The sequence below is a fragment of the Chanos chanos genome, chromosome 6, assembly GCF_902362185.1.
Source record: "Chanos chanos chromosome 6, fChaCha1.1, whole genome shotgun sequence".
Taxonomy (NCBI): domain Eukaryota; kingdom Metazoa; phylum Chordata; class Actinopteri; order Gonorynchiformes; family Chanidae; genus Chanos; species Chanos chanos.
In genome coordinates this window covers 17341012-17627457 of record NC_044500.1, presented here as the reverse complement: position 1 = coordinate 17627457, position 286446 = coordinate 17341012, and the positions used below count along the sequence as shown (strand labels likewise).

The following is a 286446-nucleotide window of genomic DNA, read 5'->3' as shown; positions in this document are numbered from 1 at the left end:
TGGCGCTCATTTTACGGTTTTAATTGACTACAGACTTCCCTTGCACATACTAAGGAAACCAAAGCTTAGCAGTGGTGAACATAGATAGGTAGCTAAGTTGGCCTCGCTCAACACATTGATCAATTAAGAAAGAATCAGCAGCCCTTTCGTGTGGAACCCTGGGTCTCAACAACAAAAAATAAAAAAATCGAATGGAAGGAAAACAGAAAATGGGTTGTGCTCTACTAGGTGAAATATTTTCAGTGCAGTGGAGTTGCAACTGAGCTCTGTCATTTTCCCTCTACACAGGTATGTTAACATATGCAAACAATTTGGATTCATGCCTGGAATAAGTACCACAGATGTGATACTTGCACTCAGGACCTTCACCGAAAAATACATTGAAGGACAGAAAGACTTGTGCTGCGTATTTATTGATTTGGAGAAGGCATATGACATGGTACTGAGAGGGGAGTTGTGGTATCGCCTGATAGCAAAGGGAGTGGCAGAAAATTACATCAGCATTATTCAGGACATGTATAGGGACTACAAGACCGTAATTCGATGTGCAGTGGGAACAACAAGCGAGTTTGAGGTAAAGGTAGGGCTGCATCAAGGATCCACGTTGAGCACTTTCTTGTTTGCAATACTGAGGGACAGCTTTACAGGACATCTTAAGAAAGAGCCACACTAGAGCATGATGTTTCCTAATAAACATAGTGCTGGCAAACAAGGACACGGAAATGTTGGAGAGAGATCTTGAAGACTGGAGAGAAGCGCTAGAGACTAGAGGACTAAAGGTCTAAAGAGGACCAAAGAACAAAGACCAAGTACCTGTGTATAAATCAGCAAGAAGAGTCCAGGAGGGTATTCCAGAAAGCGGGTTTAGTGAAAACTCTGAGGTAGTTAACTAAACCTCCTAATAGAAGAGCCCTATGACTTTGTTTTGCTAGGAGAATGAAGCCATAGGGCTCTTCTATTAGGAGGTTTACTACTTACTCTGAGTTAACAAACCGAGTTTTCACGAAACCCGCTTTCTGGAACACCCCCCTGGATTGAACTTAAGACGAGAAGATGTACCAGAAGTTAATGAATTCAAGCACCTAGGATCGATAATACAGACAGAAGGCGGTAGTGAGAGGGAAGTCGAGAAAAGGACACAATCTTGGCGGAATTCATGGAGAAAGGTAACTGGGGTACTATGTGACAAAAGAATGCCGTTAAGGGTAAAGGGCAAGGTATACAAATCAATAGTCAGGCCTGCCATACTCTATGGAACGGAAGCAATGGCAACAACAGAGAGGCCAGAATCGACATTACAGGTATCAGAGATGAACATGCTGCGTCGGTCCCTGGGAGTGACTAGAAAAGACCGGAAGAGAAATGAAGATTTGAGAGCTACGTTCAAGATCAGAGGAATGGACGAGAAATTGAGACAGACAAGATTGAGATGGTTTGGACATGTACAAACAAGAGAAACAAACTATGTGGGAAAGAAAGTATTGGACATGGAAATACCTGGCAAAAGAAAAAGAGGAAGACCAAGGAAAAGATGGAGAGACCAGATAGAGGAGGACATGAGGATGGTTGGAGTGCAGGAGGGTGATGTGCCAGACAGAAAGCTATGGAGGGCAAAAATCCGCTGTGGCGACCCCTGAGAAACAGGGAAGAAGCCGAAAGTAGAAGTGTATGTTAATGTATTATTTGTTGAATTTTATTGGATTAAAGACATACAGTTGTTGGCAGAAGTTTACATACACTCATCATGGACATGAATGTCATGGCAATATTGGGCTTTCAATGAGTTCTTTGATCCCTTCTTTTTCTGAAGCAGAATGATTGTACAACATACTTCTTTAATAGAAGAAAACCCCAAGAATTTGGTGCACAAGTTTTAATTTATTTTGGGTTTTCTGAAATCAACACAGGGTCAAAATTGTACATACAGGGTCATAAATATACATACAGCACACCTAATATTTGGTTAACTGTCCCTTACCAAGTTGTACCTTGACCAGACGCTTTTGGTAGCCATCAACAAGCTTCTGGCATAATTCTGGTTGGATATTTGACCACTCTTCAGCAGAATTGCTAGAGTTCAATTAAATTTATTGGTTTCCTGGCATGGACCTGACTTTTAAGCATAGTCCATATATTTTCGATAGGGCTGAGGACTTTGGAAAGGCCATACCAAAAGCTTAATGTTAGCCTGCTTTATCCATTCCACAACTAGCTTTGATGTAAGTTTGGGGTCATGCTCTGTTGGAACACCCAGTTGTGTCCAAGTTTCAACCATCTAGCTGATGGTTTGTGGTTATGCTGAAGAATTCTGAGGTAGTCCTCCCTCTTCATTATTCCATCCACTTTGTGCAATGTGCCAGTTCCACTGGCGGCAAAATAGCCCCAGAGCATGATGCTACCACCACCATGCCTAACAGTTGGTACAGTGTTGATGGGGTTGAATGCCTCAAATTTTTTCCTCCAAATATACCTCTGGTCATTGTGGCCAAACAACTCAATCTTTGTCTCATCTGATCATAAAATTTTCCTCCAGAAGGCTTCTTCTTTGTCCATGTGGTCAGCTGCAAACTGTAGTTGAGCTTAAAGGTGTCAATTCTGGAGCAGGGGCTTGCTTCTTAGATATCAGCCTCTCAGTCCATGGCGATGTAAAACTCGCTTGACTATAGACAGTGACACGGTGTTCCAGCAGCTTCCAGTTCATGGCAGGCCTGTGCTTTGGTGGTTCCTGGATTGTTCCTTACCATCCAAACCAACTTTGTGTCTATTCCCAGACCCTGACAAAGTGGCTTCACATCCCAATAACTTGTACTTGCATACAGTTGTCTCAACTGATGATCTTGGACTGCAGTAGTTTAGAAATGGCTCCAAGAGACCTTCCTGATTTGTGTAAATCTACAATCTGCACAGAGCCCCTTGGACTTTCCCGTTGTAATGTGTGTTGGTCACTCCAATGAGTGCCGTCAAACAAATTCTTTTTATATAGGCAGAGAGAAGCTACCAGCTGTAGTCAATTATGATCACTAATAGGGAGTTAAGATGCCTTGGCAAGTTAAAAGACATTTTGATAATCTAATCTAAGTGGGTGTATGTATATTTTTGGCCCTGTATGTATAATTTTGACCCTGTGTTGATTTCAGAAAACCCAAAATAAATTAAAAACTTGTGCACCAAATTCCTGTTGTTGTTTTTTTCTAAAGATGTATGTTGTACAATCATTCTGCTCCAGAAAAAGAACGATTCAAAGAACTCAGTGAAAGCCTAATATTGCCATGACATTAATGGTGAGTGTATGTAAACTATGAGAGGACAGCGTGTGGTTATTGATCGTCCTGTATGTTATTGTATGTCATGTATTTTTCCTTTAATAACACACAGCCAGGAAAAACAAAAGCGTCAACTCCGTCTAAGAGGCCGTCCTGTTCATCTGCAACTATAATAACTGGTTATGTAACATAGTGGTAATGACGAGGCAAATGTCTACGCAGTCTGTCACGTGCCTCTCTTTCTCACAACTAATTAAATGCTATCCGTAATTGGTGATGAATATATTGGAACAACGGCTTGTGATCTGTGATCAGCACCAAACTTTTGCCATTGTGAATGCGACAAAACTGGTTATAAGGTCAAAATATCTACATATAAGAACACGCATCATCTGACCGAGAAATTCAACCAACAAAAAGTACATTCACAGAGGGTCACAGGATCAAAGGTCTGCTAGCCACAAAAATCCCTGTGCCTGGAGCGCAGCTGTCAGGTGGCCCGTGTTATAATTATGGGTGAACAACAATGTGTTTAGCAACACACACCTGATGCTAAAACCAAAAAGTGATTCGCCCTGTGCTGCGCAGCGTGAAACAATGACACATCAATGTTAACACTGCAAACTACTGATGAAGCGTTAACACGGTGCCCTTTGGTCTAATTTACATTCCAAATAAAGAGTCCCTTGGAGTAATTAGTAGTGGCTTCACGTTACATTCAAAGGGGCTTGGTGCTCGTTCGCAGAGTTAGGCCCTGCAGAGTTGAAGTTATGGTGGACTAATCAATAGATCCACAAAGTCGTTGAATAAATTTCCAAACCGCTCTGCGATGCTTTGTCACGCTAATGTATTAGTAATGACGACCAAAATGAATGACTGTGGTTAACAGCAATGCAAACTGTCACCAGAGGCAATTTATTATTGCTTTAAAAATCCCTCGACCGGCGGCTCGCATCAAACTATAAATTTCATCGGGTTTCATCAGGCGCACACACACCACTTGATTTGGCTCATTCTTCAAATATACGTCTGCCGATAGTAGATCCGAATTTAAAAGGATAGGAAATTTGTCAACAAATCAACAGAGATTCTGGCAACCGCCATTGCTGCTGGTTTAGGCCGCGAGAGGGCCGACTCAAAACCAAGCAGGGCATATCAAACTCAGAACATACTGGGCTATAAGCATTCTGAAAGGCACACTACTGCTTAGGATGCTGCCTAGGATGGAAGAGCAAACAGCAGTCTCTCTGTAGAGCAGCTACATTACCGTAATCCATCTTCATAACGCCGTTAGCCAAGCTTTGAGCCTTGTCCGCGACTTGACGGTCTAGCTTACGTGCTGAGAGCCAGTGAGCATAAATATAACATTAGAGAACAACAACCAGAGTCAGAGTCACAATGGGCCAGTGCATAATTGGACAGAGTCTTCCTCCTGTTAGAGGCAATGAAATTAGGAAGCACAGGGTAATCTGTTTCTGCCCTGTTTCATTCTAGAAACCTTCATTTCTTTGACATCCATTCCAGAAGAAAGGCAGAGTCAGTCAGTTATTCATGTTCAAGTCTAAACGCGAACTATGAACAAACAACAGAAATACTAAAAATACACCACTATCTCTTTTTTCTAAAAAAAAAAAAAAAATTCTTTCCAGTCCTTGTGAATATACACAGAGACTAAACTGAGATTGTGTTGAACACACTGTATTAAAAAATAATCTGAATCAGTTCATTGGGGTCAGTGTGGTTTCTCTCTGTCCTAGTTTCCAACTTCTTCTTTGTGTCGTGTCTGATGTTGTTTTTTGAAGACCATTCCACTTTAGGTTTAGCCTACATACAGCAACAGGCATACACTAGATGGGAAACTCAGGTGTGATGGGATGGGGGATGGGGGGGGGTGCTGAGACAGTGAGAGACACTCAGCTCTGACATGCCTGCTCCCTGCAGTCCAGCATTCTGATCATTATCCCCACTGCAACCCTGACCGACAGGAGCCCACATGCAGGACACAGGAGGTGCACTGTTCAATTGTAGCCATCCAACACACACACACACAGTGTCCACATATGCTCTCACGCATGCACACACACACACACACACACACACACACACACTATGGTTTTTGACCACAGTTCTGAGAAAAACACAATAGAGGCCACTGTCAAAAACACATCAGCACTCAAGAAAAATAACCTCAAAATGGTTCGAACGTTTCCTGCATCATACGGCTTTCAAACCAATCCACTGAGAAGCAATACAACGGACAATACAAGCACTGTCTTGCACACAAACCACCTCAATTGTAACTCTGCACTACTCCATAAATCCTCCCACTCTTTTTTGTCTTACAGAGACTAGTTCAGGAAATCAAAGACCTTTCTCAGTTAACAGACGTGACAAACCACCACTGCCCCAATTTCCCCCAATACCAACCGATATTACACCACAGAATGCTAAGAAGTATATCTGTAACAAAGAAATAGCAAGTGGAGCGTTTGTGTCCTGATTTAAAAGGCCATAACAGACCACAGAAGGGCTTCAAGTGCCCAGAGGTCGTGCTTGCTCTGAAAATATCAAGTTTTGGAAGAAGTAGGCGATGATCAGTAGAAGTCCAGAGCTAAAGGAGAACAAACAGGCAGAGGAAAAATTGTGGGCTCTTTGCGGCTTTCTCTCTCTCTCACAGGTCATCTCTTTAGCATAGACTCAGTAATATTTTCTGACAGCGTAATACATTTTCATTGCGTGAGTTGCTTTATGGCGTGGGAGACAGCATTAATCAATGTGAAATAAATAAAAGTCCTACAGACTCAGCGTGATGGCCTGAGAGAAATAACCCTTACTATATACTCCCACTATCTCTCTCTCTCTCTCTCTTCCTCACACAATCTCTCTTTCTTTCTTTCTCTCTCTTTCCCTAACACACTCGCTCTTTCTCTCTCTCTCTCTCTCCCTCCCTCATACAATCTCTCTCTCTTTCTCTCTCCCTCTCTCTCCCACACACACTCTCTCTCTCTCTCTCACACACACACACACCCACACACTCTATCTCTCTCTACAGTGAAAATGAGAAGGGGTCATCCCAAAATGATCATAGTATTAAAAAAGATGGGGGGGGGGGGGGGGGGGGCAGACATGTAAAAAATGATGTTTGTAGCTTCTATTACACATTCTAATTCAATACTAAAATGACAGCTTCTGGAGCATTTTCCATCTACATCATCTACCATGGTATTAACTATCTCTCTCATCTGTACAAATGCACACCACAAAACTACATGAATCCTGTTTTTTTTTCCTCTTACATTTCACTAGCCAGGATTCAATAGCCCATTACTAGACACATCTTTTTTTCAATTGTCTGTCTCTGGACACACAGTCCAGACACTGTCTGATATTGCCCTTTTGTGAAAAAACAAGCATATGCATCTCTTCATGTCTCACTGAGCTCCAGTCAAAAACACAGGCTAATCAAAGGAATAATTCAACCAATAATGAAAGCAATGTGAGAGCGCCAGAGACAACTGGCTGGCTCTTCCCCTGTTTCATTCTGCAGGAACATCTGGAGTTTTAATTTAAGTCCTGTGCTGTGTGAAAGGGCAGGGGGTCTCATTAAAGTGAAATGAGAAGTGTGTCTCATGAAAAGGAAATTTTGAAATTGTTCAGGTGAGCAATTAAACCACCAACACTCTTGCCAATCCAACCTAAAACTGGTGTAACTTCATATTCATCCGATCTACATCTGGATCTGGTGCCAGTGGAAATAAAAACCTCACTTAATGCACAAAACCAGTTTGAGTTTATTTTTGGACATTTGTTCATTATTCAAAGAAAATGTTACAAAATTTAAGGATAGCATTGTTGTATGGACACTAGAAGAGAGCAATTCACATTTATTCACACATGTTCATACATGCACAAAGACATACACACATGAACAGACATAGGCTACACACACACACATACACACACACACACACACACACACACACACACAGAAGTTGGACTAAAAATCCAATTATGTTCCTGTTCAATTCCCCGATCTCATTTTAATGAAATCTCATTTCTGAGGGAGAATAAAATCCGATATTTCACCGAATCGGAAATTCAAACCATGACCGTGCATGTCCAAAGATAGTACCACATTTCTTGAGGAGTTCCTTGGAAACAGCCTCACACGAAACAGCCTGGGAAACCTTTTTATACATCAGCTCTAAACAGCAAATCATCAGTTTAATCACATCCCCTTTCTTAGTCTGGAGACTATGAGGGCTTCACTTGGATTCCCCTCTGTGCTTCTGGATCACAGAAGAAACCCCACAGAGAGCAAATCAATGTATGACTGACCATCACATCACACAAAGCCAACGTAATCAACCCCAAAACGATGTGTGTGTCTGTGGGGGACGAGATATTTCTAAGGAAGCCTTTAGACGGCGTCTCTGTTCAATAGCTAGAGGAATTTTTCCCTTTAGCTTCTGTAGATCAGAGATTGTGTAAGTAAATGGGAAGGGGACAGCTTTTTACACACACACACACACACACACACACACACACACACACACCATTTTGTATTGCATAGAGGTTCTGTCTTCTCCAGCTGAACAGTTGGAGGCCTATCAGTGATGTGATCAGTAAGCCGTGATGACAATGCTATTGGATTGAAACCAGAGCCATTTCACTCAGTGACAGATACATGCGAAGTGATAAAGTGAACTAAGGCAATAAAGTGTCTGGTATGCCTCTAGATCCACTGAGTGCAACTCTGTCAGGCCCCCACTGAATGTCATGTGTATAAATCCCCCCCCCCCCACCTGCTTACACAAAGTCCACCACATAAATGTCTGTTTCATCCATCCTTGGATGAATAAAAAAATCACCATCCAAGTCTACCTAGCCTCCACATATTTTTGTGGTGCAGCGTGTAGCGTTATCAAGTAATATAATGTAGCTGGGCGGTGTGGAGTGGGGGGCAACTTATTTAAAATTGTCATACTTTGCCAGCAGACACTGCACAAGGGGTAATCACACCCCAACTCATCCTTCTACCCAGAGCCTCTGCTATGTGTATCAGTCAAAAAAACCCGAAAAAACCCACTTCTCACTCATTGGCCTTAAGGCTCTTAGGTTGGCCCCCTCAGGTGGCACTGTCGTACCAAGTCCCTGGCAATGAGCCTCACTGACAGACACATTCAATCAAACGGTCGTGACACCACATGAAATAGATTCTGCCAACTGCCAAAAAGAAACATTCCAAAGCCGATTTACATTACGTTCTCCCCTTCTCTGAAATGTTGTCTGTTTCACCCTGTAGCATATCAGCCTGATGTGTCTAGATACCTCACATCATTTACAAAGGGTATGAGGTAAGGAGTAAGGGGAGAGAGAGAGAGAGAGAGAGAGAGAGAGAGAGTGAGAGAGGGGGGGGCAGAAGAGAGTTCAGTTCAGGACACTGGGTTATTATAAAAGAAGGAAAGTGATACTAACCTCGGGCATCGAAAAATTCATCATCGGAGCTGTCCACGGATTCCTGAGCAATGTTCTGCATCCTCCAATGGGAAGCGCTGTGCTTCCGTAAACCCACTGTAACAAAACGCAAAGACGTAAATCAAACTCTGCTCGTGTGCCGCAACACATGCAGTTATCCTGGCCATTGTGAAACTAATAAGAGATGTTACCATTACTAGGCAATTCATTCAGTGAATGAGCGTTTCTAAAGAAAAACTCCCAAGTGATTGTAACAGTCATTTCCATTGTTCTGTTTACAACATAAGGGGAAAAGTGCGTCACACAAGGCCATAGAGGTTTAGAGCAGGTTGCCTCCGCAACAATGGATTATATATATATATATATATATATATATATATATATATATATATATATATATATATATCAGTCAGAGGCGCACTGCAACAGAGAGATTAGTCACACAGTTGAGGATGACTGACAACAGGTAAAACAAGTGATCCACGAGACCAGATAGCATCATACCCTTTTCTGACACATATATAGCCTACAGCCTTTCAAACAGAAAATCTGTGTAAATTGTCTTCACCCGAGTCTTGCTCTTGCTTTAGGAAGAAGTCCAACTGGAGTAACATATGTAAAACACAAGACATGAGATTAGTCAACACCAGCATATGCCTCCATAACGACCTTGGACATGGATTCTCTTGTATACATTAGTCAGTGAAGTTAAGAATACCCTAACTGAGGAGCTTTAAATATCCCTGTGACTGTGGGCTGCTATGATCAATGTTAATAACCTCATAACCTCATGACAGATAGCTGCAATAACGTTACTTAAACACGAAACATTTGGTCACAGCACAGACATTGCCTCGATACAAAGTAATTTGAATCATAATTCCATGATTATGGACTTGAGTTATGAAATAATTTCTACCCAGAAAAATGTTCTTGGTGTCCATCTCTCTCTCTCAGCTTTTCTCAGTAAGACGACATCAGTCCAGGAGCCCAGAAAACATCTCGCACCTTGGCTGCCGGTTGTCAGCTACATTTCAGTTCGTCTACAACAGGCGTGTAGATTTGTTTTGGTCAGGCTTGGAGAAATGGTCAAGCTCTCGGATTAGTTTTGTATGAGAGATGAGCTTTGTATAAAAAGATGTATATCTCTGATATATATATATATATATATATTCATTCGTTTTGTCACTCCTACTCATAGTCACCTCAGACGGGCTGACAAAAATATAACTTGCGCTACTTCAATTATTTGGCGTAAAGACACCATTATAACGTATCGATTTGTTTCCTTGTTTTCTCCCTAGCTCACAACACCACACAGAAACTTGTGTATCATCTCAGCTTCTAGCTATGCTGTGTATTCTACCTTCCATTATCCACTTGCTCAGGCATTTGCGCAAATGGATACGCCTGTTGAAACGATGCGAGTCGCGCGTTCCATTACCGCTGTACCCCTCCACTCGTATGATTTGCCCCTTTCTCTCGCGGCTGGCGTGCGCTACAGCACTGCAGGATTTGATGAGGTTTTCATCTCACACGCGCGGCACCGTGGGGTCAAACGTCTTCGCCACAAATGTCTCTTGTAGAGATGGCATCTCAACCTTTTCCCAAAGCAAAATGCACTTGACAGCTGAACCAACAAAGAGAGAAATCTTGCTTTCCCCAAAACCTTAATCAGTCCAGTGTCGAGAACACGCAGCGATCACTCCTACGGGAGTCAAGAGTAACCTTTAAGAATAGCTACACTGGAGCTGCTTTCAGCTGTAAGCTCTTATCTAGCGTGGCTCAAGATTTATTTCTCACAATAGAGGGAAAATGTTGAGAGAGAGAGAGAGAGAGAGAGAGAAAGAGACAGAACGATACATATAATAACTGATATGTTGGCACATGTAGTAATCATTACGGCAATTACGTGTAAAAAAAAAAACGTATGCGCTACATAAACAACGTTCCTCTACATTAATTAGCAGTGGGGGCGGGCATGAAAACATACGCAGTCTTGTTAATTACCTTCAACATAATTGAAGGATTTTTTTTTATTCAATTTGTGGCTGAGACCTGTCATTAAACTAGGCCAAACAGTGGATAATGGCTATATAAACATTTCCGAAGACGACCGGCCGAGGAATGCAATCCAAAGAATGTGGGAGAATCTGGTCGGTCTGTCTTAAATCTTTGAGACGGTTGAACTCTGGCACCTATGTTGAGGAAGTTTAAGACCTGACTGAACTGATGTCCGTTTTTTTGCGATCATATTCAAGCATAATTTGAATGCGAAGAAGTTTGTCCAGTGACCTACCTTTGTTTAGCGCCGGTTAAAAGACTAAAATGAAGAAATGACTACAAAAAAGAGTCACTGCAAAGTGGAAAACACACAGCTGTGTCAGAGGCTCTGCTGGTGTTAGATTGGAGAAGTGTATTGTGATATTTCAATACCAGAATGATTTTGTTTTCCATTATCATATTCTTTGGAGCAGAATAAAAATGAAATTAAAAATGCAGATGAAGCAGTCAAAGCCAATACAGTATTTCTAGAGAAGATAAAACATCAATACTGTTGATTCTGTTTCACATACTTAGATGCACTGAGAAAAGCAATATAATCAGATGTCAGAAAAAAAGGAGAAGCCAGAAAAAAAGAAAATTAGTTTTGTATGACTGGGAGTCTATTTCATGTCCTCTCTCTAAAATATCACTCTGTCATTCATATGCGATGTGAACTGTTTATTATCAGGGGAAATACTCCTGAGAAGAATACAATACAGTAATTCAGTCTTGCATAGAACCAATAGTACTGGGTTCCTTAAAACTGGACTTGGACCGTCTCCCAAAATTTAGGGTTACATGGACAATTCATTTCATTTTAATTCCTTAATTAACAAGACAATGTAAGGATGAATAGCAGTCAGCATATGCTAAATTAACTGAACTTTTATTTGTAATCTCCTTCTATCCCCTACTGTACAGATCATAAACAAACAGATTTTAAACAACTTCAGGTTAGACAGAAATCTTCCAAGATGGGTAAGAACTCAGGATACACAATATCGTTTGACATTTGACTTCGACACAATGTGAGCCGAAGGTTATGTGAAGCTTGCAGCCAATAACTATCTCGGAAAATTCCAGTGTCTTATTTTTCAGAGATTGGTATTTTCACTGTATGTGTGAGATCCAAAGGTCACAGACTGTGGTCACGATCGCAGTATTTATTGACGTGAGGTGCCCTTCTCTTGAGTGGCTGCCCTATACAAAAACAAGCTTGTGCATCTTCTGTGAAGCACTCCACACACAACTCTGAGAGATTGCCTCTTAATCAAAAACATAATCTCCTCCAGAAAGGAGCTGCTCTCCTCAAGCAATTGCTCCTACTTTCTCTCCTTCCCTCTCTCTCTCTCTCCTTCCTTTCTTTCTCTCTCCCTATCTCTCTCTCTCTCTTACTCCCTCTCTCTCCCTCACTCCCTCTCCCCCTCTTTCTTTCATCTCTCATAGTTATCCTGGCTTTCAGGACGTTCCATGGCCATTTTGTCGGTTTGCACTTGGTCTCTATGTAAATCCTTCTCGAATACAGTGTGGTAAAGTTCATTATGACACCCAGAGAGAAGCCACAGCTTAAGGAGCAACAGCGCCGGTTGACTGCACTAATAGGCTTGCTGTGTAGCATAGGCCAGAGCACAGGGAGGGATGACTGAGTCTGTTTGCTGATTAACGATTTTGGAATTCATTAAGTAAAGTAACCTTGTGAACACACACTGTCAGAGCAAGGGAGAGCTTCACTGTTATTAACATTTCACAAACCTGTGGTACCCTTCATGCATTCTCCAGAGTCTGACAACACCATGAAAATGAACTGGGTAAACAACACAAGCATATACTTAACATACTCACAAACACACTGCAGCTTAACTCACATGAGTAACTGTCGGCCCGCGTGTGAAATACTGCCTTAATGCATTCCGGAGGAGGTCAAAGGCCAAGGAGCCTTGCAAAGATTTGATGTGCTCATTAAAACGTCCTGATTCAATTAAATGCTATTCTAACATACTATTAGAATCCAATTACTGGAGCAAAAGGCAGAGGGCCTGGATTTCCCTGCGAAAATGAGCAATCTCTCAGACAGCAACTAGCAAACAGACGCTCCACAGCCAAACTCCGAGTGGTATTTCTCGCACGTTTGCAAAAAAAAAAAAAAAGAAAGAAAAAAGTGCCACTGTCGAGATTTTCTCTCCTCACGGCATATGTCTAGTGCCAATGGATAAAGAAAGTAAAAAAACAAACAAACAAAAACACCGTCTCTGGCAGCTCAAAACAGTGAAACATCACGCACTGTGGGAAATCATATAGCGTGCATCTGCCACTTTTCGAGTGCTTAGCATTCCGAAAAAACAGGTTTTTGAGGCGCATGAAAAGGGGACCAGCGCAGTCAATAGTAGTCAATAGTAGGAACTCAAAGCACACAGTGTCTTAGAGACAGAGGTTGAAAAATCTCAGACATTTTGGAGATGTTAAACATTATTTAAATTGCCATAAACATACAAAACCATCTCAGACAACAGCCAAATACAAGTCCAAATACAGAATGCATCAAAAGCATTTTTTTTTTTTTTTACTGCAAACACAGCTGACAATGTCTGCGGAGTTGATATTGTCATAATAGAGAATAAATGTACATGAGAAGCATATGATGGAGAACAGGCTGGAGCCCGGCGAAAGCTGAGCTGATTCGGGAGACAGCAGGGGAGCCTGGCTCCCCACAGTCAAAGAACAGTGAACACAGGAGAGGTACTGAGCTCAGGAGGAAGGAAATTAGGTTCCCCCTTTTTTTTTTTCCTTCCTTTCTTTTTCTTTTTCTTTTTTTTTCCACTGCAGCAGGCAGAGATGCCACAGCAGAGGTCTGGTCATCGAGAGAGGGAGGCCAGAGACACGGTATTCGGTACACAGCCGCAAGGTCAGTGCATTTTGAAGAAATTCAAAACCCAGAGAGCAACACAGACAAGAAGAGAGAGGGAGAAAGAGAAAGAGAGAGAGAGGTAGAGAGGGAGAGAGGCACTTGACTGAGCAACACGAGAGATGTCACGCTGCTTTTGTCCAATTATGACCAGGTTCCGCTAAGAGTTTCAAAAGACATCAACATAGCCTGACTGAAGCATTTTTGTCGGGTATAAAGCAAACACAGACACTCCTGAGATGAAAGAAGAGATGAAAGCAAAGACCAATTTTGCAATTTTATCACGTGAAGGATCGAACCTTCAGCAGTGGTGGATTTTTGTGCGAGTATTCATAACTCCTTTTTTATAAGGTTTGTACGCATAATTCGGTCAAATACATCATTCGAAGGGTACCTCATCCATGTCGCTGTTAAAGCTACTAGCTGTGGTGAATCAGGCTTTTGCTACTGAGTGCAGTAATGGAGGGTGAGAAGACAATTACACATTGGAGCCTTTAGCGATATACACAAACTTCAAACATTTCTCTATGCCTGCATATTGATATTCTCTTCTTTCTGTTTGCAGACCCTGAAGCAGTGACTGCCCAATCAGATGGATTGTGTGTGAATCCAGGCAATTTTAGAGACATAATTAAATGTCGTTATCAGTAGCTGCAAAAAAGAACCAGGAAAATGAATGGTTTCAAAAATGACAGACAGTTTCAAAAGACTGCCTGTTGTTTCAGAAAGTCTGCTTTTGTTTGTTTGTTTGTTTTGTTAACTAAGAAAACAAAGACCTTGATGGACATTTGAATATTTGAAACAGACCGGCTCCTCGGCTAACTGGAGACTCAGATGGTTTCCCAGTAGTTAAGTTAAACAGCGCGATAAATGAAAGCCAGCGGTGGTAAAAAAAAAAAAAAAAACACACACACACTTGATGCCAAATGCAAAGTGAGTAAATACAAAATCCTTCATATGTTTGAACCATCTAAAAGAGATTTTCCAGGATTTGTCAAAGTGCATTAGAAATAGACTCGACTCTAACTGTTCTCACGGGTACAAACCAGGCTGCAGTGCTACAGGCGGTTATGAAGTCTTTTTCTTTCTCTCCCTCCCTCTCTCTCTCTCTCTCAGGACTGCAGGCTAGTGAAAGCAAGGACCTGCTGCCTGTCACTGCCTCTCTCAGCTCTATTTTTAGCCCTGTGCCGACTCCAAATCATCGTGCAAATTAGGCAGAATACCATCATCTCAGAACCAAAAAAGAACCCCTCATTTGAATTGTCTCATTTGGACAATGTCACTCAAGTGGTGATGTGAATGATTTATTGATGCAAGTCTTACACCGAGCAGACAAATGGGGAGACAACACTGAAGGACAAAATGTAGTGTCCAACAGTCTAATGTAATTACAGGATCAATACAGTAAGCACAGTGGTACAACTAAAGCCCCAATCTTTTATAGCCTGGAGGTATCGACTAATTTATGGACACAGCGTCATTCTTTCCTTGTTTTGTGTCCAAAAAATCTGAAATGATCATTTTAAGATGATGAAAAATAAAGACTGTTAAAAGTTTGTTTGGCTCCACAGATCTCCATCTCACAGAGGACCCACTGGTAACAAACTGCCTCCACGTCTCCCCAGGCCCTCATTAAGACATTAGCCTACCAAAGGTCACCTTGTCTTCACAGACAACGCAACCTATATTACATATTGCACACAATGTTCGCTAGCATTCAGGCATTCTGTTTCAGCACACGTCATGCCTCCCTGTCAACACATTAGCATTCTCTCTCCATTCATCTTTCTTTTCAGTCACCTTAGGATAAGATGTATCCACATGAGCTCTGAACCGATTAGATATAGTCAGAACAAACATTTATTGACAGGTTTTCGATATTTTTCATACATGAAGATACCAATGTACCAGTTCACCAATGCACGTGAGTGTACATACCAGTTCATGAGTGCAAGTGAGCACTTATGTCATGGGCCTTTTTTTTTTTTTTTTAAGTTTTTTCACTAAGTCCATAGAAATTAAACCAGTAGCAGTAAGTGGAAATAATAATTAAGTAGGGTGACCATACGTCCTCTTTTTCGGACCTAAAAAATGCACCCGGCCGGGATTTCTAAATCGCCAAAAATGTCCGGAATTTGGCTTTTGCTTTCCACAGTCGCCATTCACTACGTATGCATTTAACCTTTTTCTTTACGTCCCGCCCTCTCACAAGCCACCAATGGACGGTCATGTACACTATCGTGCCATAAACATTGGTTAAACTGCATCTCATTCCTTAATGTTAACACTGCAGCAACAGCCAAGCAACCTTAAGAAAGCCGTAACGCCACCAAAACTTGAATGGAAAGAAATAAGGTTATCTTGCCACTATTATGATGATAGCAGTTATTTGTATAAAAGACCCGTCGGCTATGTATTGCGGCAGATAAGTACAGATGCAGTTTCACATCGCATTTTCAAGCATCAGCCTTACGTGCGCAACGACAGGAACCAAAAGTGACATACTGACATACACTTAAATTTCCCCATAAGTTAGGAGGGGCATGCATCACCGCACCCCCCCCATTTTGAAAAGCAAAATATGATCACCCTCAATTAAGAGATGGTGAAGTGCTCTTTAAAAAATATTTCATAACAAGCTCTGCACTGCACTGTGATTTCAAAGCTAGAGGCACCTTTCAACAGGTGACATTACAACTGGTGTTTTCATTTCTAGCAGTGAAAAAAAAAACCCAGTAAGACAGTCGTACTTCCTCACTCTTTCATCGAAAGAGGAAAAGAGTGGAGGCTTTCGCTTTCAGCATTGAAGTGATAAGGCCCAGTGTATATGACAGAGAATGAATCAGGATTTTAACATCCACCGCTTAGAAGCCCATGACAAAAGATATTCTGTCAAAAAAAGTATACATCCTTGTTATTTCAAAATGGCAAACAGCGTGTTAGCAACTCTCGTATGGAGTATTGATCAGTTTAGATGAATGATGTCCACAAACAAACAAGCAAAAAAAAAAAAGAGATCAGAACATTGTATCATAGGAAACAGTCCTGACCCTCCATTTTCTGACATCCTTTTGCTCTGCTGCTAGCGTGCTACGTTTACTGCTACCAAGTTCTTAAATTTCACTTTTTCTCACCCCTGAGCCCATTGTTTTCTGTGTCTTTTCCACTGACATGTGTACAAGGGGAAGAGAAGGAATGTAAGGAGAGCAAAAGTAAGGATGCACTACAAGTTAGTAGTTTATAGGACTATAAAGGATACAATACGCTGGGCCCTTGGTCATTTTAGGAATTAAAAAGAGACCTGATAACTAATACATGTTAGTTAGTTACTGTTAGTAGATAATTAGATGCCTGACTTCTTGTTTAGAATATGAAGGGAAAAGACTTATTCAAAACAACTCGGGCTGTCAAACTCTTGTTAGCAGATTTTTTTTCATTGGCAATTTACAGCAGCAAAACACTTTCTCACAAAACTGTCATGTTGTGATACCTCATCCTCACTCTAATGGGACACAGTAAATACACTGGCTTATTACCAGAAACATCGTGAACAGCTGTCAAATCAAGAAAAAGAATTCAAATATTTTGTCTCGCCTTTGACTGCGCTATATTGTATGTTGTAATGAATAAAAATTCTACATAGAATATCCAGTTTCTCTCTCTGTAATATTGTCTCTAGGCAAACTGAGCTGTCTGGTGTTTCCCAGCTGTGACCCCTGCATTTGGGAGACAACATGACCATCCGCCTGTCTGGTCAAATCACAGCACTCACATGCTCGGTGCATACCGATTGGCCGTCCGTTCGGATAAACGCACTGGAAGTAACACCATTCAAGCAATGACGTGCTTCAGCTCATTAGTTCAGTTCATTGGGCTCTCTGATGTCCTGTTGATATGACGTGATTAACCACAACGATTCAGTGATTCACGCTCTCATTAGTACTCCTGTAATTGAAAAACAAAATATCTCGCGCTTCGACCAGAAGCAATATAAAAGTTCTCTTGATTTTCTGTCAGAAAGGCAATATCCCTACACATCCCCTGATACTGTTTGACTGGAGTGCATTCATATATAACTCCAAAAGAGAGGGAAAAGGAGAGAGGGAGAGAAGGAGAGGAGGAGGAGGGAGAGAGAGAGAGAGAGAGAGAGAGAGAGAGAGATTTGTTCATTTCCCAGTTCCCCAGAGTGAGTGTCAAAAATGCTATTTTGTTCAGAACTAATCTCAGGTGAAAAGGAGCCTGATATCAGGAAAGGTGAATGTGAGATTAAATTAAACTCCATGTCTTGGGTAAATTGCATGTTGTCAATAGGCATAATAATAATAATAATAATAATAATAATAATAATTTACGTATAGATCAGTTAAGTTCAGAAAGCAAGAGGATCTAGTGCAACTTCAGTAGGGTAAAGGCTTAATACAGAAAAACTGGCAACTTGAGCTGAGTTGACTTTGTCAAGTGTATATGCTTAAAAAAGAAAAAGAAAAAGAAAAAAGACAAGCAGGTGTCAGGTGGGTTTCAGAGGATTCTCATAATGTTACAGAGACAATCAGAAAGATGCTAAAGGTTTAGCTTGTGATGTTCTGTGCTGAAAAAAGAGACATTCTGTTTCTCAGTCATGCTGTTTGGATAGACTAACATTCATTTCAATTGTCAGCAGGTTTCCATTACTTTCAACGGCAAGTAAATGTCTACCAATTATCAGAGAAGTGAGGGCTTTAGTTTGCTGCCCCACCCCTCCCCCCTCCTTTTTTTCAACATCTTATATGTCAGCATACAACAATGGATTCCAACCTCATCCTAAATTAACGAATCAGTGAGAGGGTTGAAAACTTTCCTCCAACAAGAAGTTTAAGATATTGAAGGGAAGTTGAGCAGTTAAAGGTGAACAGTCTTCAATCATTGTTTACTGTTTTAATCAATGGACAAAGGCCAAACCTGGCAGCGTTTTGCAGTGATACCCAGTACTTGACATTCACATTAAAGTCTATCGATAGTGCAGACATCCATACGCTCCCTGAAAAGTGCAGGATTGCTGAAGGATCGTGTTATTTTTATTTATTTGTTTATTTATTGCAGAGGATTGACGCTAATAACGTGTGTAATACCAGTAAATAAATTCATTAATAAATAAACGCACAATGTGCTCTTTGAATTCCTGTTGGCCATTTCAGGGTTCTACAATTAAGAGCTGTCTGTGCGAGAAGATGTTTTGAGGATGTTTCGATAGATTATCCATGTCCGTCTTAAAATCAAGAAATTAAAACCGATCACAATGAAGAAGGGGGCAGCTGGATTTAAAACCGTATTTGTTAATAGTGCAATGTCTCCGTGTCCAGCCGATAGCAAATGAATTATGTTTATAGTGTACAGGGCACGGCATTATGTTAGCATGTACCGACCAAATACTTTATATAGCAGATTAATATGACAACCAATCAGGCTTAGCCAATATAGCCAATAAAGTAGTCGCTCGTGGTAACCATCTGTTTTCAGCCATATGCTCATATTTATTATGGAAGTGTGGACTCATCAATCATATTCTGATGTGAATGCAGCTGAACAGCTTATTTGTTTGTTTGTGTTTTTGCTTTTTGAATCAGTAGTTTACCCAGATCCAGTAATCAGAGGTGACCATCATTCTTTACACATGCATTAAGAAATACGCTGATTTTCATTCATTATTAGTGTTTTGAGAACATTTGTACAGCATAATTCACAATGATGAAGAGCACTGACTCTTCTATTTAGTGCTTCGCTTCAGGGCATGCACATGTTAATGCGAGTACTTTACATCGATTTGGCAAGATCGACGGTCTTCTAAATTTGGGGGCACCTTATAATGCAAGTTAAACTGAGAGCTGTGACGTGTAATAGGTCGAACATGAGGAGAGCCGTGCTCTTTAAACCTTATGTATATGTGTTGATGAATATTTTCTTTGGATAATCTACATTTTTACCATTAGGTAACCGACAGTTTTGTTGACTTTGCAGTCAACTCTACTCTATAATACTGACTAATTTCGACTAGTTTGAATATATCTAATACACCGACGTTTCATTTTACTAGTCCTAGCTTGGACGTTTTTAAGCACATCAACGGAATGATTGCACCGTCTGCTTTGGGTTACAGCACTGAAATAGTGCGCATTCCAGCAGATTGGTGACCGAAGTAGCTTTACTTGCGTGCACATGAAAATTGATTGTCGGCTAGACGACCACACTACCTGTTAACGAAGACCATACCAATGGCACGAAAGGTTGTCAGCGTATGGCATTCAGCAAAAGGAAATAAATAATAATAATAATACCTGAGAGCTCTTACCTTTCCCTCTCGTCTCTTTTGCCATCCTCTACAGTGTGCTTCTGCTTGAAATGTAGAGGAGTGCGTGTTTTCAATTAGTTTTGACAGTGCAGACGTCTCCCGCTGTGTCCTCAACGTTGCCGTGCAGAGAGGAGCGGTCTGACACTAGAAAACAATCACCAGGTCCTATGCTGTGTGCCGCATGGTTCGGGATGCGGCAGACGTTAAATTAGACAGTTGCAAAATTCGCACAGACCGCATCTGGTCCCGCTGTTGAACTACGGAAAAGACTTCAGGTTTGCCTGTGTGAGGAGACTTAGCTTATACCCTCCCCTCCTGTCTCAAGGTCTGATGTTCGACTGCCTCCAGTGGCATAGCCCAACGGACTGACAGAGACGTCAACGGTATTTTTTTTTTCCAAGTCATTAAAAATTCCGAAGTGATCTGATTTCTAAATATGGTTAGGAAACAAGTCAGAAACACAACCCCCAGGTAGAACTGATACTAAATTCTGTAAGAAATCGTGAAATATTCTTTGATTCAGATGGTTTCGAAAAGAGCACAATTTCGTAACTTTTACTTTTTCATTCAGAAAGGATTAAGTGCCTCTTTAAAGAACATGCTCCAATTAAATGGGAGGTAAAAATAGAGAGATAAATAAATAAATATGATCCAGTAGTCGAGTTTACTGAATGACGGGTAAAGTTTATTTTCAAATAGCATCACGTAAGCCTAATCGATGAGATCCAGTCGTCTATAGTTGACGGGTCAACTATGGCACGATGCCGTTGTTCCGTATGAATTCCACGGCCTTAAAGGTAGAATAACCTGTCTTGATACATCAGTTTAAATGTTTCAAAACGCCCCTCCACCACTGACATCACCGAGTACAGACCTCCCACAAAGGTGACAGCGTTTAGAAAGGACAAACCTGTTTGAAAGGTAGCAAGCACCACATGGATGAAGACTATACGGCAAAGACAGCCTACATGGGGTTTTAATCTTGACCAATCATATTTCGGCTGTATTAACGCAGAGAACATAGAGTACATCTTTTAAAAACCTCAATATGGACATTGCATTCATCAAATTTCTTCTATTTTGCTTCTGCACGGCTCGGTATATTTCAGCAAATTCAGTCAATATCGACCCGTTCTGTTTTAAAATGAGCTAATTATATCATCTCTGCCAATTGTAAAAGAACGGGATGCACACATGCAATTATATTTAAATCATCTTACTCTCTATAGGAGAATCTGAGCTATTTTGACTACAACATCCCCAAGGTATTACAACAGGGAATTTGCTCTTCATTCTTATATTTCCCACCTGCTCCAAATACGCCAGAGTCATTCAGGAAGAGTACAAAATGTGAAATGTAAAAAAAACACTATGTAAATTAATGTGTTAAAAAAAATAAAAGAAAATCAGCTATTTGCATTTGGAAGATGGTCTCCATATACATTCAGCATGTCAGACAACGCTTTGGACAGGACATAAATGACATGGTTTTAACAGACATTCATATCTAATTGTTCATTTATAATGGGTCAGTGCCAGCAGCAAGTGGCCAAGACAGGGCTAGATTAGCATAAAGTCATTATTTGTTCTTACTGCAGAGACTGTGTCTCCCTTAGAATACATTAGCACTGGCTTAGTCGTCAGCCATGCAAAAGAATAAACGAGAGACAATACTGTTTCATACCTTCTCATAAAAAGCCACATCGTTACGACCATTTTTGAGGCAACTTTAGCTGTGAGGACAAACTCAAGGATCATTGGTCAGTTGTTTTTAAAGATTGCTTTTAGAAAGCTGTGGAACAGTCCTGAACCTTGAATAGATCTTTTGCTTGACACAATTTCACACTTTAAAGCCTAACAAATGATCACAACATTGTGATGTTTAAACAGTCACTGAACATCCTCAATAGCTATTTCCACATAAACGTGATCAATGGCTTGAAAAATTGGACACAAGGGAAAACCATTCATAACAACAGACAGGAAGCGCAGGAAGGAGGCTTATCACAAAATGACAAAAACTCTAAACAAAATACATGTGTGTTTAACACTTTTATAGAGCAATAGAGGTGCAAAACATATCAGAAAATATTTAGAACAGAGTGATGAAGAAATGGATTCAAACCACCAAAGCCCCAAGGAAATATAGTTTTTGCCCTCAGTTTTACAGTTAGTATGGGGTCAACTCTGACCTTACCAACATGGCAACCGAATTCGTCTTTTCTGAATCCAGGTCTTCAAGTATATATGTATTCACCATTATTGGCATGTTAAATGGGGCTTGAACAATGCACTGAGGCAGTAAGATAACAAACACAATGCCTCAGAGGTGGTGAAAGCCAGGGAGTAAAAGAAAGAGAGTGAAAGAGTACGCATGGGGTGATCTATCAGGAGCCCGTAGATCATTCCACACACAAGTGCCGTTAAACGAATATTGATAAAAGAATAGACTCGAGGCACTGCCATTCCTTCCTTCAATTTCATTTCACCAGCCACACTGCGCTACCCCGCACTCCTTGAGGGACTTGGCTTATTTGTAGCAGTCGGGAAAACCCAAAGACAAAAACACTTCTGTGTCTGAACACTACGCTGAGGTTGTAGTAGGAGCAAATGCAAAGACACAGCCGTCAGGGAAAAGCAGACAGCGTGATAGATAACTCTGATTATACCGAGTCATCACAAAAAAAGAAATAAAACGAAAATAAATTAAAAAAATAAATAAGCAGAGTCAGTTAGTTTGATATTGTTCCTGAAAGGGGTAAACACGCCAAGATAGGAGTGTTTATTCTTAACCTTAGACGCAAACTTCTGTTGACCCCAGAAGACGACACTTAAAAAATGAAGGACTAATATGGAATAATAATAATAAAAAAAGTTTATTAGAAATATAAATAAAACATAATTTCAGATACAATAAATACACACTTCTGATCAGATATTTAAATGACAAACTTATATTCACTTTTGCATCAAAGGAAAACATGAGCACACAATGAAAAACATAATGATTAATGCTAACGTTCCCTAGCATGAGACATTGTGTTATGTAAACAGACAAACTTTAGATCAGCCTTAGATGGTCAGAAGGCTACTGAAAGAGTCCACAGACATCTCGTTCCATCCGGCTCAATTCTTCAGACACTGAGACACAAGTAATCAATTATATACAATTACAATTCATACCTGAGCATAACTGACTAGTTGATATTCTGCAGTTTTATATGTTGTACCCAAATGCTATGTTTGGAAGGCATCTTTACAACTGCCTGCAACACAATGTACTATCATTGTCAGCAAGACAAAATATCAGTTTCCTTTTCTCCTGAGCCTACATTTTGGTGGAATTTGGGTTTTGTAAGGACACTTATGTTAGCATTTTGATACATAGCTGTTCCACAACAACCAATGTGAAGAATTCTGTCATTTGATGCACACTGGAGCACAAAACATTGCAAGGATGACGGATGGAAATCGAACAAGACTCAACAACAAAAACACGTTTCATTTTTCTGTCGAATGTCCGACTGGAGCCTGGATGTGGCAAGCCATTTCGTCCACCACACTTGTCAGGTTTGATTAAGGACAAGCTGCTGTTTGTTATTGGGCCCTAAAGAAACAGAAAAAGTCCCTCAGGATATAATTCAAACTCAGCTGTAGTCTATATAGGCATGTACCAGTAAACATGCTGTAATGACAGTGGAGGCCATGATTACAGTGTAATGTGTGGTTATGTGTTTTGTGTTGGGAAGGTGAATGTATTCAAGAGTACTGGAGTCAAGGCCAGCCGCTGGGTCGACAAGTCAAAACATTCTTACATAGTCATGCGTTCATTATGTCCATCTTTTATGTTATGAATGTACACACAGCGTATTCATGTTTCAGTCATATAAGAAATTCATACAACATTCTGACTTGACATATAGCTCAGTGTTGGACAACTGCTGTCGTTAAAAAAAAAAAAAAAAAAAATCATGTTTCTTCTGGGAAGGAAAGAAAGTGGGGGTAAAATACACACACACACACACACACACACACACACACACACACACACACACTTGCACATACAAACACACACACACACTCGCACATACAAACACAGAAAAAAACAAACAAAAAAAAAACACACATAGCCTGTGAGAGACATATTCTCTCATTTCTTGCGTGTCCCTCGTCACAGTCTGGTCCCCGAGGGCCAGCCTCACATCTGGACTAGTCCCACGTCCTCTGTCAGAACAGCCTGCGCGCTTTGCCTCGGGCCTCGTCACACGCACGCGCTAATCTAGCACAGACGCGCAACCCGCAACACCCCAAACCCACCCTCCTGCTCTCTCCCTCCCGCCGCAACATTCTATCATTACATGCCAAATAATTACACTCCACTGCATGGCTCTAACTTACTGAACGACGGAGCAGAGCCAGATGAAAACAAATAAAAACAGTGGATTTTTTCCCCCCCTCTTTAAACCTAGTTTTCAGAATGATGAATCGAACTTTTCATCAAATCTAACAGATGCCATAAGCCTGTGTCCTTGTTCAAGGGTGTACAGAGAAACGGCGGGCGGGGGGGGGGGGGGGGGGGGGGGGGGGTGCATATATGCATGTTCGTTTGTGAGAGAAGCCATAAACAGCATGTATAATTCTCTGAGGCGACTTATACACGGGAAAGGGCGGGGAGGGAAATATAATCTCATAATCCGGTGCAACGCATTAATAATGTCAAAAATGCTCTGGAAAGCTCATCAACCGACCCCCTATAGCGTCTGTATTTACACATCAGTGCGTTCAGAGGCCTGTGAGGCTTGTGTCACGTTGGGTTTACTGCAGTCATACGGAAGCGATCTGTATGCATCCCACAAACTACAAAGTCTTTGACCAGAAACTAAACGCTAGAGTTCATTATTTCTTCAAAATGCCTGTACAGTCTTCTTGTGGAACACTTCCAAACTCTTGAAAACCCTCTGAGAAATACACTTAAAAAACCTGACAAAAAAAAAAAACTTAGATTTTATTGGTTGGGTGTAGAACGGGCTCCAAAGAGGACCCGTTTTTATTGGCTGTCCTGCTATGCGACAGAGGCGGCGGGTGATTGGGTTGGCTGGAGGAACTCTGAAGTGAAGACAGCCTCGGCGTACTCCTCACAGACGTCCTGGAATTCGGCCGCCACGTCGGCAAGAGCCTCGGACAACAGTTCGTCTGCCAGACTGTACGAGTTAGAAAGAAGAACAGAAAATTAAAACCTCTTTCAACCTTCCTTCTGTTTCAGTAGACGCTACAGCAATCCCAGATGTTCTGAGAAACATAATTAAATGTCTTCCTTAGCTTCATGCGTTATTCACTGTTCTACATCCCCGAAAAAGATACATTCAGTTCTGCTCTTGACTCCTTCACTGCTGGGGGAGAACAGTCATACATATTCTACATTCACCACTAATGGCTTTTCATGACACCTTTTCCTCCATTTCTCCAAGCTGATATTACATTTTTCTCTTGATTCCCTCTGTGGGCTGCCATGCATGTTCAGTCCAGACAGTGGGTCTGAGCTCACAGGTGGGGGGAAACAGGACCCAGACTGTCTCTTAAATGCTATTACCCTCATAAGTGATTGACAGGCCGCTGTACTTGGTGAGAACACAGGGATAATTGAAGTGTCATTTTGTGTTGGTTTCTCCCCCCCCCCCCCCCCCCCCCAATTTGTCCAGGATGGGAAACAGAGCCTGCGCTCTCCTCGCTCTACTAATCCCTCCCAAAATAAGTAAATAAATGAGATCAAATAAAATATCTTTGCACAATTTAACACTTTGTGAAATAAATTACGATGTGACCCCTAAGCCACGACTGACTCTTTCTGTTTTTTCGCCATAATGGAAGAGGCGGAGAAAGAAGAAAGCATTGGTATCGTGGAGAATCACTGTGGCTACGTTCTCTCTCTTGCCCTTTTTTTTTTTTTTTTTGTAATTTTGCAAATGATTCCTCCCTCCCACGCACCCCCAGCGGAGGGAGAGGGAGAGAGAGATGTGACATAGCCCTAGCGAGCGAGGCCTGGAGTCATCCTCTTGGGCTAAACGAGCGACGAGCTGCGGCCTCAAGTTACTTTGATTCTTTTTCTGTTTACAGTAGTGCTTTTTCTTTTTTACACTTAATCAAACTGAACAGCTCTCCGTGGACTCGTACAGCCGTGATGAAACCTCATCCGCAATGCGCCAACTTTTTCAAATCTGTTAAGTATGCAAATGCCGTGGTGGGTGAGCAGGAGAGTAGAGAGAACCAACGACATCGACATTCGCAAAGCGAGTTCAAAAAAAAAAAAAAGACATTCATGGCTCTAACTTTTACATCTGATACAGAACTATGGATTTATGTGCCTGAGGGTGAGAGAAACATATAAATAAGTACCGGTTTTGTCATAGAGTCGAAGAGCAGGCCAACACTCTCTTACCCTGTTTCTAACGCTTATCTCTAGCTATGGCTTTGATAAAAAGCAAAAGAAAAAACAAAATGAGACTGGTAATCATCTACATTTGCACATCCAAAACCATCATTTGAATTCAAATCACATTGCAAATAAGGGCTCAACCTCTATATTTTAAAACAAATGGCAAAAAATCCCATGTCATAAAAAAAAAAAAAAAAAAAATGAATATTAAGTAGAAACATCAAACAGGCGGTTGAAGAAATATACTGATTTTGATGTGGCTCTTTGATGCGGCCCTTTTCATTATCGGATATAACGAGTAACAGGGCGGTCACCTGTCGGCCACGGCCCAAGGGTTGAAGCTGCCGACAGCTTCATGCGAGACCAGGCGCAGGTAGGCGTCGTAGTCTTCTCTGTACCTCCGGACGCTTTTCAGTGTGGCAGTTGGAACAGACAGCTGGATGCCTCCTCTTTTTTCCACCCTGGCTGAAAGCACACGGTCTGGACTGGGCAGAGATGTGCGGGACTCGTCCGCGGTTGACGTCTCAGAAAAAAACCTGCAGAAACACATATATGCATGTCATGACATTGCCAAGACAAAGAGAGGACTGCGACGCGCGTGATTGGCCATATGAACAATCACAGCCACTTCTAATTGGTCAATCAGTTCAAACGGCAACATCAAGCTTGTTACCTGAGCTCCCGTGCTTAACGCCGAAGGAATCAATGAATCCAGAAGAGACGTGAAAACAAATGTAACCAAAACAGCTTAATGGATCAAATTAAGATGCCAATTTGTTCTCATCTCCTGTGGAGAGTAGTCTAAAAAAAAAAAAAAAACACACAGAAAGCCAAGGCACACAAGAGCACTCACAAAGAGTCATCAAGGCCTGTCCATTCACCATGCCAACCATGCTCCTGTGGAGTGTGTTGAGGAGAGGAAACAGGAGATGAAGGGGCATAGCCAAGCTGCCCAGGGCACGCTGGCAAGGCTAAAGTGCGGTGGGGGCGACGTCCCTGCTGAGACTTAAAGCCTAAATCAACCACACGCCATGTCCGGGCACTCTCTGTGTCTATATTTAGAGTCCGCACAGCGACGGGTGCCGCGATCCGGCCCTGACCCCGGCCAAGCGGGCCCGACTCCCCGCCGTGACGCCGTACGGCCTGGGGCCGGCGCGAATGGACCACTTAATATGCCAATGCGACGCAGCCTCACATCACACGCAAGGGCCATTTAGCCCCTAATGGAACACTACTGGACCAACTGCCAATGCCATTGTGCAATCATTTCCATTCTCAGCGGCAGCCGCAAGGTTCTCTCTCTCTCCCTCTCTCTGCCCTGAAAAACAAGAGTAACTCTCCAATAGAAAGGTCCAGCCGAAGCTAGGCTGAGCTGGAGGGTAGAGTTAGCGCCCGGCAGGGTTTCTTACCTATGTGAGTGGCTCTAAAAGCTTACAGTAGAGAGAATGTTGTTTTTCTGGAGGCTTTCAAGGTATTTCTCTTGCGGGAAGTTGGAGTGGATATTTATATTCAGTAACGAAGTCAGCGGCCAACTTCCAACGGACTCACGCATCTTTTATGCAGCATTTTTTTAGCGGAAAGTTAGTGTTGAGTGCAGTGACGGGTCATTTAGAAAAAAAACGTATGAAGGTTCAGTCGGTTAATCTGGTTAAGAGCCAAGTCACTGGGTTGGTCGTTTTAACAGTAGTGTTTGCAGTGACTTCTGAAAAATGCTGTAATATGTCAACTTTGTATTAGATCAGTCTGTCAAAACAAGTGTATGTACACACTAAAACGTACATGCTCACACACAGACACACACACACACAGCAGCAGTCTGCAAATGCAAACACCCAAAACAGATGAGCAGGCTCAACCATCCTCTTGGCAAGACACAGAGCTGAGCCAAAAATAAACTTTAGAATTTACCCCCCCCCCCCCCCCCCACACACACACCCCCCTTCTCTCTTCCTCTTCAATAACTCCAGCAGTCTCTATTGCTAGGGAAACAGAGCAGCAGAAAAAGCAGTGCTCCACGTGCGATTTATCAAAGCAGACGCAGCACAAAGCTCATGGCTGACTCACATACACACACACACACACACACACACACACACACACACACACACAAGCTTGTTTGGGAGATAGCAGGGGGTCGGTCGGGAACAGATGAACAGCCTTGGAAAGGAGGCAAAGGAGAGATGGAGAGACGAAAGAGGGGAGTCAGAACAAGATCAATGCCACGAGAAACACACGCATCGAGACGGACGAAGTGCAATGCTGAGAAAAAAGGCGGCGCGAGAACGCCCGCAACGAAATTCCCTTCTTAAGCCCCTAAAAAAAAAAAAAAAAAAAAAGGAAAGCAAAAACCCAAACAAACCTGTGTGGCTCCACAGGTTTCTGTAGAGATTTAAAGGTTTTGCCTTAAGGTTTTGATAGTGTTGCAGAACGGGGCAAAGTTGCTCAGCAAACAGTGGAAGAGTAGAGATACGTGGATGTGTGCAGGCTTAGTGAGGACACGGGTCATCTCCAGGAGTGAGGTTTTTTTTTGGTCCTGCTTTCACACTAGCTGCCTATCTGATCTCTCCCATTGATCTCTTTAGGGAGTTTCAGTCCAGCCACGGTCAATCAAGATCACACGATCTCTCAGATGTGCCTTCACGGCGTAAACCTTCTCCCCTCCTCTCGCCCCTAAAGCTTCTTTGGAACGGTCACTATGGGCCGTGCGATCGCTCCGTCTCTCCGCAGAGACCACCCGCCGTTGACACCCACCCGCCCTGCGTGGTGTCTGTGAGGTGACCTGCTACACAACAGCTGTCCCCCATCTGAACCGCTCTCGCTCACGTAGCCTGTATGGGGATGGAGGCATTAACCTGCCGCCGTGTGAGATTTCGACTCAAACGGACAAACAAACAAACGAAAGTAAATGAGAAACCCCCAGGCACTGCAGATATGGTTCTTAAGCCCTTTCACAAATGATAATGGAGACGGGGGACTGATCGATACCACCAAATGCACACAGCAAAAAATGACTGATTGATATGCCGTGCTTGCATGTCTCTGCCAGCTGTTTATTTTTAAAACCGCATTTATGATTTAATATGTTGTAGTGTAAAATTGATGTGCTAAAAGCATGAGGTTTCTAGCCTAGCCAGAGCTGATGAAGTAGTATTTGGAGAACCTGATGGAAAATTACTCAGCTTGGTGATTTTGGGGAGTTCAAAATTGCCTTGTTTCACCACAGCACGAAAACACACTTGACTCTTTAACCCTTCAGATAACAAAGCACGTTGCAGTTGGGGAAACAGACAGGAGAGCACGCGGTTCACTTGAATTACATTAAAAATCAGATAAGAGAGAGAGGCTTTAGATGATTGCATATCACTGTGTTGTTCTCCCCTCTCTCTCTTTCTCTCATGAGGAACTAAAAATAAACAGATAAACCAGCCAAACTAGAAGGCAGTTGTGCTTTACTTTAAGAAGCCAGTGCCTGCACTGCAGTTTGGTGTAGACTCCTGACATGCCAATGTGTGGGAACCGTGTGGGTGTGAATGTGCAGAAGCCCTGACCTGCAGGTGCAAAAGGCTGAACGAACGCATGAACGCGGGGCTTAGAAACAGCAGGGTGCTGCAAACACAGATAATCAGAGATTACAAAACACGAGCGATTAGCTCCCGGCGCTAATTAGCACCTGGCTCCAATATCCGCTCCTCAAAATTCACAGCACTAGTCAAGGCATTAAAACTGCAGTGACAGGAAGAAATCCAAGCCCCACACAATTAAATGGCCCCCTCTGATGGTACCTCCCCCTCCCCACACACACACACACACACGCACACGCACACACACCCCTCCACCACATTTAAATGACATTTTACAGGGTTTCAAGCCGTACATCTCAAGAGAGGGTTTGATATTTAGCATTTGCACTAAAGATAGATTTCATTACCATAACGCTTAGGCATAAATAATTTTCTGGATTTTTATCTCAGTTTACCACTTGTGCCAAACAATCATCTATTTTAAAGCAAATCTGGACTAGAGGCAAGATGTGTAAAACTACAGCTTAATAGTGTCATGAATTTTAACAGCCTCTAAATTCTAACCTCTCTGCAGGACACACAAGTTTGATCCATAATTTCATCAGCATTAGTAAGCATCAAGGCGACCCTCATTCCAAGCAGTGACCAATGAGATTCATCTTCTGTCAAATATACAGATTAAACATTGATCGGGTCCAATCTAAACCCTGAGCACATTCCGACCAATGAGATTCATCATCTGTCCGAATATGCATTTTACACATTGATTGAGTCAAATCAAAACCCTGAGCAGATTCAAAGTTCTTTAAAAGGAGACATATAGAGGCTCTGTGGAGCTTTCATTGCCAGGTTAATATCTAAGGCCATGGATTCTGGATGATAAGTTAGTTTGACAGCTGCCTGCCTTTTCACAAGAAACAAAATACCCATGAACACTGCAAAGCAACATCTACTGACTTTCCACTTCAACCTGAATTATACGCTTCTTGTCAAACTCTGCGGCGATGGACGAAACTGAAATGTTTTCCTGTTTAGGATAGGGCCCGTCTTTCTTTCGTACAGTGGATCTCAAACAGCCCACGCATCCACAAAAGGACAACATTAAATGAGAAGAGTGGCTTTCAGTGGTGTGTTCTGAGAGATGAATCCATGGAGACCAGTCATAGCTCCAACCTCTAAAACACGATCACTCAAAAAAAAAACAAAAAAAAAAACGTCCAGATCAGAGAGATGCCTGTGGTGGCATGTTAATCTTAGGCTGTGTCATATACAGACCCAGCTTGGGCTCGAGCAGAAGAGGAAAATACAAAGAAGTGAAAAAAAATAGTCCCTTTCTGAGATGACATTTGAAAATCGATACTTCGTTTCAGCATTAAGTGACTGAGGGGGGAGGAAAAAAAAAAAGAAAAGAAAAATTGGCAGTCTGTTAGGAGAGAGAGAGAACGCTGAAGCCAGACGCGCATTAATCAAGTAGTCTGGGTTTTTTGGGGTTTTTTTTTTTTGGGCTCCAAGCACTGAAGTGGCTTCAGCTCTATTGTTTCATTGTGGCTTGTTATTTTTCTTTTATATTTCTGCCTGCAACAACTGACCAGTGGGGAAAGGAACAGTCGTGGAGTTATGTAACCTGGCAGATACAGTTCGGCAGCACTGCACTATTAATGCTACTGAACAAATCCCCATCAGCCTGTTGGTGGCGCTAGAGTGCATCCAACAACATTTTGGCAAAAACTCATGAATTAATCTGCTCAGAGACAAAATCTGTTGCATATGTTCCTAACACGGCTTGATTTCGCTTATTTACCGCTGTCAAGTCAGATTTTCTATTACAACGAATGTTTAGCAAACTTTACTGTTGCGAATTACTCTTAGGTCCGCAACACTGTAACCAAATTGAGTTTGAAGGATGGAAGGACCCAATCTCAATAATATTTAAAAAAAAAAAAAAAAAGGCAGAGGTTTCAGACAACATGGTTGGCACATGCCAATTAAATGCTGTGGTCACGGTCTCTCTGACAAGAACTTTTCCAGTTCAATCACATACTGTGCAATGTAACCAAATGTGATGCGCATTTACTCCAGATGAATCCAAAACGGTTTCCAAAAAAAAAAAAGAAATACTTTGGGCTGGTCACTGGAGGGCGCTGTAGCAAAGAAATCAATGAAACTATATATAACTCCTCTGCGGTTACTCAGATAAATTTTGACATTTACATAGTTCAGCTAGAATGCTTGGTTTTTAATGGTGTTTTCACTTTTTTTTCTTTTTGCATGAATCATCTAATATGTGGCACTATAACATCAGAATTGCTGCAAATTGTTTATACATCGTCGTTACTATAATTACTCTAATAGAATGACATCAAACTTCACTTTTTAGCACTGTGGTCAATTTAGTGTCACTGACAGATATACCAAAATATGGTTGTTTTTCTGAGTCTTGCATGAAAAAACAAACAAACAAACAAAACCAAACAGTATTTTAAAACAAACGGTGAAAGATTTTATGTCTCCTGTTCGCTTCAGTTAGCAAACCATCAATCTTGTCCTTTTCTGCAGATGTTTGCTGACAGTGGAACTTCTGGGGTGGTGAATCAAATATAACTGTAAGGGAATTACAATGTGCTCCTTTTGTCATATTGGATTTCTGTGGAGGGCCAGCGATTAAGGGCCGTTCTGTTTGTGCGACCCATTCTCTCTTTCTGCTGACAAACCGATTGAATGGGCTGCCATTCACCCGGGATGCATCTGCAGTCAGGCATGTAGCTCACTGATCTGAGGTCAGTCAACACGCGTTCTGATCACGCTGATTAAACTCCTCTCTGAGAAGTTGACACGCATCAACACAGAGCTCTGGATGGCATGGCAGCGTCTTATACGGAAACAGACACGCGTCTTTCACGCCAGCGACTGCGGTCCTTCTAATGTTTAACCAGAGAATACCTTACAGTTGTTGAGTAAAAACAGGAAACATATCATTTTATCATAACACAACTGTTTAGAATGCCAAAGCCAAGATTCAAACAAACCGCCTAGGAAATATAAAAAGATATTTTTTTTCCCAAGCTTCCAATACACTTTTAAGAGACATTTTTTCATTATCTTTCTCTCGCTACCAAACTGACTTCAGAAGCCGGAGTAAGTGCAAAATATCACTTAACTCTTTTAAGAGTGATTTTTGAATTGATTTAACTGAATGCATGTATAGTTACACATTTTGGCTATTTGCTTTATAGTGCTAATGCAGAGCCTCATACCTTTGTTTATTTTTATTTTTTTAAACTTAAGAACTGATAACAGGATAAAGTCGGGCTTGGACACAAGGGCAAGCTGAAAGTTTGACAGGACTTTGAAGTCGTCATTGTTCTTTGAGAGGCAGAGCTGTTTTAATTTGTTAATGCAGATCTTGAATCTGTTCCACTAAATCTTACAGCCCCCCCCCCCCCCGCCCCCCCCCAGCACTCCACTCTGACTCCTCTTTCTCAGTCACTCTCTCTGTTTCTTCTCTCTCTCTCTTTATTTTAATTCATTAATTCAAAAGAAAAAAAAAGAAAGGCACAGATGCTGCCAAAGACTCAGCGCATGAGGAAAACCGGTCGTGCACTTCCGTTTGGCACATCTCCACGCTAACGGGGCAAAGCTGAACCGCTTCCAGTTCATATTATGGAATCTTCTCAAAAATACATTTATTTTCCAAAAATAGTATTTTGCAAAAAACAAAAAGAAAAGAAAAGAGAAGAGAAGGGAAAGCATCAGGCAAAATATAAAACGTTCTTTCCAATATTCTATTTATGCACTGGATGCCCAAGGAGAACTAATTAAATGTCCACGATTGTTTGCCCAAAATGTTGACAAGATTCTGGGATATGTTACTGCCGATATCTGCCAATTTCGCTTTTGTCCAGTCATCCTCGCTAAAGATGCATTTCCATTAAAGGGAGAATCACCCTTGTCAACACATAGGCCCACTCTGACATGACCCTCCACACGCTTAAGTCACTGGTGCAGTTTACCTCATACACCGTTTCAGCAGATGAAAATTTACCAATGTTTTCTACTGTTTCCATTTTGACACTCAGCTAATTCAGCTAATGACTGATGGATCCATCTGACAGCTAAAAACAGAAATGAGAAATTCACTGTCAAAATAGCAGTGACCATTAATGGCATGTTATATAAATGTTGTTTACTGCATGTTTGAGATCATTAGGGAAAACTAAAAGCACTACTGGTGAGAAATTGGTGAAAAACTAAAAATCCAAATATGTGATCAGAAAACTGTCTGAGGTGGAGTAAACACTGCAGGAAATCATTCCAGAGAGAGAGAGAGAGAGAGAGAGAGAGAGAGATTTCCAAAGATGGACTTAAAAGGCAAAGAATACATGACCACTCAATACCTCTTCGAAATGCTTAGACCCATGAATAAACCTGAACGATTCTTAATCTGTGAATCCTTAGTCTGAGTATCATTAATCTGAGTATCATTAATCTGAGTATCATTAATCTGTGTGTGTCGGCTTCCATTCAGGGGCAGACTGAAGGCACTCACCCTGTTTCCACTGGGGTTTGCAGGTGGATGTCCACGGCCCTGCAGGCTGTCACCACAGGCTTGGTCAGTCTGATGGGTTGGGGAGAGACTGGCTCTCTGCCCACTGCACTCCTCTCAACTCCTAACATAGACAAGCAAGACAAAACAGGTGAGCGACCATTCACAGTCACGCTGCAGTCGGAAAACACGACACTGAGCTGCCACCTACAGGACAGTATAGTAATTAACCACACAACAGTGCATCTGCCCAATGTATCCTGCATTTAGTGTGTCAAACACAGTATGGGCAAAAAAATAATTAAAGAGGTCAAATTTATGGAGCTGTAGGGAAATGAGAAAGAGAACGAGGAATTGAAATGCATTCTGTGGCTTATTCATAGGTCTGACACAACAGCTAGAGCCTCATTCATATTTGATCTTTGCTCTAGATAAGACTGTAAATGGTCTCTGATTCTCACCAGACTGTTTGTCCCAGTACAGAGGGTCTGAGTAGGATATTTCAGCAAAGCGCCTCCGTACAGCCTCCTGGTCTTTCTGCTCGAGAGTTAGCAACAAAAGCAAGTATTCATTTCTTATGTTAATGAAGAGTTTGCAATGCATTAACCAATTATTAATAACACTCAATAACATCTTGTTAACATAGTGGGTAACTGATGTAAAGTTTTGGCCTGGTGCGAGAAGCTGTGGAACTCTAACCAAAGTCAGGGCAGAGAGGAGACCATGGAAAGAGAAAGAGAGTGAGTTCTAAGGCGAGGAGCTCACCTCGATCTCCTCCATCCTACGGAGCATGGTCTCCAGTGTGGAGCCCTGGAGGAGGCCCTGAGCCTCCTCCTCTGCTTGTCTGCCCCTCTCAACTGCCCACAGATTACGAGCTGTGTCCTCCAGTAACTCCTCCAGAACAGCTTCACTCAGCAGATCAGCACTGTCCACAGCCTGGGGACAGCCGCAACATAACACACACACACACACACAAATCCTGTTTACTCTCTGTCATTATAGCCCTGGTCAAGGCCAAGCATAGAAATATTTTCATTTACACTGGAAGGGAACGGTAATTAATAGCTAATCTTTTTCCAGTCTACTAATCGCATATTTTTTTGAAAACGTCAGATCATTATTGGAACCAGCTGGATGGGTTTGTTTAATCCACAACAACAAAATATGTAAAAGAAAAACAGATTAGGAGATTACAGCGGTCTGTACCCTCATGCGTGTTCACAATAAGCAATAACCAAACTGGGAGCTATAATAATGTTTGGTTTCAGACTCGGCTCTGTAATCACAACACTCCAATAATTCTCCTCCCTCTTAATGTGGAGTTTAGTCTAATCTCAATGAGTGTGTGTGTGTGTGTATAATGGGTAATCAACACTCACCTTCTTGGCAGCCTGCTCAGACAGCCTGCGTCTCAGCGATGGGCCTTTTCTATCCAACGACTCACCAACCTGCTATAAATGTGTGTGTGTGTGTGTGTGTGTGTGTGTGTGTGAGCGAGAGAGAGTTAAGCAGCTCAGACACTCCTAACAGATATTCTAATATTCCGAACACCCAACAAAACCTTGCTATCTTGAAAATCAGCTAAAGCATCAAGCTGAAAGTCTTCACATACCCCACACGGCAGCTCAAACATGGGCTTTCCATCATCTTTTTAATCAACGTTTCTGTCAAAAATAACGAATTGAAGTTTTACCTCCACACGCTCCAGCAGGGGCTGTAGTTTGTCTCTGGCTGCCTTCTCTGCTTTGTCAGCCCATTGTGTAGGAGAACCAACTTCAGATCTGTAAAACACACACACATACACCTAATAATCAAACATTGACAAACCAGACAATTACCAACTTTGATCACTGCCACCGGCATGACTTCTTGTTACTGTGTATTTGTAGAAGGATGGATTTTCTCACTAATTAACTTGAGGCAGAGAAACACATTGAATATTAATTAGGGGTGTTAACTGTACGTGATGGTTGGGTGTGTGCAGTCGTATGCAGAGTAAGCGGTAAACTATCTGCGAAGACTGACGAACGCAATGCGGAACCAAATTTCACAAGCACGGGTCTCTCATTTCACTCTCTCATAGTTTATTCGTTCTCTTCTCTCTAAGATTTGGGATCTGATCGTGGCGCAAACATATGATGACATAAGTTTTCAAGGAAACTTATGTCCTTGTTTACCGGTACATTGTAGTAAGAAGTAAACCACATTTCTTAATGAATAATAGATGGTTGCCAATAGCCTATGATTGGCTACACGCTGCTGCAGGCGGCCATGTGCAGTTGTGATGTCACAAACACATGGATTTCAGAATGGGCTTTAGAAAGGCTTGTTTTCTTCACATAGGTTGTACAGCTGTAGGAGGAGAATGCATGTTTTCATACTATGACAATGTTTTCATAGCACATCCATCTCAGTGAATTCAAGAGGGCAAGGAAAATCATGATTTCCATTCTATTGCACCTTTAATGCATTACAAGCTGTACCAACTACCTCAGGGTGGACTATATGACACTATAGGTGAAACAAACTGTTACTTGTACTACTGTCTGTTCAAAATAAATGAAAGAAAAGTAGCCTTATGTATTTGGGGGTTTTTGTTGCTTTTTTCCCCGTTGTACAAACTCGTACTGAACCGTGATGTCCAAACCGCAGTGTGAACCAAATCATGACTTCTGTGTACCGTTACACCCCTAATATTAATGCAACAAAGACATGAAAATAAGACAAAATCTGAATAAGTCAGAAATCTGAAATCAATCAATCAATCAATCAATCAACTGATCGATCGATTACTCTAAGACAGCAATCCAAGAACAGAACAAAGGACACAGTGAATGCATGCTGGGAAGACTTGTTCAAAACAGGCTTTGGAAGCGGAAAAACATTCTGAATATTCTTTACTTCATTTTTGATTTATACTCCACAGTAATCATATGATCACTATGTGTGAAGGGAACCGTTCGGGATTATGGAGATAGTTCAATACTGATACTGAACTACTACTGATTTCTGTCTTTTTTGGGTTTACTCTCTTTCTTGTCTCTTCCTGCCGTCATCTGATCAGATTAGTGATGAGGAATTTAAGAGATTTACAGGGGAAACGTTAGGTCTCTGCTTCAAGTCTGGATAAAGAACAGGGGCCCAGGGCTGGGTGTCTGTAATCATTTGTCCTCAGTGTTTACTGCAGTTCTGATGACAGGCGGGTGATCAGGCTTACTCAAAAGTGCTTTTATTCCTGGGTAATTCTCTTAATCTGTGACTGTCATTTCTGAGCCAGGACTACCCTCAGCGAAAGTGAAATCATTTCTGCCATCTTTTCTATGTTTTCTTCTCCTCAGGCTGTCGCTGTAATAAAGTTTTCTCCGCTTTGATTCTGTCTCCTTGAGTCCTGATTGACTGACCGGTGACCATTCCATACATGTCACATGTACTCACAGACGCAGCATCAGACTCTGATTGGCTATGATCACCCAATCATAGGCTGAGGAGTTGAGCACGGTGGGTGAATCAGAGTGGCCCAATCAGTCACCAGTGACAGAATGACTACCTCTGGCCCCATTGTCTACGCTACCTGAGTCTGTTTATGCGTTCAGTCTCCTCCTTACTCAGCTGGTTCAGTTCTCTCAGCCTGTCTGCGGTCATCCTGTCCAGCCAGGCTTGTCTGTAACACAAACACACCGATCAGATCAGTCAGAGATATAGTGATCTGGCCATATTTCACATTGTTTAAACACCCACATGCACTGAGGGCTATTCTCAGGCCACACACCGCTAGCAGCAGGATCTTAATAACCTGCAATCAAAAGACGGCCACAGTAATCGTTTGATTAAACAGACAGATCGGTCACACAGACTAAATTACCAAAGAAATGTTTTATAATGAGCACTGATTCCGGTTTGGCAGTGAACAGCCTTGACTCACACTGAAAAAAAATAAATGTTCCTAATTTAGAAAGCATCTACGAGTAATTTATTGGGGGAATTAACTTCAAATTGATATCAGAGCAGTGCCTGAGGCTTTCCAGGCTATAATTCTGACATTGAGTTGGAAATGAATTAATTACCAAATTCCAGCAAAAAACATTATAGAAAAAAAAAAAAACCCTGGTTCGTGAAGAGTAACTTGAATGATTCATTGTACCACTTTTCTGACACATTACAAAGGTATCAGAGACACAGATCAAAGATAAATATAACCTTCTGAAGAAGTTAATGAGGACATAATGAGATCAGTCAGTCCATGCAGAAAACAGACTGACTGTTAAAAAAAAAAAAAATTCTTCTTTTTATCTCAAAACCGTCAGTTACTTAGACATGTCTCATTTGTTTTATAAAGACCACAGGCATTTCACATATCTCTAGCTTTGGGAGGGCAATTCAGACCACTCAAGTGAGAGCAGAAATATAGATTTAGGCTTTGAGAAAGCAATGATGCATAAAAAAATTATATTCCCAAAATAACTGAACAGGATTAAATACAGCTACAGGGAGAAGACGAATGTTTTATTGCTCCATGTTCAATTTTTAAACCAATCATTGCTTTGCGAGGTTCACTGACAAATACGTACGTCTGCAGATATGCCTGCCACTGATCAAATGTGAATTGCATTCTGTACTTGTGGAAGGGCCCAAAATCCAAAACACTTGAAACTTCCACCATTCCACTGTGCTGTACAACACTACCACACAAGCCAGACAGAACTGGGGAGAGGGATCTTAAGGAGAAACAAACCGGAGGGTTTCACTGTGGGCCTGTCTCTTCCTCTCTGAGGCTGGTGCTGATTCATCGAGTCCTGTCTCTTTTCCCAGCTGATCTGGGTGCTCTGTAGAACTCTTTACCGGAGAGAAGAGGCATCTGGGCTCCGGTCCACCGGGCCGGGCTCTGCAACACAAAACAGAGTCCCAGAGTCAGGTTAAGTTCAGTCAGGGTAGAGGAGTATGAGAGAATGCAGTTCAGGGGGGAGGTGTCTTGTCTCTGCTGACCGTCGGGGAGGAGAGGAATGAGGAGACGCTGGGATCCAAGGCACTGAGCTTTCCCTCTGAGGTAACTGGTTTTCCCTCAGTCTGGAGGAGACTGTGGGCTGCTGGAAACCAGCGTCACGGACATGAGCACCCTGTAACAGCAGTGAGAGGAATGCTGCATTTAACTGTACAAAGCTGCATTTAGACCCAATCCACTTTTAGAATGTTACATTTACCTTCCACAAGATAACAGTGGCTGACCACCACTGGATAAAGTAAATTACTAACTTGTACAGGTTTTATTTCACCATGGCTAAACAGTTTCTTTTAAACCCATAATTCTTACTTTGATCTGGTTTGGACGTGTTGCATGTCTGTGCTTGCTGGGGGTGTGAGGTTCTGGTCTGTCCTGTTCCTTGGTCTCGTTTAAGTCCTGTATCTGTAACAATCTCTCCAGACCGGCCCTGAGAACCGCTCTGCGGTTCTCTGCTCTGACAGACCCAGCGGTTCTGCGTGGCTGCCCAGCCACTCTCCTGCCTGATTACAGACACACCAATCAAACCTCAGCGCTGACTTTCAGCTGTTAAGCATTCTCCTCACAACCTCTTCAAACAGACAAAGTTATGGTACTGGACAAAACTGCACGAGAACAAGCTTAAAAAAAGAGTGAGTAAAGTACAAGCTTAAAAAAAAGAAGAAAGGGAAAAAAAATTAGCGGGCCGAAGAATACATCAGCATATTCAGGCATCTGGTCCCTGTCACTGCTCTGAAAAATCGGAACAAATAGGTAGGACGCGTTTGTGTCAAAGAAAGAAAAATACTGTTCTGTTACATTTGAGAAAAAACTCTTACGGCACTGATATTATTTCTGCAGGCTATTCACTCTCTCTCTATGACAATAAATAAATAAATAAGAATAGAAAGAGACACAAATAAATGTCATGAGTGGCAATTCATTATTAAAACTGCAAAATGAACAGGAAAATTGCATTTGAATGCTTAATTCCATGCCAGGTTGACTGGCGTAATGGTTTGGTAATTCTGTGATGCCTGTGTGTGATCCACTTCAAAGACAATAAATGTTGATGTAATTACTGCCTGAACCAATCGGCATCAGTTTGCCCAAAGCAGAGTCTAATCTCGAGTCCTACTCTGATTCAGCGATAGTGTCACTTTCTGCTAACTCACCAGGGAGGCTCTTCCTCTGAGCTGCAGGTTTACTGACTCCTCCAGAGGCCTTTGCAGACGGACCCCTGGGCCCTCGAGGAGGGGACGTGCTGTGAGCCTTGGTATTCGAGGATTTCTGTCCCACAGGGAGGTTGGTCTGAATGACTGAGTCACCTTTTTTAGGGCTCTCCTGTTTCCTAAGAGCTGAGTCAAGTGTCTGTGAGAGGGGGAAAAAAAAACCCACACACAACATAGCGGGGAAAAAAAAAATAGCTTAGGCACTGACAAATGTAATGAGGAGACTTAGCAGTGGCTTGGAAGCAATGGAAGAAATAGCCAAAGAGACATTCAGTTTAGTTCTGCATTTAGTCGCTGTGCTAAACATTTGGCAATGACGGCAAAGCGCTGAGCACTCCTTCTATAAAATCACCATATTCCTTTTTAAACAGATGGTGGGCGCAGGCTCCGGGTCACTGACCTCCAATTTCTGCAGGATGTCCAGCGTGGTCTCGGGGACGGCTGAACCTTGACCCACCTCGACCTTGGCCGAGCAGAGGGAGAGCTGGCGAATGAGCTGGCCCAGCTCTTTGTAATGGGTTGGCACCCGGCTCTCCACAGGATCAGACAGCTGATTGATAAAGACTTGCATTGCTCTGACTGCTCCACGGTGAGCCGCCGCGAGTCGATCCATCGCCCTGGACTGGGAGTACATTAACTTTACGTGGTGTCTGAACTCTTAGTTCAAGCTGTTGTTTTGTATTTAAAAGACCCAACGTGTTCCGATACTCACTTTTTTAGTGTGTCTGACATTTTGGGACCGCAGCTTGTCTAAATCCTCTTGAATCTCCTTCACCTAAACCAGAAAGGAGTAAATCAAAGTCAAAAGCTATCACCGACACAGAAATGCTTCTATGCACTGTCTAGGGCTTCAGCATTTACACTGGAATGAACTGTGCACATAGAGTTTTGATATCACATAATCTGCTTATGATGATAACAATGGGATTAAACACAGACCTGTTGTTGCAGTACGTAAATGATACGGGCAGAGCGTGCGGCCTGCTCTTGACGACGGATTTCAATTCTCCGCCTCTCGTCCGGCTCCAGAGCCTCCCCTGTCACTCTGCCTGCAGCAAACACCACTCTTCACTTAGCAACGGCTACCGTGCCGACGGAACGTTTTCAGACCCTCTCAAGTTTTCCCGCAGTTATGTTTCAGGCTCATCTTACTTTTAGCCTTCTATTTTTAATAAATTAATGAAACACTCCAAAAAACAGGTTTTGCTTTGTCATTGTGAAGTATCGTGTGTAGATTGAAGAGAAAAAAATGAATTGAAAGCATTTTAAGATGAGTCTGAAACATAACAAAATGTGGAAAACTTGAAAGGGTCTGAAAACTTTCCATGGGCACTGTATGTGCTATCATTAATAATAGGTAATTGCTGGGTGTTTGTAGTTTCACCTCGGTTGGCTAGCTGCTCTATCCTTTGAACGTAGTTGGCCAGTTCCTTCTGTAGCCTGCGTATCTCCTGACTAAGCTGGGGTTCAGGGTCACTAGTTCTTGGGCCAGGGTCTCTGGTGGGCGGGGACAGGCCCTGTCCGAGCCCCTGAGGCACAGAGAACTTCTGAGGAGTGTACACCAGCACCTGAGTGCCTGAATGGGCCCCCTTCTTTGGCTTCCCAGCTCTCTGCTTTATTTTGGGGGGTGAACCCATGTCCTGCTTTGAGAAGGAAATATTATGAATCATAAATGGGTGAAATAGAACATTATGGAGAACTACAGGAAATCTGATTCCAGTTTGTTCATTTGTTACCGGCTGGTGTGGGTCTGTAGTGTTCAGATTCTGAGGACTGTCCTCCAGCTTTTCGATGGAGTTCCTGAGGGACCCCTGTCGTCTCCTCTGGAGGTCTCTTTTGGCAAGTCTGACTGCAGCCTGCAGGCGTTCCTCCGAGAGGACAGACAGACGCAACGAGCCCGTACTGCTGTTCACGTCATCACACCTCTCCATCTGCTGTACCAGTTTTTCGATCACAATGGGAGCCGGCGGGCCCACTCGAGTTGCCCGGTTGATAGTGCTGATGGGGATAGCTTCATTGAACAAGAGCTGAGGGAGGAAGCAACATAAATGCACATTTGTTCACATTCATCTTGTCAGAGTGTTCACTAATCTCTGACATTCACCTTTCAGAGTAAAAATATGCTCTGTTTTAAGAAACATGGATGGTATCCTTACGTATGGCTTAATAACTGGCCTCACTGTAACAGGTTTAGAGTTACTTTATTAGAGCGGAATTTTCGTAAAGTCACAGAAAATGCATTTGGTAAGTAAGTAAGTAACGACAAAATATATCCAACACTGTTCGCTGTATGTTTTACATTGAGGAAAAGTCCCTACCTGGGTCTGAAAGGGCCCAGGACTTTGAGCCATATTCGGACCTTTCTTAACCCAAACACCATCCACGTAATTGAGTTCTCCGACTGTCATCGTGGTTCCACCCTTTAGGTTAGTGGTCATTGCTACTGCATCCTCGTCTGCTTTGCTAGGTATTTGTACGGCATTAACGGTGACATACTGATGTTTAAGTGGAAGCCAACGTTGATTACATACAGCTGAGGTTGCATTCTAATAGAAACAAGTCTGTAACCTTCGTTTATCTCTCATCACAAATTTCATGAACGTTTATGATTCCAAATAACGCAATCCTTAAAAAAAAGAACTGCTCTTGTGCTTTACCTGACAGTCCCTTAACAGATACTGATATCAAATATCGCCACCGTCAGGCATCCCAGAGATAAAGGCAACTGATTACCTAGGAGAGTAATATAAACTTAAATCAGACGTCCAGCAAGCTATGCTAACTATGCTCACAGCATATTACTAACTAAGCAAAGTAAACAGTATTGCCCCTTTCATTAACAAACCATTCAACAGCATGGACTCATCGTAAGCCTGTATCAGCAATCGCTAGGCAAACAGATTTCTCGGTTTCACTTTATTAGCTAGCTAAAGCTTGTTTGAAACCGTTACCAGTAAAGCTAAGTTAGCAACATTAACTAGCCAATTCAGCTAATCCAAATTACCCCGTTCATCAGTACAGTAATGCAATCGTCTGATCGTTACCTATATTGTATGTCCATGTTTCACTACCGTACCATTTCAAAACAACAGCTCCCTAACCATACATGATATTTGGAAATAAACCAAATAGTCCGTTTAAAACGCCGCCTTGACAACCAAAACCTTCGTCTTGGCCTCATGTAGACGATAACTGACCATTTATTAACTCAACATCGCCACCTACTGTACTGTATGGGTGACAGCTCAAAGACCCCACTTGACCCAGGTTGTCAAGACATTAGACTGAATCTAATGTTGAAGTATTTAACAATCAAAATAGTTTAAAAGAGTTAATCACTATGACAGACTCCGCAATAATCTAATCAGTAGACCAGTTCAGCAGAATTGAGAGCTTGTTTGTCAAGGTTACGCGTGTGACCCCCATGGAGCTACTATTAAGTTACATCTTACTGATCCAAGTTGGAAAATTCTTCTCAGCTTTTGACCTATTTTAACTAATCACAAATAAATATTAATGATGATGATGGTGAAGAATAAGATGATGATGATGGTTATTATTGTTGTTGTTAGCGGTAGTAGTATTTATTATTATTATTATTATTATTATTATTATTATTATTATGTGGAATATCTTTCAGCGTCTCTGGCAGGACGTCCTTTAGGGTTAAAGCATTCACTCACGCTCACATTCTAAAACCAGCACAGAGCACAGTCACTATTTTTGAATAAGATATTCTGAATTTTCGCAATCGCAGAAAGCAGAACTGTCTTTAACGGCTCCAGTTTTGAAATACATGATCTAGTTGATAGGTAAATCACTGTTCGCCAACATAAGAAATTATCCTAAGAGAGTGGGGGAAAGGCCGGCGCAATAAATCATGCCGCTGGTGAGCGGTGACTGGTCCTACACAGCACATACGTCTTATTTGGTCAAATGTGGGTCATTATGAAGCATTAACATGCAGATAGACGTATCATATTAGAACCGAACGAAAATCCACCGTAAAGTAAATAACTGGCACTGTAAGACACTGCTATACGCACGTTATAGCCTACGCATGGTACAGCCGTTCATTTAAGTCCACCAGCGGTTCGAGATTACTCTTTGTACTTTGTTTCAGAAGCTGTAAATGATTCAGCTAGTAATTCTCCTGAGGCTAATGGTACAGCCGCCACGTACTGTCTTTGAAGATAAATGTTCTGTGTGCGAGTAAAATCCAGACCAGAGAGCTACGAAGAACGAGATGGCCCCAGACGAGACTGATTCTGCTGGTCAAGACCTGGTCAGCAGACCTCCAAAATGTTCACCAAGGAATGTTTTCAATCGGTGAGTTCAGTTCGTCAAGAGACTTGCAATATTACAGATAGCTACATTTGATGGATCTTCCAGATTTTCATTTGAGAGTTCTCCAGAAATGACTCATTGGTAACGTTTGTTGCAGAAAATTACTCGAAACCTTGGCCATGGGTCAGGGTCTCTCCGCCTTCATCTGCGGAACGGCAGTAACTTCTCAGTACCTGGCTACAGTTTACCAAGTCAACACCCCTATGTTCCAGAGTTTCATGAATTATGCGGTACTCTGTCTCACATACACCACGGCGTTAATCTTAAGAAAAGGTAAGATCAGTGATAATAATACCAAGGAAGTTATATTACCCAAGCAAACTGGAGCATTACAAATTAAAAGCATAATCAATCCCACAAATACGCGTGTTACTGCAGGTTAATATATAGGTCAGTTTTAAGTATTAAATATTTTAATTACATGACAAAAATTTGTTGTAGGCCTATTGCTGAAGCCAGTGAGATGATTGCCAAATCCTCTTGCAGTTTTTTTTAACATCCAGGATACCTCTCTTTTAATGTAGGTGATGGAAATATTTTGCAGATTTTAAAGACCAAATGGTGGAAGTATTTTTTGCTTGGCCTGGTTGATGTGGAAGCAAATTATGCCGTAGTGAAAGCGTACCAGTTTACAACCCTAACCAGCATACAGGTAACACAACTTTGTGAATTTTAACAGAATTCTTTATTATATCAGAAATCTACTGCATATGATATTTATATTAATATGACACTAATTAATGTGTAGTAAATGTTTGCTTGCATTGGAGTCATTTGCAAAATAACCATGTTTTTCCTGCATCATTCTGAAAGTCAGGCATCCTTTTGACTTTAAAGATTCGATGATTTGAACAACCTGTCTTGTGTCCTTTGTTTTCAGCTGCTGGACTGCTTTGTCATTCCAGCTCTAATGATCCTGTCCTGGTTTTTCCTGAAGACCCGGTATAGGATAGTCCACTATGTAGCTGTTTGTGTGTGTCTGGCTGGAGTCGGAGCCATGGTTGGGGCAGACTTACTCTCCAAAAGAGACCAAGGATCTAGTGAGGATACCCAGACACACAGACGCACTGTTTATATATATTTAATAAACACATACTCTGTAACCTCTCCTCTTTTCCCACAGCCTCTGATATTCTGCTCGGAGACGGTCTGGTGCTAGTCAGTGCCACTCTTTATGCCATCTCCAACGTGTGCCAAGAGTACACCGTCAAAAACCTGAGCCGGGTGGAGTTCCTAGGCATGGTTGGCCTTTTCGGGACCCTCATCAGTGGGATACAGCTGTGAGACACAATTTACCTCCATTAGATGTCAAACTTTACCAGGGCAACTTTTTAAAATGTTTTCAGGCCTCCCTAAGTGGGAGGGTCTGAGACAAATTGGGTCGCTCTTGTGAAATTTGCAACTTATCCCTCTATACATCCCTTTAGTGTTTTTATCTCTTTCTTTCATCATTTTGTGCATATAGTGTGAATGGAATGAGCAGTGTAGAGCAGTTGGTGATTTAGCCAGTGGGGGGGAGGTGGCCCAATGGTCACTGACACTACTGTATAGAGTGTAGAGTGTAAAGCATGTCCTTGGGTTGGAATGTGGAAATTTAGCTATGCGTATTATGCCTGTTTGATGAGGGTTTGCTTGTTTGCTTTTCCAGAGGTATTCTGGAGCACAGTGCTTTACGTCAAATGAAATGGTCTTGGGAAATCGGTAAGTCATGGATGTTTCAGCACAGTACCCTCCATGTTAATCTTTCACAACTAACCTTCAGATTTAGCTTTGATGTCATCAGAGGGAAACTGATGCATTTCTTCAGTAGGAATAAACAGGGTTTTTTTTTAATGTCATGTCTCTATCCTCAGCTCTGCTCTTGTCTGGATATGTCGTGTGCATGTATGCTCTCTACAGCTTCATGCCAGTGGTGGTAAAGCTGACCAGTGCCACGGCCGTCAACCTCTCTCTACTTACTGCAGACCTCTTCAGTCTCTTTTGTGGCCTGTTCCTGTTCCAGTACTCTGTGAGTGAGACTAACCAGGGCACACACACACACACACACACACACACACACACACACACAAACACACACACTTCATCTATTGAAGGGAATTGTAACAGGGCACAATTCAAAACAGGTTAAATATCATGTTTTTGGTCATATTGGTCCCTGTGTAGTGAGCTTGTGATGCTTTAGCCTCAGTGCCATACACTGCTTTTCTGTGTTTTGATTCACTGATTGTTCTATTCATCCTAATCTCTTAATCTTAATCTCGAAATTCATGAAAGGTCATTGTGACATTCGGACCGTAGGTAACTCCGTTAATGTGTAAACTCTTTGTTTTAAATTTGCTGGTCAAAGTATCACAGTGTTTCTCTTGACCTCACTTACCAACTGCATGTTAAAGATTATGAGCGATAGACATAGTGTATTTTAAAATGGAGGTGGGGGGCTTTTTTTTTGAGATGCTTCAGTTTACAGATCTGTTTTGGATTTGATTTGTAAAACATAGTTTTAAAACATAGTTTTACACACAGATGAGGTTAAATTAGATTGTAAACCTCTTTTGACAGAGTGACATTTATTCATTTATTTGCTGAGTGATTCACTGGTGTCAATACATTTTCCTTTTGCCCTTCAGTTCTCTGTACTCTACATCGTCTCATTAGTGACAATTATCGTGGGCTTCATCATGTACAATTCTGTTCCTACACTGACCCTAAACCCTGAACTGGCCTCTGATGAAGAGGAGGGAGGACAGGACAACCCCGCCCTGGTCTTTGATGATGAGGGCAACCAGGATTCTGTCATTGATGTCGTGTCTGACGATCTGGAGAAGAGGAATGGAGAAAAAGAAGAGCGGCATTTCCACAGGAACCCTCATATCCATTCTGAAGTAAATCCAGCGACATGCGAAACGGAACACGGCGTTAAGCTGTAACCCACATCAACCAGGCGAATTTCCACGTATGCGTATGATCCTACTGGAGCTCATCGTGTTAGGTACAAATGTTGCGAAAGAAGGGAAGAATAGTACTAAATAAACAAAGTGTACTCTTTTCCCCAGCACGAGGCATAGACTAGAGGTGTAAATGCATGAGAATAGAGCTACCAGTGGAACAAATCTAAACTGAAGAGCACTGTATTTATTCTTTGCTTTGGAGCGTGTTTCAGTCAAAGCACCGTAAACAGACATTCTGACAAAATCTTTTTTTTTGTTGTTTTTTTTGTTTGTTTTTTTTTACTTTTTTGACTTCACAACAAAATCTGCTGACATAACAAACATTTTTTACTCTTTTTTCTTTTTTCCATACTTTTCCTTACGTAACAGCGGTCTAATACTTGGACTGCAGTAGTTTCAAGTTAAGATTTGTGCTGAGTAGCAGGCAGTGTGAGAGACTGTCGGAGTCGAGGTCTTGGATGGATTTCAGGCACATGCAGTGGTCCACTCAAAAAAGAAGGATGCTGCACAAGTGATAAAACAGAAAGGGAACTTTTTCTATTTTGGGACTTTGCTATCATGCTTATGGCGCAAAAAGTCAAAATAATGTGTATTTATACAATGTAAAAAATAACACATTTTATGCCACTGCCCTGTGTTATATTTATTGAATGCTGCATTACTGTAACTTGCTAAAGCATTTGTCTTCCCTGTATTTGTATTAATAAAAGTTAAATTGCACAGAAATACAAACGTTAATAAAATGCTTTTTTCTTTTACCTTTGGGTAGACTTGTAAACTCCTCGGCTACACAGTGCATGCCAGGTAACTACTTCAACAGTCCATTCCTTGAATATCTTATCTCAGCAACACTTATAATGATAATTTACCTCAATAATGTTTTATCTCAACCATACTTATAATGATGGTTTATCTCTGGACTAATGCCACATAACCATTCAGCCTCATTCGTAATACTTCTGCCAATGCAATGAAACCAGTAATCAAAATTAGGTAGGTTATTACTACCAGCTAAAAGACTCGTCATGTCTTGCATTGTAATAAGTTATATGTATGTGATATGAACTGATATGGACAGATTAAATCACCGAGCAGACAGGGGTACACAACCACCTCTAAACTGGCACCTTCAGTGGAACCAGTGGATTTCATTCAGTAAACTGGAATAGGTTAAAATTTAACTCTAAAATGATAAATTTATTTCAATACATTTTGTGACAGTCACTGGCATAGCTAGCGTTTGTGCTCCCACCCCTCAAAAGAATGCATTTAGCATTTGTTGTTTTCTAAAGCTGAATTGTGAGACAAGAGAAGACATTGGGGATAACCTTGGACAATGGCTCCATACAGAATCTTTGCAGAGTGTTTGTGACCTTTGCTTTGTGTGTATGGACGGCCTTCCTCAACTCAAAACAGAGGTTGTCAATGCAGTTCAGATGGAGGAGTCTGAGATCAAATAAGTGTGGATTTTGTAGTGAGTTAACTGTTTCTTTGAGGATTTACCTGCATGTTCACAGCCACTCTCCTGGTATCATCCACTTGCATGTATCTTTTCATCATCTCTATGATTTGTTTGGTCTCATGTTTAAGAATCTGTATCTCTTTCGCTGGTTCATCATTTCTTCTCACATTTTTGAAAATGCAACTCTTTAGTTGCATTTTGTTTCGAACAAAAAAGAATAGTCTTCTCACTCTAAACAGAATTGCTTATTTTATAAAGCCTTTTGGGGTCATCTATACTTAAGTACCAGCAAATTTGGATGTAACAGTATAACCTAGTGTCAATATATCCTAAAATGCAGTTGATCCATTATGAAACTGAAATTTAACCATAATATTACATTTATAATTTGCAATTCAGTTTACTTGTCTCTTTATTTGCAAAACTGATTGAACGTAAGTGCTAGTAGGACTTAATGCTGTGAGCGCGAACAAGTTCTTCGTTCGGCCGTAAGTGAGAGCTGGTGGAATTCGCTCTTGACACGGTGCAGCAGCGTCTCTGTATGAGAATAACAGCGGCATAGATGGAGCAGAATGTGGTGGGAAAAATACATAGCACGAGCAGCCTGACGGAGATCTGTAGGCCGCTGACATGCAAACTGACAGTTCTCTCACTGTGTCCAACCCATGCCCCGGGATGAGGTGACAACGTGCTAATAAAATTGTTTGCTCATTTTGATCAGCGGTCATGTGTAGCAGCGCGTTCAACATTCTCTGACTTCCAGTGAACACCTTGTAGCGTTAAAGCCACTTCTCTAACAGACCTACCTCAAAATCTCAAACCATAACTGTCACAGGTTATTTAACTACTGTGAAGATCTGCTTCAAGTCTAGCATTTTCTTCGTTCAATTAAAAAAAAAAAAAAAAATCAAATTACATACAGCACAAGAGAAATACATGCTATCCACAGTGAGTAAAAAGATAATTAGGTTTTTATACTAACCAAGCAAATCACTTTAGACACCAAAAATGTGCATGTTACTTTCAGCAAGATTAACAAATGAAACACAAACGCTTCCCTCAGGATCATTTTCCTGTGAAGTAACTGTATTATTACAGGGGAAGAACTTGAGAACAATATTAAGCCTCACTACAAGTTTGATGTACTATTGCAACTCTCCATGTCTAATGTAATAAAACACGGGGGAGCCTGTTAGTGTCGGAAACGGATCAGGACAACGGTTCGGCTAAAACGCTTTTAGTTCTGCTGTGTGTAAAGGCAGTCAGGGGCCATTGGCGTCCTGCTAAACATCCTCACACTGCAACGATTCGGGGATTGAGTGATGCTGTTTTTTACATGCGCTGTCAGTTTTCCGGATAGCTGACACTTCAATGGCAAGTGATTGTTGTAGACTGAGAATTCTAACAGGCTCTAGCGTTTTCTTGGTGACACCAGTGCTAAAACCGGCTCATTTCGTGCTAGCGTCAAGACAGGTGCTTCTTTGCACTACACTGTAAATTGATGATTTTCTTATATTTAACGAAACAAAGTGATCAAATTTCGATTCCCTGTTTATGAGGGTAATGGCGATTAATCAGAGATTTTTCATAACTAACAGGTGGGAGAATAGGCTATTCTAATCGGTTTGAAGCAGAAATGATTTACCAGGAAAACTTGGTGAAAGTGCAGTCATTTACAACTTATTGATAACACATACGTGGGTGAGATAGCAGCAGATATTTTAATAATTATCTAATATATTGTTTTACTCACGCTAGTGCCTGTGTATTTACCGGCCATAAATTAGTCAAGAGCTGTAGCGCAGTAAGCCCTGTCACGCGCGCTGCTGTATGAGTGAGTGGACTGCCGCTCCATATTCCTGCTGGGCCGATTATATTGTGATTTTAACGATCCAGCCCTGGGTCCTGTTGATGACCTGCTACAGTTCCATAGATCTTAACTACAATCCTGTCGATCCGCTGGATTGAACGTTTTTATTCTAGCCCACGACCAAACACTAAAAACATTATTTTTCAACTACTCATAAAACCTTTGATTAGTCGTATCAGGTAGGTCAGGTGCAATAAATACAATTCCGCGGTCGAGTGAATCCTTTCAGTTGTAGTTCATCAGTTCTGTGCTTTAGGACAGCTTTCCATGCAACTGTGTGTGTGTTTCTGAGGTTGGAACAAACCAGTTTACCAACAAAGACTATTGATCCAGAAAGAATAGTGCTATTATTTCACCATATTTCTTAATCCGGACTGTTTTTGTCATCAGTGAAAGTCACAGATGAAAACAACAAAGCATGATTTCTGCCTTGCTTCATTTTACTCATGTTGTTCTGAAAGGGTCAAGATGACTTTTGTGCCTACAGTCAAATAGGCACTCTGCTCAGTGCAGCTGTATGCAGCAGTCACGGTCTATGAAGATTAATTATCTGAATGTTATGCTGTGGGCCATGGAAATTAACATTGGGGGGTTTAGTGAGTTCACAGTGCGATTCAACAGTCATTTGTCACCATGATAGGTGCAATGCAGGCTATAATCTAATCTTGGCGATCTCAATATAATAATTCCTGAAGATTATCACCTCTGTGACTGCCAACTTCTTAACGCTGATCTCAGATCAGTTTATTGTCCAGAGACAGCTCCTGCTGTCCCAGGGTGCTGAGTGATACCTTACATTGAACTAAATGGTCTTCCTGAGTATTAAAACTACATGGAATCAAGACTGAAATTTTAAATAAAAGAAAAGATTATGGATATGATGTATGTTCTGTAAAAACTATATCAACACTTGTGAATATGATGTCAATTAGTATCAGGTTTTTAAAATTTTTTTAACAACTTCAGTTTTCACTCAGCGTGGTCTCCGGTGACTCTTTCTCGACACAATCACTCTAGGCTTTATTTCCATACTATTCACACTGATGTCTTTAACACACAGTTTCATTAAGAGAAAACACGTTTTTTTGCCATGTTTAATTTTCACGCTGCCAGTCCTGATCCTGCATAACACAGGTGTGATGGTGTCTCCGCTTACTAACGGAAGCAGTCGGGGGGGGGGGAGAAGAGAGGGCAAAGGAAACTATGTGTCATAATATACTACAGTAAACACAAAGAGACAGGCCCTGTGCAATTCAGTAAGTGAGAATATAAAGTGTAAATCTGTGATTTGACTCATGTTTGGAAGAATGTGTGGATAGAAGGAGCTATCTGATCTGACCTCGTACGGACGGCGTGGAGTTTTGAAAAGTTAAACGGAAACCGTGTGGAAATATTCTCTCATCACTTTGAATGCGAGTGACTTGTTTTGGTCCACGTCAGCTATGTCATTTCTGCACATATTAAAAATAAGCACAAACAACTTCATGTAAATGTAACAAGATTTATTAATTCAGTTTCCTGTTCTTTTATTTATTTTTGTCATTTTCCTCTTCATTCATTATTTTTAAACATAGTGGACAGTTAGATCTAAATGCAGCCCCAAATGTACAGGCTATATACAATTTTAACTTTCTCCATAGGGAAAATACATCTTTTTAATATATTTATATATGTGTATATATAATATCAACATGAAAAGAGGTCTGAAAAGTTGCCCCATAATATACAGTACTGTACATGGTCCCAGAAAAGAAAATCTCTCAGAAGTTGACATTAAAACAGGACTCAGTCATCTATATGCAAAAAAAAAGAAAAGAAAAAGAAAAAGAAAAAAAAAGAAAAGAAAATTAAATTTTAAAATATAGATATTCATTGGTGACCGTGAACATCCTCAGAATGTCAATTAGACAATAAAAAGCTCGCTGTCATTCTCTTCAACAGATTTCAAATAAACACAACACACACACATACACACGCACACAGAAAAACAAACAGAAGAAAACAATTGCAGGGGACTTTGATGCTAACTGAAGTGAACGCTGGGTAAAACTGTAAACTAGTCTTGTTTTTATGGGGCCAATGAGCAGCAATGTCACAGTGATAAAGGTTTAAGTCAATCTCATAGAATCTCTGGCTGTCTTCCACCTGTAGTAACGTACGCCGAAACCAAGAGTGCTGCTACGCCAACCTCTCAAATCTGCCTCAAATGTCCGCAGGCGGCGGCTAGGCCAACGGAGAGGACCCGTGGGAGTTAAAAGATCCCTGCGCCGTCTAAGCGCGCACCCCTGGGGTGTCTTTCCTTCGCTCTCCGTCCTTCCCACATTCAATCCTGTAGCTTCCGTGTTCCTCTTCACAGAAACTAACAATAATGACAAACATCCACATCCTATTTCTACCAAAGTACAGATCTAAGTCACGTGAATAAACACCAATTAAACACGCACATGCGCGCGTGCGCGCACAAGCACACTCGTACGGACACACACACACACACACACACACACTCCGAGAGTGAATCTGAATTACCAGTTCTGGCTAAGTTTCACACATACACACATTCTACTGCTATATACCGGACATCATGCAGGAGCAGTGATGCTCATACCACAATAATTAAGCCCACCCCTTCCCTTCTGATTTCCTCACATGCACCCCAACTACTGAGGGGGAGGGGAAATGTTTCAGCTATATGATCACAATCATTTCTCCTAATCACATTAACATATGCTCATTTACTAGCAGGCTGAAGGTAAAGGCATTGAACAGGTTGTATTTGAATACATTACTGAAAGTACATTCACTACGTCCGTCTGTTTCCCTAGGTCTCGCCTCCTCTCCCTTCTCTAAAGCAGAATTATTGTTCTTGATCAGTTGACTGGAGTGGACCATAAAGCACTGTAGGAAACACCATAATCAAAATGTGACATGTTTTTAAATAACCTTTAACCAACTGAGCCAGGTTTGAGTAGAGCTGCACTGTTGAGGTTGATGATTATCACGCACGCAATGTCGCCTCACAGTGAGTACGTGAGGTTTGTCTGCATTTGCAGTGAGAGGCCAGCAGGGGGCGTCCATGCAGCATTAGACAGGACTGCAGTGCCACTCCAGGCACTTAAAAGGCACAGGCAGTGATTTCACTCCAAGCAAAAAAAAAAAAAAAAAAAAAAGGCCCTCCCACAAACCCCCCTCTTTACAACAGCTGGTGCAGTGCAGTCTACTACAACCCATAAGCAACAGCTCTAACGAAAAACTCAACTTCTCAAGCCTTTTTTGCGTTAAGACGCTGTTCAAATCTGACACATGAACGTTTACTGAGCACCACCACGGTATTAACTCAGTTTTAAATGACAACATTTTCCTGTCAATGAGCATTCTCAGTGTGAGAAAACAGTAACTACACGGTCAATGACATGTAAAAGGTACCATCTGGACCTCATGGGACAGGTTCTAAATCCATCTCTGGCAACCGCTCTGGTCAGGAGTGTGGGAAACTCTGGACTGGGCTAAAGAACTGGGTAGAGGTGATGTGTCATGTTTTTGCTGAGGGAGTGAGGTACGGGTTCGAAGCTTGGCAATACGACACAAACACTAGCATATCGTCTAAACTTTAATCACGTTACGAAGCTGACCCTTGTGGTTTTGTTTCACGTTTGGAAAGTGGGGAAATTCAAACTACTTTCTTCTGACAGACTCGACTAAGCAATAAACACAGTGAGCGGCACACGATCGCTCTAGACGTCACACTCTTGATTTTTATCCACACATAAGGATATAAATTCTTTTTTTGTCTTTTATATCATTTTATATATAGCTATAGATATTTAGAATTCATTTCTTTTTTTTTCTTAATACACTTTTTTTTTAATGGGTTGGAATGTACTGAGCTATTGTTTTTTTTTTGTTTGTTTTTTTTTCCTAAATGTCTTTTCAGCTGTATTTGTTCTGGTTGTAATGCAGTTTGTGATTGGGTTTCACTGGGGGTCGACGACCCTGTGTTTCACAGCCCGCCTCAGGCCAGCTTCAGCGTACTGACGGGGAACGGGGGCATGGTCACCATGGTTACAGGGTTAAGCACGGTCTGTCCGACCAGCTGGGGGTGATGGGCGACCACCTGAGCGCCCACGGCGGCCTGCTTGCCCACCATGGCCGCGGCCTGCTGGCTGGGCGCGGCGTTGCCGTTGACCTGGGTGGAGTGGGACAGCGTGTGGGCGAACTGGCTCATGACGGCGGGCTGCGTGACGGTAGACGTCTGGTAGATGGCGGGCAGGTGCGCCACGGGGTGCACGGTGATGTGCCCGATGGGCTGGGGCCCAGGGGCCAGCTGGACAGAGTTCGAGGTGGAGGGGGCGATGTGGGCGATGTGTTTGGAGCCCGCCTGGATGACGTGGTTGACCGCCTGGATGACCGAAGCGTGGGAGGCCGGGGCGGCGGCGTGCGCGATGACCGTGGGCTGGATGGTCGATGTGGTCACGATGTGCGTGTGGGTGGGGGGCAAAGCCTGGGGTGGTATGGGGGTAGAGGTGGGGATGGGGCCATTGGGGGTCTGTGCTGGGGTGGGGGTGTTGGTGGTGGTAACGGAGGGCGTGGACGTCAGGGTCGGGACCTGCTGGGCCGGCTGGGGCACAGGTTGCGGCTGTGGGGCTTTGTGGTGTGGGATGATATGCTGGGCCAGTATCGAACTGCTCGTCTGGGATTTCCTCAGCTCGGGCTGCAGGACGTGAGGCACTTTATGGTGTAAGGTACTGGGCATGGACGTCACGTTCTCCTCCTCCATGTCCTCATCTATGTTGTCTTCACCCTCTGAAGAAGCCACAAAAAGTCATTGAACCAAAAAACAAAAAACAAAAAAAAAATCTAAAAAAAAAAGCTCTACACACTGCATCAAAAACCCTTCGGTGTAGACTGTTGTAGCCGTTACCTGAGGCGGTGGAGGTGGAGGCCTGGTCGTCCTCTGGCTGGACCGTCTGACGGAGCACGCGGTCGATCTCCATCACGTCCATCCACTGGCTGAGTTCGTTCTTCAGCTCCGCCAGGCGCTGCTGGGTGGCGATTTTTTCCCGTGCTAGACGCTCCATCTCGTGCTCGAACTCTTTCTCTTTTCTTTTCAGAGTCTGCGGGAGGGACGATAGAAAGAACGAGTGAACGCTCCGCACGGTCAGAATAAACACTTTCCAGCCGTCCAGCTGACTGCACCTACACCTTTTACACCCATACCTTTTTTCACAGCTGATATGAAAAAGAAAACGCCTACACACACAATATTTCTCACTTGGATTTTGTTCTCTATAGTTATATCAACAGGGCAGTCAACACAGCTTGACATGGGACAATTAAGCCTCTATAACAGAGATAAAGGCAAGAGTATTGACGTCATTGCTGTCTGAAAAATAGGTTAGTGGACTAACATACAAGGTTAACACAACCCAGCAAATCACACAGCTCATGGGGTTAAATGTTTTTGTTTTTTTTTTTTTGCTTTGATAAATTCGAATGATATTTTGATATATTGAATGATATTTTATAAAACTGACGCATGAATTATCAGATTATCAACAGGACTTTGTCGGGCACTGGGCTGACAGACTGTTTCCAGCAGGATGTGTCCTGACATTGCTCTTACTGCGTTTTACACAATGCTTTTAAGTTACAGGTTTTCTGCTACTGACAGGGAGAAGAGAATCTGAGAAAGTTCAAGAGTAGAGCTGCCAAAACGTTGGTATGCGGTAGTATTTGAGTTTGTGTGGTTGACTGCGTGCGTGTGTGAATGATCTTTTCCTGATACAGGCTTTCTGCTTCCTCATGTGGGCCTCAGTGGACCCCTCCCACAGATCTGTTTGTGCTTTCTCAGAGCCCCCCCCCCACCGCACACACACACACACACACGCACGCACGCACACACACACCACACACACACACACGCAAACACACACTGTTCCGTGCACTGCCGACGGCAAGTCCCTCCCATTTCTGGGAAGATATTGCTTTACTTTCTGTGAGAGAGTACACAAGCTGTGGGCGTGTCACAGGGCAGAACTTTGTCAAAGGGAGCCCAGCCAATCAGAGACAGACATTTGGGCCAAAAGCACTGAGTCAGAATGCCTTGGGTACACTATTACAGAGCAGCAGGGAAAAAAAAAAAAAAAAAAGACTCAGACCATAAAAAGGTCCACCTCACAAGTCTATATAGAGGTTCTGGTTAAGAGTAACTTGACCCTCAAGAAATGGCAAAGTCCAATGAGTGAGCGAGAGAGAGAGAGAGAGAGAGAGAGAGAGAGAGAGAGAGACAGAGACAGAGAGAGAGAGAGAGACAGAGAGAGAGAGAGAGAGAGAGCGAGGGAAGGAGTTGTAGGAGGGCTGGCTGTATAAAGCACAGGGCTGGGTCTTGTTGACCCAGATTCTCTGCACTGTCAGCTGATGCCGAAACACCAGGTCCAGGCAGCAAGGACGAGGCAGCTCAGGCCTGTAAGAGGTTTGGGGTGGATGTATGGAGATTAGGACCGCCAGGTCTGTGCGCACATGGAGACAGACAGAGGGGAACTGGAGCCAAATAAAAAGTGAAACTCGTTGTTAGTGAGGGACACTCCTGAGTTTCGGACACACACACACACACTAAGAACCAGTTTCAACATTGCTGTCGTTGTCTCCCCTCTTCTTCTTTCTCCCTCTCTCTTTCAGACACACACAAACAAACGGAGGAGTGTGTTCACGTGGTGGTACAGGCTGTTCCGACCTTAAGCTATCACTGTAGATTACGACAGACACGTAAATCATTTTGAAAATAAACCACACCCTTAAAATCCCCCCCCCACGTGCCCAAGCCAACCGACCCACCCTTTCAAATCACACAGCACAGTACCTGTCTTTGAAAACAAACAGCCAGGAGAAACGATTACAGTCTCACACTACAGCCGTCTGTGGGGGAGCTTTGGACAGGATTGGACACACACCGTGTGGTCTGTGGTCCGTGACGGATACAGATGCCTGTCCACAGAGAACCCGAGACCACTTGGTCCTTACTCCGTTTACACTGTACTTGACTTAAATGACAATGGCTTTTATTACCACACAATCTTTCTTCACAAGTTAACAGCTAATCGTGTGTGAGAGAACAGTGTGCGTGACCTGCAAACACACGGTCGTATATGAGCGCGTGTGATGCAGTGAGAGGAAAGCCGCTCCTTTGACACATAAACCTTGTGCGGTGACTGAACGGCTGGTTGGGGCAGGCGCGCGCGCACACACACACACACACACACTCACACGTCTGGAGCTGACTGTGTCACTCGTCCTCTTCCCTCACCATGTGCTTGGCCAAAGCATGGGCCAACCAATCAGATCACGCCAAGAACCAGACCAGTCATCTGATCCAGAGAGGGGAAATAAAGAGAGCACAGAGAAAGTGAAAAAGACAAAGAGCAAAAGAGGGAGAGACACAAAGAAAGAAAAAGAGAGAGAGAGGGTGAACCAAAGGCTTATTCAGGCTTGGGGGAGCTTGTGTAGGAGGATGGAGAGAGAGAGTGAGAGAGAGAGAGAGAGAGAGAAAGTAAGAGAGAGAGGGAGAGATAACATGTCAGGGGAGCAGTTGGAGTCCCGCTCACCTTCCCCCTTGATGATTAACGACAAGCCCCCGAACCAATCAATATCCACGATGCTTCAGTTCGGGGTACGGCGTGCGCCGCCCCCTTGCCCCCCCCCCCACCCCTGTGCCGTCGGTGCCTTTGTCTCAGCAAATGAGATGCTGGGGTTCCCTGCTGTTGTCAAGGCAACAGCTGAAAACCACCACTGTTTCCTTGGCAACCAAATTCAGGAGAAGCGCCAGGCAGTAATGTGTAGGGGGTGAGCGGCAGAGCACTGCAATATAAAAGCCTGTTTAATAACGTGCTTCTTGGGCTCTCCTCATGTTCCAGTTAGAGCGCTTTGCTTTAGGTTTGCGTAACCATGGTGACAGAGCGTAGCAGCCAGGCCAGCTCCTGCAGTAGAGACCTGCCTTCATCAAACTCATTCAACCGAGTTTGAATCATGAATGAAATATTTTCTTCGCTCAACATTTTCTCCAGAAGCATTAAGACAAGCCGCTCTGATGATGATAATGGAGATCCTTTCACGCTGAAGAAAGGAAACGAAAAAAAAAAAAGAAACTTTTCTTTAGATATTTTAAAAGATGATTTTTATTTTTAAAACAGCCTGTTTTGTTGTTTTGACTGTCTGCTACAATTCTAACTTGAATCGAGTCGTGTTACTGTCTTCTTCAGGTTATTTTCCATCTGCCACGGAAAGAGACAGTTACACAAGAGTAGACTCTAGTCCTTTTACAAGAGAAACCCCTCCCCACACACACACACACTCCTTCACCACCCCCCATCCCTCACCCCCCAAAAGCAGGCGCATTCTTCCACGACCTGCCGGCCTGGACCCAGCCCAGCCCCCACTGCTGCGAGTGTTTGTGTTTGTGTGTGTGTGGTGTGTGCGCGCGCTGACAGCTCCACTCTGGGCTAAGAGCTGCAGCTCAGCTCCACAGAGACACAGCTGTGCATGCCTGCCAATATTAGTCCTAGACACGCAGGACAACGTGCTCTACAAACGCTAAAACTCTGTGACCTCGCTTGCAGTGGTGGGACGGGACCACAGCCACAGCGGCTGTCCCCACACCCTTTCGGCATTCGCTGGGCTCGGCCGAACCGCGTTCTGTCCTGCCGCGACGGCTCGGTCCGCGGCTCTGGAGAAGCGGAGACGTTTAGAATGAGTAAAAATACCGTCAGAAGCCAAGAATGCGCTTATGAAAACAGCCGTCATAGTAACGGACCTGACTCATAGTCCTGTGACCTGCTTTAAGCAGCACAATGTGTCTCTTTGTTGTTGTGGAGAGCGTTTAAAACACAAAGCTCTTTAAAACAAACAAAACAACAACAACAAAAAAAACGGTGGTGCACTGGGGGCAAAAAAAAAAGAAACAAAAAAAAAAAAAAAAAAAAAAAAAGAAAGAAAGAAAAGAAGATGAGAGGAGAGTGGTTTCAATTAGCTTTGCTAGCACTGTCTTCTCCTCACACGCACAGCACGAGTTCCAAACCTCCCCTCCCAAACCCCCCACCTCCCTCCTTCACCTCACACGGCTCCTGCCTCCTTCCCGTTTTCAGCTTTGGCTTCTGGCCCCGCCCCTGAGTGACATATGTGTGTGGGAGCGAATGTGTGTGTGTGTGTGTGTGTGTGTGTGTGTAAGTAGAGCAGGTCGGAGCTGATTAGACGGTGTGTGTCTGTGTGTGGAAGGTAAACAAGGCTTTAGCTTCATCACATGCAATGCGAGTGCAGAGCACATGGCAACGCTGCACGAGAGAGGAGGGGGCAGGGAAGAGAGGAGTAGAAAGAGGAGGGAGAAGGGAAGGGGCAGTAGGGAGGAGAGTATGTGTGTGTATGTGTGTGTGTGTGTGTGTGTGCGCATGCGCGCAGGACCCACTGACTCAGTTCTGCAGCACTGTCAATGCGACCGCATTGTGCGCACACACACACACAGACAGACACACACAAACGCACACAGACACACGCGCACACAGACACACACACGCTCCTCCTCCTTCTCTCAAAGCATGCCCTGCTCCGGAGACGTGTCTCATGACTTGAGTTTGCCGCGTTTGGTGACCTGTCTACTCTCCGTGGCTGTAAACCAAGACCTCACGTGGCATCTGGTTTCTCCACAGTGAACTGAGAACTCTTTGCAGGTTAATATATTAAAAAAAAAAAAAAAAAAATTTTTGTGATTTTCTGTCACCCAGTGCCGTTAGATCAGATCTGGGTTCGGTGCGTGGTCTTAGCTAATTTTTTAAGATAACATCAGTTACCCTAATTACAATAGCTCTATGGCTGTTAGTATTTAAATGGTAGAGAGTGCACTCAAATAAAACCCCAGACAACCATTACGAGCTCCCCAGCAAAAGACGGAGACACAATTACCGCCTGGGCTGACCGAAAATGGTAGCGCAGCGAAAGAAAGAAAGGAAAAAAAAAAAAAAAACACTATTCAAAATCTCTTTTGAGCCCCACATCTGAGCCACTGTTCAAGTCGAGGGCCCTTGCTGTAGAGAAGGATCCAGAAAAAAGCAATTTGCGGATGGATGCGGCGAGCAAGCTGATGGCACAAGTCTTGTTGTCAATTAACGAAAGTGACCGGAGAGAGAACAAACAACAACAACGCTTTTCACCTTCTGAGAAAAGACAGACAGCTAAGCCTGAACCAGCGAACTGGCATTTCGCTCTTAACACCTACACACAGGATAGAAGCACAGGGAGTCCTTTTTTTTTTTTTTTTAATCTGTTGATAAACCTGAGTAGATTACACCCATCTGTGACCTCGTTTGAGCTAGAAATAAGATCCTGCCCTTTTTTCTAAAATAACTGTCATTCCCTAGTGGAAGATGTTCAGGATCGTGACGAACAAACAGATGTTTAAATGTCAGGAAGGATGTCATCCTCGATAAAGGGACAGGGTCGCGTGGTTCTGGAGCCTGTGGGGCGTTTGACCGAGTGACCCACTTCAACCTGACCCCTCTACCGACCCCCTCCTCCCACCGACACCGGCTCACAAAGAGAGAGAAAAACACCTGAGAAAAACTCATCAACCCCACAGAATAGCAAAGTGGATACTCATTCTTTACAAAACATTTCTCTAAAATGAGACTCTATTCCTTTCCACAAAACTGGCTTCCTTTTTAAAAGAATGGTGGAGAAACATGTTAGCAATTTAGAGAGCTGCAGGTTTAAAACTAAAATCAAAGTTTAAAAAAAGTAGTCTGATTGTTCTGAAATGTAGCTTTTATTGAAGGAAAAACACAGTCAAGGAGAAAAACATGAATGCAATTTAACAGTATAGTTCTCTCTGCCAACCACCGAAAAGGATTAATAGCTCTTTCATTTAAGGAAAAAGACGGCCACTGTTCAAAATGCTACCATCAAAACGACAATAAATATATATATATTTATATGTTTGTAAACCTCTCCATTACCAAAATAACCAAAATCAAGGTCAATTATTTTTAAAGTATTTAACCTCGGATTCTGAAGGAAGCTCATGTAATTACGCATTTGTTAGTTAGCAGGATGTACTTTGGGGAGTACGTGTGTATTTATAACCACTGACAAAACAAGTTCTGCAGGCTTTAACATAGAGTAGCGCCCACAAAACAAGCTAAGAGGTTTTGTTTTTTTTGTGTTGTTGTTTTTTTTTGGTAGCTGGGCGTCTGGCGTGGGGCCGGGGCTGAAGCGCGAGGCTGCGTGCGACACTAGCCGTAACGGCGGCAGCTTGTGCTGTACTCCGTGAGCTCTTGTTTAGGCAGGGGGGGAGCCTGCACGGGGGGGTGACGTCACGCGGCTCTGACTAGCCATGTGCTCGCTGCTCATGTGGCCAGGAAGACCAGAACGAGGCAGGAACAGAGAACAGAGCTTGGGAAAGAGAGAGGGAGGGAGGGAGGGAGGGAGAGGAAAAGGAGGAGGCCGAATAAGAGGAGGAGCCGTTGCACTCTGGCAGACAGTGTTCCATTAGAAGTTCCAGTAGAAGAAGAGTTTCTATCGCTATCACTATTCTGTCACAAGTCATCACGGATGAGTCACGTTCTAATGGTGTAACCAAAACAACAAAAAAAAACAATTAAATTAAATTCCTCAGAGTGGAAAAAAGACAACATTACACATCTGTGGTGTTTCAAACTACCATCTGCTCTTAGCATCAACAGATGAGTCAAATAAAAAAAAAGACAGAAGAAGGGAAATAAAGAAAGAAAGAAAGAAAGAAAGCGTAAGAGAGCTGTGTTGCAACAAGTTCCCGTTCTAGATAATCTTTAACTTCTGAGAAACTGCCAAAAACGAAACAAGGAAGTCAAACTGCTCTCTCTCTGTCTCTCTCTGCGTCAGTCACGACATACCACATTATAACACTCTGTGAGAGTGGGAGACGCTGATAAGACAGCATTAACGATTAGCATGGTACACTTGACCTGAAGAAACAGAGACCGCATGCAAGATGTGTCACAGATGGCGCTGAGAGATGAGAGTCGGGGAAACACATAAATGAATAAAATGAAAGGTAATCCTATTGTCCAATCCTCTTATTCATCCTTTGGAAGGGTCATGGTGCAGGTGGAGGGGAGGGTGGGGTTGGGGGGGGTGAGAGAAGAGGAGCACATGCTGGGCAAGACGCGTGGAGGTGAAACCCGCATGCCTGAACCGCCCCTGTTCAGGAGACAGGGAACACACACTGTGCTGCTTTTTCCCCTCAGCTCCGTCACAACATCAACACAGCAACAACACGCCGCTAACAATTACCACAGAGACCCTGTGACCCAACCCTGCGAACAACACAGCAACTTGGTTCAGGGAGCAAAGAGAGAGAGGGGCGGGGGGGGGGGGAGACAGGACACAGAGAAAGAGAGAGAGAGAGAGAGATAGAAAGAGAGAGAAAGAGAGAGGGGGGGGGAGACACAGAGAGAGAGAGAGAGAGAGAGCGCGAGAGAGACACAGAGAGAGAGAGAGAGAGAGACACACAGAGAGAGAGAGAGAGAGAGAGAGCGAGAGAGACACAGAGAGAGAGAGACACACAGAGAGAGAGACACACAGAGAGAGAGAGAGAGAGAGAGAGAGAGGGGGGCTGTACTCTGTGTGGAGTTGGAAACAACTCAAATTACCCCTTTTCAGTTTTGCCATTTCTACCATCAATGCTAAGACAGAGAAGCCATGTAGTGGCTCGCATTAGTCAACAACAACTATCATTTACCAGATAAAACCTTGTGTGGTATGGCTTTTCTACTCATGAAACGTGAAACTCCAGTATTATTGTCATGCTAAGTATCCTGATACATGAGATAACTTTGTCAGAAATATATTTAAAAGAATAAAAAAATAAATGCATTCTGTGGAGCCCATACAAGATATTGGCCAAAAACTCAGACCCCTATTCCGCTCCAGAGTAGAACACAAAGCATGCTGTCCCGCTACCTCATTGTTTTGGCTGCTGTTTCCATGACGCCATTATGACATATTTTGAGGAACAGGCGCTTTAAATACACACGAGAGCCTACGGGAGCCAGAGGGGGAGCCTGACACGCTAGCATGCCGACTCGTGTCAGTCAGCCAGTAGGTTACGACACACTGACAGCCTGTCGTTTAATCGCAGAGGGAAGACGAAGAGGGGGAGTGAGTGAGGAGAAGGGGGGGGGGCAGAAGATCCAATGACACGAGCCCTTTACCCACAGTGCCCTCCTTAACCGCACCGCCATGGCTGCACGTCTCACAGGAACGTCAAGCAGCTCGTCTGGATAAGATCTTCCTATCCCTTTGCTTTTTTTTTTTTCCTCCCTCCCCCTCCTCCCTTTTCTCTCCCACTCCCCCTCCTCCTCCTCCTCTTAACACAGCTCCTCCCACTAAGTGCCTGCCAAAGGGGACGGGATGTACGCTTGGTTCGTGTAGGTAAATCAAGACTCTTGGTTTGCTGGAGTCAAAAGTGGTCAATGTTTTTTTTTTTCCCCTCTTGCTTTCTTGATATTTTTGAAGCACTGACATCATTCAAAACGCCATTATACTCCAAATCTGTGGCTGAGACCAGCTGCCGGGCCAGTTTAAATTCATAAAATTCATTTTCACATTCTGTATCTTCAGAGCCTCAGGATTCAAGCAGCTGCAGTGTCAAAGTGAGAGCTGGAGATATCCGCTCATCAGCTGGTGACTCATCTAGTCCCAACAACCGGTGTGTCGACAACCTCTGAACCACACACACACACACACACCGTCTGTTATGGCAAAGCCCAATTCCGCTCAAAACACACCCAACACTCCTTACTCAACCTCACTCACCAATGTCAGGTTGGGTAAGCGCGAACTAGGTGACACACCGCATCAAACAAGAATGACAAACGCAGTCTGGTTTTGCACTGACAATTCAGTGCATCTGCACCAGTCCACAGAGACCACAGCAGAAGACCTGCTTCAGTTCCAAAGAACGAAGCAGTGAATGTTCATAGAGGCTGCCTTGTATTAGTGAAGGACACAGAGCAGCTGAGGTGGGGAAAGACTAAGGAGCAGTAGTTTCATACCTGAATGTATCTCAGGGCACTTCTCAGCACGCTCAGATTGGAGGTCTTCTTTTCGTCCACGTTGGGGATGTTTTTTTTCAGGGTCTCAAAGCACTCCTTTAAGTGTGCTCGTCTGAGGAAGAGGAGGAGGAAGAGGGAACAGAAGGTTACATCAGAGGTCAAGTATGAGCCGACCCACATCTGTTACATTAATATAGAGTCTCAGGGGTGGGGGGGTGGGGGGGGGGCTCTTTGTGGAAATGAACAGAGGCAGATTTTCACTCACCTGTTTTTTTCCAGCTTGTTGTGTACTTCTCTTGTCCCTGCCCTGGAAAGGAGACAAAATATAGAAACTCAAAAATCTTGCCATCAAGGTTGGGGAAAACATAAAATTACAACAAATTGGTTCCATGCACAAGCACTGACCAACGTCGTGTTCAAAACAGGCATCATTTCTCACTTAAACTTAACACAGTAGGTTTCCTGAACGCTTGACTTACCCTCCAGGTCTTTTCTTGCCATCGATGTGGCGGTGGTCTTCGGGGGGGCTGGCTCTGGACTGGATGGGGCTGGGCTGTGCTGATGGGGGGCCCGGCTGTGGTAGCAGAGCATGCTGGGAAGCCGTTACGATGGAGCCTTGGTACGGCTGCAGCAGCTGGGGCTGAGTCTGTTTGATGTTGGGCGGCTGAGTCAGGGATGTGGGTTCAGCCTTCACCTGAGAGGAAACGAGGGCACGCTGGTGGGGCGCCGGCTGAGACGGGGGCGAGTGGGCGTCTTTTCGGCTGGGGGGCGCCAGGCGGGGAGCGACCGGAGGGCTGAGCGCGGCGGCGGGGGCCGGGGGTATGGCCGAAGGATTGGAGGACACCACGGGGATGGGTATCACTGTTATGGGCACGGAAGATGGCGGAGGAGGTAGAGGAGGCGGGGCGGGCGGGGCGTGGCGACGCTCTGGACCCGCCTCCTCCGTCCAGGTGATGTGATTCATCCGGACGGGCTGCGCGCGGGAAGCGGCTGCGGCTCTCTGTTGTTCAGCCTCGTGCTGAAGGCGCATTTTCTCCCGCAGTTCATTCTCCTCTGTGAAGAGGAGACCAACAGTTACAGAGGAAAGAAGTTACGAAAACCTTACGCCTGCTCTCTCTACCCCGCAGTATAAAACAAATATTTGTACACAGGCAACCAATTAGAGGACATGGTTATGCTTGAGAATGTCAGCACCATGTGGAAGGCATGGGGAGGGGAGAGAGAGAGAGAGAGAGAGAGAGAGAGAGAGAGGAACAGGATGCCAGAAAAAGAAATACTGTGCGGCCTGCTGCCTCTGCTGCTGCATGACCTTTGACCTCTGCTGACGACACGATGCATGTGGGGGAGTCTATGAAGCCACAAATCAATGTAAGTCAACAAACAGGAAGAAACAGTCTGCCTCTGCAGCATATTTAAAAAAAAAGGCTTTCACTCTCACAGAAAACAAAACAAAACAAAACAAACAAAAAAACCCCAAACCAAAACAAACAAGCAAACAAACAAAAAGGGCTCTGTGTTAGAGCACATCGTGTACAGCCTCCTGGGTACAGTTACCTAGTGCTTAAAAGGAAATACGATGCAAGCCGCCCCCCCCCCCCCTTCTCCAGGGATATTCCAACAAGGTCTTACAACACACGAATGCCCAGGTGGGCGGGGGCGCAGTAGTCCGGCCCCTGCTTGAGCCTGTGCCAAGGCTTATGAGTCAATGAATAATGCACTCAGCCCCACACTTCAGATCAGCTGGGCCAGCCACCGTTGTTCAGGGAGTTTCATTTTCATCTCTCACACAGCGCAACCGCGACACAGTCGATTAACAAACAGTTATAAAACTCCATTCTACGGACACCCCCCAAAAAAATCAAACAAACAAAACAGCAACAAAAACCGTTCAAATAATCTGCCTACCTGTGACATTTTTTTCCACTGCCACATCAAGAACATTCCAGAGGAGTTTTGGTAAATATACACTATGCAAGAAATCTTTTATTTCTTTAAATTTAAATGCAAAAAAAAATCTTATTTATGTACTTATATATATTACTAATATAAGCTGTTGTATTCTGTTGTATTTATCATCTTCTACAATGAGCTAAGCTGTATTTGCGTCAAGATTATCACATTTTATTCCATCATATATGTGTCAACGTGCTGGAACTCAAATGGATAAGATGTTAGCTCTTTGTTCAGGTATAGGGCGGCAATTATCCGGGTCTCAACATTCTCGGAAAAGTTCTTTTCCGCTGCTGGTACACTTAATCCAAGTCATGTTATAGCACGGAGGAACTGGTCCAGAACGGATTCTGTGCTTCTCGAGTATTGTGGGATCTATAATTCCTTTTTTAAGCCCCTTATTTTGGCACTTACAAGGATATGCTGTATATTTTGTGGCGGATAAGCAAGCCTACCAGTTTAGCTTCCGAATACAACTCAAGGAAAGCAACATTTAAGCGCGAACGTAAAGAGAAACGGCCTATGCTGTACAGCACAACAACCACCAATGCTATCACATGATCCATATATACCACAGATAAAGAACAACACTGTTTAAATGGGAGTGTATGGAACGCATGTAAATTACAGTGGAAGAAATGCTACAGCTGTGTAATACGATATAGCTGACGGTAGAAGTAACGTCCAAATAGAAGAAAATCGTGTTTGCACAAAGGATAATGTGATGACTGAGAGGGGTGTATACCAAGTGTACGAGCAACAGGACCTCAACCAATCACAGTGCAAAGTCACCACCTCCCCAAACTTGACACCAAAGAGCTAAACAGAGCAAGCTTCCTGCTACTGCTCAATAGACGATGGGAGCATGCAAGTCCAGTTACTATGGAAACAATCATGTCAGAGCTTCAAAACACGGAAAATCTTCTGTAGTCAGTTTAAAAGGCATGTCCATTAATATCTCAAATCAAAATAGATAACAAAAACCTTACATAATTAAAAAATTCAAAGTTATGCTCATACCCCATGAAATTAAGGCCAGTCCATATTGTATTACCAGATCTGTGAAGGAAAATGTGAGTAATATAACGTTTATACGAGGCACACTTTACTGTTCCAAAAACCACAGGCTTTCTCTACTCACATATGAATGAGAAATCTTAAACTCTGATGTCAAAGGCATTGTGTCAAAAGCCCACGTGCAGAGCTGCCGCGCTTTCGGGAAAAGACCAAGCTTGTCACTAACATCGGAATCCACTGCACAAAAAAACAAACTGCCAGCAGTAACAACGTTAATAGTTAACATGACTATCATATGCAATCACACACGCACGCGCTGTGCAGAGGTCTTCTGTGGCACTTGTGTTTGGGCAGAGAAAGCGGAGGAGCTTTCGCATGTCAAACAAGTAGCAGATGCCACACATCAGAGAGCGTAAAACAGCTCAACGCTTTTCAGCAAAGCGCAATGTTCAGCACCTTCCACACTAGCCTCAGCGGCCAGGTTTATTCATGAAAGAAAACTTCCAATTAGCTGCTGATTCATCAAACTATACAAGCATCGCTACTGCTTCCGGAAGACACTTGCTCATCTAAGGAATTCAAGAGTAAAAAAAAATCAGAAGCAAAGTTCACACAAGCTGTGACAATAGGCCAGAGTTCACCCCATAAAATGCTAGATCAGTGTTCATGTGGAGAAGTCACATGGACAGGACTCAAAGTCGACTTCCCCCAAAGTGTAAAACAGAGACACGGAGACACTCTCCGGAGATCATTAGGGTCACTATGTGCACAACATTCAGATTAAATGATTTCTCTCAAAATAACTGTCGTACTGTTTTAAAGACTGGAGTTACTACCAACTGTGCGAACTTACAGCACATCACCATCGCTACTTAAAGCTTGATTTACTTGGAATTGTCTAACATCTGAAGTTTTTCAAGCCCACTTTGCCCTGCTATGAGTAAACCTTGCATTTAAATGCATTAGCAGAGTCAATACTAGCCAGAAACCTGTTCTAGAAACGTGTGCGTTGCAGGGCGTGGCAATCTGGTTGTTTCAGAATGGTGAACGTTAACAGATTCGGCCGACGCGAGGGACTTTGCAACTGCCGGTCAGGTCACCAAGAACGCATACTAAATCTTCACTTGTTTTTGAAGTCGTTAGGCAGTAGCTGCTGTGCAAATTAAAGCAGTTTCAGGAAAACCACAAAATGGTATTTTGCAGAACATATACCTAACGATGCTGAATAAGAGCAAACACCGAGCCTGTAGTTAAATTAACACTTTATTTTACAACTGCGTAGTAATGCGCATGTTATATAACTTAAGGTCTGTTCGGAAAAGTGGGGGTTTACTGCCCTACTTTCTCGTTATGACCGCTCCACTCCTCGGTTTAGTAGGAGTGTCTGGCGTGCACATGGCAAAAGGGGAGGGCTTTGCCCACGCGGTTTCAGATAGTGGGCGTGACTAACATTGACACGTCACCAACAGACAGACAGGAATGTACCGATTAGCGCGCCAGCCGAGAACGCAGTCAGTGGAGCACGCATGGAGATTTAAAAAAAAAAAAAAATCACACACGCGATCGTTCAATATTCAAATTATTGTTTATTTCTGTGTGTTCCAGCAGCCCGAAGTGCGAAAAAATGCTTTCCTACACTAACTGAGGCTAAAAAGAGAAGCAAATGTAAGGCGCGTAACGTGATACCCCGGCAATGTCATGTCATTATGTAAAGCGCAACTGGCACTCAACACGTACTAGTAGCCACCGCCCTTAGAAGCAGGTATGTTTGTTTAAATCGACATCCTTGGTACGCGATATGTAAAAGGCCTATGCATATATCTGATAATAGGTACAATTACTGTTCATAGCATGCATTGCACATGATCATAATACAGACTGTAAAAAATTCTTAAAGTAGGCTACTAATCCTTCCTATTTGGGGAAGCTGACGTTATTTGCAACAATGAGAAGTATCATCTTAATCAAAACAAATTAAGTTGCTGGCAATGGAAAACCTTGTTTGCATCACGGGTTTTTCAGACTTTGGCTTAACCGATTTAGATGAAAATTACCTTCAAAGCCATAAGTACGTACAAATCAGATTACAAACACGAAATTAGTGTATTGGACTGGGTTACCCGTCCGCAGTGTTAATTAACTGCCTGTCCACTTTCAACACCCCGAAAACGCCTCCATATTTACCCCCCAAATTGACCCAGCCAATTCACTAGTCCATTGCAAGACCCTTTCGACCTGTGGCAAATATAACACCCCCACAGTTCCATATCTTACCACGTGCTTTCTGTTGTTGCTGGGCTTGTAATTCCAAAAACTTGGCTGCCTCTAATAGTGTCTCGATGCTCATGTCTTGGCCGTAATAGTCTGAGTCCCACTACGAATAATCGAAAGGGTTCGCTTCGGGGATACTTCAGATAATCCCTCGGGATCCACTGTTCGCGGTTGTAAAACAATAGATATACGTAATTGGACCCCCTTGTAGGAGCTCTTCCACACACGTAGAGGAGTCGCAACAAGATGGCGGTGTGTGAACATCAGTCAACATCGAGGCGCAGAGCAGACCGTTAAAGTCCGCCCATCGATTCTAACTCCTCCCACATTTACCGGGTTTCCGTAAACCACGGAAAAGATTCTCCTTGTAAACTGTAAAAAGACGTAAATATTTCCCATTTTTTCTGATGCTTTACTGCGCAAAGTTAAACGAAAGTTTATGTAACTGTGTACCCCATTCATATCGGGAAATAAAATCAATAGAGAGAAAGAGAAAAGACAGAGAGTGCTTTGGAGTCATTTCCGTGTTTTTTATGCTGCCGCTCCACACAACAGCCGAGTATTTGATTAATAAACAGTGACACCGAACAGCCAATCAGAAAAAGAACAACAAGGCATGGTGTCTACACACATGGGCATCATCGGGTCCGTTTGTTTTGCTCAGTGGCGCAACCCGGTGGTTTAAAAGCTGAGCAGAATATGTTCTTTGTCGACGTAAGCTCCCCAGCCGAACTAGAACGCGGCTTGTTGCGGTGAAATATGTCGCGTCTCCTGAAACCTGCAACACCACCAAATGCAAATTCCGAGTTCGTCTCATTTTGTGCAGTAACCTTGGATAGTGAGAGCTGCACTGATAATCAGATACTACAGCATTTCGCTGAAATCCCTTAAAACCGACTCCAGTCATAACTGTGAATGGGTGTGACTTGGGTGTATTATTGTGAATGTATTATGTTTAAGATGAGTATAAATTCTATAGACTAAGATCAGCCCTCTAGGATGTCGTGACAACGGAGAAGAAACAAAATCCCGCAAACATCCACTGTGACCTACAGTCGTCAACGTGGTGGAGGGCGTTACATGCAAACTGTTATCGATCGTCGAGGTTTTCTGTTAAAGGGGACATACACTGTTGGCTGCGTGTTTCGCCGACATCCAAGTTACATTCTGAAGTGGTTCTGACATGCAAAACAAGACTTTAATAACCGCATAATTATTTTAACATTTAGGAGAGCGTAATCTGACCACAGGGCGGCAAAATCAGCAGATGTTCCGAGTTTAGGCTATCGCGAACTGCGTGTGTCACAAGATCATTGCCAACTTAACGGACTGATCTTGATATCTTACACCAGTTTTCGACGTTAATTTGCAACAGCACTCAAGGTATTAGGCGCTGTGTTGCTAATTTAAAGTGATCTTTGGGTTGTGAAAAATATATGCCTCATATTAACGAACCTGCTAATTTACGGGACAAACGAATTCTGAACATTTTGTCCAAAGTCTGACAGTGTGTTTTGATGAAATAGTCATGTTGCAGTGAAGGCCAACTTAAATTACCGAGATTCAGTCAAAGCGAGAACCTTTGCCTGGTTGCTGTAATGCATGAGTTGAGTCAATAAATAGGATGATCACGTGACGGTATCCATGGAAACACGGTGACATGGCGTGCTGTAGGACAGCGGGGAGTCTGAGAAGGAGGAATAAAGATAGAATGAGAGGGAGACTGGCCAAACACTTGCAACCTGTTGGCATGTACTGCACCTCATGGCAACTAACCCTGTTTGAAGACCGCGTAATACCTTCGACCCTTCGCTTGACTGTGCTGCACATTAAGTCACTTATGTCGTTAAACAAGATCACATACAACTTATACCATCCGTATACTGCCAAAACGACAAAACTTCATTTATTACATTCTAAAGGTGCTTTAAGTGGGGTTGTCCAGTCGCTCATTTTTGAACCCTCAGAAAATTCAGTCTTATATTTTATAGTGAATATACAGTATATTATTTATAGTTGAGCTGGATGAGAGGTCGTTTTGCAGTGGTGTCTTGCTTATATATATATATGATGTTTGTGCCTTTCGCTTCACATCCATTGTCATGCTGAACTGTGACTCAGGAAGGGTCTGCTAAGTCAGCGCTGTAGAAAAAGCTGAGATGGCTTTTCTGCGCGCTGAACAAGCATGGCATTTAAGATCGATGTTTCAAAACATGTTTAAATGTAATATTATTTGCGCTATGATTTTGTGTAGATAACTTTCTCCAACCACCTCGAAATTCGCTGTAACAGTTTAGTCTTGTATCGCGTTAAATTGATCCGTTTCTCTGTAGATTATTTAAAATGTAAGTTTCTCCCTCTACTGTTTACGTTACAGATACTTTTAAAGTGGAAGAGAAAATGCCACATTTTCATAAGCGATACTCACACACATGAACTAATACGGACCCATAAACACGTAATCATATGTGTAAGCAAAACAGCAAACCAGTCTGCTTTCTCACTGTCACATGTCCGTCACATGCACTGGGAATAGTAAGGAGGGCCGGGTTAAATTCTCAAAACTGTCTTTCAGGCATCAGACCCAAGTAGGCGGCGCAACCCAGGAAGAAAAGACACCATGTGATGAAGTGCACACAATACACCAGGGACTAAAAAAGTGACTGGCCTGGCTTCCTGTTATGTAGTCCGGTTCCGTGCAGGAGGTCTGGGTACTGACTCAAACTTCCCGTCCCTGGGCTCTTAAAAGGGCATTCTAGGCACAGGAAATAGACAGGCAACTCTGTTCTTGGTTCTGTGTTATTTGTAGATTTCTATGTTAGTGTGTATATGACTGTGTATGTAAGGGAAGGCGACGAATTAGGAGCTGGAAGTGTTTGAGAAAAAATCAACATCATAAAAATAAAATTAGTTCTGATATAGATCTTTACATTTTGTTTTTTCCCTCTTGTGGAACAGTCATTTCCTCAAACTGTCTGCAACAACTGGACATGATATATTAAGAATAAAACTTTTCATGAGTCTGTAGGCATGAGAAAGCCTTAGGGCTAGGTTAGTAATATCTGACCAAACTCCACAGGGACACAGAGAGCCAGGTGAAATGTTTGGGCCAACTATGTCCTAAATCCATACTTTTGAATTATAACAGCTATTTTATACATAACCATTCATATAAACAGTTTTATTTGTTTGGATGACATTATCTTGGGTCTTGATTAAAAAAAAAAAGATAATCTTGGGTCGATGGCGTTAAATTCATTCTGTCTCTTGCACGGTTTTAAGCATGCCCCCTTGTGGCAGATTGGGAAGGTGAGTGCTGTCTCCATATTCACTCACTCACTCACTCACTCATTATCTAAGCCACTTATCCTAATTAGGGTCACGGGGGTGCTGGAGCCTATCCCAGCATTCATTGGGCAAAAGGAAAGACCCTAGACAGCTCGCCAGTCAATCGCAGCCTATCCATTAATGTTTGCTGAAAACATGACTGAATCCTACGAGCCGATAATAAACTATACAATCAAAGATTTCACTGAACTGTAAATAAAATAACAGCTCAGTATTATTATATTGTGACAACATTTTGAACAGTATTTCAGTGAACCTTACAGAGACTCTCCTTTTATTAACCACTAATTTAAATTAAAACCTAACATTAAAAAGTTATGTAGAGTCAGAAGATGCCCAATGCGTGACAGTAAGAGATCAAGTTGCCAGGATATTTAGAGAGAAGCAAATGTTTACAATCAGCATCAGAGAAACACAACTGGAACCATGATATTAAAATACATTTATTACAAATGTACACTAAAACTCAGAAGACTCATTTTGATTGTACAACAGAAACATGACGTAGATCATGTAGAGTACAGAACGAGTGGAGCATGAGCTTGTTATTGTGTTGATTTTTGTTTTTTGCAGTACAGAGACTGTACTGTAGATAAACAGTAGAAAATTCAGATTTGAGTAAAGTATCAGGACCAGGAACCAGGTACAGTACCAGGTTCACACAGGTTTGGATGCCAGTCGGAAGAGGGTATTCTTCAGGTAGGTGCAAAGCTGGTTCATCAAGTCCTTGTTCTGTCCCTCCACCCAGTGCATCTCCACTACCACATCCTTCTCCTCCGCCTTCACGTTCACCAGACACTTGAAGAGGAACCTCTGGGTGGTGCTGGGGCTCTCGGGCATGGTGGAGGGCGTGGCGTCCTGTGTTGGGGGCACCTCTGTGGTTGGAGACTCCATGGTCACGTCCCTCTGACTCAGCAGGTCAGTATCCTGGAGATCTGCTTCCTTTCCATTGTTCCTGTTAGGATCAGAGATGTCCTCTGGGGCCTGGTCGGAGCCCAGTGCTGCTGGTTCTGTATCTGCCTGTGCTTCTAGGTTTTCCGCTGAGGGCTGATCGGTTTTGGGGTTGTTCTGCGCTTGTTCGGACGATCCGGGATCTTGTTCGGGTGCGGGTGGGGCTCGGGGAAGCTCCCGTAACTGTCGGTTCTGTTCCCGCCGTTTTTGTCGCACGTGGATCCAGGTGTTCTCCACGGCTGTTAGGAAGAGGCTCAGCTCTTCCTCCCCACATGGCACCCGCTTGTGGAGCACCTGAAAACACAACACAGCAAAAACACCAAGCTCTTACTTAAAGTATTACAGAAAAAAAAACCTTCCTTTAATGAATCCAAGCATCTGTACACACTGCCGTGACATGTTCTAAGGGCCTTTAGTCTAGAATACAGAGTTCTCAAGCCTATCTTCTTTATTTAGAGATTTAATGCTTTTATCTTAAGACGTGTTTCGTAGTTGAAAGTCTCTGTATGTATGTGACTTTTTTTTTTTTTTTTTTTGAGTACAGGTCTGAGTCTCTGTGTTTTACCCTCAGGTCTGTCAGGGTCTTTTCTAGCCAGGCTGTGATGACCTCCACACTGCTGCTGCCGTGGGAACAGAGCGTGCTGGCTGCCTTGCTCTGCACCTCTGTCACCGTGGGCTGCAGAACAGTGAAAGTGAGGGGTTTCCGTGCCTTCTCCAGCTTACGCTTTTTACACGGAGGTGACTGAGAGAGAGAGAGAGAGAGAGAGAGAGAGACATGTATGTACATTCAGTCTGACCGCTCACCACACCAAACGACTTAACCCCGAGATATAGTGGTGACTAGGAAAGATTCTGATGGATAATCTACCAGAATATACCTTAAAATGTGCTTGTCAACTTCCGTCATCCATTATATACCATGAACCCACATAAGGTAGCATCTATCTGAACATTTTCTATGGACTCTGCTAAGAACTGTAGCCAGTCTGTTGGGACCACATACCAAATGGGTGTTACAGCCAATTTAGTTACTTATTGTGTCATAACATACCAACAATCCTAAAATTATATACATTGTGCAAAATACAAAAAAAACCCTATTGGCCTCTTGCTACAGTAAACTTAGCTGTGTGTTTGAGACAGGATATAATGTTGTTAAGGAGCAGGAATATGACAGACTGGGTTAAGTCTTCACAGCTGCCTTTTTCCTCTGGCCACCACACCCAGTGATCTCACTGGATAACGCTCTAACCTCCCTGACACTCACTGACTTACAGTGGTGTGGCCTCTAATGTAATGAAGACATACCAGTTTTAGCACTTTGTCAGTGAATCATGAATCCTTATTAACTAATCAGAGAGAGAGCAAGAGAGAGAGACAGATAGAGAAAAAGAGAGAGAGAGAGCAAGAGAGAGAGAAAAAGAGCAAGCGAGAGAGAGAGTGTGAGAGTGAGAGAGAGAGCCAGATAGAGAAAAAGAGAGAGAGAGAAAAAGAGCGAGAGAGAGAGTGTGAGAGTGAGAGAGAGAGCCAGATAGAGAAAAAGAGAGAGAGAGAAAAGAGCGAGAGAGAGAGTGTGAGAGTGAGAGAGAGAGACAGATAGAGAAAAAGAGAGAGAGAGAGCAAGAGAGAGAGAGAGAAAAAGAGCGCGAGAGAGAGAGAGAGTGAGAGAGAGAGACAGATAGAGAAAAAGAGAGATGCCCTGTAGGGGGCAGCAGAACACAAAACCACAGAGGAGTCAGTCGTGAGGCTGTGGCCGTCCCCGCCCTGACCTTGGGCAAAGTGGAACCCAGTTCCATCGGTTAACTGCACAGGACAAAGGTCATCAGACAAGAGGTAACCTTTGAATTATGACACACACCCTAACACACACACACACACACACACACACACACACTTGCAGGAAGAGTAGAAAACACAAGCCTGAGCTGCTTCCTTTGCTGCCCTGCGTTTAAATGTTAAGAAAAACTAGCCTCACTAAACTATTTACAAAATAATACTGTTGTATCTATGCCTCCCTCTCTCTCTATGCACATATATATATGTGTGTGTGTGTCTGTATCTATATTTTCAAGACATGAGAAGATTCGCCCAAGGAAAAAAAAAAAGTCCAAATAAACAAAACGGAGACATACAAACAAAGAAAGAAAATCCAGAAGTTGTTAATCACATGCAACCACGCACTCTCACCACACATAGCACACATACCATAAGACTCTCTCACACGTCCCAGTCCGGCTTCCACTAACCCTGATACCAAAGACCCTTCACCCAAATCTGCTAACAGGGAGAAATACACAGGCAAGAGGTATGCACAAAAACACCAGCAACAGCAGCATGTTAACAGATAAATGGGTAAAGAAGATGGGTAAAATGCTTAGTAGCAGTTTAGGATGGTGGAAGGATGAATGAGGTGGAGTGAGAGACTGAGAGGGAGGGGGGGAAAAAAAAGATGAGACAGAGGAAAGAGAAGGGAGTCACGTCATTGTCTCTCAGTACTTCCCTCTCCCTTTAAAGGCCAAGTCATCTCCTGATTGAGTCACTGACAGCATTATACAAAGGAGAGAGAGCGAGAGAGAGAGAGCGCGAGAGAGAGAGAGAGAGAGAGAGAGAGAGGAGGCATTTAACATTAGCTCACTTAGCTCTCTCCACTCATAATAGCACATCTGTGGTAACAGGCAACAAAAAGCCATCAGCTATGAGTCACTACAAACAGACTGCTGGACTCTCACCACACACACTCCCAATCAGAAAATACCATAAACAACACCCAAACACACGTCGCCTCCGCGGGCACCGGGTGCGTTTAGTCGTGCATTAGCGTAGGTGACTGGCGTGTTACCTCAGTCTCCTCCTCTGTGCGCAGTGATGTCACACTCTGGTTTAATCAAACAGAGCGTCATGCTCAAACACCTCCTGCCATTCCTCCCCCCTAATCCCATCACAGGCTAGACTGACCTGCTAATCTCTCATCAGTCAACACAGAGACCACTAACCACACACACACACACACACACACACACACACACACACACACACACACTCTGTTACACAGCTAGAGGGAAACAGTACTTTGTTATGAAGTGTAGAAATTAATGATAGATTGCTTGCAAGCTTCTACTTTTGTGTGATTGATTTAATAGAAAAAAAAAATTCTCAGTGGATTTGTAAACAGAATTGAAACACATTCAAACTGGTAGAAAAGAGTACACGCTACTTGCTAGGATCAAGGACCCGACTTTTTCTTTGTTTTTTTTAAAACAAAGATTTTTATCTTGATTTGCTTACAGTAGGCCTTACACTGAAACATATTTGCTTATATATTGATTTACATATACAATTACATTATTATGACTTATTTTTAAATAAAAAAATAATATAAAAAAAATAATATTTCTCTCTCCAAAAAAGGGGCTATCAGTGCCAATGTTAATGTAACTTGCAATACAAGTATTGAGCAGCAGGGGGAGCCACCTTATGACTTTTAAACATGTCCCTATAATGACATTGGAGCAGCGTCAGTGCAACATGGTGAAACATCCTTTATTTGAACATGACAACAACATGATCAGCCTATGTTTCCCCTGACAACACATACCAGCCTGAAACCCCGCCATCCAGACAAGACAATGTAAAACCTATTTAACGACACATTTCAATGGCTCTGTTTACGTTACGGTTTTTAAGCTCTGTGTCAAAACATTGTGTGGCTGGTTTTATAGATTGGTCTGTGTAGAACATTGTAACTAGTGTTCGGTGCTGATTTCTGCTATTGTGTTTCTTCGTACGCCTCAGTTAATCCCCTCATTTGAGGCCTTCTACTCAAAGCCACAGAGGAAAATAACTGCAAAAATCAATACACGTCTGTGTGTACAGCACATCCTCGACAAAGATTCACACTCCACTGCCACAGCGAGCATGAATGGAGATGAAAACTCATACAGACACAAGTATACTTGTGCAAACATGCACACGTGTGCACCCGCACACGCACACAGACCCCGATCAATTTCCACCAATCTTATACCATGGTCATATCCTCCTTCAAATCCTCATCTAAACAGTTATTCTCTCGCTCTCTCTCTCACACACACACACACACACACACACACACACACACACACACACACACACACACACACCCGAGATGGTTTGTGATTTAATATGACAGACTGAGTCAAAGCTCATCGTCTTCTCTCTGAGGCATCGCGCTCAGAACTGGGCGAATTTCATATAAAAGGCCAGTCACTCTGACTCTACAAGCTTCCCTGACTGTGAGTGGCCTAATTCTGAGCCCAGGCAAACCCACTGTGAGGAGCTGGAGCTCAGGGAGGCTCTGCGTTGGATGCAAAAGAAGAGATAAAAAGGTCATTATTCAATTATTGAAAAGCAGCAGACATAGATAAGCAGAAGGGTGATCAGTGGTTAACCTTGAGCGGGTGACAGCTGAGTCTGTTCGACGTGAACCATTCATTACTGAGCCTAACCCAACCAACAACCCCCCCCCAACGCGGCGCCTGAGTCCCCTCTGATCTCTGACCCCAACGGGCACCGCCCACTTCTCGTAAATTCCCCCCTCAACGGGGCTGCATGCCGTCCGTGCCTGCAGCCTGGTCACTTTAATGCACTGCAGGCCATCACGTGATTCTCACTCACTGGCTCCTGTATGTCTCTCTCTCTCTCTCTCTCTCTCTCTAACGAAGGAGCTATCAGATTCCAACCAGGCCCCTCAGTGTTCCACGGCCACGCGTTTCACGTCCGGATTAAAGATCAAACTGTCATGGAGATTGATCTGTTTTCCATGAGGTTGGCTAATGGGGCTCAGCTGGGCTGATGACTATGAGATGGACGGAGATGCTGAAGAAACTGGACCAACAGACAGAAAGAGACAGAGCGAGAAAGAGAAAGAGAGAGGGAGAGTTTTCCCAGTTTGCTGGGGTAAACAGATAAAGCTCTCTCTTTGCAGACTGAGGGTGGGGCGTGAGGAGAGGAGGCGTAAATGTAGGCCAATCTTTCTGCTCAAGTGCTCTTTGAGGAGAGTCATCTGGGGCACAGAGAATTCTCCTGAAAGACCAGTCCAATTCTTCACCTCCCCCCCCCTTTTTTTTTTCTCCCTTTCCCCCCAACGATCACTAGAGAGCTCTATCTCCCCCCCCCCCCCCCCCCCCCCAACTCTCCCTCCGTGTCTCCTTTTGCTAATTTTCACTCTTAGTCTCTGACTCTCTCTTTCTTCCCAAACAATGTGACAGCACTGGCAAAGCACCTTGCCCCGGTAACCGTTGCCAGGATACGAGGTCTAAGGAAATGCAGACGGCTCCTCTGGAAGCAGGTTGAATTCTGTCTGATGGAATGGGCTGTGGCTGCATTATTAATATTATGCCAGAGCCTGTGTGAATATTCATCAGGTGTCCCTTTCCCCTGCCCGAGCTCACAACGGGCACCGTCTCCCTGCCCAGCTTAACATCACACACACACACACACACACACAGTTTTTTTTTTTTTGTCCCTACTGGAACAGAAGCTTACTGGGACAGTCACGTCATCATAGAAACTCCAGGCCAGAGCCCAGCGCATGGTCCGGCCTTGGCAGAACTCGGTGTGTGTCACTTTAGGTACCTGTCCAAAGGAAAAAAAAAAAAAAAGCAGATTTAGAACTCATACTATCTTTAGACTATATCATATGACCACATCATTCAGGACACAGGTTTGTTCCATCTATACATTTAGATATTACTGAGTGTATGCTTTTATTCAGAGTCCTCTACATCGGCCAGTTTACAGTCAACTGATTACTGGCGACTGCATCAAACACATGTAATACCTAGCTCCCAAAGCAGACACACACACATAATTACAGTAATGTTATAGAAATAAAAGTGTTTATAGCCTCTGAAGAATAGGGAATACACTCTGTATGTTCTCTATCTAACTGTTTCCACATGAGGAAAGCTAATATCCGGGTGTGAAACAGCCTGTATTCACACATGCCTAACCCATGGGAGTGGATCTCTCTGTCATCCTAAGGGTGAGGGTTAGAATGAACACTCTAATGTGAACTCTACTGTCAGCTTTAGAATGCTCAACTTCTAAAGACATGAAGTCTCACAACAGAGAGCTCAAGTTCGAGTTTATTTACAGTCCAATATCACTGTTTACAGTCTCAAAGGACTTTACATGGCCACAACAAACAAAACAGGACGGCACCCCCTTGACTTAATCCTCGTAGCAGGCAAGAAAAAACTTCCTAAAAACCCAGGTATAACAGGAAAAAAAAACCCCAGAAGAAATCTTGAGAAGGACCACAGAGAGGGGAGGAGAACGGAGAGGGGCGGGGCACACCTGAGAAGCATAAGAGACACACACACACACACACACACACACACACAGAGGATGAGGGGGGGAGGGGACATTAGTGGGGTACCAGGGCTTAATAAAGCAAGAAAGAATGAAGTGCATAAATGCAATAAACGCAGCAAAGCTAATGGCCGTGGAAGGTTCAGGAGGAGCAGGGCCATGTAGAGCGAGCAGGGCCGGGGACAGCAGGGGCACGGAGACAAAGTCAGACCTCCGAGCTAAAGATGGGAGCCACCTCCGTGCCGCGAGACACGGGCATCAACAGCAGAGGAAATAAAGGCAACAAAAGCAGCATGGGGCCTAAACCGAGGTAGGCAACCTTAAAAAAGACTCTCAGGATGAAATGAACCGAAAGAACAGAAAGCTCCTCATCCCCCTCCCCACCCACCCTCCAAAAAAGGGCGAGTGAGAAGAGAGGGAGGGGCGGAAGGAGGGGGACAGACAGAGAGAGAGAGAGTGAAAGCGAGCTTATCATTAGCATATTAATTATAGTCCCATTATAGCTACAGAGTGTAGAATGGGTGTAACACCCATATCTGCTGGAAGTTGGCCAAGTTTGCACTCAGTGCGATTAGAGGCAACTGAATTCTGACATGTCCAGATGAACAGAGGACGTGAAGTGTCACATCTGGCCTGCGAGGGGCTGGCTGATTGACACAGGCCTAATAGGGCATGAGTGGGGCGAATGGTTCTCATTCACAGCTAACAGAGTGTCCCCCCCCCCCCCCAAGACCCTATGCAAGACAACGGATCACTTAGGCTATCACTGCAGGCTAACACCATTAGCGACATGAGCTAATGAAGGCTAATGAACCGGTGAAATTGGCCCAGCGCACGGCTGTTTATTTTGGCGACACCTTGAGCCGCGTTGGTGGAATTCATTTATACCCATTAACCCAAAGTCTGTTTTTGCCTAAGAAAAAAAGATCACCTGTCACATCAAGAGCCCTAAAAAAAAAAAAAAAAAAAGAGTACAGTTGGTAGCCAGGGAAAGGGGATAAAGTACCTCTTCCACATCCACTCGATCTCTCTAACTCCTTGTCTCTCTCTCTCTCTCCTTCCCCTTCTCTCTCCCCTTCTCTCTCTCTCTCACACACACACACACACATCCCTTTTAAGTGGTCTCTCTGGGTACTTACCCCTTGTTTTCTCAGTTCCTCCTTCAAAGGTGCTAAGCTACACTTCTTTCCCAGCATGCAACTGTACCACCTGTACACGGGGAGCAAACAAGAAGGGTGTAAGGCTGATTGGGCCAAGCACAAACCAACTGGCACACATCAAACAAGCAGCATGCTACCAACCTGGAGAGAGAGGTGTTTAGTTTGCTCTGTGTGAAGTGGAAATTTGGTTACTCTACTCTGTACCTCAGTCACCCAGCACTTTTTAAAAGATTTGAGCGGTGTTTTAAACTGACACACATACGCACGCGCACACACACACACACACACACACACACAAAACAAAGCTGTGTGAAGCATATAAAAGAAAACTGTACAGTCCCTCAGTCAGACAGAAGGCTTTGAAGACGTACATGAGACAAAAAAAATCAATGCTTATTCTCAGCGATAAAAAAAGATGAGCTTTGATCAGTCGATACTCACAGAATCCCAACAGGAAAAGACAGACCAGACAAAACAAAACAAAACAATCCCACAACCGGGCAAATCTCTCAGTGCAGCAGAGATATGCACCTGAAATGTACAGGTGACTGCCAAAATTGAGAAATGACTGAAGAAATGGAGGGACAGACAGTAGTCTCTATTGAAAGCAGGTGCTTCCAAGTGTAGTCCCTGAATTCATTAACCAGTTAACATGCCCATTATTCACCAGGTCATATGAAAAAATGCTATGCAGGTACAGTCACCCAGTATGTTAGCTGCTATGACTAGAGAGAGAGAAAGATCTCATTGATTCTGAGAGAGAGGTGTGAATGATAGAGTATGATTACAAGGAGTTTCAGTTACAAAGATTCTTCAACTTGCGAAACGATCCGTGCGGAACGCTGCGTAAATTGAACTTTGTGTGGAAGTGTGACGGACAGACATGATTAGCTGAGACTGAAAACACATGCGTACGCAAACGCATGTGATGCTCATGTTTGGGATGCAAAGACCAAAACAGTTGACTGCAAAGGTCAGGATATCAGATGTCTGTTTATATCTAGCGCATGAACAGTCAGGTTTATCCATCGAGAACTCCAGAGAAAAAAAACAGAATGGCTGAGTTATATCTCTACCTTTTATTACATTTACAACTGCATGTTTGTGAATAAAGTGCAAAAGTGATATATGATATGGCCTACTGAGCAGCGTAAAAAGCCAAACAGAGGAGCAATTTTTCATCCTGTTTTCAATGAATGAGTGCATTTGATGCAGGCTGAAAGAAACCGACACGCCTGAGTGCAGGTTTCCCAAGGCAAAGGGGTTCCCAACCGTTCGACGCTAACGAGGGCAAGTGAAATGCCAACGAACACAAAGCCATTCTGTGCGATCGTGTTCGACCTAAGGGTGACACGTCTCTGGTCCTTATGGGACTGGTCTCTTCCAGGACGACAACGTCTCCGTCCACAGGGGACGACCGGTCACGACAGATGTGACGAGCATGTAAACAATGCAAACCCTATGTCACGGTTCTGTCAGTATTCATGTGTCAACCAACACTTCACAGAGATTTCAAAGTCCACCTGAGCCACCGTTGTCCACCACAATCGCCTATACACCAAAGAATGGAATCTGTCATTGAAGAACAGTGCTGTGTTCTCTGATTAAGTTTCACACACTTGTAGAACGTGTGCAAAGGCATTTATTTGCACTGCTGTTTCTTCAGTTTTGGCACTGAAATGTCAAGTCTCGTCTCTTTAAGCAATTCTCACGGCTAATTTACAATAATTCCTCTCTGTTATTAAATGACACCACTCATAACTAAAACCATGACAACAGCCCATGACAACAGGCTGCCCCACCCAGTTCCATCCACACTAGAACCAGGCTCTCTTCACTGGGGTTGGTAAACCCCCAAAGATCCTTAGGGGGCAGTCGTGCCAAGGGGACAGAACGAGGGAGGGGTTCGTGGAGGGGGGGGTGGGTTGTTCGTGCAGGCGAAGGAGCCTAAGGGAGAGAAATGTGTGTGTGTGTGTGGGGGGGGGGGGGGGGTGTCATTTCATTTTGTGATATGAAATATTGAGGAGCTCTAATATTCACAGATGTTAGCCACTCTATCTGGCAGAGAAAAGCTGAACAGCTCTCACACACGTAATAGCTTCCAATGCCCAGACTCCCCAAGTATCTAACAGTGTGATGCATGAACTCACTTATATTCCTGGCTTATTTAAATGAGAAGAGAGAGCTACAACAATTAGGGTGACAAAAGTGTGGAGCAATTAGCTTCTTTTGAAATTAGACTTCTTTCTCCCCAGCTGTTTGAAATCTTAAGTTTGGGTTTTTAGTAAAGGGGGGAGATGGAGGTTTCCGGGGGTAGGACGTTAATTACAGCTCTGTGGAGTCGGAGAGGATGGATGGGGGGTTCTCAGAGGACCAATCAGAGAGGTTTGGCTGGATCCACAGGCACCTGCCTGGTCCCCATACACATACACACACACACACACACACACACACACACACACACACACACACACACACACACACACACACACACACACACACCCTCTGACAGTCTGTGTGTGTTGATCCTGAGCCCACCAGAGAGAATGCTCATTACACACACACTGAGACGGAACAGAAACCACTCCTTCCCAATGGAGACCACTCAATTTGGCATACAACTGCAGCCACGCGCGCACACACACACAAAATCACACACCCTTCCACTGTACCAGTGTATGCACAGTTTACCCAAAAGGAAAAAACCCATCACACACATGCATGCTCACATCACTCACACTCACACTATTTGCACATACATGACACACGCACACACACATCCGAACACAGCTACCCTCATGGGCGTCCCAGGTGTGGGGCAGATAATCAGGCCTAATGGAGCTTGCCTCCCTCCCCATCCCTGACTGTCTCACTCCAGTGCCCTGCTGACAGCACCCCCCACACACACGCACACACGCACGCACGCACGGACCAAGCAGCCGGATACTACCATGGATAATCATTTACTTTCACTGCTGATTAACTAAACAAACCCTGAATGACAGTTTCCTCCCAATCTTGGTCTGGCTCATCCCCCTTAATCAGGGGTCCCCCTCATGCTGTCTGACTCGACCCCCCACACAACAATGTGTGTGTGTAAGGTAGCAAGTGAGTGTGAGTGTGTGCGTATCTATGAGTGTGTGCGTGTTCTCATGAGTGTGCACAGGCGTGTTTTAAAAGCCCGATAAAGAAATAAGTCAGGTGAAAACTAGGACAGGTTGACAGTGTTCTCTCAGCTTTGACATGCTCCTTAAACGCTGTGCTTATTCAGCAGTGACAGAGCATAGTAGACTGGGCCTCTCCGGGGAGCTGCACATACATGGAAATATACATGAGACCTGACTGGACAAACACATCTGAATAAATTACAGTCACTGCAGTGAGCCTGCGTGCACCTAACTCTGGATTTGACCCTGCCTGCTTCCTGTTATCCCGCCCCCTCCTAGCAACCCTCCAAACATCGGTTCAGTGTACAAAGAAGAGCCAGTTAGGTATTTGTTTCTATTGCTGTCAATCAGGGCTCTGAGACTGAAACAAATGTATGCGTACTCCAGTCATCACACCGGTCAGAACATGGATGCTTCTGCTCTTTGTCTGTAATTCTGTAAACACTAACTCTGGGTTCATGGGAGAGAAAGAACGCCATAGAGTTCAAAATGAACTTTAATCTAGATGAACAATTTTAAAAGACAATATTTTTTAAGGACTGAAAGATGTAAAATTAAAACAAAAAAAAAAAACCTAATGAAATAAACCAAAATTCAACTTTCACCCATGCGAGAACAGTGAAAAAGTATATACATTATTAATCACACCATATACGGCTGCCTGCGTATGTCGAAAATCTACTGGTAGTGCGAAGACAGTCAAATATGAAGACAATCAATTTTAAGCCTGTGGTGTCATGAAAAGATTCAGGTCACTTTGAGGGGATGTACTGAGTACAGAGTGTGTGCACACTGAGCGTGTGTGTGTGCGCGTGCGTGTGTGTGTGTGTGTGTGTGTGTGTGTGTGTGTGTGTGTGCGTGCGCGCACGTGTGTATCTAACCTAAGTCTTTTCTTGAGCTGTAGACTGTCATGGATGATCCTCTTCACAAACTCCAGCTCTCCCCCCTCCGCCATGATCTCAGTCACACCTCCTGTGTTAACAGAGCTGGGGGGAGGCCTCCGAGAATTCCTCGAGTTAACCCCCTACAGAAAGAGACACGAAAGACAGAGAGTGTGAGAGAGAGAGAGGGGGGACAAAGGATGACAAAAAAAAAAAAACAAAGAAAAGTAAACTGCTATTTATTGCTGTTGCAGCAAACAATTACACTGAACATACTGTTCTGAGGACACTACGAGTAACGCTTCTAGTATCTGCACAGAGAGCAGTTTCACTTTGCACTGCACAATAGGAAATTGGCTATTTGGTGGAAACGGCCTGAAGGATTCGGTGACCTTGTTTGGCGTAAACGCTGCATTTTAATCGGATAGTATATTACCTGAGCCTCCAACTGGTTTGCAAAGAAAGGCGGGTTACACATACAGAAATCATAGACGATGCCTGATTCCTCCTTCAGTGCATCCATGAGCAAGGTCTTCTGTGGCACCTTCACCACTGGAAAAACACACACACACACACACACACACACACACACACACACACACAGACATACACACAGATAGACACAGATACACACACACATTCGAAGGACACCTCGGTGAAAAGGTGGGTCAAACTCCAACGAAAGCTGTCATAAATGGATGAAAGCACACATGTACATGCGTGCACGCATGCATGCACAAACACGCACGCGCACACACACACACACACACACACACACACACACCTTTAATGAGATCGGCTAGGTGGTTCTGCTCCACGTTCTTCTTGGCATAATTAAAGCAGATGTCATCCACCTCTGTGGCCAGGAAGCGCCAGCCATTCATGGACGCTCCCAGCAGGGGGTAGATGCAAGAGGCCCCGGTGCCTGCACACGCATCGGAAGGGAAAACCCTCAGTGTTTTTCTTCCCCTTTACACAGTTTTTTGCCTGTCACACACTCCTAAAGACTACTGTTTTCATCAAACTCCAAACATTTGGTAACCATGTCTTGTGAAGAAAACTGGTAACCATGTCTTGTGAAGAAAAGATGGAAAATTTTCCATCTTCAACTGATGGAAATGGCTTGAACACTGTCACACCTCTGTTACGTTCCAAATGAGTATAAATAGACTAAAATGTTTTTCTAAATTTCATCTTTCAAGTACAAATTTTAAAACTAACCACAAAAAATTCATTTCTTTCATTTGGGTGTAAACCCAAAAAATATTTCTGACATCATTATCTGCATATACAGACAGATACATTAGATAGATACATACAATACATTACACAGACAGACAGACAGATAGATATAGATGACAATATTGTGTTAAACTGGAGAAAATTAGGGGAGGTTTTATTTTATTTATTGTACATTATTTCTATATCTAAAATGTTAATGTGGACTTTGGTATTTTTCTACAATAACTGAAGAATTATTGAGTGCTGAGCTCTGCTAAATCACTACCTCTTACAGTGACCGCACACTCACAGTCTATTAAAACACAGTTACCATTTGAGTCAATGGGGCTATGCAATGACCTTCACTGAAAAAGCTCTAACAGCATTCACACAGCCCCTCTGTGACCCAGCAAAGCAGGGACAGGCCAGCCATAACCACCCATTACCTGATCACAGCCCTTAATAAGACTACGTTTCCCATGAGGCCGTCTAACAAACTTCAGCGGTTTGGCCCTGGAGCTAGGATGAGCACACATGAGGTCAGGCATTAGAGAGAGACATAGCATGGCCATCCATCATGTAACTGACAGGAAGACCAGCCAGGGTTGCCAATCAGCACTCTAACCCAATAACTACACTGCGTTTCGGCCACACACTCACTCTCCAAATCTGATAAGTGAGACAGAAAGTGACATCCATATGGTGGTATCAATTTCCAAATGGTGGAGGCAGAAAAAGCACCAAAAAGCGAGAGACAGAGTGAGTCCGACTCTAGTTCTCAGTAGTCCTGTATGTGTGCCCATAGCATACCCCTGCCTCAGCTCCCTCAGTGAAGAAGCGTTAGCCAAAATAACCCCAGAGGGTGATCTATCAAAACAGGACGGTCTCAGTCGAGATTAAACTGGGGGGGGCGTACCGATGTCGATGCCCAGCCGTGGGTTGCCCTGGCCTCCGATCAGGTCCTCCACCCAGTGGATGTAGTTGAGTCGGAGCGGTACGGTGGGTATGAGGCGTTCCAGCGGGATCTCGATGGTCAGGCCAAAGTCCTCCTTCAGCAGCGTACAGGTGAGAGCCCGCACCGCCTCAGGATCCTTAAAGTTCAGCCTGCGGAGAGGGACGGAGGGGTGGAGGTGGAGGAGTAGGGGTAGAGGAAAGGGGGTAGGGGTTAACATATTGAGAGAGAGAGAGACACACACAGAGAGAGAGAGAGAGAGAGAGAGAGAAACACAGTTATCCTCCGATGTTAAATTAGCCGTATTGCGGAAGCGTATCCCAAACCCTGCTCTCAATTCATTAGGTCTTATCAGGAGGACGTCGGCTGTGATGAAGGAACACAATGAAGGCGACGCGTTTCAATTTACACTTCCTCGCTAATGGCACGGGCGCCCCTGACGTTATCGGCACCGCAGGCCCGTCGAGTTTGTTCTCTCGTTATTCCCATCTTTAATGGATTCTAGAGCCTGGATATCACGTTTTGGACTTTGGGAAAAAGAAAAAAGAAAAAAGAAAAAAAAGATGGGAGAGAGAGCGGAGAGATAGGTGTAATTAAGGTGTCCTGCCACATTCACACCTCCGCAAATGTAATTAGCTGCTTTCAGGCGAGGATTACGTCTGGCACCTCCGCGTGAGACTGGGATCGCGTGAATCTCTCACCGATACGATAACTAAGATGGAACGGTGCCACGCATTACGGAATATTAGCTGAAAGGGTTCCACAAAGAGTCCGCTTTCCCAAACCAACGCTCTGAGAAAGAAAAAAAAAATATCAGGAAAAAAAAAAATCGAGATAACACGTTTTTAAAAGCTTTAAGGAGGTATGCGTCCTAACGCTGTACAGTTAAGGCGGGAAGACAAAAAGGAGAAGTGGAGGTCATATCTATGTTACACTCACTGTAATATACACAGTGCTGTCCTTCAGCCCAGAGAGTCAGAGCAAGGTGATGGATGGTCTGTTAGCACACAGCAATATCACAGCACTGATATGAAGAGTAAGGTCTCACTGGGCTCACAGGATAAGGCTGAGCCCACAGATATACACACCTTAATCAATTCACAGTAGGTGAAAAAATTATATATATATATATATATATACACGATTGTGTGTGTCCGTGTGAGCAGGGCTGTGGAGTCAGAGTCACAGTCATGGAGTCGGAGTCGCAGAGTCGGAAGCAAAATTGGGTTACTGGAGTCGGAGTCGGTGGTACCATAAATTGAGGAGCCGGGGTCAGAGTTGATGGTTTTGTGTACTAACTCCACAGACCCGCTTTATAATTAAGCAGTGTTGTGGAGTCGGAGTCAGGATTGGAAGTAAATTTGTGTTAGTAGAGTCGGAATCGGTGGTACCATCAATGAGTGACTCCACAACCCTGTGCGTGAGGCTGACTTCTGACTTGATGAAGACAAGTAGCAAATATTGACATGCACTGCATTGAAGTATGAAAGGACATGCTTTTCTCGCATCGATGTGAACATAATTGAGAAGGTCTCTACTTCCTCATTTCTTCAATCTGTCATCAGAATGAGCATGTAAGTGATGGTCATATTAGCTGTAACGAATGGAGTTGAGGTGATATGACCTTGAGGGTGACAGTGACATTAAATATGTAGTCGGCTGTCACAGACGCTCAGAAGCTGATTAAACGAGCTCTCCACCCTGATAGTGATATCCAACCAGTCTGATCTCTTCAGAAAAAGCCAAGGCAGCAAGAAGCTGCGATACAACAGCCTTGGGTATACAGGGAATCGCAATGAGTCGGAACAGAACCGCTGAGGTTGAGTGGGCTCAGCCAGAACCGGAGTGGATCACACATCTGAGTGACCCAATAGATTGAGGCTAATAGCTTGGTTACTGTTCCACCCCTGCTCTCCGCTCAGTCAGGTCATAATCAATAGGCTGAGGAAAAGACCATTTGGTGCTGGCCTGCCCTCTATTTTTAGACCCTGATGAATCTCTCACTACAGTGAATGGCGAGAGACAGAGAGAGAGAGAGAGAGAGAGAGAGAGAGAGAGAGAGAAGCATTGTTGCCACGGCAACCACTCTCATGCATGAGAACACGCCTATCCAGCCCTGAAGATCACAAACTGGCCTTCTAGTGCATAATAGAGGTGTGCGTATGTGGACAGAGAGGCTGACAGTAACACTGACCACAGTTATTGGCTGTTTGCTTTGTCAGACTCTGAGTTTACTGAGGGGTGCCTGGTCACAGTGCTGGAGAGGTGTGGTGAGGAAGGCATCTGTAAGTACTCTCATTGGGTGATAAGAGAGTGTGGAGTCCCACAGGGCCAGCGCGCATGAGCGAACACACACACACACACACACACACACACACCTCACAAAAGAAAAGGAAAGGAAAGACACCTTCAGGACTTTCCCTTCCCAGTCTGTCAGCTAACTCCCCACCTGCCCACTCCTCCCCACACCTCACAGCTACAGGAGCAGGAGAAACAAGGGCACCGGCACATGATCTCAGCTCCACAGAACATTCCTGCTTCCTACTGTTAGAGATGTTTAAATAGAGAGAAACAGAAAATCACACAGAGGATCTGCCTTTTTACTGTGAGAGAGAGAGGAGGAGAGAAAGAGATGGAGAGAGAGAGAGAGAGAGAGAGTGAGAGATAGAGAAAGGAAGAGGGAGAAAGAGAGATGAAAAGAGAGATAGAGAAAGAAAGATAGAAAGAAAGAAAGAAAGAAAAAAAGAAAGAAAGAAAGAAAGAAAGAACGAAAGAGAGAGAGAGATGAAGAGAGAGAAACACACCCGCAGTAGAGAGCTTTGTGAAGACATACAGATCCGTCTGTGGTGAGTGAAGTGCTCTGACATGTGGACAGCCCACCATATGCTCACCTCCATCTTTTACCATCATTAACACAACAAGGTAACCTTTCCCACATCATCCTCCCTCACACACTTCTCCACATACAAACTCTACCCAGCTCCACTGGGCTGCACTGTACTGACTCAATGACCTTTTCACATGATGAACACGAACCGTACTGTGTAGGCAGGAACAATTACGTACTAACACTAAAATCCACTGTAATAAGTCTTAAATGATATTGTCTGAGGTAGAGAGATATTACAGAGAGAGAGAGAGAGAGAGAGAGAGAGAGATGTTATGAACACATGAAATGAAACCCTCATCTTTTCCTTTGGAATGTAATAGAATTCTTAATGTTAATTGTGGCTGTGGCTGACAGGGTAATCAATTGAGTTCTCTGAAACCTCAGAACAAAAGCATTTCTGGCCTTTTGCTGAGCACAGAGCTTAGATTTAACGAATGAATCACGTTCCATGCAACTGACATTTTATTTTTAGGGATGGTTTTTATGTTAATAAAAAAAAAAATCAGTCACACCTTTATTGCTGTAATACTTGTGTGTCGACATAAGATTTGCACAGATGAGTTTTTTAAAAATAGCCAGGTCCTGCTGAGAAGCCTCTGACATTTAGCATTACAATGATATCTGGAATTCGAAGCATGCGGTAACCACAGTCAATGAAACCCAAACGAAGATGTAGTCGGTACAAGGGAAACAAAGAAACTGCATCATGCACAGGCTACTGTTTCAGGGTAAAATGATATCCTCCTTTTTTTTTTTTTTTTTTTTTTAGAGAATCAGGGGTCATAAACTACGAGCAGGTCAGAAGAAACACCTGCAGAGAGAGGCCTAAGGACAGGAGACCCCCACTGCCCCCCCCCCCCCTCTTCCCACCTCCCTCACCACCCCAAGTCCTCACCGCTCCACATTTGGAGCGGACACGAGAGTCAACGCTCCAGTTATGCTCCTCGTCTTAAAAATAAAATTAAAAAAAAAAAAGAGAGAGTGAGCGAGTGAGCTCTCGACCAAAAAGACTTCCTCCACATCAATAATGCAGCTGCTTGGCAGCCTGCTGTGTAGATTAATGTTAGACTTATTACTGAAGGATCCTCCATTCTGGGATGTGAGAAAACGAAAAAGAAAAAGAAAGAAAAAAAAAAAAAACATTAAATGTCACCCCGGACTTTGAATTTTTAATACGTCCCCAGAGCTTCAGTGCTGGGCTGCCAGACACACACCCGTGATGGGCTCTGTCTCTGTGGTTCATGCTTCATAATCCCATCCTTCTACCGCTGACATCTGTGGCCCCAAAATCTTCTCTCTCTCTCCCTCTCTCTGGAACTTTCAGAAGGAGGGGGGGGGGGGGTGTGGGGTTAAGGGGGCAACTCAAGAGCCTGAGTGGTTATTGGTTCATTTAAACCCCCTCCCAAAAGCCCCCCCACCCCCCACATGAGTATCGTCTCTTTTCAGATTAACCACATCCGCCAGACTGAGGCTGAGGTACTTACACTAAACTTAAACTTAAAGAGGCTTATCTTACCAGAACGGCAAAGTCGGAAAAGTATGGCAAAGAAGAAAAGGATGTACTTCAAACTGGTGGCTAATGACACAGAACAACACATACACGACTCTGTGCGTTTCAGAGATTACAGATGACTCCAGAGGACTTTACTAATGAACCAGATTGCCAGTGAAAATATTTTAAGAAGCTTCCAATGAGACGGAGAGAGAGAGAGAGAGAGAGAGAGAGAGAGAAGAAGAGACAGCCAGTGAAAGATAGAGGCAGAGCAGGAGAGAAAGACAGAAATAGAGAGAGAGAGAGAGAGAGAGATGAAGAGACAGACAGTGAGAGATAGAGGCAGCGCAGGAGAGAAAGACAGAAACAGAGAGAGAGAGAGAGAGAGAGAGAGATGAAGAGACAGACAGTGAGAGATAGAGGCAGCGCAGGAGAGAAAGACAGAAACAGAGAGAGAGAGAGGTGTGTGGTAGGTAGATGATTATGGTTTATGTTAATCAATGTAACTGACAACTGCTGCAGATTTAAACAGCTACAACACTGACAGACCACCCACCTACAAACATTTACATACAAACAAACAAACAAAAACATGTTGTCAATATGCTGACAGGGAGACACTGGCTCAACATGAGTGCTTCAATTCAACTTCACTTCCACACACACACACACAAAAAAATTCTCACATCGCACACTGCTCCAGCATTTCCCAACAATGAGATGGACATCTCAGAATACATGCGAAACCACACCTGTGTCAACATACACACACGCACCTGAGCCTAAAAAGGGAGGGTTGGGGAACAGCTGATATACAGGGAGCTATGGTATATTTTCAGTAGAGAAAGAGCTGTGAGGTATGAGAGTTACGTGTCTATGGAGACCGTGGACCTGAGAGCAGGCCATGAGTCTGCACTGCAACATACAACAGGGGGACTGACATGAGAGAACTCTCTGAAAATACTGACTCTACTCCTTATGTGACATTATATGGACAGATATCTTGTGTGTGTGTGTGGGGGGGGGGGGGGGGGGGGGGGGGTCTTTGTGGATCCACTGTCAGAATATGTTTAAAAAAAAAAAAAAAAAAAAAGAATTTAAATATCTAAATGGAGAAGCATTTGAATATGTAAAATATGTATAATATGCCCTGGATCTATCATTTTTCACTACAAATATTTGATAATGAGGGTTCGGTGAGGAGCAGGGGCTTTTTACCAACCGTGAAGTCTTGGGTTGATTTGAGTCTAGACATGCATAAAACATGAGGAATAAATGTAAGGGATTTTTTCCCCCCTCAGCAGGTGAGACTTCACTAATTCAGCTAACATGCAAACTCTAGCCCTCACACCCCAAAGAACAGAAAAGTCTAACCTGATACCACAGATTTAAAGTCTTTCCTTAAAAACAACACACAATAGATACATGTAGCAGGACAACAAAAGGCTTGAACTGAGGAGGAAATGTGAGTGTGAGGTTGTGAAAGTGAGTTGAGAGAAGATGTCTACGCCTGCCTAATTAGAGGGCAGAGCGAGGTAGCCGGAGGGCGCCGTTAGAACTTTCCGGACCTTCATTATTAGGAATCAAAGGGAGAGGCTAGCGACGCAGGACTCTTTTAATACTGTAGCTTCAAAAGAGGTCTCTACAGGCAGGCCTGACAGCGCGCCAGAGAGAGAAGGCTTTTTCTTCTGTATGCTCAACAGAAGCCGAGCCTCATCAGCAGGTGCAGACATATCAGTGTAGATTTGTGTTATGAAAGCCTATCTCCTTCTTTTTTCCTCTCTCTCTTTCAACCACATGACACACAGTGCTGTGTGTCTCTTTGCTTTGCTCTAATGACTAGACCTGTCGGGCGGACTGACACGACCGGACCGGCATAACAATAAACACAAAAGGGAAAAAAAAAGTTACCTAAACCAACATTACCGCTTACATTATTACTTTACTGTTTCAATATCACTCCGCCAAGACAAATCTTATCAAAGGTTGAACAAACACTCAACTCTGTCGACTCCCAAGTTATTCAATACAACATATAGCACTGCCAAACCACAGCACACTTTAGTCCGCAGCCAATAGAATAACATGAAAGTTATGGGAAAAATGTGGCTAATTTATGTGTATAGCAAATGAAGTCCTATACATACAAACAGCGTTTAGCCTAACTGTTCTGGAGAATGGAGAGATCTGAGAGGCCACTCAGGGAGAAGAGAGGAGCTGCTGCTAGGGCCTCACCGAGCTCTGCATATTTTATGTCCCTGTGTGTCCCAATTACTGCTCTGGCGAGTCCAGTTCACTCAGATGACTGAAAGCAGTCTGGCACGCCTCTCTGTGTGTGTGTGTGTGTGTGTGTTAGTGTGTGCTTTTCATCTTTCCACCTGCTGACATGTTGCTCTGCAGTGCCAGTTTGCAGTTCTTTCTTACAAAAGTGGACAGGAGATTGTCCAGCAAACGAAAAGAAAAGAAAAAAAAAAAGACAGAAAATCCAAGACTTCTGTTGCAAGTCATGCATTAATAATCAGAAAATCTCTTTTTCTTCCAGCCACTGCCATTCCAAACAACTAGCTTGTAATAACAGAAATAACAGATGAGGCTCCGGTGATGGTTAGTGCATGTGCTTTTATGTGTAGCAGCCTGACTATAAGGTAGAAGAACAAGATGGAGGTTTCTGAGAGAGAGTGAATTTTAAAACTGACTCCCAGACCTACCCTCTGGCACCTCCAGCAAACCAGCACAGCTCTCCCAACAGGCAGCTCCTTTCTTAACTCTCGGTCTGAAATCTTTCTGGCTTGAACTTGCCTAGCACTGAAACCACTGGAAGCAGGTTTGAGCATTAATATTCTGGTTTTTTTCCCTTAAACCACTGGGGACACAGTCCCTCAGGACAAAGCTATCTACCCACTGGCAATATATGCACGAAAAAAAAATACAGGCGAGAAGGAGTATTGGTCTGGGCACACAGAGACTTGGCTTTTGAAGCATACCATATGAGACTGCAGACATGACTTCCAGGCGTTTGCGAAAGCCTGCTCCCAACGGAGCAAAAGCTAATTTTGCAAGCAAGCCAAAACGAAATAAATAAATATATAAGGGAAAACTCAGTGTTAAAAAAAAGTTAAGCGCCGTCTGCCAAAATCATTTTTTGGCATACTGGGTAGCTTCGTGCCCTCCCCTCCTCCCGTCTGCAGAGCCTCGCTGTTCTATTGACGATCGCAGTCGGACATCCCATATCAAATCAGAGGCGTCATTTCAATAGGACAGGCACCGAATGAAGTCCCACGGGACTATCGATCCCCAAAAGCTGTAACTCGTTTCTTCAGGGAAAAAAAAGCCCAACGTGAAGCAGCAAGTCTGCCGACTCCCCAGAGACATCAGTCTGCACAAACACACGGGATCACCTGGCAGATGCCACCTGAACAGTTGTGCGGGTCACAGTTAATAGTGAAAACGAGATTGTTCACACAACAAAGATGAATTCACACAGCGAAACATCATAAACTCTAATAGAAGCAGAACAGGCGAGAAAAATGTAACCACGTCCTCGGTCCATTAAAAAAAATGGACATAAACAATAGACAGTCACCAAACATTTGGCCCATTAAATTTTTCATTGGGAATCATCACCGCACAAAACCTATTAAAAATGTCACGTTGTATTTACGTTACGAAACACCGTAAACATCTTAATGACGAAATAGTACTACATGGTGCATCACTGTTAATAGTCTTATTTTAATAAGAAGTAATTGACAGGTTTTGAATGTCATGTTGAATAATTCGAATGACCCTGGATAAGGTGCTCATCTGTGTAACAGAAGGTGCTGATAGCGGTAAAGATACTTCATCTGTTGAAGTGTTCGTTCTGAGTGTTAAATTAGTCTGTACTCACATCGCCCGACCGGTCAAGCTGGTCTGCACATGCTGCTGAAACTCTGGATATTTGGAAGCCAAATAGGCAAAGTCTGGAGGTTTGTCTTTATAACGGTTCCGAGGATGCATGGATTTATTTAAAGCCATTCTTGCAACTCTGTGAAGAGGAGTCACCAAACAAAACAGCCAGTAAGTACCAAAACAAGTTGTTAGGTTGGTCAAATATGAACTGATAGCCTCGCTTTTTGTGATGTATTTTACTCAAGACTAAATGCAGGACACTGTTGCGCAGATTTGATGCATTTGGTTTCTATTTGAGAGCAGCAATAAGATACAACTGCTAGCTGAATCGATGTCTAAAGAAAACAAACAAGTCTTAAACTAGGAATGCAGCAAAGGTTAGGCAAGAAGTAGAGTGAGTTCAGTAGTTTATCGCCTCGATAACACTATGCTATGCTAATGTGGTAAACAGCTTTAGTAACTGTAAAATAACATATCAGGCACACGAGAAAAGGGATGGTGACATGTATATCTGGAGGAAAATAAATATACCGTTCTTATCTCGTTAAATCACAATACGCTTGTAAGCTTTTGTAGGCTTTTACTCCTTAACCAGGCATTGCATGCAACGATGCTACGAGCTAGCTAATCACGTTGTCCAAACGTTCAAATTGTTTTCCGGATATGCGCGGTAGTCACAACCCTGTGCCAACGCGACATATGACGTCAACCCACACGCTACGCTCCACTAAGTGAAAGTTGTTTTCTGGAATAGTTAATGTCGATTAGTGTATCATACCCATTCTCAGTATGTACTTTTGGATCACTCGTAATGTGTCTTGCTACGTTGCAAAAAAAATGAGGCAACATGCTATGTAGATTAGCTTTAATACCTGAACTGTGTCAGGTCCCAAGGCGTTCCAGAAAAATTCATTACTTAATTTCCTAGCTCTCTGTCCTACCTGTCACTTATACGAGTATCTCCTCCACTTTGGACTGTCAATCAAGTAACACTTCAGAACTATGGCATCTCTGTCAGGTCCAAGCACTCAGCATCGTTAATGTGTGAGAGCATGCATAATGTATTGCGGTGTACTGCACTGGGACACACTTACTTGTACGTTTTACTATTTTTATGTCCTGTTACGCAAGATAACGGAATAACCTTAAACACAACCGTCGTATAAGTTCTCCGAAGAAAATTCTAATTTTAGAGAGGTTAACTCAATTTTTTTTTTAAACTTAAACCAGACCTCAATACGTCACAGTCACTCTTGTTCTCAGTCTCCAGGCATTTTACATACTTGACAAATATGGCTTTCAGCCTTATTTGCGCCATTCACACACATTCCATATGACCACTAAGAGAAGACAAACATCTACATATTTTTTTTTAATTATGTTGCAAACAATGACATCCAGATATATTGTTAACAATTGGCTGTGTGAACAGTGATACCATGAAAGCAAAAGTCCCATTAGAACTGTGAAATTTTGAAGCCCTCAAATCTATTCACAAAGCAGGTAGAGCAGACAGATGGACCAGTGGCTGGAGGACAGACCCACAGACAGTGCAAGATGGCTGTCTGTACATTAATCCATCCAGCAAGTGCAGCATTGGGATTGCTTGGGACCTGTGAACAGCAAACGCGATTTTTATTATTTATTTAATTTTTATATTCTCCTAGGGGCACATGGAAAGCCTGACTAAGTGCCTTTATTGTACGCTTTCGCAAAATGAAGATCATCTGAGGGAATAGGCAATTCCCTGGTGGTTTTATTTTTATTTTTTTGCCTTTTCCTATGAAATAAGAAAAGGTTCATTTGTTTTGGAAAAAAAGAAAAAAAAAAATCAAATCTTCACGTAAGCTTCATTTTTACGCTGGCCCCAGGACTCCTGAGGTCTGCCAGTCAGAAGGGAACAGTGATTTCTCTAAGATGGCTTACTAAAGCAGTACCAGCTGCGGATACCGCAAATTAGAACAAAATAACTATCCAGAAAACGTACCCAAATATCACTTTCCTATTTTACCCACTTTTTGGTCTTTTTTTTTCACATTTACAGCAAGGAGGATACACCCTTTGGTGTAGATGGGACCTCTCTTTCTCCCCTGGTCCATAGAGGAGACTTGGGTTCATTTGGGCTACTCCTGTCCTCTTTGCTCTGACTGTAGGGGAGAGAGAGAGAGACAAGAAGCTGAACAAGAGATGATTTGACTAACACAATCAGAATAGTCTCTCTCCTGATAAACTAGTCTTTTTTGTCCCCCCCATAACAGGAGACATCGATGGTTTTTGTTTGGGGGCGGGCACTTCTCCCTTAGGGTTATTTCTTAGTCTGCCGCAATCCCATCACAAACAAAAAAAAGAAAGAAAAGAAAGAGGAAAGAAAACACACAAAGGAGTCATCCTCACTCTTGCAGCACACACAGACCAGTCTCTCTACAAAGAACATCTTGAGCTGTCACGGTTACCACGTCAGCTGACCTATCTGGTAGGGCATCTGAGTTAAGTCATTAAATAGTTAACAGCCATATATATATACACGTGTCTGTATACACACACACACATATATGTATGTGTATATATATACACACACACAAACATCCTCCTGCTAATCAGAGATGAAGAAACCTTTTTTTCCCCCTTCTCCATACTTGTTTTTACAAAAAGATGTGAATTCATCTGTTTTTCTCAGAGTACGCTGTAGGACGGCCTGAGGTCAGTCATCGTCATACGAGGCAAACAAAAAAACAAACAAACAAAAAAAACAACATTCACAAGCATTTTAGCTCTGCCTGAACCACAGATGTGGCTTCCTCCACCACATCTACCAGCACCACCCTCCCTACCAGACAGCTCAGTCATCAGTCCTGTTACATGCAGCAGTGCTAACGTTGACACTTACACATCTCCTACTAGTCACTATTCAGAGCTTCAGCAGCAGGTTCACCCAAGATACACACCACAGGAAAATCGCTAGATAATAAGATTGGTTAAGCAGTGGAATTCTTTATTATATAATTGCATTGTAATGAAAAGGCTAATTAAAATGATATCTGTTTATGCATTTATTAATAAGGTTTAAATCGTGTAGATTTTCAGCCCTGGACAGGACTAAAGATCTAACAAGAGCAGGGATGTGCAAGTTAATCAGACATTTATTTATTGATTTTTCTTTCATCTCGTGGCCTTGCGCCGTGTCATGGGGCAAGGTCTTCTGCCTTTTAAAGATATGGAATGGCTGGTCTCCATTGTTGAGATGCAGTCAGTCAATCATCATTTCCCATTGTGTCCAATTTTTTTCCCCGTTTTGTCTTTTTTCTTTTTTTTTTACACATTGAATCAACATAGATAGCAAGATGAACAGAATAGGAAAGAATGGGCCACTCAAAAGACATCTGTAATGGCGCGAGAGTCTTTGGCGTTTACCCACAGGAATATTCACACGGCCAACGAGCCCCCAAAGCGTCCCCTCCCCAGGCCGGCCTGAACGCAGCGCCGTGCCGCGAGAGAGCGGCTCCAGCCAGCATGTGAAGATCCCTTTACAGTAGGGTTCGCCATCAGGCCTCTCCAGATCCAGAGAGAGAGAGAGTACATACATACAACAGCATGAACGCTGCTAGCATTTCATGAGTAGTAGTATTTTTTTTTTTTTTCTTTTTTAATAACTGATCGTTACCCTGCTGAGGAGAACTGAGCTTCTCTCGATAACAGTAAGCTTAGGTTTTATTTCATCTCACCACAGAAGTTGCTTTTTTTAATCCCCATGTTTCAACAATAAAGATTTTTTTTTTTATACACTTTCAAGAGATCTTTGCACATCCCCAAACAAACAGGAGGAAACTTTGAATCCTTGTCATGTTTTGTCTTGTAGGCCCAAACTGAGTTTTTTTTTTTTCTTAACAGCTAAGGTTGGTTTTTCTTCACCAATTTCTCTGCACATCTGACACAGGAGCAGCAAGACAAGTAAACTTCAAGCTTCCATGATTCATCAGAGTGGAAACACAGACCATTTTAAGTGATCATTACGAATGAGGCCCTGCAGCAAACTGAATCAAAATGAGGCCTTTAAAGAAGCGCTTTTAAAGAATCCAAAGGAGGAGAAAAAAAAACTAAAAGGCCAGTTCAAGAGCTTCAAGAGACAAGTTTTTCTTTAAAATGCTAGTGAGGTTCAAGTGGCTTTGATGGACAGACAAATTTGGAACTGAATTAACCTGCAAAGAAAGCTGCACACCTGAAACTTTGGGGGGGGGGGGGGGGGGGGGTAAAAAATTAATAATAATAACCAAAGAGAAAGGCCCAAAACAAAACAAATGGTACTTGCTCCCCTCTATGCAGAGCCCAGTGAGTACAGATCAAGAAGAGAGAACACTGAACAATATTCTCTTTCTCTGGACCATTAAAGTGATGTCTGATTCTTTGACAGATGCAGAGTCTTAAGCCACGTCTGAAAGACGGTTTCTCATGCCTCAGTGGGACACTTCATGACAAGAGTACAAAGATTTATTTCCCCAAGTTTTCAACACAACACTTTCAGACGTTCTTAGATGCAGCCATTTAAAAACAGTATCTAGTTCCACAGTAAGAGAATGGTAAGCACACTTCAGAAGTGATGTCACAAAAGCTACAGATTATTCCGATAACAAGCCCCACAGACAATCAACTCTCTCCACCTGTTGCCTTTTCACCTTCGAGAGGTCACCAAGCTAGGCACAAACAGACTACGACAGTGGATGAAAAAAAAAAAAAAAAGAAGCAAAAAACAAAAAAAAAACAAACAAAACAAAACTTAAAAAAAGAAAGAAAGAAAGAAAAGATTTTGACAGACAAAAATAAACCAGACGAGTAAGAACGACACTGTCATTAAATTATCAGTTTCGTGCCCTACATTAACCCAGTCAACACCTGCCTTTTGGTAGGTAAGGCAGAGTGAAGGTTCAGCCCGTGTTTAACCTATGGTACTTCTAGACAACGTTATGTAAATTTACAGTATACAATTTTGGATTCACCATGCAAGAATACTTTTTTTGTGTAACATTTAATAGCTCAATCTACATCCAGAATAATTTACATAAAAGGACAATAGTTATTGGACCAGAGCTTGGTGGGTGATATCCTTGGTGGCTGAGTGCATCCAGAGAAGACGGAGGAGGGTGTGGGGACAGGGCAAAGGGGCGGGGGTGGGGGTGTGTGTGTGTGTCTATGTGTGTGCGTGTGTGTGGGTGTGTAATGGGTCAGGGGATGGGTGATAAGGAGGTTTGCGGAACTTTTTTTTTTTTTCTTTTTTCTTTTTTTTGGAAGGGCCGGGGTCCTGCAGGTCTGATCAGCGACACTCCCACACCTTTACTGTTTGATCTACGCTCCCTGTGACCACGTACGGAGCAGCTCTGTGGAAATCTGTGGGCAAGAGACAGTCGTTTAGTTCAGGCTGCACAACAAAAATCAGAATGAAGGAAATTTTTATTCATCATTTACATACACATGGAACACTACAATAAGACCAGTGTTAGACCATTATACATAATAAACATATATTTAAAGGTTTAATCACATTAGTGTGAAATTTCAAGTATAAAAAAATGTATTTCCTCCCTGCCAAGCCCTTTTGGCAGATATGGGTATACATAAAAAAAACATAACAAAAAAACAAAACATTTTTTCCTCCCCCAAAAGCATCACATCAATCAGCACTAGTTAAAAAAAAAAAATCTTTGAGCAGTTTAAAAGGTAAGGCTTAAAGAGCCCACTGGGGCTGTGTTTGAAATCCTGGAGAAAGCATGGAGAGCATCTCCAGAGAGTTCCTCAGCACTGTTCCAGTGAAAAAGCTCTGGGCTTTCGGCATGCTCGGGGCCTGGAGTGCCCATCTCACCCCTGAACCAGCTGCCAGCAGACACCCCTCCCCCCGCACCCACCAGTACTGAGACTGGTGCCACAGAAATGTAGAGAGCCCTTATCCAAAGCCCAGAGTGTACCAGCTATTTACTAACAGTCTGTTACCGCTCAAAGGAGAGAAAAACATGTGCTTCAATGGCCATCCATGCATCTCCACTCACTTCAGTTTACCACAGCAAAACAAGAAGGCTGAGTCATCTAGAGTATTTTTTTGCATAGAAACATGTTGTGTCATGAAGAGTATGGTGATTATTCTTAAACAACGACAGAGCTTTTGGCACTTTGCCTTGTGAACTCTGACAAGGGCAGAGATTACATACTGTAGTGTGTTGTATTACTGCAAATAGTATGTGCATGTGTCCATTTGAGGAAATGGGCAAGTGAAAACATGAGGAACAACTCTTGCTTTTTCTTTTCTTTTCTTTTCTTTTTTTTTTTTTAACCAGAGGACACACAGCCTGGAAGAGAGACATAGGCTAAAAGAAACCTCACAAACCACATTTCTCACATTTTGTGCAAACAAAACGCTACACTGTAGCCAACTGGCCTACAGCACAGATAGACAATAACCTGAATAGCTATGAGGAATTAATGCTACTCTTTACTGCAGTTTACGGTTTAGTCAAGGTTTTGTTTTGGTTTGTTTTTTTTCCTTACATGCAACTTAGTGGGTCTTACTAACGGTTGAAAAACAGTATGGGTAAGCATAAGTTGCCGTTACAGTTATTATGTCTCGAGACATGCTTGTTACTCTGTGTGAGAATCTTACCCAGAGAGGTAACAAAATGTTCATGGGCACTCAAAGTCTTCATGCAGCGCTTGTTTTTGAAGTCCCACACCCGCAAAGTCTTGTCATCAGCACAGCTCACGATGAACTTTCCTCCAGGATGGAAGAGAACGCCACGCACCCAGTTATCATGGCCAACCTGTGAAATACACCGCACAACGAATTCAAAAACACAGACACACACACACACACAGGCATTTAGTCATTCACTGAGTCACCTTACCAATGTCATAAGGCACATCCCAGTGCTGACGTCCCACATCTTAATGGTCTTGTCTCTGGAGCCAGACAACAGGAAGGGTCCAGGTTTCCCACTCTTCTTAGTCTGTTAAACACAAGACCACAAAACAGCGTTTAGCTCCAGCACACAGAGAGACTCAGCGACACATATCACTAGAGCCCGCCCCCCGGTGCAGCACGCATTTAGGGCAGACGCTTTTCCACAGACAGACTGAAGTGAATTAAACGTAGCTGGAGAAAGGCTATACTAACATTGTTAGGCTTAGCGTATTAGCATTGGAGATGTGAGTAAGAGACAGAATGATTGGGAGAGGCAGGAGCATACATTTCACACATTCAATTAAGAGACTCCTCTGACAGACAATGGGCTCTGAGCACTCTGTGCTTTTATTAAAAAAAAAAAAAAAGAGAGAGAGGAAAAAAGGAGAGGGTTAAAAAAAAAACCAACTAATGATGCTTCTAAGCCCATTATGAAGGGCTGTGAAGAGCCAGGGCTCAGCCAATAAGGGCAGAAAACACTCGAGGGGGGTTAAGATGCGTTTTATCGTGGGCCGCGGACGGTCCTCTGAAGGTAATGCTCGCATTATGCGCCCAGATCATTTTCTACCCGGGCGGGTTGAATACAAACGTAAGTGACGTGCGGCGGCAGAGCGCCCTGGTTCAGGACGGGGACGGGCGTGTTCAGACAAGTGTGGCTGTGTAGATCTGAACCATTAAACAGGGCTGAGTGAAATGTCACACGCTGGTGCACCAGCGCTGACTGCAACGGTGTAATTAATGCTAAGAGATTCTGTAATTGTTTTACCTGAACAGGTTGGGCAAGCAGAGATCAAACAAAAAAAAAAATGCTGCTAGTTAAAATTAAGTTATTGTTTTGCCACAGGAAAGGAAAAGAAATTTTATCTTTAATACAATCACTTGTGTGTGGATCAGTGGGAGAAGCACCCGGGCGGTCTGACAGAGCGCATGCTGCAAAGGGCCAAACCTTTTTCCTTTCTCTTTTTCTTTCTTTTTTTTTTTTCCATCAGATGAGTTTCAGATTGGACATGGTTGATCACAAGACTGTGAAGAATGGAAATGGTACTCTCTTAACCTAAGGCCATGAGTGTGAGTCCCTCCCCTTTCATTTCATGGTCTACTTCAAACAGGTTTTCTACATGCTAATTTTTCAGGGCTTCTCTGGTCCACATCCAAAAAGCACCAACTCATGGTTTTGAAAGAGCCACGCCCCTTTATGAGCAAGACTCCTCGCTCTGAAAACCAAGCAAATCTACAAAAGCAATATCCACACTGATCAGACAGAAAGAAACGTCCCTCTTAGATGACCAGGCTATCACGGAGTGAGTGGAACAGAAAACTCAAATGAGTCGAGTGACTGGACCTTAGACAGAGGAGGTTCTCACCTCTGAGCCTGTGGCCTCTAAGATGGTGGGGTGGGCGCTCTCGGGGGCCCAGGAGATGCATTCCACGACGTGCTCGTGCTCCCGCAGCTCCGCCTTACACTCTTTCGTGGCCACCACCCAAACGCGGACCGTCTGGTCGTTAGAGCAGCTGGCGATCAGTGTGCCATCCTGGTTGGGCCTGACCATGCGAACCCACTCTCTGTGCCCAGTGAACGTCTTCACACAGTACCTATGGACAGAACCAGTTCAGACTTCTAAACCCAACACTGGACCTGTTTACACTGCTCTACGGCACATCTAAATCCAAAAGGACAGGGTTTCTCCCAGTAATATGTATATATATAAAAAAAGAGCAAACAACATGATCTGACAGGATGTGGGTGAGAAGAGGTTATTCTTAGTTAGGCAACAGCATGAGAAAATTACATTTTTACTTTACTTTTCATTCCTGCAGAGGTATACGTAGTCCCAATTGACAAATTAAAGATCTTCTCACAACAGTGAACAGAAATAAGGTCATTTATGATTAAGTAAACAGTTACTTACCCAGTGGCCACTTCCCACATTTTAATGGTTTTATCTCTAGAAGCAGATACTACATGATCTCCATTGGGCATTATGGCTACAGACGACACGTTGTGGTCATGTCCTGTTACACAAACACAGGAGGAGGAGGGAGGAAAAAACAAGGTGAGCAGAGAATTTCCCAAACAGTGTCACTGATGGCTAAAATATAGGAAGCTTTTTTTTTTTTTTTTTTTGGTAAAGCAGGGACCTAAGCTGAACCAATGGATTATGGGCTTAAAATCAGTTAATTTTAAACAACTGTGTCCAATTCCATTGTTCTTTTTTAGTCAACTGTGTCAAATTTCTTCCTTTCAAATGAGATTGTCATTTAAGGTATTAACACTTGATAATGAGTTGGTTAAGTTTCACCATGACAAAAAATTAGGTTAAATTACATTAAGCAATTAAATAAAGCAGTAGGGGAACAACCAATTTGCCTTGGGTGGCTTTGTAAGTGTGTGGCTGAGGGGGGGAGCGCTAATTACACTGAGAGCCATTTTAAAGCTGCTAAACAGATGATGAAACTTAAGGAGAGCCAGAGGAAGCGGCTTTCAATCTGGGGAGAGGCCCACAGAATGATATCGTGTCTTGGGGAGGATAATTAAACTGCTGTCCAAAATCTCCTAATCTCCCTGCCAAAGCAACCAACCCAGCAAGGGAGAGGAAGACAGTGCAGGAGAGAGGGGAGGAGAGAGGGAGAGAGGAAGGGAGAGAAGAGACATATTGGAACAGGCAGTCGGGATGGGGGGCTTCTACTCTCATCGATGCTAGTGCAGGGCTGCCTGTTTCAGGGCTGCGTGCCAGTTTCTCTGATGAGGTGTAAATTACAGGCTAACGGATTTTGCACATATTAAAATTGGCTCGCAGACATGCTATTTGGATTATTACAACTGAGGGTTTTACACTTTTTTTTTTTTTTTCATGTGGATTAGAATGATTGAGCACTACTCTGGTGTCAGTCTGTTTATTTATTTACTTTTTTATCCTCGTAGGAATATTCACAAATTCAGGATCCTTAAGCATTGCTCATCACACAGAGACGACGGTAAGATCCGATGTATGTCACCATCCAGTCAGTTTTAATACAAATCCATCAAAAAAGCCTTGAGGGTCATATTACCAGATATGAGACTGCAATTTCTTAAGCAATTAGGATTTAAAAGGGCCACTGCCTGAGGAAAAACTTTTTTCCCCCCCGAAACAGGGACTGCTTCTCACTTTTGTCGAATGAAAAAAAAAAAAAAAAACCCTACCAAATATTATAAAATGTCTCAAAAGATTTAAATCCTTGGAAGAACACATTTCAAACACCTTTAGGCATTGAATTCAGTGTTATCAAGGAAGAAATAGATAAGTGGAACTCATATGAAAGAGGGAATTAGGGTGAGATTTAATTTAGAGTTAGTGTGATACAAGAGCATGCTTTACCAGCAACCCATCAGCCAACTCACAAAGGCTTTAATGAGAGACCTCCTGCCCTTTCCCTCTTAACCCATATCCAAGCCCTGCCAGAAAAATGAGCGCACCCTGCTGAGAAGACGGCCTCTTACCGTGCATGGTCTTGATGCATTCGAAGCCCTGGAAGTCCCAGAGTTTAATGGTCATGTCTGCCGAGCAGGAGGCCAAGAGCTTTCCAGTCTGGTCAAAGGAGATGTCCTGCACTGAATCCGTGTGGCCCTTCAGAGTGCGCTCAAAGTCTCCTGTCTCATAGTCCCACACCTGCAGCGGAGAACCAGGACAGAGGAGGTGCCTTAGTCTGTAGTTTATAACCACAACATGCAGAGTCTCTCTCTCTTTCTCTTGCACACAAATCTTGCTTGACTGATCAAATGAAGCAGAGGGTATTTAGGTAAAGGTGTGGAGCAGAGAGGCTCTGATAGGTTCTGTGGTGAACTAGGCTGTGTTAGACAATCCCCTGAATACACTGTGAAAGGTGACAGACTGCCCTCCAGGGACAGATCAGCTGTCTGAGCTGCTACTCTCTGTCTGTCATCTTCTACAAGACAATGGCAACAGTAAAATTCATCATTAAGTACAACTTCACCATCATTCTACTGACAGCATGGGAGTTAGACAGCCAGCCATGCTGACACTGCTCCACTCTGGTGTTCTAACAAACACATAAAAAGGATCATTAACTGCTTGAAGTTTACAGGTCAGTGCATGAGTCACATGGTCATGGAAATGATATCTGCACGTTGGTTTGAGTGGGACCAATAGGATTAAGCTGTGTCGTGGAGTGAGGTATAAAAAGCCATGAGGTTGTGTGTGTAGCAGAAGAGAGATCAGGTTTTAGCAGTCTGAGGGTTTCAGAAACAGAAGAAAGGCATAAGCTCAGTCTGCAGAGGGGGCGGGGGCAGCTTTGTACAGCAGTGTGAGAAGCCCCTCCACCTGTTTATTCACTGCTTTTCTTTCTTCCTTTCCACAGGCTATCCCTGAGTCTGTCCACTGATTTTTTTTTTTTTTTAGAGCTGGTTGTGAGGTGTCTAAGGTATGATTACAATGCATTGTGAATGATGTCTCTGGGCTGTAAACAAAACACTGTTTTACCCTCAGGAACTCGCTGGCTTAGCAACAAAACATGTCACATAACTCAAGAGCTTGCCACTAAATCTTTAACCCTTATTTATTTATTTTAAGCAGCTTGATCTGGACCTTCAAAGAAAATGTACTTACAAGACTGCCCAACTCAACTAGGTAGTTACAATGCAAAGCACTCTTCTATTTCTGATTATTTCAGATAACGGGTGAATGATTATTCAAACTGAATGAAAGTTAAGTCGTGGTCGTTTGGAGACACATAGGCCTTGTCAACAGTGCAATGCACATATTGAATAATATGAATCGAGAGAGGTGACAAGCCAGCCATTAAACTATTAATGGTGAATTGCTCTAGATATGTAAAACACATTTGCTAGTGTGATCCTATCTCAAACCATTTGGCCTAGTTGGACTGGACCTTGGGCTAGCAGGGGGAGAAGTCTCTTATCTGGCTCAGTGGTTTGAAAACTGCTGATTAGCATATGAGCAAAGTAGAACTTTCAAGGTAAGTCAAGTGAGGGGGGAAAACGAAACGGCCATAGATCTCTTGCCACGTCTGCTGAAAAGAGAGCAGAGGTAAGGGGGAATGTATGTGTGTCTGTGTGAACTTGTACGTTGTGTGCGTGCGTGTGTGTGTGTGTGTGTGCGCGTGTGTGTGTGTGTGTGTGAGCAGCTCCAGGGCCCTCTTGACAATTAGCCATGAATACAAATCTGGACAGGGCAAACGGACCGGAGCTCTGACTGTGCTGCTGAAGGCACCTGCCTCCCAGTGGAACAGGAGCAAAGGCAGAGCCGGGATGATGGGAAAGCTTTAAAAGACACGCTGAAGAAAAGTAGGGCACGGGAAGAGGGGGCTGGGGAGGGGCACAGCTCAGCTCTCCCCACGCTCAGGTCAGTGGACGTGTCTGTGTATTTTTTACACACACACACACACACACATATATATATATATATATATATATATATATATATATATATATATATATATATATATATATATATATATATATATATATATATATATATATATCATTCAACAAATGATTCAAGCAAATTTGTATTCTGACATGGTGGCACAGACACAGCACAGCATTAGAATTTGAGAAGTAAATTAAGAAAAACATTACGCACTTGATTACTATGGTTTGAAATCAGAAAGGGGAAATGGTCTTTCAGAGCCGGTATTTGGCCTGTGGATACAGCTGTGACCTTCACTGCTGCTGGTAACGCCAGGCAAGGGGGCCAGGCATCACCAACAGCGCCGAAGGGGGCGGAAATGGGGAACATATTGAGGAGCACAAGTTGTTGCTATGGGAACACTACACTACTTGTTTATTGGGCATCCTTCTCCAGGGGCCCTGCATGACACAGCAGGCGAGAGGCTGCAGACAATGTCAGCTCATCTATACAGCACTATCGACCGTATGGAAGACAATCAGCTCAAACTCCACAGTCACACACGGCAGTTAACAAGTCTGGAGGAGCTGCTGAAACATTTCATGTTTGGGAGAAGGGAGTACGGCGTATGAAATTGACTCAGGCCCTGCGGAATGCCAATTTTTGTTTAGCTACTGCCAGAGACAATACACTGCACTCACAAAATAAACCACAAAGCACATCGACTATAAGCACAAACAAAACCATGATTTCATAAACAAATGATTCAAGCTGAATCACGGGTTTTGACCACAAGAAAAAAAAATCTTTACAAATGGTCTCAATAAACACCCACAATAAACATCCAGTAAAAACACATGCATAAAGGGTAAAGACCTAACAAGAACACACATAGTTTACAACCACAACAACAAGACCTTCAGGCATGCAGTTACTGCTGTCAATCCAACAACAGGAGGAAAGGGGAGACCCATTTTATTGAGCTGCTCATATATATGCATGCAGAAAAAGCATGTCTTAAACGCACAGTGAAACCAGACTGACTCTAAAGTACTAAAAAATTAAACAAACAAACAAGCAAGCAGCCAAACAAACAAGTCAACAAATAAGAAAGTGAGCGTGTGAGCCATGGCTGGTACCTTTATTGTAGCATCCTCTGAGGCTGAGACCATGACGCTGAAGACGGGGTGGAAGATGACCCTGGTCACTGGACTCCTGTGCCCACTCAAGGCGTATCTTTCTGGGGGACGGGGGATCCACTCTTTGGGGTCTCGCTTCTGTCCGATAGGGCCTCCTAAAGTGATCTCCTCCTTGGCCTCGTTCAGCTTTGATTCTAACTCCATCACCTGGAGGAGCATGAAAACAGCAGCAGGAGCAAACGCAGAGTTTATGGGAGAGTCTTTCTATAGTTAAATAATGCTATATAGTTAAATGTGGTTAAAAGGACCACTGGCCACAACAGTAATTTCAAATCAGTTAACCTCAATACACGGATGTTTTGTGTGTTAAATTTCCATTCAGACACAGAGTGAGAGGGTTTCTTTTGGTTTTTGTTTTGTTTTTGTGAGACTTGATAAGTATGTCTGCATTTGTATAATATGATAAAATGCACAGACACACCTTCTTTTGTAATCTGATGACTGAGGTCCACTTCTTTTCCAAAAGCCCAGCATACTTCTTATCCAATTCCTCATTCTGGTAGTAAGAAAGAAAGAGAGAAAGAAAAAAAACAATGAAAGAAAGAAAGAAGCAACATGAACAGAGCAGAGAGCATTAAATTATGAGCGATGCATGAAAACCACGGCATCCAGCTTAACAGTAGCTACACAACAGTCACCCTTGAGGCAACTGTAAATTCCCTCCAAATCCCTTCACATGGGTTAATCTGCCCCAGACAAAGTGAGATTACCAAGACTACAATTACAGAAACACTGCACTATGGAAAAGGGGAAAAAAAAAAAAAAAAATTTACTTCAGGGTGCCTGGCACCAACTCAAACCAGGAGATTTCTGCATGTCGCATAATTTTCCTAGCAACGGGAGCTAAGGAATGGCTAAGGCCGTTCTCCATTATCCGAAGTCTTGGCTTTTACGAGTCTGGGAAGCGGGCTAATACGTTCGACTGGCACAAAGAGCTTTGCAAACTGGTGCGGAAGCTAACAAAAAGGAGAATGGTAGTACCACAGTGGGAGTAATTAAAAATATATATTTGGTTTATGAATACGATACAAATCTATGAGTGTGATTACTCTTACTGAATGTAAAGACTACAGTGAGACAGAGAGCAGGCAACACTGGGGTTGGGTCCTGCCCGTCCAGTCTTCCTAGAATTGGGAGCGAGTGGTTGGATTCTGCGCATTTTGATTCCTTGGTTTGATTCTCTGCATGTGTTTAGTAAAGTCTGCTATGCGCTCCATTATTCCTGTGTCTGTCACATATCCCCCAACCCCCAAAACACGCTGTGGTCACAGTTTAACCCGCACATCAGCCAAGTGGACCAGAACCGCAAAAGCGCACGGTTTTAAAGTGAGGGAGTATTTCACTGAAAGTCAGCGGCAAAGCGCGACACACGCCTTAAAGTAAATCTCACGCAAAGACTCCGACATGTCTGACTTGACAAAATGCCTGTTGGCACGTGGGATAAACCTGAAGGCAGTAGAAATGCAGTGTATTTCACTGTTTGAAACCTGCTGTCGGGTCTTCCCCCAGACAAGGCTACAGAGAGAACAGCTAAATGAAGCTGAGCTGTGTCTTTGCACTGTGCTGACCAGAGACAGCAGCACAAAGGAAAGAAAGGGGAAATGATTTTTGCTAATTACAGTGTTGTTTACGTATGTTATTACACATTTTGGAAAGTGATATGTTAATGTATAAATACTCTATTTTTAGTTGTGTGTCTTTACCACTGTTCCTATTACTGAAATGCCTGGAAAGAGTTTTTGCTCTTAAATTTTTTTTAAATTTATTCTTACACAATAAAGAACACAGTGCTCTCTTCTTTTTCTGCTCCTTTTTTTGTTGTTCTTTTGATGAAGTGTTGATTTTGGAACTGTTTCTGAGAATCCAAAATGGCATCTGAATCGGCAAATTTCAAATGACATCCTACCCTACCTGCCAGCACGCTGTACTATTCTTCTGGACCAGGGTAGTGTGTGGGTTCTACAGCTCCCCAGTGTCTGCAGCTGTACCCAGCATCTGTCTCTACTGCTAACATGCTCATCAGCCCCATTCACAGGCTGTCACTGCAGCCCAGGGCTGGCAATCAAGTAGAGCTGCATTAAAAACCAACAGCGGTAATTCTATTTACCTTTGTGCTATACGTCTTGCTCTCGGCTGATGCAGTCTTAAATATGCATGTGCATAGACTGAGCTGAGGGACAATTTCAGGGATCGTGTTTGCAGAGACAAAGCGTACGTATTAACGTCTCGCTTCACAGGTCTACGGCGAGAAAACAGAAATCTCCAGAGTAAAGTCTACTGTCATGGCTGAGCGCAGCCCAGTGAGGAACTTCTGTAGAACAGCCATCAAAAATTTAAATACACATCCAAGGTTTTGTTTCAAAAAGGGAGCGCGATGAGAGAGACAGAGGGAGAGAAAAAGAGATAGAGAGAAGGAGGGAGAGAGGGAGAAAAAAAGGCCAAAACCAGTAACAGAGGGTGTGGTGTGCAGCATAAAGAGGACAGGAGCTTCAACTCCGTGGCAGATTCACTCTGATGGAAGAAAATCAGAGGTGTCCGGGAGAACAGTTGCTGCCTCGGCAATGGGGAGGAGGAGGAGGGGGAGGGGGTTCATGTCACTGAGCCTCAGAGGGGTGGGGTGGGGTGGGGAGGGGAGTGCTTCGAGGCTGTGCTAAAGTCTGATCCGCCATCTGCCCAGACCCTCTGCCACCCGACGCGCCCAAGACTGAACGTGGCTTTTCTTTGCAGCATTGCCAGTCTCTAATCACTGCAGTCTGACTGTAGATCAGCGCAGATCCGTGTAAGCCCACTGCAGAGATCCTCCTCCATTAACTACAAACAATACCACTCACGCCCAATGCACGTCTCCTGGGGTGTTTTATGAACCGCACTGACGGAAGTTAACCCATTTCACAAACAAAGGGAAGACCACCTCAGCTAAACTAATAGGCGTTAATAGCAATTTACCTAATTAAAGTGAGGGTTTTAGGGACGTCCTGCCGACAGACGCGAACGCTCCTTCATCGACAGGACAGATCAATTATTCATCCTGTTTCCTCTATGAAGCAAATCAATGTTTGAAAACAGTCCAGTGTGGAAAGAGAGGTGAAACAGAAAGAGAGAGAGAACTGGGTTTTGGGAAGGATTTCTAGGTATTCTGAATGTGAATTCATGCAACAGTGTGTTAGACAGGTTCTTTTGTTCTGTTTTGCTGCTCCTCCATCTCCAGCTCTATCTCCCTGGTGCTGGAGATGAAGCTTATCGTTTCTCTCCATCTCTCAGACGGCAGGAACCATAGTGCTTTACATCTGTCACGCACAGCAATTATCTCTCAGGAACCGCCTTAACTCAGCACATATGCTTTCAGTCGCACCTTTTTCAGACAGGCCTCCGTCAAGGGGGTGGGGTAGGCTGGGAAGGGGGAACATCAATTTGGAATATTCCAAATTAAGGCATATTGTTCGGCAATTGGTTCCTGGGGAGGGTTTCCAGACTCACCATGTCTAATTCCGCCTCCTTCTTGAAAACTGAGTATGCCTCTTCATATCCGTTGGAACGAAGATAATCAGCTATTGCTCGATTTCTGAAAAACAAAGAGGAGTCTAATTAGTTCTCTGTATAGGCAGACAGATTCTATTTGTGTGTGTCTGACATGGGGAGGGGTTTTTTTTCTGAACCAGTGTCATATTAAAAAGAGAGACAACATGCATATGTGAATCAACACATTTTTATACAAGAGCTCATACACCTCAGTTTGTCTGATTTCATTCTTCTGTAGTGAAAAATGAATAAATAAAATAAATAAAAGCATGCTGGACCTATTTTGACTGCATATTGAGGAGAGGGAAAAAAATCATAATGCTTAATAGCAAAAGGGAATGCATACAGCCCAGGCTGATCCAGTCTGAGGAATGGATGAACCGTGCTAACCCTAAAACAAATGTGAACTACTGCTGGGGTGCAGGGGCAAAGAGCTTGAAAAAGATACTTGATGCTGTATGTGTGTGTTTTTTGCTGTATCTGTGTTTTTAATGGGTTTTTTTCCTGGGTGAGTGAAGGCTGAGTCTGGGCAGATGATACCAAGTGATATTACAGATAGTGAGAACAATGGTGCTGTCTAAGAAACCTTCCTCCTAAATGACCCTTCCTGACTTCATGCTATCAGATGGGACTCTCTTGCTCTCGCTCTCTCACAGACAGAAATACCAATCTGTCAGGAGCCTGACACACAAATCCAGCTTCAACAACGGTTCCAGATCCCAAAACATAATGTTTATACAGGTCAAACCCAAAGAACTCTTCCATTTCACAATACACAAGTCAAAAGTTATGTATTCCAAAGATAAGCAACAGCTACAACATTTGTACCAGCTCTAACGGTGCATGGCTTTAGGTGTGGACATGGGCAGAACACAGCTGCTGATAAATCTATTGATAAAAGTGTCAGAAGCATGAGACTGGTGGTGGATTGATTCCTGGGCAGGCAGGCAGGCAGGCTCAGAGCCCAGTGAGCAGAGGCCAGTTCATCTGTAACCAGGCCTCCAAACTCTGCCGGGGCCTCTGACAGTGGGACCAGGCCGATAAAAGCCAAGGTTAGCACAAGGTTATCACTCATGTGATGGGCCGCACGACGAGAACATGCACTGCTGGGCGCTGGAGGGTAACGTACGAGTGTATGACTGTGTGACTGTGTGTGTGTGTGTGTGTGTGTGTGTGTGTGAGTGTAAATCAAGCAGAAAAGGGGAGTGCTGGATAAATCCAGAATTTGGACCACAATGCTTCTTTGTGATCTTTCCCCGAAAGACACAAACGCAAAGTGGTTGGGGAACGAACTCAATTGGCTGTGATACAATGCCAGTGTGAAATCCAGGAAAGGCGTCCTTCTGAAGAACAAACTGAGCCCGTCACTGAATTAGACATGAGGAAACATTCATGAAGCTGTCCAGCAGTCTGGAGCACTGCCCAGAGCCAAAAAAACCCCCCATAACAAACTCATAGATGTGACCACAGATCAGAGCACAAACACTGATACAATGCTCATTAACAGACACATCCTAATCCAAATACACAATGACTGGGCATATTTATACAAAGAGCATCAGTTACTGGAGACTGTTCCAAAGGGACTTCAAGTCCAGTCTGCTGACCTCTCTGTTCTGGCTGAAAACCTGCTGGAACAGTCTTTTTAGATGGCTCCAGGACTCTTCCTTTAAAAAGCAAAACTATCCGTTAGCCCAACAAGGACTTGGGTTCAACATGGAAGCTAGACAAGGACTACCACCACCACCACATCAGGGAAAAACAACAGTCTTTCTCACTATCTGAGAATACTGCAGTAAAATCCTCCTCGCTAGCCAAGACTCCCTCGTCTGGTGGATTGATGTGGAAGGACAAAAATACCATATGCAGCGAGGAGGGGGGGAAAAAAAAGATTTGTGCACAAACATTGCATGTTGGTAGCTCTGAGCCGGTATCCATGGAAACCAGGACACCGCCAGACGAATGGAGGAGCAGTGAATAACACGAGTGGGCAGGAGAGCCAGCAGCAAGCAAGCACTGAACAAAAGACATCCACACTTCTTCCTACCCAACACAACAAGAGAGATCTACTTAACCATGTTCTCCTGTATGTCTTACTGCAGTCACTCAAGCAAGAATAATGAGTTATATAACAATTTTTTTTTCTTTCTATGTTACTGCACAATAAATCTGCCCTGGTTTAAAGAGAGGGGGGAAAAACAGTATGAGTGCAAAGCTTATACACCTAACCACACACTTCCGCTTTTTACATGATGACAGAAGCAGCTGTGGTTTGGGTGAAACCTTAGACGAAAGATGAGGATAAACAGTAAAACCCAATCAGTACAAAAGCAAAATCTATCATGGTAGTGAAATAGCTGCATCATAGCAGCCCCAGTGAGACAGTGCTTCTGAGAACAAGCTGCAATTACTTGTGCATATCATGTGACTGAGTCTCCAGCTCAGGAGCCAGTGTTCGGGAAAACCGAACAATAAATTCCAGGCAGGGCGGCGGCGTGTGTGTGTGTGTGTGAGACATTACGCAGTGAATGAGAGCGAGCTGCAGGAGGAGAGGACCAGTGTTACCTCATCCCTCCCTGAGGAGTCTGCCTAACGCTCACATCACTTCCTCTGCTCTAACAGCGCACTTCCTGCTCCACATCACCACAGCCAGCCAGGCTCCTTGCACCCCTCCATCTTAACTCCAAACACACACACACACACACACACACACTTCACTAAATCCACATAGCTGTTTCAGGGACACGTCACTGGCCCACTGTAACCAGACTGTATTTTTGTCCGTGATTCTATAAAGGTAGCTTTGATTCCTTCATAGGCCGGCTGTCGACAGCTATTAGAGCATGGCATAGCAGAACTATAATATGAGTGTGTCAGGCCAGAGAGATGATAACCTTTGTGCAAACAGAAGGGGAGAGAGTCTGTTATTCCTACAGCCCCGACACAAAACGGCAGGATTGGCACAAAGAGCCTTTGCCAAAGCCAGCACTTTCTCTCCTGTGTGTATAATCCGGAATGGAGAGATGTAGGAATACCACAGAGGAGACTACTCCCTTTCTCTGGATGTTCTCACACAAAAGACACCTGGGCTTTGCTGAATAAGCACACTCTGAGTGTGTCCTGACCAGTTAATGTGCCTTTCCACTGGTTTCCAGTAAAACTCTACTGAACACTCCAGTAAAGGATTTGTCTCTTGCTGACAGCTCTAAAGCTGACAGAATGGGAGCATCATTTTGGGCAGTTAAAGGCATTTCACATCTTTCATGAATAATGGATCTCAAAAAGGGCTCTCTTAAAAATTTAGACCGCACCACTTCTGAGACTTATGGCACAAAGTTTAACCGCAAAGCCTACAGTTTGTACTTTTTCCACAGATGCAGCCAACAACCAACGACGTGACTTCATATCCGTCTCTAGAAACGCATTTCACTGAGGTCTCTGCTGCATATAACACTGATCAATCTTCATTTCCAGCTACTTCACATACAGGCTGGAATCATATTTGACACGAAACTCTGGTCAAATTGACATGAAAGCTGTGATTTCTTTAAAAAGGGAGATTTCTGTGGGAAGTGACAGCCGTGTAAACATGACTGTGTTGTAAAACTGAGAGCATCTTTAAAATCTATGAGGACATATTAAAAATAAATAAATAAATAAATAAATAAAACCCACAGGTAAGACAGGCACACTTCACCTAAGATCAAACATACCACATTATGCAGTCTTATACAACAACTGCAGTCCTTGAGTGAGAGGGAGTGGAACGCAAAGCTGGACATGTGTGTGCACAGCGTGTGACTGTTGAGCCAGCTGTCAAACACTCAAACACACACACACACACACACACACCCTTGAGACAGCAGCATTAATGAGATTTGGGCGTAGGGCAAACCACACCTCTTAAGCAGCCCAGACTAGCAGTACAGGGACTTGGCATTGGAGCTTTGTTTTGTTTACAGTCATCTGAAAAAGACCTGAGTCGCACAGCGCCCGGCTCTGACAAGCACACAGAAGACAGGGATTTCCACACTCCTCCACTAAGGAAGCTTTAGATTACACATTCATGTTCATTCTGCCAGCTTAGAGGACTGGCGCTTGGCACACAGAGATCTGGCCAACTGCTCCATCTACTATGAATGCATTAAGCTTTGTTCATTTCACCCACAGGAATCCACTACAGTGAGCCAATTATCCAACTATCTCCACAAAACAGTCTAATCATATAACCTGGGAAGAAACATCACTACAGGTGTTCCCATTAAAAAAAAAAACAAAAAAAACAACCCCCCCAAAAACCCCAAATCACCTCAGCTAACATGTACCACTCCCCAAAATGCTCTTTGCTCAAATGTTAACAGAAGGGCTTTGTTCTGCTCTGGCACATCCCAAAGCTAAACATTTGAGATATGTTGTCTTTCAACTTTTAAACATGTTTTTCCCACCCAAAGTAACCTTTGTCTAGACTTCATTTTTGTTCCAACCAAATCCAAATCCGTATGTGATCCTGACCGAGTCAAAGGGAATTGGTTTAGAGTTCACATGGTGATGGTTCCTGAGTGCAACAGAAGGCCCTAAAACTCCTTCATCTGACAGGCTGCAGATTAAATCCATACTGCTGACGGGCACCCTGGGGACTGGCTGCCGGCCGCTCCATCCACCGCACGACGGGAACGGGCATCCAAAGCTCCGCACGAGAAAACATGCAGGAGAGAGTGTGTGTGTGTGTGTGTGTGTCTGTGTGTGTGCGCGCGCACATGCGTGCGAGCCACTCTCCTGAGCCCACGCCAAACACACACCTGCCAAATCTAAAGTCCAACCTTCAGCATCCACAGACAATCTGCTTATGAGGCATTTCTACTCATCAATACACATCCAAATGAAAAACTAAGAATCAGTCTGAGAATATCACAAGAATGATCTGAATCTGAATCACAGTGATGTCCCCGAGGAACACAAGACAAAGAGGGAGAACATGCTGCTCACAAAGACTGTCATTCCATCAAAAGGCTTAAAATTCAGAGTCTGATGTTAGAAACCAACAACTAGACTGGAAGGGGTTGTATTCGCTCCCCTCAGGCTCTTAACTGAACAGTTAGCCTTCACCTCACAGAGCAGCAGCATGCCTGTGAGACTGAGGTCTCTGTGCTCTAACAGACGCTTCTCTCTGGGAGAAGACTGGCTCTTCAGGAGGTGCTGAAAATCCTCAAGCTACATTACCACCCCAAGCTGTAGCATGTGGGCCAAGCTGAAGCATGTGGGAGGGGCACGACAATGAGGAAGAGGCCTCTGCTCCAGAAATACCACACGCGCAAGCGCTTGGCAGCCCCTACGACCGAATGGGAGATGTGAATATACGGTCTTATTGTAAGCAGTAGCTTGGGGCCACGGCTCCGTGAAAACAACACGTTGTGCTCTTTTAAAGTGTTTCTCTTGTAAGAACGTCTTGATTCTGACTTGGACCAAAAATAGCATCTTTCAAGATGTTGCGCAATCCAAACATCTGACATAAAAATTTAACCTTAAGAATATTGATTTTTTCCAAATAATTCAAACTGCACGCCTGCAAGAATAATCCCACTTATCATGGTGACCTGAAGATTCACAGCTTTACAGGGACAGGGACATTTTGGGACAAAGCAAAAAGTATTACCTCTAAGATTTTAAAAATAAATAATAAAATGAAAATAGGAGAAAGCCAGAGGCATCCAGAGTCTTACAGTGGCCTTTTAGAACACAAATCTTATTTTTTTCTTTTTTTTTTTTAATCAGTCAGACTGGGGGGGAAGAAAAGTAGTTTATGGAAGCTAAGAGTGACTGTTTTTGATTTGAAATGTGCCCTGTAGTGCCATTTCTTTAGAGGATGACAGTTGGACACAGTCCATTGAGGAGGATTCTGAATAAGCACAGAGATGCCATTTGTGAGCTGCCTGAAAGAAAACAAGCTGAGGCAGAGAATAGACCACTGAAGCAAGCGGTCAACCAGTCACTGTCTCCGTTTCCTTCCACTCATTGTTTTAGCTGTAATGAATCAAGTTGGCCCCTCGGTCTCCCACCAGCATTCAAAAAGACTGGTCAGCGGTTGTAAGCAACCCCGAGATGTCTTAACGGCTTTGCTGGTTGAAGCTGAATACCGCCAAACGCCTCGGCAAGCAGCAGGTCAAACGGTCGGAATGCAACAGATATTTCACTGCAGTGCACAAAATGGAGCGCTTTTTTCCTCCCTCAAAATGGCTTTCACGCCATCAAACCGTAAATTAATACTAATTTAACCAGATGCAGAATTATCATCTAATCAATCTTCATCCGCTTTCAAGTCAGGCAGAAAACTGTCCTAATCAATAAAGTGATTAATTCACAAAAATCATCAGACAACTGAATTCCTTTTAGCTACTCCTAACAAAAGGGTACAGTTACAGCATAAACACATCAACCTTCCAAGGCAAATGCAAGAACTGCCATTAATGTCAATGGCTTCACTAAATCTGTTCCTAACCAAACATCTGGCCGTTAAAATGTCTCACTCCTTGCTTTAGAGAAAAACTAGCTCTTCAAGTCAACTCCCATTAATCCCACCCCAATCATTACCTCATACATCTGACGAGGGTCTGATTAAACCTCTTATCTGTCGTCGTAAGCACACGTTAGGGGTTAATTACACTGCGCACATTACTGCAGGCTACGTTCACTCTCCTCCTCCTGTCTTCCCAACAACCCAATGCTCACAGGTCCTACAATAACCACTGAGTCAAGGAGCTTTGGCACAATATGAAGATTGCGCCATGGCTTGTTTCTTTTTTTTTCCCTTCTCTGAAGCTACAACCATCTCATGACAGCATCCAATCAATAAACCTGGAAAACCAAACAGTTCATGACCCAATTCATCTCCTTCACTCCTCCATCTCCGTCACTTCCAATTCATTTCTTTTGACCGGCCGTGGTCAACCAGGGAATCACTTTCTTATGAGAATGTGTCAACATTTCCTTATCCTTATCACATCATCCACGTTTCATTGTTCCATGGTGTAAAGCCTCATACTGTATAAGTGGTGGCGGAGGACACCCATGAATTATTTAGTTCTTCACCTTCAGTTGTCACACATAGCCACACATGCTACCTGTGTTGCAGGCCCTGCTGTGTCCTGACTGTGTAATCTTTCCTGTACTATGTCTCTCCACTGACTGCTCTGGTCTCACTCTGACATGCACAAATGACACCTACACACAGTCTCTTGGCCTGAGCTTGACAACCTTTTCTCTATATCTGCGCTATATTTATTCAGAGGTAAAAGTAGGCAGTTTGTACTTACAGTTCGTCTCGTTGTCTTTGTGACAGCACCATGGTGGCGGTGACGGGGGGGGGCGGGGGGGGGGTCAGGTAGTGGGCGGGCAGCAGCTGCTCTCTCCCCGGCAGATCACCGATTGGACACAGACTCCGGCTCACAGGGAGGCCTGCCGCTCACACGGGACTGGACCTCCTCAAATCGGACTCCAGGTACACGACGCGTGGACAACCTGCACACATCCACCTGCCACACCTTCACTGCATCTGCACAGCCAGACAGACAGAGAGAGAGAGAGAGAGGGGTTAACCTGCTGTGAGTATGACTGCTAGCTAACAAAACAAAAGCATTCACAGACCCTCTAGAAGTGACCACTGCATGCGCGAGAACAAAGAGTCTAGCAGTGGTAGCTGTGGCTTCCGAGTGATAACAAATAAAGGGCATGTGACCCTGGTCTGCTCCTTAAATCGTCTGAAAAGACCGGTTGTGGCTTAGGGGGTTACTACATGCTCTTCATCAGGTGTCCCATCTGTTCTGTCCCCTTGATCCAGTCCCCTGTCCTCACTCTCCTCACACACGCTCATGTCAGGCGTTTTGTTTTGCTGTCCAGTTTCCCCAGTTGGGAACTCCAAACACGTGTAAAAGGGACAGATGACCCAGATTCCAGCATCAACCTACTTTGGTTCTCCAACAGAAGTGAACAACAGCAAACAAACAGGCTGGAAAATGCAGCGCACACCCTCCGGTACCTTCAGCTGTGATGAGTATTTTTTTATTTTTTTTTCAGTGGTCCAACTGACTTTGGTATTTACTTTCAAATTACACCCATTACTCCTCATTTCATTAGTGTTTTATTTCATGACATTCTGTCTGTCTGGGGGAAAAAAAAAAAAAAAACTACAATCCAAGTACTAAAAGGGTTAATCCACCCAATAGAATCAATTCCTCCAAAGGGAGAACCTCCGTAAGCTTCTTATTCCACAGGAAGCTCTGAAGTCCAGCTAGCCCCCATCAGTCAGGCCTGGGCAGGCAGGTTTGCAAACCACAGTAACAGGAATTACTCCAGTCCAAAGAGAGAGAGGGGGAAAAAAATGAGAACATTCCTCATGTCTCTCTAAGCATACAGCACAGGCACAAATCACACTGAAAAATTCTCTTATTATTCTCCATAAGCACCACACACAGACTGCACACAAGCACCAAACATTACATGAATGTCACACACAGGTTCAAATGGAGCACGGATATGATATAAAGTTCAATATATTGCACCTCTGCATGAATAATCAAAAGACTGCTATCTGACTCTTATCAGCAGTGGTGTTAAATGCATGAGGAGGGAGACTTTTCAGTGCTCTACAAATTGTCTGTGGATGCACTGAACACAGTCAAACACACAGACTAGTCAAAGTAGTTAAACTCAGAGACCTTCATTTGGGTTCAATAATGCACTAGAGACCCAGACCCAATAGAACCCTCAGAACCAGCATCAGAAACTCTACTGACAAACTGCCACGGTAATGACAGAAAGGGGGGACTCTGGATCATCTGACAGTCTTATGTGGTTGTACTCCATATCATGAAAGCACTATGTTCTGTTTTTTTTTTCTCTTTCCCAGGCAAATGCCTGCTCCTTTGATGAGACAGCTCTACAGTGAGAGTAGCAGAGGGCCATGCCAGGAATGTGAATGAGATATGCCCAAAGCAGGGTGGGTGTGCTCACAGCTCCATCTCCTTTTCAATGTAACTGGAGCCACAATGAAATGGAAGGCAGCTCTGTGACGACCCTATTCTTTAAGCTCTCTGAAGTTTGAAGATACCCAGGTAGGGTGAAAGAAAAAAAAAAGCATAAGCATGTTTCATAAGACAACTAACACAAAATAAATTTAAAACAAACAAACAAATAAACAAAAACATTAAACCTGAATGAAGAAGAGAGCATTACTTTTGATTATACTTGTGTGAGTAGTATCGGACTGCAAATCTCCTTGAATGCTAAAACAATACCCTTTCTAAGAACGAAAGATTAACAGTCCGTGCAAAATTAACATGCAGGAAAACCAACAGTCTAAAATTAGGGCATCTTAAAATCTTAAATAAGTGCATTAGTGCCAGTAGATTTACCCAAACTGCTGAGGGCATTCCAAACTTAATGCAATTTCACCACCCTGCAATTATCTATGACTCAGAATTAATCACCTCCATTCAGACCAGTACAAAACAGTACAAAACTCCTGCCATCAGACAAGACACTACTTGTTAATTCACAACGAAAGAAAACCTGAAATGAATGCCCTAATCAATCAGAATAATTCAGAATCATGTGGTGAGAGAAAGTAGCCTAAAACCACAGAAATCACAAACTGTCGAAACTTCAAATATGAGCTGCCTCTAACAGTCGACCTGGGAGGCACAGGGCTTTAGGTTGGCCCCATTCAAGCAAGCTCAAATTCATCACAGCATACTGCTCATTGGAATTCCAGGAACCAACGGCTGATTGTACCCAAAGTACAGGGTTATTTTGACAAAGAGCTGGTAGAAGTATCTTAGCAACTGCCTTTGCACTGGTGAGCCGCAGAGCTGTGGTGAGAGTGCGTTGAGGTGATTATGTACTGCTGTTATAAAAATATCCACACAAAAGACCCCAACTGCCACGTGCGTGTACACAAACAGATGATAACAGTTGAATCGTCAGGTCCGTGATGTATTTGGATAGAGCCCTATTTGATTCCTCATGGTCAAGAGTAAACACTAGGCTAAATCTTAGTGACTCAACACTCTTGCTGAAAACATTAAGACACATTTGCATTAAAAGAATGTTAGGGCTATTGTTAGAACTCAAAACGTGAAAGTTGCTTCTTGGCGTTTCCTCCTCATGCAATGGTCAGAGATAAACGCTCCCATAAACAACCTCATTCATCTTTACAGTGATGCAGGGACACAACTGAGACGGGTGACAAAAGCAAACATCGTTCTCTGTTCAACTGAAGGCTGGAGGATGAAAACCAGATTGCACAGTGAAGAGAAACAATCGCTTCTGAGTTCTCTGATCAAATTGCCATGACAACAGGATCAGAGTTTATTTCCAAAACAGACACAATGAGAGGAAACAAAAACAACTGTCTAAAAGACATTCGGATGGTAGCTGGAGAGCTCAATATCAGGTTATCTTAAATCAGCAAAGAACCACAGGGGCGTTTAACCAAGCCAATATTAAACCATTTGAAGAACTCTGACCTGCCTGTAATCACTATGTCACACATTCACAAATTCTTTGGCTAAAAAAGGAACTGGCAGAAATTCATCACAAACATTACTGTCTCTGATGAAAAAAGCACTCCGATCTAGGCACCAGAGGGATGTTGTTACTGCTTAGTCATTCACATCACTGAGGAAGCAACGGTCAAATAGGCCAACAATTTCAGGGTTTTGGGAGAAGTAAATGATAAGCTTCTGTCACTGACACGCGTAAAACAACTGTTCCTCAAACGTCAGCCCAGAGGTGAACAAAAAATGCTCCGCCCTGCTTGGCATCACAACCTGCCATGCCAAAATACATTTATACTAGTCATAAAGGTGTTTAAGGCAGTTCTTTGAAACTAGTAATAAAGCTGACCATAAATGCTAAAACATGCTCTATTAAGAAAGAGCAGCAGGTGTTCAATCAAGAAACAGTCTAGTTAAGAAAAAAATCGGAAAGAAAAAAGAACAAAACCCTGAATGTTTCTTAAATTTTTGAGTTATAAGATCACTCTGATGCAACAAACAATAATGAAACAAGATTCAACAGAAAGCCTTTGTTCCGGTCAGACAATCCAGGTACAACAATGCCGCGCCAATTTGGACATCAGGAACTACTCCAAAGGAAGGCTTAAAATCTTTGTATAAATTAAAAATGTAATGTCACTGCGTCACCATATTAGATCGCATAAGCTCCGTGTTTTACTATTTTTTAACCACATGACACTTCTGGGAGTGGTGACATCAGAGACAGAAACGATTCAACTTACATTTTAAAATACACAGTAAAACGCAAGGCAATCAGTTAATTACATTCATCGACTTGAAGACGCAGTCCCTGCTGCGGCAGTTGCTATATGATTAAAGACAAAAAATTAAACAGTTTCGTGATTTATAAAATCTGAGGGTCATCATAAAAAAGGGGGGGGGGGGCATTTTCACAACTTAAATATTTATCTTGACAAAAATGAAATGGTAGACTAAGACTATGAATCCTAAATTGTGGCTGCACAACACAGGGAATCTGTGACAGTATAATCCACAACGAACAAACTACCGATACACGTATGTGAAATTAGCGCTATAGTTGTGAACGCGTGCATATGGTAGCTAGGTTATATCTAACATGCTCAAACTGAGCCTTGTTTTCCCTGGTAGAGCTCCACCCTTTTTCTAATGCTACCGAGTGCCAAAGCAACGGTCGCTATCTTAGATCATTACCGGCTAAAGTACATGGAATTACACAATGCAATAGATCTGTGCAACTGTCAATCTCTATCGTACATATCACAAATTACAAATTGCTCCTATCAGTACAAAACGTTAGCTAATGCCCCATCTAGTTCAACTAGCCAATGTCTTCTGTACATTTTAGCAGGCAGTACGTGGTGCTCGGTCTAACTGACATGTCGACTGCATCAGCTAATAACGTATTCGATGTAAAAGATGACATAGTAAACTGTTGTGGCCAGGGTTTTTCTTATTAAAGCAACTGCTCTGGTGACCCTGAGCTAAGGTGCATTTTAAGAGAGGCCGAATAGCTATGCTAACTGTTAAAGAAAGTCATACACATAATCTATGTTGTTTGCTTGCAGACACCTGCCCATGCAACGATTGTTTCTCATAACAAACAAATGAACCTTACTGCTGTAATATGACGGTGCTGGTAAAAGCGTAAACATTTCTCGGCGGCGACATATTTCGACAGTTAACCTATGTTGACTATCCCCAAACGAGTTCAAGACCGCAAACCGATGAAGTCCAAAATATTGAACCATCGCTGAGGTTAAAATATTTTATTCGCAGATATTAGCAGGGGTTAACGTCGTAGCATAACAACCTAAGGAACATTAATTCAGTATGCTGTCAGCAGATGCAAAAAAACGTGACCTACATTCAGTAATTCACCACAACCTGTTAGCTACCGTTAGCTTAGAAGGTTGAATTTCTTTCTCACTTCAGCTTGCCCAGTTACCCGGCTCCCACCGGTATTTTAGCTGACCGGCGACATGACGTCTAATATCCTGCAAGACTGTCGGAAATGCAGTTTTCAACATACTTTTGAATCATATATTCAAGCCTACAGTGTCGTTTCTTTGCCTCAATTATTCCCAATTGCAAACTTGCTCGAAATCTGTACCATTGATTAGCCACCTAGCAAGCTAACGTCAAAAAATCATTCCAAAGACACAAGTAACTGCTAGCTAGCATAACTACTTGACTGGTGTGCGCGAGCTGTCTTGACATTGATGACATGACGTGCGGATTCCCTGACTATATCCATATTCTAAAGAGGAGAACCACTCGCCGGATACACATGGACATATTTTACAAATTAGGGTGAAGTTAAACTACCTTCTAATGAAACAGTTATAAATGGCTAATAAGTAGCAACAGCAAATCGCAAAGTGCTTCTCTAACGGCCTGTCCGCCATTTTGAGACACCGAGAAAGGAGGCGCAAAAATTCAGCCACATCGTCATTTGGCTGCTGACTTTTCTTCGACACATTCGGATATCTGTACATAGAATATACAGTTCTTACCCTATACTGTCGCCTCCGAATACGTAGCCAGAGCACACAATCGTGAGGAACGAAATAAAGTGTATTTTTGATGTAGAGCGACGGACCTCTGTTCCCAGGGCTTGGTCTCTCTTCTTGCCTCTCCTCTGGCTAGCTAGCTACAAACCTTGTTTTCTGTACCGCATTCGCATTTGGAAGCCGGGCATGCGCAAGAACTGCCTTTTAGCAGACTGACAGCGACACGGCGTGCACGCCCTTGACTCTCACATCTTTTTATAATGTTGATGTGCACAGTTTTCGTAGAAACAGACGTCGCCACGTTTTTATGAATAAACAAATAAATAAATGCTGCCCACGTACTTGTTCCAAAGATGTGTTATGGCTCTGATTCTTTTCTATATTTTCTGATAGTGGAACATAGTGACCACCATTATAATATTCAATAATACTTAAAACTGACACCTTTTTTTCCTTTTAACACTATAACTGCAGTTGCTCACGAAAGACCTGAGTTCATCAAAGGTAAAAAAGCTGTATACCTCAGTTGAGGATGAGCCAGAGGACCGTCCTACACACTGCCCACTATAATTACAGAATCTGGACCAACATTTCACATCTTCACGAGGTACCACCTGCAACCTTGAAATTAATTGCAATAGATGGTCTTGCATTTGTTAATTTTCAATGAAAAAAAAGTGTTTAGTCCTGTACTTAACATACAAAAGCAGTGACACGGATGTATTTAGTACAACAAACAAACGACAAAAACATGTCATTCACTAGTTTCATTTATTTTAATACAAAAGCATACTCAGACCAAAAATAATTAGATAGTTATTTGTAAAGATCAACAGACAGGTACCACACAGAAAGGAAACCAAAGCAGACACACAATGGGCATGGTAGTTCTTTTGGTGTTAAAGACAAGGGGGTGAAAACACAAATATTTCTTGCATTCATTTGATTCTCTGGCACAGAAATGACAGCTCTATTGGTGTATGTCAAAAAGCCAATGACAGTTGGGTGGACTGAACTATGACTACTCTTTTCCAGCAAAGAGCTATGTTTTTTCTCATGTCAGTATGTCATTAACATATTCATGTTTTAGAGACTATATTTTTTGTAAGTCAAACATATAGATTAGAAGAGGAGGCATTTAGCTTGATCTATAGCCTCTGGGAAGTGATGTGTTTGGGTCAAATCTTCATGTGCGACCTCCAAAAAAAAAAAATTATTCAGTGTTCACTGAATTAAAGTAGGTCTTCTTAAAAAAAAAATCTAGGCGAGACATGTGATTTGTCTTTGGAAATTAAGGGCAGATTATCGGTAATATAGGATAAATATCGTTTATCTTTTTCACCAAAAATATATTTTGGCTCACTCTTTTTAATGCAAACTTGCACACAGTCATTCACACATTAGCAAGGAGTAAGCATTTTTCTTTTTTTTTCTTTTTTAAGTTTGGAGGATTAAATAGTGAATTTGGAATACTCAACTCATATACATTCATTACATTTTCATTTTAAAATTTGTTCAAAAAAATTCCAAAAAGCCTTGTAGAAAAATGACATTGCCTTTCATTTTTGCACCCTCACACTCTAAAACCAAAATCAAAGTCAGACAGCATCTAGTTTACATCTAAGTTACGTCAAATTTTTTTTCATGCAATCTGTCACAGAAACATAGAGTGAAATATATAGCTACACAAACAGAACAAAATGACAGAATTTGAGGAACGCCATTAGCAAGGAAACGCTCTTTAACGAGTCAACTGTGGAGCTATTAATCTATGACCACAGCAAATTTAAAACACAATAGAATAAAAAAGAAAAAAAGAAAGAAAAACATGAACAAAAATAACTGATCTCTGATAGGTCAGTCCAATCAGATTTCATACTACCTAGGGAATATTCAAAGATACAGCGTTTCTTTGTCAGTCAAACAGCTCGAGTCAAGATGGTCCAATAGAAATATTCCTTAACTGTTGTCCTATTTGACAGTTAAACTTTTGCCTCAAGATACCGTGTAAACAGAGAAACTCTGCTTCATGATATAACCCCGTGGCAGCAATCAAGTAAGCAGTTTCTGCTGCATGAACTTTTAAAAGTACTTCCGTCCTGGACTTGCAAATAAGAACACTGGTAATATCTTTTATGTCCCTTACCCCCAGCTTAATGAATTACAGCTCACTAGAGGAGCAGCATGAACAGTCAAACAAACTGATACAAAGATATGTTTTACAATCTATCATCATACATGTTTTTCTATTTTTTTATTTCAAAGCAACATTGATCAGTGTTCAGGGAGCACAAATGTCTATAGCACAACCATGTGGCTATAAACAGTACTGCAAGAAAAATGCCACATCAATGCAGAGAGAAAAAGGCCTAACTAGAAAATACTGTAGTTCCTTCAGAGTTTAAAAATCATCAGTACGCCAATGAATAGACGAAATAATCAGACCAAAATACAGTGAACTAGATCAACAGGGCATTTTCTGTTGTTTTGTTTACCTTCTGAAGGGCAAGGAGAAAAGAGCAAACATCACCCTGGTTTATTTTCAAAGCATAAGTAGGCACAAATTTCACACATTTCAATTTACAATCTTGCGCACCCTTTTTGTTCAGGAGAAAAATGGTCAGTAGCTGTTCTACGGTTGGTTGCTTTTGTTTTTTTTTTTGTTTTTTTTTAATCTATTAATACAGATAGCCAAACATTTTCAACAAGCTTAAAGGGGGAAAAGAACATAGGCAATTTAGCATTTCTTCTCACATCCAAGTTCAGATAAAAGTTTGACTCAAAGGACTAGTTCGGGCACCTCTGCTGTTTCACAGACGTACATTTAACAATGCAACAATTTCGACATCTGCCAAAGGGAGACTCAGAGTGTATGTGAACAAACGAGAATACCTCTTTCAGCCTTTTTTCCCCCCTCTCTATTTGGTACATTAAACAGAAGCAGCACATCTGAGTGACTGTGCTGTATGTTACAACAGCACTGAAAAAGAGCACTAAATACTGATGAATAAGCTACGGAAGAGTACACCCAAATCTTCTACACTGCTGAAAACAAACAAAAAAAGATGACAAAGGTTAGATAATTGTGCTAAGCCACCCTTAAAAAAAAAACAACAAAAAAAAAATATCAGTCTGGGGTGAGGATGTTGTGAGGACAGGTTGATTGTATTCTGTCGGATGTATATAATGAGCTTTCCAAACTTCACCACATTAATGTCAGAGCTACACCAAGCTAAAGGCCATAAATGTTACTATGTGTACAAAAATAAAACATTTCAAAGAGTTGTGGCTTGCCCTTTGAGACAAAGGTTATGTCACAGCAGCAGCAGAACAATCTCCTGGCCATTTCTGAATCTCTGCACACGCACATACTCTTTGTCACACACACACACAATCATGCACACATACAACTTCATACACTCTCACATAGTCTCGTGAAGTGGAAAAAAACTGAACATAACTACAACGGTTTCAACAGAATCTACTTCAAAATGAGACATTTGAAAGTTGCATTTCAATTAACATGAATCAAGTACCAGTCTAAATCCACAGATTTATACATTTTTCTCCAAGTATATATAGATCTTTCTAGAAAACAGACATGGCTTAAATTAACAGATACACGAAAGACTTAAAATGGCTTCTTTCCCCCGTTCCCATTTACTTTTCCAATAAAAAAAAAAAAAAAAAAAAATCATTAATTTTATGGGACATGTATTTGTCAAGCTACAAAGGCCAGCTGAGAACAAGCATCTGTAAAAGTTTCATGTACGTAGTTTGTTTTCACCAAGTGCTCTTACCCAGTCAGATTTTGGGCAAAGCAGAAGAACAACACTGACCGTGCAGGTCACAACAGTTATGTCATTCGATGTGAAATATGACTCTTAAAGCTGATGTTATATAGCACATTTTTCTTTCTGGATCTCTATGAATTTAGTAAAGGGTGTAAAAAAAACCAAAACAAAACAAAAAAAACAAAATCACCTGAGATTTTGGGCAGGCTTTGTTGAGAAGCAGAGATATGTGGGGGGAGGGGGGGGGTAGGTCTATCACATTTCTGGGGGAGGGGTGGGTAATTTTTGGGGTGGGGGGGTAGAGGGTTGGATGATGGTCATGGACTCAGATATATGAAGGGGCAGATAGACATATGGGTGGGGGGAGGGGGGGGGGTTATGGATAATGAATAAGGCTCTGGTAATAACAATGTCATGGTCATCCTTGGTCATCTGCAGCCTCATTCATTCATTTACACTGGCAGACAAAAAAAAACAAACAAAAAAAAAAACAAAAAACAGTCGCATTCTCCGCACTCCCTCTATGGGGCCTCGGACAGGCCCTTGCATTGCACTTTTTTTTTCCCCAAACGCTGGTTTTACGCTCCTTATTACTGTTAATAACTGAACAGAGCACACAGACAAATTTTCCCTGACTGCCCTGGCCCTCCCCTTTCACAATTTTCGTGGTTACACTAGACGGCTTGGTTCTTAGGTCCACAGGTTCAAGCAGGTGGCTGTTGCATTGTGGCCTCCCCGCCCCTCTGTCTGAGAGACGGGGGGGGGGGGGGGGGGGGGGGGTGTGCGGCATTAATCATCGATGGGGATTTTGTCGTCCAGTTCTGGCTGACTGTCCTCTGGCTGTTCCTCAGCTTTCCCAGATTCCTGAAGCTGCTGCCGCCTCTGGACCTCTGCCTTTAGGTTCTCCAAGTCCTTTTGGCTGCACAGGACCGGGTACAGACAAGCCGTTAAGTTATTTAAACCAGTCACAAAGCACATGAATCCAGGATTGACACAACAAACAAACATCAGGCCTGTTTGATGCTTAAATAGTATTGTTATCTTATAATGTTATATTAAATATATTTTATTGCATGCTCAATATTCCACTGCACAATAAGCAAAGCAGGTGCCGTAATAGATGGTGCGAATTAAAAAGATCCTGTGTTGAAATGATGAGTGTGTGACCTTTTCGCAATAGCTTTAATTATTTCGGTATCCGTGCCTGGGCCTTGTTTGGTTTAGAGGGTTTTTACCTACCTTAAAGGAATGAAGATGATTCCGTTAATGATGTTGAGCTGCTCCAGGACGCTAGCCATGCTCGGAGCTGTGAACTAAACCGAGACAGGACAACACGTGTAAATTAAGAAAAGGAAAACTGTTTCCTAATGACAACTGACACAAGAGAATGTAAATAGGAGAAAGAGAACGCTGAGAGAGCTGCTGACTTTGAGAGGCATGATGCTAGCATTGGAACCGTTCTTATAGATCTCGTTCATGGTTCTCTGTAAAGCCACAGCCTGCTGAGTGAGGTACTTCAGGTACTCGGAGCTCTCCTTTGTCTTCTCATGGGCTTCTCCAACCTGACAAATCAAAACCAAATGGAATTTTGTCAGTCTTATGGGTTTGGATTCTATTCCATCTTCTCTGTAACATATTCTTGTGTGTGTGTGTGTGTGTGTGTGTGTGTGTGTGTGTGTGTGTGTGTGAGAGAGAGAGAGGAGTTACCTGGTTTTTGTAGATGGTGTAACCCTCCTTCTCGTGTTGCAGTGCTGAGCGGAACTCAGCTTTACTCTCATACACTCTTGCCACCAGGTGATGACTGATGGGAGAAAGGGCAGCATTAGAGACCTGGGGTGAAACTGGGTTTGTGTTTCAGGGGTGTCACATACATGACTATTTGTATGAACTGCTGACACTGAGTGTGTGTGAGATGAAAGCAATTTGAACTGATTTCTATAACCTGAAACCCTCCACCTGTACTGAAAGTATATGTATGTATGTATGCGTGTGCATCTGTGTGTGTGTGTGTGTGCGCGCATCTGTGTGTAAGGTTGTGGGAGAAGGGGAATAGGGATCTTACCTGAGTGCTACTTTGAGAGAACGGGGACCGTGGTATTTGGAGTTGATGGCTAAGGCGTTCTCTAAGAAGCGCAGAGACAGATCATACTCCATCACTCCGTGCAGCACCAGGCCAATATTGCTCTACGGTACGAAAGAAAAAACAGAAATAAATAAATAAACAAAAACAGTTAAGGGACAGACAATGCTTTCAAACTGTTTGGGCTTCCAAATGACCTACAGTGGACAGTCCCGAACATAAACTTGCACAAACACACTTACATCCAAGAGCGCCATCTCAGGATGGTCCTCCCCACACACCAGGAGCATGAGGTAGCGTGCACGGTACAGCAGCTTCAGGGCAGTGGACAACTGCCCGTTGGCAAAGCAGTACAAAGCCAAATGCATCTGTAGGATGGGAAAACGCAGAAATGGAAGCAGTTGAGATAACTGTAGATCACTGCCCAGCTGTTAAGAAAAAAAAAAACAAAGCAAAAAAACAATAGAAAGTGTTCGAGGCGTCGGCTTAAACTCACATATTCTTGAATAGTGTTGGGATGCTCAATACCCAGCACTCTCTCGCTCATCAGAACAGCCTTCTGCTGGTTACTGAGGGCCTAAAACAAACAAACAAAAACACAAAGTTGAGATTATGAGTTGATTTGACATTCAGCTCAGGGACAATATCCATACGTGTAAATGGGTGTTTTTGTGTTAAGGCAGGTCAGGTACCTCTGGGTGGTCTCCCATGATGTAGTTGAGACGAGCCAGCAGACGCAGACAGGCACAGATCTCCACATGCATAGCTCCATACACGTTATTAAACAGGTTCAAGGCCTCGTTAATCAGCTCACAGCCCTCCTTAAGGAAACCTGGTCAACGGAAAACCGCCGCTCATTAAAACGTGACTCCACGAAAATGAACAAACACTTACAGATTTTGGCACAAGAGGAATAAGTGAATAAGTGAAGACACCATATAAAACTAGACTGCATTATTACAATGAGTAGAATCAGTCAGAATGAATGGGAAGAAACAAATGCATTTCAGAAGCATTTTCTTCTTCATCAAGCAGATGCTTGCAACTAAACTAGACCATCTGTAACACATATTTTAGAACAGTCTCTACCAAGAAGTCAATCACTTGCATAAATGGCATTATCTATGCTTTCTTAAAAGAGTTTCACCTTGTTGCACTTTAGCCTGTCCACTCTGGAAGAAATGGAAGGCGTCTGAGGCTTTGGGGTTGACATGTTTAACCACGGGGAAGATGTTCAGGATGTCCTCCTCAGTAAAGGCAGGCTTGTGGCGGCTGTCGAAGTTGTACTCCTTTAATAGGATCTGTGGAGAGAACCAACAACAACAAAAAAAACAACACATCAGCCAGGGGACAGGAGAGAGCAGCCGTGAGAAGCTAGTACGGAGGGGGACGAAGACGGAGGGAACGGAGGAGAGCGTTACCTGGATGCCAGTCTTAATGGAGATTTCTCGTAGCAAGGTGATCTTCTGCAGTCCGTATTTCTCCACGGCCTGATCCACACTCTCACTGCAAACATAAACAGACAGACATGAAGAGAGCTCTTCACACAAGAGTCACTTCATCGAGCCTGACCATAACAACAACTGAGTCATAACAATTTGAAGGAGCTACAGGGTTCCTAGCATTCGTGAGGGTTCAGGAAAGCACTACTTGACAGAGCCAAAATGTCATTTCAGGGTATTTACAAGGGCCAGATAGAGTTTTCTTTTTTTTTTTTTTTTTAATGACTGGGAAAACATTCCTCACCATTGCATACTGAAGTGATAGTAGCTCTGGGCCTCAGTCACAATGCTCTTCCAGAGCTCGCTGGGCGTCAGACTGGCCCAGGCCGTGTTGTCCCCGCCACCAGGGACCCTGTTACGCCTCTTGCGATTCTTTCTGCGCGACACTAACTCGTCCGCAGGGAGATGGGCGACAGCATCTGGGAAGGAGCTGAGGAGGCAGTTCAGGAAATGGCTCACAGCAGCAGAGAGAGCAGAAAGCTCCACACCCTGAAAACACAGTAAGCACAAATGTAATTCATATGATAATGAGTTCACAAGATGTACACGCTGCCAAGTCTTTCATAAAAAAGAAAAACTGTTGACAGTGATGATTTTTTTTTTTTTTTTACATATTTTATTGTTATGTTAGAAACTAACCTGTAGATATGTCTTGAAGATATGTTTTGCACATCTTGTGATCAGCTCAGTAATTCCTATTCTCTGTAAAACAGGGGAAAAGAAAACACCTTCAGGCAACATGACTTTGATACCAACGCACTGCTCTCTGTCTGGTTCAAGAGACTCTTACAGCGTATCTGGTTTGTGATGTCATACTTACATAGAAATGTTCAAGTTGTGCTTTTGCTGGAGTCTTGTCCACAAACTCCAGTACAGTGCCAAGGTAACGTGCATTAATACCACGCTGATGGAGGGCCTCCGCCAGTGTGGCACCATCCATAGGCAAAGCACTATGGTCTAAACAGTCCTTCACCTGTACACGCCAACAAACACAAAACAGTTATAGTGTGATCTGGCTGAACAAGAAGGGAAAAAAAAAAAAAAGAAAAAAACATTCTGTTCATTTCAGATCAACAAATTGATCTGGATGAATTTAGTTGACTGAACGGTTTTAGTTGTAATCAGTAGGGCTTTTTATCCTCACTCACCAGGGAAGGGATCTGACAGGATACAAGGAACGCTGCGGCATCTTTAAGGAGCTGTTTCTGTTTCTGGATGTCATCAGCGCTATCTTCTGGGAATCGTACTCCTACGTTCAAGAAGTGTCAAGATTCAGTGTGACTGTCTAACTACAAAGCACATCTCTGTGGACAACGGTTACTTTTTTTTTTTAACCCCCCGCGCGCTCTCATACCTGGAGAGAAAATGTCGGGGTTGAAGCGAATGTCGAAGGAGGTGTTGCTGATGGAGCCGACGGCTTTGCAGGCATTCAGGACCACCTCTCGACTTTTGGGGTCTGTGAACAGAGGAGAGGCAGGAAGGTCTACATCATCACTAGCAAAAAGGCAACAGACAATCAACCAATCAAATCAACCACAACATAGAATGATTACACACCAAATTTACAATGATTTCACAGCAATTGAACCCGAACACAATGAATCAAGCACTGTTTCACTCTGAGGTTAGACAGTCATCACACTGATTAAGCTCTGCACGCAAAATATTCAATTATTTCCACTTGGAGAGCCCAGACCCTGGTTATTAACGCACAGCAGTGTTAAGGGAAGGGAGTGAGACCGTGTAAAAAGGAGAGAAGAAAGGAGAAGAGGTCCACATGGGGCGGAGCCTAAATCTCATCACGCCAATCAGGGAGATCCACTCTCTCCAAAGAGGAGCGCAGGGCAGAACAGGGACACACAGCATGGCGGAGAGATGCACCAAAGACACCAGTGGGTGTCCATGAGGCACTACAGGTAAAGCCGAGACACTCATACGGGAAGTCTGCTCAGGAGAAGGACAAACAGACAAGGCCTGAGACTAAACAGAGGGAAGTGGAAATGAGATCAGAAGCTGAGGAGGCATGTCTCTGCCCGCTGTGTGTTTTCCCTGTTTTTCCTCTGGCTCCAATTTGGTGTTTTTTTGGTTTTTTTTGGTTCTCGCCAGACATACCAATACCGGATCCGTCTTCGGATGCTAAGGATTCAGCTAGCTCTTTGGCCTGAGCCAGTCCCGGGATATTTTCCTCAGCCTCCTTACCCTCCAAGGGACTGTCACATCCCCCATTCTGACTCTCACTGGCCGCAGGCTCCAGGGTTCCATTGGTGGTCGCCGTGTCTTGGGTGGCGGGGGTCTGCTCGGCGTCAGCGGATGTCGGGATTTCGGGTGTTGAAGCTGATGGGGTTTCTGTTTCAGCTTCGGGAACCGGTGTGGATTCGGGGGTTGTTGTGGTTTCAGGTGTGGTGCTGACCTCAGGGGTTGTGGTAGTCTCTGAAGCCTCAGGGGAAGCTGTAGGTGTGCTCTGAGTCTCTGTGATGTTGCTGGAAGGCTCTGGTACAGTGGTTCCGCTCTCAGGCAAGGCTGTCATCTTGTTCTCTTTATTTGCTTTTTGCTGCATCAGCTGGAGAGCTGCCATCTTCATAAAGAGGAGGTACCTGTAAAGAGGAGCATATAAACGGAATATTCATGAATTAAACATTCATTGCAGTTAAACCGCAATGAACCCTATCTCCAAGGAATAGCCAAATGGTTGTCCTACTGAATATCATTTTAATATTACATATGTCTATACATGTATATGATCCAAGCTAAAAGCAGCAAAGGTGGGGGCTTGGAAAAACGAACAGGTAATAAGACTGGGACAATGTCTGGGGGGACTTTCAGGTCCATACCTGTGCTCTACAAAGGCCTCGATAAGTTCCTGACGTAGGCAGGCCAGACGGTGACGGTGTTGCCGAGGGAAGCCCAGCCTTTGGCTTTCCGGCGCAAGCTCTTCCCCTTCAACAGGCAGGAAGTTGAGGTCCGGAGGGAAGGTGCGAAGAAGGTCCAGGATGTAATGGCGGCCGTCGTTTCCAATGATGCCCTTGCACTCGACGGAAGAGCAGAGCTCCACCGCGTTCTCCTTCTCGTTGAGAACGGCATGGCGTTGCACCTTCAGCGGCCGGCTGGTTTTCTCCAATAGCTCCAAGTACTTGGGGTGTGACACCACAGTTTTTCCAAAGTCAATGGAGCCATATATGACGCTCTGTTCCTGTTCGCGTTCCAGGATGCCAGGGATGATGGACTGAGCCGTAACACGGTAGCCCCTGTAGTCCACGACCACAGTACCCAGGGTGTAGAGTCCTTCAACGTCTACCGCGCCATACGCCCGTACCCCGTTCAGGTCGTTGGTGGGGGCGGCGTGGGCAGCGGCGTCCCCCCCGAGCTCTCTGTAGTGGTCCCGCACATCAAAGCCCAAACTGAAGAAGATGTTGTTCCAGATAAACATCTGCATGCGCGTCTCCTCCCCGGGGTTGATCGCCATGACGTTGCCGTCGATCACGGCCATCGCTCCACGAGTGGCTGCGGCGGCAAAGTCGCTGTGCACCTGAAAAGCCAAGAGTAAAAAGTCAGAGGTTGAAGTTGACAGACGAGACAAGGGGACGCAAGGCTGAACGTGGTCTCTGCTAATTTACCTTGAATATGGCTCTCTCTCGCAGCAAGCGTTCTGGGAGGTTCTTGCGAGGCAGCTCTCTGGTTGTCTGGAGCTCCTCGTTCCAGTCACGAGTCTACAAATGAAACAGTGAGACTTTTAAAAACCAAACAGCCCTCCTGGTGTTCGTTAACTTGCAGTGTCAAATCACAAAGCTTTAGAGCGTACCTGACCAGGTATATGCTCCTCATAGCCGAGGCGGGACGTGTAGGCGTCCTCGGCTCTCACACAGTCCATAGCATGGTCAATCTGAGGAGCGGTCCAACTGTAAACCTGAAACGGTGTAGCTATCCTCTCAAACGGATGTCTTTGGACCCTGTGACACACAAAACCCACATCAGTATCACTCAGCCAAAATATGTATAATAAGTATAGAAGTTTAATGAGCAGTTTTGTAAACTGAAATGTATTTTCGAAAATATCTGGAGAGTTTATTTTAAGCCCACTGTATGGAAAATAGACAGTAATGAAGGGGTTTGTTCCTTTACATGCACTTCTGTTTAAATATAGGAAAATGATGGACAGTTCTGGGATAATTGTGTGATATAATGCTGAAGTCTGTGGGTGGAGATGATTTAGTTCTTGCCTCTTCTTCTGCAGGGCGGTGAAGTTCTTCTTGAAGGCGGGGCTGATCTGGCTCAGGAGTTCCACTAAAGAGTGACTCAGGAAACTGGGGTTGGCTGGCTTGGGGTTGAAGGTGTAGGTGGTGGACCTGAAATAGCCATCATAAAAATTACAGCACATGATCAGCCAAAGTGTTGAGCATACCTGCTTTCCATGAGTGAGAACATGCCAAAAAAAAAAACTGAAAACATCCTAGAAACCTTCCCTTCTGATCTGAAGTTAGCAAACAGCTAGCATTTGAATTAAATCGTGAGCTTCACCTGCTACAATCACACACTTTTGTACCTCTTTACCACACACTCTTGTACAATAAATAAACTAATAAATTAGTAAATGAATACATGCGAGGATGCTAGCAACAGCAGTGGACCACATCACTGTCGTCTCCCTGACTGAGACTGTACTCACTGGTTGAGGTAGAATCCGCGGGTTGAGGCAGTGATGCTGACGTGCCGCTCCTCCACAGTCACTACATACAGGTACATAAGATCGCCGTGCATCTTTCTGTTACCAGGCGGTGGGTTCCAGCCACTCATCGTCAGGACCTTCAGACACTGCAGTGGCTGCCAGGAGAGAGGAGACAGCATTACACAGCTAGCTAAGAATACTACTATGTACAGACCTTTTTATAGAAACTTTTTATTGAAAATGAATGAGGACCCCCCCCCCCCCCCCCCCTTGACTGAGCCAAGCTGTTTCTACCTTCCAGTCTTTGTTCTGTGGCTGAAGGGGGGCTAGGGGGCGATCTTTGCTGCCAGGCAGGATGTGCTCAGGAGGGGTGCAGTCAATCTGCTCCAGATCGCTGCCCTTCTTCTTGCGTTTCCCACTGTCTGTATGAGCGTAAAGCACAAAGAACACACTTTACACACATATGGACACACCAAAACAGGAGAACAACACTTTCAATAGCTAATCCTTGAGATAAAAAAGAACAAAGGCCCAGAAATGACAATTTCCCACTTACCTCCTAGATCCCCATCAGTGAAGACACTGAGGAAGGAGAGAGAGTTGCAGTCCACTCCATTGTAGGCATCAGAGGGATCCAGGCTCTTCAGCAGATCTCTAATGTGGCGTACGTGAATACGAGCTTCACGCACTGTATATGGCTCTGAAAGTAAAAATGTAAAAATGTGATGTCAGGTACATTTGCATGGACTCAACATTGCTCGGTGTGGTTACGAGTAGGCACAGTAAAGCACTGTAAGCCTTACCTTCAACTACTTTGAGTAAAGAGCCTTCCTGGAGGCCCTCGATGGACTTGAGCTCAGCAAAGTTGTCTAGAACATTCCCGTCCAATTGCAACGAGAAACAGGTACGGTGGCAGGTGTCCTCTCGGTCCATAAGCACCTGGTGGATCTCCTGCACCATTTCTTGTGGAGATACCTGAGCACAAGTAAAGAGAGAGGGTGAGTTAGCGTAAGAAGGCTCGATGAGATATGGTTCTTTGTCATATTGCTTCACAATGAGACCAAAGAGCGATGTGGCTGGTTGTACCTGCAAGTCAAAAGGTTCTGTGCCCGGGGCTTGGATCTTCACGGTGAAGCCAGTGTCCTGGATCACGATCACCTCTTGTTCACTGGGCTCCTCTCCCGGGTCTGCATCACCACTGCCATCTTGCTTAGACTCCGCCTCCTCTGTCTGATCGTGACCCCCATCCCCATTCATCACTGCTGCTCCAACACTGTGTCCTATCGACAAGTGGACAAGAGGTGGCGTTTCCATTAGAAAAGACAAAAGATTTTTTTTTTTTTTCCACACAATATCTCAGGTCAATAGGCCGGTTTTGTGTAGAGATTGGTAGTATATCAGCTGTGACCAAACTAACGCTATGTGTGAACCAGGATTTTGAACTCTGAAACCAGCCAACAAAAAGCTTGAAGGTAATCTTCTGTCAAGCTTGGCTACACTCCATGCTATTCAAGCTCTCCAAAGCTCTGAAGGGTTGCCATGGTGTTCTCCACGGTAACAGCATGAGCCCCAAATCAGGAGTGGGCATTCCAGAGATGCTTCACTGCAGACTGTTGCCCGACCTGGGTTGCGCCTCTTACATGTAGTTCTCCATATTTAAGATCCCAGAATATTCAGTTAAAACAACAGCACCAGGGTAAGAAGGCAGAGAAGTGATTCGTGCCCAAACTTTTTGTTTAGCAAAAACATTCGCCGACCACCCTCAAGGCCACAGCTGTGTCTCTGGCTATTTACGACGGGTTTGAAAAGACACACTGTTTTCTTTCAGACAACTGTGGCTTGTCCTTGGTTCTCCCCAAGGTTAACAAGATGTCAAGGCTGTAGGGACTTCAGAGAAACAAACAGCCAGCCTCCACTGCCCAGACTGAAGCAGTGCAGGAGAGGAAGAAAGCCAGACTAACTTTCCAGACTAAGCGTTTTCAGAGTCTGAAGATAATTCAACATTACTTGTGGCTTCTATGATTAAGGTAGAATCTTACGTGAACCGTCTGGGCTACCAGGCTTGGGAAATTAGGAGTGTGTGACCTTTCTTTTAGGGATACAAGGGATTGCCCTCATAGATCTCCTCGCCTCATTCCTCCTTGGTAAAGGAGGGATTTAAGAAGTCGAGAGCTGAAATCCCTCTGTCCATCCAAGTCTCTTCCATTCACAGGAGAGCTACTGCTTTTTTTGCTGCCAAAATCACACCTCAGGCTGAAGATAAAAGGTAAAAAGTACTTTAAGGTAAAATGGGGGGAAAAAAAGCATGCTGAAACTGCACATTAAAAAAAGAGGCTTGAAAGTGGAGCAATACAAAGTGATATTGCTGAGAGCTGAAACTAGAGCAAAGTTTGAGTTTGGCAGGTTTGAGATTTCACATTGCACAACTCCAGTCCAATCCATGGTGTCCTTCAATTCTCCATTTTTATGCGAGCTGAATAAAGCTCAGTCACAGGATTCTCTTTCCCACTCACTGTGACTGGAATTCTACAAATAAATATGTCCGGAATGATCAGAAAATCCACTGGGTACATGAGAAAAAACATTCTGTCTCTCAGAGTGTCTTCAGAAATGGAAGATTCCTCTACAATCTCTAATATACAACATCCTTTACATTCCCTTAATAAAACTGTGCTGTTTACCACATTTCAGTATTTTTTTAGTTGTACAAATCCAAATTAGCATAATGTTAATGTTCCAACATACTGTGACTGTGAATAGAATGTATACTTAATATGCATTTAATTATGCTAACTAAATATGCAGTTAAACAAGTAGTTACTGGTCTAAAATAGCACTTAATACAAACTGAATGAGATAAAGATTTATATCTGCCCAGACAATACTGTGCAATAAGGTTTAAACATGATACAATATCCTACCCATATCTAAACCGAAAAAAAGAGGGGAATGAACCAAATCAGTGAATGAAATCTGTTGGGTTAATATGCAGCAAGTGGATTGGATCTTCCATGTGAATCATTCTCAGAGGACAGTTGTGTAGACCTACCCAGAATGTCTCAATCACACACCGCTGTTTCTGGGTCAAAGAGTGAGGCCTCCGATAGAAGAACCGAACATGATCAACCAAAACACAATACTTACAGTCCATTTAAAGAGTTACCTTCTTTCTCCCGTTTCCGCTGGGTGCCATGTTTGACTGTTCAGCTCTCAGACTACTGCAGGCTAATCCTTATTAGCTATTGTTAGATTTCAAAAAGAAAGGCCTGCTTTGTCCAGACTGAATACAGAACGACTACCTCATATACCTCCTCTAAAACTAAACTGAATAATCTCACATTTCTGCCTAATTTTACTGGATGCTGCTTCTATTTCTACACATGACTGAAACTGGAATGAGACTGTCACTGATAAAACGGCTTTAAAGAAATAGCCATTTCTATGATAACAAGAAATAGTTAGCTTGTCGTTCATCATCAAAAGGGAAAAAAAGCTATTTTTGTCTATACAGTATTAATGGAGTGTCGCTTTCAAAATGGAATTCCACATAGGACTGAGACAATGGGCCCCTGGGAATTATGAAGTCAGCTTTAATGTGCAGCTCTGCGGCCAGGTCCCCAGCAAGGTGCTGTCAGACATGAGTGGTCAGATCTACAAGGCATACTGCCAAAACAGTTACTAAGACTGAAGAACACCTTTGTACCACTCACACAAGAGCCAGTGAATTGTCACTTCAGGTATGGTTCCACTGACTCAGTAAATCAAAGAAATTATTGAGGGAACTCCTAACTATTCAAGGGCCCTGAAAGAGAATTCAAAAGTGACCAACAGTCCCAAGATGAATGATTCCGTTGGGCAAATTCTGCTTTCAAGCCAACTTTACAGGTCAAAAAAATAAGACTTGGCCTAATTTTCTACCTAATGAAAAACTGATGCATTAGTTTGTTAGTCAGTCTAAAAAGGGCTGATGTGTATGGTACTTGCCTGCCCACTCACTGCACAACCAGAAGCAATGCTGTCAGAGGAATTGCATGACACGTCTGTGTTCTCTAAATCAATGAAGTAAAATGCACTGACAGAATTCATTCTGAGGTGTAGAGCAAGAATAGTTACACTGCGACCATGAACTAGGTGCACATAAACCAAAATGGCAGAGCTGTTGCCAAGTAAAACGGTTACATCAAGTACAGTGACACAGGCATGACAATTGCGCGAGACAATAGTGCAAGCTTAGTGAATCATTAAGAGAACTGACTGACATATATCACATATATCCATAAGCGGCAATGACAGTGTATCCCAAAGTCCTTGTTAAACGGGACACAGAATGCGGCTAGCTTCGATAGACCGCTAAAGTTGTATAACTTCCAAAGTAAGGGCCATTAAAATTAATAATATATCAATTGGCAAAAAATACAGTTCTGTTGCAATCACAGTATCCATTTTATCGGATACTAATCTGACTCAGGAGAAGGTTGTCAAAGAGACACTTACCGCGAAATAGTCTGTATGATTGATAGGTTGCTATAACCTTCTATCGGCATACATGCAACATGACTTTGTTTGAACGGCTACTTCCGCTTCCCGGTCGCGGAACATTCAACCTTTCCAGTTCAAGATTTGAGGGGGAGTTAAGAGGAGATGATCCATGCGGACCGGGTAAGCACGGCCTAATCATGGCCTGTTCTCCATAAATCCACAGGACAATGTAATATTATAAACAACTAAGAAAGTAATATAGTTATAAATACAAACGTTCGCTTAAAATAAGAAATGTGCTCATTACAGCCCCCTTTCCTCCAAAGAAATGTTGTGTTCCACTGAAGGTGACCTTCAGCTCATTCGTTTGTGCACGCCGTTACAGAACATGTGCGTCAAGACCTGGCAGAGTTCGATAACGGCAAAGTTATGATGTAGTAGGATACCAAGGCTATCGTCAATACTTTGCATTTAAAATTAAATGCAGATATTATCATATTTTTACAATAACTTGTCACTTGTTCTTGAATGAGCTAACCTGACTGACAACAAAGGCCAAGACTTATATTTTTACTTAGATAGCAAAGATAACTAGCATAGCTGCGGCTACATTCGCCACTGTTTGTCAGAGCCGCGTATGTTCTTTTTATTAAATCAGACAATAACAACAATCTGAAACGTTTTTCAGTCACACCTTTTGTGTTATTTTGAATGTAAATGCACACACACGTCAACGCTGTTTTCGTTTGTGGGTGATGCTGGGCTTTCCATACAAAATGATCGCGAACCTGACACTGACACTGAGTTGCCATACAGTATAGTTGTTCACGTCGTCGCATCAGCTTACTGTAGCCACATGATACAGTTAACGAATATATTTTCATGCCAAGCGCTGATTATCCACGTTAAAGTACAAATATAACGTCAAAAATGTTCAAGCGTCCCATACAGATACAGCACGGCATCAGAAATACCCTGTCACGCAGGGTTAATTTAACATCATTTATAGATTTGTCACCCAAGATCGCCTATATCGTTGCAATCATGAGTGCTTTCACTTAATGGACAGCTTCCTATGACAACTGTGTTGAAAATCAGTGCCTCATATTTAAATCGCAGATGTCGCAGTCGTCGTGTTAAATGTTTAGTTTGTTTTGCAGAGCTTAGTTTGTGTCAAGAGGTCTGTATCTTACGGTCCGTACAGAAGACATGGAGACAAGCAGTGATATATGTGGGGAGAAAAGCTGCCAGCACTAAGGATCATGGCTAATATTCTTACAAGCTAACAAACTTAGGTTAAGTTAGCCGGGTAAGCGTTGCTCCAAAACTCTATCCAAGTGTCCAAGATGGCTTTCTGATAGGTTAATATCTGCGAAACACTCAATAACTCAGACTTAATTCAGTCACTTCAGTGTTTATCATATTAACACAACAATGACAACATATATAGTAAACAGTCGCAATAATGCACCTGAAGTTAGCCACGACGTGAAAGCTGTTGCATGCAGTAGAGGGCAGCTGGGTTACAAGCTAATTAGCCTCAGAGCTAGCCTGCTGTATTGGCTGCAGAGCAAAAAATAATAGCGGCATACTGTTCGGTGTCTTTGCGTTAACATCCTTAGTAGCAACGAGCTTGTCTCTACAATGATTTAGGTGCTGTGCTGCGCACATTCAAGTGTATAAAATCTAGACAAATAATTTCTGAGATTATTTCATGTTTCTCTTCACCCTCACTATGTGTTCTGCTGTTCATAAACTAGTTGTTCACTAAGTTCATTCCGTCTAATAAAATCAATGTGTCAATCAGATATATTAACACGTCTTACCGCAAGCACAAGGATCCTTCAGGTTTGCCTTGTTATCCGTCTTTTCTGACGTCTCGCTGTCCTGGCCAAGATCAACAGAGTTGCAGCTCGGGACTGATGCTGGGATGTCATCCGTTTTACTAACCATGGTTTGGCTCCCAGAATGCTAACCTGTTTTAAACTACGCAACAGAAATCCGTTGCCGAGGGCTGTGATGTGGATCTTTACAATGGCCTTCGTCGGTGGACGGGTTAGCTAGCTACATGCAGAGACTCCAACATTACAAAAACAACTTCACTTTGGAAGAAGGACAGAGCCAGAATTGGCTGTCACACGTGGTTTCTCCTCCTCTTGACCTCTTTGCCTTTGTATTTCTCCCACCCCCCGAACGCACGGCTACGGCAAGCCCATTGTCCCATGTCGTACATTGTAAAACCGAAGTCTTTAAGTGCAAATTAACATTGCACTGAAGAACTGATTTAGTTTTGCTCAACTTATTGCACAAACTCCAAATGTTTCGTATATGTAGCATTGGTAGTTTATGCTCATGTTGCAATGAGCTTTGCCTGTTCCATATCATTAAACAGAGGATTTTCCACTTACAAAGAAATGGTAAAAGCAAGCAAGGATTCTTCTCAGACTGACACTCTACATGGGGCAGTTATGGGCTGATTGTATTAACGGTGTCTGTTCCTGTGATGGAACGTTTTGTAAATTCCATCAGTGTATGGAGATTGCCACAATGATTAGTGTATGGAAAAGCTATTCAGGGCTTTCCACACCATACAGTCTTGCTGTTTACATAGTTGAGGGCTGGTATGATGAATTGATACCCCTTGACTCCTTGAAAGACAAGAATCAGATAGTAACTAAGCAGCATGTCAGCACTCTCCCCTTAGTTTGTTTCTTTCTTTGTTAATGGACAAAAACAGGTTTCAGTATAAACAGCTGGGACTCTCTATCAAACCTCATTGGTGTCCAAGAAAGTTTTGGGAGGTTAGTGAAACGTGCAATTGCTATTAATTAGTAATCTTTTACAAATTAGAAAACTTTAGACATAATACTTACACTCATCTGTTAAAAAAAATAGTTTTCCATAAAGTAAGAAGTGTGAGAGTACCCATACAATTTAGTTTATAGTTTTAGTTTATAAGACTAGTTTATATTTGTGTTGTAGACAATATTTTTTTCACAGTATCCTAAGACATTAACCCACTGGTGTTAGAGTTGCCAAACCTTTCTTTTTTGGATTCAGTAAATAATTACTGCACCACAGACCATCAGATTTAGTCAAAGTTTATTAAAATAAGTGATACATTATATACCCATACTTTAAGCAAACACAGTATGTACGGTAAAACCAAAAATTGGGGAAGAGTTAACTGAAGATCTAAGACTCCACCCTTTAAGTTCTGATTAAGTGCCTTCCATTTTATGTGCAAAAGGGGGGGGGGGATAAGTATTATTGCTAGAAAACAAATGTATGTAAGAAAAAGAGGAGGCATCCTTGTTACCATATGCAGAATGTGATCATTTCCCTTGTGTTGACTTTGGAACTGAATGTACTGCACTCTTCTCTTGAAGTCCACTCATCATTTTTGTCACTAGCAGAAAAAAATCTTTAGAGACTTTCAAATACTTTGTTCCCCCTCTACTGAACACATATTCTCATACACCTGCCTGAATTATTTTGGAAGAAGCAGATACCTTTTTTTTAATGATCATGCCATTAGAGAAGGGACATTTGAATCTACACAAATACATTTAAGGCTATGAGTACATTGCTGAGTGATACAAAATCCTCGAGAGATTCTCAGGCCCATTAGTGGAAGAACATCACATTCTGAGACTCCAGATCGTTATTGATTCCTCATCAATGTGGATTATAAATGTTCTGGATATAAATAGATCCGTCTAACATGCACCATATGCCCAGATAAGAACGGATAAGAATGGTTTGGAAACATACCATTATCCATTAAAAAGGACTTATATTCAAATCGACACATCATTTCACAGAGGTACACCCTTTCATCATGTACTGTACTATCTTTTCACCAAACCTGTGGTGGCAAGTAAAACACCCAAACAGTTTTTAGACACTGTTGACTCTTTGGGGCTGTCCGAATGTCTCTGATGGAAACTTGCAATCTCTCGGATCATTGTGATATGTAAGAATTGATCAGTTCCCGTGTATGGTCTCATCATAGCTCATTCATGTCAATTATCTGATGTCATCTTGCCAGGAAACTAGGGTCAGAGTCTTAAACATCTACTGAGGATTGCTTTATTTAACAGTCTAACCGCTCATCCCAAAAGGGAATTCAAAACATGCTAATTTGAACTTTGATTACAAAAGATCTAGGTGTAAAAAACGGGTGTGCTGAAAACTTAATATGTGTGTTGCCGTTATTGCCTTCTTAAGTGTGGTAATATATCAATAATAATCAGATATAATAAAGTATTATAAACTTCAACAATGTCTCTATGTTATCAAAGAAGTGCTGTTTACATGTAAATTAAGCCACAATTAACTAGTTAATATGTTTATAATCAATAATATAGATATAGTTTGCAAAGTTCAACATTTCTAAGTTCTAAAGCTCAACTTACTTACAGGGAATAGGCTTAAACACAGTACGACAACCTATTTTAGCTCTAATTGCTTTGGACTGGAAAACTTGATTGCTTGCAGCCAATAAATGACTAAAAGACCATTTTTGGGGGATATCAAAACCAATTTAAACTATGTTAATGTTGAGCCCAACTATTCATCTGTGTTTAGAGATAATTCTGTTGTCAGGTTAGGAGAGAATATTAGGTACGTTATGCAACAATGCAAACAGAAGATGAATTACAGTATATGTCAAAGCCAAATTCAGTATTCCAAAGCAATATTAGAATCATTAACAAAGAACAAAGAACTGAGTACAAAATATTCTAAATAGGTTTAGGCACACATAACCAGAAAATACTGTTAAATGCTGTAACATGTCATGTCAGTTCCACACCACGGGGGGGCATTACATACACAATCCCAAACCACACACTGTTTGACATGAAAACCCTGCACAAAGGCAGTGGACTCAGGAACATGGTTAGATTCAAAGCATTTTTCCAGTGATGTAAAAGAAAAAAAAAAAAATAGTAAGACCTCAACTCTTAAAGACCGCGAACATCATGACAGGAGTGCACAAACAACAGTTGCAAAGCAGTGAACCTTGCGATTTTTGGCCGTTAAACCGATCGACTTGACAATAAATTCAACCACAAACAAACTTCAAACCTTCTGAGCTGCACGGACAGCTTCAACCATAAACACTATTCTTTTATGGTCCTTAATCCCTGAGGGACAATCCTCATATCATAAACATACAGCCAGCCTCACGTAAACACAATCTATGTTTACACACACACAGAGACTGCATTTGACAAAGCACCTGGGTCAAACAATTTACCCAACACTTTCTATATACGTTTGCTTTGCAATCTTCCTCTAATGCAAATACAGCTATTCCAAAGATTATTTTCTTTTCTAAACAAGCAATACGTCGGTGAAGAAGAAGAAGAAGAAAAAGAAGAAGCACATTTGCAGGGGTTTATATGTGAATGTGCACTTTTTTTTTTTTAGTTCTGAGTCGCTGCCATGCACCTCTGGTCGGCTCAGACCAACAGATTCGTGTGCAGCATGCATTAGGTCTCTTCAGCAGCTGCTTTTCACAGCAAGGGCACAAGAATAACCTTTGAAAAACAACAGCTCAGCAGAACATAGCTGACAAATACCTTCTCCACATGAGCAACACTGAACTGACCTGTGGTTTATCCAGATGGCACCCAATAGCAAAGCAGTGCATTGTACCATTGATATTAACAGACTAAGGGCATTACAGAGAAAAGGCATCATAACATTCCCCTTTATATACATGTATTTTAATTACACAAACGCACTTAAATCTGCATAAACAAAGGCAAACCAAAGGAAAAAAAACCCTTTCTTGGTATTCATGTCAAATTAACGTACATTTACAGAGACTTTTGTAACTAAGTTCAGATGTTCACAGTAAAAAATGTTTCCATCGTTGTCGTAAATAAATTAAAGTACTATACCAAATCAATTTCAGTAGTTCTGTAAAGGTGCAAGCCCGAGGTAAACAGCATGAGCAAAAGCAGGCAGTTTAAATAGGGGGTTGGGTGACATTGGAGAGGGAAAAGGCTCATTCAGCTTTGCTCTGAGCAGTAGCTGGAGGTCCAGGAGCAGCAGCGGGTGGCGCTGCCAGTCTGGCCGCCTCCCCTCGTTGAAGCTCCTCAGGTCCCTCTTCTCCATCCCTGTCCTCCAGGAGCTGTCTGCTCGGCTGCCTGGGTCGAACCCTGAGTCTGCGGGGGTAGAGGAAGAGCGCGGGGTCGGGCATGGCCGTCGGTTCCTCGGGACCCGTGACCCTCTCGCGGGGGACGCACTCCCTGGCCCGCTCGGCCCGAAGTTGCGAGGAGGACCTAGTGCCACTGCGTCGCTTGGGTTTGACCACGTTGGAGCTACCGGTGGAAGAAGGCGGGGTTTGGAGGGAGGAGCTCTCTGAGCCTGGCTGGGTTTGGCGTCTCCGCTGTGGCTGCTGCTGCTGCTGTTGCTGCTGATGGTAAAGTTTTTGTCTGGCTGAATGCAGCTGGAAAGACAGGTAGGCAGCCGCCTCGGTCTGTTTCTGCAGCTCTGTGTTAAGCACCGTGGTCCGGTGGCTGCGTCGTTTCAGCTCCTCCAGGAACCGACGCTCTTTGTCCTTCAGGCTGGCACGGAGAGCGCCCACCAGCACCCCTTTCTGGCGGAGCTCGTTATGCAGCTCCTCCAGGCGGCCCTGCTGCTCCATCAGCTGCCCCTCTAACTCCTCACAGTGAACCTCCAGGAGTTCCTCCTCCTTCCGCACCTCTGACGCACAGACAAAAAAAAAAGAAAAACAAGAAAACAGAATCTGTGATGAGAACTTTATAGCATATCAGCATTGTGCAGATCATAACCATGACTCCTAAGCTACCAAGGCATACCTCACTCCCAAGAGGCCTTTACAAAGAACATGTCTTGTATAATCCAGACAGCGAACTCAAATATACATTGCTGATGACATTTTTCGCCCATTGGCTTTAAAATCAGACTTTTGTCTTGATTGCTCATTTGTACTGATCAGAGGGATGAAAGAGTTAAAGGGGGCAGGACTGGGGAGAAGTGGGGACATCAGACAAAAGGCCTGTAACAGTGAACTAAATGCATGCGGGTCAAAGATTAGAGAATTACGGAGCAAATCCGAATCCACCAAACCCCGACTACAGTCGGGTCACTGCCTGGGTGGGCCATCTGTTAAAGGGTGATTAGTAACCTAAAAAACTCCCAGGATCTGATCGACAGATTGAACAGCTCTTTCATACTGGAATGAACTGAAAAAAAGGATTGCCTGCCATATCCATACGCAAATACGCCAATACATTCAAACATCAAGAGAGGACACGGCTGAATTGTTTTTCAGTTCCATTCAGTCACGTTTATGAATGAAAGAAATGCATTTTCCCTTGTCCAGCTGCTGAAGGCTCTCTCTTTCTGTCTCTCTCACTCTCTCTCCACCCCCTCACTACAGCATTACATGTCAGGGCATTCCCTGGTCCTTATGGGCCTTTCTCTCGTTAAACAGACAGTCTCTCCATTGCCTACCAGACTCAGTTCTGAGCTCACGCAGTGAATATAGGTAAGAAACTGTAATCTGATATCACTGTATTCTCCTCTGCCTTCCATTCTCTCTCCTCCAGTCCCATCCCATCCCCCTCAGACAGCACGCAACCCTACTCTCACTCTCTCTCTCCCTCTTAATTCTCTCTCATCTTCTCAATTTATATCTGCTTATGATCCTCTGAAAATCCTGGTTTCTTTTTAGGGCACAGCACCAGCACAGAGCCACTTAAAAGCTGCAAACCAGGTTCAATAAAAATGCACCAAAATCAGCCATTAAAAAAACTGAATCTTGTTGCCTCACAGAGATTAAAATGAAATGCATTTGCAATTATACCTCTTAATGGATATTTACAATAAATATGATTTGCTTGAACTCAGCGAGTCCAATCAAAACTCCTAAGCGTCTAGCAATGAAAAGAGTGAAATCGTTTTGGGAAACAGGTAAAGGGTAATGGTTACCTCCTCTCTTACAAACGCCCGGTCAGTTAGACATAAATTGAGAAACAACGTTAGTTTGACATTATTACCAAATTAAACATTCTTCTTCGGAGCATCAGATTTTATTCAAGCATTCTAAGCGTACTTGCCAATAATTCATTTCAAATTTGAATTCCAGATATTCAAAGCTTACTGTTCATCTCCTCCCTCTCTCTCCATCACACTCTCACATTGTCTCTTATTCATATCACCCCCCTGCTCTCTTCCTTTCTGCCACCCTGCCCAACTTTTGTCTCAGCAAAAAAAAAAAAAAAAAGGCTGTAATTTGACACGCCCGCTGGGACTGTAAACCAGAATGAAGCAGAGAATGAGAAAGCAACGGATCAATTAGTGGGGCTAAAGGAGGAGACTACGGTAGAGTGATAAACTGAAGGACGATTTGCGTAGTGGAGAGAAGGGTTGTGCTGTGAAAAGAGTTGGCCCTGGATATGAACACACCACATGTGCCAATAAGCTCTGTGATCTCCTTGATTAATGTGTTGATGTTCACATGAAAAAAAGTTCATCAAAAAATAACCCTCTGAAACTCAGCATAAATTATAAGAAGCAGAAAACAGATCACAACCTCTATATGAATAATCTTACAGATGTTTAATACAAATATTCTCATCATATGTGGTTTGATGTCCAATGGCACACAGTTCTGCTTAACTCAGCCCATAGCTACTGCTGATAATGAACTGACCTTTACCATAAGACAAACAAAACAATAAAACCAGTTCCATATAGGCACTTTTCTGGGAACACAGATCTGCAGAAGAGCCCTTTTTCACATATAGCGAATATTCTGTAAAAGCTGATGGGAGTGTAGTCATGAAATAAGTGTGTGTGTGCGTGCGCACACATGTGTGTGTTTGTGTGCTGTGCACACAAAGAGAGATGGACCATACCTTCTTCACTCCTGCCTGGAGGCTTCACATGTAGCTCACGGGTCAGTTCTGTAACAAGAGTGAAACACAGCTTTTCAGATGCTTATCAGTGCAGTCTACCCATCAATCCTCTGCAATTCTCTCCAAAGCAATTACATGACATCACCTAATGCTGTCATTCAAAACCATTACGTCGTCACATTTCAGTCGCTCATCTGGGAAAGACAATCGCTGAATCAAACTGTCATTAACTGACAAACGTACTGAAGGGCACAAATTCATCCAATAACACAGGTGCATTTCCAAAACAAAGCTGCCTCACATGGTAATTTTTTGCCTATCATATCCAGGCCTTTTTTAAAGCAGCAATACTTAGATTAAGCATACTGGCACCCTGTGATAGATAGATACACTGAATAAGACAAATGAGTAAAGTCAGGGTAGATGTCCGCTGTCCATAACACAGGGAGTGGTCATTACTGCACTTAGCCATAAGGTATTTTAGAGAGACTTGAACACACATTGGTTTACTGCCCCCCTCCACCCCCCCAGCCATCCAGGCTGCCTCAGCACATCCACAGAAAAGCTCAGATGAACCGGTCGCGGACTGTATTACTCAAAGGCAGAACAAAAGCCTCGGCCTGCCAGGAAGCTATTGACTCATCTTTCTCTTTCATGAGCGTGTGCCGTCTGAGGGTTTCACTTCAGCCCTCTGCAGCCCTGCCCAGGCTTCAGGCCAATAACAGAGCCAGGGGGAGACACCCCCAGTGGGACGTGTGAACTGACTGAGATCTGATGCAACAATACCATGACAGGGGTGCATATATGTGTACAACATATACTTACACACACACACACACACACACACACACACACACACACACACATATATATATATATATATATATATATATATATATATATATATATATGCCCCTTTATTAGTCATTCACATCATATGTCAATCACGCATGGCCACTACTCCCCATGCGTCATGTTGACAGTGCATACGTGCTCTAAACGCATGCATCTCACATTCAACATTATTTACATCATAGAAGATGACTGAACTCTAGGTTCGAATCAGTTCTTGTCAGTGAACCTTTGTGCATACACTCCCCTGAGTCTCTCCCTGTGTCTGTGAGAAACATTCAGTGGATGAGTGAGAGGAGATTTGAGAGAGCTGGGCTTGAGCCATTGTACGGGGAGGGGGGGCGGGGGTTAGATATATTACAGACATGACAAATGACAGCTAGCTAAAAGCTTATTCCACAGTGGCATAGCCTCAGCAGCTCAAAAGAGGCATCTGTCAGGTCAGCTATCCAAACCTCATCTGATGTCCACCCAACCCCCCACCCCTGCAGTTTCCTCTCCCCGGATCTGAGACAGTTGTGAGAGCTGGTCTGACTATGGTCTGAATGATTACATCTCTGTTTTGGATCTGCAGTGTGTAAGTGAGTGAGTAAGAGAGGGAGAGAGAGAGAGCAAAGGAGAGAGAGAGAGTGTGTGTAAGTGTGCATGTGCGCACACTAAAGAGGCAAAAGAAACGCCGTCAGACGCACCAGTGCAGCGCTTCTGCAGGGACAGGATCTCAAGGTGCAGCCCATGCAGCAGTTTGAGCTGCTCCTGCCGCAGGAAGACTATGTTCCGCTCCACGCTCTCCACTTGGTGGGCCAATGAGCTCGTATCCATGGTGACCTGCGTCCTACCACCAAAGAGAAACTGAGGAGTTCAAGCATAGATTCCTCACAGAAATAAGCCAACATTTGGACGATGATTTCTTTGTACCACTGAACTAGCTGGCAAAGGATAAAATCAAGGAAAAAGGAAATTTAACAAAGGAAATTTGTTAATGAGCAAGACGGGTAAATAATCGTTTCAAGAGGCTTTACAAAATTTAAAATTTAGGAGTCGAACAAAATTCTTCCAACACGTTTGCCTCTCACGCGAATAAAACAGAGTACAACTTGTACTACATCATATCTCCGGCTGGGAAAAGTTAGTGAATGTCATTCAGCAATCTTTGCTCGTGACACATAACAACATCATCCAACAAGAAAGAGGAAAAGCTTGTTTAAACAGTTTGTTAAAAACAACTGTTACGTTTATTAGGCGTACAGCTCAAGGTGAACAGCGCACCTGAAAAATCCCGAGTGCAATTTTAATGTTGACCTCTACTATAATCGTTTAGGTAAAGGTTAATCCAAAAGATTTTCCAAAAAAAAAAAAAAAAAAAAATTAAATTGCGTAATCACTGTTATTTGGTGTCGACAACATAAAGAAGCCATTGCTTTATATGAGACAAACAGTCACCATTATAGAAACATTAAAAACTGTAAAATATAGTAAAACAAACTTACCGCTTTATGTCATATAGAGACTGAAAAAAAATCAATATGTAGCCGAGCCGTATCGGCAGATCAGGCAGAGCTCTTAAAAGACGCAGTTTGTATATGCATTTCCAAAATTCTGTCTGTTCCAACTACACCGTTTACAATATGGATGCAGGGTGGCCGTGCCGCGTGACGACATTTTACCGAAGAGATGCGACGCTTCAGTCAATATGCTTGGAGCGAGGAATAGAGACGCACTCCACTGGCCTGAGTATGCGACTGATGCACGGTGCTGGAAAACTGATTCTGTTGTCACCGCAGCTGTCTTCAGAGTTCGCCATAACTAAGTTCATTTCCAGCAAGGCAGCCGACAAATGGAAAAGACGCACACAACTGTATTGGTACCTGCATTATTTCAGCGGATGTATCTGCTCACATATGGTACAATACCCTGACTGTACGGTCTTGATAACAACAAGGCATCGTGACCGGAACACGCCAGATGACAGCAACGAATCTGATTGGAAGATGTTTTACTCCCACACGAGTCGTCACTCGGATCAATATTCACTGGGTGAGCATCAGTGGCATCTGGGTGTGTTGTGCGGATCAAACAAATGACACTAGCTTTCAAAGGCACAATGGAATTTACTACTTTATCAGTGGGGCGCTAATTTATGAGGAATGATTAAATATACTACACATTACTTGATAATTATAGACCTACCCAATCAAAAGGACCCATTGTAGAGACGGATTAAATTCCTTAGTTTAGTGGGTTGGGGATGGATGCGGGATTGAGGTTTAAGGAATCTGGGGATGCAATGCAGAGCATGTCGATCGTTAAAACAAACAAACAAACAAAAGAAAAAAAAGCCGTGAAGAAGTGCTTAGATGCAAGGGCACACAAAGCAATTAATCTGTTCCTTTCTTTACACATCATGACAGTGACATAACTCTCCCGTCCATCTGTAAACACACCTACAACATGTAAATGTCACTGATTTGAGAGAAATGTTGATGATAACTTTATATCGTTGGTGTTTACACTGTTGCAACATATGTTCACATGTTGTTTTCCATTTAACACATCATTTATAGATATTGTAATGCAATATCTTTATTTATCAGCAGAATTTCACTGAAGGTGAAGCTTATGTAGGTTGATCCATAACGCATCTAACTGTGCTATACATGTTATGTTCCATGTATGTCATAACTACTCCAGGCAAGCAGACATAAACATTCAGTTGTTGACGTTGACCCAAAGGTTGAATGACCAAAGATCCATGTCAACTGATCTATCCTTCAGCGTTCTTCCAAAATAAACAAAAGTAACCGTCTAAAAAACCAACACAGACACCTCACATGGACAGAGTTAATAACCTTTTTTTTAATTTCCACATTCAACAATACAAACACATATAAATTGGAATTTTTATTAATTACAAAACCACAATTCATCAAAACAGAAAAATAAAGTCATTATGCTATGTACAATTTTTAACATGAGTATGTGATATAAAACTGTTCCAGAGAGAGAGAGAAAGCACCAGCCATGGAGACTTTGTTCTATTTTCTCTTAGAAGTGATGTGGAATGGTGTCTGTATTTTTGCTGACCAGAGAAAAAAAAAACAACTTTTCATAGTCGGTTTTTGTTTTTTATATCTATGGCTCGGTAATGGTGTGTGGTACTGCCCACAGATATTATCTAAAGTGTGATTATGGAAGATTTTTCACCAAATACAGTTTTGTACTTCCTAATCCAGCATGCCTGCTGTCTTAATGAAATGATCAAACTATCATTTAAAAAAAAAGAAGAAGAAAAAAAGAAGAAACCTCAACACTAACATTGCAAATTTCTGCTCCCACTAAGTCCCAATGTCGACTACAATTACGTACAGAGAGATTAAATCACAGTCCTATCAGAATGAAATATTAAATATATAATAAGCAACCATGTTTCTTGGGTAAGTACCTTAAATGGGTCATCTTAAAATGACGCTGCCAATTAGTTGCACAAAGTGGAAAAAAAAAAACATGTTCACAAAGTCACTATAAACACTGGTCTATTTTTTAACAGTACTTCACCAGTGCACAGCTGTTTTTCTAGAGAGAATTTTAAGGATGTACTTGGTGAGGGGTCAGATGGTACTACAGAGAGTCAGTTGCTTATGTAGTGGACCAGTATCTAGTGGTCCAGTAAGCTAGTGTCTGAGCACTTTTTCTTAACTGTCTACACTGTTAAGACTCACTGATACACCTAATCAATAACGGCTGGAGTGCTTTTTCTTAACATTATGGCTGGAGCATATATTTGTACACGTGAGATGATGTAACTGTTCTGTGGCACAAATGGTAACATTAAAAGAAGTTACAGTTTGTGTGTCTGACTCTTTACACAGCTTTGGAGGGAGCCAGGCTACTTTCTCAACTTGTACACGTCATGAACGCAACAGCTTTAGCGTATGAGCATTCAAAACAGACCTCACCAACTATCAGAACGTGTTATCCACTTCATTTTAGTGCATCCAAACCGCCAACGAAGGAAAATGGAACCAAAAAACATCTCAGTTATCCTTTCACACAAGACAAGGTTGAACCATTTTCTCCCCCCACTCTCAGTTTTTTTTTTTTTTTTTTTTTTACACGAGGGCATTTTTATCAATTTATATTAATTCATAAAAATCATCAATAGCATCACTTGAGTACAAATAAATTAAAAAAAGCAGAAACTGCACAAAAGACACAAAACAAAAACAACATAAAACTTCATTACAAAATCTTCAGCACAGACTAGGCAAGATTGGTAATGTTGCGGTTTGCTTCAAGACCTATAGAATGACCTCATTGGTCTTTGCCAACACTAGTATGAGGTCATTTGTTTTTTGTTACATTTGTGAATTGTGCCACCTACAGGCGAGGACGATACAGTGACACTCTATTGTCACTTTGGCAGTGAATAAATTTTTTAACTTCACACAGCAGAATCATTGACCTGTGAATCAGTGTCAAAGGTGCGAAGAAGGTTGAGGACTGTATGTCTTCTTGGTAACCACGGAAACAGTTCCAGCACTGAGATTAAGTTTCCCCAGTTTACCACACACTCTTCAGGAAAAGAAAAAGGTGATTTATGTTTGCCTGCATGTAGGTGGCACCCTGGTATTGTGGTATACAGTTTTAAACAGTCAGCACATGTCCAAAGGTCACATCTTTCACCAGAGTTCTTCTACTCATCACAACAGAGACCACTCCTGAATCACACACTGCGGCATGCAGGCAAGAAGCCACTGCTTTGACATCCTACCTTAACACTACAACTAACTGAATAAGAGAAGACACATAATCTGAGCTAGGAAGAGATTAAACTGCTACAGACATCTGAGGTAGCAGGTATAGCTGTGAATGAGGTCTGAGGACAGGTCTTTGAGTGCTCAAGTTTTATAAATACACCATCTCATGGTCTCCACAAGGCATATTTGGCCTAAATAATTCAAAATTAAATGTGATTTTGTTTTCTATTGTGTTTTTTTTTCAGTGCAGCTGGATAATCCAACACATAAATTAATAACTAGTGGACACATTGAAAAAATGGGAACAGAGGAGTAAATTAGCATCAGTCGTTCATAAGATACTCACAGAGCTAGAAAATCACTTTGTCCTGTGCTACCCTAGACTCCTCCTCTGAGTAGCTCCTGTGTCAGTCTAACTTCAACAGTCATTCTGAGACTAATATTACAGCCCTAAATCCATTAGTTGCATCCCTCATTGAATGAGAGACAAATGTAAACCCATGAAAAACCATTTTTCTAGAACTGTCCATACACATCCGAATGGCAGTACAGAACTAGAGGCAAAAACAAAACAAAACAAAAACAAACAACACAAATAAAATTTCATTCAGTGAACATAACCATCAAATATTAGTGATGCTAGCAATGTGAGTATAACAGTGCAGACTGCTTCCCAATTTATTAAATTAGCTTATACCTCTCACGTGTTTGTTTTTACGCAAGCCGGCCCCCGATAAGCTATGAGTGGTGTGTGGAAGGAAGGTGTGGTGGACAGCGAATTTGGTAAAAAGCAGAAGGGGAGAGCGGGGCTCTAAGGCGCGGGAACAACCACCGCCCCTTATGTCTCCTTCTCCTTCTTGACCTCGCGGCTGCTCTTGAGAAAGTCGCTTCGGAGCAGGCGGTAGAAAAGAACTATGTTCATGGCGGTCATAATGGCCAAGCCCACGCTGCCAACCGTATAACTGAAGAGGGGCACGTTGTCGCGGTTCAGCACAAGCCAGCGGGTCATCCAGGCCAGCGTGTTGATGCGGAAGATGACGTAGGTGCCAAGGTTGATCATGCTATTGACGCGGTAAAGCGTCGTTTTTCCCATGCTAGCCATGCGGAGCACCTGTCTGAGGTGGAGGAACACAGAGTTGATCTCCACCAGCAAGGCCACCACGGCAAATCCCACATAGCGACAGCTCAACACAGCGATCCCAAAACACGTGATCACCTGAAAACAAGAGGGAAAAAAATATGTAATAAATTACTGATTTACGGTATTTCTTCCCTTAATGATACTTTTAGCTGGATTAATACATTTCGAAGTGAGAGAACACACTTCCAACATGCAACACGTCAAGTAGTTTAGCTTATTTAAATCAGTGGTCTTAGAGCAAATCAGAACTGACTGCATACAAAAGCCCATCGTCTACATGGTGCATTACCGGTTCATGTTACAAGTCACTAACACCAGTTAAAGCACAGTATAATAAAGTATGGAGCCAAGCACCTACATGATCTAGCATGCCATTAATGGAAAAACACTGCCTCAAGAAATGACATTTAGACTACTGGCTACAGGCCAGTATGTTAATATCTTAACTGGGTGAAGCAGATGCTTTGTTCCACGCACCCTAACCGGATGTCACATAATGTATGAATCAGTCTTAAGGCAGTATCACGCTCTTTGAGCCCTCTCACAAAAACAGACACAAAAAGCAATGATCACTAGTTGTAATGCAGCAAGGCTGTGCATCACAGTCCAAGAGAGTTTCTAAACCTAAAGATGTATTATTTGTTTACTGTGTATTAGTCTGAGCAGGTTGAGGTATGGATGCCAGTGAGATCTGTCAGTACTGTATCCGTATGCATTTAAAAATAGATGATGTTTTGACTATGAGTGACTCTGCCCATACCATGCTAAATCAGTTTCACTTACTCTTCAGTGTGAAATGAATTTCCTGTTTGCTACATAGATATGTTCAACCTTGTTTTCAAAAATAGAAAAGTCTGCCTAATATACACAGGAAACCGAGAGTTCCTGTGGTATGTGGCACATGTAACGAATATAAGTGCATTAATCACTTTAAAACTTTAAAAACTGACTGGCAACAACCGATACCGTACATTTGTCAGCAAAAACGGTCATATTGAACATTTTAATTTGCCGATCGAAATTCTGTAAATTTGAGGATATGTAAATCTGTCAGTAAACAACACAAGCAGTTGTTCCCAAGTGCGCTGTACGTTTCTAGTTATTTCCATGTTTAAGCGATCTTTGCATTTACAATCCACTAGATGGCAGTCTATGTCTTATACAAAAAAATAAACAAACACCAACCAAACAAACAAGCAAAGAAAAAACGATAAATTGGGAGTTGCTGCTAATGCTCACACAGCAGGTGAAGGCCTGACAGTTAAGAATATTCCACTCTATTGCTCACTTCACCTCATCCTGTGACACTCAGAAAACGCTGGCTGTCTAAATCGATTACCAAAAAAAAAAAAAAAAAAACGAAAAAGAAAATGTGTGCTTTGTGCAAATAGTGCAAACAAGATGTTCTAGGTTAGATACATACAGGCTGACATGCCCCATATCATGTGTCACATTATTAAACCATATGAGGACAAAGGACTGAAAAGACAGGGGTCACATTGAGCTCACATAAGAGTGAATAAGCATCTGCTCAGCAGTTGATGTAAGAGCTTTGGTAACAGGGAGGCAGCTCGCATCGTAACCTCCGTAGCGCTGTCCTGAGTCACATACACAAAGGCAAACAACAATTACTCCCTGTGCACAGGAATGTGTATTCACCAGGACAACGGCAACAGAACAACCACACCACCTGAGACCACAGTGCAACCTGGGAGATTCCACACAGAGAGCACACATATCTTCTCATAGCAGTTCTCTGCTGGCATTCTTAACACAACATGCGATGTGGTAACGTATGTTTAGAGTACAAACTCACGCCACTCCTTCACTACAAACACACTCAGACACGTGCAGAGGAAACGCTGCCACTCTGTACATCCAATGTTTTACACAACTCACAACTGGACTCCTTTTGTTCTAGAGGTTCATAACCTCTTTTTCAAGGTAAACCGGAGAACTGAAGCAATATGCCATAAAGCAATAAACGCACATAATTTGTCAGAAGTTATACAAAACAAGCAGAATTTTAATTCAACTAAATTCTCCAGTTCAGATGTATGGTTTATTTTTTTTCCCATGACCAGAAAGCATGGTAGAAAAAAAAAAGAACATTTTCATTTTCTGTTTTGTTTTAACATAGCTGCTCAGTTCTGATTTCACTCAGTCGTAGTGAGCATGATCAGACTAGAGATTGTGGGGGTAATTAATTGCACTGAAGCTGAGAGCTTTCCTTCTTAATTCAGGTCAGAACATGCCTGAAATATTGAGATGGCAGCAGATGTAATCAAATCAACCCCAAACAGGATGATTACAACCGTACACCTTCAAATCTGATTACAGGAGAGCAAGACACTCTCACATCAACATCCCCTCTCTCTGTCTCTGTCTCTCTCTCTCGCTCTCTGATTTCAGTCAAGCCATCTGAGGTCCCAAAAACAAGTGAGCTGTTGATAAATGAGGTCTGTATGACCTCTGCCTTGTGCAAGGGAAGAATGGGCAGGTAAACAACCTTTTAGACCCCCGACCCCCCCAACCACGCACACACACACACACATACACACACAACCCTCAGAGTATCAGCCACTGATAAGGCCTGTGCTTCCCAAACAATCTGTATATTATTCATAGACTTTATCTACCTTATCTCTCCTTAAAGACATACCATGCACTTCAGAGAAAGAGTGCCAGTTAAAAAAAGGAGTTATACTGCAGATGTTTGATAAGAGGCTTGTGTTATGGCTTTGTTATGTATGTATTCCATACTTCACTGGGGTTTGAATGTGGGCCCTTTTCATACACATGGTTGTAAAAGCACGCTCCAGGTAGGGCGATTATGAACTTCAAATTTCAGTAGTTGGTTTTATTATCCACTTGGTACGACATTTAGAGATCATAACTATGAAACAGATAAAAAATATATGTAACTTGCACTGTGACCTTGGCTTTATAATAACCATTGACACCCAAGCAATCAAGGTGTTATACAAACCACACACGTGAGGGGTCACTCAGTGGTAGATAGTGAGAGCACCATATAGACACCCATGCATGCACGCGCACACACACACACACTTGTACTTCTATCTTTGCGAGGACACTCACTGACATAATACATTCCCTAGCCCCTTACCCTAACCTCAACCATCAGAACTAAATGCCTAATCCCAACCCTTACCCTAACCCTAACCTAAATCTAATTTTAACCTGAACCCTAAAACCAAGTCTAAACCCTCAAACAGCCCTTTGAAGAAGTGAGAACCAGCCAAAATGTCCTCACTTTCCCAAAATGTCCTCACTCCCCAGGTCTAAAACTCAAACTGGTCCTCACAAGGATAGCTGTACAAGTCCACAGACTACATATGAGATCACAGCTCAGTTATCCACACAAACCCACTATCATCTCAGTCCATAAACGCCAAGGAGAAAAACAGAGTGAAGGAGCATTTAATCTGTCATGACACAAGCTTCAGATGCCGCAAACAAGAGGGTAAAATATCCCCTGAAACACACACGCACAAATACACACGCGAGTATATGAATAAGATGCCCGTGAAGCTGCATACAGGGTCCATGGTATGTCAGTGACTCAGTGGCTGTTTATCTCTTGACATTTCAACTTACGCAATGGCACAGTTGTCTATATGCTTATAGTAAATAACATTGATGTAAAAAGAACATAACATTGACACCATCTAATCTATTCCCCTATGTCAAGCGGTCCCTACTGAGCAGCAGGGAAAACAAGAGGGATGTGTTGTGGTGGTCCCAATGTGGTCAATTACCAGCACTCTTAGCAAGGAAGCCAGTCTCTACCCAAGCACATTACCACAACCACACAGAGAACAGAGGTCAAGGCTGCAGGCGGGGGTGGGGGGTATGGGGGTTGCTTGAAAGATTTTTTTTCTTTGAATTTGAACATTGTGTTAGAGGGTGGGGAGCGTGTATGAAACCAGTTGCTCTGGTTTTGAGGAGAAAGTCTTGTACTTTCATAAGGCCAAGTTTGTTTTAGTGTACAATACACTGAATGAGAGACCGTGTGGTGACTGGTCTCTTAGATACAGTGCAGAGAGATAAGGCATGAGAGAATAAGTAGAATAGATTCCCTCACTCATAAATACTTGCTCTTTACTCGCATATTCATTCCCTTCCTCAGAGAGATAAATGTAAGTGCTTTTAATGTAAACAGAGGCAAACGCTAATGGAGCCGCACTCTGCATCCCACACATTCCACACACACACACACACACACACACTAAATATATCAACTGCATAAACAAGAGGAAGCAACACATACTTGGAACAGAATGGAAGACATGAGAGCCATAGACGTGAGAGGCAGATGGAGACAAACATAGAGAGCGGAGGACTTGCTGGGAGATACCATGTGTTGCAAGAGAGTGAGTGAGTGAGTGAGTTGGTAGAGTGGGTGAATGAGTGAGTTAGTGGGTGGAGTGGGTGAATGAGTGGAGTGGGCGAGTGAGTGAGTGAGCAGATGTGTAAATGCTGTTATGGGAAGTGTGCTTCAGAAAAAAAGACAGAGGAGAGGGGTAAGGCGTGGCAAGGCGCGGAATAAAAGAGCGAGTGCCATGGAAAAGGAAACAATAAAACACAATTGTGTGTGTGTGTCTGACCGTGAGTGCGCACATACGCACGTGTGCCTGGGAACGAGCGCATGACAGTAGAATTAGTCGATTCATCGATAACGGGAGGGAAAGAGGTGAGATGGGGCACTTCCAGTACACAGAGACTGTGACAAAAGCAAACCCGTGTGACTAGTGGAACCATCGCGGAAAGAATTCCAGGAACATTTACCGCAACATAATCTTCTCCATCTGCTGTTCAACACATAATCGAATAACAGTGAACAGAAAGTGATCTCATTCATGAACATTTTTTATGTCACATGTCCCTATCCGCACCTGCCATTCAGCACAGGTTGTGCTGGGAGTCACAGAATTTCCGAGTAACAAAACCAGTTTTAGATGTGAGAACACTGAGTTTGACACAGGCAATATGAGTGACTAAGAAACAGTGTAATAAATATACCATTCAGTTGACAGAACTGTACGTGTCTCTTGCCAGACTGTTTTGATGCAAATCTTAACAGGTAAATCTGCATCTGAGGAGTAACAATTTTCCACAGTTTATGTTTCTGGCTTTTGGCATGTTATAACCTAACTGGTTTAAGTTTTTTCGCTCAAATATCATGTCTAATTTCAGGGAAATTGTGTGGTACCACCAGCAATAGTGAGATAAAACTAGAGAGTTCAAAGTGTGGTGACAACTTCATAAAAAATATTTCAGGATATATTTCATGCTGTAGGCATCAGACTTTCCATGAGTTATTTTGCATTAAGAATTGTGTGTTGATGCTGCTGAATATGCATGAATATTTTCCAACAATTTCAAAACACCTTTTATTTCTTGTGTCTAGACCTATTTATTTCATTCAAGGAATCCTTCCATTTGAAACCCTCGCCTCAGGGGCATATAGAACATTTTTTGAAGCATTTATTTCTAAAATAGTGTCTCTTATTATCTAAGCTGCATTTTTGGCAGTGCTTTAACATCAATCAGTACCTCACTGGAGCCATTCTGTGCTCCATGGAGGTAAATAGTAAATCGAGAGACAAGTGAAAGGCAACCAGCTAATGAGAGTCAATGCGTATAAAGTGTTTTTTCTCTCTCTGTCTCACTCACTCACGCTCATTCTCACTCTCACGGTGTGATGTGACAAACAGTGAGAGGGTTTACACAAGCATGCGAAGGTCAAGGTCCGAACACGCTGGAGGGAAAAAAAAAAAACACATTTCGAGTTATATAGTACACCGAGAAGGGAGATTAAAAAAAGGGACTATTTAGGGTGAGTTGATACTGACATGACCGCAGAATAGGGCATCCAAATCAAGGCCCTTCTTCCCGCCCCGTGTGACCTGGGTCAAAAAGTACGTTTATCTCAACGCGTCATAGTTACATAGAAGAAAAGGAATCCACCCATGACTGCAGCCACACCTGAAAACGAGCTCAAAGATCAAACACCACCTATCTACACACCCTATAAGTGCCCTATATATGCTCCAGTGTCTCCCATACGTTGATTTATTTGTGGTAGCCCGCCACAATATCAACACTAATTGCCACAAATATATTCTAATTCTGAGGGAAACACTGTGCAGCACTCTCCCTTCCTCTGGAATAGTCTACCTACAGAAATTAGGGAGGCAAACTCTCTTCATAACTTTAAAACCAGACTAAAGACTTATCTATTTTCTCTAGCTTATGCATAATATAATTTTGATTTGACTTTGTTACAGACATGCAAAGCCCTTTGAGACTATAAATAATGATATTGGGCTCTAAATAATTTTGTATTATTATTATTATTATTATTATTATCATTACATCGGGGGTGCTCCAGAAAGTGGGTTTAGTGAAAACTTAACTCAGTGCAAGCAATAAAACTCCGAATAGAAGAGCACTATGGCTTTGTTTTGCTAGGAGAATGAAGCCATAGGGCTCTTCTATTAGGAGGTTTACTACTTACTCTGAGTTAACTAATTCAAAATTTTCACTACACACGCTTTCTGGAACACCCCCCTGGTCTTCAAAAGAATCATAACCTCTTGGCAAAATGTCTTTCAATAGCATATGAGAGATAACATGCGTTCATGTTCATAATATGCAGTTGCCAAGCAATAGCTATGACGATGGTTTTGTGCAATTTCATGTATGTTTTTCCAGTGACTCACCCTATAACCACATTTACAGTTAACACCAATCTGGACACAGGGCCTTGACTGTCTGGAAGTAAACTGTGCCCAATTTCACATCTCCATTCTACTCAATAGTGCTGGATATGACCAAAATAATAACTTCAATATCATAACACAGCAATGTCTTTGTAATCATGAAGCGACGTGATAGGCTGCTCTATAAAAACATTTATGCAGCCTGCTGCTGTTCACTATGACAACAACATGTTGGTGTGGGTGTCACACATTTCGGTGCTCTATTGGAATCCAGCTGGCTTTGTTTCAAGTTTGGTGTGTCGTTTTCAAGCTCTGGGTGTGGTGCAAACATGTTTCTGTACAAAAAAAAAAGCAAAAAGCAAAAAAAAAAAAAAAAAAAAAGCAAAACAATCCAAACAGTCACCTTATTTCCAAAAGACTGAGAATTGTGCCTCATAGGCAAAACGTCAGCGTTTGTGCTTTCTCCTGGATCTACAGCATTCCATGCCCTGCTCTGTGATGTAGCACTCTAACCTAGCTACTGTTGCTAGGCGGTTGTTAATAACCACAACGCAGGATTTAATACCACAACTGTATCTTACGGTAAAGAGTATTCAAAGACAAAAGAAACATATAACAGTTCTTGCTGTTGTCCGGTCAGACTGAATCCCTGTGTACTGGATGACTGCGTGGGTTGTTTAGGGCATAGCGGGCGTGTTGTTCTGAAGGGGAAATTATTTAGAACGTGAGTGGGTGTTGGGGGGTATACTGAAGAGAGGCCTTTCTGAGAAATGTGGGAGGGGCCTGAAGCAGAAAGAGACTTCTAATGCGTGTGATTTGTTTGAGCGTCTTAGACTTGGGGGCGGGTGGGTAGAGAAGGAGCTGTGTTGTTTCAGGGGTCTAAGAGGGGCCCCAGAGTTCTCTGTACCAGAGTAGAGAAAGCAAAGAGAGAGAACATGTGGAAACCAGGTGTAACTTTTAGCTTCTGTCTGGGAGAGCGCACAGGAAAATTTAAGAAAAAAAAAAAAAAGGACAGAGGGGCTCTCCTTTGAAACGGAAAAAAAAAAAGAACCGCAAATACACTACCACACCTCCAGCTACTCGACTGACCCGCTTCTCTCCTTTTTTTCCATTCTTTTGCTATTACTTAGTCTTCTTCTCTCTCTCTCTGTCTCTCCCTCTCTGTACTTATTGACTCTATTGAGTATTCTTTGCTCTTCTGTTGTAGTCTTCACCTTCAGTAATCATTCCCTTCCGGTTCTGATAAGGCTACGACAATCTGATAAGATAAACTACGGAAGAGCAGAGAATTTGTGTACTTAAGCGTACTTTTTAACGGCAATGACCTTCATTTCCTTGGGTTTAAAAGTCACAGTCACCAAGCTGCAGGTAAAAAAATAATAGCAAGATTTCTAAAATTGTCACTACACATGCTACTGTGTCAGCCTGCCGCATTTTCTTGACTTTATGAAAGGTGCACTGCTCAAAAAAAATACATACGTTCAGTGTGAGAAACTGACTGATTTACTGTACTGTAGGAAGTACACTGACTCCAAATTCAGTTAGTCTACTGTTACAATAAGCAGGGAGATGACTCTAAACCAGCAGTGGTGAATTTGGTGAAACAGCAGTTGGACTCGGCAAAAGATACACCAACTGGTTTAAGACAGGAGGAGCTTGACTATCAAGTTCTGCAGAAAAAGGCCAGGCGAGAAATACATACTTCCGTCTCAGATGTGCCTTTACCCAATACCATCTCCCAGCACACACACACACACACTCAGAGACACACAGCATGTACGAACACTGTAACACCACTGGTCTCTATATTTTAGACCCAGAGGATTGCTGGCAATCACTCAGGACACTTGCAAGCATCCAGGCTCTCCTCGTAGCTTTGTCCGTTTATAGCATTTGTCACAGAGGAATGCTCCATTAATATTTGAATTTACGACCCTTCAAACCAGGACTGCGTAAGGGTCTGCTTAAGAGCCAGAGTGAAGACAGTGAGTGAAAGAGAGAGAGAGAGAGAGAGAGAGAGAGAGAGAGAGCGCTAAGGCCACCTGATCCTCTTAACCTCCTCTGAGGCCATCCCATTTTAATTAGTAAACTCAATTTCAATAAATGAGAGAGGGCTGACAACAATTTGAACTCTCAGACTGTTCGAGTAAACATCTTCAACAACGTTTCTGATTAACTGACACGGAACAACTTCTTCATTTAAATCCATACATAAATATATAAACACGTGAGTCTACAGATGTTTATATTGCAAGAATGGTTTCGACACAAACAGCTATACTATGATTCTGTAAATTATTTATAGAAGCAACACTACTTCTGCTTGGTTTATAACTACTCTCTCAAAGCCCTAGGACTTCCAAAAGCAATTGCCAATAGAAGCCGCCCACACACATAAGGTAGTGTGCTTTCAGTTGAACTGTTAAGTTTTTTCCACTAACTCAACTCACAGCCAAACGACATTACTGAGGCAGCAACAGAAATCTATGGGAGACCATCAAAAAAAATAAACTTGATAGTTTGAGCTTTTGCTTTATTAAAAGTTCCAAATCTCATCCCTCCCACACTGCAATGATAAACTATGCATCAACGCCCTGATTCAGTCACAGACAGCAGGATTTCCTGTTTCTCCCCCCCAAAAAAAGGGGAACTATCAGGAGTTGGGAAGTGGGGGTTAAGGGGGTCTCAGAGATTTTGGCTGAGAGCCAACTTCTTAGTTTACTGGTACAGGAATTTCTAAGCAAGCCCCTGTGTCACCGGAGACTGGTAGAAAGGGGAAAAAAAAAAACTTTCCATGGAACTTTTGACTACTCGTTCCAGTTTATTGTTCCACTATACTGCTGTAGTCTCCCACTATAAAGCTGTGAGATCTACTGCGATGTGACAGTCACTGAAAGGCGTAAATCGGAGGAACAAAATGTTTTGAGGTACACAATCATGATCTGGTTATTAAAGAATATACTGACAGACAGAATTCTCACTTTACTTGAGGAATAACTAGGACAAAGGTCATGTTATTATTAGAGCCAGCCTCATGGGCTAAACACGAGAGAGAGAGAGAGAAAAAAAACAAAAACGGAGGAGGTAAGATGCGGAAGGAGGCAACGTTGTGGGACGCTTTTTCACACGGCCTCTGAGGCTTTGGCAGCGTTTCCTGACAAGCCACTTCATGTGAATGAAAACTCAGGGAAAGAGGGGGTGGGGGTGTGGGGGGTGGGCAGGGGAGACAACAAAAACAACAAAGAATAAAACTGGCTGCCCTCCTCTGAGTGGAAAGGACCAAGAGATGATGCAACGCCAACCTGGGCGAGCCAGAACTCTCCATGTCTGACATCTCACTGAGTCTGGAAATTGAACACCAGTCAGAGCTGTTTGTTTAGTTGCAACTGATTTCCTATGCCCATAGAGACAAATAAAAGAACACTCTTGGTGTGATAACAGTCCGGCCTTATCCAAATAAACATCCTTTGTGATTCTTGGTGAACATAAACTTGGCATAGTAAGAAGTACTATCTGAATAGCGAAAACAGAACTGGATTAAACCCGTAAGCTTTCAGAATCTTTTGGCCTCTTTTAGATGCAAATTTAAAAAATTCTTAAGCATCAAAATCCCGTAGCAAGGCTTGTTTTCCTGTTTTCATTTAGTCAGATTGGGAAGACTGGGTGATGCAAAGAATATCATTTGTTCAAAAAATTTGAACTCTACCATAAATAAACACTTCAAGCATGAGTTAACAAAGTCGTTTCTGACGCTCCTGAGAAAAAATTACATCCTCACCATCTTCACTAGTGAACTTACTACTGACAGAGACACAGAGGATGTGTTTCCCATGCTAATGGTTTTCTTTGGCTACTTACCACTGTGTGATGGAACAGAAGCTCCCATGACTGGCTTATCTTCTGATTCAGAATCATGTCAAGAAAATCATAAATGAAGTAACCTAGAAACAAAGAGACTCATTACAATTTTAAATAGGAAACAATCATTAACAAGAAAAAGGCCCTTGGCACAACAGGTGGTTATTAGGACACGGCTTCCATGACAACGCTAGCTATGGTTACCAAGATGTCAGTGACAGAAGGCTATTTATATCCATCTTCCCACTGTGACAGTATCCATGGAGACAGCATTTTAAAATGGTCGGAAATGAGAAGAACAAAAATGGAGTGCAATACAGGAGGAGCTTTTGCCAATTTAGATGGACCTCTAAGCGGTCCTGACTCAAATCTGGGCTTGTTTGACCTCAGGATGCTAGCTGGAGTTCTTCAGCAGACCTGAGGCTCCTGCAGTAGCGCTACGTTTACTTTCCATCACTGAAACACGTTTATCAGACTTCCTCTTGAATGTGATATGAGAACGTTCTCCGGGGTTAGGAAGCATTTATTTTAACACAGTCATTATCTGACAGCTTTCTTTTTATCTAAAAACTCTCTTCATAATCTTGTGTTCAGGTAGCGATATGAATTTGCAAACACGTGGAGCAGCGCCAGGAGAGTAACATTGAACACAGTTACTTCATAACAACTTCGATACACAACCGCACTGTCAAACAGAAAAAAAAACCAATCCACGTCCCTTCTGCTCAGCTACAGACACAGACGACTGGACCTTTACGAAACTTTTATGGCACGTTATGGCAGATGAAACAACGCCGCACCTGGAATCATAAATCAGGTCTCATTTGCCAACTGGTCACTCTGCCTTCAATCAAAGACTCTTATCTGTGTTTCATAATTGTTATATCATCATTTACCTCTACTTATATCACCTCTGTGTGACATAAGGACCAAGTGGCCCAAGCCGTTTTTTTTACACGAACAGTAACTCAGTGTGGACACAGTGACTGTTCACCTACTAGAGGAACCGCAATGAAGCATCCTCTGTTATCATGGTACACATTCTGGTGGGGACCTTCAGGACTGGGGAGACTGAGAAAATGCAGGCCTTTTGAAGGGTGCTTAAAAGCCTACTGCCCTACAAAACTGTCTCCTCAACACTCCATCATACATACTGGTAAAGCAAAGGATGTGGCCACTTGGCCAAAGGCACCTTTCTGACTGGATGTAGCCATTCATTTGTGAATGAAGTGGAAAAATGGATGGATGTAAAAACAAACAAATCAACAATCACATAAATAAATGCTTGGAGTCGCCTTTCTTGTGGTGTCATGTGACTTACGGGAGAAAGTCTGGTGCCTGGGACCGATCATAAAGCCACCCATTGATTGTACAGCAGCCACAGTTAATGTGTGTGCCAACACCAATGGTGGGATTCTTCTAAGAATGTAAAACATTTCTGGAATTTGGGAACCCTTGTTACTCAACAAAGAGCAAATAAATTATCGGCTTAGTGGGTGCAACAGGTCCCTGTTGAACTCTGCTAAATTTCCAACTGTATTGGAGGTCTCAAGGGAAAGAAAAAAAAACCCAATACAATAAAAAACAGAGAAGAGGAAATATGACAATTAATCTTGGCCGTTTTCTGCCGGACGTTGTCTCCGTGAATAACCGAAGAATAATAGCGACAAAACACTTGCTTATATTCACCATGAGTGTAAACATTAGCAGTTGATGTTACAGCTTATCGTGTAGCTAAAGACTGTTCTTTTACACCGCTCTGCAATTACTACGAGTGTCACCGTTTTCGGTGGAGAGCTTGTCCATTGATGGACCAGTGAATGAAACGCCAATCCGTTTCTTAGTCACACATTTGGCTACTAAATCCAGACTGGACATGAGCTGCTCTTACCGCTCACACACACGCTCAGTCAATATCATGTGCTTGGAGAAGTGCCTGAGAGAACACCACAAGATCATCTGATATTTCGCGGAATTCAACGCAATACTATAGTCTTTAACGACCGCGTTAATAAATAAAGGTCAATAAATAATAAGCGGCGACGGTCACGTTTCTTTTCGACAAAGCAAGGAGAAATATTTACACGTGGTCTTTTTTTTAGCGTCTATAGACATACTATAGTACGTGCAAATTCGTCGTAGTACACCACATGATCCACACTCGATCCCAATCTAGGTAAATGAAATAGGCTATAGCCGCGAGCAAATTTGTACACTCACCAATTGATACAGAAACAAGGGCATGTGAGAAAACAGAGTGGGTCTCTATCAAGTCCTCTGCCATCTGAGGATGCAAGTAAAAACTAAAAGAGAAAAGAAGAATGTCAGTGTCACATGACGTTTACTATAGTTTAAAAAATACACATAGATAGTCAAGTATCCGAAGTCAATCAAAATTCGTTTAATTGTTTTGCATGCATCATTTCAGCGAAAGCATTTTTGTGAGAAGCGATCCCCCTGATGTCCGAGATTCTGTTGATCAAAGTGTAAAGCAGACAATGCCTGTGAGGGTACTGAGCTACTTACCAAAGCACAGCCCAGACTCCTGTTATGAGACTGTGAACGAAAGACGTAGAGATGTTTCTCCATTTCCATACATTCCTGCGCGCGGTTTCTGCTATGGGCAGATGATTAAATCCACAGTTAACTAATTTAAAGAAAGCAGTAGAGCATCCCACTGTTAAAATCACAGAATTGAACTCCATGACAGCAATGGGTCCCCTTCCTTTACTGTGACTTCAAAACCCAACACTCGCGCGCTTCCAGACCTTGGAGATAAACGATATGCTATGCCACTTCTATGGAAACATTACCAGGAAAAAAACCTATATTGTGTCACCTGTTCATTCACGATTATTTTATCTGAGTGTTTAGGCTATAATAGTCCTCTATTATTACAATAACAAACGTATTATTTGTCACGGATTTGTTTGAGAAAATGATAGTAGTTGTCTCAGTGGCTTTTAGTGTGCTCGACTAAATCTGAACGAAATAATATATATCGTCAAGGTAGAGAGCTACAGCATGTTCAAATTACAAAATCAAGTAATGCTTGTGTAACTTTTGCCTATACAGTAACCACACAACAGAATCCCCGCCCAGTTATCAGGAGGAGTGGCTGGACAAATACGCGACTGTGGCATAACGTGTTTTTTCCTTCCCAGCACAGCCTCCCGCCCATACATGAAATGTGAATTGTGGGAAATGTCGTTTTAAGCGTAGTTTGCCTCACACTAGCGTTTCCAACTACAGCACCTGGAGGCACACAGCACTTCACACTTTAGATCTATCCATTTTTACCTCACTGAGTGGCGTGGTTAGAGCTGGATAATATATGCACATATATGACTAACGTGGTTAGAGGTAGACTATGTATATATTATACATATAAACATACCTACATACTCATATGTATATATACATATAAACATATGCGCACATATACTTACGTGTGTGTGTGTGTGTGTGTGTGTGTGTGTGTGTGTGTGTAGAGAGAGAGAGAGATAAACAGAAATAGATATATGGAAACAGCACATGTGAAGGTTTACAGACATAGATTTGTCAGGTCTTTACTCTAAACGTACGTGGTATTGTGCGACATCTTGTGGATAAACTGGATTTTTCATATACTGGTTTTATAACTGTCACGCGTAGCCATGTATGTGAGAATACGTTTAGGTCTGAAGTCTGAGTTTACACACATCAGTTAATTTAGTATGAACACACCACTTATGAGAACATATCAACGCGTTTGAAAACTGTCGCCTTTCAATGTGTTTTGTATGACTGTGAATGAATGATGTCACATGTTCGATGTTTGCTCTGATTGGTCCAGCAACCGAAATTGCTGCATCACGGAGTGTCAGCAAGTTATTGGATATATGGGGGTGTGATTGTATTATTTTCTGTCTTTCCTAAGATTGACAAAGGCTGGAACTGGATTTCACCGAATTGCACTCAGAGTCTAAAGGGTAAGAATGAATGCTGAGCTAAAATACTGAGGGTGAGACTATTACGTATCATAACGCATTACGTATCGACTGCTATCACCCACTCGTAGAAGTAGTAGTACGTACACAGCAGCATGTGACAGAAGAGGGAATCTGCACGGTTGTGGTTTGCCCTTTAGGAAAACTGAATTCATCCTTTGTTTGCACCTTAAAGAAGTTTTAACGGCTGGGCTGTGAAACTGGCATATCTGTCTCTTCTGAGATGGTTCGGCATATGGTATTTCTTAGGGACGCTGGTCTTTTGATGATCAGACGCGGGCAAATACTTTGGTCCAGCAGCCATTCCAATCTGACAACACGGCCGATATTTCGCATTAGTAAAAATCATCGTGCAGATTCTTTTTCTTGGCCTTTCTTATCTCGGACGTTTTGTGAGATATCTTCATTCGGTAGGACCATACTACTTAAAGATTTGCAGGGAAGTAACGGCAAATAGAAACAGTAGTGCACGAGCGCAAACATAACGAAATCCCAGAGTTATGAAAACTGTCATTCTGCAGTTTAACGCTGTGTTGCAATTCATTTTAGATTACAGTAAATGCTCGGTCTTATGTTCGCTAGTTCATGTGAAATCGTCTGTTCTCTGCAGATAAAAGAGAAGCGTCCAATATGCAGAAGGCTGATGAAATCACACAAATGGTGTGCCATGTCTGTGACCTGCAGGATGGAGAGTAATGTCATTTTTATGTATCTTTCCAAGGCCATTAAACATACAAAAACATTAACTTAAAAGTACCGTGAAACAGAGATACAGTACTGGCTGCGTGTGTAATCTACCTCCCTTCCTATCTGTCTATCTCTGTGTCTGTCTGTTATTAAATATAATATTCAGTCATTTTTGTTTGTCAAAATTTACTTTACTTTTGTTTGTCAAAGTGTAATTAATGAATCGTAGAGTGGAATGTTTTAAACCTGTTCCACAGGATGAAAGAAGTGGAGGTGGACCAACATAAAATGCTGCTGGTTCGTAGTAATGGTGAATTCAGTGCCGTTGGTAACCTCTGTACACATTATGGAGCTCCCCTCATCAAAGGTGTGTCAGAACACGCAAAGTCATACTCAGTGTTTTTTTTGTTGCACTGTTTTTGTGTACAGAACAGTCCTTTGCACTAAGATAAATGGAACTGTTAATATCAAGCATTGTGACTTTTTTTTTTTTTTACCTTGCAACTAAGTGTTTAGTCTCTGAACAATAAAAGCATTTGCAGAGCTAGCGAGAACATTCACACGGATCTTGATTAATGAGAGTTTTTACAATTACAGGGGCATTAGTAGGAGACCGAGTGCGGTGCCCATTTCATGGGGCGTGTTTTAATGTCAAGAGTGGAGATATAGAGGAGTTTCCAGGCCTGGATTGTTTACCCAGCTACAAGGTACATTCAAGCAGGCTCTGATTTCCATAAACAGGATTAAGCAAAATGCTTTGTTGCTCTATGTGCTTTACACTAGAAAAGAAGTGGTTTTGGTCCACTCCTCATTTGACTCTTCTCTTTAAGGTGAAAGTTGAAGATGGCAAAGTCTATGTGACTTTAAATAAAAAGGTAAAATCGTTTCCTCCTGGTTTCTTTTTTTTTTTTTTCCCATGTTGTCATAGCGTGAAACACAGCTGTGTAAACAGCGTGAAAGGTTACACAGAATGTGAAATTGTCACATTTCGGTGCATGTTATTATTTTGATTGTCTTGATGTTTTTCTCAGACTCAGAAAGTTACCAAGCGTGTGAAGGAGATGAGCGGCAGAAAGCCAAATATCTGTCATACTGTGCTTCTCATTGGAGGAGGTGAGGAGAGAACCCTCCCGTTTTAAGACGCATTCGTGTCTCTGACCTTCCAGTTCATTTACATTTGAACCACTCGTTCAACCTCTTCGTTTGTGCTGATTGTATTTACATGTAGTTTTATGTGAATACGTGTGTGTTTTGTGTCTTAATAGGACCTGCTTCTCTCCAGTGTGCGGAGATTTTGAGACAGAATCAATATGAAGGAAGAATAATTATGGTCTCCAAGGAGGATGTGTTGCCTTTTGACAAGACAAAGCTTAGCAAAGTGAGTTGAATAAGCACAGAGACAATGTTTACTTCATCATTTTAGGACTGAACTTTTCTGTTTTTATGAATTGCGAATAAACTCTTGATGTGTGTCTTAACTCTAATGTTGTCAAGGCATTGAATATCGAGAGTGACAAGATCCTACTTCGACAAAGTGACTTCCTCCAGAAGCATGGCATTGAAGTATTGACACAGAAAGAAGTAAGTCTAATACTTTTATTGATGGTGCTTGTAGTGTAACTATTCCAAAGCGACATATGTTACATTTAAGTTCTTTTAAGGCCATGGGTTAACGATATAGTTCTAAAATGAATCCGCTTGGTCTTGTAGGTGGTGTCTGTGAACACAAAGAATAAAACAGTGACTATGAATGATGGATCAGTCCAAAACTATGATCAGCTGCTGATCTCCACAGGCTGCAGGTGAGCGTCTTCATACCACCTTTCTCTCCATCAGTGAGTGACTGAACGTCAACTAAAACTATTTCACTCATTTTCTTGGTTGTCAGGGCCAGATCATTGCAGTGTCCCGGTGCTGACCTGGAGAACGTGAGATTACTGCAGAGTTTTAAGGATGCGGGAGAGATCCACAAACTGTCCCTTGGCAACCGGGTGGTCGTCATCGGCACCTCCTTTATCGGTATTGTGTCCAGTCACAAAAATGGTTGCAAATCTGGCTACTTCTGTGAAGTATTTTGAGTATTATCAGATAACTGTGAAAATACAGCACTTGCTCATGTTGAAAATGATAAAACCATTGTAGAGTAACTTATTTACTTACAACCAAAAATTTGGAAACACAATCTTAAATCGTTTTTTTCTTCTCCTCTGCCAGGTATGGAGGTAGCAGGCTATCTGTCAGACAAAGCGGCCAGTGTATCAGTCATTGGTAACTCAGAGTACCCTTACCAGAAGTCACTTGGGCAAGACATAGGGAAAATGACAATGAAGGTCAGTGACAGCGACAGTATCTGTTTTGGTTTTGGGCTATATAGATTTCCTGCTCTTTAAATGTTTGTGTCTGCCTATTACAGAAATAGGTCTTGAAATTTGTTTTGCATGTTAAAGATGCTGGAAGAGAAGAACGTGAAGTTCTACATGAAAAGCGGCGTCACTGAGATTCGAGGCCAAAATGGAAAAGTGAGATTAAAAAAATATTATTAGAAAAGAAAGTAGATGAAAGAGTAGCATTGTGTAAGTTTTACTGTTTGTCTTTGTTATTTGATTTATCATCGGTGCAGTGTTGTAATGTGGTTGTATTATTGAAGGTTAAGGAGGTTATTCTGCAGAATGGTACAGTCCTGCCAGCGGATATTGTGGTTGTTGGCATTGGTATGTATGTTGTTATATTTGTTAATTTTTTTTTTTTTTTTTTTTAAGATGCCTTCATTCATCAAGCAAATTATTACCTTATTGTTTACCTTATTAAAGTATAGCATTATCAAGTATTACCCAGTGTACTGGTAATGCCTTAGTCATTGGTTATGTTGTTGGATTTGTTTATGTAGATATTGTGTCAGTTATGCAAATGTATAATTAAATACATGATTAAATCTGACTCATTATCTCAACACTTCGGTCAAGGTGTCATCCCCAATTCTGATTTCCTGAAGGGAAGCACGATTGAGGTTGACTCGAGAAATGCTGTTGTTGTTGACAAGGTAACAATGCTGCAAGAGAGCGGACTGGCAAATACCTCTGGTGGTGGTCCACAACTCTTCTGTAAATGATTACATGTTCTCTCTTTCCAGTTCATGAGAACCAACGTCCCAGATGTGTTTGCTGCAGGGGACGTTGTGTCCTTCCCCCTTGCCATGTTTGGGAATAGGAGAGTCAATATTGGTCACTGGCAGCTTGCACAGGCTCTTGGTAAAACATCTTTAACACTATTCGCTTTGCATAAATGTGAAAAACAGTGAGGATCATTTAAGTTGAAATTCATGTATGCTGTTTCTGTTGTAACAGGGAGGGTTGCCGGTTTAAACATGTTGAAGAGACAGACTGAGGTTAATACCGTGCCCTTCTTCTGGACAGTGCTGTTGGGGAAAAGTGTCCGATATACAGGTAATCCATCACACTGAATCCTATCCCCGGAATGAAAACCAACCTTGAATGTGGAGACATCGTCTCTTCATTCATTTCTTTCTCGTTGTCTAAGGCTACGGAGAAGGATACAACGACATCGTGTTCAAAGGGAACGTGGAGGAAAGGAAATTCCTTGCCTTCTATATCAAGTAAGAAAGTGAAATGCTTGTGTAAACAGAATGTGACTTCAATCTGAAGAATATCTCCCATACACATACATTTAATCTGATATTATCCTCTCACTGTTTACAAATAGGGATGATAAAGTTATTGCAGCAGCCAGCTTGAACTTTGACCCCGCTGTTTCTCGGATAGCGGAAATGATGGCAAAAGGAAATGAGATTACCAAGGCACAGGCCGAGTGAGTATTCTCTCAAGCAATAACAGGTTCAGAAAAGAGGAGACAGTGCATCGCTACATATACCATATATTTGCCTCTTCATTTTGAATGTTGATAATGTCCTCTGTCTTTTAACTTATTCAATGTCATTTTTTTTTTTCATTTTCACAGATCTGCTGATCTCACCTGGTTGCAGCTGCCCTAAATCAGGATCTACATGTCTGAAAACATGTTTTAACTTCTCATTCTGTGTGGAAAGTCTCTGCATCTGGTTGTCTGTATCCTGAACCAAAGGTGCCTTATGCCTATCGGTTCTCTTTTTTCAGTTTTCTAAATATCATCAGTCAGTGAAAGGGAAATTATTTGGTTCGTTAGGATATGGAGATGGAATTTCTTTCAACCCACATGTGCACATAAACTGTTCATGGTGTCAGTAAAGAATGTCATTAAATCACTGTCAGTACACAGTGGGCCTTGTAGTGATGGACCAGGTGTATGTTTTAGAGTCATATCAGCTCCAAACATGTTTGTCTTATTTCCGGCTCGAAGGAGCTGATTACTTTGGGCAGCCGTGGCCCAGAGGTTAGAGAACCGGGCTCATGACTGGAGGGTTGTCGATTCTCAGGACCAACACCCACGACTGTGTGCCCTTGGGCAAGGCACTTAACCCTAATGCCCCCAGTGCGCAAGGAATGCTGCCCGCTGCTCCTTTGTCTGGTGTGTGTTCACTACTAGTTGGATGGGTTAAATGCAGAGGACAAATTCAGTGCTCACTGTTCAGAGTGTGTGAAGTCACAGAGATCGACATTTACAGTTTACATTACATTTACATTTGATCTGTGGACCATGTCATGCACAGATCTGTGATATAGAAATGTCCAGTTAGGAGACATGACTTTTTTGGCCAGGTTTTCCAAATAAGTTAGGTTTACTCAATAATATATAAACAACGTAGTCTCAGGGTTTGCACTGTTCACACAGACTGAAGATACAAAAAGTACTGGAACTTAAACCAAATAATGCTGCAGTATGTTCTCACACACCAACATATGGCATATGTCATCATTTGCACTTTCTCTGTGTGCATAACTGTTGTAACTTTAAAATGTCTTTGATCTGTTCATTTTCACATCTATTTCAATACTCTTCATACGATTACTAAGACCAATGTTCCATGTGTCGAAATAAAATTATTTGACTTACTTTTGCATCCATGTAATCTTTTTATCGGCAATGCAGGTAAAATGAATGCAGTGAAACAATTTTGACTCACATCACCTCAGTTTTGATTATTGCAGACATCTACAAAACATTTTACAGTCATGTTGCTCGTTAATAAACTGAAAGTGAACCTACATGCATCAACTTTCGGTTAACTACAATGCACGTGGTACTGTGATTTATTCTATGTCTCCGTCTGCTCCTTTAATTTCGTATAACGCGTTTATGAAATAAACACTCTTCTACACTGAAATTAAAATTCCCGCGAACTCATTTGTGTGATCCTTTTGAAAAAAAAACCCCAAAACAAATCGGCTACAAGGATGTGATTCTTCCGATATCCCAGAATCCTCCTCTTTCAGGAAGTGGTCAGCTCTCCGGTGCTTGTCTATGTAGCGTCTGCTCACTGTCATCAAGCCCGAATGTGTATTTAGCTATGTCAGTTATGGAGGAAGAAGAATTAGAATTTGTGGAAGATTTGGATGCAATCTTACACCTTACTCCGGAGGTACAATTGGCTATCGAGCAGGTAAGACCAGCGTGTCTGGGATGTAGTTCTCTTTTCACAAGGGTGATACGATACTTAACGCTTATCTTATCGCTGTTGCAAGCTATTTAGCTAGCTACTTCAAATGTTAGGTGTCTCAAAATAGGCTTTAACAATCTTTCTCCACGGTCAACACGACCTCAGGTCTTCGAACCTGTTTGAGTGGTGAGCAAGCTCTACCGTTTGTTCCTAATGTTGTACACGTAAGATGTGTCCTGCTGGTAATTTATATGAGGGGGTCATTGTTTGGTCATGCGCCGAGTGGTCGTTGGCAAGCAAGAAGTACAAATAACGTTATAGCTAACGACAGATTCTCTATGTTTTCACCTCGGAGGGCAAGAGGTACGGGAGAGACACTGTACAGAGTTTGCGACAGATTGATTGTTTATTTGCTCTACTGTTAATATGTGTCTTCACTGTCACTTTCGGTAGTCGTAGAGGTAAAGGAGCATTATAGATATCTATCAATGTCCACTTGACAGTTAATTAGTCTGCGTAGTTTTGTCTTTTCGCACGTTTCTTTGCTAATATCAAATTTTTCGTCTGTAAGGTTTTCCCCAGCCAGGACCCGTTGGATCGAGCCGATTTTAATGCTGTCGAATACATCAACACCTTGTTTCCCACCGAGCAGGTAGGTCGCATAATGATGCGAGAAGGTGACGCATAGTTGTGCACGTCAAACTTAACGTTATGTCCGAAAACTTATGCTCAATATATTTTTAAATATGATCTTCGCTTTAGATCGGATTTGAATTTGTAATATCTCTTACACATGTATTGTAAACATGTAATAATCAAAGGCAAACCTCTATTTCTAAAGTCAAATCCATAGTCTGCATCTGTAATAGAAATTTTAGCACAGTGTAAAATTCTTCAAAAATTGGTTGTTTGGAACATTTAGAAGAGTCGTTTTCTGGGTGATCCAGTGAATTCGTGTTTGTCATTCCTGCTATTCTAATGTATGGCCACTAGGAAGTGCTGTCTCCTTTCAAGAAGTAGTTTAGACTGCTGTAAACGTTGTTGAATGTGTGTGTGGAGAGAGGGAGGGTATATGGAGGAAACACCTGAACACTTTATCTCTTTATGTGTCATTATTTTGTTTGCTGTGGGTTATAACTCATGATTTGTTTTCAACAGTCCTTGGCAAATATAGATGAAGTGGTGAACAAGATTCGTTTGAAAATTCGGTAAGCAGTTTGTTCTGTACTTCAAAAAATCTGCTCCACTTTTTTCATTCTACTATTGTGATGTCTGAAATGAACTTTTTTTTCTTCTTAAGGAGGCTGGATGACAACATCAGAACTGTCGTGAGAGGACAGACCAATGTGGGACAAGATGGCAGACAGGTAAGTGTTCTCAAATTAACTCCTTATGACTGGACTGAAAATAACTCTTTTGTGTTTACCTGAACTTGCTTTTATCCATGGATATCTGATATGTGAGGCACTCCTCTAGAGACACAGCTAGATGAGTGATGGAGACAAGATATGGACAGAGAGTTTTGCCAGATTTTTACACACATACACACGCACCTCACGTATGCAGTCTGACTACCCCCTGTGACAAGAGTTATGGCCTCTGCCCCAGCATTGCCTGCTTATGTGTGCAGCACAACAGCTATGGTGTCAAAGCCCCTGCTCTCCATCCATCCATCCATCCATCCATCCATCCATCCATTCATTCATCCATCCATCCTGTGGAAAAGGATGAGTCAGAGCTGTCTTGGCTTTTCAAAAAAAAATTCCTCTCTCTGTTTCTGGAAAAAGACGGCATACATTTCCCCGTTCTGTCTCAGTAAGATTCCGTTCCACACAGCGGTTTGGTGTCCCGCTGCATTTTTGGATGCAGACAGAGAAAAACCTTGATTTAACACAGATCTGTGCTCAATCAGCACAGGAGGAAAGAGCGAAACGTGACACCTGATTGGGAGGTATGAGACGGGGAAGGTGGGGGGGTAAAAGCAAGATGGGCTGGGTGGCCTTGTCTAGCCTGTTTAATACTTAGATGCAGAAATGGTTTTGGTGGGGGGGATAGTTGATCCGCTAGGCTAGGACTCCTACTCCTTGGGCTGTCTGAGACGTTTCCATGGCGCACCGAGTAAAAATCCTTTCTGCAGATGGAGGGGGCGACTGTGGAGGTGGTGTGGGTTACAGATGTAGAGTCTGGGGAAGGGGAGGAGGTGCTGGAGTACAGGGGGGTGGGGGTGGGGTACACAGAGGGAGTTAGAACCGGAGAACCCAGTGATTCTCCTTTTGTTAACTCTCAAAAGTGTTTATCAGCACCATTAGGGCGGAGGCATCTCCTTCTTCTTAAGCAGAGTCTCTCGGGCTAACGTGATGACATTTCGAGCTTTGCGGGGATGATTGAGAAAACGTGTGTGTCTCCGTCACACAATCAGATTCTCCATTGTCTGAGGAAAAAGGTCAGAGTTACCATTAGACATCAGGAGAGTGTATTGTACCGTCTGTCTGACGGTGAGTCAGCTTACTTTGATGTCGAGACGCAGCCGAAACCCTTGATAAGCCCCGTCTCTTGGCCCAGATGTTCCCCCTGTTTAAATGGCCTTTGGCTGCCACAGATCTCAGGGAAAAAAAAACAAAAAACGGTTGGATTCTCTCTGCGTTGCTGTCTGCTCCTGAGTCGATATTCTCTCTCTCTCTCTCTCTCTCTCGCTCACTCTGGCAGGAGTAGGCAGCTGCAATCCTAGGGAGTCCTGTGATTCGGTGCCCAGTCGAATGCCTTGTTCTGTGGTCCCAGTCAAAAACGTTCCACTTGTTTTCCTGCCTCAAGTTAAAACTGTCTTTTATATAACTCACTCTGTCACCATGAAGCGCAAATAAACACTAAACATATCGACATCATTTTTATTCGGTAGTCGAATATTTGATAGAAAGGGAAACTCTTTGCCGTCAGGGGAAAGAATTAAGCGTGTTTGATATTAGACGGGGAAGCTAACAAAGCGACGGAACATTTGACGACGGTTTACTGACTTTGCCGACTCATTCTAACCGCCTGCTGTTCCATTGTCTCGTACTGCAGTTATGGTAATGCATATATGTATGTGTTTTTTTTTTCCCGTAATGCAGCTTAAAGTTCCCATAAAAAAAGTTTGCCGTGTTCTTCTCCCAGATGGCCGACTCGGATGAAAGTTTTATGGGCTCCAGGGAACCAGTTTGGCTTGAGATGTCTCATGCAATTTTTGGCATCTGGAGTTGCTTATTAGGAATGCCGAGGAGGAAAAAAAAAACAAAACAAAACAAAAAAACCCCAAAAGAACCTCACCAAGAATGTAGCATAAATATTTAATCTAAACACAGGAAAGAAAAGTTTACTGACTATGTGGTTTCTGTCTTTTTTTTTTTATATACACTTATCTCTCGCTTTGTTCCCTTTGGAGTGGTTCCGTTCATTGGTCATTATTGACGGGTGTGTGTGTGTGTGTGTGTGTGTGTGTGTGTAAGCTCATCAGAACAGTTTAAAGTTATCTTAAAGTTTACTGTTTGAGCCTTATCTTGAGGTGAATCGTGAGGCCAAGACAGTAACATGTGCTGACAAGAGTTTTGCGCTTGATCACAAGAAGCCTGAAATAAAGCGGTTGCTTTCCTAAGCAATTACATCTAAGATGATTTAGTCACAGAAAAAAGCAAGATTATCTACGGCCCACCGTTCGCAACGCAGCATAATTAAAGAGTAAGTCATCGAAACATCTTCCTGCGCTTCGGAGAGAAATTACAAACAGCGTGTTGATTGATAGAAAGGTTTAATGAGACGCTGCTATTTCAATTTCTATGAATTTATACCAAGCCTGTCTTTCCCTGAAATCTATCGGAGGAAGCGGCAGACCAGAGAAGGAGGGGGGGAGGCGTGGGAGGCGCGCTGTCTCATGGAGGTCTAGGACTGTCTGTGTCTTTGTCAGCCTACTCAGACTGCTGCCTGCTTGAGGCGTCTGAGGGGAAACATCCCCAACTGGCAAATAGAGTCCACATGCATGGGTCCAACTCAGCCAGAACGGAGCAGGACTGGGCCTCTCTCTCTCTCTCTCTCTCTCTCTCTCTCTCTCTCTCTCTCTCTCTCTCTTTCTCTCTTTTTCTCTTTTTGTCTTTCTCTGTGTCTCTTTTGTCTCTCTCTCTCTCTCTCACCAAGGAGAAAGAAAAAAAAAAAGGTAGAGGAGAGATAACAAAGGGGGTCAGGCAGCCGGTGATCGGGCCTGTCTGTCTGTCTGTAGGCCAGTGGTCAGGGTGGTGGCTTAGGCTTCTCTGGCACTCGGGTCATTAGGCTAAACGGCGGAAATGAGTTCCGGAGACTGCCAGACTTCACAGGGCCACTCCTCGTCGCGTTATCGGCATATCTGTGGCCCTACGCGGCTATGTCTGTTACGCGTGGTCACCTACGCCTCTACGCTCTGATGTCCGGTTAATACCGGGTTGACCAAGTTGAATAATTCTTCAGACATTTGCTTGTGACCGTGAACTTGTCGTGCAATGCAGCACTTTTAAAAAACCTTCCTTGTTGGAATGGATGACCCCATCCTGTCAGCACATTGTGTGTGTGTGTGTGTGTGTGTGTGTGTGTGTGTCTGTGTGTCTCCTTCAGTGTTTTGAGGCGGCTTGTAAAAGTGGTAAATTCCAGAGGGCAGCTGGTGCCGGCTGTTAGCATTCCATTTGCCCAGAGAGAGAGAGAGAGAGAGAGTGAGAGAGAGAGAATGAGAGGAGAGCCAAGCTCCCTCCTCACACTCTAAAATACACTGGCAGCAGACAGCATTGCTGACTGCCCTCTGCTTGCAGCTGCTCCTACTTTTTAAGGGGAAATATTTTATGGCACATACACTTGGTCAGAAAACAGAGAGTCCGTTTTTGTTGTTGTTTTTTTTTTTTTTTCCCCACCCTTGCCCTGTGGAAGTTGCAGCGGGCAGGCTGCCCGTGACCCTGGCCCGCTGGCAAACTTGGTCGAGTCCGCTCTTCACCGATGACTGACGTAGTTCTGAGCTGGTGCCGTGAACCTGTAAGATGCGATGGGAAATCAGGTGGAAGAACATGTGGTTTGAGAAGAACGGCTGGATGCAGCTGGTACACACTTAGCCCTCTGGAATGCAAGTGCAAACTGGGGGCGATTTTTTTTTTCTTTTTTTTTTTCTCTCTTTTTTTTTTTTTTTTTTTTGTTCCCATCAGGCTGCGCCGTGCCGTTTTTAGTTTGTCATCTCTTTGCTGATCCGCCCTGGAGTTGCGCACACTAAAAATAATAAAAAGGAAGAGGAGGAGGAGGAGGAGAGCATGGAGCAGACAGGCCCAGAAACGTCTCCATCACATCAGTCTCTTCGAGAGCTTTGACACACCTTGATTTTATGCCCCGTGGGGTCTTCCAAAACTATCCCAATCATGAAACTCTTTTGTGTGGTTGAAAGATTAATTATATAGTACGTAGGAAAGAATGCTTAATTAGAGAAAAAAAAAAACCAGTTAGAATGTGCTTTTTAAAGTGTGCTATGGCAATAATAGACCGCATTAATCAACAGCCGCGAGCTGTGAAATCCTGAGATGCTTCTAGAAGCAGTTGTGCAAGGTCTGTGTATGAAAGTGAATGAGAACAAGCTCATAAAAATTTCTGCCGCCTGTTGAGGGGGTCTTATGACGTATATGACGTTTTCTCTCCTCTTTTCCAGGCCCTGGAGGAAGCACAGAAAGCTATCCAGCAACTTTTTGGCAAAATCAAGGACATCAAGGACAAAGCTGAGAAATCTGAACAAATGGTGGGTAATAAATAAATGAATAAACAAACAAAGAAAGTTCTTAGACAGGAACTTGTTCATTTTAGGCCCCTGAAAGTAGACCCAACTTGTTTAAAAACAAAAAAAAAAAGACAAAGAAAAAAAAAAAAAAAAAAGAAAGAAAAAAACTTTTTTTGTGTTGGCTAACCTGGGGAGGAAGCTGTGACATCCTGTGAGGTTTTTTTTTGCACACCGCAGTCGTGTAGAAGCTAAGGTAAAGCTGTGTCCATCTGTGTACAGCTAGATCAAAGCAGAGCAGGTCAAACAGGGGCCACGGACTGAGAGGTGCTGAAAGAACAATGGAAAACCTCCCGATGTTGAGTGTACCATAGCAGTCAGATCTCAAAGATGTATTTTTTTTTTCTTTTCTTTTCGTCTCCCTTGCTCTCAGGTCAAAGAGATTACGAGAGACATTAAACAGTTGGACCACGCCAAACGTCACCTGACCACCTCCATCACCACCCTCAACCACCTTCACATGTTGGCTGGGGGCGTGGACTCTCTGGAGTAGGTGTCCACGCACATCTCCACACGTCAGTTAGAGGTGTACCCGTGGGAACGCTTTAAGCCAGTCGCATATTTCCCTGAAATGACTCCTGAAATAGGGTGGAAAGTTTTTTGGGTTTTTTTTTTTATATAAGATGGTGATGATTAACAGGGGCAAGGCGAAGTGGCGAAATTGAGAAGGTGTTGAGTTTGGTTTTCTCTCGCTCTGACAGGGCCATGACACGTAAGAGGCAGTACGGCGAGGTGGCCAACCTGCTTCAAGGCGTGGTCAACGTTCTGGAGCATTTCCAAAAATACATGGGAATCCCACAGATACGCCAGCTCTCGGAGAGGTAACATACACACACACACACACATACACACACATGCACAGACACACGAGCACGCGCTCTCATAGACACTTTTAATCTCATTCGAATCAAACACAGTCAGCTTGTCCTTGTTGTAGCCCCAGAGCCCTTGGCTGTCTGCAGTCAGATTTATCCTAACTCGGGGAGCATGCTGTTTGCCAGCTGCTTGAATGAGTGCTGAATGCAGTCAGTGTTTACATGACTAATTCACTGCTGTTTTTTCCTAAATTGGTGCTTGGTGCTGAGGATTTTGAAGATCCTGTTTATGTTTACCAAGGACACAACACAGGAAGGAAATGTGCTCGACAGGGCTCCTTTATTCATTCGTTTTTTGGTTGTCCCCCCCCCCCCCCCCCCACCCCGTGCTCTGGGCTGTGGTCTAAAACACCAGCAGTGAGCAGCCCTTTTGTCTCAGATATTCCCCAGCGTAGGAACACACTGTGTGGTTCTAGTGTGTGTCCCCACAGGCTCAGAGACTGGATCTCTTTGTCAAGGCTCTTTAGTCCTGCTGTCCATGTGTCCCAGCTTTGACTCTCTGACTCCATGACTCTCTGACTCCCTGACTCCCAAATAAAGCCTTTGGTTCACAAGCAAATGGGAGAGGCAGGGTGTGGGGGTGTGTGTGTGTGTCTTGTGGGGGTTGGATGTGTGTGTGTGGGGGGGGGGGTGTTGGGGGAGGCACTCTGCCCTGCTCTAGTCCCTTGATGTTGATCTACAGTGGCACGCGGCGGTCGGTTGCTTTTTCCGTGCCCCTTGACCCATGCAAACAGTTTCACCACCATTTCATTTTCTTAGGAAGACACAGTCAATGAAATTAATTTTGAAACATTTGGAGCAGAACAAGGACACATGATATCGTTTGAAAGGGGTGTCATAAAAAAGGGCTGTTTTGGTTCTGGAGAGGCCGTGACTCCCTGAGTCTTGGGAGTTTGCAGGAAAGTGAATAAGAGGGCGTGGAGCAGAGGAATGTCTAATGTAAACATATTAACCCCCTGCCCCTGCTCTTCCAACAGGCTGTTTTTAGAGCACAATAAGGCTTTCCTTGTCGTGAACTTCACACTCTGCCAACACATTGTAGAAGAGGAAAAGATGCAGAGAGACAGAGAAAGAGGCTGGATTGTCCAAACCGTTAACCCCCCCCCCCCCCCCCCCCCACCCCTCCCTTCAAGAGCACAGCTTCGACCCCGCAGCTGAAAACGGAAAAAGTGAGATGTTTTCATTCCTCCGAGCCGCGGCCCGCCCTAAATAGGAAGATGGTGCCGGTTCAAAGGTGTGGCAAAGACGTTTGATCGGAGACGGCAGCTGCGGGCACAGGATTAGACAGACTGGTGGGTCTGTGAAAGAGCTGGAGAGATGGGAGAAAGACCCAGATAGGCAAACACATGCCCATTTGGAACACTGGGCTCTGACTGGCAACAGCATCTGTGCTGTCTCTCTGTGAGTTCGTGTTTATTTTGGAAGACACTTGTTGTTTCAGCGGTGGAATGCGGCTACATCGCGGACCGCGCCGAAGAGATCGGTTGATGACTCAGCGACCGCGGCCGTGTCAAAGCGTATCGGCCGAGCTCCTCTCCGACCGCTCGCCAGCCGAGGGCCCCCCCGAAGTCGAGCGTGATATTATTAACGCGCCGATTCCCATCGTTTGACACTGGTCATGTTCTATTTGCCCCCTCATTCAATACATACCACCCACAGCTGTTTGACAGATGTCAAAAATTAAACATGTTTGTGACAAGTACATTCATTTCCACGCGTTGCTCGCGCCCAAACATTAAGCAGCAGGACAAGTTGGAAAATTGGATGTTTGCTGCAAACTGAAATGCTTTTTTTTTTTTTTTTCTTCGTTCTAGAGTACTTGACATTCTTGGCCTGTTCATTAGTTTAAGAGTTTCAGTCAAGTCATGTTGAAAAACAACATGTGAACCAAATCAGCAGGGCCTGTCTGTCTTCAGGTTTCTGTTTTCCCTCTTGCCTCTTTGCACTGGGGCTAGGGGTGATAGGGGCCTTTTAAGGGTGTTTTTAGGGAAGAGCCTCTTTAACCCTGACCTTGCCTGGGGTGGGGGGGTTTAAGGGACGCAGTTTGGGTGATCCCATCACAGGGGAAGCCCCCACCTCACTCCCGCCCCTCCTGTAACTCTTTTAACGCTGACCTTGGAGCAGGGAATTCCACTCTGAGGCCATGTTAAACATCGTCATGACGACAGTCCCGCTCATCTGTTTCTTTTTCTCTCTCTCTCTCTCTTTCCCTCCCCCACCACCACAGAGTGAAAGCAGCACAGAGCGAGCTTGGCACTCAGATCCTGGCTGACTTTGAGGAGGCTTTCCCTTCCCAGGGCTCAAAGGTATTAACCCCACCCAAAAAAACAGAATCATCCAGAAAGTCCTCTTAACTCTCTTATCATTCATTCCCCTCATTGATTGTCTAAACCACAGGAATGTGACCGTGTTTGTGTTTGTGTGTGTGCGTGCATGGGTGTGTGTGTGTGTGCGCGCGTGTGTGTTTGTATGCGTGTGTGTGTCTGTTGTTCCATTCTTGTAGAGACCTGGAGGTCCTAGCATTGTCCTAAGAGATGCCTGTTTAGTGGCTAATGTTCTGGATCCTCGGATCAAACAGGAGATCATCAAGAAGTTTATCAGACAGCATCTGTCAGAGTACCTGGTTCTCTTTCAGGAGAACCAAGACGTAAGTGTGATCTGACATGGTTAAACGAGTCTTAGATCGATTGTCTGTGGTTACGCCGTACGAGAGGTAAAAGTTCTTCACCTTCTCCTGCTGATACGCAGTACATGTGTGTTCTCTGAGCGCAGGTGGCATGGTTGGATAAGATAGATCGGCGCTATGCCTGGATCAAGCGACAGCTGGTGGACTATGAGGAGAAGTATGGGCGTATGTTCCCCGAACAGTGGTGTATGACTGAACGAATCGCTGTGGAGTTCTGTCACATTACCAGGTACCCACAGACAGCCACAGCCAGACTCCATCTTCTCAGTCCAGACGGTGAATGATCCAAAACAAATCAGATAGAAGAAAGCATTGAATGAAAGTAGGGAGTAATTCAGACCCTTAATCCCAAAAGAGCTCAAATTAAAGACGAAAACTATTATGAATGAGAAATGTTTTTGTAATGCTCTATTTACTTGGCGGCGATCAAGCACTCGATGTAAATCATAGAGTTTCTGACATCTAATCTTAATTTCGCCTGTGTCAGAGCAAAGAAAGGATTAAGTATGAGGGGGAAAAAAAGTTGAGCACTGGTTGTCAGATGCTGTTTGCTTAAAGGGTTTGTTTTTACAGTCATGTTAATGAAAGTTCTCTCAGGGGAACCATCAGCGGAACTTAAGTGCCCAGAAAAATGATACCGCGGTTACGCCCTGGACTCCAAATTGCAGACGCTCTTCCTCTTTGATAAAGTTCTGTGTAACACACACACCATCTATTTTCTGCCTGTATTTGGTTATATTGGGATACAGTGGAAATTCTTCAAATCAGTGTTTCCAAATCCTGCTCTCTGGGGGCCCCACTGCTCTACATATGTTGGATCATCCCCTGATCCGGCACACCTGATTCCAATCTAATGCACCTGCTTTGACGATTTGATTAATTGATGAATCAGCTGATGAGCCGTATGGGGTTCGTTTGATCAGAGGAACATCTGAAATGTTAAGTACTGTTTTCCTCTAGGAGCAAGATATGGAAAAAACTGTTCAAAATGTAATTGGAAAACAGCTATAGACAAGTCTTTGGCCTTAATTTACTTCTCACCACTGACTGTAAATTCAGTTTGGTGACCAAGTCCGGTGTTAGCCCATACGCGCATTGACCTAAAAGAGTGAACGTGTCTTGGCCGCTGAGGTTTGTGTTGACCGCCGTGTGTGATTTTTGTGGTCACACAGGACTGAGCTGGCCAAACTCATGAGGAACCGTGCCAGGGAGATCGAGGTCAAGCTTCTTCTCTTTGCCATTCAGAGGACCACGAATTTTGAGGGGCTATTGGCAAAGCGTTTCTCTGGCTGCACTTTAAATAATGGACCTGAGGTGAGAATTCAGGTCTGTGTGTGTGTGTGTGTGTGTGAATAAGTGGGGTGTACTAATCTGTCAATCTAGTTTCTCATTTCCAGTTCACTTTTGTTCTACATCTGACCACAAAAAACTTTGCCTGCCTGTGAAACCAGTGGAAAACCAGGTCGAGATGTTCTGACTTTGGCTTGTTCTTCTTTTCTAGAAGAAACCCGACACGCCTCTCGAACCTACAAATCCTTTCCTGGAAGACGAATCGAGCGAAGACAATGTGTCGGAGAAGGACGAGGATCTTGACAGGGTGAGGCTAGAGGCTTTTGTCTGTCGGTTTGACAGGCCGCTTCTGTCTCCTCTCTGTAGTTTGTTTGTTTCAGTACAAGTTTACCCCACCCAGAACATGACACAGCTTTTCATTACTGTCCTATTAGGCAATCTAAAGCTCTCTGTAACACAAGCTAGAAATTACAGATGAGAAAGAATTTTGGTCAAATGCTCTTTTTATACTGTTTGGACTGAAGAGCAAATGTGTATGTAAATGTTTATATGAAAATGCATTTTGGTGTTTATCCAGTGTTTATGCCCAACAAACACACCATCCCCTGCGATATTTATGAACCTTTACAGAAATATCGTATGAATTTGTCAGATCCTAAAAGTGCCCGTGTTTATAGCGATCTTACTTTCCCTCTGTTTTCTGAAAATATCATGAACCCAGAAGATTTCCAGTCTTTCAAAGAACTTTTCACAGACACTTTTTGTTCACTTGGATTTTTGACATACCAAACGTTACTGGGTTCACCACAGTGATTCAAATGTTGCAATGTTCTTTCCGTCAAGTTTCCTTCCACATTCTCGGCCGTATCGCTTCTAAAAAAACTTCTCAATTGACCAATTTTTTCCTGTTTTCAGCCCAAGAAACCCAAAGCCCCAGAAAACCCCTTCCACGGCATTATATCAAAGTGCTTTGAACCACACCTGTATGTCTATATCGAATCTCAAGACAAGTGAGTAGAAAAATGCAGATTCCTACACACACACACACACACACACACACACACAAAAAAGCCCATATGTTAAAATGCCTGGAAGCGTCTGTGAATCTGTGAACCAGTGGTAGGTGACATAGACATGGGAAGATAATGTTTTCACCAAATTGTACACATACTGATGTGCATGTTTGTGTGTGTGTGTGTGTGTGTGTCCCATGCAGAGTGCAGATACAGATGGTTGTAGACACCCTCCCTCCCCTCCTTTTCCTGTGCCCTACTCATCAATCCTGCCTCTAGTCTCTAACTTTATCCTTCTTCTCTCTTTCTCTCTCCCTCTCTCCACTGAAGCAGAAATGTTTCCCATTAGCTGTGTTAACCACAGACTGCTGCAGACGGTCTGAAAAGTGCCTCCACAGCAGATCTCTCTCTCTCTCTCTCTCTCTCTCTCTCTCTCTCTCTCTCTCTCCCTCTCTCTTTCTCCCAGCCTCACAGCTTTCTCTCCCCCCCCCCCCTTCTACCCCCTACCCCTCACCCTCCTTTTCTTTCTTCAATGTGGTCTCCTGAAAACGGGGCACGGTTGGGGGACTTGCCTCTAAATTGCACGCTGGCTTTAGCTTTAGCATGGTGACCTTTCTTTGACAAAGGCTTCTTTTATGGGACCATGGTCTGACCATGTCTGGCACAAACTGCCCACATTCTTCACTTGGTTTGTGCAGATCTGGTCGTAAAGTGGTAAGACAGTAAGGAAACCCAACCAAAATTCATTACTTACACATATAAACATGTTATATATATATATAGATGTGTGTGCATGTGTGTGTGTGTGTATGTTCCACATAATAACCTTAATCCCTATACTGTGGCCAGTTTATTGACGTACGGGATGAAGGGAAATTTGAAGGGAGACTTTGGTTTAATTATCGGTTTGACTGTTAGCATCTCTCCCAAATGCCTTTTATCTGCTAATCTTAGGAACCTCGGAGAGCTTATCGACCGCTTCGTGGCCGATTTCCGGGCGCAGGGTCCACCCAAATCGGGCACAGAGGAGGGCGGTGCAGTGCTGCCTAGCTGCGCGGACCTGTTTGTGTACTATAAGAAATGCATGGTCCAGTGTTCTCAGCTCAGCACTGGAGAACCCATGATAGCCCTCACCACCATCTTCCAGAAGTATCTACGGGAGTACGCCTGGAAGATCCTGTCGGGGAACCTGCCTAAGTAAGACCAGAAACCTCACATGTCGACAGCAGGAAAAAAAAAAAAAAAAGAAAGAAAGAGAGAGAAGGAAAAAAAAAACACAGTCTCTCAGTTTGACTCATGAGGGTTTCATCCTTCCATCTCCCATGACTTGCTGTCTAGCTTTTGATCCTCCCAGCTTTGCTGGAGTTGTTTATGTTGTGCCGCTGGCTCGTGTACAGTGAAGAAAATCCTCTTGGTGTGGTCACATTAGACGACTTGCTCAGTGTCGTTTCCCTCAGTGAAGTTTAAAAAAAAAAAAATGGATGCCACCATCTTGTGTGGCTTGTTTTGTATTGTATTATGGAGTTAAAGTGGTCTCCTCCTGTTTTTTTTTCTTCTTTTTCTTTCTTTCTTTCTTTTTCTTTTTTTTTTGACAGAGACTCTCTTGTGGTTTCCCAACAGTCTCTGTGGTGTTTCTGTTAGTTGGTGGGGGAGCTGATAACCATGGTAACGGTGTATGTTTGTGTGTGTGTGTGTTCGTATGATTACTTGTGTATTGCAGGACCACCAGCAACAGTGGAGGCCTTACCATCAGCAGCCTGCTAAAAGAGAAGGAAGGGTCAGAGGTCGCCAAATTCACCGCGGAGGAACTTTGTCTCATCTGCAGCATCCTCAGCACGGCCGAGTACTGCCTGGCCACCACGCAACAGGTGTGTATGTACACACACACACACACACACACACACACACACACACACACACACACACACATACACATACACATATATACATGCACGGCCGAGTACTGCCTGGCCACCACGCAACAGGTGTGTATGTACACACACACACACACACACACACACACACACATACACATACACATATATACATGCACGGCCGAGTACTGCCTGGCCACCACGCAACAGGTGTGTATGTACACACACACACACACACACACATACATCTGTCAGGTCATTTAATGACCCATGGGTCTTGTGTCTTGTCTCCAGCTGGAGGAGAAGTTGAAAGAGAAAGTGGACAAGCCTCTGATGGAGCGAATCAACCTGACTGGAGAGATGGACACCTTTAGCACGTAACATATCCACTGCACTGCTCTCTCACAAACTCTATCTGTCTCTGTTCAGCTCATAAAGGACTTATAAATAACCATTTCATTTCTAAACTTCAGTTACAATACAGTATGTTTGTGTAATCCATGTCTCTCTCTCTCTCACTCACCCACTTTCTCTCCCTCTCTTTCTTTCTTTGGCAGTGTGATCTCAAACAGTATTCAGCTCTTGGTCCAGGACCTGGACTCGGCGTGTGATCCTGCTCTCACAGCCATGAGTAAGGTATGTCAGTCTCTCACAAACAAGCAGGGAGCCAGCTTTCTCTCACGTTGGCCCGCGCTTCAGAGTTCGCTTGGGACGGATATGCCCCGCAGGATCTAAAATTCGTAAAAAAAAAAAAAAACATTTGAAACAGACCATTTAGAAACAGAGCTTAGGGCTCCACAAATGTATTGACGTTGAGCGATTGTTTGACAGAAAAAGGTCTCCTTCACGTTTTGTTATTTTGTAGCTTAAATAACGCTTTCCGGGGCTGACAGACATCAGACGTGTCTGTCGAAGATCAAAATAGTATTACAATTTTTCCTGGGTGCTTTTTTTTTTTTTTCACCCAGTTAAATGCTTTTGAAGTTTATGAAGTTCTTTTTAAGAGACGTGTAGTTGACCTGTCAGACCCGCTAACGTACGAGCTCGCCCGTTCCTCCGCAGATGCCTTGGCAGAGCGTGGAACACGTGGGAGACCAGAGTCCGTATGTCACCTCTGTCATCATGCACATCAAACAGAACGTCCCAATCATCCGGGACAACCTGGCCTCCACCCGAAAATACTTCACCCAGTTCTGCATCAAGTTCACCAAGTGAGTCCCCGGCCACCCCAGCGCGTCTCTGGTCACAGAGTCCTGTTCTGAAGTGGGATTTATGGTGATTAAACGAATGGTAACACAGGTCTCATTTGTTCTGTCCTCTGTGGTCTTTCCAGCTCTTTCATCCCCAAGTTCATCAACCACTTATTCAGATGTAAACCCATCAGTATGGTTGGAGCCGAACAGGTATGGTTGAGGTTTGGGGTTTTTTTGTTTTGTGTTTTTTTGTGTTTTGTTTTGTCCCCCCCCCCCCCCCCCCCCCCCCCCCCCCCCCCCCCCCCCCCCCCCCGACAGTTCAGACCAGACTGTATTATTCGTTGGTCTGATTGGTTTTCATGTGTTCATTTTTTTTTTATTTGTTTTTTTTTTTATTGGAAATGTTTTGTCCCATGTCCCCTGTTGTCTATACCTACATAGCTTCTATTGGACACCCACTCCCTAAAGACGGTCCTGTTGGACTTGCCTTCCATCGGTTCCCAAGTGGTCCGGAAAGCTCCGGCAAGCTACACCAAAATAGTGGTCAAGGGAATGACTCGAGCTGAGATGATTCTAAAGGTGAGAGTTTTTCTTCTGGCCGTAGCAGATGCAGCATTAAACATTTGTGCTTTAACATTCAGTCAAACTCTCTCGTTCGTGAGTGATCCCGCCCACCCACCCCCACGATTGGAAAGGGGGGGGGGGGGCTTAACGCTAGAATAGGAAAGTATTTCATTATCAGATGCTCGTAAAGACCCTTGTGCATTTGGCGTTGGTTTAGAGGTATTCGCGAAGCCGTGCACCCTTCTGTTTTAATGAGGCTTTTTCTGCAGGCAGGAAGTGGCCTTCTCACAGCATGGCTCTGCCTACGAAGTGTGCAGCTGCTAGCAAAATTCCTTTTTCAGCTTAATGTCCCATATCCGCAGGCGTGGGATCATACACACACACACACACGCACACAGACATGCACACATGGATAAAAACACTGATGCTTGTTATCTGTACGGGTCCAGATTTGATTTCTCCTCTAGAGAGTTAACAGAGCCCCCGGGTTAGGACAGCCTGTCCCTCTGTTGTTTCGCCAAATTCAGAGAGACAATGGCGTGTGCCTGACTGTTCTCTCTCTCTCTCTCTCTCTCTTGCTCTCTCTGACCCCTGTCTCCAGTCTGACCGCGCTCCCCTCTACGGTCGCTCCTTAGGCTCCCCTGAGCTTTCCTGTTGTTGTTCTTAAACTGCCTGGAATTCAGCTCCACATCTCTTTAATGCTCAGACCAGGACCGACTCTAATCACGCAAGATTGACCTCAGTCAAATCCATTAGTATTAAAAATTACAAAGACCGTTCGCCATCGCCTTCATCTGTTACCAGGCTGCATGGTTTTAAAACCGTGTCTGAATACCCGTGTGATTGCGAAAGCACCATTCTCAAGTTTTTGATGAAGTTTTAGATATTGTGGTCAAATCTGACATATTGTCCCCTCATAATTAAAAGCATAATGAGAGTTAAGAAGTTAAGCTCCCTCCTACATATAATAGAGAAGAGGATCTCCTTAGCTAAGCCTCTGCTGGTCTTCCAGTCATCTCTGCTGTGCATCCACACCATTAGACTGTTTATATTGTGTACACTGTGTATTGGTGAACGTGTGTGTGTGTGTGTGTGTGGAGCGGGAGATCCCTTGGTCTGACTGAGAATGGGCTGAAGGTCTTCACATGCCATTGGCATTTGTTCACAGTCCATATGAAATAAAACGGCTGTTTAAAGTGGACCTGGAGCTGAGTGAATGCCTACACTAAGGTCTTTGAATCTGGTCAGCATTTAATGATTGACTTTGCACTGCCCCCAAAAATGCGCTTTGCAGGTAATTGCTTCCACGTTGAGCGCTGTTGTGCGGATCCCGAGAGAGACGGTGTCGCCAAAAAGCGAGTCGAGCCAGTCGTGGACGAAAAGTTGATCTTTTCCCTCAGCTTCTGGTCTGAGGACTTGTAGGATGGCCTGAGAAGATGAAAGGATGGAGAAAACGGTCAATTGTTTTGCAGGAATGGATGGCACGATTTTGCCTGTCAGGACCAGAACCTTAACAATTCACATCTGTCAGATTCTCATTCACATTGATACTTTTACGGGAGACATGGGACTCCCGGCGCTTCTGGAGGCTCTAACTCGCTGTCCACATGATGCTCATTAGAGAACGAACGAGTAATCTGTTAAAGATGTCTTCGCTTCTCTCTCTCTCTCTCTCTCTTTCTCTCTCTCTCCCCCTCCCCCCCTCTCCCCTTTACGGTGAATGGGCTTGCTCCTGTGTGTCCCAGGGTCCAGAGCTTGTAGAGACGTGTGCGTGTGGAGCCAAGGAGAGGTGAAAGCCAAGTGTTGAGGCTGTGAGACGTGGCTGTTTTCCACACTCTCTGCCTTGGCCCTCTCCCCTCCTGTTGTGGCTCTCTCTGAGCGGAGAGAATGGAAAGGCAACCCTAGTATGGGTTCTTTTTTCCCCCCCCGCTCTCTGTCTCTATCTTTCTTTCTTTCTCTCTCTTTCTCTCTCTGTACCTCCCTCTCTCTCTCTCTCCTCTTTACGAGCTTTAACTGCAAGGCCCCCTCAAGGCTGCTCCTTGGCGTGTCTCCAGGGCAGTCACAAAAGTAAATCATTTTGGCAAAGAGAAAGGACCCTTAGAATTCCAGGCAGTCCAAAGCGTTACACATCCCTTTTCCCGTCCTTGGGTCCAGCGTATCCTGGGCCCCACTGCCCCTATAGGTGGGCAGGAGAGAGGAGGAGGGAGGGGAAGGAAGAAATAATGGGGGGTGAAGGGGAACTGTATTCCAGATTACCCCCCCCCCTCCTTTTTTTTTTGTTCCTCCTGTAGTATCTGTCAGCCATGTGTTCCTCTGGTCTGCAACAAATATGAAAGTCACATGTCATCCAATCCAGCCTTCTCTTCACGCACAAAAAAAGAAAAAGAAGAAGAAAACATTATGGGCTTTTGCCCCATTTAACCTTTTTTATTGCTGATTTGCCCAAACTCTCTCATTATACTCAAAATAATTACCGGTGAGGCTAATTTTGATTCATTCAAGCATGGAGTAATTGCCCTATTAAAGAAAAGGGGCCTAAATATAAACCCCCTTAAGTGTGGGTTTTTTTTCCCCCTCCTGTTGGTTCACAGGTCTCATGTGACACCGTATAGCTATAGGAACATCTCTAAGTGATATGCTATCGTTTTGTTTTTTTGTCGTTGTTGTTTTAAACACACCTCAGGTGGTCATGGCGCCTCACGAACCCCTCGTTGTCTTTGTGGATAACTATATCAAGCTTCTCGCTGATGGAAACCCCGAGACCTTCCAGAAGATTCTTGACATGAAGGTAAGCCACTGCCACAGCGTTTTTTTTTTTTTTTTTACTTATCTCATGTGGTAATAGCCACATTTCCTGGCCTGGTTACAAAACAGATCTTAAGATTTTATACGTCAGGCGTCACTCATAGCATCTGAAGACCCCTAAACATGTTTTCAAAGTGACATTAAGACCACTGATTCGGCTAAACGCTCAACTAAATTAGTAATTGACCCACAATCTATCTTAAGTGGCTGTTTTGTCATATCTTTCATCCACAAGAGACAGTCAATAGACTGATTTGTACAACTGATTCATTCTCAGTGCTGTCTGACTTCTCATACATGCTATTAACCAGTTGCACAATTACCCTAGTCTCATTGGAGTCGGTGTGTGTGTGTGTGTGTGTGTGTCTTTTCTCCCTCAGGGTCTGAAACGTAGTGAACAGAACGTAATGCTGGAGCTCTTTAGACAGAGGTTACCCACACCCCCCTCAGGGCCCGACGGCGGCCCCTCCCTGTCCTTCAGTGCACCCACTCCCGAGCAGGAATCTTCACGCATCCGCAAGCTGGAGAAGCTCATCAAAAAGAGACTGTGAATCCAGAGTCCACAGCTTCACTTCAGTTTAAAGTCGTCTCTGGCTGTCGTCCTAGCACACTCCTGATCTTCTCTACGACGCTCATCGCCTATCTGTCGAAAACTATGTACACTAACTTCTGTTACCGGTATCAGTGAGAATTTGCTGTACATATTTGGTCAAACTTTCTTTTTTTGTGTTTGTACTCAGCCTTTGAATATCAAAGGCATAACCATGATCGTGTAAGCGGTCGCATTCACACGAATCTCATCATGTGAAAGTAGTCGTTGGACTATGATGAAATTTCCTCTGTTGCATTGCATTTCAGGCTTGTATGGGTACTTTATGTCCCCCCCGCCCCCTTCTCACTCTCTCTCTCTCTCTCTCTCTCTCTCTCTCTTGCTCTTTTTACAACACTAATATCCAGACTTTTGCTATGTGGTTGAAAGTATGGCATTTACTTTGCAGATTTTTTTTTTCCTCAAATATGTTTGCACTTAAGAGAACAAAATGGAAGGTTGAATTGTCCATAGAAGTACCCTGCTGCTAACTTGGCACTAACTCTTCCGGCTTAGGAGCCTTAACTTCTAAATGATTTAAGAGCAGTGCTTTCAGAATGCCTCCTTATTAGTCCAGTCAGTTGCTCTTTTGGTTCCCTTTTTAGTGGAACTTGGCATTGGCAGTGCTGAAGGTGCCTGTAGAGAAGTAGAGTTTTGCTGGACTGGTTGGCTGGGCTGGGCTGGGCTGGGCTGGACTGGACTGAGTCCTTACAAGTTTTTCGGTCTCCAGGTTCAGTTTTGGAGCCCCAGGCGTCCTGCAGCGGAGGAACTAGGGATTTCCTGTCTCCCAATTAGAGACAAACCAGTTGTTACTTTTTTTTTTCCTTTCCCTTTCGCCTTTTTTTCCTCCTTCTTCTTTTAATTTTTCCAGGTTGGGCTCAAAATTAAAAACAGCACGCTCTGTTTTTTTTGTTTTGTTTTGTTTTTGTTTTTTTTTAGTCAGTGACCCTCGGCCAAGATTTAGAGTTAAAATCGTTTATGTATATTTCCTTTCGTTTCCATACATAATCCACTTTGCAGGACCCCCGTTGCATTCTCACGTGCGTTAATGTGAAATACAGGCGCGAAAATGTTGGAATGCTTTAAAGACAGGGCAGTGGGATTAATGTTGAAGATAAACAGTCATAATTTATGTGAAGGAATGTATTCTGTTTTTGTGAGGTTGGTCTAAAGACTCACCTCCCTCGTTAAACCTCATCCTCTCTACGCCTCTGAGAGTTTTGAAACACAGGCTATGTGATGATGCGATGAATGTTAAGGTAACGTCTTAGTCTGGTTTAGCACACGTTTACAGTTTAGTCTCAGTCATCTCGCTCGGGACAGGTCTCACTTGGCACCGGTTTGTTCTGTGTTTTTGGTCAAGATATCAAAAAGCAGTAAGCTACTGGACTATGAACTGGAAAATATCAGAAAAAAAAAAATGAAATCCATGTAAAGTCTGAGGAGAATCACGTAACGATTTTAGGTTTGTTTTTTGTTTTTCAACATTCTGTCCCTTTCACGAAGCTCTATCTATAAATGTATTAATATATTGAAGATGCTTTTGATGTATACATTCCTGCCTTCTCTTAATAGGAATAAATGACTTTTTACTCTCGAATGACCAATGCTCATTTGATTTGTGAAATGTCTCTACTAAAAGTGCAGGTTTACAACATAAATATAAATATATATTTTAAGAAGCCATTATGAGAACTGGTTGGTTATCCGCGGTTTATCGCCTCATTCTTGGCAACTTTTAACGAAAATGTGCGAGAATAATTTTGCCTGCTTATTTATTTTCCTGAGGAGGAGGGGCGATTTGTTAAAACATTTATTCTTCCCTTAATTCCCACTCCAATCAGCGGTGGGAGGGTGCTTTAAAAGGCGTTTCTTTTCGTACGGCTGCTTGTAAAACAATGAACGTCTTTGAGAGCAGACGAATTTGAAAGCAAGCAAGGAAGCCGGCAATTTAGTGATGCGTCCTCTGGTTACACGACATGGCTATATTCACTCAGCACCCAATCAATAAGGAAGTTATTTTGGTTTAAAAAAATTTTCGAATCAACTTTACTCCAAAGCCCTTTCTGTAGTCTTTGGGCTTTATTTTTTTCTCTTGAGAGACGAAAGGGTGACAACAGGAATTGAAGATTGATCAACCCTTATACTTTTTGACAAACCAGTCGGATTACAGGCATTTTTTACATTGCAAAACAGCAGAAGTTCGCGCAAATTTGTGCAGTTAGGCACTCGCACCTCACTTGTTATTCTGAACTTCCGAGCGCTCTCTGAGGTTCACACTCAAAATATAGCTTGAACGAAGATTTTCAAATTGTTTTGCCTCACAAGTACAATTCTTCAAGCGTAGAGGTAGAGGGGATTCAAGTGTGTCCGGCCAAGCTTTCAGAAGCAATGGTGGGTAGATTGAATTTGCAGAATGTGTCAGACGACGATCCACTGCATATGAATTTTAAAGCTGATCGGGTATTGGACAGTCCGGACTCTGGTCTGCCGCCTAGTCCGAGTCCGAGCCCATGGTTATTACCGGTCAGCGGTGAAAGAGCGACCGGGAGTTCGATTTCAGAAGACGAGTGCAGAGTGTCATCTGTGGTAAGCCGTGCATGCTCTCATATCTCGTATTTAAAAATTATACCTCACTTTGTCCAAGCAACGTACACATTTTAAACCAGCTCAGTTCCTGGACACGTATCCAAGTGTGCAGGGGGCGAAGAGGGTCATGTTATTTGTAAACTGGGTCAAAAGGCTCTCAACTTTTTTCAGCTCCGCTCTCATCCCCGAAAATTAACAAAGTTAACTTCCTCCCCCTTGTAGGCTCCTGTTAAGTCGGGGAAGTATGTGCCTCAGTTGCATCCATTGTCATATGGAGAGGGGATTGAATTTGATCCTTTGCCACCAAAAGAGATAAGGTAACCTCCAAACGGTGCTTTTTTTGTAGTTTAAGAAAAAGCCCAAACTTTTGATAGTTGTTGTCACTACTTTATCAGAATGCTTAAACGAAAGTCAAATGATTAGAACTGAACAGAATGCTTTGTTTTATACGGGGTCTTTTTCTTGATTGTGTGTTCATGCGTCCGCTGCTGCAGATATACATCTTCTGTGCGTTATGACTCGGATCGACACTTCATCCAGGACGTGTCTCTGCAGCCCAAGGGTTTGGGTCTAGAGCTTTGCAGCCAGACTGTTTTGGCTCTGCCCCAGAGTACCTGGAGACGATATAAGACCCAGCTTGAATTCCAGCCTCGTCAGCGAGTTCAGCGCTATCAAAGCACCACCATCGTCTATCCCAAACACGCGCGGACCCTCTACACTACCGAGTTGAGTTACGATGGACGTAAGTTAGCCAAGCGCTTTCTCTCTAGCGTGGAGCTCGAAGCATCCGACAACAGAGGTACCCAGTGAAGGAGAAAAGGGCAATCTGTTTAGCCCTAATCAGTGTTACATTTGCACACCCATAAAGGATCACAGCCACAAAAAACCCTCTTATTGTGTGTTCCCATGAAAAACACGAACAAAGAGCATTAGATGCGGATCACCAAAGTCTGGGATTCTCAAGGCTGCCATGTTTGGGTCGTTTTAGCCAGGGGTTTTAACATATGTGTATGTGCCTCTCTCCCTTTGTTTTTAACCAGGAGAGAGCAATTACTGCTTATGTGGTGCTGAGAAATTTTCTTAAAGAGGTGTTGATGGGGTGAAATCATCAACTTCACATCAGTACTCCCTGATAAATGTATTATGATATGAAGATGAACAATGCTTTATATTGTAGCAACAGGTCTGTTGGCATGTGCTGAGGTTTGATAGAAAGGATTAAGTTGCAGATGGTATGTGTCAGAATTGTTGCATTAATGTTAGGATGCGTAAGCCTGGAGTTGGCGGTAGTCTGTAAGTTCTTTAGATATTGGTTTCACATTCTCTATGAAGCTAAAACTTAACTGCTTTCCAAAATTACAGGTTTATTTTTTTTTTGGTCCCATTGTGAGACATCACTGAAATTCCAGTTGTGCCCCCCCAACAGGCTAATGATATGATTCAGGTTAAAGGTAGGCAAGTTTTCATGCTGGTTTGTTTTATGCTTAACTAAATGTATCTTCTGTGCACAATTACAGGCAGAGTTGACAAGATACTGTACTCAACTGGGCCAAGGTATGGCTCTCTTAAATAACAGGGTATTTATTGGTGGGTAATTTTGCACAAAGGTGACCGATGTATCACTACAAATGGATTTGAATACACACACACACACCCCGTCTCTTCACTATAATATTGCACAAACTCTGCCTTTTTGTACTACTGTACGTCTTTATTTGGATAAGATGGATCTTTTATCACTTATTTTGCCAGAAGTAGTTTGTAAAAGAAGGACAATTGTTGCAGGTCCTCTGTTTTTGAGAGTGTCTCAAAGGCAGGTTTCTTACAGGCAAACCAAGTAGACTGTATGGGGATTGGTTGTGGAAAGTGGTTTTGTCGGGAACTGTGGGTTGAAGCATTTCCCTTTTTTTATTTTTATTTTCCTTTAACTAACTTTATTTGTAGACTCTTCAGTCTGAACTATTGTTGATTTTTATTCGTGTCAAATGAGTTACATTGTATTTATTTCTTGAGCTGTTCTTCTGATCTTCATTGGCACACTGTTGGACATATGAAAAGATGGAAGGACCAGCTATCACCTGTATGTCATCTGTTAAAGAATTTCCTCACCTTTTGCTCCTGATATCAGATACTTGACTGCTGTGTTGGTTGGAAATAAAGATTAACCTTTTTTGCTGTTTAAGAAAACCGTTTTCACTATTTTCAGAAGTAGCAGTGCCACGTTATTAGCCAGCATGGCCTCAAGAACACATGCCCTGATTTATAAATTGAGTTAAATGTTTGAACGGAGTGTTGAAGAAAGTTTCAAAATACTATCAATATGGTCTTGAGTTGGACTTTGAGCATTCTCATCACTGTAATGATACCTTGACTGAGATCTGACCAACTCTATAATGCTGATGTTTTTGTTTAATGAACAATAGAGCCCCTGGTGGACAAATAGAGGAAATATGTAGAAATGATTTATGCAAACATATTCATTGCCCCAAAATATTATCAGCTGAAACACACAGAACCCAGCCCAAAAGGCCCTAAGGGAAATCCGAGGGGTGAAAAGGAAAAGCCGCAGTGTCGCACCCCGGAGTCCGACAAAGTGTTACTGACATCAGCGCTTGAACGTGGCCCTGCTGTCTGAGCAGTCCTGGTGTGAGATGAAGGTGGTTAATGTGCTTCTGAGATCACTGGTCAGAAAACGGAAGAAAATCTGCAGGGGGATGCAACACAGAGTCAAACTCCTGAGCTGGATTATATGGTACAATCAATTATGACCTTTAGAAATATGCATAGACTGACCATCAGAGAATACCTGAATTCTTTTTTTATCTGTATAAATTGCTGATCATGTCACATTCCCTCAGTAGCTTGATCAAGTGTGGATGGATAAATATTAGAAACTGTATTGATGCAGCAGTGGCTGTGCGTTCAGTTGTACCCCCATACAAGTCATAATGTCTTCCCAAGCTTTAATCCTACTGCCATCCTAAATCTGTACTTTACTGTTAGCCCAGAAGTTTCCAATGGCCACACCACTGTTCAGTGTTTAAATAAAATGCCACTAAGATGTGATATGATAAAGAGACAACTCTCCAACCCTTTCATGCATGAAGTCCTGAAGAACACAACCAGTTTTGACTGCAGCCTATTACTTAGAGAGATATGTTAATTAATATAGTGTCTGCAATGCAGATACCATGGTAACTGTCTGAGTGTGTGGACTGGACACTATGCTATAACAGAATATAAATGGAGGAAATGGAATTTTTAATCCAACGAGACGTAGGATTAGCTATCTATAATCTTAAATTCAGAATTTACAGACTAAAATTCCTGATTGAAAAACACTCACACAGAGACAGACTATACAAACTTACATTATCCAGACAAACACACATACATTGCATTTAGGCCTAAAATAAGTTATTATAAGTTGTTACCACTATTGATACAATAGTACTGACTATCCGTCCATAAAGGCATACACCATTACCTTAGCTACATAGTTACCTGTCTAGGTAAATACAGCAATGATACTACTCAAGCCTATTATCTTAAGTTTCAACTGATATTTTCATAGGAAATACTGTAAAACTACGAGACAATATAATCCACAATAGTGTTGTGATTAGAAAAAATCATTTAAGCATTACGGTGGGCACTGTACCGACAACTACTTCATACAAAGGTCATTGCACCTGCTGTAACACATTCCCAAACACTGTTTGGTCTCTGAGGGAAAACTACTTAAATGGTTAAAATGTATGTGTTAATGACATATCTGCATTGAAAATGACAGTTGATATCATGTAACATTAAAATAAAAGGTCTGAAGATTCTGACGCCAAGTAGAAATTTTTGAAATATATGATGGCGTTAAATCAACTGTTCACATGTAGAGATTACGCATAAAAACCGACTGTTAACGACCGCAGCAGAGTCACTCCCAGCATTGAGATCTTAGAGGCATTAAGTATATTGTAAATGTATTGTTCTGCATCATTTTTACCATCCCACTTATATTTGCACATCAGAACTGCCTCGCGTGCCCTTGAATCGTCAGACGTCGGTCGTCAAAGTTGCAGGAGACAATTACATGAAAAGCTTTGTTTTTCACAGGACTAACTCGCCCTTAAAATAAAATAATTAAGGTGCTATATTGAGATAGGACGTTTTGAAATTCAACGACGTATCCATTCAAATGTCTCGTCTTTTTTAGCTTATTTCTCGTTTTTCATCTTTAACACACAGTAAAGTATCTAGAGCATCTCTGTCACTCAGTTTTTTAGTCAGTTTTTCTTTTTTTATTTGGTTGCCCTTTTACCCTGCTTGACGGGATACTGAGTCGTGTCTTTTATACATGCACAATCTATCTACGAAAAAATGTAGTACCTCCCATTAATGGGTTTAAAGTCCGATGATTTATGATACCCAGTAGGAATCACTCAGCTGATCACATGACAGAGAACGCTCTTCTTCGTTGTATACCTAGTTAGCAATAACTACTCCGTGTTTTAACAGATTTATTCTATATCGCGGTCTAGTTAATACATACGCTCATATTTACATTTTTCTAATGCTCAACATTCACAAATACACAAGGGACACGAGAGTAAATACGACTACAGTTACGTAACGGAGGTGTGGCTTACTTTGAGTATGTGTAGAGGACACTCAAAACATCTAATATAGGAAATAACTTCAACTAACTGTTGTATCGAATATGAGAATACAACGCACACTTCTAACATCCTATTACATTTCGTACTATAGTACAACAAAAACAGATTACAGGAAAGCGACATTTCTGGAAAAAAATGGACTAATGATGCATTATCAATAGGCCTGGGATACACTGTTTTGACTTCATGGATAACTCAACAAGTGCAGAACTGAACGATTGGGATGGCATTAGTGACTCGGAATTTCTCGACATTCCATTGGAATATCCTGGGGCAGGTATATCATTTTTTCATTCACTGAACGCTGACAATCTGACACAAGTTTCGTAGCTTCCATGCAGCTGCGGCCCTTCTACATGACGCAGAAAACACGAACGCGACACGTTTGTTGTGTACTGTATATCATGTAATTGCACTAAAGGGCACTAGGTGTCGCCGCACTGCCATCATACGTTAATAAAAGAATGACCTCAGCCTGAGCTCTAAACCGTGGAGGCCCAGAATTAGTTAATGAGAGTTAAAGAGCTAATATTTAAGAAAGTTCTAACGACACTGTGAAACAAAATAATTTTCCCAGTGGCTCATATCTGGTATATTTAAGCATTTTATTCTTATGAGCAGTTATCCCTGTTGATATCAAGACCAAAGAGAACAGTGAGGCAACTAAACTTCTCAATTTGTTTCAGATGTTTGCGGAAGTGGAAGAAAGCGCACTGGAGACATAGTTAAGTGCAGTTGCAATGTCAGTAGACGTGGGATAAACTGTTTAGACTTTATGGATAATTCATCAAGTGAAGAACTGGACGATTGGGATGGCATCAGTGACTCAGAATTTCTTGATATCCCATTGGAATATCCTGGGCCAGGTATATCATTTTTATTTGCTCTGAAAGTGGATTGGATTCTTTCCAAATTCACGCACTATAACTCTTTTATTGAGACGAAATCGCGCCCACTTTATCATTCTGTTATTGCGTGAACGTACGCTCGAGTACAAAGAGAAATAATAATAGCACAAAATCTGTCGCTCCTTGAAAGCTGACAAACTGAAACAGGTTTCGTAGCTTCTATGCAGCTGCGGCACTTCCTTATGACGCATATAACACAAATGCGATGCGTGTGTTGCGTACTGTACATCATGTAATTGCACTAGAGGGCACTAGGTGTCGCTATATTGACAGCACACATTGGCAAATTCAGCAACCTGAGTACTTAACTGAAAAGGTCCAGAATTTGTTAATGAGAGTTAAGAGAGCTAATGTTTCAGACGTTCTTAAGGCACAATTTGACAAATGAACTTTCCTCAATACCTTATATCTGGATTGTTTAAGCATTTTAGTTGTTATAAAATATCGTCCCATTGTTATGCATCAGTTTGTCATTCACTGCAATACACTAATAAGCACAGTTTTGATTTTTTTTTTTAACTTTGTTGTTGTTGTTGTTGTTGTTGTTGGTATCATCTGACTTACTCTACTGTGTACCTTAGGCTCTCCTCAGCCAACTTGCTGTACTCGTGATTCAAATGAAGATAAACAATTTCATCATGTCACAAAGACACCTGACCGCTCCAAGGAAAGGTGAGTTAGTCAGTCCACACTGATTTTAGCGTCATCAAGTTTTTGATTGGTCAGTACAGTGGCTTGCTCTCCGTAAAGCAAAATCACTCTGTTTCGGCATAGCATGTGTTTTTATTCTCCAGCATTGTATATTAATGCTTGTTTTGTTGTTCTGTTACCATGGGGTTTTACTGAGAACTGTGTTTCTTGTAAACCGATGTTTTTCTGAAACGTGCAGAAATGAGGACAGAAAGAGCTGTGAGGAAATCCAAGGCGTGAAAAGGAAAATCTACCGCGTTGCACCCCGGAGTCCGATGGAGCGCTTCCGACGTCAGCACTTGAACGTGACCCTGCTGTCTGAGCAGTCCTGGTGTGAGATGAAGGTAGTTAATGGGCTTCTGAGACCACAGATCAGAAAAAGAGAGAAAGAGTGCGAAAGGATGCGGACTGGCGCAATCATTCACCTGGAAAGAGGTAAGGACATATACGTGCTAATGTGTCATACTATTGTTAGGTTAAATTCATTTTCAGATTTTACCGTGTGATGTGTATTTCTATGCTCCACGTTTCTCCTTGCAGAGATGGCGATCCCTAAAACGATTCCCGTCGATATCCGGCCCAGGGAGGACACTGAGGCTGTTAAGCTTCTCCACTTGCTGCAGATGATTCCGGAATTACTCGAAGGTGCGCTGGAGACGCACAATTAAGTGGAGAGCTTGACCCCGCTTGACCGGTGCAATTAAATTGTCTTCTTGCAGTGTCTTGCTTCATGTTTAATCAATTTGTCACATTTACCTTTCCCCAGGGCAGTGTGTGCGGGAGTTTCCTGTTTTTGGGGTACTGGAGGGAGTTTTCTTCATGGGCGTTATTGATGAACTGAGCTATAACCACAAAGGAGAGCTGGTCCTGAGTGAACTGAAAACTCGCACGCATAAATCAATGCCTCACAGTGCGCAGACCGCCCGGGACTGCTTTCAGGTATATCCATGCTCCTCTTTATAGCCATTAATAAGAACTGAATTTTCCTTTGACCTTCTCCTGGCTCTTCATGTGTTTTTCCTCTGATATGCCTGTAAGTATAAAGCTATGTACTAAATAATCATAGGATACTTCACCACACCTTCGTTGCTGTTCATGTGTAGTGCACACTGTCACAAACACATCACCCCTTGACACTAGAACAGTGCAGTTCTCCAAGAACAACTACTGATCCATCTCAAATGCAGTGGATTAAGATTCTCTTCATTAGTTATCATTAATAGTTACCTGAAATCCTGCTGCTAGGATGTTATTTAATACAGGTACATAGTATAAGCATATGGCTTCTTCATGCCCACACATACACACACAAACTCTATCTATCTATCTATCTATCTATCTATCTATCTATCTATCTATCTATCTATCTATCTATTTCTTTGTAAATGTACATCATTATTTACATGAAGTTGTCTGTAATATAATTGTGTAGAGTTATGAATATGAAGAAGTAATGTGAGTTGGTTTTGAGTGCCTTGCTAGAGATGATTTATTAAAACAATCACAAAAAAAAGTTCATTTCTCAGCTATTTTGACAAGGTTTGGGGATAACAAAGATAAATGACTGAATTTAACGTCATAGTTTTAATTTGAACCAGTACTTTGGTTTGACAGTCCCCTGTCTGGAAAAATATCATCAGCAAGCTATACAAGCCTGAATCAACTCCAGCTCTTGTTTGACCACAAACAGCGAATGCATGTCTTGCTGTTTGTTGAAATAACATCAGTCTGAGCAGTCGCACAGTTATGTGAACACTTTTGCCTTCACAGGGAAACTTCACAGAGAAAAGTGTGGCAAGCAAAACGAACAAGTTTTAATCTTCGTTGGGTTGTAGTAAAGGATCAGATGACAAAACAAGGGGTGACACAGAATGTTAAACACTATTATTAAATGAAGTTAAATAACAAAAGACTAGGTAATTAGGACTTTCTTTCTTTGTTCGTCTGGCTTTCTGTTGTTTGTAACAATGCCCAGGGCGCATGACCTGAGGCTGATTGTGACACAGCCAGATCCAGCTACACAGGCCTGTTTTACACCCTGGCAATGTTGTTTCACATGAACTGCAGTTCTCTCCTCCATCTAGTCATCTCTCTCTCTCTCTCTTTCTCTCATTCCTGGCATGTGTATGTGTGGTGTGTCAGGTGGGCATGTATAAACTCCTGTTTGATGGAATGGTCAAACATGAAGTCCAGAGACACCACTTCATCGATTACCTGAAATTGCGGCCAAGGCAGGTTCTGGACGCAGTTGTCCGGGCCTATGCTGGGAACATTGGAGTTCAAGTGGACACATTCGGAGAGCTCCTCGACATTTTCTTTATGTTTCTGACCTGGTTCGATCTTAGCTGTGTCGACGTCCTACAGCTGGAGTACTGCTATCAGGGCTCTGGACTACCAATTGGGACCAAAAAGGTCCAGTTTGACGAGGCCCTTCTGCGGGCAGAATTACAGGCTTCTTTGGCCTACTGGACAGGTGAGAGGGAGCCCAGAGGAGTGGACATAGAGGAGGCCTGGAAGTGCCGGTCGTGCGCCTATCAGGATTGTTGTGACTGGAGAAAAGGCAGATCCCAGCTCTTTGAGACTATGAATGCTACCCCGGGACTCAAATAAGCCGGCATATTGTATTGTGCTTGTCCCAGTTTGCTGACTGTTAAAAGCAAACTTGCAGATCAAATTCAAATTTTCACGTTTTTATTTGTCACTCACACAGCCATACACAGTACAATGTGCAGTGGAATGCTTGTTCTGATTGTCCGAATGATAAAAAGAGCAAGACAGAGATAAGGATAAAAAAAAAAAAAGAATATACGTAAACAGAATAAACAGAACATAAATAGAACGCAAACGGAATATAAAGAATGTATTATAAGGGAGAATTTAAAAATACAGTATAAAATATATAAGAGAAGCTACTAGTACCCCTTCTCTACCAACAGGGAACGGGTTCCTGAACCGGTTCCGTTCAGGATTCTTTGAACCTTATTGCCATCTGGCGAACCAGCCCTCATTTCCACCAGTTTTGAGTGGAGCCATTGTAATCATCAATGCACAATGCACAACGGAAGTAAATAGTAGTAGCAAGATGGCGGATCGCATTGATTACATGCAAGCTTTTGTTCTGTTACTGCAGATATTTGTTTTCATCCAAAAAACAAGCATTATCCTTTTCCAGTGCGTTCTCCATTGTTGCGCTCTGCTTCCTCCCCAAGCTGTAGAATGACACGCCCACTCCTGTCATCACGGATCGCACTGGAAAAACCAGCTATCTTTTGGTTACAGCTGGGAACCAACTTCTCTGGTTCTGAACCAATTTATTTTTGGTCGAAATGCTCCGAATGGTTCAAAATTTGGTGCGCGAACCAGAACAGAACCCGTTCCCTGTTGGTGGAAAATGGGCACAGCTTTGATGTGCATATGATTTATTTTGTAGAATTACAACTCAAATAACTATTTTAAATTATTACATTATTATTATCTTTAAATTGTTCTTTTATTCTCTATATAGCATTATGATCATCGTGTTTTTAAGTTATGAAAATGATTTTGATGAATTAATAGTATTGTGATTTTAAGTCTCCATTCAGATGTGTGTGAATAAGAAGATATGTTCAGTTATCTCAGAGTAAATAGTAAACCTTCTAATAGGAGCCCCATGGCATCATTCTCCTAGCAAAACAAAACCATAGGGCTCTTCTATTAGGAGGTTTACAACTTACTCTGAGTTAACTTAGTGATTTTTGTGGGTGTTTACCAATAATATGGAAATGTACAGATTTCATATAGATTTATTTTTGATGTTTTGTACATGTTTATGTTATGTTTATGTTTGTTATGTTATGATAAGTTTATATAGGTTAGTTTACTTTCAAAGCGATGAAGGAAATATGTGTGCCTTAGAGAAAGACATTTGTGCCTTTAAAACAACAAAGTACAGATAGTCACTTATTTCTTTTCCTTTTCGCTGTTCCTTAATATTTCAAATTACTGTAAAAAATACTACTAATAATGCTCCGTACTCGCTGGAAATCATGTGGTTTCTTGCAAGATATGGCTGTTTTTCTAATTCTCGCAGCAATAGTACCAGTGTTCTGCCAGAACAAAACGGTACTTCAGAACTGAAGTAAACTGCTCCTCCGCTCACTCCGACTTACACAGATTCGGATTTCATGCTGTCACTGAAGTATAATTTTCACTATCACTGTTATTGTCATTTCATCTCTGCGAGCAATTCAAAATATTTTCAAAAGACGATTACAACGTGTCGCGCTAACAGTGATTAAATTTCGCTGTATTTTGCTCATTTGAAAACGTGAAGTAAGAAGGACAGGCAGAGCACAGCAGCGCGAGCAGGCTGGAACTTGTTTACTCATGAGACGGGGGGTTAAACATTTAATACTTGCTCTCGGCCCATGCAGTCAGAGTGGGGGTCACGAGCGCCTGGAACGTTTGCTCATTATCAGTTTGACACGCGGGAATTTAGCTCGTCACGCGCCTGGCATTTAAAACAATCATAACTCAAGTTCACCCGAAAGACTTTTCGTCAAACTCAACCCAAATTACAAGCCCTCAGCCTTCAAAACAGTTTTCACAGAAATAAATGAAAGCATATAGCTGCTTGTTTGTAGACTAGAAGAAAAAATCCCTCACTGTCACTTGTGTGTTGTGTGGGCATCTTGATTTGATCACTTCTGGTCGGCTGAACCATTCTGTTACGGATTTAAAAAACAAAACAAACAAAAAACAAAACAAAACAACAAAAACAAAAACCTTGCTGCATCCTTGGCACAGCAGCCAAGTGCACTGTTTAAAGATTTTATTCCTATTATTTTTGGGTGTCAACAAATCTGACAAGATTAAGTGATAGCTAGCAGCTACTGTACAATATTCTCTGTTCTAAATTCATCTCAGTGTAGACACCGTAGGTTACAAATTCATCCTCAGAGTCCTCATATTCATTCTACATCCTAGAGTAAGGTGGAAGAAAGCAGTTTAATAGATTGCTCTGTACTAATTCATCATCCAATAAGCTAAGAGTCAAGAGATCTTGCATTTTTGTTTGCTCTTGCTGTGCATTAGAGGTAAGTCATCTTCTCCACCTGGCTTATCGTTAGGCCCCTGCAATCCAGGGCCCGTAATGAAGTCACTCAGGCGCTAATGACCCTCATTCAGGGCCTTTAAAAGCTCTCCCAATAGCCGAACCTCCATCCCCAAGCAGAGTAAATTGCCTCATCCACCAGCCATCTCTGCCCCCCACCCTCTACCCCTTCATTGTTCGCCCCCAGTCTCTGTAAACACTTAGTTGCCTGGTTTAGATAGGAGCCATGCACCATTAATGTGCCTCCACTGTCTCTCTCCCTCCCTCTGTCTGCAGTGTTTGCCTTGCTAGTTGATTGCTACCAAGCCTAGTTCATCACAAGCTTAATCACAACAAATGCACTGCGTGTAGTTAACTGTGTAGTAAAAGACAATGATGCCACATAGACAGTCGAGGGATTTGAAAAAAAAAGAAAGAAAGAACATGTTCTTTTCCTGTGTAGGACAATAAATAACATGATGTACTACAGAGGAAAAACAGTAAGGGAGGAAGAACTAGAAGGGTATGAAGGATGTTTGCTGTACACACGTATTTGAGTGCGGCTGGAAATAAGAGCTCCATTGTTTATATTATCCTTCTGGGATATGAAGAAAATTTATGGCCATGTTGTTGATTTTGGAATGGTTCCTAACATCCCAAGAGATTTGTAGATTATGTCAGATTATATTCAATTACAGTTCATTAATAAAAGATAAGGAAATTGACTTGCTCTGAATCTTTGATAGACGGACACAGACGTAAGACTCAGGTAACGCCCCTCTGAATCTCTCCTTTGGCAAACATTCCCTATTTTTTTCCACTGTCTCTTATTTATTTTTTTCCACTTTGTTCTTCACAGTTATGAGATGTAAAATATATCTACGTCCCTCTACAATCACCAGTCAGGAGGCACATGTGGAGTTAGTGGCTCGTTAAAAATGCTTACATTAATGGGGATGGCAGTAATGTTTAAGCCAAAGTATACTCCATAACCACTGAGCTTGGTGCTGCTACTGGAGTTGGCCTCATTATGAGAGAGAGAGAGAGAGAGAGAGAAAAAAAAGAAAGACGCAAAGACAAACTGGATCTTCATCCTCCCTTGAGGACATCATAGCGCAGCCAAATCCAAGGAAGGACTTTACTCTAAAGCTCCACTCTGGAGAAAAATCCCCTTTCCAACCTCCCAACCACTGGTTACAACCGCAGTGTGGCACTCTGCATGAATCGGATGGTAAAAACACATTGCCTCTCCCGCCATGCCTCTTCTGCTCAGGAAGTTTTTTTTTTCTTTTTTTTCTTTTTTCCCTTTAATGTGACGGATCAACGTTGAGCTGTGCTGGTAAAACTCAGACTACGGAAGATGTTTCCGCTGACACCATTTAAAGAATAAGCCTTTGAAACGGAGGAGAAACTGCGGAACGTTCTGGCGTACCTCTGCCCCACACACTTAAATTTGGAAGAGAATATATCCTTTCTCTCTGACAAAAATTCTAACAACGCCAGAAGCCATTTTGCCTGAAATATAGCACGATAAATCACACGTCCAGCCGATGATGATGATGTAATGCCGTTTTTGAAGATATCAGCAGGATAGGACCACAGCAGAGCAGATGAAGACGAAAAAAAAAAACGTGGAATGTCACAATCATTAAAAATTAATGTCACATATGTCGCTTCTTCGCCGCAGCTGGCTTTGGCACGACAAAAGAGCTGGATTCTGGCCCAATCCAAAATCATACCCTGTACTCCTCTTCTGGAGCCTCCTATTAGATTTAAAATGACTTGATGGCCCATGTTTTTCCATTATGGTCCATCAAGATATACAGACAGAGCCTCTCCTTGTGGAATAAACCACTTGTTCCTTTCAATGGTAGCTGTCTTTTAGTACACGAAATGTAAGGTGACGGAGGTTATGCCTTCTGAATCGTGACATGGACCATTGCGCTGAAAAACAGGCTATCTGCTAATTTCAGATATACAACATTAATCTCAGAGCAGATTAAATATATATATATATATATATATATATTGATTTCATTGCAATGTTTTCACAGCGGCACCACAAAGTAATGTGACGTGTGATAGGAAATACAGTCAACCTGTGTTTGCTATGTAAACATTGTTTCTTCCTTTTTTTTAAACCTGGTTTATGAATCACCATCACAATCATGTTGCTATATGACAGCCTCACTCACAGCCCTCGTATCAAAACCAGACCATTGTCAAACACATATTTGATTGACTCAGCCCTCTCATAACGGTCATATGTATTCTCTTTCTTTGTGACTTTAATTAACTGACTTTAATTAATACAAGAAATGTTTCTTTTTTTCTTTTTGGTAATGATTCTGTGAGATGTTTATGTGATAGTTGCTTTAGTATTGCTTCAGCACACCGAGTCTTCTTAGAACAGAACACAAGTCTAACGGAGCCAAATAAAAACATTGGAACGGGTCCTAGTCATCCTATGACTTCATATACTTATTTGAGCTAAGGTTTGATTACCACACAAACATCCTGAACTCTGATGAACTCAAAGCCCTCTTTAGGATGTTTGTTTGTGCCTTCGTCATTGTGGGTGACAGATAAGCTGAAGGCGTTATTCAGGCTGTCACACCATGGTCTTTTTAAAGGTGCAGCATTCATGAATTTGTACTGGGTCTTCATGGGTGGTTTCTTACAACAAAGACTAAAGACCTTCATCTACCTTTGACGTCTACCTCCTTGCAGCCTCTGCAAAAATGAACGGAGAAGATGATACGAAATTCCCCAAATCCATTTTTAACCACAATCTCATTGCAGGAGTGCTCTTATTGAACACAGCGTTAAGTTGCATTGAAAAATGCATTTGTCATTGGCTGAGTAGCCAAACATTGTATTTAACTCTGGGTTTGTTTGTTTTTTTTTCTGGCCACAGAAGCATCATAACAGATTGTTTGGGTTATTTATCATAGATCTCTTTAATGGCGTTTCTGTGTTGCTCTGTTGAGCGTGGAGAAACGACATGGCAAAGAGAGGTACGGGCTGGGTAGTGCTGTGTCCAGCCTCTGAAGTGTGAGAAAAAGAGGAAAAGAGGAGAGAGAGATTCATACAGGAGCTGTGTAATGAGAGCAGAGGTGTTTTCAGACCCTCCCCCCCCCGGAAAATAAGCCGGTTTCATTTTCAGAGGACCATTAGCGAAAACAAAAAGACACTCTGACTGAAGGGGAAAATTAGGCAGGAGAAGATCTCATTGCCGATGACAAGATAAAAACAGGCTCTGTGTGTGTGTGTGTGTGTGTGTGTGTGTGTGTAAGGGGGTAGGAACGCTGAAAAACAATTGGGGAAGAAGGCTCATTAATTGAGCTGTAGCTGTCAGGGACTCTGGTGGTGTGGTTGTTATCTCTGCTGCACAGGGCACATGGACACCGCGCCCTTTCACTGTGTCGCAGGTCACTAAGACAACTGCTGCTCATTTAGCAGAGAGAGAGGGAAAGAGAGAGAAGCGCTTGCATGCAGAGTGCGGGAGTTCAAATAAGAACACAAATTATTACTTTTTTTTTTTTCCAAAAATCAATGATGAATGGGGTTGAGTGACTTTATTGACCGGCAGTGTCCTCATGTTTTTGAGGCTGTTTTTTTTTTTTCTTTCTGACTTTTCACTGTTAGTCACAGCATCATTGTTATTGACTCAGCAGCATGACCAACATTCTTTGTGTTGTCTCCATCTCTTCAACCAAGTGGAAAGTAATGATTTCCTTAGAGGTCTTTCTTTCTTCTTTCCCCTTCCCCCTCCTTCCCCTCTTTTTTGAACAGTGCTGTAGTCTCTCTCTCTCTCTTTCTCTCTCTCTCCCTCTGTATCTCTCCCGCTTTCTGTCTCACACACACACATACGGACACACACAAATAGAGACACACTAAGTCTTGGCTTTTCACTGGTCCATTTGGACTGGATATTTTTAGCATTGCAGTGAAGTCATTTTAAGATAAAATGGAGAATATCTGGCAACCCTAATGGTGGAGATACATCATTTGCTAAACAATGAAGCTAAACATTGTTGGAATGCTAATACTGTCTGTGCCCATTTGCCTAATGCTTTTGGTCATTAAGACCAAATCGTTTTTTTGGCAAAGACGCTTGACGGCTGGGGGGAAAAAACACCTCTCTAGGAGCCTACTGTTGCCAAAAATTCAGGGCTTTCCAACAACGTCATGATATCCATTATAGTCAGGAGAAACACTGCCTGCCCTTTAACCGCTAAGCACATTTTAATCCGGAATATTCTGCCACAGGCTGATGTTTTTTAAATGCCAACGGTAGTTTTCCAGTAAATGAATATAAAATTAAATCTTTCTCCTGTTTTTCTCCTGCTCCTTTTTTTTTGTAAACCAGACTACACTGTGAATGGAACATGAGTGAGTTAATCATAGCCGCTATCATTGCTTTGTTGTTGTTATTCATAACTGTCTCAGTCCCTGGGCATGTAAATTACACAGACTGTGGGAGAAGGAGCTTTACCATGGTGAAGGGAGATTATATACCCTGCAGGACTCTGAATAGATTGTTTTCTGTATGGGCAAATCCAAAGGATCTTCGTGGACGTGCAGAGACTTAGAGATGCAGTTTTTACAGTTATTACAATTGTGATGTGTGTCCAAGTCTGCAGTGTTTACGTAAACGCAATTATGATGATAACCAACTGTCTCCAGTCAAATTATGTTTTTCAAAAAGGAACAAAAACAAGTAATCAGCTTGGCATGATTGGAATGGTTGCTTTTTTTTATTTTTTTTTTTTAACTGGTGCGGGTTTTATCGCAATTAAACACAAAACGTTTATTTGTTTCTTTCTTTCTTTCTTTTTTTTTTTTGCTCTAGGGAGGTAAGGATCAGGTTCAGGACGACTGTTGCTGGTAATATGCGTTTCTTTTAAATGACCCTAACCTGACCCTTTCCCTGCCGTCCCTGTCACAGATGAGGGCTCGGGGAGTGAGGAGGTGGGCGTGGCTGCATTTCGAGCGAGGGAAACAGGAAGGCCGTGTTGGTTTCGGTTGACAGGATGGTGCGTCGTGCTGTTGGGGGGGACAGCTCACCTTTGAGTGCAGTGGTGTGGGTGGGGGGAGGAGGTGAAGAAAGGGTATTGAAAGGTCTGACTGGCCACGTGACGGTGTTAAAGGTGGCAAAGAGTGAAGGGAGGGTAGTGTGCCGCTGGAGGTATAATATCACTGTTATGCTCTTATTCCATATGCAAACAAACCACAGCATATGCTGTGTTAGGTTTCATATGAATGTGTTTTAGGCAAAGGTGTGTGTGTGTGTGTGTGTGTGTGTATGTTTATATGAGTGTGTGTATGTGTGTGTGTGTGTGAGGTTTGGTTTGGTTTGGTTTGGTGCTGTGCAGACATGAGGAAGAGCTGTAAACAGTATGGGTGAAGGAGTCAGATGCAAATTGCCTGTGTCTTTTGGTGGATCCCCTCTGTGCACAGCAGACTCCAGGAGTGACATATGCCCTTGGGGTTCCTCTGGGGAAGGTATTTTTAGCATCTCGTCTCACTGTCAGAGGAGAGGAAAACAAATCTGTCTCTCTTTAGCGACGCGAGGCAGTTTAGTAGAAAAGCCAAAAGAGAAATTGATGGTGAGGGTTTAGTATCCATCTTAAAACCCTCTGGACCTTAAGACAAAGTTCAGTATCGTCTTTCCTGTCAACACACACACACACACACACACACACTGCTCCCAGAAGACTGCTGGCGCTGCTTTGAGCGGAAAGCCCTTAAATTACATTCATCTCGCCTCTGATCTCTCCTGAGGGTATGCCAATGAATACAACAAACCTTTCCATCTGCCTCGCCGCAGTAACACAGGGGCTTGATAACAGGCACACCTTAATTGCTTCCATCTCCAATCTCTTCTGCTCCTTCTTTGGTTTGGTAGAAGCTTTGTCAAATTGAACTGGGGCTAGAAAGTGAGCCGTCGCGTTGATGTTGTTTTTTTTTTTTCTCGAGCTGAACGACGACTCTGTCGTAGATCCTTGGGATTTGTTGTGTTTCACGGACCGCAGCCAACCAAACAGGCTGCAAACTCTGGAGGAAAACAGACCCTGAGTCGCTGTGAGCAGATTATCCCAGTCACAAGGTCACATTTTTTTCAGGGCCAAATATCTTACATGGTTTGTCATGATACAAACTCACTCTTGAGACCGTTGATCTATTCAAGGTGAGTAACTTTCCAAAAAACACAAGATCACATAGCCCGCATTTTCATTTTATTTTAACTCGCCGGACGTAAGTAGAGAAACAAAAATTTCTCTCCGCAGAGAGAATAAACTTAGACGTAAAAGCATAAAAAAAAAGTCCCTTTGTTTTACCTTCCTTTCATAAAATGGCGCCGCTCCATTGCAGATGGAGCTGAACAAATGTTTCCGGAAAAATCCATGGCGCTCAGTGGAGTGAATCTCTATGTTTCCACTCGCCCTGCCTGCAGACAAAATTTCAACAGAGTTCAGATCACGTAAAGTTTTCTCAGCTAAATGCAGTGGTGCCATTTTTTTCTATTTTTTTTTTTTTTTTTTATTTTTTTTTTTATTTATTTATATGTTTTACACAAAAGGTCATCTTGATCTTCTGTTGTTCATTGCAGGATTTATTCTATGTCATTGTACTGTGCGAAGAATAGGCATCTGGCGTGTGACCATTCACGCTGGGTGAGCGTTGTTTGGAGTTTACTGGATACTCGTTCGTCCTGTTGTGCTAACGTTTCCGTCCTTTCTTTATAATCATTTCACTTGGTTTGTTACACACCCACAACATAACAGTCATTCCAGAATTGGAGGACAATGTACGCATCAACATTTTTACAAAAACTGACCCTTTATTTTACCAATTTCTGGCAAAAAAATGGTAATAAACCATCAAATAGCTCAGGCATAAACGGTATGCTCTTTATGAGATGTTTTATTTGTTGTGTGCTATGCTTGGTGCAACTCTGTCACAAATACTCAGGAACCTGAAAAAAGTACATTTTAAAATACTGTTTAATAAATCCTTTACCATTAAGTAAAGAAAGTCACATTCACATTGAATACTCATTCAGTTTCAGATAAGCCTTGATGTATATTAATTTAAGTAACTTTGATATGATACAATGATATGGTAACAGAGTTGAAATTAGAATAACAGGGTTGAATGGATACATTACTTTTGATTGAAGATCATGACATATATGTGACAAATAAATACTGGGATGTTGTTTAATAATATTTTATATATCTTTTCAATGAAGGATCAACAGGATGACTTGGAATGCAACCCTGTTACTCTAACAGGGCTGCAAATCAATGCTAATATTAGCTTTTTCTCAAGAATAGATGCTAGCTGTGTAATGTAACATTACTATCAAGGTCAATGACAAACTTAGTTATATAAATAAAGAAAGAAAACTTTGAAATTCATTTGTCTTATCCTGATCATATGAGTAGGGCTGCGTTGGTTAGAGTGACACTCAATCAGGACTGAAAATATGAAAAATAGAAGAGAGGACTTACCTTTGGTCTACTCATAGTGTTAGCAAATGGCCTGATGATGTCATTTCCTCTGTGTCATCACTGCTCCTCACTGTTTTTTCTCTTCCTCTGCAAGGCTAAATGGGGCTGTGTCTGAAATGGCATACTAGTGTAGTGCATACTTCATACTGGTCCAGTATACACCGTGTACTCTACGCTACTCCCCACCCTAGTATACAGTATAGTATGCAAGTATAAGACCTTTCATATAGTGTACTACACAGTCACATTACTGTCGCTGTCCGCCATGGTTTTTGAAATTGGAAATCACCGTGTTGCATCATGGGATGCCGTACCCGACAAAGTGAGCTCAGGTTGTGAGCTTCAGGTTTTCGCCAGAGTAGTACATCATCCGGGTAACTGTCGTGTACTCCAAATTTTTTATTTTTCATGTACTGCATGATACTTACCACTTTTACATCAAGATTAGAATAGGAGTAGTATGTAGTATGCCATTTCAGACACAGCCTAGGTTTTGGTAACAGGGTTGCGGGCATGTTGTGGGACACAACTTCAGCGCATAATTAATATTATTGAAAATATGTCGATGATTAAATAAACTGTTTTAACAATTACAAGACACACATATCAACAAAACCATACCAAAAAAGGTAGATTTAAAACCTATTTTAACTGATGTGCAAGTTGGTCATCAAGGTGGAATAAGAGAAAAATGCCATTTTAGGGGGTGCTTGAGAGCTATTGGGTATTTCAAATATTTTGGAACCACCTTTTTTTCCACAACTAAATTTACGTTATTTCTCAGGAACAGTATAATTTACAGAGCAAGTGCATGTTTTAGTATTTTGTGCATGGATTACTTGAAATCTCACGGATAAACTGAAAATGTCCTCCAATTATGGAACGTTCCATAAGTGAATTTTTATCGCAGAACAGAGAGAGAGACAGAGACACAGAGAGAGGTGGGGGGTGGGGGACAGACAGAGAGAGAGGGACAGAGAGAGAGAGAGAGAGAGAGAGAGAGAGAGACAGAAGGGAAGAGAGATGGGAGGAGGGAGAAAGAGCTGCTAATAATCACAGCTCCGTGATTTTTTCCTTGAATGTCAAGAGCCGTTCCAAACTGGCCTTGAGTGACCTGGCCTGGTAAACTGACAAAAATGGCAACGTACGAGCAAAAGGAACAGGTCCCGCCTCAGAAAACAGTTTTCCTACTTCACAAATAAAAAGGGCGCCATTTATCGTAATCTCCAGTTAATGCTTACATGCGCACGAACAACAAGCGGCTGCAGCTGCTTTTAATTCTCCAGACAATACAGCAGTGCATGTGTTCGGGCTGATAGACTCACATCATCATTTTACAGCAGCTTATTTCAATTAAAGATGATATCAATGTGCCGATAGTCATTCAGAGAAGGAGAGCCAGAGAGAGAAATAGAGAGAGAGACAGAGACAGAGAGATACAGAGAGAGAGAGATAAGTGAGAGAAAAAGGGGGAGTGAGTGCACGTGTCCTTGAATGAGTGAGATGGAAGGTATTTGAAATCATCTGAGAGTGTTTTTGAAGCTCCAAAAAGTTTCTCTTTTTTTTCCCTGAGAATTCGTCCAGCTGATTCGGGTTTGGCTGATGTTCTATGTAACCATAACCTCTTCTGCCGTTGTTAGAACACGCAGTAAAAAAAAAAAAAAAAAAAAAAAAGATAGCCGACAGCGGGAAGGTCTGCGGATGAGTAAAATTGAGTTTTATCTCAGCAGATTCCATTTGGAATATTGATGAGAGACAAATCAGGTCCCTGAGGGAGCTCTCCGGCCAGCGAGACAGGTTAGGGCTGACTGGCATGGTGATGTATTAGAGTGTTCACAAATTGGCCGCACACAAGGCATTAGTGCCCAATGGGAGATCTCACAGAGATGTCTCTGACTTAAAAAAATTATATCAAAAGGAAAGTTTCTCAGACTATTGATGGGCTAGGTTTCCCATTTCCATACACCATATGCAGTTCACAGGTTCTCCCAAAATGAATAACTTCCTTAGGATCTTTAGATCTGTATATCGTGTCACGTGGACTGAACTGATCAACGCTACAGTTATATCAAATCTATATAACCTACAAATCTATAGCAGATGGAATATTGACAACATTGAATTCCTTACAGGTTGTTAATGCTCATCAGTGAAGCTGATTCAAAGATGTAAGCTACAGGTGGACCCAAATGATGCATGGATTGGAGCTCTCTTGGGAATCAGGGTGCATCATGGGAAGGGGGAGGTTGAGGAGCATAGGTTGGCTCTGGGTCAAATCCCTTGGCAATCCTTCCCATGAGCCTTTATGGCTTGGCGTCATGGTTACCCCCAGGTGCTGTGTGCCCACCTCTAAGCCAAGGACCCATCTATAGCCAACCCTGCTGTCTGCCTGACAATACCTCTCTGCTTGACAGAATAGCTCAGCCCCTGCTCTGTTTTGCCAAGACAGCTTCATAACCACACGGTTGATCCCTTGCCCACACACACACACACACACACACACAATGTTCACTCACTCAGATCCCCAGCGCAAGGACCGTGCTCTGTTTGTCACAGAACACATAAAGCCTGCTGTCAAGGGAAAACGTTTAAACGCGTAACAGATAAACAAATAAACAAACCACAGAGTCCTCTGACGCTGCCCCAGCCATGTCGCTCGAATGCAAACGGCCGAACAAAAGCAAACTTGGTTGTTGTTTTTTTTCACCGACTCTCTGTACAATCAACGAACCAGTATATATGTAAACACAAAGGCGCTCTCTCTCTTTCTATCTTTCTCTTTCTCTTTTCTCTCTTGTCACACAAATATGATACACTAAAAACAGCTGGAAGCTATCAGGACATAGCCATCAGCCAATGAGGGGTGTTCTGTTTGAAGGTAGAACGTGCAAGTGGCTTTGGGGAATGTTAATTGATTCTACTTGTTTCAAATACTTACTGCTCACTTTCTCTTCAAAAAAAGACATCCTCTGAAACAACTGATTCGCTTTCTCCGGTGGCCTCCATGCGAACCCTCCATGAGTTTGAGCTGAATGTTGCAAGTGCTGAACTCAAATTGTAAGTGCACAGGGGACTTTGATGGGTGTTTCTAGTCTCCATGGCAACAGGCCACCACACAGCAACTGCATTGCTGAAGCTAAGAGTAGTTACAGAAGCTAAAATCTCTGCATGGTGGGAAGGTGGGAGGGTTTTCTCTCCGTGGGAAACACAAAGATGTGAGAAAGAGGAGAGGGAACGCGTGCACTACGGTGTTCTGAAGAGATCATGTAATCTTTGTTTAATTTCCACGAGAAGCATCTTGCCACACCTCATTAATCTTCATTGCAAACAACACATAGCAAAGCAGGAGTGCCGGAGGCATCTGGGTTAATCCCATGCGTGTTGGGCTGCTTTGATGTTCTTGTCTTAATGCCCAGACATGAGACCTAACTGCTCCTGGCCATCAGATTATGCACAGACCTGTTGCAGTGCTCCAGAGGGATGTAGAGAAGCGGTCCAGTGGTTACTTGAAAAACACAACTGCACTTAAAGCAGCAAACCTGTAGCCTGTGGAGTCAGCAGGTTTAAAAGATACAAATACCTCACTTAGGTGAAGTTGATTTATTGAGGCCTTCAGGGTATCGAAATGACTTGAGCCAATGAAAAACCATTTACATAACCAGTGATTGGTCAAACTATTGGTCATGTCCTAGTCTTAAGTCATATTATTGGCTGGGGGGTTGCAACTAATGTTAACAATGATGTATAAAGTAATACATATGTTGTTATGGTAGAATGTATGTGCTGTTAGTAAACCTGACCAATCACGTGTACTCTCTGTCATTGCAGAGTAAGTGTGATTGTCAATAATTTAACTTTTATCAACAAGAGTAGAATGCTTCACAAGATGCTAAGTAATGCTTGCTTATCCTCTCTGCTCTAACAAACAGGCTTAACAAAGAGTTATCCAGGAATGACCTACTTAAATTACGGCTTTAAAAAAAAAAAAGTGAAGTCAGGGTCGTTTATATCATAATCTTTCTGTCTGGTTCATTAAAAAAAAAAATTGAGGTCTGTGTCCAAGAACATCTGGTAAAACTGTGTATGTGAAGATGATAAGTTTTCTGATCTGTACTAGATGTGCAACCTGTCTCCTTCTTTCTGTTCTACTAAAACATGAACCATAAAGGAGACAGGAAAAACTAACAAAGGATGTGGCTGCATGTGCATAGGATGTGGTTACATGTGCATATGCTTTGTAAAACAAGATGACTCGTTCCATCTTTACCACACACAAAGGTCGCAAAGGCCCACAGTGTTTTTTTTTGACACCACAGTAACTGTCAGTGTTAACCAGCGCTTCAGTTATGTAGGCAGTGTCTGAGAAGTCGCCTACATTGAACTACATTTAACAGACAGATGCTTCGTCATTTGTGTTAGACAAAGTGTATACCGCACTGGACACATTTCGAGGTCAGAGGTTCTGCGGGTTGTCTTATCAATCTGGAGGTGTTTACTCTCTAGCAAATCAAGAACTTCTGCTTCAAACAGCCAATCGTGTCACAGTGCCCCGTGGAAACCAGAGATACAATAGATCTAGTGTTCGTTTCTAGAAAAAAAAAAAACTTTTAAGAGGCACTTGAGCCATTTTGTATCCGGCCAAACAGTCACAACATGCTGGGTGTTTAGGAGATGGACGGATAAATGAATGAAAGGGAAAGGAAAGACTCTGGGGGTGTGGTGACTTTAGAGAGAGAGAGCACCTCAGTGGGCACATGGGGCGTTCATTGGCTTTGCATGATCTGACACAGTTTGTCAAGGTGCTGAGCTCAGCCACCGTGTTGCCACAGCGACTGCGTTTGAGTAGCTGAAGAAGAAAAACAGAGAGAGAGAAAAAAAAATATAGAGAGAGAGAGAGGGGGGGGGGCAAAAGAGAGAGAGGGAGAGAGTCTGAGTAGAGGCCTGCAGTTAAAGACAGATGCAAAAGGAGGTTCTCCACATTCACACCTCTGACAGTTATACGGACAGCTGGTTCCTATTTACAGCGGGGGGAGTCAGTGAGACCTCTTAAACGTCAACATTGCATTAAATATAGGCTCATTCGAAAGTGCTACCCTCCCCACCCTCTCTGACTTCACAATATAGCTTCATTTCCATTTTCCTAAAAAGTGTCGAGCAAAACATTTTGCATTTCCAAAGCTGCAGGGTTAAATTGTTTGTAGAAGCCCTCCAAAAATTTTGCAATATGCTCCAACAACTCCCAGAGGAGAAATTGTAATTTGGGTTTAGTGTCACCCTGGTTTGAAGAATGAAGATTTAACATTTTGGTTTAAGACTGCATGACAAATCAGCATGTCAGATATATTTCATTCATAATGCATTCTGTGGTGTGTGCTCAATAATTCAAACCATTATGGAGGCTTAGTTTTATTTTCGGTATTTTCCTTGGAGTCAGCAGTCTTGGGAAGGCTCCAGGGTTAGACAGACATGGTTGCCCACTGGCTTAACAGACAAGAAGAGGAGCTCCAATGTGATTCAAGTCTTTCCTCTGAATTGGACGGATCAGAGATTTGGCAAAACTGGACAGATACCTCCCATTGCAGGAGCCTTCAGAGCGGAGTGTGTGTGTGTGTGTGTGTGTGGGAGGGGTAGAGAGATAGGAGATAGAAGATGTTTGGGCCTCTCCATTGAACGGCCTGAGTGAATGTTTGTGGCGTCAAGGTTATAGCCTCTCAAAAAACCCTCCTCCCCCTCATGTCTTTGTGTGTGCGTTTTTCTTGCTTTTCTTTTCAATTTTTTTTATAAACCTGTGTAAGAGGAAAAACTTGAAGACAAAAACACAAATACATAAAAGGTTCAAGTTTGTTTTTAGATATCCTGTGTTTGTCCCTCCAGGGTCAAACTGCCCCTTCAGCAGCAGGTGACGTGTGTGGTAGATAGTGATAACTTGTCTTTGCCTAAACACACACTCTCTCTCTCACGCACACGCACTAACACTCAGTGTTTCTTTCTCTCTCTTTTTTTTCCCCTCCCTCTTGCCCCTCCTCCGACAAGATGCGTTACTCTCTGTGTACCGTGAACAGAGAACAGAGTCTAATCCCAAATTCCTGTTTATTGACTGCTGCATGAAAGCACTGACTGTGCTTGAGTGACTCTCCTACATGTTGGAGGGGAAGAAAATAGGTTGCGTTGACAGTAACCTTGTTTCAAGGGACTCTAACTATCACACATCACATCACACTGTTAAACGCACACTGATAATGCTCACATGCTTTAGCTTCAGTTCTGCTTTTTTTTTTTTTTTTGAGCTAAAGATGTATTTCATAAGAAAAGAGGAAAGACAAGAATAGGATACAAGAGATATTCTGGGTATCGACTCCCAGTGTATTAATAATACTCAAAGAACAATAGACTCTGTGTTGCCAGCACTCTCCAGCTGGGAAGCACACCCATCTGGACAGATGCCATCTATAGTCTACTTTTATTACATTATAAAAACGTCAATTACCGAAGGCAAAAAAAAACGCGGCTGGGATAGATCCGTCGAGAGTAGACTTCTTAACCTACCTTGAGATTGTGAGATCGATTTTGGTTGTGTGTTAAAGAGTAATCTCTCTCCCTTAAGGCCTGACTGCTATTGAGTGAACAAATTGTAACATACAGTCATACATACAGCCCCGCTCTAGCTGCGAATTATGGTAAAAATTGGTACTGCTAAAATGGTGATATAGCACTCACATACAGTATGAAGCAAAAACAGTGGCAGGAGGACTTACATATCTTTTGTGAATGCCGGAAAAGAACATTTGTTGTAAACTAGGGATGTATTTTGAACGGAGTATTTGAGCTAACTTAAAAAAATGAATTAAATAGTGTTGTAAACATTTTAAAAGCTCTGGTGATCATTACTTCTGGCCTGACCAACGGTTCCTTGATTTTCACTCGAAAACTCTCAGCTTTTTGTTGATCCAATTCCAGTTCCACTTTGTAGTCGAATAAGCACCAAAGACCCAGCAGTTAACACAGTCCTTTTTATGCAGTGGACACGTAACTGCGCGGGAATTACTCTTTACATAAGAACGCTGTGTAAAATACGTACAGGCCATTGTGTGTAGGCTACGTAACTGAATGAGCATCAAAAGAAATAAGAATATTATTTTAATGCCAAGAGTTGATCTGAAATGAGGCCAGATTTCAGAAAATTTCAAATGGGTTATTTTACCTCCACCCCTCTCCCCTCTTATACAATATTGCAGAAGAATAACGAGAGGGCGTTCACCGGTCCGACAGACAAGGGATAAGGCTACAAATGTACTTGGAAATACCGTTTTCAGCATACTGAAAAATACCCCAGAACAGCTGTTGTCTGTGCGCGGAGGGAATGTGTCGAATGTGCGCTGCAGTCCGGGGCTGACGGAATTGAAAAGCGCATGCCGCTACCTTTAAAGAGGTGTAGGCGAAAGAACTCATTGCATATATAGGCGGAGGACGACGCACAAAGAAGAGCCAGAACGAGCGCATTATTTTGAAATGCCGTGGCGCCAACGGAGGAGCTTCAGCTTTAAACAAATTCATCAGCAGATCGATTTGGGTTGGACGTAATTGTGTTTGTGTTCTTTTTTAAACAACCGAGAGTGGGTTCTGTGAATCTTCTTGAACAGAAAAGAACTCGTAAGCCTCCAGAACTTTGGAGTTTGAATGGTAAGGAGGCTGAGAGCGCAGTCTTGTTTCTTGTTAGAAATGTGGTTATGCGCGTGTTCAATGTTGTTAAGAAGATGGATTTTTAGACATTTTCTAATACACCTGGTTGACTGAGTCGAATCCAAAGAGTCGTTGTCTCCGATTTTCCTTCATTGCAGACTGAACAACCGTTCAAATGCTGGAATGGTTTGGTGCAGTTTGCATCCTCATCGTGGTGGCCGCAATTTGGCCAGTCTCAAAATACTTCGGAGCGGAAAACCAGTCTTCTACACTCTTTCAAGGTCTTCAAATACCACGGCATGACCATAAGAGATCGTTGGAAAGATGTGTCTATGACCGTAGCATCAGGGCAGGGCATAAGGTAGATGAACCTGGCGAAACACCTACGGTCGCTTTGATATGCAAGCCCTCAGCCCTCGCCAACTACCTGCTCAAACACTGCCTTAGTTTTTGCAAATTTGCATCGATTCCAAAATGGAACTGGCGCTCGAGTGCGTTTTTGCAGACTGTTTTTGGCGTTTGTTGGCCATACGAGTGTCCGGTGCATTTCATCCGAGACCACCTTCAGCTGAGCGACGATGGATTGGTAGCCCTAGACTGGGCTGTTGTCGGTGTGGGTTATCATAAAAGGAGACGGACGTCGAGTAATTCCACAAGTCCCATTCTTCTGATCATCCCCAACTCCTTTGGCAAAATCACCAGGAACGTATTGAAGGTAACAAATGTGTTCAAGTTTTTTGTTTTTATTTTTGCACAGTGTAGTCATATGAGAGTAAAACACGCCAGAGCCTTACTTGAGCCAGATATAAAAACGAACATTATCAGGTACAAGAACCAAATGTCGCTGGTAATATAACCGAAACAAATGCTTAAGGTGATTATGAATAATTCGTGGACTATTTGATTATCGGTGACTCAAAACTGGAATGGAAGCCTGCGGACTTTGGGCTCTTTTAAAGCCACAATTGATGAGGATGTTCACCTGCCCTCCATATCTGTGTACGGGGAACAATAGCTTCACTGTCTGTCGTGGGGAATAAAAAAGACGACTTTTTGTGACTGACCTTTTTCTCACTTCAAAGATCTTCCTTAAAAATTTTTTTTTTCTGCCCCCCCCCCCCCCCCCCCCCCCCCCCCCCCCCCCCCCCCCCCCCCCCCCCCCCCCCCCCCCCCCCCCCCCCAAAAAAGCCCCAAGCTCCACACTGAATCCAACATATTCTGCATTGTATGCAACCAGTTTAACTCCGTGTATTGTGTTCTGTAATGCACTTTGCACAACCTAAGCCAATCCATTGTATTGTGACTCACTGCAGCAGCAGTCGAGGTGTTCACTAATCACTCAGATGACTCAGTGGTCTTTTCTCCAGGGTTTCATATTCTCGTTTTAAAATCCGTCATTCTTAATCATAAGACATCAGTTGAGAGCTAGATCCTTTGGCAGCTCCATTCCTTCAATAAGAAGTAAAGTGTGTTGTTGGTTGCGTGCCAGTATTTTTTCTAAAGAGTAAGGAAAAGGATGGTACTAGCAGCTAGCTCTGTTAGCCCCCTCTTCTTTTTTTCCCTTTGACATGATGACAACTTTGCATAAACACTGAGCTGACGCCCTTAGCGTGCAGTGCTGATGGGTCACGATGCACTTCATGAGCCTAATTAAGAGCCGTCTAAACAGAGACGGTTTCGCAGTGTAATGGGAATGCCTCATTCATCAGTATTGCTCCTTGAATAAATTGGATTTTTTGAAAAGATAGTCAGAGTTGTAATGCTAACATTTCAGAAGAACTAGTGGCCCCCAGCAGCATGTCTGAGGAGTTATGAGTCAGTACTGCCTCATGGATTTTTCCTCCAGAAGGATTACATTCAGTTGTGTCATTTTATTGGACTAGAGAAAAGGCTACAGAAATTGACATTGATTAGTATCCACAAAATAATACATATTTTTGCCTTTCTTTGGAAGAACAGAGAATGATACTATAGATTGAGGATGCACAATGTTTTCAAGTCATCTCTGGATAAAGGCTGCTATTTTGAATCCTGCGTTCATTATAGCTTGTAAAAGAAATGTACAGGATGACCATCCCTCATTTTTAGAGAGACGGAGAGAGAGTGTGAGTGCTCACACAGCCTGAATCTGTGTCTTCAGCTGAACAGCTTTCACCCCAACTCTGTGGTGTGCAGCTCAGCTCTGAAGCAGACTTCTGTAATGCTCCACTGAGGTATGTTTGGTGGGAGTTTCACCCTGAGGCTGAAGCGCGACAGCTGCAGCGGTGAGTCAGAACCAGAGCCTGGAGGTTGGGCCCCTGACTCTGTTGTGATCTTTTCTGGATTCCTGCCTTTAGCAACCCCCCCCCACACCCCCGCCCAACTTGCTGACACACGCACACACGCAAAGGGTTTTTTTCTTATGTTGGGGTGGCATGTCGGTCAAGTGGTGGTCATTGGACGTCGGAAATTGGGCGCGCCGATTTTTGTACGTCATAAAAGTGTCTCAGGCCGACTGTAAATAGCAGCTGTGTTCCAAATCCTATGCCGCAGAACTGACTTTCTCGCTGACCATATGGAAATGATGTGGCTGGGCTTACAAAGGAGGACAGATGTGGTGGCCTTGATAAGGCCTGCCAGCTAACGTTCTCCGACTCAGATCACCTTAACATCACAGCACACATCTTCTGTCCAGGTGTCAGAAGGACATCAGTCAGATCTGTGAATTTTATTACCTGAAATAGATGGTGGAGACCAATGCATATACTCAGGTCATTTGCTGTGTTTTTGCTCATTTTGAATATACATAGAAGGTCTGTCGTGCTAGTAGGTGAATAAACGTCGAAAACGGTCATTAAAGAGACGTTTCATAGCCTGAACACACGCAGAGTGTGAGGTTGCTTGTGAAGACTTGTCAGGTGTATGCCACGTGTGAGGAATGTTGCAGCACTGAGGTACAATTGGTTTTCTCTACGTGTCTCCAGCTCCAGTGACAAAATTCCACACCAGCCTGACATTAACAGAGCACAGACAGGGGAAAACTACCGAGCAGCAGCTGCTTCAATTATATATTCAGCTGGTTGTCTTATTTCAGAAAAAAAGAGAAAAAATTCTGATTTGGGTCAATGACAAGCTTAAACAGCGACGTAGTGTAATTGAAAGGTGTTCCGAAGCAGCGAGGTATACTCGGCATTGACATGAAGCTACGTTTATTTTCTCAAGGAGATGTAAAATTACTCGAATCATTCATTTCCTGCTTTCGGTCAAGCAAAATATCTCTTTTTATGCCACAAAGGATAATGTTTGTGGACATTGCATCGGTACATTTGCAAATGATCATTTTCTTGTCTTGGTCTGCAGCTCTGTGAGGTGGCTCTGAGTCACGGTTACCTCCCCGTGGTCTTCAACCGGCGAAGTCAGAACGGGACTCCGCTCAGCACCATTAAACTCCAGCAGTTCGGCGACCCATCTGACCTCAGGGAGGCGGTGCGCTACATCCGCTATCGTCAGCCGTCGGGCCGGATCTACGCCGTGAGCGAGAGCACGGGGTCTGGCCTGCTCCTCTCCTATCTGGGCGAGTGCGGCTCTTCCAGCTACGTGACGGCAGCCACCTGCCTGTCGCCTGTCTTTCGCTGCCAGGCGTGGTTTGACTGTGGCCCATCCTGCTCTTCCACTGGGCCCTGCTGCTGTACCAGAGATCTGCCTGAGCAGGTAATTGATATGGTTGTGTGAGAAAGAGAGACGGTGTATGCAGAGGAGTATAAACACTGGGGTTTTTTTTTTGTTGTTGTTGTTATTTTTAGTGCTTTTTTTTTTTTTTTGTTCGACTCGGCTTGAGGCTGGACGGATCAAAATAAGAGGTTCGGAGTAACCTAGGCAACCCTGGGAGTGTATGCAGATCCACTGATCTTTCTCTGAACCGCGTTTGACCTCAGCTGTGTATTTGAAATCAATGTTAACGACTCCACATTTTCCCCATTGCTGTTCTTCGGGATGTATTACAGTGCATTGTCTTGCGTGTGTCTGCAGGTACAAAACGGTTCTGGGGGAGGTGGTGCACACAGACACACTCTTCTCCAGCTGCTCCTTGAGGTCCATGGAGGAGGCATTGTTCTGTCAGCTGGGCCTGAAGGGGGCACCGGTGGACAGAGCAGGAGCCTGGGAAGCGTACTGGGAGCGAAACGACCCTCTGAGGGACGTGGACGAGGTAGCCATCCCTGTGCTGTGTGTGTGCAGCCAGGACGACCCAGTACGAGGAGAAGGCCAAACCACAGTGCCTCTGGAGCTCTTTGAGAGTAACCCACATTTCTTCCTGCTGCTAACGGGCCAAGGGGGCCACTGTGGCTTCTTTACACCTGCGGAAGACACCACACCCTGGAGCCACCAGGCCTTGCTGGAGTTCTTCCGCGCCACGACCGACTTCTTCGCAGCCGAGGAACGGGCCAAGCAAGCGGCCAGACGCCGAGGGCTGAACGGTTCCGGTAAAACCTTTCGGCACCGTAGCGTCAGCACATGCAAGCGACTTCCCGTCTGTTCTCACAATATCCACGCCATCTACAACTGGCAGAGGTCCTACACCAGATGATGGCTCTGGTCCTCTGGTCTTTGACTTATGGAAACTGTGAACCACCCAGAAGGACTTCAGCTAACTGTGGGTGGTCCCTGAGCTGACAGTGGAACAATGACCGGCAGACGTGTAGCACACATGGAATGGTTGTTTCAAAGTTGCCTTGCCGTCGTGTTATTACATCACTTTTCCGAAAAATGTCCCTCCTCTTTTTTTTTTCTTTCCGGCAAGAGTTGGCTCACAAAAAAAAAACAGACTGTATCTGGTCACGAATGGTTTTCACAGTGCTCTTAATTGTCAGCTTTTCTTTAGCGTTCCAACTCATCTACAGTATGGTCGTGATGTTCTGCCAATTTCAGTGCTATTAAAACGCTCTTAACACAAAATGTTATGGAAAAGGCTTCCAAAGGGCACTTGAAATTTCCATTTGGTAATATTTCAGGATGGTAAAGTGGAAGGGGAATTATGCCTTTGCAGTTCAGTGTTATCTCCATCAAACTGTCCCTTCACAATACTCGCAGGATACTTGAGTTATTGTTCTGTGACAGTGGGAGTGTGCTGAATGGGAGTGAACTGTGGAACCAAACTAGGGAATCTTGTATGATGTCATTGAGCGTCAAGGGGAAAAATGCTCCTTTACTGAAATGGGTGGAACAAGTTTTGTGGCTTTTCACATCTTCTAATTTAAAATCTGGTCTGAACACCAGTGATCACTTCTTCTTTTTTTTTTCTTTGGTCTCTCACTTTTTCACTGCTTTTAAGTTGATCCTTACTGTCAAGCTCATGTAAATATATTACCGGTGAATTCGTTGAAGGAAATTGATTAAAAGAATTTATTTAAAGTCGTCAAGTTCCTTTATGTAATTTTGTTTGTCAGGGGGCGGCAGGAGGAGGGGGGTGTTCTGACATCTGTGAAAATACAGCGAAGAGAATTTCTAGAATATGACAGAACTCGTTTATTTAATTTGAATTACTGTCCCTAAAAAGAGAGCGTGTTAACACTGCAGGATTAGATCTTGGGATGATGGTGTTCCCTTTTTTTTTTTTTTTTTTCCTGAGAACTCTTCTGCATGATCAGTTTTCTTACTGGATATTCCCAAAAATAGCTCTGGCTGGAGCCTGTGGCAGAGAGGCAGAGAGAGGGACTCTGATCTAATGCGACGTTTTTTTGCAGACTCGTTTGGATATTTACACAGAGAGACAGCGGTAGAGCCAGTAGGAAGCAGTACAGCGTTTTCTTTACTGGCCCAGTGATCTTTATAGCTCCGCCAACGCATTTCATAGTGATCGGACCCATTCAACCATCTTTGACAAGAGCCTGCTACTGTTTATTTATTTATGTATTTTTTTTATTCCAAATGATTCTAGATTCTTGATTATTCCAGCCTATGACAACCAGCCGTTGTCTGTGTAAACAGACATTGCATAAATGAACACGCGTTTTCACTGTAATGGTGAATATTATACTGATCACAGCTTTAAGTATGTTTTTAGATTGCTATGATCTCGCTATGATCATTTGGCTGTAGTCGTGTTTTGTTTGTAACACGCAGCCTACCAGCTGATGTATGTGGTATAGTCTATTGCTTATATGGAGTTAATTGGAGATTAAGTGTAGATCCCTGAAAAGCTGACCTTTTCAAGCAGCAGACGAATTTAATTGTGTGAATTGAGTTGCCCTTTAGAGTTTGCATTCGGTCTCAGTTGATTTGGTTGACATCCCATTCAGTCAGTTCTCGATTTGCGTAACAACCGATGCCCTGCTCTCCGCACAGAGAAGCTCGCTGATGCATCCTCACGGAAAATTCTGATCGATACTTCATTATAAATTGTGGATCCATCCAAAGTTTTCAATCCGAAGAAAAAAAATCTGGCCACCTTAAAATGCTAACAGTTACTGTTTTGTCAATCAGAAAAGGTAACCAAATTTAATAGGTAGTGTGAAACGTTCATTTGTAATGGACACAAATGAGTACCAACACTGCCATCTAGTGGACATTGGTGCTCAATGGAGACAAAATGAGTCCATGCTTAAAACGTTCATCTCTGAACTACACAGCAGCCACACCAAGAACAGCATTTAATAAAAGATATAGTTATAGATAAAGCGTAATAGACAGGGTCCACCTGAAGGTTTTTTTAACGTGATTACGCAGCTGGTAATGTAAAAACATCATGTATTAAACATGTGACTAACTCCACAGTTGTGGAGATACTAACGATATGAGGGGGATGACGAAAGCTGCGCGACAGTCGCTCCAGATCTGTTGTTGTTTACATAGATTTTAGTACAGCAAGAATGTATGAAAGGTAAAATGGACTCGTTCCTTTACTTCGTGTGGCTTTCATCTATTGACCAGCATCATGCCATCAAAATAGATGTAAAAGTTTTGCTTTCGCTATTGTTAATTGATATGTTTATAATGCTTCATTGCTTTGCATCTCGGATGAGTCAAAAGTCGTCAGGACTACCTTTCTATGCGCTCCACCTCAGTCAAACCAGTTTCATATACCTGCATAGTATTAGCTATAAATGTACATATGATTTAGACTGTGTTCAGAGGCCTGATTTTTTTAAACGATCATAGCGGCGATGTGGTCGATCGGATTGTTGTACAGACATGCGTAGCTAAACCAATCTGCATAATAACTTGCTTCAACTTCGGTTGTTGCTACATGCCCCCAAAGTAAATAGTTTATATGATTATCTTTTTCGCTCTTGACTGACCTGTGTGTGAAGCACTTACACTTACACTTGTATTAAGTACTTACACAATCACATTTCACTGTAATGTTAACGGAACCATAGACGATGAGTAATTGGAAAATTAGGGGAAACATAGGGTGGAGTGGGGTTTGAGAAAGGACTGTTTCAACATCTGCGAGAGTATAATTCACAAATAAATTTTCTAGCTAGAGATGATAAACCATGATTAGGCATCCGTGATACCACAGCCACAGACCAGTTCTCTCTCATGCAAGACTATGCACAATCTATCGACAGAGCTATTACAGAATATTTTACGTGTGTCGATTCGGATTACAAGATTACAGTGTTACCTGAAGTTGTCATGGAGACTGTCTTTGCATTCTTCTTGGACAGTAGGTGGCAGTATGATTAGGCTTTTGGACATCTATCGAGGCATGAATGACACACAAATGACGTAGTTATCTCTGCTTAGGCTCGGAAACTAAGATTATATTTAGCCCCTATTCATAAAACTGAAACGCTACACGTGTCCTAAATAAGCATCCCTTCGAAATACACAGTCACTGATCATTACAAACAGCATAAAGAACATAGCTTCACACAGGTGCAACGTTTAACAGAAACGGAATTGCGCATCTTCATTGGTCCCGTATGATAGCCTACTGTAATGGCGATCACATTACTTAAAAAAGGATGGACGACTGAAATAATTTTGTTACCACAGACGAAACGACAATATTGCCAATAATTTGAGATGTTTTCATCATATATTTCACGCCATCAGTGTCACAGCTTAGCCTATATCGTCATGTGCGGCAAAAAGTATCGAAAATACCTTAAGCTTGAGTCAGATGTTTAATTTGACATGTAGTAGGCCTACTTTGGGTTTAGCATGTAACAGATCTGAATATGGACACAGATGTCTCAGACAGAAAAGCTGATGATTTGCTCAGGCCTGTGAATTATCTATATACTCAGTGTTTCTCTAAGTGTGGGAGTGAAGATAGAGCACCTGCACTGTTTGACCTGTGGGCCAGGCTGTTCTGTCTCCGTTTCCCAGGTGTGACCACTTCCAACTCAAGCAGCAAATATTTGCCGTAGCCTTTGGCAAAATTCTTGGCATTCGTGTGACGTAGGAGCTTTAAGGGAGCGGTGAACTCAAATGAAAAAGAAAGAAAGAAAGAAAGAAAGAAAGAGGGACGTAGAAACTTCTTTCTCAAAGTCTTCGTACCCAACACGGACAGAGCGGCTGGTAAATTCTTTTTCCCCCGGGCAGACATGAGGAAGACAGACAGCAGGAGAGCTGATAGAGAGTGACAGGCTGCCTGGCTCGGCAGAAGGGACCTTATCACTAGCGAAACTGGTGCCTGGACCTTACATTCCTCTCCTCTCTGACTTTTCTTTAAAGAGCAAATGAATTACACTTTTTTTTAGATTGCTGTGTTTGATAGAGAAGGTCAAAGGAAGAGCTGTGGGGCCTTGAACTTTCTTTGCCCTCTCTCTCTCTCTCTCTCTCTCTCTCTCTCTTTCTTTCTTTCTTTCTTTCTCCCTCCTTCAAATGGCAGCTGTTGGCTGCTTGCTGTGAGGCTGTTTTCACTAGATTCTTTCACCAGGGTCAGTTTTTTCCATTGTGAATCTCCTTGCTTATGCAGCTCAGTCTGCAAACACTTGACTGCTGACTGTTGACTAATCAGCTCAGACCATGGACCTTTGCTTTCCACCTGTGCAGTCTAGTAACGTCATTGAAGAGAACTTGTTCTCTGTTCAGGGCTGTATGTTACTTCTAGTCTTTAGCGGTGCGTGTGCCATGAGGGCTCTGTTGAAACTATAAACAGGTAAAAGTCAAACATTAGCTAAACTGTATATATGCACACATGTCACAATCTTAAATTATAATACCAATTTTGGAGTCTTCTAAAAATCCATGATTAATCCAAGCGTCTCTAAAACACATGTAGACATGGCTTCAGGTCTTGGTTGACATGAGATTTCAGTCTGCCTGTAGTTAGGGACTGAGAAAGATAACTCAAGGGTTGGTGTTGGGGAACCTTGAACACAGACAGACATCTCAATCCCTTGTTTATAGACAGGATATTTCCACTCTTCTTCCTCAAAACAAAGCTCTAAAAGTTTATTGCGCCGGGCTATTCGTGTGCAGATGGTGGAGGGGTGGGGGGGGGGGGGGGTATGATGTGGTCCATCCCTTTTGGAAAAATACAGCAACCTATCTCTTTGGCCTCCCCTGTGTTATGTCTCATTAAGCCTCACATGAGATGGCCTCGCAGGATGGCACTCTGCCCTGCTCCCAACTCCCTTCTCCTTTCACTTCTCCCACTCCGCTCCCTCAGCACGCTGCATTCCAGCTGCAGGCAGGAAAGGTTTCTCTGGAAGACAAGCAGGGCTTTCAGAAACTTAAGTGGAGCATAGTTCAGAGGATGTCCCAGCTATACATTACTGATTTCCCTGATCTAAGCCTTGCAAGGGTGGATGGGTATATATATATATATATATAGGGTGGCTTTGGGAAAGTACGCACCAATAGGTAAGCAATATCTGAGATGATTGACGAGCGGTAACTTACAAGGCCCCAAACTTACACCTCTGCATGGACAGATCCACATCATCCCAAAAAAGAACAGACATTGTATGCATGTAAACCTGCCTTAGGCTTCTGTCGCGCTGTTTTACTGCACTGTCACGAAAGCTATCTGAATAATCCAAATAGCAGTTTAAGTGCTCTGAAGCCGTTTTCTGTTTCAGGACTGCAACATATCCAATACAATCTTTACACTCATATATGGCAAGTTAGCTCAGTTTAGTACAATGACTTGGCAGTTTAAAAAAATGCATTGAATTAGAAAAGAAGGGCAGAAAGAGAAATTCCAGCCATTACAGTGTAACCCAGTCTAATCGAAACCAACTGAATAAGTAACTTACATTCCTAACGTACTGAATTTCACATGGAGGGAGGTGACCTTAGCGTCTTACTATTTTCAGTAACTTATTGAGCATGATCACGTTCCTCTGGCAGTCATATGATCTCAAACAAAGGGAAATGTCTCGCTATGAGTCGTTACATACAACTTCTGAATCAACAGCACAGTCTTGGGATAAGGGAGGGGGTCTTGGAGGGGGGAGGGGGGGGAGAGAGCTGGAGCATGACAGTCAGTGTGTTCTGGTCTAATCTTTCAAGGGTTAAGGAGCAGTGACAGCAGCAGCAGGCAGGGTTAGCAGGGTGGTGCTGTCTCACTGCTATTGGTAAATGTGCCGTTTCCTCCTCACTTGCAAGCTATGCAAATGTGCCGTGCTGAGCAGAGCACTGTGCTATAGTTGGACACATGGACTCTATTTGTGGAAAATCAGCTGGCTGGACTGTTGGACCTGTGTCAGACTGTACATCGGCAGCTGGGGGGTGGGGTGGGGGGCTTGGACAGGTGTGTGTCTTACAATACACGTTTTTTTGTTTTTTTTTTATCAGCTGGGAGGGCTGGAGTTAACCGAATGGAAGAGCATTCAGAGTGCAAGCGGTTATTTAACTGTCCAATGACCTCCTTGCTGTCAGCAGTGGCACAACAAGGCACCTGTTGTCTGTAGAAACACAAACGCTTGTGACATGAGTGGTGAAGGTCGTCCTCACAGTCTTGCCCTCGGTTTTCAGTTCTCTGTACATAAAGCCTTGCCTTGGTTAAACACAGTGGACTTTCTAACGCTGAGCTCCCGCGTGAGACGGACTGTGAGGGCATCGGTTTAATCGGCCAAGAGGCTCTGTGCCGACCGGCCCATCGCTGTGTGGTTTGAACCAGTCAGCAATGACTGCTCTGTAAGCTATGTGGGTCACGCATACCCAGCGCACTGTCACATGCTCCGACAGCTCCTGTCACACCTTCGGCCATTACATAACCTGTTATTGATTTTCGCGGAACCGGCGGAAAAAGCACAAATGTGGCTCACCTATAACTAGAGCACTCCGCTGATGAAATGAGGCAGAGTCCAGGTTATTAAATGGCCTAAAGTAGTCTAGGGGAAAAAGTAACACAGAGGCACAGTAATGTTGCTTCAGTAGCGGACTAGTGGAACTAGTAGAACTGTGACCGTTCTCTCCGAGTTATACAACGACAACTGACCATTCACGACCGATTGATCAATACGCCCTGATAGTGAACTACATTAACTTGCAGTGTTTTGCGTCAGCGAAGTCTGGGAATAATCAGTCGAATCAGACCGCATTCATCACAGGCTCTTTTATAAGGGCCCGTCTGTATGGACAGCGATCATACGATACATTCAAGTAACGGTGGTAATATTGCCGTCAAGGCGTCTTTATTCATTAACGTTGAACTTTCTGTTTCATGGTGAAGGAAAAAAAAAAAGTCGGAGCAGGCACACTGAGGTTCAAGCAGTATTCAAATAAGGCTGTTTTGAAACATTCTCACTTTGTCCAAGGAGAGTGTGTTCCATTACATGAGCAAGGCTATCTGTAAGCAGGCCTTGGCCTTGCGTGTGGAAAGGGAGATAAATGTGACTGAACCTCGCATCTCTCCGTGCCTCCGGGGCAGGCCTGTTCACATGCACAGGGGCAGAGTCCCCTTCCATCCGACGCAGCCAAGTGCAAACTAGGCCAAATGCGATAATATATAATGTATTTCGAAGCCAAATAGAGGTCTGTGCAACCGATTTTAAAGCCAAGAGATTACGTCTAAAGTTGTCTCACACTATTTAAACATTACAAGAACAACACAAACAGAATTACTATTTGTTGGCAGTGATGAGCTGTGTTCCTACGGAGTTGGGTAATTCACTGAGATTCCAAAGATCAAACCAGTTCCAAGCTGTTCCTACCATGCATTTCAAAACAGCGCATTACATCCTTTCAATATTCTCTGTCAGTAACATTTAAGCCAGTGAAGTAATGCTCACTCAGACGCTTGTTTTGAACAGAACTGGTTTCAATAATCTGTTGTAACACTGATCGTGTATAGTATTTATTGTTTATGTAACAACGTACAGAAATATTTCGACGGTCACTCTGATAGAATCTGAGTGGTAGGAGTAGCCTTTTTTGTTTGTTTGTTATTTTCATATGAAAAAGGTAGCTCTCCTCAGAATAAAACAAGAAAAACTTTGCTTCCCTACCCTCTGTTTTACTTCATGTAACATTCAGTTACTTTGATGATGGCACCGTTATGAATTATGTATCACGTATTTGACAGAATTTCAAAAATGAAAGTGTGTTTAAATTATTGAACTGTTACAGGTTATGGCCCATTATTCAAAGCCACCGTGCTTGCTGTCTTTGACTTGAAATGTTTTGATGTTTTGATGTTGTTCCGGCCACAGTAACGGCTATTTATTTGAAATGTTATTCACATTCAGAGTATGAACCAGGCCCCACACATCTCGCTGTGTTCCATCTCTTCATGTTTCATCTCTTGTTGTGACCTTGAGTTACTGTACAGACACAGATAATAAAAATGCACTGTTATTCTGATGATAATAATCATGATGATGGTGATGGTGATGATGATGATGATGATGATGGTGGTGATGATGATGATGATGATGATTTTGGTTGTTGTCATTAGTTGTGGCGGTAGCAATGGTGGTAGAATTCAAGGTATGATTATTTTTAAAAAGAAAAGTTCCAGTTTGCACAAAAGTATGATCAACTTTTTTATGTTAGCATTTGGTGTTTTCACAAATGTGCAAAACTGCAGTAGGACTTTAAGCAGACTGCTTTAAAAGGAGAACTTTTGATTTTATAAAATATCAGAGGATGGCTGAAAAAAGCAGCTCTTCCACTGACAAGAGCTGGTGTTAATGAATTAAAATTATACCTGGGTTTTCATTTCCCTTTTTTTGGTCAAAGTATTTTAAAATATGATAGGAATCTGGATACATCAGATGTGTGTGTGTGTGTGTGTTGGGGGGGGGGGGGGGGGGGGGGGTAAAGAGGCTTGTAACAATGAAGAACTGTTTTTGAGCTGAACCGTGTATGTTGGCCAATAAAGTAATTTCTCTGGCTGCCATCGTTCTTTGACAATGACAAATTGACAAATTCTGCCAATTCAAAAGAATGTCAACTAACAACCAGAGTGGCCCTTTAACTACACTTAAAATGTGACAAAAAATACCAGCCATTCTGACAAGACAATCTTAACTCACACATTGAAAGAACAGCTTGCAAAACATGTGATTATCACATCTTTCACTGATGCCTGTTGGCTGAGAAAGAGGCTTAAAGATCTAGCTTCACCTCTAAACAAAGAGGCATTTCTCAGAGACTTCCTATTAGTCCAGCTAGCATGTACACTGCGCACTACTGAGAGCCCATGATGTAAACAGAGCTGATGCCTTGTCACTGAGGTGTCGCCTTGCTGACTATTGCAGCTCTGAATAAGAGAACAATGTCCAGGGCACCTCTCCAAGTTCCAGAAGGTTCCAGCAGCCACTAGAAGCACAGCTCTCAACTTACTGAACACCCACACTGAATTTATTGAAAATGATACATCGAGGTACTGTAATAATATCTAATAATGTTATCAAAGTACTATCACAATTAAAGAAAATGACAAAATGCATACTGTAATTATATGCATTATTACATTATACATATACATACATTGGCCTGTGTGTGTGTGTGTGTGTGTGTGTGTGTGTGTGTGTGTGTGTGTGTATGTGTGTGTGTGTATGTGAAAGGTCTTTTGTCAGTGCTGTTACGTAGATATCTGTCACTGATATGGAATGGGGTGACAGTGCTGAGTCATGCTGCATCAGTCATGCGTGCAAAGGTGTGGTCCTCTCTGAGATTGCTCAAAAAGCTGAAACTTCCTCTGTGCTCCAAATGAAACGGTGTCTCTTTGAGTTGAGTACATTATCATGGCGTCGGCAGCGGTGGGGAAGTGTAATAGCTGCTGAAATATTGAGAGGTTTTTTTTTCTTCCTTCACCTACTTTTTACACTGTGAATGCTGGCTCTTTAAATGTCTGCTAAGTGTCATCTCGCACGCATTCGCCTGTGCTGAGTCATTGAGTTCAGGCTGGTTTTGTAACCTCCGCCCAGCAGGGCTTCTCATTGGCTTGAGTATTCATGCAGCGGCCTGTGTGGTTGGCTGCCAGGACCACTAATCAGTTCTCCTCTGCAAAACACAGAGCTCTTAAAGTCATAGAAGTCCAGCAGCCCTGTGATGATAATGCTTGTGAGTAACACGGGTGGGGCCAGACAGTCCAACGTTTAGGTGGAATGTTCTAAAAAAGAGATAGAGGGAGAGAGAGAGAGAAAAGAGAGAGAGGGAGAGATACAGAGAGATACAGAGAGTCAGACAGACAGATAGAGAAGAGGAAGGAGGAGGTGGAGGAGAAGGAAAGTCTTAAAGTCTTTGAGATGACCAGAAAGTGCTTCATAGTCACTCTGAGATGTCCTACCCCCCTACCCCTTTTTTCTCTTCTTTTCTTTTTTTTTTTTTTATATCTGATGTACCATGCTGGACATGTAGTTTAAGAACAATTATCAAAGTGCTGTCGAGAGAAAAACATTGAGCAAGGATCAAACAAATATCTAACCAAAACAAGCAGTTACTCAATAATATTAGGGCTTCACACAAGAGTCATATTTCTTGTCTGAGAACCTTTATCAGTCAACAGAGAAAAACTAGTCCAGTTCCTAATGTTTGGATCATGCAAAGTAGCGTCAGGTTCATATAGGGAAAACTGAACAACAGATTGAAACAAGGAACAGAAATGAAACAAAGGAGTTTTACTGTCTTAGAGAGAAAGAATGAAAGGTTTGTCAAATGAAAACAAAGCTGTCGTAAGGTAATGGTGCCTGTGCTAGGCTCTGGGTTGAATTTCATGCAGGAAGGCACTTGCCTGGCAGTGGGACGATTCATTCCTGGAATCCATTAAAAGGCTGAATTAAAGTGCCCTCTGAAAGACAGGTTCTCCCTGCAGGGTGTGCCAGCTGTACCCCTCAGCAACAGAGCTGAGGTTTGATTTTTCATAGGTTGCTGTGCTAATAAGGGTGCATTTTGTTTTTTGGGGGGTTTCTTTAGAGAGAGAGAGAGAGGGAGAGAGAGAGAGAGAGAGAATCAAAGAAAGCAGTATCAGCCAAGCACAAGATATGTTGTTTTACAGAGATAAGAACATCTTCAGACAGTGTAGGAGAGTTGGCATTAGTATGTGGGTGTTAATCTGGATTGGGACGTCAAAAAGCCATCCAGACAGATTTTACCTATGGACTTACTTAATGTGTCTCGTCCTAATAAAGAACAGGATACTAACATTCGTCACACAGACATGTACAGGCCTATTTACATGAGTAAATAAAGCTTTTCAAAAGCACCACCAGCTTCTTTGAAGCAACAGTTTCAATCAAAGACTAATTTACTCTCAAATACCGATAATTATGGATGTGAGGTGTTTTTATTGTTCGAGCGCAAAGCCACGTAAGTTACCACTGTATTTACAGTTCTGGCATCTGAACTAACCAATCATTTTTTGGAGAAGGGATTTATAAAGAGATTCGCTAATTTTTTTTATTTTTTTTTTACCCAGTAGTCCTCTTTGACTCCAGTCGGCTGGGCCTTCTCTTCTTGGTAACTGTGTCTAGAATTATGGCATCCTGTCTTCAATTAAGGACCCACAGAGCAGCAGTGAATACTTAACATTCTTCAAGTAATGGTAGGAGCAATTCTAAACAAAGAACAGAATAAGTCTTCACAATTTCAGCTGATTGCTGAGAAACAGTTTGCTGTTACCGAAAAGCCATGGTAAACTTCTAGGGTATTCCTAGACTGCAGTCGGGGAGTGTCGATTTGCTCTGTCGCAGAGATCTGGGCTGTGGGAATGTTAGATGGAGTGGAATGAAATGGGACACCCATCCCTGCTAGCAGTAGCCAGCCAGAAGCGTCCCTCTGTGTTCTCCCTAAGCCATGTACGGAAACAATGATTTATGTCTTGATTGATTGACCTAGTGGTGAATTTTTGCTTGCCTTTGCAATACCTATAGAATTTAGACTTGGAATGTAAACTCTATGACTCTGAGAAAGCAGTCTTATTTTTCAGCATGGAAAAATGTTCTGACCTTAGATATATTGAGGTGATTTCAGTAAGTTTCATGGAACCAAAGGTAGCCTATGAGTAATACCTATATTTTTTTTAACATAACTTTTTAACTTAATGAATAGATATATTTTTTATCATACATGTGATCATTTGTTGTTTTCCAAATGCAAATATAGCATACTTATACTTTTGTTTTCACTGGTTGATATTTTAGAGCATATTCTCTGAGTGCAGAAAGTGACACAAACAGGTCTAATTCCTCATTAAAGAAGAAGAAAACTCTGCAGTTTTAAGCTATCCATTCCTCTTCTGTGGTAAAAAAAAAAAACAACAAAAAAACCCCCAAACAAACAGCCAAACAAACAAGCCAAATTTTTTTAAAAATCATTTCTAAGCAAAATTCCATGTAATTTTAGCAAACCACCAATTAAGGTTTCCGCCCACAAAATGGCCAACGGCGTAAATGGTAGTCAAGTTGGTTTCATATTTCTTTTAAAAAAACTTGGGTTTATCGTTTTTTTTTATATAGAAGGTAGGGGAGTTACTGCCAAGTGTCTTATTTTTCAGAAGGAACTCTTTAAAATCAGAGAGCCACTTGTAATCACTTGATCACTCAAAGCAATTGTGGACCGTGAGTGGACACGCAAAACGCAAATTAAGCGGCTTGAAAATTTCATTTTCAAAAAAAGATTTCAAACAAGTGTGATAATCATATTACTCTGACCGTTTTCTTCTGTAAACTGTTTAATGAAGTCATCCATTAAAGCAGTCTGAAGATACCACAGAGTGCTAAAATAGCATTTAACACTTTTAGCATTTCAACACAGTTTAACAGATTTTAAGTGTAAAGCACAGCCCTACTTTGAATAGACGACTTCGCTTTATTCTATAGGTTAAGAGTAAAACGCCTGTCAGACATTGATATTCTTATTGGATAAAATGCTTCATATCCGCCTGACTATGAGTACTGCATTGGTGTGCAGACCTGACATTCAAGATCAATAAGATGTGGGCGTCATAACTGTGCTTTGACGTTAGTGTTTGATTGGTCAGCTGTTGCATTTGGCGTCATTGCGCTGCCAGCTGATCGGGAGGAGAAGCCGGTATGAGGGGAGTTGAAGCGGAGACTTGGGACGCGGCGAAATGCTGGCCAGACTGTGAATTTGAGGGCGATAAGCGTTTTAGGGTAACATATCAGTTTATCGATTTAATTACATTGCATCGTCTGTGGTTAAAATTTTATGCTTAGTTAGGTTGTTGTATTTAGATTGATATAGATCACAGTCGCGTGAAGTCAGAGATATTTGAACTGTCAGAATTGATTTAGGGTTAAGGTGTGGCTTTCTGTGGAAGGATTTTCTTTAATGGTCGTAGCTATTTCAAATTACTTTGTCAAATCCGTCTTAAGATATTCCATAATGTTCCAAGAAAGATGTCTCATCGTTGTCTGTGGTAGTGTTGGGCGAGCTATAAATTCAGGAAGCATTTGATTACACAACATTAATCTTCAGGCATAGCCAATGCTAGGAAAAGTTACCCGTAAAAGTCGGATTCTGTACACGTTTATAAAGAAAAACGGCATTTCGTGTTTGAAACGGCGTCAGGGATCATTGGAATTCGATGAATTCCTTTGGAGGACATCGCGACTCTTTAAAAACGGACTGTTCAGAGTTGATCGACACAGGGCGTGAGCTGGTAGTTATTTCGAACGTACGTCCTAGAGAGGAGTCCTCATCGAAAAATTAAGGATATTAAATCTTCTTTAGAGGAAGTCTGCATGTCGGAGCAACGTAATTTTATCATCACCAAACAATTTAGCGGACATCAAACAGAATCTCACGGGTTTGAAGTAAGTACTTATCCAGCCTGTATTTAGAATCTATTCGAGAACTTTTAACTGATTAGAGTTCGTTTAACTTGAACGTTCAATGTTTCTTGTTGGACTGTTACAAACCTGGCTGTCCTTTCACCGCCGTGATATCGACAATACTTTATGTATCCAGTGTGCGTTAGTACTTTTTTAATATGTTTGGTTTCAGCAGTTCAGAGAATTTGCTCTTTAGTTTTACCCTGCGGTGGGTATGGCTTTTAGTCAGCTGTATTCGTGATAGCAATCTATTCATTCAGCGTAGTTGCCATACGTTTAGTTGACAAATTGACGTAGTCATCCTCGCGTTTTTACCGAATGTTATAGAAAATTGGGTCGGCCGTTGTCATTTACAGTCATTTTTCCAAAGGATGACACAGTAGCTATTCAACTCTCTCGTGAGGGGCACATAATTGGCCCTAAGCCTGCGCTATAATGAGTGACTATTATTTCTTTTATGAAAGGATTTAAATAAGCTCCGTGCTCCCATTCCCCACTTTTTATACGTGAAATACTGTCATGAACGTTTCATTGGAATTAAGTTTGACTTAAGTTGTGAAAGTGTTAACCTGAATTGTAACGTGTATTAATCAAATTAAGTACGGGCTGCGGTGATTGTAGGCTATGTATCAATTGTATTGTAAGTTACTGTGAGGTGATCAGTGTCGAGATCAATTCCTTTGAGACGAGAGCACGGCGAATTCCACAAGACCCCACCCTGTACATTGCGATATAGATGAGCAGCGTTTTTTTCTGTGGAGAACTTTCCTCTCTCCTTTTCTCGTCGGCCTGTCTTCACTCACTTTTTTTCTTATAATTCTCACAGCACTCGAAGAGAAGACTGCAATTTCAACCTACGAAAAACAACGATGTGCAACTTTCCAGACCTCGCGTCTCCGTGACATCCACCTGATAGAGGCAAGTTATGAAATACGACTGGTCCAATTGCAAACAGACTGTGTCCACATTTAGGGACCTGGTAGGTTACGCTTGGCCTAAATGTAGATGTAGAAATACAACATGTTAAGACATTTTACCCCCTATGTGTGTCTTTGCTCACAAACTGGAGTAATAATAGGCCCATGAATCAGTTTATAAAAGTATAGTGCTTTATAATTGTGTAATGAGGTATATATAGGATAGCACAGTGTATCATATCAAATCCTCAGCTTTCATAAGCAAGAATTTGGCAGAATCGGTTGTGTGTTGTCTGTCAGGAACTGTCCAAATTACAAAGTATGGATGAAATTAGCCAATCATTGTCCGTCATACTATACTTTTCCAATGTTGCCTTGAGTTTGTGACAGGGATTATGTAAGTAATACAGCTTTTATAAGTGTTCCAACTTCATGCTTATGCAACTTAAATTAAGAGATTTCAAAATTCTGCTTCGATGCTTCAAATTACAATATGGCTGCCGCCTGAAAATGGTGGGGGGTTTTGTTTTAAGGCCCCCGCCCCAACATGTAAATGAATGAAGTTTTGTCATGTTGTTATTGTTTTCCTGGCTGAACTGTGCATCTGGGGTTATTTGCTTCAATATGTCTGTGGTACGTGGCTTTCTGTTACTATGGTAAGACCTCTCTTCAAACCCCCCACACAGTCGCATGTAAAGCGCACATTTGGCACCTTCTGTGAGTCTGTATTGCTATCAGTACATCTGAGTGAGGTTAACTCTTCTTCTTTATTAACGTGCGTGTGAAGGGCTGCATTTGCTCCCTGGTTTGCTGCGTGATATAGGCAGTAGGAAGAACCACAAGGCCCTTTTTTTCCCCTTGTCTGCCTCTAACGGTGACAAACATCTTTTTCTCTTTCTTTTTTTTTTTTCACAGTGCCTGAAACTGAACTCTGCTCTCCAACATAATGTAGGCTTGTATGAACCACTGTCTGTGAGTTGTCTATTTGTCGGTCCTCGTGTCTATTTTTGGGAGCGCTTTTTTTGTGTTTTTGTTTTTGTTAGGTTTCCAAAAGGCAATCATATAATTTAGCACTAAGATGACACGTAAGTTGCAGATAGTGATTTTTATTTTTTAAAGTCTAAAACTGGATGTGCCTGAAATGATTTTCTCATAAAGGAAGAAGTCACTCAATTTTTTTTTTTTGAAGTCGATCACATTTGCAAGGAGGCAAGGAATTGCCAAATTAAAGGAAACACTCAAATAATTGAAGGATATAAAGTATATTGATAGTTGTTACTTACATATCTGCTATGGTGTAGTTCTTGCTAAGGGTCATATGTAAAAATACTGGACAGGACCAGTTGTCCACTGTGGTGGAGGAGGAGAGATTCCCGGGACTTTAATACAGAGAATGATTTTTCAGGCACGATTAGGAGGAGTGTTAGTGATGAAGAGTGCTCAACTCGCGGATGTTTCGCAAGGAACAGTTGCTAAGGTAATGTTGTCATGGAAGTCTGAGGGAAAAACATTATCATCTAGGCTAAACTGTGGTCAGAAGCGGATGCACACGGACTCTGACGCCCATGTGCTGGTTGGAGATACAAGGCAAAACAAATGAACTCAGTGAGAGAGTTGACTGCAAATGTCAGTCTAGAGCTTTCAGGCAGTTTCATTAAGGACGGACTGGCCAAAACCTCACAGGGATACTGTGGCATACTTGCTAACGTGTAACCCCCTTTTTACACCCCCAAACTGCATGTTTGCCAGTAAAATGGTGTAAAGAAAACAGTCACTGGATTAGGAGTCACATGATCAGATGAGTCATCCCTTACCCTGTTCTTACCAAGCAGCGGAGTGTGTGTGTGTGTGTGTGGCGCATGTCAACCGAAACCTTTCGGGCCTAGGTGCTTGTTTCCCCCCACAGTGAAGGGGTTTTGACGTCTTTGTTATAGTGCGGTTGCATTTTCCTGGCACCGTCTCGGTCCACTCGACCCCCTGGAGAGGAAACTGTTTCCTTTATGTTGGCACTTACCTGGAGCTAACATCAAACGTATGTAAGCTAAGCTAGGCCAGTTCTTCATCGTTTTTTTTTTTTTTCAACCTGTCCATCATTGCCTTCCCTCTGCTGCGTCTAACGGGAGACAAATTCTGTCTGTCAATGCCTGATTCTTGCTATTCAAAGGCACGCAGACACTTTAAATTTTTTATCTTTTCCGTTTTTTTTTTTTGTTTTTTTTTACCTTCTATGAATATTCACACTGTGATCCCCCTGGCAAAACATGCTATTGAATTCCCCTTCTCAGATCACTTTTCTTCCTGTCCATGCATGAATGGAAAGACTAATACAGTTTCTTAATGGTAGTATCTAAAGGGCCTGTGCCGTAGCCCTTGGATTCCAGACAGTCTGACTGCTGAATGGAGAAACCATAACGATGACAATTCAAGGTCTCCGAAAAAAAAAACCCCAGCAGTGCCGTCTCTAGGCCGCTGAAACCCCCCCCAGAGGTGGACACCCCGCCGTGAGCCAAAACTTCCACTGTCTTACCCTGAATGGGTGCGGAGGTGCACTGGAGGTCCGAACAGTCTCTTGCGTAACACTTTGATTTCTTCCCTGAAGTTGTCTTTGAAAGAGCCGGAGCTGTGCACACAGGCAAGCAGATTGATGGAATTCTTGTGGATGAGTTGACTGTAGCTATGTGGTACTGACCGTCGACCGTCCTTTCAATCAGCCTGAGGAGGAAATGCGTTGCTACGTGGGCCTTACAAAACAGTAACTCCTGTTTTAGCTGAGAGATGTAGCTTTTCACGCGACCACACCCTGCTATCAGAGTCCGTTCAGATTGCGTCACTGTTTGATAACCCCTCGTATTAAACGTCTGAGATTTTTTTTTGAACATTCTGTGGAAGTTGAGGTTCGTTTTTTGGTCTGAAAGCATTTTAGTCGGGTTGGACCCTGGATTGCCTGTCTGTGTGGTTTGAGAGCTGGGGGGGGGGGGGGGGTAGCTTTTGAAATGTTGTAACAGACAGTGAGTGGGCTGCATGGTGAGGGGGGGTGGGGGGGGGGGGTGAAATTTTTTGTGGCGGTGATTTGGCTTGTTGGACAGGTGGTTGTGCTGGTCTATCCCCCTCGTTGTGGGAGACTACGCGCAAGGCGAAGCTCCTTGGCTGTCTCAAGGACAGGCTGAGCGTTCCGTCTGTGCAGCCCAGCCGTCCTGTGGGACTGAACACTGGACCTTCACAAATCCACCTTTCTTTTATGTAATCCTGCCAGTACCTAGTCACGCTAGAGCTCATTTTAGTCAAAACTCCGATCCACTGTCAGTTTCATTTCTGTTTCTGTATTCGATGACTGGCTTAGAGAGGAGAGAGTTTAGTCAGTTACCTGCAGAGAATTATTGAGATATAGGTGTCCAGAGGCAAAGTGGAGTAGATGACTAAGCACTACTGGTGACTTGCAGAGTTCTGGAGTGAGTTTGCCTTTGCTGCCTGGCCTTAGGCACCTTTGTAATCTCCCCTTGATTAAATGGGCTGCAGGCTTTGCGTTTCACACAGACATTCGAGTGACCCAGTTAAAGGTTTTGTGCTATTGTTCTTCATGGAATTTCAGCTCTCCACACTGCACAAGCATATGCATGCACCCACACTCACTCTCTCTCTCCCTGTCTCTCTCTATCTCTCTCTCTCTTTCTCTCTCTCTCTCTCATACACACACACACACAGGAACACATGCAGTGAACCTGCTCCCCTCAGTATAAACCAGCTCTCAGCAGGTAATAGGGAGTGGTACTTTCTTACAGCATTTTAGGGGTGGGTCCTTCTCTCTCTCTCTCTCTCAGGGTGAGCTGGTTCACAGCAGTGATACAGAGCCTGGAGCAAGATCTGGCCCAGTGCTGTGTGAGGGTGGAGTTTCGTCCGGCACAGTGTAGTTCAGACAGTATGAAGGGCCTCTGCAGACAGAATGGAATTTATACCATATGTACCAGGCATCTCAGGAATGCGTGGCACCGGGACTTGACCAACGGAAAGAACCGGTGAAAGAAGAGTGGAAAAGGGCAAGGGAGGGAGAGAAGGAGAGAGAGAGAAATGGAGGGGGGTTAGGGAACGAGGGAGAGAGAGAGAAGGGAGGGTAAGCTGCAGGAACAAACCTGTTGAGTTTAATTCCATGACTGTTTCCCCAGGAAAATATTTAGCCTGTGGGGTAAATGATGATGCTGATCTGTCCTTATGTAAAGAATAAAAAAAAAAAAAAAATCACAGTGTTTAACGTCATTCACACCCTTGACGGTAATTTGCAAAGCTGATATCCCTTCATCCATGTCAAATTCCTTTAATGCCAACTCATCCGTTACATCTAAAAACACAAGCGGCGAATGATTTAGCGTTAACATCATTTTCCTTAACGTCGAAGCAAGATTACAGATCTCAGTCTGTGCCGTAAATCTGCACTTCTTTTGATGCACGCGTCAATCGGTACATCATTTGTTCCCTTTCTTTCCTTGCAAGAGACTTTTTGTGTGTGTGTGTGGGTGTGTGTGTGTGTGTGACTTGTCTCTCAATACAGCAGTTAAGTGTCTTTAAAGCGATTCTGCTTTTGCTCTGTTGCTTACTCATGGTTTAAAACAGCCACCACTGAGCTTGCTCCAGTGTTACCAGACTGTAAGTTTCACTTTGCTGCTAATATTAGAAGTTTACCTCTTTGCATGGCCTTCCAGAATGTTCCCTGGTGGAATGTAGCCCTGAGCCCTGTGACTCCCTCATAACTAAAGGGAGAGAGGTGGTAGGAGGAGGAGGAGGAGGAGATCTAGCCCTGCTGAAGCTGTGCACACGTGCAGACGAAGCAGCATGCAAGGCTCTCTCCTCTCTCTCTCTCTCTCTCTCTCTTTTTTTTTTCCACATGCCATGCTCCCTCACACACACTGTCACACGCACACACACGCACGCACACATACACACACCTTGTCAACACCCCACATCACCATGGTCACGTTGCTTAGAGAAAGGATAGTGTTCGAGAGAAAACGTTCTTGCACTGTTAAGTTTATTATGTTTTAAACAAGCGAGAATGATTTTTTAAGATATTTTTTAAAAAAGACGTTTGTTCTTTTTGTTTTCTTTCAGTGTGTTTTGGGACTATTTTGTATGATTAACGTCAAATTACTGAAATGTCTAGTGTATTACAGAGTGTGTGAGTAAATAGCAGTCATGTTTACTCTTTCTTTTTTCCACTCAAACTTATCTCCTATTGGTTTGTGAACTATGTTATAATCAGGCCTCGTCTATGCCACAAATACTCGTAAAAAACAAAAAAAAAAAGTAGAGGGGGTGGGGGGGATAATGGCGGATAGTGTTAAAACTTGACCAGATGTTTCAAATTTTAGTGGCGATAGGAATTTCCGAGGAACGTAGCAGAAAAACATCAAGGCTTTGTGTTAATTTTCTTTATGTTGTCCTTGTTTCTTTAGACTCTATGGACGGACGTATATTGGTTGAGACAGGACATATGTGGTCCACTTCTCTACAGTCAAATAGATTTTAAACCAAGTCTCTGAAACTCTCTTTATCCCTAGAGCTGAGTCATCTGCTATCCTTATTTCCTGCCGCACATCTGTACTCTGCTACAGTGCAGTAGTCTTGTCAGTGTACAAAATCTGTGTGTGTGTGTATGTGTGTGTTATATGTATGTGTGTGTGTGTGTGTGTGATTGTTTGGCATGTGAATAAGATACTTGAAGCTTTTTGTGAATGCGGAAAAGGAATGTTGCTTCCCTATGGATTTTAGAATGGGTGTGTAAACGTTCAATCCCTAAGCGTACCCAAACCTCCACCCCTCCTACGCTTACATGAGGTCCTCTGGACAATCCACAACAAATAGACAGAACACCCCCACCCCCCACCCCCAACCCTCCCTGCTCCCAATAACACCCCCCCCCTTTTTTCCCCCCAAACGTTCAAGCTCAGATATTAGGAGGAGATTAGCTGGATTCCTGAAATGGCTTCACCACTTCCGCATTGCCCCACAGTTCTCTCCATTGTATAAGACGGAAGGAATTTCCTCTTTTATATCAAACTATTTTGTTTGCTTGCTTGTCCGTTATTACAAGAGACTGAAGGAATTTGCGAAGAGCATAAAAAGGCAAAGTTCAGACGTAGAGAGTAGGTTGCAGGAGGATGTGTGTGTGTGTGTGTGTGTGTGTGTGTGTGTGAGGGGGTCCAAAGGATCCAGGGCCGTGAAAGCCCCGCAGCTTCTCAGACCTTATACAATAAACGCCTTTATTCACAAACTGGCCCGGGCAGTTTGGGGGGGGGGGGGGGGGGGGGGGGGGGGGGGGGGGGGGTACATGGTCTGTGGGGTGGAGTAGGAGGAATAGGATGCAAATAATTTACTTAAACGTGTCACTTCTTCCCGGCTCTGCTCCATACAAACAACAGTTTTCTTTGAGAAGGGGAATGATTTTTTTTTTCTTAGCCTCAGCGACTACAGCCTCTTGCCGTGCGTTTTAAGCATGAGAATGGAGAAAGGGATAGGGAAGCGGAGGAGCAGCTCTGTTCTCTGCTCAGCGTTTTTTTACTGCCTTTTTTTTTTTTTTTTTTTTGTGGCCGACGGGCTGCGTTTGACGCAGAAGGGCCGAACAGAACTGTGGGCACACGACTCAGAGTTGAGCTGGGTCATGGCTGACAGGATGAGCCGTTTGCATCATCCCCAAGCCTGGGAGCGCTAGCGACTGTGGCTTCTCGGAGACGGCGAGAAAGCAGGATGTCCATGTGACGTCCGCGTCCCGGATGAGACCCTGTTCACGCTTCCTGTTTACCGACACCCGCCCCCCCCCCCCCCCAAATCGCAGTACACAAGCAAAACGTCAAAAAAATTTCTCACATACATGTGCAACTTACGTTTTTTTAGTGCTCTCTCTCTCTCTTCCTGCCCATCCCTCTTTCTTTTCCAATGCTATTCCTCTTTTTGTCAGTTTCAGTATGACTTCTGCCAATTTCTCAATTTTCAAATTTCGTAACTGTCGCCGTTGGCGACGCTTGCAGTACAATTCACGACGGGGTGACTGAAATTCACACTCCACTGCTTGTGGAAACTTGTGAAAAATTGGGGCTAGATTGGAAACACCGTTACAAACAGCTGATCTGCACACAACTATGATACTTAAAAAAACAAAACAAAACAAAACAAAAAAAAACCCAAAAGGAAGAAAAGAGCATAAGTAAGTGGATATGAGAACGTAATGCATATGTATGGTGTTATGAATAATTGACAGGACCTCAGAGACACGGCTGTGAATGTGTAATGGAGTGGGTTTGCTCCGTCATCTGGTCTTTTACAGTTAAACAAGGGGCTGCCGTAGCTCGGACATCTCGTAACCGAAGACCAGATGGATTCTCTACCGCCCTTCCATATTTCAAGCGTTTGGCTCCGTAGAAATGGCCAAACGCTTCCTGTACAAGATGGCGTCTGTTCCCACAGTCGTCTGTTTCAAAAGGGACTGGACTTGTTTGTGATTTTTTTTTTCTTTCCACGTAAAAGCCGGTGCCAACGAGCGACCGTTCGTAAAGAGCGAGCCGCTTCTCTCCGTGATGTTTGTTTCCCCCCCTCCTGCTGGCTGTGTCAAGTGGCATTTCATAACTAAAATGGATTCTCCATTCCCCAAGGGTTCTAGCGGTTTCCTTCCAGAGATTCTTGCTGCATTCTAGAGGGAATGCCACTTTATAGCTTCAACCTCAATTTTTTTTCTCCTCCTTTTTTTTTTTTTTTTTTTTTCTTTAGAGCTGCAAAAAGACAAGAGCTTTTCCAAACACTTCCACCACTGGGTGTGTCTCTCACTTTCTCTCTCTCTCTCTGTGTTTCTCACTTTCACTCTCCCTTTTCTTACTCTCTCTCTCTCTCTCTCTCTCTCTCTCTCTCTCTCTCTGTGGCGGTATCTGACTCGGGAACTCTGAGCTGTCTTGCTTGACAGGACAAGTATGACAGGAATTTCACATCTCCACCAGTGGCTTCTGAATCGCAGAAAGCTCCAGGGCGTCTGTTCGCCAAACTTCAGCCGCTCAGTATTGATTATAAACGGTTAAAAAAACAACAACCCAAAAAACAGTTTCTTTACTCCGGTTCGGGGTAGGGTAAGGGTAAGGGTAGGGTAGGCAAAACAGGGGTCTGTGCTTTAATTAAACACCCCCCCCCCCCCCCCCCCCCATTTCCCTATCTCTCCCTCTCTCCCTCCTTCCACCCACCCCGTCTGCACACTTCCTCTTATGTTATTCATGCTGGAGCTGAAGGAGCAGACTAACACATTGATCGGTGGCTCACTTTGATAGCGATTTATGTGGGGCATTAGTTACAGTCATGTGGCAGATAGGGAGTGCTTGCGGCTGATTGATTCAGAGAGAGAGAGCAGATGAGTTCACGGTATGTTTGTTCAGATTTCCGTTTTGATCCCTCCCTATATAGATCTCGGCCCGTATAGGGTAGAATTAACGAACGTCTGCGGTCCTGTGTTAAGAACTGCATCCCCCTCAACCCTCCAGAGTCATCCTTACCTGTGGTGGAAGAGACCAAATGATGAGAGGATCACCAGGTTTCGGTCAACAGTGTGTCACTCTGTGGCATCAGCAGTGTGTCACTCAAAGGGCCAATTACATGGGAGGCAACCAGGCAACGGTTACGCTGTAGCATAAAGGTATATGAACGTGTCCTTATTTATTTATTTCCCCTCCGGAGTTATTGTGTGGTCGCCGATAAACATTTGGTAAGGTCTCATTTGGTAAGGTCTCATTTGTTAAGGTCTCATTTGGTAAGGTTCGCCTTGTTTTCTTTGACGGAGCGTGGTGGGGTTTGTTGAGGTGCAGTGGTATCTGTGTGTGGAACTGAGTCACGTAGCTAACTGAGATCTGAAGAGGGAAAGAAATAGAAAGAGAAAGAAAAAGAGAAAGGGAGAGGGGCTACTGCACTCCTCTGTCTTCAGCCTGTTGCTTTTCCTCACTGCCTGACTGTAATTGTTCTGGGAACCATCGTATTGTAAATCACTACTTGGGAACACAGTGTTCTGTGCGACGGGATTTTGAATCATGGCTTGTGCGTGCGTGCGCGCGCGTGTGTGTATATGTGTGCGTGTGCATTTCAGTGAGTCACTGTGTGTGTGTCCTAAACAGGAAGACAGGGTTATGGTTAAACATGCTCTATTGTGTCCATAGCAGCCACTTTTGAGAGAAGCCTTTGACCCCTTGAAGATTCTGGACTGAACCTCACTCACTAGCAGTGATGTAGTAAAGAACCCAGTACAGATATGCAGGAAAATCTGGTTTTTTTCTTCTTCTGTGTCCAAAATGAGGGGTCTTTTAAAGCGAGGGAGTTTGAAGCGCAGTAAGTGCAGTGAGTAGCTGTAAGTCTCTGTGTTGGTAGCTTTGGGTGCGCAGAGGCCTGTGTGGCGTTTGACTAGACGGTGAGGGTGTGGCCCAAGAGGAACAGAAAGTGTGTGTGTGTGAGAGAGAGAGAGAGAGAGAGAGAGAGAGAGACTCTTGCTCTCTGTGTAACCATAGCCTTTAGCCCTTGCTGCCTGTAGCCCCCTGGACACAGTGGGATCTGATCTTTTCCTTCAAACAAAGCGTGATTCAGCCATTCCCGTTTCTAATACCAATGGGCTCAGGATGCAGTGGGGCAGGGGTCAGATTCGTTCTTTGGGTTCTCCGTCGTCGTTTAACATTAAAGATGCGTCAGTTCACCTACCTCTTCCTCTTTCTCCCCCTCCCCCGTCCCTCTGGCTTCATCCCTCCATCAGCCGGCTAAATGAGTGTCGCTCGGTTAAAAAAAGAAAAAGGAAAAAAAAAAAAAAACGTGCTTTGGTTTGCTTTGCTTTGCTATTTGGCCAGGGCTGTTGCTGTTTCCGTGTTACGGACAGCAGTGTGTGACTGCGTGTTGGTTTTGCTGCCCCTGGCCAGAGCTCTGCGGACTGGCCCACTCCACAGCGGAGAAGGGGTCGTTGGGTTCGCCGGGTTTCCGAGGCTGAGCTCGCTCACCCTGGCCTCGTCCTTGAACTGCAGAGAGAAAAAAAAAAAAAAAAAAAAAAAGCACAGCCCACAAAGACGAAGCCCGCAACACCTAATCAATAGGCGTTTGAAGCCTGAAGGCCCCACTGAGGCCCTGTATCATCGGACACGATGACGCACGTAGAAATTTCAAGACTTCAGGTCCGTGCCTGAGAGCAGAATGAAAGGTGTTTCCGGCACCAACGTACATTTTTCTTTTCCCCCTCGTCGATTTAAAGCATGAAGTGAGCACATTTTTCCAACATTTACTGTGCTTGCGTGAAGCATATTCACAGAACAATTCCGCAAATATTCCAAATGGCCATTCATGGTGTGTAATTTGCTAATTTTATTTGCAGAGAACAGAAATTTTTGGAATTCCTTATGGCTATGAAGTTTCGTTTCCCGAGAAACACTTCGTGAGAATCTGAGTGGCTCTGAAGTAAACTCTGGGGAGGCTGAGAGATTTCCACCACTGTTTTCTTTTCTTTTTTTTCTTTTCTTTTTTTTAAGACCCCGTTAAAACGCTCTCCTGTGCGATCGGAAGCCGTAGCTCCTGTCCCACGGGCAGATCTATCTGTGTTCAATTAGAGGCAGGAGCTGAGTGAGTGAGAGAGAGAGAGAGACCAGTAGCTGTGGCTGTAGCAGCAGTCTTGCCTGTGGGGGTAGCCAGCACATGACGGACTGCACCGTGAGGCGCACTGCTCCTCACCCAGGCCTGCATGGCAGTGCCACAGAGAACGTACCAGAAAAAAAAAAACCCCAAAAAAAGCCTAGCGGCTCACATCCGGCTGGAAATGAAGCCTAATCACCACGGGGATTTGGTTTTTCCTTTTTTCTTTTTTCTTTTTCCTTTTTTTTTTCTTTTTTCTTTTTTTTTTTTTCAAATACCGTTTCTCAAGAGCCCTCCATCTTCAGCTCACTCTCTTTCTCTCTTTCTCTGCCTCTCTCTCTCTACCTCCCCCTTCTACTCTTCTTCAGATTACTTGAGATTTTTTTTTTTTTTCGTGGTATGCAGATATGCGCGCACCGATTTTAGAACGTGGAAGTCTGTGTTTAAAACGCTATCTTAGCTTTAAAAAAACAAAACAAAAAAACAAACCTTTTCTCTTCACTGACACCTGCCCTTTCCTGTAATTGCCGTTTAGCTCGGTGGCGTTTTAAGGAGGAGGTAGAACAGATGGATTAATAGGCCTTTGACACATCCTTCCTGCCCCTCCTGCCTAAGTGTCTCATAGAGTATTTCTGCATGGAAGGATTTGGGCTTTAAGAACGCTTGGCACACGCTTTTAGGAAGGAGTGCACTGCCTACTGCTCCACTTTACATGCTCTCTCTTACCCCCCCCCTCTCTTTCTCTCTCTATCACACACACACACACACAAACACGCACCCCTCCTCTCTCTATATATATTTACTCACTCATCTCAGGCACCTCATAAAATAGGTCTTATCCTACAGGCTTTTGTCTAATTCGGTTTCTCTCTCTCTCTCTCTGTGTGTCTGTGTGTTTGCAGGTCTGGCGTGGGGTGGTATGGTGGCAGTCACCCCTGCGGGGCTGTGGAGTGGCGGGAGTGGACGGCTCCAGCTGGAGTGCTCTCTGGCTGACCCGCAGCAGTTCTTCACTGGCAAGCTTTATGTCCTTGTGTACCAGCTAAAGCTGCCAGCTGAAGAACTGTTGTGGTTGGCTCTTTCCTTGCACCCAGAAAAAAACAAAAAACCCATCTCTCAGGAGACCGGACCGCAGGTGAGGGCGCAAAAGAAAAAGGCCCAGGCCTCTGGGCCGGCGCCGCCAGAGAACCAGACAGATCGCAGGTCCATTTCCACCAACACAATCCGCACCCCCCCCCCCCCCCCCCCCCCCCCATCCCCACTACCCCCTGAACAGACAGGACCAAACCCCCCCCCCCCCCCCCCTCCCCTCTTCCCTCCCTCCTCCCCTGCTCACGTGAGTTGGCCAGACCAAGCCACGCATTCTCCCCAGGCATAAACAAAGGCTACTGGGCTAGTGCCATGCTGACTCAGCCACATTCCTGGGCCCAGTGAGGTCCCCCCCCTGCCCTTATTTGGGTGCAAAGCAGTGCTGAAAGCTCCCTTGTCAGAGCTAACGGAAAGGCCACGTTCTTCCGCGACTCTGCCAAACGGGAGGAAGTGAGGGAGAGACATGGGGGGATTGGTAGAGGAGTTTGGGAGGAGCAGAGGTGGAAGAGTTTGGGAGGAGTCGAGTTAGAGGAGTTAGGGGGGGAGGGGTTAGAGGTGGAGGAGTTTGGGGAGGTAGAAGAGGTAGAGGAGTTTGGGGGTTGGGTGGGGTGTTGGGGGAGGGGGCATCTTGACGGAGACTTGAGTAAGAATTGGAAGTGTTCTCGTGCGTTTCTTGCGATCACTTGGAGCTCAGCCCAGGCCTGTTCACAAGTGTTTTAAGTTCACTGGGTAAACCGTGGGAGTTTTTTCTAGAGGAACGAGAGATGAACGTGCTTATCAGACCCCTGCCTCTTTATTCTTTAGACCCTCGTTCATTTTCTCCCTATCCCCGGCTGTAGCATGGAATGAAATGTTTTATTTTATACTTTGTTTGTTCAGCCCGTCTGTGCTATGCTTTGCGTTTACCTCTGCGTGTGCACACGTGTAGACTCTCTCTCACGCAGCCACGCGCACCACGGCGCCTTGACCCGGCTGCAAGCCATAAATCTTACCTCAAGGGCAAAGCCGGCGCCCGAAAAAGAAAAAAAGAAAAAAAAAAAACAGGATCTGAAAATACGTTTCTCTAAAAAACACACATCCGGAAAAAAAAAAAAGAAAAGTAGAGAGTGTTCTCACTGCTTTGCAAAACCAGACGCATCAATCCCCAAGTCTGTGCATTTACCTCACTACTCATATCTCTCTCACCTCCCTCTTTTTCTCCATCCCCGTCTGTCTGTGAGTGTGTGAGACAGGGATAATACTGTTCTCTGAGGTCCCTCCCTGTCTGTCTGTGGACCTGTGAGACAGGGATAATACTGTTCTCTGAGGTCCGTCCCTGTCTGTCTGTCTGTGAGTGTGTGTGTGTGAGACGGGGATAATACTGTTCTCTGAGGTCCATCCTCTGTTGAAGTCCTGCCACAGTTCTTTTGGCCCGTGTGACGGAGCGGTGACTCCGTGTCGGGTCGGACACCGAACCACTCTAATGAGGGCTCTCGGGTCGTTGGCCAAGGTGGCCTGGCTGATCCGCTCTCATCTCAGTCTGCATCCAAGTGCATTAAAAGATTGCAGAGGGGTTCATCTCAGCACTGCTTTTGGATGCTCGCATAAGCACCTCCTGCCGCAGGTGTGCCAGCTTTCATTTAACCATATCCCTGCTAAACACACCTCAGCTCCACCTCACCTTATCCACCCTCAAAGTCCTTCCACGCCTCACCGGCGCACACACACACACGCATACGCACACACACGACACTGAATGTGCTCGCTTTATCAGTGTTTAGGCGGTTGCCAGATATGTATAAGATTTCTTCCATAAACATGACTCTGGGGTGTGTGTATGTGTGCGTGCATGCGTGGAAACGTCGGTTTTCTCCTCTGTCACATTAAATGTGCTTTAAATCTGACTGCTGCGGCTTTTGAGTTGGAAGGTCAGTATATTGTGAAGTTGCCTGGGCTGGAACTATTTTCTTTGTGCTATGGAGAACCTTTTTCCTTCTTTAGAGATAATGCTGAAGTGTTTTTGAAGCACTTTTTTTTTTTATAGGTGTAGAGCAGAATCCACTTACAGCTGCTTTTGAACGGCCAATGTGTTTTTAGAGATTTACAGAGGTTTGGGTTTTGATTACTTGTTCTTTCATGCAGAGTTGTTATGTACTGTGTGTCCTTTTTAAATCTCAGTTCAATTCCATTTAATTTGAAATGAGGCTGATATTTTACAAAAGTCGTATGTAATGTCATTTTATAATGCAATAAAAAGGTTGAAAATTAACTATGGGTCTGTTTTCTTATTTATAGAACTGGGGAAAGACTTTAAAAGTACAGTGTAAATCAGCAGATGTAGTTAATGTTAATTTAGTAATTATGGAAATTTTTGAAAACCTTTTGTTTATGAAAACGTTACTGTGTGAGTTAAGGGTGGCTTTCTTTTAAACAATAAAACCGATATATAACCTACAGAGATTTGAGATTGACGTTTTATCATTTCAGAGGAGCAGTTCAGTATACTTGGTTCATGATAATCTCCTTATGTTTGAGCTGCTCTCCAATTAGTGCTGAGAACCACAAGATACTCTTTTCAAACCGAGCTTTCATAAACCATTTTTCCCACAGCGTTTAATGAAGGTCCCTGTTGCCAAAAGTGTCTGGATTGTCTTTACCAGTGACAGACTATTGAAATGAGTTTTTTATACGAGAGCAATGTCTGTTCCAGACAAGCATCAAAGATTTAAAAAAAAAAAAGATTTGAAGTTGAAACGCTAAAAACAAAAAAAAAAGCTTTTGAATACACATTTTTGAAAAATACTTAAAAAAAAAAAAAAAAAAAAAGAAGTCTTTGTGAAAATGAAAGAGGCATTTAAATTGAAGCTAAAAATGAAACCTAAAGTAAATTCCTATATAAAAAAAGAACCACATGCTTCCCTGTAAGAGCCCCGTTCCCTCTCTAGTCTCTTTGCAGGAACCTTGCATTAGACATCAAGGGCGCCGAAGCCAGTGCAAGGTAATCTCAAATGGCAAGGGTCACACGGCTCCGAATGACCCAGCGTTCCAGTCAAGGCTTTCCATAGATCAATAGCAAAGGATAAGCTTCCTTTGAAAGCTGCGGCTTTCAACACCATTAGGTAATGTTCAAACTCAGAGGTTCACTGACCCTTAAAAGCAAATCTTGAGTGTTACTTCAGTGTTACTCATCTCTGCATTCATCTGGTGCCAGCCTTTCCGTGTTTCTGCCGACATAGCAACGGTCGGCGGTTACTCCTTTGAAACTATCTAGAGAGAGAGGATTCTGCAGATGATCATGAGTGAGATAGTGTATGTCTGGTATATGTTATATGAATTTAATTTTATATTTGGTTCAGTTCAGTTGATTCATATCATTCAAGTAATCATAATGTCTGTTGGGGAAAAAAGATTGTGATTATTGTGAAAATTACCGGTGTAAATGTCACACTTGTTCCTCAGACACGTACCGTACCAGTTGAGTGTAGGTTTTCCTCTTGTCTCTCACTGTATCTGCTCGCTCACTGTCTCCCAGGAGGGGGATGGGGGTGGGGTGTGGGGGCTATGATGAGTCATTCATCTTCACAGGGTTTGCTTGAACAGCGAGAGAGAACGAGAGAAAGAGCGAGAGCGAGAGAGAGAGAGAGAGAGAGAGAGAGAGAGAGAGAGAAGCTGTAGGCAAACCTAACACTGAGAGGGCTTTACAGCGTTGGTAAATCCCCCCCCCCCTCCCCCCCGAAACCCAAAGGGTGAAAGCTGCTTACAAAGATTATAGCTCTAGTTCCAGGGAGGGGGTGGAGAGGGATCATTCAGAGTGCACCTGACGAAACGTCCCATGTCGCAACGTCTCTGAGCCACGCTGCACTACTCCGCGACCTCTGCTCTCGGGGTCGGACCGCAGCGGCCCCTCTCTCCCCGCCATGGGGCTAGGGTCAATGTTCCACAAAACAAAAATGAGTAACACGGCACCTCTCGTGCGAACGCGACTTTGCTGATAGATTCCGGTTAATGTGAGCAGTAGAGACAGCCTGTCTGTTGCTGTGAGGGAAAAATCCATACTTCTCTAATAAAGTTCTCTAATAAAGCTTGCAGTTTTTTTTTTTTCAGTTTAGTTCTCTGCCGTGGTCATTTTGCATGGGGACAGAGGTCACATGTCACATACTTGGGAGGGGTATCAGTGTGTGTGTGTGTGTGTGTGTGTGTGTGGAGGGGGGGGAGGGTGATTTGATGTGGGCTGTGGGCGTGACCCTAGTGTGAAGTTCAGCTTCGTTCCTTCCTCTGCACAGTCACTCATTTATTCATTTCTTACTGACCTTTTTCTCCTAACAGTATGAACTAAAGCGTAAGCTGACGTAACTGTGATTCTTCCAATAATTTCCGATAAAATTTTCCAATTCACCCAACCCATGGACTTGACCAGGCACACTGTTCCACATGTCTGGTTACAAAATCCATAAAAAGTAGCAAAGAGGCTCCACCGGTGACCTGTTTTCTTTCTATTATCCTCTGTAAGAAAAGACCTCATTCATGTAGTGTTCTTTACTGTGACACACAGGAAAAAGTTACCCTCCCCCCAGTCCCCAAAATCAGCGTTGTGTGTAGGCGCCAGAGCGTTAGTGGCTCTGCTAGTCTGATGAGTTCATTCGATGCTCGCGGAAAACTCCATCCACGAATATCTGCCGTCTGCCGGTGTCTTACTGCCTATGCATGAACCGCTGACACTGGGTCTAAGTGACAAACCAGCCTCTTGTTTCAGTGAAGCTCTGGTCAAGATGCATGTTGTACATATTGTAAGACTAGTTAGAGCTAGGCTCTGGAAACAGATCGGGCAGTTTTTTTGTGGGAGGACACGAAAAGGTATGTGTAGCACTGGAAAGGGACAATGTCAGGAGTAGGATGGCGGGTAAAAAAAAAACAGAGGAAAAAGGAGTAGTAGTAGGAGGAGAACCAAATTCACTGCGAATCCTTAATCTGCCCCGTCTCTCGGAACCTTGGTATTTAATCCTAGCGGTGACGTCAGGACAGGACCTGTTAACCAGACGATTCCCGTCTCCAGTAAAGTCTGGTTACATAATTCCGCGGAAAGTCTGACTGGGGAAATGCATGAGCCAGACAATCTCATTAAAGGGACATGACACTTTAGCACAAGGCTCTCTTATTAAATGTCTCAGGCTTCCACAGCTGTTGTGCTTACATGTTTGTGTAGGTCCTATTCTAACACTACTCAGTACAGCATAGCTCAGTTTTATGTAAACATTTCGAAATACGTTTCTAAATTCGATCCATTTTTAGCATCTTAATCACTTTGTTCTTTGCGAAAGATGACTCTGATCTCTCACAACACTACTGTACTGTTTGTGTGACCCAGATGAAGTGCGACAGGCTCTGTTCACAGGTGTTGTGAGGGGCCTTGTTGTAAAGTGTAGGTAACTCAACACAGTTTAAAAATAGCGCCTTGCTTTCAGTTGCTTTGTCATTTGGAGTGACTGCGTGACCGGGACGGCCTGACATGGTATATTCCCCCATTTCACAGAGAGAAATCGGCTTGCTGTGATGCTAAGAATTGCTTGCCACCCCTGTCCCTCCCCTCCCCCTCCCCACCTGCTAATTTCTCTTCATTTCCATCATCCCTCTCTCTCTCTCTCTCTCTCTCTCGCTCTCTCTCTCTCTCTCTCTCTTTCTCTTTGAGATGTAACACTGTTCTGCTGTGAAACATGTGTGGTTTAGATGTTGTGTGTGGTTCCTGTTTCCATCCCTTTGTGGAGATGAATACAGTGTGTCCATACAAGCGACAATCACTACCCAACCAATTAGCAAGGGATAGCGAGAAACAGTGACGGCAAGAAGAAGCTATTGTTTTAACGAAAGAGGAACGGCGCAGTGGTGACAGTGATCCTTTTGTTTATCTCAGAAGCCTTATTCTCTCCTTATCCAGGCTCGTTCTCACTATCAGCTTGACCCACAGTAAAGTAAAGGGCTCACGTATCTCGGGCCAGTGCGCTGTATTAGGTGTAGACAGGCCCGGATGTTTCCTGAAAGGCTGTAGCGCAGTGGTCCGTTCGCCTGCGAACCACATGTGCACCCACGTGAGGCGTAGTCTGCTTTTCATTTAGCCCGGCTCCAGGGCGCAAGCGAGCGGAAAGCGGTACGCACGCTCGCATACTTCAGGAAATTGTCAATAGCTGCTTGCAAGCGCGGGTTTGACTTCCTTTTAGCCAAGTCACGGCGGTAACAGACAGAACTATCCTTTTTTTTCCAACCCAAAAATTATTGTCCACTGTTCTTTAACAGATACACTTGACCTACTTTAACACGGTAAGTATAGGTACTGATGATGACACTTCATGAGTGCGTAATAAAGGGACCAGAGCTGTGGGTTACAGTGCCCCCTGACACTTTGCAGGTCTCTCAGTGAAATGGCAGCAAGACTCAGCTACGGCTCTTATAGTTCTCGCTGGTCGACTCGTCCTAAATGTATTTCTGGTCCTTTGTTCCGTGAGTCGTGACTGGTATGTAACGGGCAACTTTTCTGATGCTCACAGACAGCAGGAAGCACCAGGGCTTAAGAGAAGATCCTGGACTGTAAAGAAAGATGTTGCCTGACATTGAGGTCAACACCACAGACACTGTCTATCTTCTGAGAAACGCAGGCCAACGCTAATCCCTCCTGTTAGCCACAGCAAACCTCAGATTACCGCACAAAGACTTTTCAGGTCACTCATCACCATTTGCACCAATTACACACCGCCTCTCCACGCATGACAGATCAATTATGCAATTATGCCGATATTACATCACCGTTCAATTGGATCGTCGTTCGGGATGCAATGGAACGTGTCGCATAAATGATGCTTCAACCGACCTGATGTTCTGAGTAACGCTAAATACACAAGCAACCCCCCCCCGCCCCCCCCATGTTCCACATCGAGTTTGACACATGAGACGTTGTTTTTGTTTCCACAATGGTCTTTATGCCCGGAGTATTTGCGCTCCCCGTGCGGGGTTTGTTTGTTGGACCTTTCTTTCCTTTAGCTCTCTGCAGGGAGGAATGTGATAATGCAGCTCAGAATTGGCTCAACCCCCGCGGCCGCCTGCTTCAGACTCCTCTAGCCTCCTAGCACGTGTCTGGCTTTGGTTTGCTCTGTTCCGAACTCCCCCCCTCCCCGCCCCACCACCACCACCAGCTCCCCCTCCCCAAAGGACTAGCCGAGCCACACGCTGAGCGCTCCTCCTCCGCAGGGTGCTCCTCTGCACCCCCTGACACCCACACCCCCCTCCCCCACCCCCAGCCTCTATGGTGTTTGACCTAACAGCTGTGTTTTAAAGGTTTCTGTGTGTCACAATCCACCGCTACAGTTGTGTTCATATGTGTCGAGTTGCTGTCTTGGTTTTGCACTGTGTCTGTCTTTGAGAAGCAGTTTGGATCAATGTGCTGTTTGTGACAACCACACTTGTACATCCACAGAGAAAGAAAAGATTATACTCTCCAGAAGAATTTGGAAAACACAGCACATCTTTGAGAGAGGTCCATAAGAAGTGTGGCGTCTCTTTGTTTACTGTAAATAAGGGGATTGTGGTCTTTTGTTTGCTGGCTCTCCTTTTGCCATTTTATGCATGTTGTTGGGGTTTTCACAAGCACTGTCACAGGCAGAGAAAACGAATGACTTCTGTCACGTCTCTATGCCGTGCTTAATGTCTTTTGGAAGTTGGGGAGGGCTATTCATATCCTGGTATTTCCCACTTTCTGGACAAATATGTACATTTATTTCTGGACTCTACTGCACGTGCAAATTTTCCAGACATTTTTTTCCTCTTAATCAGTTAAGATCAAGAGAGGTTGAGACGTGGGAAAACTGTGCACAAAAATGTTGTACAAAAAGTTCAGGTGATAAAAAAATTGCCAATATTTCCTCTTGCTACAGCCTTATGTATTTATTTATTCATTCATTTGTTTTGTTTCTTTTAATTTTCCTTCACAGATCTTTCGTTCAGAGTTGGTTATTATCCAAACCAGTTCAAAATGATTTTCGAACCAAACCAGTTCAAAACGATAGGCCTAAATGATGCCACCTTCTTCAAATTCTTCGTCTGTCCCAATCCTACTTTCACCTTTTAGGTTTCCACTTAAATTTAGCCCTTCTCTCGCAGACTCGTATCTCTCTCTCTGATTGTTCCTTCAGTTGTAATTCAACTGCTAAATTAGAAATAAACGTTAGCTAGCAATCAACGCTGGCTAGCATCAAGCTAAGTTAGCTGGTAAAGTGTTTGATTAAACATATGTTTGATTTAGAGTTTGACACACTTGTGAATCATGTGTGATTCTTGGTCTTGGGAGAATTGTACCCCCCCCCCCTCCTTTTTCTTTCTTTTTTTTTCTTTCATTTTTCAAATGCACCGACTATGTTGTGGCCCTTCTAACTTTATTTTATTTGGTTTTGTTTATTTTTTGAAGTAAATCAAATTGTACCTTTATGCTGAAAATATGCAGGTCAAAATTTTGTGCCGTGTCATGGTGATCAGAATGTGTCAAAGTCCATGTCATGGTGAAAACATGACACTATTATTAATTGTCATACCGGCATACCGCCCTGCTCCGTTCTCAAGGTGTGTGTTCTTACTAGTGGTGCAACAGTTCTCTGACAAGTTCCTGCTTTGACTTGAGGAGTTAGGTTTAATTCCTTACCGGAAAGATCTTTGAAACCTTTTCAGTCGGAAACATCGTGAGTTCAACCATGGGAATTTTTTTTTTTATGTGGCCCCCAGCGTTGAGCAAGCCAAACTCATGCTGCACTTCACAGGCATTAATGTCAGGCTATTAAGTGATAAAGACTTGGCTGTGCTTCCTGGCATGTGGACAGTTAAAGATCTCTCTCTTGGAGATCACCTCTCTTCAGAGTCCATAGAGAGTAAAGAGCGTTCAGGATTCTGATCAGGGCCGTCTGATCCTACAGCCATCCCGGAATATCCCGGTCAGCTGGTCTCCCTGGGTGACGGAGCTTATGGAATAGCTGTGGCCCACGTGATGTCGTGTGGGGGTGGCTGTGTCAGCAGAGCCGTGAGTGCGTGTGTGTGTTTGTGTGTGTGTGTGTGTGTGTGTGTGAGTGTGTGTGCATGAGTGCCCTTTGTACTGGCTGCTATGTGCAGTGGTATGTAACTAAAGGTCGGGAGAAGGCGCATGGGGCTCCAGCAGGGAAAACTCCGGCCACTCGATGCCCTGAGACCAAAAGGCCAAACGCACCAGTGGATTTTAAACAGATACCTGGCAGAGCAAGTTTTTTTTTTTTTTGAAAAGGCAGTTTGCGGGGCCTGGAAGTGCTCTGTAACACTTTATGTAAGCGTTACGTGTACCCACGTGGGTCCGTATGAACGGAAATGGTTTGTGCTGAACTGAGGTGGAACTGGAAAGCGTCCATGCTTGGTCTACTCAGATCTTTGCACTGATTTGGTTCACTACAGTGAGGTGAGACGTGAGTCCTCCGCAGACTATGCGGACTGTTTGCTCCTCTCGGAGCAGGGACCTGTTAGTGCTCTAGAGTCTTTGTAGAACTTTCATGCAGAATGTAGCAGTCAGTGAGGTGTGTCCATTGCCCTACAGGTCTAGACAAATCCAGAGTACAGTAACGTCGCTGTTCACACACGCTAACACCCACACCCAACCCCACTTTCTACCTCATTTGTCCTCCTGCTGGAGCTTACAGGTACTACACAGTCTCTCTCTCTCTCTCTCACTCACACAAACACACACACACACACACACAGGTCCAAACCTGTTCGAAGTCTCGTGATGTCGAAGCATTTGGACCACCAACGTGACACTTCTCTGCTGACTTTATCTAGGCGTATGATTCAGGCTGCAGACCTCTGAATGTCTCGCTGCAGGTTGGGGATGAGTCCCCTCACGTAGCTGACCAGCTGTCTGTCAGTATGGCAGAGTTCTGCATGGGCTCTCTCATGGCTGTCACTCTGACTGGAGGCCGACCAACGGAATTACTGTACAATGTGATGATAGATACACACACACACACACACACACACACACATATATATACGTATGTATGTGTATATGTGTGTATGCAATGTATGTGCTATATATTTATATTCACATATGTGTATGCAATGAGCACATAAATTGACTGGTGATTCAGATGAAAATAGATAAGTCCACTAGCAATGAGCAAGTGAAAAAGATGATAGTGGTATTCTGAATAGAAAATGGAATGTAGTGACTTTCTGTCCAATGTTCACCCACATGCCTCCTACACACAAAAAGAAGGAAAAACTACAGAAGGAAATGAATTTTTGTGAAAAGTTACCGGCTGTCACATGAGAATCGTTCATGTAATCAAAATGGAACTTACTCATCTCTTCAAATAGTGTCTTCCCTTGTACTTAGAGTTTTTTTTTTCTTTTGTACTTAATATGTGTATTTTTGGATGACCATGTCTGGTGAGTTGGAAAATGAGGGAACATTGATATTAGACATGTTGAAACACTATTCGAAAGAGGCCATTTTGAATTTTGAATGTACAGAGGCAGTGTGTCCCTGCCACGTGTGAGAGATGTTATTAGGGAGGGGGAGAATTTTCTCCGTCTCTCTCTCTCTCTCTCTCTCTCTCTCTCTCTCTCTCTCTCTCTCACACACACACACATAGGCACACACACAGACCTGCAGACATTGGAATGATATGTGACACACTGTGGGTGACACGTTGTTTATGATTAAAAGGGAGATCTGTGCCTCTGTCATATTCAGGGATCCTTAAAGGCTACAGTGTAGTCACACAGAGGCAACAAAGACAGCAGTAAAGCCAAAGGCAGTGTGTGTAGAGCATATACGAAGATGAAGACTTGCTCAGCTCTCTTCATTCGTTTCCTGCTGTGTGAACTGTGTGTGTGCGTGTGTGTGTGTGTGTGTGTGTGTGTGTGTGTGTGTGTGTTTGGGGAGGGGGGGGGGGTTGCGGGTGGGAGAGAAAAGGACAGAGACAATCGCTTCCCAGGGGACGACCGCCTGCTCCAAACACTCGCTGTCTCACCCACTGGACATTTCATTTGACTCATTGTAACACTGGGCCAACACAGCTTGTCACTCTCTGACAAGGCAGGGGATTTAGGGACACACACGCACACACATATATATATATGTGCATGTTCATGCATACACACACTAGCTTTATTGAATGCTGAGGAAACACGTTGGTGCGATGGTTGTCATTCAAGATAGAAGACCTGTCTTTGACTATTTCAGCTGTCATCTGTGAATGAACGAGAGATTGCTGTGCCATGATCCCGACCGCACACAGGCATCAGGTAATGTCACGTGGCATTAAGACTTTACTGAAACACGGTTATTGAGGTCTCCATTACGAAACCATTTAAAAATGTGCACATGGCGTTCTTTGAGCAGATTGCAAACAAACACACACACACACACACGCTCATAGAGCTCCGTGTGCGTGGGAAGGAAGACTGACGCAGTCTGCATGAGTCACCCTCACACAAAACCTGACTTACGGCATCATTAACATCCCTCTTTACGTCTGTGACAGGTGTGGAGATGCTGTGCGCGGAGCTGCAGGGAGGGAAACACATGGAACAGACGCTCGCAAGAGCAAACCTCGTGTTACAGCGCTAAAAATAACACAAACCCCACACGGATTCCCTCCAACGTATATCCCTCCACACGTCACTAATCATAAACCACGGCGGATAATATTGTTTCCGGATACTTTAATCACCAATTGAAGACGCTAGTAGACGGCTCTTTACAGTTTTGCCGAAGAGGCCTTCGTAGGTTTTGTTCCTGAATGTTCTTCGTTCCTCTAAGCTGCGGAGAGGAACTTGGTTTGGTTTGTTCTGTTTTAAATCAGCAGTTGGTTGGGTGATGGTGAAGTACAGCATGGGCATTTTGTTTTTTTGGCAGATTAAAAAAAAAAAAAAAAAAATAGAAAAAAAAAGTGATACTGAAGTGCCTGTGACCATGGCAACACCACTGAAATCTTTAGTTTGAGTAGCTGTTCTTTTCTCCTCTCTAGAGTAGTCAGCAATTTTATAGCAAATTATTATATCTTGCTTAATGCGTTATTGAACGGGCAGCATGAAACTAACTGTAAACTCAAAAATTTAAACAGGTAAAAAAAAAACATGTCTGATTAATTTCTTAAGTCTTTTATTTTTTTTCTTTGAAATAACAACGTTAGTATTACTGAATCTATTACCAGTACTACTACTAATAAAATAATGAATATGATGAATGAATAATATAAATGCGTAATTAAATCCCACTGGTTCTGTGATGTGAGGCAGAATAGAACAGTGTGGTTGTGGTGTTGAGGATGCTGGGTGAATATAGAGGCATATTTGGCTTGGAGATCATACTGGGAGGAACAGGTTTCAAGTCCCTGTGCCACTTGGAGTCCGGAGCAGACAGATCTGTGGCTGAGAAATGGGTCGGGGGAGGGGGAAGAGGAGGAGGAGGAGGAGGAAGAGGTTTAAAGTAATCATGTGAAAATGGAGGGTTGTCTTTTAACTACACTTCCTGAACTTTTAATCAGAGCTTTGTTTGTGAGCACTTCTCAAGACACGCAAGGACACACTAAAAAAAATATTAAAAAGACAGTAAAATGAAAGAAACAATTTAAACAATTACAACAATTAAAGAACATCATCAGCATTAAAAATACATGCATGCAAATGCATTTCTACACACACACACATGCACACGCGCACACTCACGCACACACACTTCTATGTTTGTTAGGGCGTTCATTGACATAATGCATTCCTTAGCCCCTTACCCTAACTAAATGCGTAATCCTAACCCAACCTAAACCTAATTCTAACCTGAACCGTTAAACCAAGTCTTAACACTCAAACAGCCCTTTGAAGAAGTGAGGACCAGCCAAATTCTCCTCACTTTCTAATACTCAAACTGGTCCTCACAAGGATAGCTGTGCAAGTACACACACACACACACACACACACACACACACAAACATAGATTGCAAGAAGAAATACAACAAGTACATGTTGAAATATCACCACACAGAATAGAGAATCCTGGTAATTAAGGGGAAAATAGAGGACAGCTTTTGAAACTGATATGGAGAGAAGTACTCCGGTGCACACTGGCAGATGTGCAGATGTGATACTACACAAAGTGACCACAAGAGGGCGGTAAGCCAGCGACATGGAAAGGCTGGCTTGAGTCCAAGCCCTCATTCTCAGCGGTTGGGCAATAGCGATGACCACATGACGTAAAGAATGCAAACCAAGGAACATTTTGTTTCTTCGGTAAGCCGTGTAGGGTTTCACTAAAACAATGCGTTTAAAAGGCATTTGGAACATATATGCGCTGACGTATCTCTGTACACTTTTTTTAATGGACGATCATTATGTGGATCACTGTACAAATGGTTTAGAGGCTTGTACACAAACGGCTCCAGTAAAAATTCTAATTGGTCTGAGATAATTGTAGCGGGTCTGCTAATCTATGAATATCTTTAAAAAAAACAATAAAACTGTTTGATTGTTTCAAGATTGCCCTTAAGAGAATGTAAGCAAGACACACACGCATACGCACACACACGCACACACACACACACACACGCATACACATGCACACACACGTACCACTCTCTCTGTCTGTCTTTTTCCAGCTGCCAGCCATATGTGCATGACGGGGTCACTGAGTACAGAATCCAGGCTGTCTCTCTCTCTCCCTCTCTCTTTCTCTCTCTCTCTCTCTCTCTCTCTCTCTCTCTCATCCGTTTTTAGACAGGCACCCGGCCTCTCAAAAACCACTATGTTAAACAGGCCCATAAAGACAGAATGAGAACCATCCAGAACATTTTCTCCACAGCTAACTAGACGTCATCCCTGGCCCAAAGAATATCATGGAAGGAGAGGTATTCTGGAATGTTCCAGATCCTCCTGCTGGCCTATGACCAAACGCTAATTGTGCTGAGGAGAGGAGTTCTGTGGATGATTGACAGCAGGGAGGCGAGGCTTCTCGGGCCTAATCCCGTTATCCGCAAACTCTTAATCTGACCGGCTTTCACACCTCTGCACCTGTGCATCTGAAAACAAACACATACATACACACATAAACACATACATAAACACACGCTTGTAAACGTGTAAACATGGAGGACAGCATGATGCTCGGAGTGGAGGGGATCAAGAAGACCATTCTTCATGGCGGGTCTGGTGAAATACCCCGGTTTGTCACCGGAAGCAAGGTAGGACTTCTTGATACCTATTCCCTTGAATAAACATCATGAAATCCCTTCAAATTATGTATTGCAAGAATCCAAAAAATGTCATAGTATGTCTGTTCTCTACTGGCAGCAGACATATTTATTCTCCCACAAACTGAACATCATTCATTTCACTAACTATTTAATTGTAACACCATGTTAGCTATATCCAGATGAATGATCACATGTTACTGCTCCGAGCACAAGTAATATGTTCCTCATAATTAAGTCATTTACCACACAAGAGGCTCATTGTGAAACTCAGATGTCACAACATATTTGGGAACATATGGGAGAAGAATGTGTTAAATGGACAGAGCACACAGACAGAGCATTGTAGTATGTTACGCTGCGGGATTTAGTATACAGAGAAGACATAGCAGATGCGGCTGAAGTAAGGCATTCACTGAAGTTTATTTATATATATATATATATATATATATATATATATATATATATATATATATATAAATCAAATTATGACAAAGGTCAGTATTCAATGTTGAGCCTCACTCTTTTTTTTTTCCTAATATACTCTCCACCTTGTCCAGGTGACCTTCCACTTTCGCACGCAGCTGTGTAATGATGAACGAACAGTGATAGACGACAGTAAGAAAGTGGGCATGCCCATGGAGATTGTGATTGGGAACATGTTTAAACTGGACGTCTGGGAGACCCTGCTGGCCTCCATGCGTATCGGAGAAGTGGCTGAATTCTGGTGTGACATCACTGTATGTGGTTTATTTCTTACACTCTTACTGAGACCAATTTATTGCTCTGATGAGGCTGGATGTAGGTTCAATTAGATGGAGTTTGTAGATGAATTATATAGTGACCAAACTCTAGAAATTTATATAGATAGGTGGATAGAATTAAGATATTGCTAATTCATATTTAACATCTATTATGTGCCTTTAAGACTGTTTATACATCAACGAAATGTTACATAACAACATGCAACATCTGTAGCAAAGGCACCAAAGCCAGATGGGTTTAATCAGTAAAGAACTTGTGACAAATATTTATTTAATCTGAACCCCATCCAAAAAAACACCATTCAAACTGCTGTCTCACCATTAACAATATCTGAAAGACAAAACAAGCAAAGATACACGGTACTGTGCATCCAAAAGTGTGTGTGTGTGTGTGTGTGTGTGTTTGTGTGCACTGTAACTAACATCGGATCAGTTCTCTAGTGAATAAAAACTAAAGAAAACACATTAGCTTTTGTGCAAGCCTACAGTCATTCCTTCCGTTTAAAGGAGCGGAGATGACATTTTGGACAGTAACCGTTATGACCTTTGTTTGATGCAAAACAGACCTTACCATCTACAGTAAACTAAAGAAAACACCCATCCTTTTCACAGACACTGTCTCCGCCTGCGTAAGAAACAGCCTCAGGTCTTACACAGCGGGATTATTCCAAACGTAACCGCCTTCTTTTAATGATCTGCATTTACCGTCTGTCATTAGCGCTCAACCACCTGAAACACATTTTCCTCTCCATTTTACACAGCTTTCCTCAAAGACTGACTAGACTTTCAGTAAAACAAGCACTTCTGAATTGAGTTCTGTGTGTGATTTTTGGTATCGTGTGTGTGTGTTTTTTTTTTTTTTTTTGGGACACGGACAGCACACTGGTCTTTATCCCATGGTGGCAAAGAGCCTGCGTCGTATCGCGGAGGGTAAAGACCCAGTTGACTGGCACATCCATACGTGTGGCATGGCCAATATGTTTGCCTATCACACCCTGGGCTATGAGGACCTGGATGAGCTACAGAAAGAGCCGCAGCCTCTGTACTTTGTTCTGGAGCTACTTAAGGTCAGGAACAAACCACAGCGTTTCACACTGTCGCTGTCTCGTTCACACTTGCTGTATTGCACAATGGGAATGTAAAAACACTGTGGCAAGTAATGGTTGAAAGAGTGTTTGGAAAAGTAGAATAAAAAAGATTCATGAAAAGATACAGATAGGCCTATTATAGATGGGAGATCTGAGTTAATGGACCGTTGCACTACCTCAACTGTCCACTGGGGTGGGCTGGAGAGTTTATTCAGTCCAAAGTAACAAGGTGACACCATTCCACTGGACCATTCCTGCTTTAATACATTCCAGTTAACAGTTACGCAAAATGATAGTTTGGAATGATTGTCTCATGACACTGAAGACTGAATTCTACCATGGTGTATTTAATAATAAATGAAAAGCAACCAATTTTAAAATAGTAATTTAATTTAATAATACAACAAGATTTTAAAGGTATATGAGTCATAAATAGTTTACTGAACTGAAGAGCACCAAGCACATACTGAAGGAAAAATTGTATTTGATTTTGTTGGTATAGTTAATGAGAATGTTGGAGAAATGGAACTGTGTGTGCCCCAATATGTGTGTGTGTGTGTGTGTGTGTGTGTGTGTGTGTGTGTGTGTATGTGCGTGTGCGTGTGTGTGTGCTCACGCTCTTGTGTGTGTGTGCATGTGTATGTATGTGTGTGTGTGTGTGTGTGTGTGTGTGTATGTATGTGCATGTTTGTGTGTGTGTGTATGTGTGTGTATGTATGTGTGTGTGCATGTATGTGTGTGTGTGTGTGTGTGTGTGTGTGTGTATGTGTGTGTGTATGTATGTGTGTGTGTGTGTGTATGTGAATGCGTGTGTGTGTGCGTGCGTGTGTGTGTGTGTGTGTATGTATGTGCGTGCGTGTTTCAGGTGGATCAGCCGAGTGAGTATGACAGGGAGTCGTGGGCTCTGAGTGATGCTGAGAGACTAAAGGCTGTACCTGTTCTCCATGGCCAAGGCAACAAGCTCTACAAGACGGGCCGCTATGAAGAGGCCACACATAAATACAAAGAGGCCATCGTGTGTATTAAGAATGTGCAGTCAAAGGTAGTTTTAAAAATGAACATTTTCAGAAACATTCAATAAACTGTAAACTACACAAGAAGAAATATGCATTTGACATATGACACAGCACAACATCTAAATGTAGAAATACATCAAAGATTACATTTTGAGCACACTTTTGTCTTAAAACTAAAAACATGTGTCTCTCTCTCTTCCTTTATTGATTTTGGTCTAAGTAAAATCTCTAAGTGTTAGCTGGTGAACTGAGTGTGTGTTGTATGTCTGTGATCACAGGAGAAAGCATGGGAAGCCCCTTGGCTGAAGCTAGAGAAGATGGCCAACACACTTACTCTGAATTACTGTCAGTGTCTGCTCCGCATGGAAGAATACTATGAGGTCATTGAACACACCTCTGACATCATCAATCAGCACCCTGGTAAGCATCTTAGACACTAATGACCTGTGCATTTTAACTTAACTATGACATAACTCAGCGAACATCTCAGAAGAAATAAGATGAAATTCCACAGACTATGACCTCACAGTACACTGTTGGAAAAGAAAAGGCCGTCTCTTTTCGTGACTGAGCTCGAACCCCTCTGATTATCCCTCTACTCCGTGTTTTGTAGGCACGATGAAGGCTTTCTATTTGCGAGGGAAGGCACACATGGAGGTGTGGAACGAGGCAGAAGCCAAGGCAGATTTCGAGAGGGTTCTCGACTTGGACCCTGGCATGAGGAAAGCCATCAGGAAGGAGTTGGCTGTGCTTAGCATGCGAATGGAAGAGAAGAATGAAGAGGACAGACACAAGTATAAAGGCATGTTTGACTCCCAAAACCAGAAATCAACAGCCAGCCTGGAACAGGAATCATAGAGCAGCTTCCTGTTTGACGTGCAGTCAATGACGGTGCTCTTTCAGCCATTAAAATGTGGTGTGGTGGTGTCTGAGGACTGAGAAATGATCGTCATGCTGCGGTTTAAACTTCACAGTATAGCTGGAGCATGCACAGAATCCAACTTTGCATTTCATGAACCGTCTCAGTAGACATTTAGCATCAAGTTAAAGACCCTAAGCCCTTTCTAATGAACTATTAAGGGTTGATGGTGGCCCAAGATTTGTTTTTATGTGACTGTAAGTGTTGTGAATACAGAGTAAACATTATTGTTTATTGCTTTATAGTTGAACAGTGTAAATAAGTCTGTACTAGCACCTGATTTTCTTTAACAGTGGTGTGTATTTATTTTCTTTTTTTTTTGTATGTCTTTCAAGTGGCATGTTTCATAGATTAAATGGCTATTGAAAATGGAGAGTATTTTGTCTTGCTGAGATGTTTAACTCCACTAGATGGGGCTCTTACATTATTCTGTTGTTTTCTTATCAGCAGTGCATGAGCTGATTGGTCCTTTAGGGCGTGTTTTCCAAAGTGGGTGATCCATTTCAATTGTCATCCAATAAACAATAATTAGAAATGTGTTTATAATTCACGAAACCTAGGGAAAAATGTAAATTTCAAATCTCTCCAAATCTCACCATTTAAATGGAAGTACCACAGTAGCAGTTCAGGTTGCAGTCAAGAAAACCTCTTCAAACCCTGTACCCAGGGAAAAGGAAAGGTGGTATTTTTTTTTTTTTTTGGTAATTCTGTTTCACCCCCACCCCCTTTTCTCTCTTTCTTGCCCTGTCTGAGAACAAATAACTGCTTACACTTAACTACCTCAAAGTAACTGGAAAAACAAATGAGTCATCATTTGATCAAAGGACAGTGACACTGAAGGGTTTCTGGAGTTTACCTTGCTCTGTGTTTATGTTTGTGTGTGTGTGTGTGTGTGTGTGTGTGTGAGAGAGAGAGAGAGAGAGAGAGAGACAGAGAGAATGAGATGAATAATGTCCTGAGAAAGCTGACAGTGGGTTGTGAGCAGTGCTGACGGACATGGGAGGGCCACAGACCGGGTCGATGGCATTACATCACATGGACCTAGCTCTCAGGCAGGGGATTCCCCCCTGAACTGAGTGAGTCATTCTTATAATATTAGTGTACTCATGTTCATATTCCTGTAGAACAGTGCTAAGGTGCCTTCTGGATAGAGGATGGGTTTCATTAAATCAGTGAAATGAAGTAATCATCTAAACAAGAACAGTGTACAATGTTCATGTAGAACACTGAGAAATAGATAAATACAAACAAACAAACAAACAAAAAACACCCCAGCAGTGTCATTAGTAACAGATTTTTTTTACAGAAATTATTTTTTATTTTACGAAAAAGAAAATCTCTACAAAAGTTGCAACAGCAGAGACATCACTAGTCTAGGATGGTTTGGTGTGAAGTTTTTGAAGTCAGTTCAGTATATTTGTGTTCTAAAAATATTTTTGTAAAATCCATTATATCTTACTCTGTTCAGTCTTGACGACATAAACTTTAAGTAGCCCTGCAAGTACAACGTTTCAGTCATTTATTTATGAATTCTGATGCCAGTAATTGTTTCACAACTAAGTCTGATTCGAGCTCATGAACTGTGTGAGCAAGAAAAGGCAGTGTTGCAGCATCCCATGGGAAAGCGGGAGCGAAGATATTGCAGCACAGAGTGTCCGAACTAAGCAGTGCACTTCAGGCGCCTCACCACAGTGGTGCTGATGCTGGCGGGGGAACGCGGTACTGTACAGTGCGCCGCTCTGCTACAAGTTCAGCCCAGTCGCTCAGTTGCGGTAGCGTAAAAAAAAACAAAAAACCAAAGCCCTAAGAAAACGGCACGGCTCGCTGCGGAACGGGAAATTCTTGTTTTCGTCTAATTCAAACGATAAAGAAAAAAGAGACTTTTGCCCTTCCGTGAACCGAGTTCTGAAGCGGCCCTTTTAATTTGAGAGATTTACGTAATGGTTCGCGTAGAAGGAAAGCGTGTAGCGCGACGGCTCACTGAGTGATTTGTTCCTGTGTGGTTTTGTCGCTATAGATGGGGAGAGCGCGTGCACGTTCAAAAGGAGATCATTTTCTGATCGCGGTGGTGGATTGAATGGAACTGCGGAACTGAAGCAAAACTCATTAAGCCTGATCAAGGAGGGAGGATGTCCGTATCCGATTTGGAGCCTACGACTATTGTTTTTTTTCTTTCTTACTGAAAAGGTCTTTCGCAGAGGTTGTGATATAGAGACAATTTTAAGAATAGGTTCGTTCAGCAAGTTTGAAGCTACAACTTAATTATTTAACATTTCAATAGCACATTAACGAAGTAGCCTCTCAGAGGGTCAGTGGACAAATTCAACAATACTGATCGGCACATGATGGGAATTTAGCAAATTTCAGGTCATTCCAAATCTCCAGTATCTCACACAAACGCGGGAGTTTTCAATTTGTTTTCTCATTTTTGGACAAGAACAATGGCAATAAACACAGATAGAGAGTTTGAAAAATCCGCCCTGGGAGAGAGCGGTGTCGTGCAACCCACTGAGTCCCAGGAGACTGAGAAACTTCTCAGTGTAACGACCACCGAGCCAACTGGCGGAAATGGGATCAAGATGTCCAGCTCTTTCACCGTTAATGTAGAGGGTGATAAAGCCCTGGATGCGGACCAAAACGGTCACAGTGTGCCTCTTAGGTCAGGGTCGGCGGGGCACCTCGGAAGCGCCCCGCTCTCACCGTCCCGCGTCAGTTTAAGTCGTTCATCCACTGGGAATACTGTCCAAGAGCAGGAAAAACCAAAAGACTACCTCTTATTGGTCATTTTCTCGTGCTTTTGCCCCGTCTGGCCACTCAGCATCATTGCGCTGGTTTATTCTGTCATGGTAAGTAAACGTTGAGCAGAGTTACAGTTGGTGCACTTAATCACTTCTCAGACTCCCTTTGAATGGAAGATGATTCCGAATGTCTTTAAAAGAGTAATCTGCAATTACTTAAAGATTTTGTTGTGCGGTTTAAAGCGTAAACATATGGAAAACTACTTCTCGCTTTGTGCCTATTCTCCTTTATGTAAATAATCCGTGCACATATGCAAAAATACCCGTCATGAATCACAGAACCGCATTCCACCGACAGGCTCACAGCTCGAGTAAAACAATGATTTACAGCTCTGCATCTCCCAGTAGAATATAGACCTACCGCACACGCACTGGAATTCATTCAGTGAAAAGCGCTGCAGGCGACCCACGCGACACATTGTTCAGAACACCACTAGAGATGCTCTTAACTTAAACATACAGACCTATGACCACTAATCTGATTTTGTGAATTGTGCTGGGACATGTATTATAGACTTCGGGCCCAAAAGCAAGTTTTTGTGCAAACCACGTCATTTTTGCATGCGAAAAGAAAATAGCAAACGAAGAATATTGCAGACTTGTTTTCAAATCCAGAATTACACCGCCGGTCACTGAAATGAGTGGTTACCGAACCTGTGGTTATCGAACCTGTGTGATTTGTCCGCATTTAATTTAACGCATTTATTTAAATAGATTAAAACACGTAAAGTACATATACAGCATAATTGCACCAGGCATACAAATGCGTTCGGTTATATCCACGGGGGAACTGTTAATGATTCACATATGGTTACAGGAGTAGATTTATCGACTTGCATGAGGCTGATAGAAAAAAAATAAGATGAATACTAAAATTTGTATCACTATAAATATATTCTTATCAGATCTCACAAAAGCACACGTGAGTTCACAATATTTCAGTATTTATACGATATGTTCTTTAGTTGACTATATATATGTACAGACACACACTCACACACACACATATATATATATTTATTTATTTTTTCCCATTACCATTCAGTATGGCATGTCAGTAAATTGTGAGCGCGTACAACGCTTCTGTTCGATGGAGCAGTTGGGGTGTTTTTATGCAGGGCGTGGCTCCGTCCCATATCTCGATTGGTTTGCATGCTGACATTGGAGAGGTTGCTTCCACTTGTCCCATCTGAGATGAGGGGATATGAGATTACGCTAATGCGATGACTATCTGAAACCGTTTTTCCTTGGTGTAGTAATTTAGTGCGCTTTTTTTGCTAGAAGACAACCACAGAGAGAGGGAGAGAGAGAGAGCGTAGCGCACTAGTTTATTTTGCTGAGACAGGTGTAATCTGTCAAAGCCCGAGACATAAACTCAACATCAGTTTTGCACATATGCAAAAGATTGTCGGTCCCGTGGTCTCCCTGCGAGAGATGGGGGAGATGTACCTTTTCTTTTCGATAAGAAATTATAAGAAGTTTAAGTGTTGTATACATATAAGGTATATGTAAGTGTCTACGTGCACGTGAGATGCGTTAAAACATCGGACATTTGGACCCAACCTTGTGTCACAAAGCCAGGGCTACTCTCAAACTGATGTTGCTTTGTCTTTATCATTTGCACACTAACTGTAATTATACAGTGATTAAAGTGATCTGTATGTAGAATGATCTCATCAGACACACACATTGCTTGCTCTTTTGATATACATATTTGATATTCATGAGTTGTGCAAATATTTACCGCTATGATTTAACTTCAGCCCCTGTTATCTAAGTATGACCATTAATTATTTTCTATAGAAGAGATGTGTTGACATGTGACTTCATACAAAAGATAGGTTGTATTTTTTTTGTGTGGAAATGCTGTTTCAGCATTTCTTTTGGTTCTACTGTGAACTCAGCTCCTCCTAGTAAAACCAGAAACCATTTTCAATTTCACTGACAGAAAATTAATATTCAGGTCGTAAATAGTGCAGACGTCTAGGAAAATCCATGCTTGGTGCTTTCAAGTGAATGACCTGCTCTAACAGTGCAGAGGTACATCCCACACGTTTGATTCATGGTTTTGATTCCAGTCTCTGCCACCCTCACCAACCATTGCTGTTTTTCTTCAAGGGGGTGGGTTAGTAAGTGTTAGTAAGTGTCTCTCTCACCCTCTTGTTCAGCTGTGGTTGAACAGTTACCTGCCCATGTAACACTCTCCTCCAAACATTACATATAACTCACTATCTATCTAAGCCGCGTATCCTAATTAGGGTCACGGAGGGTGCTGGAGCACACCCCAGCATTCACTGGGTGAAACTCCATGCAGAAAGGACCCTGGCCACCCAGCCATTCACTGCGCCACCATGTGCCCCCACCACGTAACTCATAATGTTACATTACTGTCATGTGTGGCAGATGAGATGTGTGCTAGTCTCAATCACTACCAACTGTATGAGTTAGAGACTTGAGATTGAGGATAATTGTGTGTTTTATTTTAGGAGTAAAGGTTGGCGACTGATCCACTGGGCCATGATGTTGGCTAAACTCTGCCAGCTTTTTTCAATAATCAAAACATTGCATGCAAACATGCCAACAAAGGATCAGGCATACAGACACACCGGAGGTTTCCACAGTCATGCAAATCACCTGTGGTTGATCCAGTCCCTGCTTAGTGCACCGCAAAAGTCAAAAATACAGAAAACGTTGCCCCGTGTCCGAGGACAAAACGTTCTGTTTTGGCTCCGAAAACATAATGAAAGAGAATGCATTCCCTACAATTCCTCAAGAAAAACTCTTATAGTCAAACCTGGTGCTGCTGTCAGCGACAGGAGGGAGCTTTACTGACTCCTCTGTAAGGATCCCTCACCTCCTCTATAACATCATCGCTCTCCACTTCACTTGATTCTCTCAAAGCCGAATGAGGAGAGCAGAGGAGGTGTATATAACTCAGTAAGGGAGAGGAGAAGTTCATTTAATCTGCAGAGAGAAAATTGCTCCTGTTAGCCGGACATCATGGTGATAAACAGCCTTGTTTGGCATAAGAGGAGGAAAAGGAGGAGAAGGTATGCAAGAGACATCTGTGTTCCCCCTTATCTGAGAGAAGCCAGCGGGCAATATTTAACCAACTACACAAAACCCAAGTGTAGAAGGTATGTACACTGTGGGACTCCAAGATCTGAAACACAGCAGGTGTAGATAACAGATGAGGGAGAGAGAGACGCGATTGTATGCCGAGGCTCCCAGATGCAGAAGGGAGTCAATTACTGGGAGTGGGAAGGTGGAGTAATAGGTTTTTATTGCGCAGAGTGGGCTCTCTGGGTAATGGCACAGCCAAAGCTGCCTGGCCGTTACTGCCCGCTCGGCAGATTCAAGTGTGAATTATGGGTGTCGGAGAAGCGGCAGGGCGGTTGGATTTGTGTTCACGAATTGCTTTGTGTTTTCAGCGTTCCTCTGGGACATGGGATTTTTTTTTCTCTTTTTTTCCAGTTAAGTCTTTCTCTTCAAATGCAACGTTTTCCCAGTCTGCTCTCTTGTTGATGTTCTGCGGTAAGGGAGCCCGTGAAAGTGGTTATGTCAAAAACAGCTCATTGCATCCATGCCTCCATCAATGAACCTCCATGTTTTCCGACCATGTGCTTTGCTTCTCACACTGGAGAGTCAAACATGGTTAAACATAAGGGGAAGGATCCGTCTGGTCATGTTCCATTCTGGATCTGCTTGAGCACTGATAACCATGGCTTTACTTGTAGCATAGAAGCTGAACGAAGCGGATAAGACACCCAGGAGATGTATTTGGCTTGTGCGTGTGTGTGTGTGAGTGTGTTTCTTGTTTCCTGTGCTCTCTCTCTCTCTTTCCTCTCTCTCTTCCTCCAGTGCTTTCCCTGCATGCTGGCTGGGCCGGTCCCTCCATTATTAATGGCTTTAGCCTGGGAGCTAGCACTTAGAGCTCTCACGGTCTCCCTTGGCAGCAGTGGGAGGTACTGAGGTGGAGCTTTGTGGAGGTGGAAGTCAGAGGACTTGGGTGAGGAAAGGGGGTGGGGGGCTGAGGTGTATGTAGTTGGAGCTGTCAGAAGACACGCGCAAACGCTCGAATGTCAGAGTGGCGGAAAATTTGAAAAATCTGCGAGGAAAATTACGACCACCTCAACCTCGCCGGACCAATCGATAGGTCTATTTCTCGTGCTTCAATAACCCCTCGCCCAACCCCACCCACACACACACACACACACACACACACACATTCCCCTTTCCCCCTCCCCCCACTCCACAGGGAAGGCTGCACACAAGCCATTACATTCCACCCGTGCTCTCCGGATGACAATAAGGCAACGAACCATACCCAGCTTCAGGACTGTAGTAGTTTTTGAATGAAGATTGCTATAGAACTTTAATCCTCTTTATCTTCATTTGTGGATTATCACCATATATCTAATCGTGAGTTGGTAAAAACAGGCAAGGGAAGAACGAGGGCCAGGTGAGGAGGCTGGAGAAAGACTAGAGCATTTTACTATGCACCGTTTTTAAACGGCTCCCATTGATTGAAAATGCTGACGTGGTTTTTCTCTGGGATTGGACTGAAGGATCAATATGGCTTTGCTGCTCTAGCCACACATTATGTCTCTGCTAAGATGTGAGGGCCAGCCTGCGGTATTCAAACTGAGGCTAGGGAGGGCAGCCAAGACAGTGGGAGACTGACAAAGCAGTGGCATGTGGCAACTGGATGCCCCTCAAACCCGAGTTTGGCATGTTCTAATCCAAATCTGACGCCAAGCCTAAAAATGAGGAGAGCCAGAGGATTTGGCTGGTGGTTGGCACTGAGGCACTGAACCGAGTGGCCTGGGTGTCAGTGCAGTCATTCACTATAGTGGCTCTGCTCCTGCCAGCATGGAAATAAACTGGAGACAGAGCTGTCCAGAGAGAGAGAGAGAGAAAAGGAGAGAGAGAGAGAGAGCAGAAGAGGGAGTGAGTGGGGTGAGATGGTGTGTGTGTGTGTGTTTTGGGGGGGGGTCCTGCAAGCTCATCACTCCCTCCAACAGCGGCAGTAAACTGTAACCTTATCCCCTATTGTATTCCCCTCTGCCCTGAGCAAATCCATCTGTGATACTGAGAACACACATGGAGTAAGGAGGAACACAAGAGATATATACACACCAACACAAAGGAACGACTCTGTTATATAACAGGCATTGCTGCTTTGATGGATTTTCTGTTTGGATGTCGTGAATAAACCAAACAACCTTTTTAAAAGCAGAACTTATTGCATCTAGACATGTCCATTGTCTGTTGTTCTTGTCTATTGTACCTGAGAATTGTGTTATTATAAGGAAAAATTCCAATTAGAAAGAACTGTGGTTGTTCTATAGTCCTCTTGATGGTAAGGTCTCCGGTCAGTCACTGTGAATGATGGCAATCATTGTCAAGGAAAAAAGTAAGGAAAAAAACCCTCTTTGGTAAGTTAGTAAATATGCAGGTGCTTTGAGGAAAATTTTCTCAGGGGTTTCAAAAATAGATTTCTATGTTAAATATAACACATTTAACATTTATAACACAGACACACCTATGTACGTGCACACACACAAACACAATGTTCAATATATATACTATATCCTATTCAGCACAAAACTTATATATTTTTAGTCAACTGACTTTGCTTGTCCATATCAGTCATTATTACATGGGAGATTGTCTTTCATATCAGATATACAATCCTGGACTGAAGATAAAGCTCACATTAATAAATCAGGGAACGGACCTATGAAAATTTCCAAGTAGGAACAGAATCACGCTAAACCTGTTAACCCTTCCAATACTTTGGACAATTGTCTCCCCATTTGCGGTCCATGATTACTCCCTCTGTTGACAACATATTTCAATAACCAGTGGTGATCTCAGCCATATTCCTGAACATGTTAAATGCTTTAATAATGTGACTGGGCATGAGAGGAACATAGCACTGTGGCTTTGCCACTGCGTGTGTGTGTGTGCGTGTGTGTGTGTGTGTCACAGACTCTTTCCTGTAAGATCTGTTGCTTGCTATTGATTTCTTTAATGCAGTCTGCTGGAGGGGCTCTCCCTTGGGTACAGTGAAGGCCTAATGGGAAGCCCTGGAATAGGGCCCTTGGTAACAGCAGTACACCGCCATCAACCACACCCATTCTGTTTCCTAATTACTAAACCAAAAAAAACATACAGTGACCTCTGACACCCGGGCCAAATCAGCCATGTTCAGGGCTCTAGTCCTTACCACTGACATGACCCCCAGGGTTTGACCGTCGCATACTCCGGTGGCCAGGTTTGGGTCCAGTTTTTTTTTGTTGGATCTCTTTAATGAACTAAATAATGAATGGAATTGATTGGTTTAAGAGTTGTTTCATGACGTTTTCAAAGCTCTCATTAAGAGCTGTTTGCATTACACCCACATACAACAGTGCCTGCTTCTCTCTTTGTCTCTGTCTCTCTCTGTTCAGTGGACATGCTGTGTGCACGTAAAAAGCAAACCTTTGTTGACTAATGTAATGCCAGCTCATGCATATTTGAGGAGGAAGCACTTTGTGAGTTTTGGGGTTTTTCATTGTGGTTTTCACGTACTGTTCTTCACTTTGTCTCTCTCTCTCTCTCTCTCTCTCTCTCTCCAGTCCAGAAACAGTCTACAGCAGGGCGACGTTGATGGGGCCAGGCGCCTGGGACGACTGGCCCGTCTCCTCAGCATTGTCTCCGTCGTTCTGGGTCTGCTAATGATCATTGTCTATGCAGTGGTGACAGGTACAGCTCCTCCCTCCATACACAACAATATCCATGCATGCACTTGCACACATGCACACACACACACAGAACAGAATTAAAAAAAATTGAATTATTCAGCCAATCAGAAGACTTGTATTGATTCTACGAAATCTCTGAGTAACACACAAATGGGTTGAAGAATGCAGCAAGCTGGAGGTGTTCAATGATTGGTGGTCTTTTCACTGAAAG

The 286446-nt window shown here is 43.0% G+C and overlaps 16 protein-coding genes across 17 annotated transcripts in view; 8 read left to right on the top strand and 8 right to left on the bottom strand.

The window, feature by feature from the left end:
* The window catches only part of pitpnm3 (PITPNM family member 3), a 56696-nt gene extending 46360 nt beyond the window's left edge, over positions 1–10336 (bottom strand). Inside the window, exons 1-3 of the mRNA XM_030778127.1 lie at positions 10289–10336; positions 9310–9343; positions 8742–8837 (exon numbers count right to left, since the gene is read on the bottom strand). Of these exons, the coding sequence (XP_030633987.1) occupies positions 8742–8837; positions 9310–9343; positions 10289–10336 (178 nt within the window). The remainder of the gene's footprint in view (positions 1–8741; positions 8838–9309; positions 9344–10288) is intronic.
* A 14740-nt stretch (positions 10337–25076) lies between these two features.
* Positions 25077–43156, bottom strand: kiaa0753 (KIAA0753 ortholog). Its single transcript, XM_030778126.1, has 18 exons — positions 43037–43156; positions 42455–42745; positions 42103–42358; positions 41658–41767; positions 41431–41493; positions 41119–41340; positions 40662–40857; positions 39820–40010; positions 39495–39625; positions 39244–39393; positions 38083–38172; positions 36205–36292; positions 35891–35962; positions 35277–35447; positions 34973–35048; positions 34515–34635; positions 26762–26983; positions 25077–25215 (listed from the first exon to the last, which is right to left on the bottom strand). The coding sequence occupies exons 1-18, from the start codon at positions 43154–43156 to the stop codon at positions 25077–25079; spliced, it is 2709 nt and encodes a 902-aa protein (XP_030633986.1).
* A 1794-nt stretch (positions 43157–44950) lies between these two features.
* On the top strand, positions 44951–48133 carry slc35f2l (info solute carrier family 35 member F2, like). Its single transcript, XM_030777741.1, has 8 exons — positions 44951–45047; positions 45163–45338; positions 45590–45717; positions 45946–46105; positions 46189–46345; positions 46714–46766; positions 46919–47073; positions 47693–48133. The coding sequence occupies exons 1-8, from the start codon at positions 44965–44967 to the stop codon at positions 47990–47992; spliced, it is 1212 nt and encodes a 403-aa protein (XP_030633601.1). The 5' UTR covers positions 44951–44964; the 3' UTR covers positions 47993–48133.
* A 7152-nt stretch (positions 48134–55285) lies between these two features.
* On the bottom strand, positions 55286–70853 carry mnta (MAX network transcriptional repressor a). The gene is made up of 6 exons (XM_030777083.1): positions 70659–70853; positions 65897–66470; positions 65683–65724; positions 65418–65529; positions 56264–56456; positions 55286–56145 (listed from the first exon to the last, which is right to left on the bottom strand). The coding sequence occupies exons 1-6, from the start codon at positions 70729–70731 to the stop codon at positions 55355–55357; spliced, it is 1785 nt and encodes a 594-aa protein (XP_030632943.1). The 5' UTR covers positions 70732–70853; the 3' UTR covers positions 55286–55354.
* Positions 70854–74554: 3701 nt separating this feature from the next.
* On the bottom strand, positions 74555–97085 carry mettl16 (methyltransferase 16, N6-methyladenosine). The gene is made up of 9 exons (XM_030777648.1): positions 96958–97085; positions 88651–88838; positions 87298–87438; positions 86950–87065; positions 86514–86656; positions 82445–82514; positions 80478–80567; positions 75520–75696; positions 74555–75248 (listed from the first exon to the last, which is right to left on the bottom strand). Exons 1-9 carry the CDS (start codon positions 97083–97085, stop codon positions 74661–74663), a joined length of 1641 nt encoding a protein of 546 aa, XP_030633508.1. The 3' UTR covers positions 74555–74660.
* Positions 97086–101743: 4658 nt separating this feature from the next.
* Positions 101744–127195, bottom strand: pafah1b1a (platelet-activating factor acetylhydrolase 1b, regulatory subunit 1a). Its single transcript, XM_030776795.1, has 11 exons — positions 127053–127195; positions 121297–121535; positions 113945–114029; positions 110889–110963; positions 110408–110614; positions 107381–107549; positions 105810–105912; positions 105264–105492; positions 103844–103945; positions 103603–103759; positions 101744–102338 (listed from the first exon to the last, which is right to left on the bottom strand). The coding sequence occupies exons 2-11, from the start codon at positions 121326–121328 to the stop codon at positions 102265–102267; spliced, it is 1233 nt and encodes a 410-aa protein (XP_030632655.1). The 5' UTR covers positions 121329–121535; positions 127053–127195; the 3' UTR covers positions 101744–102264.
* A 4023-nt stretch (positions 127196–131218) lies between these two features.
* On the bottom strand, positions 131219–145666 carry cluha (CLUH binding protein of NUMT mRNA a). Of its 2 annotated transcripts, none has more exons than XM_030776850.1 (26): positions 145394–145666; positions 140175–140368; positions 139892–140063; positions 139645–139788; positions 139383–139510; positions 139089–139243; positions 138643–138768; positions 138225–138372; positions 138040–138132; positions 137257–137951; positions 136538–137019; positions 135780–135881; positions 135574–135674; positions 135246–135398; positions 135065–135127; positions 134670–134914; positions 134345–134429; positions 134071–134224; positions 133616–133755; positions 133420–133500; positions 133166–133291; positions 132906–133027; positions 132551–132644; positions 132271–132405; positions 132083–132156; positions 131219–131762 (listed from the first exon to the last, which is right to left on the bottom strand). In XM_030776850.1, the coding sequence occupies exons 1-26, from the start codon at positions 145518–145520 to the stop codon at positions 131633–131635; spliced, it is 4269 nt and encodes a 1422-aa protein (XP_030632710.1). In that variant the 5' UTR covers positions 145521–145666; the 3' UTR covers positions 131219–131632. The 2 variants fall into 2 exon arrangements, with proteins under 2 accessions (XP_030632710.1, XP_030632711.1); XM_030776851.1 differs by having other exon boundaries at positions 136625–137019.
* A 3917-nt stretch (positions 145667–149583) lies between these two features.
* ccdc92ba (coiled-coil domain containing 92Ba) lies at positions 149584–154159 on the bottom strand. Its single transcript, XM_030778643.1, has 3 exons — positions 154009–154159; positions 152468–152515; positions 149584–150287 (listed from the first exon to the last, which is right to left on the bottom strand). The coding sequence occupies exons 1-3, from the start codon at positions 154136–154138 to the stop codon at positions 149587–149589; spliced, it is 879 nt and encodes a 292-aa protein (XP_030634503.1). The 5' UTR covers positions 154139–154159; the 3' UTR covers positions 149584–149586.
* A 4679-nt stretch (positions 154160–158838) lies between these two features.
* Positions 158839–172539, bottom strand: tlcd2 (TLC domain containing 2). Its single transcript, XM_030778625.1, has 4 exons — positions 172348–172539; positions 172042–172124; positions 169822–169904; positions 158839–159289 (listed from the first exon to the last, which is right to left on the bottom strand). Exons 1-4 carry the CDS (start codon positions 172524–172526, stop codon positions 158912–158914), a joined length of 723 nt encoding a protein of 240 aa, XP_030634485.1. The 5' UTR covers positions 172527–172539; the 3' UTR covers positions 158839–158911.
* A 1178-nt stretch (positions 172540–173717) lies between these two features.
* Positions 173718–179450, top strand: aifm4 (apoptosis inducing factor mitochondria associated 4). Its single transcript, XM_030776748.1, has 19 exons — positions 173718–173792; positions 174421–174502; positions 174755–174864; positions 175095–175204; positions 175328–175372; positions 175529–175610; positions 175763–175875; positions 175992–176078; positions 176208–176299; positions 176386–176516; positions 176712–176827; positions 176945–177016; positions 177145–177208; positions 177461–177537; positions 177628–177745; positions 177842–177940; positions 178035–178110; positions 178218–178322; positions 178473–179450. Exons 2-19 carry the CDS (start codon positions 174441–174443, stop codon positions 178504–178506), a joined length of 1593 nt encoding a protein of 530 aa, XP_030632608.1. The 5' UTR covers positions 173718–173792; positions 174421–174440; the 3' UTR covers positions 178507–179450.
* Positions 179451–179949: 499 nt separating this feature from the next.
* vps53 (VPS53 subunit of GARP complex) lies at positions 179950–199538 on the top strand. The gene is made up of 22 exons (XM_030776997.1): positions 179950–180051; positions 180620–180700; positions 181207–181256; positions 181349–181415; positions 185729–185815; positions 186225–186340; positions 186553–186672; positions 188954–189032; positions 189230–189373; positions 189499–189641; positions 190585–190726; positions 190914–191009; positions 191618–191712; positions 192670–192912; positions 193436–193583; positions 193884–193966; positions 194147–194225; positions 194652–194800; positions 194923–194992; positions 195224–195361; positions 198030–198134; positions 198532–199538. Exons 1-22 carry the CDS (start codon positions 179959–179961, stop codon positions 198700–198702), a joined length of 2499 nt encoding a protein of 832 aa, XP_030632857.1. The 5' UTR covers positions 179950–179958; the 3' UTR covers positions 198703–199538.
* A 1593-nt stretch (positions 199539–201131) lies between these two features.
* On the top strand, positions 201132–202139 carry rflnb (refilin B). Its single transcript, XM_030778124.1, has 3 exons — positions 201132–201329; positions 201552–201646; positions 201824–202139. Exons 1-3 carry the CDS (start codon positions 201132–201134, stop codon positions 202137–202139), a joined length of 609 nt encoding a protein of 202 aa, XP_030633984.1.
* Positions 202140–205817: 3678 nt separating this feature from the next.
* exo5 (exonuclease 5) lies at positions 205818–211647 on the top strand. Its single transcript, XM_030777795.1, has 7 exons — positions 205818–206282; positions 206692–206871; positions 207495–207585; positions 207803–208038; positions 208144–208248; positions 208370–208542; positions 209746–211647. Exons 1-7 carry the CDS (start codon positions 206192–206194, stop codon positions 210211–210213), a joined length of 1344 nt encoding a protein of 447 aa, XP_030633655.1. The 5' UTR covers positions 205818–206191; the 3' UTR covers positions 210214–211647.
* A 16405-nt stretch (positions 211648–228052) lies between these two features.
* Positions 228053–233197, top strand: abhd15a (abhydrolase domain containing 15a). Its single transcript, XM_030777679.1, is given in 4 exon segments — positions 228053–228592; positions 231217–231505; positions 231508–231567; positions 231861–233197. Coding segments are annotated over 4 exon segments (1470 nt in total). The 3' UTR covers positions 232442–233197.
* Positions 233198–272796: 39599 nt separating this feature from the next.
* Positions 272797–276627, top strand: aipl1 (aryl hydrocarbon receptor interacting protein-like 1). Its single transcript, XM_030778123.1, has 6 exons — positions 272797–272892; positions 273462–273641; positions 274544–274732; positions 275619–275795; positions 276048–276189; positions 276383–276627. The coding sequence occupies exons 1-6, from the start codon at positions 272797–272799 to the stop codon at positions 276625–276627; spliced, it is 1029 nt and encodes a 342-aa protein (XP_030633983.1).
* Positions 276628–279129: 2502 nt separating this feature from the next.
* Positions 279130–286446, top strand: part of trarg1a (trafficking regulator of GLUT4 (SLC2A4) 1a) — a 7400-nt gene continuing 83 nt past the window's right edge. The window contains exons 1-2 of the mRNA XM_030778122.1: positions 279130–279534; positions 286110–286236. Coding sequence (XP_030633982.1) covers positions 279130–279534; positions 286110–286236 — 532 coding nt within the window. The remainder of the gene's footprint in view (positions 279535–286109; positions 286237–286446) is intronic.

Bases quoted from the DNA above. Each gene is read 5' to 3' on its own strand.
- mettl16 (XM_030777648.1), bottom strand. From the start codon at position 97,085: ATGGCTTTAAATAAATCCATGCATCCTCGGAACCGTTATAAAGACAAA. The intron at 88,839-96,957 runs GTGAGTACAGAC...CCCTCTCCGCAG, and splicing joins AGCTTGACCGGTCGGGCGAT to GCTGAACTTTAAGGATCCTG. The intron at 86,657-86,949 runs GTAATATACTAT...CTCTTTCTGTAG, and splicing joins CAAACCAGTTGGAGGCTCAG to GGGGTTAACTCGAGGAATTC.
- pafah1b1a (XM_030776795.1), bottom strand. From the start codon at position 121,328: ATGGTGCTGTCACAAAGACAACGAGACGAACT. The intron at 107,550-110,407 runs GTACCAGCCATG...TCTCCGCTGCAG, and splicing joins CAGAGGATGCTACAATAAAG to GTGTGGGACTATGAGACAGG. The intron at 105,913-107,380 runs GTAAGAGGCCGT...TTTGTGTAACAG, and splicing joins ATGCATCAAGACCATGCACG to GACATGACCACAACGTGTCG.
- kiaa0753 (XM_030778126.1), bottom strand. From the start codon at position 43,156: ATGACCACTAACCTAAAGGGTGGAACCACGATGACAGTCGGAGAACTC. The intron at 42,746-43,036 runs GTAGGGACTTTT...TTCCTCCCTCAG, and splicing joins CTGGGCCCTTTCAGACCCAG to CTCTTGTTCAATGAAGCTAT. The intron at 41,768-42,102 runs GTGAAACTACAA...TGTTTGCTGCAG, and splicing joins AGAGCAGCTAGCCAACCGAG to GCAGAGTGACAGGGGAGGCT.
- tlcd2 (XM_030778625.1), bottom strand. From the start codon at position 172,526: ATGGAGTTCAATTCTGTGATTTTAACAGTGGGATGCTCTACTGCTTTC. The intron at 169,905-172,041 runs GTGAGTGTACAA...CTTTGTTTCTAG, and splicing joins CCTTGTTTCTGTATCAATTG to GTTACTTCATTTATGATTTT. The intron at 159,290-169,821 runs GTAAGTAGCCAA...TCTTGTTTTCAG, and splicing joins TTCTGTTCCATCACACAGTG to GTGATCACGTGTTTTGGGAT.
- aifm4 (XM_030776748.1), top strand. From the start codon at position 174,441: ATGCAGAAGGCTGATGAAATCACACAAATGGTGTGCCATGTCTGTGAC. The intron at 176,828-176,944 runs GTCAGTGACAGC...TGCATGTTAAAG, and splicing joins TAGGGAAAATGACAATGAAG to ATGCTGGAAGAGAAGAACGT. The intron at 177,209-177,460 runs GTATGTATGTTG...ACTTCGGTCAAG, and splicing joins TATTGTGGTTGTTGGCATTG to GTGTCATCCCCAATTCTGAT.
- rflnb (XM_030778124.1), top strand. From the start codon at position 201,132: ATGGTGGGTAGATTGAATTTGCAGAATGTGTCAGACGACGATCCACTG. The intron at 201,330-201,551 runs GTAAGCCGTGCA...TCCCCCTTGTAG, and splicing joins AGTGCAGAGTGTCATCTGTG to GCTCCTGTTAAGTCGGGGAA. The intron at 201,647-201,823 runs GTAACCTCCAAA...CCGCTGCTGCAG, and splicing joins TTGCCACCAAAAGAGATAAG to ATATACATCTTCTGTGCGTT.
- exo5 (XM_030777795.1), top strand. From the start codon at position 206,192: ATGGATAACTCAACAAGTGCAGAACTGAACGATTGGGATGGCATTAGT. The intron at 206,872-207,494 runs GTATATCATTTT...TGTGTACCTTAG, and splicing joins ATTGGAATATCCTGGGCCAG to GCTCTCCTCAGCCAACTTGC. The intron at 208,039-208,143 runs GTAAGGACATAT...TTCTCCTTGCAG, and splicing joins AATCATTCACCTGGAAAGAG to AGATGGCGATCCCTAAAACG.
- aipl1 (XM_030778123.1), top strand. From the start codon at position 272,797: ATGGAGGACAGCATGATGCTCGGAGTGGAGGGGATCAAGAAGACCATT. The intron at 275,796-276,047 runs GTAGTTTTAAAA...CTGTGATCACAG, and splicing joins TTAAGAATGTGCAGTCAAAG to GAGAAAGCATGGGAAGCCCC. The intron at 276,190-276,382 runs GTAAGCATCTTA...CGTGTTTTGTAG, and splicing joins CATCATCAATCAGCACCCTG to GCACGATGAAGGCTTTCTAT.
- cluha (XM_030776850.1), bottom strand. From the start codon at position 145,520: ATGGTTAGTAAAACGGATGACATCCCAGCATCAGTCCCGAGCTGCAAC. The intron at 137,020-137,256 runs GTATGGACCTGA...TCCTCTTTACAG, and splicing joins GAGGCCTTTGTAGAGCACAG to GTACCTCCTCTTTATGAAGA. The intron at 135,399-135,573 runs GTGAGTGAGGAT...TGGCGTGTACAG, and splicing joins CCTGTCAGATCCCTTCCCTG to GTGAAGGACTGTTTAGACCA.
- ccdc92ba (XM_030778643.1), bottom strand. From the start codon at position 154,138: ATGGATACGAGCTCATTGGCCCACCAAGTGGAGAGCGTGGAGCGGAAC. The intron at 152,516-154,008 runs GTGCGTCTGACG...CTCTTGTTACAG, and splicing joins CCTGCAGAAGCGCTGCACTG to AACTGACCCGTGAGCTACAT. The intron at 150,288-152,467 runs GTATGGTCCATC...TCTGTGCGTCAG, and splicing joins TCCAGGCAGGAGTGAAGAAG to AGGTGCGGAAGGAGGAGGAA.
- slc35f2l (XM_030777741.1), top strand. From the start codon at position 44,965: ATGGCCCCAGACGAGACTGATTCTGCTGGTCAAGACCTGGTCAGCAGA. The intron at 46,106-46,188 runs GTGAGGATACCC...CTTTTCCCACAG, and splicing joins CAAAAGAGACCAAGGATCTA to CCTCTGATATTCTGCTCGGA. The intron at 46,767-46,918 runs GTAAGTCATGGA...CTCTATCCTCAG, and splicing joins GAAATGGTCTTGGGAAATCG to CTCTGCTCTTGTCTGGATAT.
- vps53 (XM_030776997.1), top strand. From the start codon at position 179,959: ATGTCAGTTATGGAGGAAGAAGAATTAGAATTTGTGGAAGATTTGGAT. The intron at 189,374-189,498 runs GTAAGTGTGATC...CTCTGAGCGCAG, and splicing joins TCTTTCAGGAGAACCAAGAC to GTGGCATGGTTGGATAAGAT. The intron at 189,642-190,584 runs GTACCCACAGAC...GTGGTCACACAG, and splicing joins GAGTTCTGTCACATTACCAG to GACTGAGCTGGCCAAACTCA.
- mnta (XM_030777083.1), bottom strand. From the start codon at position 70,731: ATGAGCATCGAGACACTATTAGAGGCAGCCAAGTTTTTGGAATTACAA. The intron at 65,725-65,896 runs GTAAGTCAAGCG...TCTCCTTTCCAG, and splicing joins GGCAAGAAAAGACCTGGAGG to GGCAGGGACAAGAGAAGTAC. The intron at 65,530-65,682 runs GTGAGTGAAAAT...CCTCTTCCTCAG, and splicing joins AACAAGCTGGAAAAAAACAG to ACGAGCACACTTAAAGGAGT.